At 45.5% G+C, this 231785-nt stretch overlaps 2 protein-coding genes across 4 annotated transcripts; both read right to left on the bottom strand.

Moving 5' to 3' along the window:
- Positions 1–31220: 31220 nt before the first annotated feature.
- On the bottom strand, positions 31221–80972 carry FAM193B (family with sequence similarity 193 member B). 2 transcript variants are annotated; one of them, XR_005773908.1, is made up of 11 exons: positions 80684–80972; positions 68660–68902; positions 67035–67263; positions 60409–60591; positions 59974–60316; positions 59591–59786; positions 58240–58467; positions 50292–51174; positions 47324–47600; positions 40098–40173; positions 31623–31676 (listed from the first exon to the last, which is right to left on the bottom strand). XR_005773908.1 is itself a non-coding variant. In XM_040405440.1 (10 exons), exons 1-10 carry the CDS (start codon positions 80825–80827, stop codon positions 31580–31582), a joined length of 2622 nt encoding a protein of 873 aa, XP_040261374.1. In that variant the 5' UTR covers positions 80828–80972; the 3' UTR covers positions 31221–31579. The 2 variants fall into 2 exon arrangements, 1 of the variants encoding a protein (XP_040261374.1); XM_040405440.1 differs by lacking the exon at positions 47324–47600 and having other exon boundaries at positions 31221–31676.
- A 13773-nt stretch (positions 80973–94745) lies between these two features.
- Positions 94746–151805, bottom strand: ITFG2 (integrin alpha FG-GAP repeat containing 2). 2 transcript variants are annotated; one of them, XM_040405426.1, is made up of 12 exons: positions 151608–151805; positions 151432–151527; positions 139907–139948; positions 137830–137989; positions 127587–127723; positions 126918–127063; positions 126695–126789; positions 125022–125075; positions 123838–123929; positions 121511–121628; positions 121254–121427; positions 94746–97306 (listed from the first exon to the last, which is right to left on the bottom strand). In XM_040405426.1, exons 1-12 carry the CDS (start codon positions 151701–151703, stop codon positions 97209–97211), a joined length of 1308 nt encoding a protein of 435 aa, XP_040261360.1. In that variant the 5' UTR covers positions 151704–151805; the 3' UTR covers positions 94746–97208. The 2 variants fall into 2 exon arrangements, with proteins under 2 accessions (XP_040261360.1, XP_040261367.1); XM_040405433.1 differs by lacking the exon at positions 121254–121427.
- Positions 151806–231785: the final 79980 nt, after the last annotated feature.

Here is a 231785-nt window from a genome sequence, read left to right as displayed (position 1 = left end):
TAAAAAGCATAAATGTTTGAATTGTGGTGGCATACAAAAGAATAATACACTGCTCAAAAAAATAAAGGGAACACTTAAACAACGCAATGTAACTCCAAGTCAATCACACTTCTGTGAAATCAAACTGTCCACTTAGGAAGCAACACTGAGTGACAATCAATTTCACATGCTGTTGTGCAAATGGGATAGACAACAGGGGGAAATTATAGGCAATTAGCAAGACACCCCCAATAAAGGAGTGGTTCTGCAGGTGGTTACCACAGACCACTTCTCAGTTCCTATGCTTCCTGCCTGATGTTTTGGTCACTTTTGAATGCTGCCGGTGCTTTCACTCTAGTGGTAGCATGAGACGGAGTCTAAAACCCACACAAGTGGCTCAGGTAGTGCAGCTTATCCAGGATGGCACATAAATGCGAGCTGTGGCAAGAAGGTTTGCTGTGTCTGTCAGCGTAGTGTCCAGAGCATGGGGGCGCTACCAGGAGACAGGCCAGTACATCAGGAGACGTGGAGGAGGCCGTAGGAGGGCAACAACACAGCAGCAGGACCGCTACCTCCGGCTTTGTGCAAGGAGGAACAGGAGGAGCACTGCCAGAGCCCTGCAAAATAACCTCCAGCAGGCCACATATGTGCATGTGTCTGCTCAAACGGTCAGAAACAGACTCCATGAAAGTGATATGAGGGCCCGACGTCCACAGGTGGGGGTTGTGCTTACAGCACAACACCGTGCAGGACGTTTGGCATTTGCCAGAAAACACCAAGATTGGCAAATTCGCCACTGGCGCCCTGTGCTCTTCACAGATGAAAGCAGGTTCACACTGAGCACATGTGACAGACGTGACAGAGTCTGGAGACGCCGTGGAGAACGTTCTGCTGCCTGCAACATCCTCCAGCATGACCGGTTTGGCATTGGGTCAGTAATGGTGTGGGGTGGCATTTCTTTGGAGGGCCGCACAGCCCTCCATGTGCTCGTCAGAGGTAGCCTGACTGCCATTAGGTACCGAGATGAGATCCTCAGACCCCTTGTGAGACCATATGCTGGTGCGGTTGGCCCTGGGTTCCTCCTAATGCAAGACAATGCTAGACCTCATGTGGCTGGAGTGTGTCAGCAGTTCCTGCAAGACGAAGGCATTGATGCTATGGACTGGCCCGCCCGTTCCCCAGACCTGAATCCAATTGAGCACATCTGGGACATCATGTCTCGCTCTATCCACCAACGTCACGTTGCACCACAGACTGTCCAGGAGTTGGCAGATGCTTTAGTCCAGGTCTGGGAGGAGATCCCTCAGGAGACCGTCCGCCACCTCATCAGGAGCATGCACAGGCGTTGTAGGGAGGTCATACAGGCACGTGGAGGCCACACACACTACTGAGCCTCATTTTGACTTGTTTTAAGGACATAACATCAAAGTTGGATCAGCCTGTAGTGTGTTTTTCCACTTTAATTTTGAGGGTGACTCCAAATCCAGACCTCCATGGGTTAAAAAATTTGATTTCCTTTTTTTTTTTTTGTGTGATTGTGTTGTCAGCACATTCAACTATGTAAAGAACAAAGTATTTCAGAAGAATATTTAATTAATTCAGATCTAGGATGTCTTATTTTTGCGTTCCCTTTATTTTTTTGAGCAGTGTATATGCAACTTGGATAAAAGGGATATGTCCTGATTGGAAGGAAAAAAGAGAATCGATGGCAATTCGATATTGGATTATTCAACACTGTGAAAATAAGTTTTCGACTGTGTGAAGATAAATATTCGAATAAATATGAAAATAAATTTTCGAATGAATGTCCAGACTGGAATTCGATATAAACTATCGATTATATAATATTCAGTCGATATTCCCTGTATGGCAAAACTAAAAGAACACTCACTCTTGCAAAATACCGTCTGACTATAGCACACAGTGGCGTCCCACGTGGCTGATGGAGTCAGATTCGGCGGTACCTGTTTGTAGCAGTTCAGCAGGAGCAGTGTAAGCGATGTAGCCCTCCGTGTAGAGATTCTTTGGTAGAGAAGTTTTCATTACAGCTCTGTCACTTCAAGGGTTTAAATGTTCGCTATGTGCCATAAAAGTCCATCAGGGTGAAAAGGGGGTCGATTCAAGTCATTAGAATCAGAATGTCCATCAGCTGATGTGCGGGTCTTTTGAAACCAGACGCGTTTCGGGGTCTTTTCCTAGCCCCTTCCTCAGTGGACTGAGGAAGGGGCTAGGAAAAGACCCCGAAACGCGCCTGGTTTCAAAAGACCCGCACATCAGCTGATGGACATCCTGATTCTAATGACTTGAATCGACCCCCTTTTCACCCTGATGGACTTTTATGGCACATAGCGAACATTTAAACCCTTGAAGTGACAGAGCTGTAATGAAAACTTCTCTACCAAAGAATCTCTACACGGAGGGCTACATCGCTTACACTGCTCCTGCTGAACTGCTACAAACAGGTACCGCCGAATCTGACTCCATCAGCCACGTGGGACGCCACTGTGTGCTATAGTCAGACGGTATTTTGCAAGAGTGAGTGTTCTTTTCGTTTTGCCATACAGGGAATATCGACTGAATATTATATAATCGATAGCTTATATCGAATTCCAGTCTGGACATTCATTTGAAAATTTATTTTCATATTTATTCGTATATTTATCTTCACACAGTCGAAAACTTATTTTCACAGTGTCGAATAATCCAATATCGAATTGCCATCAATTCTCTTTTTTCCTTCCAATCAAGACATATCCCTTTTATCCAAGTTGCATATATTATTCTTTTGTATGCCACCGCAATTCAAACATTTATGCTTTTTATCTGAACAATTTTAATATTATATTTTTTAATGTGTATTTTTATTGTGTATTTTGTTATATTGTAATTTTGCTTTAATTTTTAGATCTATATATTGGTGTAATAAATCTAATAATTTTTGAATAGTCTTTGTGTGGTCCATTGGGAGAGTGCTCAGCCTCTCTTTACACATTATTAATCTTCCTGACTGGGTGAGTCATTAGGCTTAGCAGCACCCACTCATAGTTAAAGGCGATAGAGAGCCACCATACTCTTTATACTATTTTACACTGTCCTTACCTCTTTGGAGTGGTGGGGGCTGGCGCCAGGACATAGCCCTGCGAATGTAATAACCTACACCAGTGAGGGGCTGGCGTGCTATTCACTCTAGGTGCATGGATTGCTGGAGGTGCGTCTAGAATTTATGATTAGGCCTGCTCCTCGTCAGAAATGAGGCGCTTCCTCCAGCAGCGCAGGGGCTATCGATGACTAGTGTTAAAAGTCGCTGTTTGATAAATGACCCCCACTATCTTTAGGCTCTCCAGTCATGTCTGTTCTAATAAATACTTGTATTCCCCATGAAACTGCGATGCTGGAGCATCTGTCCTGGAAATGCATGAATGAGTGTTATTCCCTTATTAATAGCACGCATCCCTACACATTCTCAGGTTGTGTTCACATTGTCACTGATTCAGCAGAAAGCGGCCGTTTTCCACTGCATGATCCACATTTAAAATGACATTAACTACTTGTCATTGACTTCAGTGTGAAAACCGCACACAATGGTGTTTTCTTCCACAACTGATTTGGAAAAGCTTGAGAAGTGCCACGTTAAGCTAACTTCACACTTGTGGCAAAGCTATCCAGCAGGCTGCTGCGGCAGAGAACGGTCTGCCGGTGTTCTCCTGATCCAGCATAGCAGGATAGTGCTGTGTGCCCGCCGGACCCCATTGACTATAATGAGATGCGGCCATTCTCCGGCATAAATGCTGGGATTCAGCCGGAAAATCACCGCTGCATGCACCGATTTTTGCCGGGATCCCTGTCGGCTCCCACTATAGTCACAGGGTACAGCAGGCACCTGGCACCATCTGGCCATCCAGAGAACACCAGCAGGCTTTGCCACAAGTGTGAAGTTAGCCTTCCTTTTTTGAAGCACATTAGATGTTGGTTTTCCATAGAAGCCAATATTTTCACGAGTAGGAGACATATCTGGAGCATTTCCAGCCCTTTCAGCCGATTTTCGTGCTGTGGATATTACCATGTGATTCAAGACTGACGGTGCCAGCACTGATGTCTGTTTGCATAGGGGCACACCTCATGTTTACACTTCCAGGTAGAATAACAGAGGGACAGCACAATGAAGAGCACATTCCGATATTGCGGTGGGTGTGTGGTTAAAAACCACTTGCGGTTTTGCAGTGCTGTAACTGGTTATAGTTTTTACAGGTTAAAAACTGCATGGCAATATCACAGCAAAACTATATGCAGGTTTTTAACTATGCTGCATCCTCCCCCTTAGAGCATGTTCACATCTGTATCACATGCTGAATCCAGGGTCTCCATCACAGAATTCAGCAAAAAAAAAAAAAGTCCTTAAAAAAATCTGAAATGCAGGAATATTTTTCTGCAAAAAAAAAAGGAGCCGATACCAGACTTGCCTAGCCATGCCTTTATGGACAGGGGCATAGCTAAAGGTTCATGGGCCCCCCTTTCCTCAGAGCTTTGTGGTCAGGGGAACACGTAGCCTTCGTGCTGCCTAAGACAAAAATTCAGATATCCCCCCCCCATGCCAAACCCCTTCCCTCCAGCCAGAGGTGTAACTTGACCAGCATGCACTTTCTATAATACCGGTGTCTTCTTATGTGGCATAAGGGTCTTTGGGGCTCCTGGGCCCAGTAGCGACTTTTTTGCGGTACGAAGGCACAGACCAAAATTCCACAGAAGTGCTCCATGACTCCGCTCCGTATCTTGCGGATTGTGGGTCCATTCAAGTGCCTGTTTGTGGGCCGCAAATGTTCATGTACACGAGTCCTAAAGGTCCTTTTACACAGTAAGGATTCTGATAAGCAGGCCATGTATCGGGGATGAGCTTATTCATCAGGTTATAGTGTTGTTCTGCCGACACCTAAAATCATTGGGGGAGCTTTATCAAAACCGGTGTAAAGGAAAACTGGCTTAGTTGCCCAGAGCAACCAGCATCCATCTTTCAGTTTTCAAAGGAGATCTGAAAAATGTAAGGTGGAATATGATTGATTGGTTGCTATAGGCAATTGATCAGTTTTCCTTTACACCGGTTTTGATAAATCTGCCCCATTGTTTCTGTGCAGCAGATAGAGCTGTCTAAACAGGGATCTGCTACCCACAAACAATGATTTGCTATGGGTACAAGCAATTGCTGTGGCATTTGCATTACCCCCATACAAAGGAGGTGATTGCTGCATGAAATTCTGCTTCATCTCTGATGATGATGATTAAACAATTATCAGGAATGTTGGATTTGTTGCCGATAATTACCCGACACATCAGTCTGTGTAAAAGGACCTTAAAAGGGATGATCATTTTTATTTATTTTTTATACTGATGACCTATCCTCAGGATAGGTAGTCAATATCAGATCAGCGTGGGGCTGACTTCTGACCGCCCCCCCCCCCCCGCCAATCAGCTGTTTGAAGATAACACTGCGCTCATAGAAGCACTGTGAATGAGGAGCAGCGCGGTCCCATTATCTTGACAGGTGTAATTACAACTCCGCCGTCCTATTCACTTCAATGGGACGGCTCCTTCCTGTTCAAGTGAATAGGGCAGCGTATTTGTAATTACACCTGCTTTTCGCTGCAGTTAAGACGGCGAGCAGGTGTAATTATCAGCGTGCAGGCTCTTCTAACAGCTGGTCACCTGAGGACAGGTCATCAATATAAAAAAAAAAAAAGCAGAGTACCCCTTTAAGGATATGGCCACAAGAGACTGAATGGCTGTGGATTTGCCATCATGGATTTTCGGGTACATTGTTTTACAGTACCAGCAAAGTGGATGAGACTTTACAAAATGTCATCCACACACTTCATACAAAAAACACAGTGTAAATTGACCTGCAGTGTGGATTTGAAATGTACGCATGTCAATTTATGATGTGAATCCCCCTTGTGGATTTCACCCTTTTCAATGGAGAGGGTCAAGTCTGCAGCCTTTTCCACAGCAAAAACTGCATGTAATTTTTGCAGTTCTTGTGGTTTTTGTCACTTTTTTTTGTTACAGAGCTGCAGATTTTTCCGCTGTATTTTCAGCATATATTCACACCACATTTGAGCATTTTGATGGAGGTATATTGAAAAAATATTTGGACATAATCTTAAAGGGGTTGGTCCCTCTGTTAGGTGGGAGATATTACACTTACTAATGTATCTTCTTAACCCCTTAACCACCTCAGCCCCCAGTGCTTAAACACCCTGAAAGACCAGGCCACTTTTTACACTTCTGACCTACACTACTTTCACCGTTTATTGCTCGGTCATGCAACTTACCACCCAAATGAATTTTACCTCCTTTTCTTCTCACTAATAGAGCTTTCATTTGGTGGTATTTCATTGCTGCTGACATTTTTACTTTTTTTGTTATTAATCGAAATTTAACGATTTTTCTGCAAAAAAATGACATTTTTCACTTTCAGTTGTAAAATTTTGCAAAAAAAACGAGATCCATATATAAATTTTGCTCTAAATTTATTGTTCTACATGTCTTTGATAAAAAAAAAATGTTTGGGTAAAAAAAAAATGGTTTGGGTAAAAGTTATAGCGTTTACAAACTATGGTACAAAAATGTGAATTTCCGCTTTTTGAAGCAGCTCTGACTTTCTGAGCACCTGTCATGTTTCCTGAGGTTCTACAATGCCCAGACAGTACAAACACCCCACAAATGACCCCATTTCGGAAAGTACACACCCTAAGGTATTCGCTGATGGGCATAGTGAGTTCATAGAACTTTTTATTTTTTGTCACAAGTTAGCGGAAAATGATGATTTTTTTATTTTATTTTTTTTCTTACAAAGTCTCATATTCCACTAACTTGTGACAAAAAATAAAAACTTCCATGAACTCACTATGCCCATCACGAAATACCTTGGGGTGTCTTCTTTCCAAAATGGGGTCACTTGTGGGGTAGTTATACTGCCCTGGCATTCTAGGGGCCCAAATGTGTGGTAAGGAGTTTGAAATCAAATTCTGTAAAAAATGACGAGTGAAATCCGAAAGGTGCTCTTTAGAATGTGGGCCCCTTTGCCCACCTAGGCTGCAAAAAAGTGTCACACATCTGGTATCTCCGTATTCAGTAGAAGTTGGGGAATGTGTTTTGGGGTGTCATTTTACATATACCCATGCTGGGTGAGATAAATATCTTGGTCAAATGCCAACTTTGTATAAAAAAATGGGAAAAGTTGTCTTTTGCCAAGATATTTCTCTCACCCAGCATGGGTATATGTAAAAAGACACCCCAAAACACATTCCTCAACTTCTCCTGAATACGGAGATACCAGATGTGTGACACTTTTTTGCAGCCTAGGTGGGCAAAGGGGCCCATATTCCAAAGAGCACCTTTCGGATTTCACTCGTCATTTTTTACAGAATTTGATTTCAAACTCCTAACCACACATTTGGGCCCCTAGAATGCCAGGGCAGTATAACTACCCCACAAGTGACCCCATTTTGGAAAGAAGAGACCCCAAGGTATTCGCTGATGGACATAGTGAGTTCATGGAAGTTTTTATTTTTTGTTACAAGTTAGTGGAATATGAGACTTTGTATGAAAAAAAAAAAAAAAAAAAAAAAAAAAATCATCATTTTCCACTAACTTGTGACAAAAAATAAAAAATTCTAGGAACTCGCCATGCCCCTCACGGAATACCTTGGGGTGTCTTCTTTCCAAAATGGGGTCACTTGTGGGGTAGTTATACTGCCCTGGCATTTTCCAGGGGCCCTAATGTGTGGTAAGTAGGTAAATGACCAGTGAAATCCAAAAGGTGCTCTTTGGAATATGGGCCCCTTTGCCCACCTAGGCTGCAAAAAAGTGCCACACATGTGGTATCTCCGTACTCAGGAGAAGTTGGGGAATGTGTTTTGGGGTGTCTTTTTACATATACCCATGCTGGGTGAGAGAAATATCTTGGCAAAAGACAACTTTTCCCATTTTTTTATACAAAGTTGGCATTTGACCAAGATATTTATCTCACCCAGCATGGGTATATGTAAAATGACACCCCAAAACACATTCCCCACCTTCTCCTGAGTACGGAGATACCAGATGTGTGACACTTTTTTGCAGCCTAGGTGGGCAAAGGGGCCCATATTCCAAAGAGCACCTTTCGGATTTCACTCGTCATTTTTTACAGAATTTGATTTCAAACTCCTTACCACACATTTGGGCCCCTAGAATGCCAGGGCAGTATAACTACCCCACAAGTGACCCCATTTTGGAAAGAAGAGACCCCAAGGTATTCGCTGATGGACATAGTGAGTTCATGGAAGTTTTTATTTTTTGTCACAAGTTAGTGGAATATGAGACTTTGTATGAAAAAAAAAAAAAAAAAAAATCATCATTTTCCACTAACTTGTGACAAAAAATAAAAAATTCTAGGAACTCGCCATGCCCCTCACGGAATACCTTGGGGTGTCTTCTTTCCAAAATGGGGTCACTTGTGGGGTAGTTATACTGCCCTGGCATTTTCCAGGGGCCCTAATGTGTGGTAAGTAGGTAAATGACCAGTGAAATCCAAAAGGTGCTCTTTGGAATATGGGCCCCTTTGCCCACCTAGGCTGCAAAAAAGTGCCACACATGTGGTATCTCCGTACTCAGGAGAAGTTGGGGAATGTGTTTTGGGGTGTCTTGTTACATATACCCATGCTGGGTGAGAGAAATATCTTGGCAAAAGACAACTTTTCCCATTTTTTTATACAAAGTTGGCATTTGACCAAGATATTTATCTCACCCAGCATGGGTATATGTAAAATGACACCCCAAAACACATTCCCCACCTTCTCCTGAGTACGGAGATACCAGATGTGTGACACTTTTTTGCAGCCTAGGTGGGCAAAGGGGCCCATATTCCAAAGAGCACCTTTCGGATTTCACTCGTCATTTTTTACAGAATTTGATTTCAAACTCCTTACCACACATTTGGGCCCCTAAAATACCAGGGCATTATACCTACCCCACAAGTGACCCCATTTTGGAAAGAATAGACCCCAAGGTATTCGCTGATGGGCATAGTGAGTTCATGGAAGTTTTTATTTTTTGTCACAAGTTAGTGGAATATGAGACTTTGTATGAAAAAAAAAAATCAAAAAAAAAATCATCATTTTCCACTAACTTGTGACAAAAAATAAAAAATTCTAGGAACTCGCCATGCCCCTCACGGAATACCTTGGGGTGTCTTCTTTCCAAAATGGGGTCACTTGTGGGGTAGTTATACTGCCCTGGCATTTTCCAGGGGCCCTAATGTGTGGTAAGTAGGTAAATGACCAGTGAAATCCGAAAGGTGCTCTTTGGAATATGGGCCCCTTTGCCCACCTAGGCTGCAAAAAAGTGTCACACATCTGGTATCTCCGTACTCGGGAGAAGTTGGGGAATGTGTTTTGGGGTGTCTTTTTACATATACCCATGCTGGGTGAGAGAAATATCTTGGCAAAAGACAACTTTTCCCATTTTTTTATACAAAGTTGGCATTTGACCAAGATATTTATCTCACCCAGCATGGGTATATGTAAAATGACACCCCAAAACACATTCCCCAACTTCTCCTGAGTACGGCGATACCAGATGTGTGACACTTTTTTGCAGCCTAGATGCGCAAAGGGGCCCAAATTCCTTTTAGGAGGGCATTTTTAGACATTTGGATACCAGACTTCTTCTCACGCTTTGGGGCCCCTAGAATGCCAGGGCAGTATAAATACCCCACATGTGACCCCATTTTGGAAAGAAGACACCCCAAGGTATTCAATGAGGGGCATGGCGAGTTCATAGAAATTTATTTTTTTTGGCACAAGTTAGCGGAAATTGATATTTTTTATTTTTTTCTCACAAAGTCTCCCGTTCCGCTAACTTGGGACAAAAATTTCAATCTTTCATGGACTCAATATGCCCCTCACGGAATACCTGGGGGTGTCTTCTTTCCGAAATGGGGTCACATGTGGGGTATTTATACTGCCCTGGCATTCTAGGGGCCCTAAAGCGTGAGAAGAAGTCTGGAATATAAATGTCTAAAAAATTTTACGCATTTGGATTCCGTGAGGGGTATGGTGAGTTCATGTGAGATTTAATTTTTTGTCACAAGTTAGTGGAATATGAGACTTTGTAAGAAAAAAAAATAATAATTCCGCTAACTTGGGCCAAAAAAATGTCTGAATGGAGCCTTACAGGGGGGTGATCAATGACAGGGGGGTTGATCAATGACAGGGGGGTTGATCAATGACAGGGAGTTGATCAATGACAGGGGGGTGATCAATGACAGGGGGGGGTGATCAATGACAGGGGGGGGTGATCAATGACAGGGGGGGGTGATCAATGACAGGGGGGGGTGATCAATGACAGGGGGGGGTGATCAATGACAGGGGGGGGTGATCAATGACAGGGGGGGGTGATCAATGACAGGGGGGGGGTGATCAATGACAGGGGGGTGATCAATGACAGGGGGGGTGATCAATGACAGGGGGGTGATCAGGGAGTCTATATGGGGTGATAACCACAGTCATTGATCACGCCCGTGTAAGGCTTCATTCAGACGTCCGGATGCGTTTTGCGGATCCGATCCATCTATCAGTGGATCCGTAAAAATCATGCGGACGTCTGAATGGAGCTTTACAGGGGGGTGATCAATGACAGGGGGGTGATCAATGACAGGGGGGTGATCAGGGAGTCTATATGGGGTGATAACCACAGTCATTGATCATGCCCCTGTAAGGCTTCATTCAGACGTCCGGATGCGTTTTGCGGATCCGATCCATCTATCAGTGGATCCGTAAAAATCATGCGGACATCTGAATGGAGCTTTACAGGGGGGTGATCAGGGAGTCTATATGGGGTGATCACCACAGTCATTGATCATGCCCCTGTAAGGCTTCATTCAGACGTCCGGATGCGTTTTGCGGATCCGATCCATCTATCAGTGGATCCGTAAAAATCATGCGGACGTCTGAATGGAGCTTTACAGGGGGGTAATCAATGACAGGGGGGTGATCAATGACAGGGGGGTGATCAGGGAGTCTATATGGGGTGATAACCACAGTCATTGATCATGCCCCTGTAAGGCTTCATTCAGACGTCCGGATGCGTTTTGCGGATCCGATCCATCTATCAGTGGGTCCGTAAAAATCATGCGGACATCTGAATGGAGCTTTACAGGGGGGTGATCAATGACAGGGGGGTGATCAATGACAGGGGGGTGATCAGGGAGTCTATATGGGGTGATAACCACAGTCATTGATCATGCCCCTGTAAGGCTTCATTCAGACGTCCGGATGCGTTTTGCGGATCCGATCCATCTATCAGTGGATCCGTAAAAATCATGCGGACATCTGAATGGAGCTTTACAGGGGGGTGATCAGGGAGTCTATATGGGGTGATCACCACAGTCATTGATCATGCCCCTGTAAGGCTTCATTCAGACGTCCGGATGCGTTTTGCGGATCCGATCCATCTATCAGTGGATCCGTAAAAATCATGCGGACGTCTGAATGGAGCTTTACAGGGGGTTGATCAATGACAGGGGGGTGATCAGGGAGTCTATATGGGGTGATCAGGGGTGATTAGGGGTGATCAGGGGCTAATAAGGGGTTAATAAGTGACGGGGGGGGGGGTGTAGTGTAGTGTAGTGGTGCTTGGTGCTACTTTACTGAGCTACCTGTGTCCTCTGGTGGTCGATCCAAACAAAGGGGACCACCAGAGGACCAGGTAGCAGGTATATTAGACGCTGTTATCAAAACAGCGTCTAATATACCTGTTAGGGGTTAAAAAAAACACATCTCCAGCCTGCCAGCGAACGATCGCCGCTGGCAGGCTGGAGATCAACTCTCTTACCTTCCGTTCCTGTGAGCGCGCGCGCCTGTGTGCGCGCGTTCACAGGAAATATCGCGTCTCGCGAGATGACGCGTATATGCGTCCACTCGGAATGAATCAACCACCTCCAGGACGCGTCTGTGCGTACAGCGGTCCGGAGGTGGTTAAAGGGCTTCTGTCACCCCACTAAAGTCATATATTTTTTTTGGGCTACTTAAATTCCTTATACTGCGATATATCAATATATAATGCTCTTCCAGATTTTCGTTCTGTAGTTTCTTAAAAAAAAACAGACTTTTATAATATGTAAATTACCTCTCTACCAGCAAGTAGGTAGCAGCCGCATCCTCCTTTCATAATGACGCCCCCTCCTCATGTTGATTGACAGGGCCAGCGAACGCGCTCGTCTTCTGGCTGGCCCTGTCTGCGTTTTAAATCTCGCGCCTGCGCCGTACCGGTCTTCATTCGGCACAGGCGCACTGATAGGAGGACGCTCGCTCGGCCGCTCCTTCCTCAGTGCGCCTGCGCCGGGTGTAGATGTGACGTCATCAGCGCAGGCGCATTGAAGATGGAGCGGCCGAGCGAGCGTTCTCCTCTCAGTGCGCCTGCGCCGACTGAAGACCGGTACGGCGCAGGCGCGAAATTTTGAACGCAGACAGGGCCAGTCAGAGGACGAGCGCGTTCGCTGGCCCTGTCAATCAACATGAGGAGGCGGCGTCATTATGAAAGAAGGATGCGGCTGCTACCAGCAAGTAGCCGCCCTACTTGCTGGTAGAGAGGTAATTTGCATATTATAAAAGTCCGTTTTTTTCAAGAAACTACAGAACGAAAATCAGTAAGAGCATTATATATTGATATATCGCAGTATAAGGAATTTAAGTAGCCAAAAACAAAAAAAAAAGGCTTAAGTGGGGTGACAGAAGCCCTTTAAGGACTCATTTTTCATTTTTGGGCATATTAAAATCCTTATTGGACGACTATTCCCTATATAGGGTTCTTACCTTGTTCTGTGGCTTCGTTTCATTAAAAAAATCGATCTTTTCAAATATGCAAATTACTTCACTACCAGCAAGTAGGGCGTCTACTTGCTGGTAGCCGCCGCATCCTCCTTTTAAAAAAACGCCCCCTCCTCCTGTTGATTGACAGGCCAGCGCTCTCCTCCTCTGGCTGGCCCTGTCTGCGTAATAAATCTCGCGCCTGCGCCGTACCGGTCTTCAGTCGACGCAGGCGCACTGAGAGGAGGACGCTCGCCCGGCTGCTCCTTCCTCAGTGCGCCTGCGCCGATGACATCACATCTACACCCGGAAGAGAAGACACCGGCACCGCTGGTAAGGAGGTGGAGAGTCCGGTGACGTCGCTGGATGCTCGAATCAGGTAAGTATTTACCTAATAAGCATGCTGCCACAAAAACCACCAACGAAATCGGGTTAAATAATTTTCAAAAAAGGATAATTATAAACACTATACCACCAACGAATATAAATATATGCGCCAACTGAAGAAAGGTACGGCGCAGGCGCGAGATTTAGAACGCAGCCAGGGCCAGCCAGAGGAGGAGAGCGCTCGCCGGCCCTGTCAATCAACAGGAGGAGGGAGCGTTTTTTTAAAAGGAGGATGCGGCGGCTACCAGCAAGTAGACGCCCTACTTGCTGGTAGTGAAATCATTTGCATATTTTAAAAGATCGATTTTTAATTAAACGAAGCCACAGAACAAGGTAAGAGCCCTATATAGGGAATAGTCGTCCAATAAGGATTTTAATATGCCCAAAAATGAAAAATGAGTTTTGGGGGTGACCGAAGCCCTTTAAGGACCAGTGTCACTTTAAAGAGGACCTTTCACCAGAATAAAACATCTAAACTAACTATACAGACATGTAGAGCGGCGCCCAGGGATCCCCCTGCACTTACTGTTATACCTGGGCGCCACTCCGTTCGCCCGATATAGCCTCCGGTATCTTCATAGTTAGGCTCCACCCAGGGGAACCTGACGGCGTCTCTTTCTCCTATGCTGTAGCGCTGGCCAATCGCAGCGCTCAGCTCATAGCCTTATTTATAAAAAAAATACCAAATTTACCAAAAATTTGTAAAAAAATTGCACATTTCCAAGTTTCAATTTCTCAACTTCTATAATACATAGTAATACCTCCAAAAATAGTTATTACTTTACATTCCCCATATGTCTACTTCATGTTTTGATCATTTTGGGAATGATATTTTATTTTTTGGGGATGTTACAAGGCTTAGAAGTTTAGAAGCAAATCTTGAAATAATTCTGAAATTTTCGAAAACCCAATTTTTAGGGACCAGTTCAGGTCTGAAGTCACTTTGCAAGGCTTACATAATAGAAACCACCCAAAAATGACACCATTCTATAAACTACACCCCTCAAGGTATTCAAAACTGATTTTACAAACTTTGTTAACCCTTTAGGTGTTCCACAAGAATTAATGGAAAATAGAGATACAATTTCAAAATTTCACTTTTTTGGCATATTTTCCATTTTAATAATCTTTTTCCAGTTACAAAGCAAGGGTTAACAGCCAAACCAAACTCAATATTTATGGCCCTGATTCTGTAGTTTACAGAAACACCCCATATGTGGACGTAAACCGCTGTACGGGCACACGGCAGGTCGCAGAAGGAAAGGAATGCCATACGGTTTTTGGAAGGCAGATTTTGCTGGACTGTTTTTTTTTTTACACCATGTCCCATTTGAAGCCCCCCTGATGTGCCCCTAGAGTAGAAACTCCAAAAATATGACCCCATTTTAGAAACGACGGGATAGGGTGGCAGTATTGTTTGTACTAGTTTAGGGTACATATGATTTTTGGTTGCTCTATATTACACTTTTTGTGAGGCAAGGTAACAAGAAATAGCTGTTTTGGCACCGTTTTTATTTTTTGTTATTTACAACATTCATCTGACAGGTTAGATCATGTGATATTTTTATAGACCAGGTTGTCACGGATGCGGCGATACCTAATATGTATACTTTTTTTTATTTATGTAAGTTTTACACAATGATTTCTTTTTTGAAACAAAAAAAATCAGGTTTTAGTGTTTCCATAGTCTGAGAGCCATAATTTTTTCAGTTTTTGGGCGATTACCTTGGGTAGGGTATGATTTTTGCGGAATGAGATGACGGTTTTATTGGCACTATTTTGGGGTGCGTGTGACTTTTTGATCGCTTGCGATTACACTTTTTGTGATGTAAGGTGACAAAATTGTTTATTTAGCACAGTTTTTATTTTAAATCTTTTACAGTGTTCCTCTGAGGGGTTAGGTTATGTGATATTTTTATAGAGCCGGTCGATACGGACGCGGCGATACCTAATATGTATACTTTTTTTTTATTTATGTAAGTTTTACACAATAATATCATTTTTGAAACAAAAAAGAAAATCATGTTTTAGTGTCTCCATATTCTGTTTTAGTGTCTCCATAGTTTTTTCAGTTTTTCACTTGGCCCCCCCCCCCCCCAACAGTCACTGGTCTCATCTGTATAAATCTGTGCCCTCTCCTTCCTGCACTCTGTATATGGTGATATGTGACCCCCACCACTGCATATAGAGATTCCTGACCCCCTGTACACTGTATACAGTGATCCGTGCTAACTGTAGCCCACAAGTGACACCAGAAGTCCACTTCGACCCCATTCACTTTAATGGGGACAGGTCGGAGATGCGGCCGTAGCACAGCAAACATGCCGAGAGGCGGCCAGACAAAAAACGCAGTGTGCTGGTCATAAGTGAATGTGAATTGGGCCGGAGCGAACTTCCAGCGGCACTCATGGGCAAGCGTTAGCATGTATCCGGCAGGGGAACAGCCTGCCAGACTCTGCTAACGCTAGTGTGAAAGTAGTCTTAGTCGTGTGATGCTAGACAGGATGCTCCTCGCTATGTGAGCAGATCGATTTGTACAAATTTATTCATCAGAGTTCTTGTGCAACAAAGATCTGTCCCCCACTCAACAGCCCCCTCCATAATTTGCCATGACCCGATCTTAAACTCATGCAACTGCTCGGGCGTCATTGAGTCCATCAAACTGATTATGCTTAGCCCATAATGGTAGTTTGGGCTGCGTTGAATCGCCATCGCCGACTCCGCCCCCTCCCAGCGTCAAATCAAGTCAGCACTAAACTCCTTCTGATGCTCGGCAAAACCTTCCAGAGTGTCGGAAACGACCTCTACAAGGTTCGCATAATCAGTTCGATTTGGCCTACCAGATCTCTGCCTGCTCACCAGGGCTCTCAAATTTTGGCGAAAACCAAAGAGCCTCTGTTGAGCGGAGGGATCCGGTAGGGGACCCGGATTGTCCTGAGCCGATACAGGAGGGCTGGCGCTGGCGATCTGTTCCGGTTCCGCCTCAGGGGGTTGTTCAGGCTCCCGAGTGCTGCAGGCACTTCTGTAGAAAAAAAAAAAAAAGGAAAGTAAAGAATTGTCCTTTAAATAAAACATCCATGTTCTATGCTATGTCTACCTTATACCATAAAGGGCTGGCCAAAACAGGGGAGCCAAACGCTCCGCTGTCTCAAACAGCCCCTTACACTCAGACGGAGAGAACAGTTGTCCCTCTGACTGTAGGGGGCTGGCCAAAACAGGGGAGCCAAACGCTCCGCTGACTCAGACAGCCCCTTTAAAAAAATCTTTTTACAGTCATTAAAAATATTTACCTTCTTGGTGCCATTGTCATTCGTAGGAACCCTAGGGCCGCCGTATGGATGTATGTGGTCCCTGAGGTTCCTCCGGAGCCACTCGGGGCATGAACCTCCTTGTTAATCCCTCCTGAAGCGGTCCCGGATAGATCGCCAACGCGTGGTAACCAGTTTGACTATAGAAAAAAAACATTAAAATAAAATTTAGCATGATGTAAGGAAAAGAACAATATTAATGTATTAAAATACATATTGTTGTACTTACCATATTTCTCCTGAGCCGCTGCATTTAGATCCCCCCAGGTCTCAAAAATTTGCGAACAGATGTCCCTCCAGAGCCGCTGGGTCAGATGATGATCAGCGTGGTGGCGGTCGAAGTGGTCCCATAATGATGGACTCGCCTCCACCAGTTGGATGAGGAGCTGGTTATCGATGGTAGGGACCCCAAACTCCTCATCTTCCCTGGTGGAGCCTCTGGAACCCTGAAAAAAGGAAATACAAAATTAACAGTAAATTCTAATACAAAATGCAAATTAAAACTACTTAATCAAGACTTACACGTCTACGACCGCCACGCTCATTCCCGCGGACTCTGGAGGCGACTGGGCGATCCTCGCTGGCGGCTCTAGGTGAAGATTGCTGAAACAAAAAATGTTTTAACCAGAATGTATTTAAATAAAAAAAAAAAAAAAAAAAAAAATTATATTATATATATATATATATATATATATATATATATATATATATACATATACACACATACTTACTTCTTGACAGCCCCGGTCCGGGCTTGGTCCACCTCCCCTGGACGCTGGCGAGTCCACCACTGGTGAGCGGGCCCCGGCAGGTGAGCCGACAACATCAGGAGAGCCCTCCGATGATGATGAAGAAATCTATAATAAGAGCACATACTGATTAACGAATCACAAAGTACAAACTCCAAGCATTGATTTTATACTTACCGGCCACTGAATACGACAGCGCCTTCTGGGTGGGTTTTTCCAATCTATGGTTTGTTTCTTTGACATCTGTACGCAACATAATACCAGACAAAATGCAGATAACGTTAAAGGAACTTGTTTAGAGCACTATTTCCACATATATCAACAAAATTATCCGACAGGAGCCATAATCACCCCCAGAGACAGCAGCCCCGCATAGTGCCAGCAGCACCCCACAGTGCCATCAGCCCCCCAGTTCCAAACCACCTTCCCACATTGCCCTCAGCCCCCCCAATGCCAGCAGCCCCCACAGTTCCAGCCACACACACCCCCGCAGTGCCAGAAGCCCCCCAATTCCAGCCACACACATCCCCGCAGTGCCAGCAGCACCCACAGTTCCAGCCACAAAAACCCCTGCAGTGCCAGAAGACGCCACAGTTCCAGCCACAAACACCCCCGCAGTGCCAGCAGACCCCCCAATTCCAGCCACACACATCCCCGCAGTGCCAGCAGCACCCACAGTTCTAGCCACAAAAACCCCTGCAGTGCCAGCAGACCCCCCCCCCCCCCCCCCCCCAATTCCAGCCACACCCCACCAGTGCCAGCAGGCCCCCCAATTCCAGCCACACACAGCCCCTAGTGCCAGAAGCCCCCACAGTTCCAGCCACAAACACCCCCGCAGTGCCAGACCCACAATTCCAGCCAGCAGCCTCCCCACCCCAGTGCCAGAAGCCACCCCCACCCCAGTGCCCGCAGCCACCCCCAGAGCCAGTAGCCCCCATAAAGGCAGCCCCCACCCCCAGTGCCAGCAGCCCCCACTGTTCCAGACACACACACACACCCCTTCCCAAGTGCCAGCAGCCACCCACACTAGAGATAGATAGAAAGATAGACAAAACTTCATATACTTACCAGTGTGCAGCAAGTCAATAATCCAAGATGGCCGACGATGAGGGGAGGGACAGGAAATTACTGGGCATGCGGAGAGACATGAACGGTTTCAAACGGATCCGTGTCAAAATGGAGCCAGGACAAACGGATACGTCCCCATTTACTTCAATTGGGAGTCCGGACGGATCAGTTTGACTCCGCAGAACGAAGACCAAACGCAGCCAAACTGATGCACCCAGAACGGATCCTTATTCATTCAGAATGCATTGGGGCTGAACTGATCCGTTTTGAACCGTTTGTGAGATCCCTGAAACGGATCTCACAAACGGAATTCAAAACGCAGGTGTAAAAGTAGCCTAAACAGAAATCTATGACAACTCAGAGCTGCCGTGGATTTCTGCCTTCATTTGAGTCAGAAAACTGGTGAAAATTAACATTATTTGTTGGGGCGACTGGTCACAATCCCTTCCTGCCATTGTCACGCCTTTTATTTTTATTTTTTAAAGGCACAGTTAAAAAGTCACAAACACGTAGTTTGCAACTTTTTAACTCCACTGTTTTCATTCTGTTCATGGCTTAAATCCAATGGTGCAACTAGAAATTACTAGGCCCTACAGCAAGTTTATGAAACATAGAAACATAGAATGTGTCGGCAGATAAGAACCATTTGGCCCATCTAGTCTGCCCAATATACTAAATACTATGGATAGCCCCCGGCCCTATCTTATATGAAGGATGGCCTTATGCCTATCCCATGCATGCTTAAACCCCTTCACTGTATTTGCAGCTACCACTTCTGCAGGAAGGCTATTCCATGCATCCACTACTCTCTCAGTAAAGTAATGCTTCCTGATATTACTTTTAAACCTTTGCCCCTCTAATTTAAAACTGTGTCCTATTGTGGTAGTTTTTCTTCTTTTAAATATGCTCTCTTCCTTTACCGAGTTGATTCCATTTATGTATTTAAAAGTTTCTATCATATCCCCTCTGTCTCTTCTTTCTTCCAAGCTATACATATTAAGGTCCTTTAACCTTTCCTGGTAAGTTTTATCCTGCAATCCATGTACTAGTTTAGTAGCTCTTCTCTGAACTCTCTCTAGAGTATCTATATCCTTCTGGAGATATGGCCTCCAGTACTGCGCACAATACTCCAAGTGAGGTCTCACCAGTGTTCTGTACAGCGGCATAAGCACTTCACTCTTTCTACTGCTTATACCTCTCCCTATACATCCAAGCATTCTGCTGGCATTTCGTGTTGCTCTATTACATTGTCTTCCCACCTTTAAGTCTTCTGAAATAATTACTCCTAAATCCCTTTCCTCAGATACTGAGGTCAGGAGTGTGTCAAATATTCTATATTCTGCCCTTGGGTTTTTACGCCCCAGGTGCATTATCTTGCAATTATCCACATTAAATTTCAGTTTCCAGAGTTCTGACCATTCTTCTAGTTTTCCTAAATCCTTTTCCATTTGGCGTTTCCCTCCAGGAACATCAACCCTGTTACATATCTTTGCGTCATCAGCAAAAAGACAAACCTTACCAGCGAGGCCTTTTGCAATATCACTTATGAAGATATTAAACAAAATCGGTCCCAGTACAGATCCCTGTGGAACCCCACTGGTAACATTACCTTGTTTTGAATGTTCTCCATTGACTACAACCCTCTGTTGTCTGTCACTCAGCCACTGCCTAATCCACTCAACAATATGGGAGTCCATGCTCAATGACTGCAGTTTATTGATAAGTCTTCTATGTGGGACAGTGTCAAAAGCCTTACTAAAATCTAGATATGCGATGTCTACTGCACCTCCGTCTATTATTTTATTCACCCAGTCAAAAAAATCTATAAGATTTGTTTGACATGATCTCCCTGAAGTAAACCCATGTTGTTTTTCATCTTGCAATCCATGGGATTTTAGATGTTCCACAATCCTATCCTTTAATAGGGTTTCCATTAATTTGCCTACTATTGATGTCAGACTCACTGGTCTATAGTTGCTCGATTCCTCCCTACTACCTTTCTTGTGAATGGGCACGACATTTGCCAATTTCCAATCTTCCGGGACGACTCCTGTTACTAATGATTGGTTAAATAAATCTGTTAAGGGTTTTGCCAGCTCACCACTAAGCTCTTTTAATAATTTTGGGTGTATCTCATCAGGCCCCTGTGACTTATCTGTCTTCACCTTAGACAGCAAACTTAGAACATCTTCCTCTGTAAAGATACATGCATCAAATGATTTAGTAGTCATCCTTTCTAGTGGAGGTCCTTCTCCTTTTTCTTTTGTAAAAACTGAACAGAAGTATTCATTAAGGCAGTCGGCTAGCCCTTTATTCTCTTCTACATACCTTCCGTCCTTTGTTTTTAATTTAGTTATTCCTTGTTTTAATTTCCTTTTTTCATTTATATATCTGAAGAATGTCTTATCCCCTTTTTTCATAGACTGAGCTAGTTTTTCTTCTGCCTGCGCTTTAGAAGTTCTTATAACTTGCTTGGCCTCTCTCTGCCTAATCTTGTAGATTTCCTTATCTTCATTGCTCTGGGTTTTTTTATAATTACAAAATGCTAGCTTTTTATTTTTAATGATTTGGGCCACTTCTGCTGAGTACCAGATTGGTCTCCTCCTTTTTTTGCTTTTACTGACAAGTCTAATGCAATTTTCTGTTGCCTTCAATAATGCACCTTTTAAGTAGTCCCATTTCTCCTGGACTCCATGTAATCCGTTCCAGTCTGATAAGGACTCATTTATGACTAATTTCATTTTTGAAAAGTCTGTTTTTCTAAAATCTAAAACTTTTGTTTTTGTGTGGTGGGACTCTTTCACAGTTCTTATATTAAACCACACTGACTGGTGATCACTAGATCCCAAGGTTTCGCCTACAATGACATCATATACCGAATCCCCGTTTGTGAATACCAAATCCAAAATGGCCTCCCTCCGGGTTGGCTCCTCAACCACTTGTTGTAGAGATAACCCCAGTAGGGAATTTAGAATATCTGTACTCCTGGTAGAACTTGCTATTTTGGTTTTCCAGTTTATATCTGGAAGATTGAAATCTCCCATAATGATAACTTCTCCTCTCATTGTCATTTTAGCTATTTCTTCAACTAGTAGATCATCTAGTTCTTTAACTTGACCAGGTGGTCTATATATCACACCTACACGAGTTACTGCATGGTTAGCAAACTGCAACGTAACCCAAACTGACTCTATGTTGGCCTCACCAACTTGTATTAGGTTAGATTTAATGCTATCTTTCACATACAGGGCCACTCCTCCTCCTTTCTTGCCTTCTCTGTCTCTTCTGTATAAAAAGAGTACCCTGGTATGGTTATGTCCCAGTCATTTCTTTCATTAAACCATGTCTCCGTAACAGCCACTAAATCTACATTCTCAGATGCCATTATTGACCCAAGTTCATTTATTTTTTTTACCTAAACTGCGAGCATTTGTAGACAGGACTCTGAGCTTATCATTTCTTAACCTCTGTGCTTCTGACCTGTTCTGGCATTGTTTCGGGGGGCAATTGGACTCTTATTTTCACTCTTTTGCCCCCCCTTCCTAGTTTAAATACTCTTCCAAAAATTCTTGGAGTTGTTCACTAAGTACATTTGTTCCTTTGAGAGAAAGATGCAAACCATCTTTTTTGTACAGTTCCTTTCTATTCCAAGTAGAGCTATCATGAGAAACAAAGCCAAATCCTTGCTCTTGACACCATTTACCAAGCCATATGTTGAACTCCTTTATGCGCCTCTGCCTATCATTCTGAACATTATGCACAGGCAGAACTTCAGAAAATGAAATGGTGGATGCAAAATCCTGTACGTCATTACCAAGTGTGATAAAAGATTTTTTCACCTCTGACACTTCATTGCAAGCCAGGTCATTTGTCCCTAGATGGACAAGAACATCCACGTCCCCTTCCTGCTTTGCTTGCTTAACAATATTAATAATACGTCTTCTATCTCTTCTAGCAGTAGCCCCAGGGAGACATCTCACAAAACCATTTTCTTTAAGCTCCACACTTCTTATGATTGAATCACCCAGCAACAGCTGCATCCTTTGAGACTTCACTTTATCTTTTTTGTTGCATACCTTAGACATAGGAGTCGATGGTTTCTCACCCTCTGTGCTTGAGTCCATATCCATGTTGTCCTTACATTCTGAGAGTGCTGCAAATGAATTATGGAGAACCACCGACTGTGGGACATGTCTTCTATCCACCACTCTAAGACTTCCAGAACCTACATTAACCCATCTGCCATTTCTGGGGGTCCTCTGTGGCAGTGGCATTGCAGCAGTCCTAGCTGGAGTTTGTTTAACAGATAATTTAAATATTTCAGCTTTCAAAAATGCAATTTCCTGCTGCAGTAAGGAGAACTGTCTACAGATCTGACAGCATCCGAATCTCCAAAGAGTGGAACATGAAATAAATGCACAACAATTCCTGCACTGAACCAAGTCTGCCATTTTAAAGAGGAGAAAAAAATAAAAAAATAAATTTGTAACTTTAAATCAAACAGATCAAACAAATCTTACCTTTTTTTTTTTTGTATTGTTTCCACCTTCCAGCCTACCTCCTGACTATCTCCTGCAATATCTCTTTACTAGTACTTAATGTAGTACTTGAAGCTAGTACTTGCAGCTAATGAATACTGGGGGGAGGGCACCCTTCCTCCCCCCAGTAACATGTGTATGATACATTAGCATCTGTAAGGAATATGGATTATCATTTATTGGCAGCCCTGATTGTCATTTGATTCACCTTTTGGCATGTACACATTCAGTGTACATGCAAAATATGTTCTCACCTCCCAGCCATCTGCTGTCAGCTAGCAAGGGAGGAAGCCCCAGGAGTCCAGGCTTCAAGGAGGCCCCAGGTGGATAAAGTCACACATCAACCAGCCAGGTTGGAAGCAAGCTAATCCTGCAGGAAAACCCCCAGCAGATGGCCTCAGCCCTTGTCCAGGATCAATGATACCTCCCAGACATGTTGGCACCTACATTTCATAACGAATTATGAATTGTCTGTCCATCCCAGGCATAATTCGGTTATCTTTTTGCTAGGATGCCCGGGAGGGGAGATATACATATCTCCCCACAGAAACTAAATAACGGTACCATGCTTGGACTCTAGTTGTAGCCGGAACCCAGGCGGATCAATTGGGCCGGGAAACAATCTTCCTGTGATATTCTGGTCTGGGGCTATGAGCCCTAAGGGGTTTTATGGGTCATTTTCTGCCAGCACCAGAGAAGGAGTGGACCCTACCCATAGGCGGGGAGGGGAGCGGCCGGCTACAGGTCATAAGCCCATGTGGGCGGTGTCTTTTCTTAAGGGGGTCACATCGTGCCAATGTGTTTGGAGAGACCGGGAACCAGCTGACATCACTGCCCCCACGTGACTGCAGCCAAGGACTATTCCACCCTCATAACCCAAAGGGACTTTCATCTACCCGGTAACTGACTTTTGCTCTGCTTAAAGCGAACCTTTCACCTCATTTTCACTTTATAAACTAGCAACAGTACCTTATAGATTATCTTCAGTGTGTTCTTATACATTTTCGTGCCGCTTTCCTGCGCTGTTTATTCTTGAAAAAATCGTCTTATAAAGTTCACATTTCCTGCTCCAATAGTCACGCACAAGTCAAGGGGGTATCCCTTCCCTCACCTCTGGCTGTACCTCCCCTGCCCTAACCCCGCCTCTATGCTCTGTAATTGACAGCCGGCTCAGTCGCCGGGACCGCGCTTGTGAATCCTGCGCATGCGCCGCCCTCCTCATTCGCCGCGTGATCCCGTCTTTCTTGCGGACACAAGCGCGATCTTGTAACAGAATCGCGCATGCGCCGTACACGATGCCTGCCTGTCTGCTCTCCCTCCCGTGCGCGCGCTCCCCTATCTTCAGGCTCCAAGTGCCCCACGTGATCACTGTAGTCTCTGTATAACTGACAGCTGACCCATGGGGGGTCAAAAGACCAGTGTAATGCACCAAGGGATTAGGCAAGACCGTAGTCCTGGACAGGCCATGGTCATGGTAGGCACAGTATGAGCAATCCAATCAACACAAGCATACATTGGGTCTCCACCCTCAACCAGCTCATCAAGTCGTAGCCTCTCACTTCCGCTACACTGTGCATGGCACAGAGAGGTGGAAGTGGATCAAAAGGCGGTCAGACTTTCTAACACAGTAAGGTAGGGCGATTTACAAGAGAAAGCCTGAATTTCTCCAACTCTAACTGTGGTGATGGCTATAATAAACGTAGTTTTTAAGGTTAATAACCTCATCGATATGCCTGTCAGGGGTTCAAATGGCACCACAGTTTGGAAAGAGAGAACAACATTTAAATCCCAAGGAGGAACTTTAACGAAGTTGGTGGGTGCACTTTATGAATCTCCCAACAAGAGGAAACTATTTTAAGATCCATTAAGGCACTGAGGGCTGCTATCTGGACCTCAGCCCCCAGGCAGATTAAAGAAGATGGATAGAAAAAAAATTATCAAGAAGCATAAAAGTACAGAAATAAAAAAATTCAAAGAATGAGGTAGTACCCAGGGCCACTACCTGCAGCTTGGCAGGATAGATCATAGAATACTGCACGCCTAGCAGGTGTAAGCGCCTCTTTATATCCAGGAACTTGGCCCTCCTCTTCTGGACTTCCATAAAGTAATCTGGGAAAAAGGAGACCTTAGCGCCATTAATCTCAGTAGTCGGAAGCTCTCGGGCTTTCCTGAAAACCACATCTCTGTCCCGGTAAGCACTAGTCTGGGAGGACACCCAGGGACCCTATGACAAAGTGTCTTTGCCATATACATTCAGGAGCAATGCTTCAAAATACAAGCTCGGGTCTGAGCCCTCTGGGTTCCGGGACCCCCACTAGCCATACATTATTACGACGCAGCCTGTTCTCCAGGTCATCCGTCTTAGCAAATAGGGCCTCCATTGCCTTGGAGTGTGTCTCAGAGTCCTGTTGAAGCAAGGGGATGGCGTCCTCCAACTCACCAACCCTGTGTTCCACTGCGGACGTACGTTCCGCCACCTTTTGGAGATCGTGGCAATTAATATAAACATTCTCTTGAATACCCCGACCTGGTTGTTCAGATCAGTAAGTGCTGTACGGCATTGTTGAATAGCTTTGAGGACATCAGCAAGGGTAGGTTCGACTCCTCAGCAGAACATGGCCGTTCAGGAGTAGTAGTAATAGGCCGAGGCCCAGAAGGTGGAAAGTCCGCAGTGCACAAAGCAGCCTTAGGCATAGATGTCACCTTATCAGTCTGAAGACTATCAGTAGGCTCATCATCAGTGGCCGCATTAGGCGATGGAACTCGGGCAAAGCGCTCAAGACTTCCTTTTGTCTATTTATCAGAGGCTCTTCCCGTGCTTCTCCTGTTTTGCAACGGTTCCTACCCTTGACCATTGTCAATACAGCGCCAGACACCGGTCGGTAAGAAGAAGGATTTAATACTCTATATTGAGCCAAAGAAGTCAAATCTAAGTGGTATAGCTAATAATATCAGGATAACTGTAGCGGGAGCTCCACATCGTGCGACTGATCACTGATCATGCTAAGCCACGCCCCCTTCAACCTCCAGTCAGTTAGAGGAAGCTGTGGAATGGTCGGGTGGAAGGCCGGACCTTGATGGAGAAGGTCTGGTATGGAAGACAGAGTCCAGTATTCCCCTGCTGACAACCTCTGGAGCAGGGGAAAATCTTTTCGTCCAATAAGGGGCAATCAGTATTATCTGGGCCCTTTCCTCCATTGTTTTCATCAGAGTTCTTGGGATCAGTGAAAATGGAGGGAACGGCCATGTTAACAAGAGGGCATCTGGTTCAGACCCTCCTGGGGCAGACAGAATACAAAATTCTCTAGATCCTGAGTCGGGAGACCCCATTTTTCTGAAATATGATTGAAGATTTTTCTTCAGTATCTAGGGACCACTTTCCTTCCCTGAGACAAAATCTTCCTGCCAAAAGATGTCTTTGCTGGCTAAGACATCTATTTTATAGTGTCTAAAGAAGGTACAGGGACTTGCAAGAATTCTAAATGGTACCCGGCGGTTATGGTTGAGAGCACCCAAGGAGAGGCACGGATTCTTTCCCAGGCAGAACCAAAATGCTTCAGCCTTCCCCCCAACTGGGCTTCTGGCGTCACTGGGAGGAAGGACAGGCAGATTTGTCAGGGTTGAATAGGAAACCTCTATTTTTCCATTTAGATGATTGCCAGGAAGAATTGGGATCTTTTTTCTTCTGGTCAAATCTAGCAAGTTTTTGGTGTCGAAAGGAGCGTTTTTGGTGAAAGAATTTTGACTCTGTGGGAAACCCCTTTTTCCTGTTGGAGGCCTTTTCTAAGATGTCGTCTAAGGCAGTACCAAACACACGATCGCCTTCACATGGTAGAGAACAATCTATTATTAGATGCTGCATCCCCAGACCATGATCTCAACCAAATCGCCCTGCGGAAAGCGTTGGATAATGCTGCCGTTTTAGCTGATAGCTTTACAATGTCTGCAGAGGTGTCTGCCAGAAAATTAGAGGCCTGCTTAAGCATAGGGATGGAAGCAAGGATGTCTTCCCTGGGAGTACCAGACTCAATGTGCTCATCGAGTTGGAAAAACTTGTTTCTTACTGTCCGCAAACCGCAAAAACATTTGGTCCTGGACAGAAAGCAGCTCTTTGGGTTCCTTCATATTTATCGTCGCTCAGAGATTCAGTATCCTCAATGGAACAAAGCGGACATCCCGAAGTATTCTTTGAGACACTAGAGTCCATGTCAGAAGAAACTTCCCCTTCAAAACCAGAAGCCTGCTCCTCCGGAATAAAGGATTTAGAAGTGGAGGCTTTAGGAGGGACGGCAGAAAGTTTTGCTTCAACTGCTGCACCGACTTTCTCTTCAATTAGGGCTCTTAAGCTCTCAACCAGGGAAGGAGTTTCTTCAGAGACCACTCTGTTAATACATCTTGGGCACAGAGATTTTTTGGGAAGAAGCAGAGAGACCTTTTTTACATAAGGAACATTTCTTATTTCGGGACGGTTCCCCTTTAATGTTCTCTCTCCCCTAGGAAGACACAAGCATGTAGGGAGCCAATTAGAAAAAAATACAGCCATAATAGAGAGCCGTCACCCAGGAAGAAAGGAACCAAACCCCCTGTGCACAGACTGGAGGAAGGTTAAAGGTGATCAAAATCATCCTCAGGGAGGAGTCTTACCGGGCTGGAGGTGACAGTGGCCTTGCGGGTGGGTTCGCTGTCCGCCTGTAAGGACATACTGCCGGTAGGAAGGCACGCTGTGTTCACCATAGAAGGGCATGTGCCCTGGTGTTCTCCCTTCTTATTTCCACTTTCTGGATCAGTGTGATGACGTCAGCGCCACAACGCTGATGCCTGCATTATCACGCCGTGGCGCTCCGGAAACTGGCGCCCCCAACCACTGCACCATACGGTTCCCCCTCTGGGAACACAGAACAAAGCCCGGGGTAGCAAGCACACGCCGGACTTACAAGCAGAGAAGGAAATAGCAATCCGCCTTGCTCCGCAACCCCTCCTCCTGCAGCATCCCTCCGGACGAACAAACCTAAAGGCCCTCAGCTCCAACGCTGATCCACAACCTGCCTTCAGAGGGACAGGAAACAACTGGAGAAGGCAAGAGGGAGGGGGCCTTTTATTGGCTGATCTCACAGTTGTTTCCTGTCGCTAAGAAGGCGGGTTACCCTCCAGGTGGTGCCGGTGTGGGGAAAAAAAAATTGTTGGTTGGGAACTAGACTTTTTCTTCACTAGACTGGCTAATCAATCACGAGAAGTTGAGTATCTTCCACTATTCTGAGGTGAGATGAGTCTGCGGCAAACATCTAGATAAGGGATTACAAGAATTCCCTTCAGATAAAGAAATCCGACTATGTCTGCCACGATCTTTGTGAAAACCTAAAGTGCACTGGAGAGACCAAAAAGCAAAGCCTGATATTGAAAATGGCATGGCTCGTCTTTTACGTAAACAGCAAACCTCAGAAATTGCCCCCTAGACAATAAAACATTTGGTATTAAATTGTTTGAGACTCTTTAATGTCCCCCAACTTCATTGTGCCCCATGTCCTCTGGTAAACAGAATGGACCAGTCATCAGAGGAATCAGTCACCATCTGAAAAAAGCTTTCCCTCAACAAAATCAAATGAACCTGAAAATGGATCCAAGGATTTTGATGTTGAAGGATGCGAAGAAGTAGGGGTCATACGCTGGTCAATTGCAGAATTCACTTCATCCCTAATAAGGGTTCTAAGGATTTCCATGAAGGATGTTGACTCTTCTGCTTCCTCTTTCTCTGTACAATGTGGACAAAATGCATACAGAACACTTCTTTTTCGCAAATTCACCCACCACCTGTGGCCTTTGTAGGGTCAATGTCTGTAGCCTAGAGGGTATACATATATACATGGAATTAGAGCCCAACTTATTATGAGGCCTTCACCAAATACCTGACTGGTGAATACCAGGGACCTTAGGGAACATTAAGCCCACAAAACCCCATTTGAAACAGAGGTGGTCTCTTACAGAGCTGAGGGCTTTTGAGGAATCTGCAGACTGGCAGGGAGCGTATTCTGCATCAGCGGTGGACATTCTGCTGCCTGTAGAGAGGACCTCACCGCCTTGTTGCTGGGACTCAATTTTAAAATCCCCGGCTGCGTGCCCTTACTGGCTCCTCCCTTCACGCTCCAGCTGCCCGATGCGCATCCCACGTGACATCAGTGCAATACCTAAAATAAAGTGAAGTGTATAGCAGGAATCCTCCTGCCCACAGAGGATTCCCATCTGCAGAGGCCTTATAAAGCACCGATACCTCGTGCCTGTATGGCAACAGCCCGAGATGCCTACAGAAATACTTACTCAAAGGGACAGAGAAGGGGAACCCATGTCCCACCCGGAGCCTCTGTCCCCTACTCAGAAGAAGGGGAAAGGTCCAGGCTGAGTGATCCAAGCCAGAGCACTGGCAGAGGCTTCCACGCATCCTGAGGGACAGGAAACAACAACTGAAGCAGGTAGGAGTCGTCGTCTTTTTATTTGGGCTTCCACTGTTTTCTGTCCTTGGGAGGTAGGATAATCCTCCTAGCAGTGCTGCTGGGGAGGCATTAGGGAAATAAATATTCTTGGAGCATTCCCGGATGCAGTTTTAAGCATCTATTCTGTTTTAGCTCTTTAGGCGTTCTACAGCAAAAAAGATCTCCGGGCCGATGATTAAAGGATAACTGTCATATTTTCATTAAAAAAAAAATCAATTTTAGCATATGTTACTGCTGCAGCAGCATTATGCATAAAGCAATCTTTAGCTTCTTCACTTACCACTGTTTTCCTTGAGTTTTCCCCTTAGTTATGGCTGTTTTGAATCCTACATTATGAGGATCTTCTCAAGATGGCTTCTCTGCCAGTTCTCTGAGGCCAAAACTGCATTCCCTCAGGTCACATACAAACTTGCTGTAGCCAGCAGCTTCCTGCCAGCCAATCAGTTTGGATTACTGAGAGACACGCCACCTCACTCTGAAGCCTAATGCAGGCATGCAGTGTGAAGTACCGCCCCTCTGTCTTCCTAGCCATAGCAACAATCTTTTAATGGACCAGTGGAAAGGGACAGGAGACATTATTAAAAGCTGTTATTATAAGGTAATTACAGATCTTTTGGAAATCATTGACAGACTAACTCAGGTATACATAACTAGCTCTAATAAACTAGCAAAAAAATAAATAAATAAATATATGACAGTTATCCTTTAAGAAACATAGATCTCAGCTTTCTCAGCTTTGGAATGCTCATATTTTTTCCACTAAGTATGAAATTTAAGAAAAACTTCTGTTGCTGCCCACACCAAGCAATTACAGCACAACTTTCATTTTTTATAGTGCAATTAAAAAAGCTGTACCATGACTGGTTGCAACAATTTCAGTTTCATATTTTTATATAGAGAAAATAGTCAAACGAAAGAAAAAACAACCAAAACACATTTCTACCTGTGTCCAAATGTCATTTAATCTTTCTGAAAGAAAGATTTTCACAGTATAAAAAAGTAAATAAAAAAATAAAAACAAAAAAAACACAGCAAAGCCAATATACACTTGGCGAACAGAACATTAAGAAAATCCAATGTCGAATCCAAAGGACCTGCTTATCCACAAGGCCAAAGTCCTACGGTTTATTCGAGCATAGCACCAGCTGTCAGGTAAAAATAACGTGAAAAGGAAAAAATTAGAGAGAGAAAAAAAAAGACATTATTTCTGTTTCATTGTAGTGAGACAGATACATTATTTTGGTTGGTAGAAAGAGATGAAAAAAAAGAGTACACATAGCAAAGGATTGGAGACTATTAAAAGGGTGCTCTAGTTAAAAGGGTCAAGTACCTCCCATTACACCCTTCTGTAGGCGCCACACAAGATGCAAAGTGGAGAAATAGGAGAGATGCAAGTGCTTGATTAAGGGACATGTTTGCATCTATGGGAATGGCTTCTGATCATTCTATTATGTTTTCATTTACGGTAAAAACAGGAGAGTGATCAATATCTCCCCTTCTGATGCATCAAGTATTCATTTTACTGAATGATTATCAGGATCTATGGTCTCTGAATGTGTCAGGACTCACAAGGCAGAATGCGGAAAATGTATTCACCCCGCACAGTGGTCCTGCTCTTCAAGAGGAGGCAATGTCATCTGTAACAGTTCCCAGTACACCGAAGGCTATCATCTGCATGGCATAAAATAGGACATCACATGTTGCCAATGGGCATGTGCACACAACTATTTACAAAATGGAAACCAATTCAATTAATTGGATAAAAAATGCAACTGTTTTCATAACAGCTCTAATAAGAATTTCTAGCTATGGATTCCTTGGCTGTGTTCTTGGTCTACTCCAGAAATGTAATCTAAAGATCTGTCAGTCTTTATAAAGATACATCTTATATTATTGCCTAGGTTGACCTACATGTGAATGAAGAGACCTCGGAGAAGAAAGTGGTTATAGACACTGATGGAAAATAAACTGGATTTTTTTCCCTAGCAGAAGAGACAGAGTTCATTAGTTGCATCCCTAGATCAAAAAAAGAAAAAATTACATGATTTCAACAGCGCGGACCGGAGGAAATGCGCTGGAAATGTTACTTTGCCAATTTTCTTAGTAAAAAAGAAAATATATTATTAAAATCCCTCAAATGTTTGTGTCAGTGCAAAATAGAGTAGCGGGGGACTAGAGGTGTACTGGTGAGTTAGAGAAGGGAAAGAGTGTTCGAAAGTGCAGGCATCACTGTGCCATATTGGAAGTGGTTTTCTTCAGGGTAAAATTGGTCCAATTTACAGCAACTTTCTGGCGTGTTTGTTTGGCAGAGTCCAGGCAGAACCTACAAAAGAACAGGAATTCATGAGGATATAACATGAAGATATGGTCTGCTCAATCTTACATTGTCATTTACCATTTTTGTGTAGTCATAACCTGACAAAGGATACGAGTGCTTTTTACATATGTCCTAATGTATGGTAGTGGACCAGTCTGCTCTCCTGACAGGGCTGTTCTAGTAAATACTTATATTCCTAAAGAAATACCAATTCTGATGCATCTTTTCTGAGAACTCTGCGTTTTGTCATTCCCGTGTTATTCACTAAATCGACAACTTAAAGATTGACACTATCCAATAAGTAGTGCCAGTATCAGACTGTGTGAAGACACATGTTACTGACAAGGGGGTAGGTGACACCTAGAGGAGAAGCCCAATGCAGCGGTCTCAGAAAAGATGTTCTAGGATTGTTCTTTCAAGGAGAATACAACCATTTGCTAATGGCTTCATGTGAACTTCATCACTTAGATATAGTGCAGCCACAAATACATGTATCCCATATAGTTTGGTCCTGATTTATCATACCTTCACTCCAGAATTCTGGCATCAAAAAGTCGCAAAATAGGGCCAAATTTAAGCGCTTGTGCAAAACTTTGAGACTTTTTACACTCACGTGACAAAATTTTGCGACTTTTTGCATTTTTACACCACTCACTTCAGTTTTGTTATGTGGGTGGAAAAATGATGATTACACTTACACGTAATCGGATTTTCCCTTCCCCCACGACAGCACCACAGAGAGAGAGGATCCGCCCCCAGGGACAGGAAACCTGCAGAATGAAAATGTGGAGCCTCTCTCCCACGTCAGTGGTTTACAGAGCGTGAGTGACTCCAACCCAAGTTAGTTTATCATTAATATATATATACCCGCAGTATTGTTTATAGGTTGGTGCTGCCTTAATTTTTCTATTTGTGTGTGTGTAATATGTATGTGTGTGTAATATGTATGTAAGTATGTATGTATGCATGCATGTGTGATATATACATACATACATACACACACAAACCCTTTCCACATTAACCTGGAGTGCTGCTCTATTTTTTGGAATATATTATTTAATTATATACACACACATACACACACACACACACACTGCCTGTCCAAAAAAAAAGTCGCCACCAAAAAAAAAAAAGCCTTTAGCTTTGATTACGGTACGCATTCGCTGTGGCATTGTTTCTATAAGCTTCTGCAATGTCACAAGATTTATTTCCATCCAGTGTTGCATTATTTTTCACCAAGATCTTGCATTGATGATGGTAGAGTCTGACTGCTGCGCAAAGCCTTCTCCAGCACATCCCAAAGATTCTCAATGGGGTTAAGGTCTGGACACTGTGGTGGCCAATCCATGTGTGAAAATGATGTCTCATGCTCCCTGAACCACTCTTTCACAATTTGAGCCCGATGAATCCTGGCATTGTCATCTTGGAATATGCCCGTGCCATCAGGGAAGAAAAAATCCATTGATGGAATAACCTGGTCATTCAGTATATTCAGGTAGTCAGCTGACCTCATTCTTTGAGCACATACTATTGCTGAACCTAGACCTGACCAACTGCAGCAACCCCAGATCATAGCACTGCCCCCACTGCTTGTACAGTGAGCAGTAGGCATGATGGGTGCATCACTTCATCTGCCTCTCTTCTTACCCTGAGGCGCCCATCACTCTGGAACAGGGTAAATCTTGACTCATCAGACCACGTGACCTTCTTCCATTGCTCCAGAGTCCAATCTTAATGCTACCTAGCAAATCAAAGCCTTTTTTTCTGGTTTGCCTCACTGATTAGTGGTTTTCTTACGGCTACACAGCTGTTCCGTCCCAATCCCTTGAGTTCCCTTCGCATTGTGCATGTGGAAATGCTCTTACTTTCACTATTAAACATAGCCCTGAGTTCTACTGTTTTTCTTCGATTTGATTTCAAACGTTAAAGTCATCGCCGATCACGATCATTCAGGAATTTTTCCCCGCCATATTTCTTCCTCGAATACGATGGGTCCCCACTATCCTTCCAGTTTTTTATAATGCATTGGACAGTTCTTAACCCAATTTTAGTAGTTTCTGAAATCTCCTTAGATGTTTTCTCTGCTTGATGCATGCCAATGATTTGACCCTTCTTAAACAGACTAACATCTTTTGCACGACCACTAGAGCGGTTTTTCGACATGGTTGTTTAAGAAATGAGAAGCAACTCATTGCACCAGTTGTAGTTAATCGATAATCGCCCATGCAGTAATTATCCAATAGGAGGCTCATAACTATTTGCTTAGTTAACCTTTTTTTTATGGACAGGCAGTGTGTGATAATATATATATATATATATATATATATATATATATATATATAGTTTTTGCTACACCCAGTGCATGAGAAAGGAGGAACCATGAAAACCCCAGGGAGGGAATAAGGAAGGGTGCTGCCATGGGGTCTGGAAAATCCGATTACCAGTAAGTGTAATTTCCCTTCCCCCACGACAGCACCACAGAGAACACCCCTTGCTTACAGGGGGGCCACCACTTGAAGAACCCTGGTACCAAACAGGAGATCAGAGGAAGAGACGATAGTGCTTGTAGAAAGTTGAAGGAGAGGACCACGTGGCAGCCTTGCAGATTTGTTCAATGGTGACATTAGATCTTTCAGCCCAAGATGTGGAGACAGCCCTAGTGGAATGTGCCTTAAGAGAGCTTGAAGGAGGACTACCAGACAAGGAATAAGCTAGGGAAATTACTGATTTAATCCATCTAGCTGGAGAACCTATTCAGGCTACCTTTCCCTTGAAGAAAAAAAAAAAAAAAAAAGAACAAAAAGAAGAGGATTCCCTCCAATCCTTAGATACATCTAGGTAATGCAAAAGGCATCTCCTAATGTCTAGACAGTGTAACCTACTCTCCTCTTGAGTCTTAGGATCAGAAAAAAAAGGTTGGAAGTACAATTTCCTGAAGTCTATTAGTCCTAGATGGAGCCTTTGGCAAAAAGGCAGGATCTGGTTTCAGAACCACTCTATCATCAGCAATTGATATAAAAGGGGGGTTTATAGAGAGAGCCTGGATCTTGCTGATTCTTCTGCCGGAGGTTAAAGCTATTAATAAAACTAGCTTGAAAGTAAGGAGTTTTACAGAACAGGAAGACCATGGTTCAAATGGTTGATGGGTCAATGCATTCAGAACTAAGTTTAAATCCCACAGGGCCATAATGGAAGATTTTACCATTAGAATTCTGTCCACTGCTTTAAAGAACATTCCCAACCATGGGTTAGAGGCAAAGTTTCTATGAAAAAGGGCAATAAAAAGTAGATACCTGAACTTTTAGAGTGCTTTTAGCTAGTCCCCCTGTCAGCCCTTTCTGCAGAAATTCCAGGACTTGGAAAACAGAGGTTTCTGATGGTACAGAACCTGACCCCTAAAAATTCAAAGGTATTTTCTCCATACCCTAGCATAAATTGACACAGTTACCGCCTTTCTACTTTTTAACAAGGGGGACACTAGGGCCTCAGAAAACCCCTTTTTAGTCCATAGCGTCCTTTCAAATTCCAGGTCGTTAGATGCAAACCCCTGACGTCTGGATGACACACTGGCCCCTGTTCGAGAAGATCCGTAGTCTTCGGAAGTATCCAAGGGTCTGATATCGACATAGTCTTTAGGAGAGAGAATCAAGCTCTCCTTGGCCAGAAGGGGGCTATTAATATCATTATCGCTCCCTCGTTCCTGATCTTTTTGAGCACCAGTGGAATCAATTGGAAAGGAGGAAAAGCATAACCCAAGGGGGAATTCCACTTTAGGAGAAGAGCATCTACCCCATACAGGGATTCCTTCGGGTTGAGAGAACAAAAAAACGGTTCACCTTCCTGTTTGCTCTAGTGGCAAACAGATCGATGGAAGGAAGACCCCATAACCTGACTATTTTTAAGAAGACTTCCTGATTTAATGACCACTCCCCCTGTCTCAACTGGTGTCGACTTAGAAAATCCACCTGGACATTCTCTTTGCCGGTTATATGGAGGGCGGAGACGTGACTGACCCTTCCTTCCAGATACTGAAACAAAAAAGTTGCTTCTCTCATGAAAGAAGTAGATCTTGTTTTCCCCTGGTGATTTATATATGCTACTGCCGCCCGATTGTCCGACATTATTCTTATATGATCTGAAGAAATTAGGGGTATCGCTTTCTCCAAAGCCATCGTCACAGCCAGTAATTCCTTTCCGTTTGAGGCAAACATCTTCTGCATCGGAGACCATCTCCCTTGAATGAGCGGTCTAGAAAGTGGGCCCCTCATTCAAAAAGGGACTGGCATCCGTAGTCAACACCACTGGACTGGCAAAATTTCAAGGGATTCCCTGATCTAAATTTGACTTCATCTCCCAACATGTCAGACATTTCTTTGAGATCCTTATTTCTGACTACAAAGAGCTCCACCGTTCTTTTAAGGCAAAAAAAATCTCCATCTGTAAGGCTCGAGTATGGAATTGAGCAAATGCCACTGCTGGTATACAAGAGGTTAGGGACCCCAATATTAACATGGCCATACGAATGGACAGACACTTTGATGTTGTGTGTGTGTGTGTGTGATCTTTTCTTCCGTTAGAAATACCCTCTGGGCTATAGAATCCAAGAGGAGACCCAGGAATAGCTGGTGAGTCTTTGGTTCCATTCGGAACTTCTTCAGATTTATTATCCACCCCAATTGTTTTAAGATTTTTGACACCTTATGTACTGCTGATATACAACTTTGTTGAGAGTTTGCAATGATCAAAAAATCGTCTAGGTATGGCAGGAATAAAACATCCTCTTTCCTTATAAAGGATGCCACCTCTGAAATTATCTTTGTGAATATTCTGGGGGCCATGGAAAGACCGAATGGGAGTGCCTGATATTGGAAATGACGAATCTGAACCCTGACTATTACGGCAGGGTGAGGACTGCCATGAAACAACCCGGGTACAGTAATTGGATTGCGGATTTTACCGTTTCCATCTTGAATTTTCTCACAAGGCGTCCGTTTAATTGTTTCAGGTCTATAATAGTGCAAAAGGTATTGTCCGGTTTCTTTACTAGAAAGAGGGGAGAATAATATCCCTCTCCTTGTTTCGTCACTTGTACTGTTTTTCCTCTAATTCCAGAATCTCCGCTTCCATTGCGGATAGACCCGATGACTACCCCTGGGGTTTTGTGATCTTGAATCTCTGAGGGGGGAATGAGCGAAATTCTAGTTTTAAACTTTCTTTTATTAGGTTCTGAACCCATCTCCCCCCACACTTTTTCTCATGCGCAAAAGAAAGAACTTTAGTCTCCCTCCCACAGAACTTCTGGAGTCATTGTTGTTGGGATGGTTTCTTAGGTTGAGAGGAGGAATTTCCGAACAAAAAGCCTCTGCTCCCAAACCCCCTAGATATGGAATTCTGGCTCTTATCGCTACCACGACATCTCCCCCTGAACCCTGAGGAACGAAAGGGACATCTAGATTTATAGAAGGAATTGGAGGTAAAACCTGTAGAGACACCTTTTTTTTTTTATCAGCTGCCTTTTCTATAAGGGAGTCTAATTCTGGGCCAAACAAGAATTCTCCCTGACAAGGGATACCACACAATCGTTGTTTGGAAGACAGGTCTCATCCTCTCCAATTCTTTAACCATAGAGCTCTCCGAGCTGAATTGGAAAAAGAGGAGGCCTGAGCGAACAATCTAATAGAGTCCACAGAGCCATCAGCCATAAAGTCTGCTGCCTTCTGTAAGGTAGGGATAGAGGCTAAGATTTGTTCTCTGGGGCATTTATCAGGAATTTGGTTCCCCAACCTCTCTAACCAAATTACCTTGGATCGGGCTTCAACCGTAGATGCTACATAGAATCATAGAATGTGTCGGCAGATAAGAACTCCGACCTAATGAGAGACTTTATATTCTTTAGGAAACAAGGTGATTCTTCCGAAACAGTTTTATCTATGCATTGCTGGCACAGCCTTTTAGCGTAAGAGGAGGATAAAGGGCATCCACACAGCGCACATTCTTTGTTTTTTCGTTTTGCCAAAACCTTTCTGGGTCTTGTCTAAAAATAAATAAATGACCAAACATCAATTCATTAAATAGAACTGGGCACTTACCCCAAATGTCTTCAAACATGAGCTTAAGTACCGGCGCAAGAACCTCTCCTTCTGCCGGGTCGGGGCTTTTTTCTTCCTCCATGAGGCTAGGAAGATATTAGAATGTGAGACAGAAACAATATCACAGAAACTCTGGAGATATGGAAGGCGAACCAGACATATAGAATTTACCAGCAGGACTGGTATTATACAGGAGAGCAGAAATAAACTTCACGGGAGGCAGTGGCCTGTGACCTCAACAGACCTGCCGGTGTGCGCTCTCTTAAGAGATCCTCCTCCGGAAACCATGCATTGAGCGCGATCCCAAAACCGGACGCGCGCCCGTGGAACGCACACCACCGGAAGTGCGTCTCATGGAACGCACATGCTTACCGAAAGTGTCCTCGTGAAGCGCACTCAGCCGCTCTGCCCTCAGAATTCACACGCCGGAAAATGTCTCGATCAGGCCGCGTGTATAGGAATACATCACCCCCCTGGTGCTGCTTCCTTTTCTCTCTCCAGTGTTGCGTGGCCTTACTCCCCTGGAGGGGCACACGCACCCGCTGCAAGCACCGGATAGAAGCCCCAGACCTCCACCGGCACCTAGGGTCCTGCCAGACCAACCTATGGGTGATAGACCCCAGCAGGTATGTTACCAACTAGTCCTCCAGAACCTCTGGGACTTGCAGAGTAGCGGTACCTGAAAGAAAACTGCAGGTTCCCCCCTCCAGGGACAGGAAAACACTGAGGTGGGAGAGAGGCTCCACCTTTGTATTCTGCAGGTTTCCGATCCCTGGGGGCGGATCCTCTCTCCCTGTGGTGCTGTCGTGGGGGAAGGGAAAAGTGGGTATGGTTAGCTATGTTAATGAGTTTTTTAAAAGTCTCAAAAATGTTGCATTCTCACTCCAGGAGGAGGGGGGAGTAAGAAAACTGGAGTAGCTTCTCTAGACAGAAGTGTTAGGTCTAAGTACAAGCCAAATTTATCAAGTAACATGAGACATTTGATAAATGTGGCACAAAGTACTCCAACACAGACTCAAGCAAATTGACTTCAAATATTCCCCTCATGATAAATGACACCCTTTGTCTACAGTAATTGTTAGTTTTTCCTGGTAGGATGTTTGCATTTACTGCCGTCTGCTGTCTAGATATTCAGTATTGCGGTGCAACATAAAATTATAGGTATGCTTTAAAGAGGAACTCTAAATGCAGAGCAATGATAATTTCAGAACATGGTATAAAGTTTGGCATACCATTAATTGCTGCTGTCCAATAAGGGTATGGCTACACTGGTAGTGGCCAGGATCGCATAGTAGCTGTGATCCCATAGAAATAAATGGGATTGCCCTGCTAGTAGCAAGAAATCCAGCAGTTCCATTCATTTCTATGGGATCACCACTTCTCTGCGATCCTGGACCCGACCAGTGTCGCCATGTAGCTGTACCCTTAGGGCATGTTCACACTGCAAGTCTGACATGTATTTTATTAAAAGATTCATCACAGAAATGCAACCATTAGGCCTCCTGCACACGACCGTATGGTTTTTTCTGTGTTTTGTGGTCTGTTTTTCACGGATCCGTTGTTCCGTTTTTTGTTTCCGTTGTGTTTCCGTTTCTGTTCCGTTTTCCGTTCGGCATATACAGTAATTACATAGATAAAATTAGGCTGGGCATAACATTTTCAATAGATGGTTCCGCAAAAAACGTAACGGAAACGGAAGACATATGGATGCATTTCCGTATGTGTTCCGTTTTTTTGAGGACCCATTGACTTGAATGGAGCCACGGAACGTGATTTGCGGGCAATAATAGGACATGTTCTATCTTTAAACGGAACGGAAAAACGAAAATACGGAAACGGAATGCATACGGAGTACATTCCGTTTTTTTGCGGAACCATTGAAATGAATGGTTCCGTATACGGAACGCAAAAAACGACCAGTAAATGGGGGGAAAAAACGGTCGTGTGCAGGAGGCCTTACACTCAGATTTCTGCCAAGGATGTCCAGCAGACCTGTCCGAGGAATAGCCCCACAGTTAATCAATGGCACTCATGGTTTGCTTTTTTAGTGCGAACAACTAGCATGCTACTTATTTTCATAAAAAATCTGCCTGTAAGTTCTCGATTGCATGTGAGTACAACAGAATCAGTGCAGAAATCTGTGAACCTATTAGAACTAATGGGAAGTTCAGAGTGAGAGATGGGAGAACCCTAACCCTCTATCAGTCAGAGTGAAGAAATCCTGGAAAGAGAATTGCCCACACTAGATAACTCCAGTGACCATGACCCTGCCAGTGTGGCCCCAAACTCCCATGCACTTTACCTGAATAACGCATGCTTTTTAACATAATATCCTCACCTTTTAAAATACTCTACTTCTCTGTCAATTTCATCCATTTCCATGCCGTCTAAATCCTTTGGAAGGAACACATCATCTAAGAGAAGACAGAATAGTCAATAATGGGTTACGGTTCATACACATTATGTTTTGTCCATTTGTTTGTTGTTTTTTGGCAAAAATAAAAAAGTTTAAAGAAATGATAAAGTATATTATATTTATCTATTGCCAGGTTAAAAATAAATGCAGGGCAAAACCTGGTGTCAATGAACTGCTTTTTCTCTTTTGTAAGTGCAGTTTTGTTATGGCTTTAAAGAGGTTCTATCGCAGTTTTTTTTTTTTTTGTTAAACTAAGTAAGTACCTTTGGAAGCAGGAGACACTCTGCTGATGCTGCTAAAATTATTATTATTATTTTTTTTCAAGCGCCCCTTGGCTGCCCCGCTGTGCCCCTGTTCTGTTTTCGCACCCTGTATGCTAATAGATAGCATCGGTACAGGGAGGAGACGCCAGAACTTCTCGGTGGGGCGTCTCCTTCTCCCTGGCTGTGGCGTGGTTCTCTGTGATTGGACTGCATCACAGTCACAGCCAGGAGATGCCCACCAAGAAGCGCTAGTGTCACATCCTCCCTGTACGATGCTATTAGTATACAGGGTGCGAAAACAGAACTGGGGCACAGCGGGGCAGCCAAGGGGCATTTGAAAAAAAGAAAACTTATAGCAGCATCAGCGGAGCATACCCTTCTTGTAAAGGTACTTAGTAAAAAAAAATGTAAAAAATTAAATAAAAACGTGAAAGGTCCTCTTTACTTTTATGGGCAGAAAAATTACCTATCTAGACCAGGCAGGGAAGGCAGTCTGATGCTTTCCTTAGGCATTGTAGCTGCCTTCCGTGAGAACCTGTGAGATCCAGCTCTCACAGGCAGGAAGCTTTAAGTGTACAGTGAGTAATACACTTACAGCTAATGCATTACAATACAGAAGTATTGTAATGCATTGTAAAGGGGATCAGTCCCCCAAAAGTTAAAGTCCCAGAGTGGGACAAAAAATAAAGTGGAAAAAGAATTAAAAAAAATAAAAATAAAAATAAAAAAATAAAAAAAAATAAAAGTAAACATACTGGGCATCGCCGCGTCCATATCGACCTGCTCTATAAAAATATCACATGATCCACCCCGTCAGGTGAACAACGTAAAAACCAAATAAGTGTAAAAAAAAGCCATTTCTTTTCTCCTTGCCTCCCAAAAAGTGTAATACCAGGTGATCAAAAAGTCTTATGTACCCCAAAATGGTACCAGTCATCTCATCCCGCAAAAAATGAGTCCCTACCTAAGACAATCGCCCAAAAGATAAAACAATAGGGCTCTCATAAAATGGCAAACAAAAACAAGATTTTATTCTGTTCAAAAATGATTTCACTGTGTAAAACCTAAAAATAAAAATTATAGACATATTAGGTATCGCTGCGTCCGTAACAACCTATAAAAATATCACATTATATGCCCTCTCAGGTGAATGCTGTAAAAAGTTTTTTTTATAAAAACTGTGCCCAAACAAGCCATTTTTTTTCACCTTGCCTCACACGTAAGACAATCACTTAAAAAATAAAAACCATTGGCACTCATAAACCTATCCATCGAAATCTGCACTGCAAAAGCCGTATGGCGCTCCTTCCTTTCTGAGTCCTGCCATGTGCCCCCACAGCAGTTCACCACCACATATGGGGTGTTGCCGTATTCAGGAAAAAATGGGTAACAAATTATGGAATGCTTTTTCTCCTGTTACACCTTGTGAAAATGAAAAATTTGGGGCTAAAGCAACATTTTATTGGAAGAAACTAAATTTCATTTTTACAGCCAAGTGTTTCCAAATTCCGTAAAACGCTTAGGGGGTCAAAATGTTCAGTACTCCCCTTAATATATTCTTCAAGGGGTGTAGTTTCCAAAATGGGGTAACTTTTTGACGGCTTCCACTGTAGGGGTACGTCAGGGTCTCTTCAAATACAAAATGGTGCCTAAAAACCATTCTACCGAAATCTGTCTCCAAAATCCATATGGCGCTCCTTTCCTTCTGGCCACTGCCACGTGCCCATAGAGCAGTTTACTGCCACATATGGGGTATTTCTGTAAACTGCTGAGTAATATATATTAACGTTTATTTTGCTGTTAACCCTTGCTGTGTTGCAAGAAAAAACTGATTAACAAAAAATCTACCAAAAAAGTTCACCTCCATTTTCCTTTAATTCTTGTGGAACACCTCAAGGGTTAACAAAGTTTGTAACATCAGTTTTGAATAATTTGAGGGGTGTAGTTTCTAAAATTGGGTCATTTATGGGTGGTTTACCTTACGTAAGTCCCTCAAAATCACTTTATAACTGAATTGGTGCTTAAAAAAATGGTTTTGGAAATTTTCTTGAAAATTTGAAAAATAGCTTCTAAACTTCTAAGCCTTCTAATGTCCTAAAAAAATAAAATTACATTTACAAAATTATGCCAACATAAAGCAGACACATGGGAAATGTTGATTGATAACCATTTTATGAAGTATTACTATCTGTCTCATGCACACAACAGTTGTTGTTTTGCGGTCCGTTTTTCACTGATCCGTTGTTCCGTATCTGAGTTTTTTTTCTCTCTGATTTAAGTCCTCTTCTGTTCTGTTATTGCACAAAACATATCCGTTTGGTTTTCAGATCCGTTTTTTGCGGATCATATACAGAAACAGTAACTTATTAATCACCAAACACATGACCAATATGGGCTGGGCATAGCATTTCTACAGTATGGATCAGCAAAAACTAGATTTTTGTACTCACCGTAAAATCAGTTTCTCTTCCGTTCATTGGGGGACAAAGGCATTGACCATGGGTATAGCTGTTGCCGCTAGGAGGCGGACACTAAGTACACAAAGTGTAAGCTCCTCCCTCTTCAACTATATTCCTTCCTGCAGGGACCAAGCTAATCAGTTTAGTGCAAAATCAGTAGGAGAAGCCAGATATAAGGAAATCATATTATGTGCAAACCCAGAACCACACAGGCCCGAAAAGGCCCATAAACAAAAAACTGTGTGGGAGCTGTGTCCCCCAATGAACAGAAGAGTAACAGATTTTACGATGAGTACAAAAATCTAGCTCTCTCATCCGTCTCATTGGGGGACACAGCCCTTGACCATGGGACTTTCCAGAGCAGTCCCTGAGGGTGGGCTTAACTGCAACCCCCCTGCCAATCAGAGATCCGGTGACTGCAGAAAACGACGCCCCAAAGAAGTGTCACAAGATGCAAAGGTGTGCACCCTGTAAAACTTAGGAAAAGTATGCAAAGACGACCAGGTTGCCGCCTTGCACACCCCAAGAGGCTCCCACTGCCCTAGCCGAATAAGCAGTCACCCGGAAGGGCAGGGCCCGGTCCTTAACGCGGTACGCTTCCACAATAGTCAAACAAATTCATCTGGAAATGGAAGTCTTTGACGCTGCCAGCCCTCGTCTCGGCCCCTCTGGAATCACGAACAGGGAAGCTGTCTGCCTAAAAGATGCCATCTGGGGCAGATAGATACCCACTGCACGCACCAGATCCAGGAGTATAGAGCGACTGTTTTCGAGGATGAGACGGTTCGGACAAAATGAAGGAAGAATAATCTCCTCATTTAGATGGAATGTCGACACCACCTTTGCAAAAAGGACTGCACAGGGCGAAGGACCACCTTATCCTGATAGAGGATCAGAAAGGGCGACAGACATGACAGAGCCGCGAGCTTCGACACTATACGGATAGAAGTAATTGCAACCAAAAAAGCCACCTTATAAGACAGGAAGCGCAGCGACATCTGCTGCAAAGGCTCAAACGGAGAAGATTGGAGAGCGATGAGCACTAGATTAAGATCCCAAGGATCCGACGGAGGAAGGAAAGGGGGTGCAGCATGCGCCACCCCCTGCAGAAAAGTCTGAACCTCCGAAAACAAAGCTAAATTTCGCTAAACAAAGCTAGATTTCGCTGAAAAAGAATTGAGTGTCGACATTTGCCCTTTGAGAGAGCTGAGAGCCAGCCCCAAGTCCATGCCCGACTGCAGGAAAGCCAAAAGTCGCGGCAAATAAAAACGAACGGGAGACAGCTGTCTCCGCTTGCACCAACTAAAGTAGGACTTCCAAGTCTGGTGGTAGATTCTGGAAGACAACGGCTTCCTGGCCAGAGTCATGGTCTGGACCACCACATCCGAAAACCCACACGCTTTCAGTGCGGCGGCTTCAACAGCCATGCCGTTAAATGTAGCGACCCTAAATTCGAGTGGAAGATCGGCCCCTGCGACAGCAGGTCCTCCCGGAGAGGAAGATGCAAAAGTTAGTTGGCGAAAAGCGCGACTAAGGATGTGTGCCACACCCTGCACGGCCAATCTGGGGCCACGAGAATGACGGGCAGTCCCTTGGACCTGATCTTTCTGAGAAGCCGCAGAATGAGCGGAAGAGGCGTGAACACGTAAGGAAACGTGAACCGACTCCACAGGATCACCAGTGCATCGCATGCCAGGGCCCTGGGGTCCCTAGACCATGCGACGAAGTCCTCGACCTTTTTGTTGAACCACGAGATCCACATTTGGCTGACCCCACCTCTCGCAGATGTCCCAAAAGACCTGCGGGTAAAGAGCCCACTCGCCGGGAACGAGGCACTCCCGGCTGAGAAAGTCCACGATCCAGTTGTCTACGCCTGGAATGTGAACTGCCGACAGCGCCGGAACACGTTTCTCCGCCCAGCTGAAAATCAGCGCCGTCTCCTCCATGACTGTCGGGCTCCGGGTGCCGCCCTGGTGATTGATGTACGCCACCGCCGTGGAGTGGTCGGACTGCACCCGCCCGGACAACCCCTGAGATGGTCGGCCCAATATCGCAGAGAGACCATTCACCATCTGAAGGCCCGATGCACTGGGGCAAGGAGACGCATTGGCCGATCCAAGGAGGCTGGGGAGCGATCCCAGCTGGACAGAATGGCTCGCTGAAGCGTTCTGGTATGGAATTGAGCATAGGGAAGAATCTGCAGACGAAGAGCGGATAGTTTTTCTGGAGGCAAGAACACCTTGGCCTGACAAGTGTCCAGTACCATGTCCAGATAAGTCAACCGCTGCGATGGATAAAGACAAGACTTCTGCCTGTTCAGGACCCATACGAAGCACTCCAGGGTGTCTAGAAAAATGTTCAAGCTGTCCGCCGTCCCCTGGAACGACGGACCCTTCACCAGGATATCGTCTAAGTACAGGATCGCCACAATCCTCCTGGCATGGAGCAGGGCCATGACTGCCGCCAGAACCTTCGTAAAGACCCTGGGAGCTGTGGCCAGGCCGAATAGGAGGGCTACAAATTGGTAGTGAAATGGACCCACTGCGAACCGAAGAAACCTCTGATGACTGACGCATATAGGCACGTGAAGATAAGCGTCCTTGATGTCTATTAAAGACAGACACTCGCCCGGTTCCATGGACGCAATGACCGACCTCAGTGACTCCATCTGGAATCTGCGGATGCGAAGGAAACTGTTGCGTGCCTTGAGGTCCAAAACGGGACAAACCATCCCCTCTTTTTTGGGAACCACAAAGATATTTGAGTAAAACCCCTGAAAACGGTCTTGCGCAGGAATCGGAACAATCACACCTTGCTGCTGCAGCAGCGTGTGAATTGCCAGAAAAAAAAAAAAAAATCTGCGGCTGCGGGAGAGGCTGGAGGAGACAACCGAAAAAAAACCTAAAAAAACTTTAAAAAAAACAAGACTGAGGGAATGACTTGAAGTCCAGCTTGTAGCCCTCTGCAATGACCTCCCTCACCCACGCATCTGAGACGTGAGCCAGCCAAACATGACGAAACACATGAAGCCGGCCGCCCTCACGAACGGAGGGTCCCGGGAGCCGCCCGTCATGCAGTGGAGCTCTTAGGGTTAAAGGACTTGGAGCCCTGTTGGCGGGAATGCTGGGAAGGCCACGGCTTGAAGGAAGGCCTGCGCTTATGAGACGCTCCCTTGGGGCCGGAAAAACTCTGAAAGGAACGAAAAAGGCTTCTGCTTTTTTGACTTATTAGACCGCCCCCTGTTCTGTGGTAAATGGGTGCTCTTACCACCTGTAGCGTCCAAAATGATCTCATCCAGGCGCTTACCGAAAAGTCTACTGCCGGTAAAGGGGAGGGCCGTCAGGGTCCGCTTTTGGAGCAATATCTGCCGCCCAGCATAAGAGCCATAGGGTACGGCGAATAGCCACCAACAGGGATGACGAGCGAGCCATAAACCTGGCTTCACAAATATATGCACTGGCATGCGAGAGCTGCAGGGCCACATCTGCAAGTTTTCCCCGAGGGGACTCCTGAGCAGAGACCCTGACGTAAATTACTTGCCCACTCTCCCATAGCCCCCATGTAAATGCAATGTCGGTCGGGGGTGCACTCCCCATACTGTTACACACTAGAACTCTGTATTAGTAGACCAGTGCAACACCGTCCGTTACCCCTGATGAAACCAGGCTAGCTGGCGAAAAATGTTGGGGGAAAGTATTTAGTGTTTTAGATTCTGATGTCCATGATTAGCTCTGGCAAGCAGTGCAGCAAAATAATACAGGAGCATATCCAAGAGTAAACATTGTTTGCCACATAGAATCTTCTCTAATCATACATATATAGGACGGTGTTGCACTGGTCTGCTAATACAGCGTTCTAGTGTGTAACGGTATGGGGAGTGCACCCCCGACCGACATTGCATTTATAGCAAATTTGCCTTAGAACTAAGAGGACATTAGATAGTTTTAACTTCCTTTCTTTTGCTCACATTCGCTTATAACTAGTAAGGTTTTATATTAATGATAGTAAAAGTTAAGTTTTAATATCTGGGAAAAGTGAGGTTATTAGCCTTAAAAGGTTTTATTTTGGCGATTTATATAAACCCTTCCCAGATAGGGTCGTGGTTGTTTAGGGTGTGCTCTCCTCTCCCCAACACGTTCAGCCACCGTGGAAACGTACGCCCCCAGTTGTAGGCCCCAAATGGAGCCGGGGCCTCAATTACCAATGGCCCCGGCGGCCCTGTGGAAGCGGCGATGAGGACGACGACGCCGGACCAAGGAAGCGCAGCGCGTGTGGCGACACAGCAGGAGCTGCCCCCTGAGCCCTGCACCAGGTACCATTTAAACATTTACCGGGCTCCCATTACCGCCCATAGTACCTAGGGCGACCATCACATGGGGGGAGGAGAGGGTACTAGAGGGGCCACTGTGGGCAGTCTCCTACTCACCTGTCCAAAGTCTTCTGCCCCCCTGGCTCCAACCGGATCACCACCTTCGTGTGCGACCCCTTGGTGAGGGATGCTACACCGGAAACAGAGGAGACTTTCGCTGGGGCGGACGTGGTGATGCGCTTGCTGGCGGGAGACAGAGGTTTTTACAGGGACCTCTGGTACTCCTTTTCTTCTAGAGAGCAAGAACGAGCAGGGGGTTTGGGTGACCCCCTGGTCTCCCATCTCCTGGGTGAGAGTGCAGGCAGTTTTTACCCAGACTGCCTGAAGCTTCCCGCTAGAAATAAAAGAGAGACAAAATTAGTAAATCAGCAGACCTGCAACGCAGGAAGGTCTGCCTCCTACAGACACTAAGCTAAAACTGATTAGCTTCGTCCCTGCAGGAAGGGATATAGCTGAAGAGGGAGGAGCTTACACTTTGTGTGCTTAGGGTCTGCCTCCTAGCGGCAACAGCAATACACATGGTTAAGGCCGGTGTCCCCCAATGAGACGGATGAGAAATACGGGTGAAATACGGATGTATTCCATGTGCGTTCAGTATTTTTTGCGGACCCATTGACTAGAATGGGGCCTCGGATCGTGATTTGTGGACAATAATAGGACATGTACTACTTTTTTGAGGAACGGCCATGCGGACAAACGGAATGCACACGTAGTAACTTCTGTATTTTCTACAGCCCAATTGAAGTCAATGGTTACGCATACGGTCCGCAAAAAAACCCGAACGGAAGCGGAAAGAAAATACATTTGTGTGCATGAGCCCTTAAAAGTAGAAAAATTTAAATTTGGAAAATTATGAATTTTTGCAAATTTGTGGATTATTTTATAAATAAAAGGTGAAATATATAGACTCAAATTTACCACTGTCATGAAGTACAATGTGTCACGAGAAAACAATCTCAGAATGGCTTGGATAAGTAAAAGCGTTCCAAAGTTATTACCACGTCAGATTTGCTAAAAATCGGCCTGGGATTTAAGGTGAAAAGTGGTCCGGTACTGAAAGGATTAAAGGGCCACCACCATCAAAATGTTTTTATCATATATTAAACAGCATATATGTGAATATTCTAATTTTTTTTCTTTTATTACTCCATATATTTTCTTCCTGTCATGGCTCTTTAACTTCTTCCTTAGTTTGGAAACAGCCTCGCTTGACTTTCTCAGACCATGACTGTGGCCAGAGAAGGAAGGGAGTAAATGACTCAAATAGAGCATCACACTGATAAGTGCAATGCTCTTGTCTGTGCATCTTTGGCTATCAAAAGAACGACATAGCTGTCATACCGATATCCTAATTCTACTAATCTACTATTTTAATAACAGATGGCATCTTTCCCTTACAGCTGCAGTAAACTAACAATGGGTTATTTATCTCTGACGGCTACAGAAGGACAGTATTTTATATTTAATATTCAGTTGTATAGTACTGCTGAAATGAAACTGTTGTCTACTAGGCTGAAGTCTGATATATCCTTGACAATTTAACCATTGAGCAGCAGTGGCATGATGCACAGAACATAATACAACTGCCATCCTCTGTAATTGACAGTTATAGTATTTCCTAGACTGTCTGCCAAGTGGTTTTCGGTGGTCAAATTGTCAAGGCCAAAATCAGGCTTCAGCTGCGGTCAAATAGAAGATGAGATGGTCTTGGAATGGTGGTATTCAGTTAAGTACTAATATATATATATATATATATATTAAATAAAATACAAAAAAGGGCAGCACTCCATAGTAAAAATGAAAAACCTTTTATCTTTTATTCACCCATGTGGTACAGCAACGTTTCAGCTCAGCAATAGAGCCTTTCTCAATGCTTGAGAAAGGCTCTATTGCTGAGCTGAAACGTTGCTGTACTACATGGGTGAATAATAGGTTTTACATTTTTACTATGGAATGCTGCCCTTTTTTGTATTTTATGTAGTGGGTAATTGCTTATTCCCATAGGGCATTGCACACACTCATTGCTATTGTATGTGCTGCCATTTTATATTTATATATATATATATATATATATATATATATATATATATATATATTACAATTACTACAATAAAACATACATTTATAGGATCTTATTTACGTATAAAAGTGATCTAAATTTTCAAACCCTTTTAAATAATAAAAATGTAATAAGACCATATACCATCTTTTTCACCGTATAACATGCACTTTTCCCCCAAAAAGTGGGGGGAAAAGGTTAGTGCATCTTATAGGGCGAATGCTAATGAGAGCTTCCATTATTGAATTGCTCGTTAGTACAGTAGGACTGTGGAGCGGGGGAATACATCACTCCTGCTGGCAGTACTCGCCGCTTCTTCTCCTGCAGCTGCTGCATGCTGTGCTGTGCTGTGACTTGAGCACAATGTGTTCATGTAGGCTCACTCTGTGACCTCATGATGTGCAATGTTTGGTCACAGCACAGCGTACCAGGAAGAGATAAATCTCCAGAGTGGTGGTGGAGTCTGGAGCAGGAGTGGCGAGTCAATTTAGTTATTTTTTGTCTGATCTGAGATCTAATTAAAGGGGTTATCTGGGAATTTATATTGATTACCTCACATGACCTTGTTGCAGCTCAGCCCTATTCAGGTCAATGGTGCTCAGCTGCAATACCAAGCACAACCGCTGTACAATGTATGGTGCTGTGCTTTGAAAGCTGCGGGGAGCCAGCTGCGGTCACCAGAGCTCCGGTGAGCACAGCGGCTCCCCAAAACAGCCGATTGGCGGGGGTGCCGGGACTCAGACCCCCCACTGTTGTGCTAATAATGACCTATCCTAATTCCTGGAAAACCCCTTGAACATTGGGGGCCTGAGAAGAGGTTTAATTAACACTAGGGGTCTGAGCTAAGGTCTGATTAAAAATATTTATCTTTTTCTCCCCCTCTAAAACCTTCTGCGTCTTATAGGGTGAAAAATATAAAGCCATGTCAGTTGAAAAATAAGATACTGGGAAAATGCTACAACACACCAACTGAGATACTGGGTTTATCCATCTTGTTCTTGCTTTTCCTGGATTTGCTTTTACTACCACTACTGGATTTTAGATAAGTCCTCTCAGATCCACCAGGTTCATTCTTATCTTTTTCAGGCCTAAAATTAACACAATTCACAGTGTCTGGTCCTTGTCTTGAAATGTCCTCTATTTTATCAAGTAAGGGCCTCTCTTGGGCTTTTGTTCCTTGTGAAGTTGTCTTGGCCAGTAAAACCTCTCCATTACAAGGCTCACACTTTCGTGTCTGGAGGCTTTGCTTTTTACTCTTCTTTACACGACTGCCAGTTACTGACTGTGCCAGAAGTCTCTGGTTTTCAGAACTGGAAAGAACCTTGTCTAGTGCAGAGCCACATGTTGTGTCCGGACTTTGTCCCGATTCAGAGTTCTTTTGAGATTGAACCCAGATCATGCGAGAGAGATTTGGTACAGCACTTAATCTCTTAACAATACCATTTTCTGCAGATTGCGAAGAAAGGTTGACATCATCATCTGACAGTTTTGCTTCTTGACTCTTAGAGACACTGAGAGTAAGAGGTGTAAGATCAAGATCAATCTCTTGGAGATCAGAAGAACCATTGAGGTGTGACAACAGGTTTTTTTGTTCCAGCACTGCTGCTTTTTTAGGGAAGTCGTTGACATCAAGATTCAGATCATAGACACTAAAGCTGGCTCTAATTGAGTCTTTGATGGTATTCTTGATTTCTTCAAGCCGACTGGTCAGGAAGCTGTTCACCCTTTCTAACTCAAGTTGAGGCCACTGAAGTAACTTTTCCCCAGAAGATGGAGTTTCTGCTTCTTCAACAGTTGAGCAATAAACGTCAGATGATTTCTGGCCATCAGCCTCCTGAAGTGCCTTCTCCTATGGAAAATATAGATTATAATTTAGAATCAGATTTTTCTAAATGCAGTCTTTGGATTTAAACTAATGAAAAAAGGAACCCCACACTTTGCAAATTCCTCAGACAAGATCAAATAGGTTGAAGGAGCCAAGATGGCAGTTTGTAATGAAGATAATTAAATCTTTGGTGACTCGAGTAAGGAAGGGCGTACATTGAAAATATTTGTAAGATTTTGCAAAAAAAAACCTCACCTGATAAACTTGATGCCACTCCAGTGGGGGTTCTCTTCATCAGTCTAATATTTACTATGCTGCAACAATGCCACGCTGATCACTGGCCTTAGGCTACTTTCACACTGGCGTGTTGGCTTTCCGTTTCTGAGATCCGTTCAGGGCTCTCAAAAGCGGTCGAAAACGGATCAGTTTTGCCCTAATGCATTCTGAATGGATAAGGATCCGCTCAGAATGCATCAGTTGCCTCCGTTCAGTCACCATTCCGCTCTTGAGACGGACACCAAAACGCTGCCTGCAGCGTTTCTCTGTCCGCCATGTGGTGAGGAGCAAGACAGATCTGTACTGACACACAATGTAAGTTATTTTTTTTTGACACAATACAAAATGGATCCGTCATGGCTATATAAGACATAATACAACCGGATCTGTTCATGACGGATGCATTCGGTTGTACAGTACTATTGTAACGGAATCGTTTTTGCAGATCCATGACGGATCTGTAAAAACCGGAATTCGACTTACCGGTAATTCAGTTTCCATGAGATCATCACGACGGCATACAAGGAGATTGACCCCTGACCTCTGTAGGGGCAGGAACAGAGAAAGGTTAAATACCCCCCTCCCACCACCAACACCAGTGCTTCCAAAATTACACAGAGTAACCCGGTGGTGAAAAAAAAAAAAACAATGGAGAAGGTATTACTTCATATCTTCTGGAGACCCTCCAAAAGTTAAAAATTTAGAAATATATGTAGGGAGGGAATAACGTGCTGTCATGATGATCTCATGGAAACCTAATTACCGGGAAGTCTAATTCCGGTTTTTCCATAGCATCATCACGACGGCATACAAGGAGATATACAAAATATATCAGTTAAGGGGGGGCTACGGCCTGGAGGACTTTTCGTCCAAAGGACAGATTAGAGGATCTGGAAAGATCCAGGCGGTAGCGTTTTATAAATGTATGGATGCTGGACCAAGTGGCAGCTCGACATATTTCTTCCAGGAAGGCGCCAGCTCGCTGTGCCTGAGAGGAAGACATGGCCCTAGTGGAATGGGCCCTAATGTTGACTGGACATGGAAGATTTTGAATTTGGTAACACAGGCAAATGGTTTCCTTGATCCATCTCGCTATAGAAGACCGGGAGGCCTTCTGGCCCTTGTACTTTCCTGCAAAGAGTACTAGTAAGTTGTCAGATTTTCAGAACTTTTCGGTAGCAGATATATAGTTTAGAACTGCCCGTCTAACCTCCAGAGAGTGAAATACTCTCTGTCATTAGAGGGTTGTTGACAAAAGGAAGGCAGGGTAATTTCTTAGCTCCGATGAAAGCTGGATACAACTTTAGGGAGAAAGCCTGGGTCGAGTCGGAGAATGATCCTATCATCCAGGACACGAAGGTAGGGTTCCCTAACAGATAGAGCCTGCAACTCGCCTAATCTGCAGGCTGAGGTTATTGCAATTAGGAAGGTGGTTTTTAGGTACCATAATTTTATTGGACAATCGGCAATGGGTTCAAATGGTGGTAGAGTGAGACCCATAAGAACAGTATTTAAATCCCAGGAGGGGACACGGGAGGCGATTGTTGGACGAAGTCTGGTAGCTGCTCTAATGAACCTGCTGACCCAACGATGACTAGCTATATCTTGGTCGAAAAAACAACTTAGGGCTGAGATTTGGACCTTCAGGGTAGAGGGTCTAAGCCCCAGGTCGAGACCCTGTTGCAGGAAATCCAGGATTCTTTGAATGTTGGGTCTATGCAGGTGTGGAGATTTTTCGCCACTCCAGGAGCAAACGCGCTTCCAGATTTTAAGGTAGATTGCGGATGTTACTTTTTTCCTAGAGGCTTTCAAGGTAGTTATAACCTTATCTGATAAGCCCTGTCGTTTTAGAGTCTGGGTCTCAGGATCCATGCTGCTAGTTTCAGAAGCTGTGGGTTTGGGTGTAGAACCGGACCCTGATGGAGTAGATCCCCCCCGTATAGGAAGGGGCCAGGGATCCTGGAGGAAGTATCTCTGGAGAGATGCGAAGCAGCTCCGCGTCGGCCATAGGGGAGCGATCACGATTACTCACTGTGGCTTTGTCCTGGCAAATTTTCTGGATTACCTTCGGAATTAAAGGAAGCGGAGGGAGGGCATAGCATAGCTTCCAATGCCAACGGATGGCGAAGGCGTCCAAGGCGTGAGGTCTGTCCCTGGGGTTTAAGGAACAGAATGTCTCCACCTTTGAGTTTACCCGGGTGGCGAATAGGTCCACATCGGGCATCCCCCACTTGTCTACCACCAACCTGAATGTCTCTGAGCTTAGGGACCAATCCGTATGATCTATCCTGTGGCGGCTGAGGAAATCCGCTTCCAGGTTCAGCGTTCCCTTCAGATGAATTGCAGAGATGGAGGCCACTTTCTGCTCTGCCCATGGAATTTTCTTCGTTGTCAGCGTTTGAAGAGTTGCTGATCGCGTTCCCCCTTGATGGGAGAGGTAAGCGATGGCCGTAGTGTTGTCTGATAGCACTCTTATATGGTGAAGACGTAGTATTCCCTCTGCTGCTTTCAATGCCTCCCAGACTGCTCTCAGTTCCCTGAAGTTTGACGACTTGCGTCCGTTACTACTTGTATTAGGGGAGTTTTCTGCCAGGGAGTCCCCTTGGATAAGTTCTTGTGGTTCTTCCACCAGTTTAGGGACTGAAGTACCCGAATTGGTAGGATTACTTGATGATCCAGGGAGGATTGATGCCTGTTCCAGACGCCCAGGATCCAAGACTGCAGAGGTCTGAAGTGAATCTGGCACCAGGGAACTGCCGGGATACAGGATGTTAACAGATCTAGCAGACTCATTGCTTCTCTGATTGAGCATGACCTTTTTCTTCTGAAAGGATTAGATTTTTTGCTGAAGAGTCGAGATCTTGTCTTGAGGTAGGAATACCGCTTGCCTTCGGGAGTCCACGGTCATGCCTAGAAAACTGACTTTTCTTGAGGGGGTGAGGACGGACTTGTTTTAGTTTATAATCCACCCGAGGTTGTTTAGGATGGAGAGAAAATATTTCAGATCCGAGTTGATATGATAGAGATCTTCGCTGATCAGGAGAAAGTCGTCCAAGTAGGGTACCACCATAAGTCCCTTTCTCCTGACGAAAGCAACCATCTCTACCACCACTTTGGTAAAGATCCTTGGGGTCGATGAGATCCAGAAGGGGAGGGCTTTGAACGGATAATGATGAATTTTTCCCGTTACATCCTGGATTGCGAACCGGAAAACTCTGGGAGTCGACGTGAAGAGGGATATGGTTGTACACATGAAGAGGTCTTTGTTTAGGAGTGGTATCGTAGATGCAAGGGTTTCCATCCTGAATTTCCGGTAAATAATAAAATTTGTTTAAAGGTTTCAGGTTTATGATTGTTCGAAATGTGCCTTCCTTTTTCCTGACTAGGAATAATGTTGAATAGTATCCCCGGCCCCTTTCAGGATGTGGAACTGGGGTGATTACATTTATCAGAAGATTTTGGATTCCCTGCCAAAGGTTGGGTTGAAAATTTGTTTGGGGGTTTTGAAGACCACTCTATTTTATAACCTGTTCCAATTATTCTGGAGACCCAGGGATTTGGTGAAATAGATTCCCACTCCACCAGGAAACTTGAGAGTCTTCCCCCCACTCCGGCGTCATTGTTTGTCGGATGGTTTCTGGTGGGAAGAGGATTGACCTTTTCCCTCTTCCCCCTTTCGGGTAACTCCAGCGCCCCGACTTCCCTTTCCCACTGTAGCTTTTCTCTTGACCGGAGGAAGAGCGAAAGGGAAATCTGCGCCTGATGGGACGATCCTCCGGAAACCCTTTCTTTTTGTCAGCGGCTTTTTCTAAAATTTTGTCCAGGACTGGACCGAAAACGTACTCCCCGGAAAAGGGTATTGAGCTAAGTCTTGTCCCCGGACCAGCACTTCATCCAAAGTGCCCGTCTGGCCGAGTTGGAAAGCGTCGCATCTCTGGCGGAGAATCGGACCGACTCAGCCGAGGCGTCCACCAGGAAGGCAGTAGCAGATTTTAAGAGAGGAAGGGAATTGAGGATTTCTTCTCTAGACGTTTTATTCTTTATATGATCCTCTAATTCTCCCAGCCAAAGAAACATGGATCTAGCGACGGAAGTAGCTGTTAGTCTTAATATTAAACATAGCAGCCTCCCAAGATTTCCTGAGGAGGCTGTCGGCTTTGCGATCCATGGAATCCTTGAGCTGGGAGGCATCCTCAAATGGGAGGGATGTCTTTTTGTTCACCTTAGCAACCTGAACATCTATTTTGGGAATCTCATTGAAGATCTTGGATTCTTCGGGATCAAATAGTAACCTGTTTTTAAAGATAGTAGAGACTCCCAGACGTCTTTCAGGGTCTGCCCATTCCTACAAAACCATGTCCCTAATGTTACTGTTTATGGGAAACACACGTGTTTTTTTTAACTCTTAACCCTCCAAACATTTCTTCCTGTATGGAGTGGGTGCGTTGTACTTCCTCCACACCCATTGTGGATCTGACCGCTCTGAGTAGGTCGGACATATCTTCCATAGAGAAATAGAATCGGCGGCCACTGTCCACAGAGTCCGAATCGGAGACTCTTTCCCCCTCTTCCCATGACTTGGCCTAATGGACGATCTCGTCCGCTATGGCCTCAGAGTCAGAAATCAGAGGGATTAGCGGATAAGTGGGCCAGAGATGATCGAATTTCATCCTGTTTGCCATTACAAGAGATACATCTGAGGGATCTCTTGACCTTTTTTTGAGTTTCCTTGGACACCTGAAAGGAGGAGAAGATTGCTATAAGGGGACGGTCAGAGGAAGGGGAGATGGGGGGGGGGGGGGATATGGATCCAGAGAGGTGTACACTGGAGCCAGAGGCCTGAGGAATCCCCCAAATGTAACATCTGCACATAAAGTGGGCCTCTCAAGAGATAGAGAGGAGACCCACAACATTAGCTCCAGTGATAAGCAGTTAAAGACCAACAGTAAGCCTTATACAGGAGGATCAAATATTCTCCCCCTCCCCCTTTTTGCTGCAGGAGAGGGGGACCAGCAGTCTCCCTGACCATGCAAAAACACAAAAACACCCCCTGAGGGGACTAACGGATGGCGGCAGTTCGGTCTCCTTAGGAGAGCGTGCGTCCGTCCCAGACATCGCGGCAGTATACTTTGCCCTCTCAGTTCCCCGATGGGTCAGCAGGAGAGGCAGGTGAGGGGCCCCATACTTCTCAGGCCAGGAGCATCCATTGAATGTCGGGGCATCGGCTTTGAGCCGGGCCGGACGCCGCCTACGTCACTCCGGAGCGCCGGATGTGATGTCACCACCTATGCGCCACAGGCGCCGGGCATGCAACCCTGCTGAAGCCTCGGTAGGCCAGGAGGGAGCCGTTGCCCTGGGAGCAGGCCCCAGATATGACCGGAGAGAGTATTCCCATAACACCCCTGCCCAGCGTTAGTACTGGGACCGCGGGAGGGCAGGGGGACGCCATGGCAGGATGCAAGCGATTTTGTCAGGTAATAAAGAAATCATTGTAGTTCCTAGCTTCATCTCCCTGCATACAGAGAGACCTTTCTCTGCCCTGTCCTCTGTAGGGACAGGAAACACTGGTGTTGGTGGTGGGAGGGGGGTATTTAACCTTTCTCTGTTCCTGCCCCTACAGAAGGTCAGGGGTCAATCTCCTTGTATGCCGTCGTGATGATGCTATGGAAAAAATGCTAATGTGAAAGTAGCCTTAGCAGGCATGTCATCAATGCATGAAATGGATAGAAAGACTGGTGGCATGGACCACAGCAGCAGATTTATTAGGTGAGAAATGGGTCTGTTTTTTATTTTATGACTTTACCTCCATTTAGTGAATTTTCTTCTGAACTCCAAAGATCTGATGAAACAAGACTAAATGACTAGACACTTTTTATGCCACTCTTGAAAAGTGGATGGAAACCTAGATGTATGCCAGATTTATCTAGTGCAAAATTGGCGCAGTCTCACTCCAGTAGAGGGTGACATATAAACTGGAGTAACAACTCTAGACAAAAATGTCAATTTTTAAAGGGATTCTGTCACAAAGTTTTAGGCTATAGAGATACGGACATGCACGGCTAGATCGCCGCTAGCATGTCCGCAATATACCTGTCCTATAGGGCTGTGTGCTTTTATTTTCGTTAAAAAAGGATTTTAGAGATATGTAAATTTGTCTTGTAAGGTGCCCAAGGGGCTGTACGAACCTTCCTGGTGCCCAGCCACGCCCGCCTGTGAAGGAGCCAAGCACCGCCTATGTCCTTCGAATCTCCTCCTTTCGTCACCGATAGATTGCCGTAATCTCGCGCAGTGCCGGTATAGTGTTCCTTCCCTGTGCTGGCATCAGCCTCAGGGAAGGAACTGTGCATGCGCGAGCTCGCGCATCGCGAGATTACGGCAATCTATCGGTGACGAAAGGAGGAGATTCGGAGGACATAGGCGGTGCTGGGCTCCTTCACAGTCGGGCGTGGCCAGATTCCAAATTTCATTTTTCACACCAACCTTGAAAAATGGTAGATGGAAATTAATTTGTTGCTATAGGCAACTAAACCAGTTTTCCTTTACACCAGATTTGATAAGTCTGCAGGATTGTGTTTTTTTTTTTTCCCCTAGGGAGATTTTTCAATGGTGGCAATGATTTTTATAAAAATAAAATCCCCTGTCCTTCCACTGTAGCTTCTTTTATTACACACCTAGGGGGATGTTTTATAACCCTCTGACTTGAAAATAAGTCAAAAATTCCTGAAGGACATCTCTCCTATACCTGTGTTAAGGGTAAAAATAATTCTTTTTTTTCCCCCTTGCTTTTGCAACCCTTCCTCTTAGGCCTTTTACCTTTTTCTTCAGCTTATGTCGCGCCCTCTTGGCTGCTTTGTTGCTGCTAGTGCTCCTAGGTTCAGAGCTGTTGATAAAATCAAGGAGTTCATCTACATCACGATGGTCCACAGCCTGCTCCCCCGGGGAATGTCTCTTCTGCGGTACCTCCTCTTTTCTCTTAGTCAAACGTGATCGAAGTTTCTCACGCATCTCTGGGTAATTTCGACTAGTTGGGGCTGGAGGTGGCTTCAAAGACAAGAAATTTATCACATTTTTTATTCTGAATATTCATTCATATAGAAAAATTCATATTCAATTGGCAGGAGGATGCACTTTAGATTACCATTTTGGTCTTTTAATGGCCTGTTTGGAATGGTTTTAAAGTGAACCTGTCATGTGATTTCTGTTGCCCTAATTGAGAGCAGGATACGATAAATGGAGAGAAATTGATTGTACACAAAATTCTGTCAATCATCCTGTGTGGGTGGGGTAATCAGGACTCTCACTGTCTCTCTTCGGAGTCCTAGCAGGATCTACTGTGCTTTTTACTCAGAAATCCTGCTCCAAATCACATAAACCTCTATATATCACAGAGCTCAGCTTCTCTCCCTTTATGATATGCTGCTGTCATGTAATCACCTGACAGGTTCACTTTAAATAAAAAAATAATTTTTTTTTTCTCTATAATACCTCATAAAGGAATTAAACAATGATTCCTCTATTCAGCCAAGTTGCAACATTTCAACTTCCACAGGAGCTTTCAAATTGCATATAGAGGAAGACCTGTCAATCAGAGCAGGGTAGGGAGAAGCTGCGGCCACCAGGCACTTCTCCCCTTGACCACCTCTGTTTAAAACCAAGTGTTCTCTGCCAAGCAAGTTTCCATTTATACATGTATAGGAGCGTCCAATATATTTTGACTGGAGCAGAGCCATGTTAGTAAACCTCCTTCTACAACCCTAGACATCTGTTTTGTGGTTTTTGCCCCTCCAAAGAGGCGTCCTTCTCTTAATAGGCATCTCTTGTGTTGATGACATGAGCTAAGGATACTTTCACATTTGCGTTGTTAATTCGGGTATTGATATCCGGCAGAATGCATGACGACTAAATGGAAACTTCTTCTCCGGTATTGAGATCTCAATACAGGAAAACAACAATGCAAGTGTGAAAGTAGGCTAATTAGCATATTAATTTTCACTGCCTGAAAACTAGTTTCTCCCATTGGGTCTATACAATGAATGCCATCCCTAAAAAAAACAAAAAAAAAAAAAAACACATCTATTCATCACTGATTGGGGGGGTTGGGACATTTCTTTTTACTAGAAATTCTACTGTTCACGAAGAAAAATAAAATGTATAGATTTCTCACCGTGTTGTGGCCAAAAAACTCGCAGTAGCAGCAGTCACAGAACTTGCCGTCTCTCTGATTCGTGGAGGAAGAAGTGCATGAGCTGCGCTCTGAGCTACTGTCTTCATCTTCACCCAGCCCCTCATCCGCTTCACAAGGTTGCGTGGCCATGCAGTTTGATGCATTCGAAAATTTGTGCCCTCTGCAGGTTGCATCCCTACAACATTAAGTTTAAAAACTGCAGTGAAGCAGAACAATTGTGCTTTCCCATTCAGTTTACATTATGAGAATATAATTTAATTAAAAAAAATTATAATATTAATTTTTTATTTGAAAATACACAAAAAAGCAAAAGCATTTATAGAGGCAATTACCGGTATTCAGGGTACCTTTTGCCTATATACCTGTTAGTGTTCCCCAGGGTGTTTCCTCCTTGAAGTGCATTTGCTCCACTACAATGCCCATTGCAGGGATGGCTGCAGGCAGAGAGTGGTGGCGGAGGTGGATTGACTTTGAGGAGGGATGGGCTGGACCCTGGTAAATGACTACCTATGTGAGCCCCAGAGGAGGCACAGACAGTGGCTTTAGATGGTGCAGTGTGAGAGGAGAGGCCTGTGGCTGACGAAAGGTGTGGAGGTGGAGGACTGTGAGGAGATGTTGGCTGTTGTGACGAGAGCCCTGTTGGACTGTTTGGGGGAGCGCTAGGATCACAATGTCGATGAAGCTCTGAAGAATGATAAGCTTCCCCTGCAAGGACAAAATTTGTAAAACTTAGCTGTGTGAGAGCCTGACAATCACATGTTAAATCACAACACAACCACAGCTATGGCTTTGCTCACCCGGGGATAGCGGCCTGTGGCACATGGATTTAAACTGCTTGGGAGATTTACAGAAGTTGAGTGAGGTAGGGAGTGTTCCTGTGCTGGCTCCAGAAGGACTGTATGGACACACCTTCAAGCCAGACAGCTTTGAAGTCTTGCTGACATGTTCCGGCGATGCCGAGAGTCCACTGCCTTTTTCCCCTGAAGCATACAATAAATGATGTTATTCATCTAAATCACAGCACATATATACATTAAAACTGATAGAATAAACTGACAGTAAGCTAGATGCAAACAGGAAGCAAGGAAAATGTCAAGTCGGCCATTAAATAGCATACAAATGCTAACTTTTTATCCAGTATCACACATGCAAGATAGGTTAGTTATGTCAACCAGATCCAACTTCTCATTGTAAAAATGTAGACATTTCTATTCTGTGTAATCCTTTAGCATCATATCTATAAAAGTCCTTGAAAACAAAGGATTGGAAAAAATCTCTGGGCCAGCTGGGGTTTCTTGGTAGCCACAAATTAAAGAACCTTCATAGATGTCAGTAGGAAATTAATGAAAATATTAGGTTCCAGCAGTAAATGCCTAGGTGTATTGGCCATCTGTTTGCTGAGATGTCCAGTTCTGTTTTCCCTAAACCTATCCGATCGACAGATTTTCTTTAGGTTTAATTTAATTTTTTTACATCTTAAAAGGGACCACACTAATCGGCTGACAGCCGTAGGTAGCAGCTGGGGAGAGCAGGACAAACATACCTTTTGTGGAGCTTTTATTATCAGAAGTACCGTAGTGTGAATATGAACTTTTATTCAAGTGCACTGGAGGCGTGGCTTCACTGTGAAGTGCTCTCTGCACTGTGCTGCTTCATAGCCCCTCCCCTCTGAGTGACAGCTGTAATGGTCTCCTGGTTGGATGCTACAGCGTCACCTAGAGCAGAAGTAGGGGCTGTGAAGCTCAATGCAGAGAGTATATGACAATGAATCTCTGTCTCTGGTCCGCTCGTCAACATCCGGTTTCACACAAGTCACGTGTGCCACTACAGCAAGTGACAGACCATACTTGTGATGTGTGCCCCTTGTGTCATGAGCCCCACTGACATGAAGCATGGTAGACACCTCATTGCTGAAGCAGCACATATGACCCGCCTCACACCGGATGTAGAAGAGCGGAATCACAGCATGGCAGTGTGGACCAAAGGAGCCAGGACACGACAGGGAAGGGGGCAAGTATACTTCCCTCCACAGGTCCAGCGACGTGGAGGCATCTAGCAAAAAGGCCCCCCCCAAAGGTGAACAATCCCTTTAAAGCAGGGCTCGACAAATCCCAGGCGCCAGGTCGCCATGGCGATCAGGAATTTTGTCCTGGCGCCTGGGTATTTACCCTCACATGGCTGCCCACCAATAATCCAGGGCGCTCCCGGCACTCCACCGCCTCTACGTGACCTTCTCGGACAGTCTGGGGATGCTGCTCGTGGCTCAGGTGTGACCCGCGGGCGGAGAGCGGGATGGACAGGGTGGCATCGGGGGAGCGGAGGAGGTAGGTAGGACGCAGTGGGTCCGCATCATGTGGGCGTTCCTTCTCCCTGACCGCAGCACTGTATAATCGCAGCGCAGCGCAGGGAGAAGGAACGCCCAGGAGAGAAGCTGATTTCTCCTCCCCATTGCTCCGATAGTAATTAGAATATGGAGCAGGAGACAGTAAAGGGGCACGGCGGGCGAACAGAGCGGCGCCCAGGAATAATAGTAAGTGCTGGGACATCTCTGGGCGCCGCTCTGTGTAGCCTGCTACTTAAATTCTGGACCCATATAAGGTGGTCTTTAACACATAATACACGAGGCAGGTGCCAGCAGCAGAATCGCATAGCCTCTGACAGGGAGCTGTGATCAGCGACCGTTAACCCCTCAGGTGCGGCACCTGAGGGGTTAACTGCAGGTGATCTGCTGCCAGTACCCGCCTCCTGTATTAAGGGTTAATTATCATTGGTGGCGCAGTGCTCCCGCCCCTCTCAACCCCCCAGTATTAAAATCATCGGTGGCAGTGGCCACAGGGTCGGCTCCCCTTCTCATTGGTGGCAGTGGCCACAGGGTGTAATCCTGGGGCTCCGATTGGTTACCATGGCAGCCAGGACGCTACTGAAGTCCTGGCTGCCATAGTCAGTTCCATGCTGCTGTGTGCACAAAGCACAGAGCAGCAGGGAGAGTGTAAAGTCCTATTCACCCTGATAGAGCTCTATTAGGCTGCGTTCACACGGGCGAGATTTCCGCGCGGGTGCAATGCGGTAGGTGAACGCATTGCACCCGCACTGAATCCGGACCCATTCATTTCAATGGGGCTGTTCAGATGAGCGATGATTTTCACGCATCACTTGTGCGTTGCGTGAAAATCGCAGCATGCTCTATATTCTGCTTTTTCACGCAACGCAGGCCCCATAGAAGTGAATGGGGTTGCGTGAAAATCGCAAGCAAGTGCGGATGCGGTGCGATTTTCACGCATGGTTGCTAGGTGACAGTCTATTCACTGTATTATTTTCCCTTATAACATGGTTATAAGGGAAAATAATAGCATTCTGAATACAGAATGCTTAGTAAAATAGCGCTGGAGGGGTTAAAAAAAATAAACAAATTAACTCACCTTCTCCTCTTGTTCGCGAAGTTCCCGGTATGATGAGTTGTGGGCTAAAGGACCTTTGGTGACGTCAGATCACATGCTCCAATCACATGGTCCATCACCACGGTGATGTACCATGTGATTGGAGCATGTGATCTGACGTCACCAAAGGTCCTTTAGCCCACAACTCATCATACCGGGAACTTCGCGAACAAGAGGAGAAGGTGAGTTAATTTGTTTATTTTTTTTAACCCCTCCAGCGCTATTTTACTAAGCATTCTGTATTCAGAATGCTATTATTTTCCCTTATAACCATGTTATAAGGGAAAATAATACAATCTACACTACAACTAACCCAAACCCGAACTTCTGTGAAGAAGTTCGGGTCTGGGTACCACAGTAGGTTTTTTATCACGCGCGTGCAGAACACAATACACCCGCGCGATAAAAACTGAACATCGGAAGGCAATCGCAGTCAAAACTGACTGCAATTGCATTCCTACTTGCGCGGGTTTGCCGCAACACACCGGGACGCATCCGGACCTAATCCGGACCTAATCCGGACACGCTCGTGTGAACCCAGCCTTAGGGTGAATAGGACAAGGGATTAAAAAATCCCAGGTTCTGGCCCCTAAGGGGGGAAATAGTTATTAAATAAAAAGTTTAAAAAATATAAATAAAAAAAAATAAAAAAATATTAAAAGGGGTATTCTTATCTTAATGATCACTGTTAAATCTGTTAATGATTTAACAGTGATCATTTTTCTAAATATATTTAATTAACTAATTCCCACCCCTTAGAAGAAAATAAACATATACTTACCTGACTGTTGTCTTCTGTCTACCCTGGTTACGGCCACCGCTCTTCTCAGGAATTGCTGTGGCCGTGCTTGCGCAGACTACTTTTTCTCTCTTCTCCCGGCCGGCTGCGCGCAGTCCAGAAAGCGCACGCCGAGGCCGCGCATGCGCTATGGTCATTTCTTCATGGCCAGTATAGTATAATTGCCAGGAAGAAGTCACCAGGGCGCATGCGCGGCCTCGGTGTGCGCGTTCAGTCCAGCGCGCGGCCCGGCCGGGAGAAGACTTCAATCAAGATGGAGCCCACCCCCTGCCAAGTGCCGAAACCAGGAAGTCGACAGCGCGCCGGGAGCAGGTAAGTATGAAACGGCGTGTTGAGAATACCCCTTTAAGTATAAATCACCCCCTTTCCAAATTTCACATATAAGATATATAAACAATAAATAAATAAATAAACATCACATATCGCCAGGTTAGAAAAGTCCAAACTATGAAAATATAAAAAAAAAAATCTATGCGGTGAATGCCAGAACAGAAAAAAAATTAAATAAAACTGCGCGATTTGCCTTTTTTTTTTATATTCAGAATGCACGTGCCTTTTTTTGTTTCTTTTTTCACATGGTATCGAATATCGCAATACTTTTTTATGGTATCTAAATCGAATCAAAAATTTGGTATAGCAACAACTCTACTCCGTACACTGCCACTGTATGCGTGTGTGCGCGATTATGTACACTGCCACTGTGCGCGCGATTATGCACCCTGCCGCTGTGTGCGCGCGCGATTATGCACCCTGCCGCTGTGTGCGCGCGATTATGCACCCTGCCGCTGTGTGCGCGCGATTATGCACCCTGCCGCTGTGTGCGCGCGATTATGCACCCTGCCGCTGTGTGCGCGCGATTATGCACCCTGCCGCTGTGTGCGCGCGATTATGCACCCTGCCGCTGTGTGCGCGCGATTATGCACCCTGCCGCTGTGTGCGCGCGATTATGCACCCTGCCGCTGTGTGCGCGCGATTATGCACCCTGCCGCTGTGTGCGCGCGATTATGCACCCTGCCGCTGTGTGCGCGCGATTATGCACCCTGCCGCTGTGTGCGCGCGATTATGTACACTGCATGCGATTATGTACACTGCCACTGTATGCGTGTGTGCGATTATGTACACTGCCACTGTATGCGATTATGTACACTGCCACTGTATGCGTGTGTGCGATTATGTACACTGCCACTGTATATGTTGTTAATGCCCATGTTGTTTGGTTCTAGACTTCTTTAGATGTTAATTTAAGAAATGTTATTTCTGTCGCTGAAAATTAGGCTTTATAAAAGGTAAAAAAATAAAATTAAAAAAAAACACGGCTCCTAACTTTTTTAGCTGGCTCCTAGATTCCAAGGAAATTTGTCAAGCCTTGCCTTTAAAGGTATGTTTGTCGTGTTCTCCCCAGCTCCCACCTAATGCTGTCAGTAGCTTAGCAACAGCTGACAGACTCCCTTTAACTTTTATAGATGAGCTGCTATAATAATAATAATAATAATAATAATAATAATAATAATAATAATAATAATAATAATAATAAATAATAATAATAAATCTTAATACAGGTAAAAGGATATAAAATATATGATGGTTGTGCACACCTCATTAGGAGGTGTGCACAACCATCATATATTTTATATCTATTTTCTGTCTTATAGACTGGGTGAGTCTATATTGGTTGGGGCACCCACTCCGTATACAACTACCAGGTGAGCCATCACAAACCATAACAGGTAAAAGGATACCTAATACATGCATTTATCTTTATAATGGTGTTAAATGCTTATTAAAGCTTACCTGTCCTTTCATAATAAGCTGCAATGTGTTTAAAGGGGTTCTGCAGTTTGTTTAAACTGACGATCTATCCTCTGGATAGATCATCAGCATCTGATCGGCGGGGGTCGGACACCCAGGACCCCCTCCGATCAGTTGTTTGAGAAGGCAGCGGCGCTCAAGGAGCGACTTGTATCAACTGGCCTGGGCGCGGCTAAGCTCTGTTTACTTGAATGGAGCTTCTCAAACAGCTGATCGGCGGGGTTCCCAAGTGTAGGACCCCCGCCGATCAGATGCTGATGATCTATCCAGAGGATAGATCAGTTTAACCAAACTGCAGAACCCCTTTAAGCATATCTGCCCATTATATGACTTACCTGGCATGTGTTACTTCTCTTTGCATTCTGCATCTCTCATTCTCAGTGAGCTGGTGGGTGGAGAGTAGCTGCTCATCATGTCTGCCCATAAACTACATATGGAGACTAACTGTCTCTCACTCACTCATAATCACCATATAGGACATTAAAGAGAAGTACTGAGCGGTATAGATTTCGATACAGCATGAGTCAGATATGACACTTACTATTACCTACTGACTCATGAATCTGTCAGTCCGTTTCTTCCTGCCCTTTCTCCCCCCTCCCAATATCCACACTTCTATGGACTGGTATAATCTGATCCCTCAATGAGCAGGCAGCCTGTGTTGGTCTCAATGTCGGATTTCACACATATTTCAGAGAGAAAGTTGTTTTAGTAAAGAGATGGGGCAGAAATTGGTCACTGTACTGTCTTGCAACTTAAATCATAAGCAGCTTTTTGACCCTGAAGGATTTTTGTTATTTACTTTATTCTACAGCGTCTCACATTTGAGGTTAGAGCGTAAATTATCTGCCTGACCAGAATTTGGATATTGAAAGAAACAGCTTAAAATTTCCAACTTGGACTTTTATTGCATATACACAAGATATGTGGGACCCGCGCCTTATGAATAGAGAGGTGGTCGTGCATATCCACGGCTCTCTCCATTTTGACAGCATTACCTTATTTTTAACCTGCCACTTCAAAACAGTCAGCCCCAAAAAATACAATGCCAGGGCTGATGGCAAGGACAGGAAGGGATCACTATTGAGCATCGTATCTAGCAGATTAAACATTCAGATTTTGGGTGACTGTGCAGGCATAACTCCTGCTATCATGCGATGCTGGAAGGGGTTAAGTAGTTTTCTATAAGATGACCTAGCATCAGCTCACAACAGCAGAGCTGTATCAGAAGAACAATTGCTGCATTAGATAACTATCAGATATTGCTGAAATTAAGTGTCCACTGAAAACTTTTTGGGTTTACAATCCCCTGATGGGTCAATAGTAACTACATCCAGTAGGCATAACCTTCTACGATAATGTGCCAATCAGCACTTACCTGCAGATCCAGCTCCGGGGTTTCCATTGGAGTGCTGCGAGTTCCAGAGTCCTGATAGCTTGTGAGCAGACAGAAAGGAACTAGGGTCCCAGTCCCCAGAGTTTCCTTGGCAAGAAGAAGAAGAGGAAGAAGAAGACGTGGAGGAAGATGAAGAGGATGACGAGGATGATGAGGAGTGCGAACCACCACCGCAGGTTTGAGACTTGCAGGATGTGTGTGATAAGGAAACCTGCAATAGGAACAGACAGAGCAGTTTTATGCTGTGTAAAAGAAAGATAAATGCCATTAATATTATTGTAAAATAGAGCAAAACACAATGTTGAGGTTATTTCCATCTGGGACACTGATGATATATCGCTAGGAAATGCCATCAACAGGACCTCCTAAGTGAACAGTAGCACATTCGCAGCCACCCTCCATTCACCACTAAGGGAGACCCGAAAATAGCCAAGTGCTGGCTCAGCTACTTCCAGCAGTCCCATAGCGGTGAATGGAGAGATGGACACACTTGCGTGGTGTGCTATCCATTCATCACTATGGGGCTTTCGAAAATAGTATAGCTAAAGGTATCCACTATCTACTGGATAGAATAGTATAACTTATCAGTGGGGGTCCAAACCCACACGTCAAATTTTAGACATTCTGCATGAGACAAACAAATTTTGCTTGGGTGTAAGGTGCTCAAGCATTAATACATTTCTGTCAATTACCTTGGTCACCAATCTGGTGGTAACGTACAAACACGGGGGTAACATCTCTAGACAAAACTTTAATGTTCAAAGTTGTGCCAATTTTTGTCAAATTAAAAAAAAATAATTAAAAGCACCATGCAAGGTTTCATAAATGTCACAAATTATGCCAAAGACTCAAGAAAAACGGACTTCAAATTCCCCTCATGATAAGTTTCCCCCCAGCATGGCCAACTATTCAATTTAAAGAAGTTTTGCCACTCTTAATATAAAAAAAATAAATAAATAATATATGAAAATCAGACATTATCATCTAGTATATGACAATCTCTTTCTAACAAAGCTAGAACCAGCCCTGTACCTCACATGGATCCAGAGATCTCCACATTTACTGCTCCAATTGGTCTTCTAGATTTACCATATATCCTAGTGCTTGCCGACATGATTTTTTTTCTCCTGCAGAAATGTTCTATCCTTGACCACAAAACAGACAAGAATAGGACATGTTCCATCCTTTTGCGGAACACACATACGAATGCAGACAGCACACAGTTGTGCTGTCCACATCTTTTGCGGCCCCATTGAAATGAATGGGTCTTCATATGATCCGAGCCCTTACAGCTCAGGAGGCAGTTGAAGGATAGAACTGAGCATGAGTCCACCTCAACAAGGTGGACAAAGAAATAAAAAGAACAAACAGCAGGTGGCGCTATACAGGTACATTTTATGGAAAAACTCAAAGGCTATGCTAAATTTTAATTACATGCAATGACAAAAGTATTCAGATCCAGGTGCTGGTTTGAAATGTACAGAATATTTTTCGTCAGACAAACCCTTCAACTGTTGCCTACAGTTTCACCCGCAATATTAGCTAATTGTTAGGGGACACAGCTGGCAGACCTGTGGCGATCAGAATGTAAATGTAAAAACCATTACCGCTAATGGTTGCTCTCCGATCGCCTGTCTTTCTTCTTCCTCTACACTCTTCCGGCAACTCTGGCAAATCCACAGTGGCATCTCACCCAGAAGGTTTTGTGCTAAAGAGGGCATGAAAGAGGCAGGAATTTCATCCACTGGTGACAGCAACCCATTGTGTGAAGTGGAGCCCAACCAATCTTTCTTCTCTCGATGACACAACAGGCAGCACGTCTGTACAAATTCACTCGAAGGCGGCAATACCTAAAAAGCAAAGCACATGTCAATCACTACAAAGATGAAAACCTATGAAAAGGATCAGAGACACATTGTGGTTTATCATGTAGCAATCTGAGGATCTGTTCAGCTGCTGCATTAGTAACAATTCCCTAAGTGTATTCCAATTCTAAGAATCACTACAGAGCAGGAAATTAAAAAGTCCGGTCATGTTCTATACAAATCTGTTCTACAAAATCGAAGTATATACCGCAGACAGAAATACAGACTGATGAATGTGGCACCGACATATAATCAGGACACAGAAGGGCGATCTGATTCTTCAGTCTTGAGGGCCTACTAGGGCTCATGCACACAACAATATCCATTTTGCGGTCGCGGATCCACAAAACAAAGGGCTCGGCCTTGTGCATGCCACTATTTTTTTCAAACTCCTCTAGAAACGTCCTATACTTGTCCCAAAATGGAAAAAAATAAGACATGTTCTATGTCCGGGGCCGCGGAACGGACTGCACTCGGTCAGCTGTCCACATCTTTTGTGGCCCCACTGAAATGAATGGGTCTGCATCCGATCCGCAAAAAAGGCGGTGGACCAAACACAGTGTTACATATTCACATAGTAATAATCTATTAATCTAATGCACTGAAATAATGTATAGAACCCATGGCAATTATTGCAATCCACTGCAATCATCAATACAGACAGTCATTTTTCATCAGATTGTGCAGAAATTCCCAAAGAAATAACTGGAAAACCTAATTCATGCCTTATACATATACGTTATATTCTACATAAAGCTTGCAACACAATCAGGCAGGTTTACTATTAAAAAATGCACCAGAATTAAGCCACAATTTGCACAAAAATACTGGCATATATGCTTTGCTCCATATTTATTAAAGGGGTTATTAAAGTTATCTTGCTGATCAATATGAGATCGGCGGGGGTTGAACACCCCCACCTATAAGCTGGTTGAAGAGAAGGTCGCGTTCTGTGTCAGCGCAGCCTTCCCCTCATTGTTTACCTCCTCGCCTGCGACATTGCAGCCCTGAGCAGGTGTGATTACAAGAAGCCGTCCCATTCAAGTGTATAGGAAGGAGCCGTCCCATAGAAGTGAATAGGACGGCTTCTTAACCTGCTCACCGCTGCAGTGTCTATGGCGAGGAGGTAAACCATGAAGGGAAGGCTGCACTTGCATGGAGTGTGGCCTACTCTTCAACTAGCTGATCGGCAGAGGTGCCAGGTATCGGACCCCCGCTGATCTGATATTGATGGTCTATCCTGAGGACAGGTCATCAATAACAGTAACTTGGACAACCCCTTTAAGGGGGATATTTATCAAGACTGGCGTATTGTATGCCAGTCTTCATTCCCCCAGTGCTGCTGGAGTACAGGCCAAATTTATGCAGTGGTGCAGACCATATATCTGGTGCATCTTCCGGCTGTGCCGTGCAACACAATTATATCTACAGCTGCCTTAGATTTAAGTCTTTCTTCACACCAGAAAACTGGAGTAAAGAGAGATAAATGTGGCGGTCTGTGGCGCCACCCGCTCGCCTCCTCCCTTTCTTGTCACTTCTGAAAAGTGGCATGATGGGGAAAATGTGTAATGGGTGGAATAGTAGAGGGGGTGTATAATACAGAGCACATGTAATAATATATTGGGTGGGGGGGTTGTATCATACAGAGGACACGTTATAGTATAGTAGAGGAGGTGTATAATACAGAGGGCATGTTATAGTATAGTAGAGGAGGTGTATAATACAGAGGACACGTTATAGTATAGTAGAGGAGGTGTATAATACAGAGGACACGTTATAGTAGAGGAGGTGTATAATACAGAGGACACGTTATAGTATAGTAGAGGAGGTGTATAATACAGAGGACATGTTATAGTATAGTAGAGGAGGTGTATAATACAGAGGACATGTTATAGTATAGTAGAGGAGGTGTATAATACAGAGGACATGTTATAGTAGAGGAGGTGTATAATACAGAGGACATGTTATAGTAGAGGAGGTGTATAATACAGAGGACATGTTATAGTAGAGGAGGTGTATAATACAGAGGACACGTTATAGTAGAGGAGGTGTATAATACAGAGGACACGTTATAGTAGAGGAGGTGTATAATACAGAGGACACGTTATAGTAGAGGAGGTGTATCATACAGAGGACACGTTATAGTAGAGGAGGTGTATCATACAGAGGACACGTTATAGTAGAGGAGGTGTATCATACAGAGGACACGTTATAGTAGAGGAGGTGTATAATACAGAGGACACGTTATAGTAGAGGAGGTGTATAATACAGAGGACATGTTATAGTAGAGGAGGTGTATAATACAGAGGACATGTTATAGTAGAGGAGGTGTATAATACAGAGGGCATGTTATAGTAGAGGAGGTGTATAATACAGAGGACATGTTATAGTAGAGGAGGTGTATAATACAGAGGACACGTTATAGTATAGTAGAGGAGGTGTATAATACAGAGAGCATGTTATAGTAGAGGAGGTGTATAATACAGAGGACATGTTATAGTATAGTAGAGGAGGTGTATAATACAGAGGACATGTTATAGTAGAGGAGGTGTATAATACAGAGGACACGTTATAGTAGAGGAGGTGTATAATACAGAGGGCATGTTATAGTAGAGGAGGTGTATAATACAGAGGACACGTTATAGTATAGTAGAGGAGGTCGGTGTATAATACAGAGGACATGTTATAGTAGAGGAGGTGTATAATACAGAGGGCATGTTATAGTATAGTAGAGGAGGTGTATAATACAGAGGACACGTTATAGTATAGTAGAGGAGGTGTATAATACAGAGGACACGTTATAGTATAGTAGAGGAGGTGTATAATACAGAGGACACGTTATAGTATAGTAGAGGAGGTGTATAATACAGAGGACATGTTATAGTAGAGGAGGTGTATAATACAGAGGGCATGTTATAGTATAGTAGAGGAGGTGTATAATACAGAGGACACGTTATAGTATAGTAGAGGAGGTGTATAATACAGAGGACATGTTATAGTATAGTAGAGGAGGTGTATAATACAGAGGACATGTTAAAGTAGAGGAGGTGTATAATACAGAGGGCATGTTATAGTATAGTAGAGGAGGTGTATAATACAGAGGACATGTTATAGTATAGTAGAGGAGGTGTATAATACAGAGGACATGTTATAGTAGAGGAGGTGTATAATACAGAGGGCATGTTATAGTAGAGGAGGTGTATAATACAGAGGACACGTTATAGTAGAGGAGGTGTATAATACAGAAGGCATGTTATAGTAGAGGAGGTGTATAATACAGAGGACACGTTATAGTAGAGGAGGTGTATAATACAGAGGACACGTTATAGTAGAGGAGGTGTATAATACAGAGGACATGTTATAGTATAGTAGAGGAGGTGTATAATACAGAGGGCATGTTATAGTATAGTAGAGGAGGTGTATAATACAGAGGACATGTTATAGTAGAGGAGGTGTATAATACAGAGGGCATGTTATAGTAGAGGAGGTGTATAATACAGAGGACACGTTATAGTAGAGGAGGTGTATAATACAGAAGGCATGTTATAGTAGAGGAGGTGTATAATACAGAAGGCATGTTATAGTAGAGGAGGTGTATAATACAGAGGACACGTTATAGTAGAGGAGGTGTATAATACAGAGGACACGTTATAGTAGAGGAGGTGTATAATACACAGGACACGTTATAGTAGAGGAGGTGTATAATACAGAGGACATGTTATAGTATAGTAGGGGAAGTGTATAATACAGAGGGCATGTTATAGTATAGTAGAGGAGGTGTATAATACAGAGGACACGTTATAGTAGAGGAGGTGTATAATACAGAAGGCATGTTATAGTAGAGGAGGTGTATAATACAGAGGACATGTTATAGTATAGTAGAGGAGGTGTATAATACAGAGGACACGTTATAGTAGAGGAGGTGTATAATACAGAAGGCATGTTATAGTAGAGGAGGTGTATAATACAGAGGACACGTTATAGTAGAGGAGGTGTATAATACAGAGGGCATGTTATAGTATAGTAGAGGAGGTGTATAATACAGAGGGCATGTTATAGTATAGTAGAGGAGGTGTATAATACAGAGGACACGTTATAGTAGAGGAGGTGTATAATACAGAAGGCATGTTATAGTAGAGGAGGTGTATAATACAGAGGACATGTTATAGTATAGTAGAGGAGGTGTATAATACAGAGGACACGTTATAGTAGAGGAGGTGTATAATACAGAAGGCATGTTATAGTAGAGGAGGTGTATAATACAGAGGACACGTTATAGTAGAGGAGGTGTATAATACAGAGGGCATGTTATAGTAGAGGAGGTGTATAATACAGAGGACACGTTATAGTATAGTAGAGGAGGTGTATAATACAGAGGACATGTTATAGTAGAGGAGGTGTATAATACAGAGGGCATGTTATAGTATAGTAGAGGAGGTGTATAATACAGAGGACACGTTATAGTATAGTAGAGGAGGTGTATAATACAGAGGACATGTTATAGTATAGTAGAGGAGGTGTATAATACAGAGGACATGTTATAGTAGAGGAGGTGTATAATACAGAGGGCATGTTATAGTATAGTAGAGGAGGTGTATAATACAGAGGACATGTTATAGTAGAGGAGGTGTATAATACAGAGGACACGTTATAGTATAGTAGAGGAGGTGTATAATACAGAGGACATGTTATAGTAGAGGAGGTGTATAATACAGAGGACATGTTATAGTAGAGGAGGTGTATAATACAGAGGGCATGTTATAGTATAGTAGAGGAGGTGTATAATACAGAGGACATGTTATAGTAGAGGAGGTGTATAATACAGAGGACACGTTATAGTATAGTAGAGGAGGTGTATAATACAGAGGACACGTTATAGTAGAGGAGGTGTATAATACACAGGACACGTTATAGTAGAGGAGGTGTATAATACAGAGGACATGTTATAGTATAGTAGAGGAAGTGTATAATACAGAGGGCATGTTATAGTATAGTAGAGGAGGTGTATAATACAGAGGACACGTTATAGTAGAGGAGGTGTATAATACAGAAGGCATGTTATAGTAGAGGAGGTGTATAATACAGAGGACATGTTATAGTATAGTAGAGGAGGTGTATAATACAGAGGACACGTTATAGTAGAGGAGGTGTATAATACAGAAGGCATGTTATAGTAGAGGAGGTGTATAATACAGAGGACACGTTATAGTAGAGGAGGTGTATAATACAGAGGGCATGTTATAGTATAGTAGAGGAGGTGTATAATACAGAGGGCATGTTATAGTATAGTAGAGGAGGTGTATAATACAGAGGACACGTTATAGTAGAGGAGGTGTATAATACAGAAGGCATGTTATAGTAGAGGAGGTGTATAATACAGAGGACATGTTATAGTATAGTAGAGGAGGTGTATAATACAGAGGACACGTTATAGTAGAGGAGGTGTATAATACAGAAGGCATGTTATAGTAGAGGAGGTGTATAATACAGAAGGCATGTTATAGTAGAGGAGGTGTATAATACAGAGGACACGTTATAGTAGAGGAGGTGTATAATACAGAGGGCATGTTATAGTAGAGGAGGTGTATAATACAGAGGACACGTTATAGTATAGTAGAGGAGGTGTATAATACAGAGGACACGTTATAGTAGAGGAGGTGTATAATACACAGGACACGTTATAGTAGAGGAGGTGTATAATACAGAGGACATGTTATAGTATAGTAGAGGAAGTGTATAATACAGAGGGCATGTTATAGTATAGTAGAGGAGGTGTATAATACAGAGGACACGTTATAGTAGAGGAGGTGTATAATACAGAAGGCATGTTATAGTAGAGGAGGTGTATAATACAGAGGACATGTTATAGTATAGTAGAGGAGGTGTATAATACAGAGGACACGTTATAGTAGAGGAGGTGTATAATACAGAAGGCATGTTATAGTAGAGGAGGTGTATAATACAGAGGACACGTTATAGTAGAGGAGGTGTATAATACAGAGGGCATGTTATAGTATAGTAGAGGAGGTGTATAATACAGAGGGCATGTTATAGTATAGTAGAGGAGGTGTATAATACAGAGGACACGTTATAGTAGAGGAGGTGTATAATACAGAAGGCATGTTATAGTAGAGGAGGTGTATAATACAGAGGACATGTTATAGTATAGTAGAGGAGGTGTATAATACAGAGGACACGTTATAGTAGAGGAGGTGTATAATACAGAAGGCATGTTATAGTAGAGGAGGTGTATAATACAGAGGACACGTTATAGTAGAGGAGGTGTATAATACAGAGGACACGTTATAGTAGAGGAGGTGTATAATACACAAGGCATGTTATAGTAGAGGAGGTGTATAATACAGAGGACACGTTATAGTATAGTAGAGGAGGTGTATAATACAGAGGACATGTTATAGTAGAGGAGGTGTATAATACAGAGGGCATGTTATAGTATAGTAGAGGAGGTGTATAATACAGAGGACACGTTATAGTATAGTAGAGGAGGTGTATAATACAGAGGACATGTTATAGTATAGTAGAGGAGGTGTATAATACAGAGGACATGTTATAGTAGAGGAGGTGTATAATACAGAGGACATGTTATAGTAGAGGAGGTGTATAATACAGAGGACACGTTATAGTAGAGGAGGTGTATAATACAGAGGACACGTTATAGTATAGTAGAGGAGGTGTATAATACAGAGGACATGTTATAGTAGAGGAGGTGTATAATACAGAGGGCATGTTATAGTATAGTAGAGGAGGTGTATAATACAGAGGACACGTTATAGTAGAGGAGGTGTATAATACAGAGGACACGTTATAGTAGAGGAGGTGTATAATACAGAGGACACGTTATAGTAGAGGAGGTGTATAATACAGAAGGCATGTTATAGTAGAGGAGGTGTATAATACAGAGGACACGTTATAGTAGAGGAGGTGTATAATACAGAGGACACGTTATAGTAGAGGAGGTGTATAATACAGAGGACATGTTATAGTATAGTAGAGGAGGTGTATAATACAGAGGGCATGTTATAGTATAGTAGAGGAGGTGTATAATACAGAGGACACGTTATAGTAGAGGAGGTGTATAATACAGAAGGCATGTTATAGTAGAGGAGGTGTATAATACAGAGGACATGTTATAGTATAGTAGAGGAGGTGTATAATACAGAGGACACGTTATAGTAGAGGAGGTGTATAATACAGAAGACACGTTATAGTAGAGGAGGTGTATAATACAGAAGGCATGTTATAGTAGAGGAGGTGTATAATACAGAGGGCATGTTATAGTATAGTAGAGGAGGTGTATAATACAGAGGGCATGTTATAGTATAGTAGAGGAGGTGTATAATACAGAGAGCATGTTATAGTAGAGGAGGTGTATAATACAGAGGACACGTTATAGTATAGTAGAGGAGGTGTATAATACAGAGAGCATGTTATAGTAGAGGAGGTGTATAATACAGAGGACACGTTATAGTAGAGGAGGTGTATAATACAGAGGACACGTTATAGTATAGTAGAGGAGGTGTATAATACAGAGGACATGTTATAGTAGAGGAGGTGTATAATACAGAGGGCATGTTATAGTATAGTAGAGGAGGTGTATAATACAGAGGACATGTTATAGTAGAGGAGGTGTATAATACAGAGGACACGTTATAGTATAGTAGAGGAGGTGTATAATACAGAGGACACGTTATAGTATAGTAGAGGAGGTGTATAATACAGAGGACATGTTATAGTAGAGGAGGTGTATAATACAGAGGACATGTTATAGTAGAGGAGGTGTATAATACAGAGGGCATGTTATAGTATAGTAGAGGAGGTGTATAATACAGAGGACATGTTATAGTAGAGGAGGTGTATAATACAGAGGACACGTTATAGTATAGTAGAGGAGGTGTATAATACAGAGGACACGTTATAGTATAGTAGAGGAGGTGTATAATACAGAGGACATGTTATAGTAGAGGAGGTGTATAATACAGAGGACATGTTATAGTAGAGGAGGTGTATAATACAGAGGGCATGTTATAGTAGAGGAGGTGTATAATACAGAGGACACGTTATAGTAGAGGAGGTGTATAATACAGAAGGCATGTTATAGTATAGTAAAGGAGGTGTATAATACAGAGGACACGTTATAGTAGAGGAGGTGTATAATACAGAGGACATGTTATAGTAGAGGAGGTGTATAATACAGAGGGCATGTTATAGTATAGTAGAGGAGGTGTATAATACAGAGGACATGTTATAGTAGAGGAGGTGTATAATACAGAAGGCATGTTATAGTAGAGGAGGTGTATAATACAGAGGACACGTTATAGTAGAGGAGGTGTATAATACAGAAGGCATGTTATAGTATAGTAAAGGAGGTGTATAATACAGAGGACACGTTATAGTAGAGGAGGTGTATAATACAGAGGACATGTTATAGTAGAGGAGGTGTATAATACAGAGGGCATGTTATAGTAGAGGAGGTGTATAATACAGAGGGCATGTTATAGTATAGTAGAGGAGGTGTATAATACAGAGGACACGTTATAGTAGAGGAGGTGTATAATACAGAGGACACGTTATAGTAGAGGAGGTGTATAATACAGAGGACACGTTATAGTAGAGGAGGTGTATAATACACAGGACACGTTATAGTATAGTAGAGGAGGTGTATAATACAGAGGGCATGTTATAGTATAGTAGAGGAGGTGTATAATACAGAGAGCATGTTATAGTAGAGGAGGTGTATAATACAGAGGACACGTTATAGTAGAGGAGGTGTATAATACAGAAGGCATGTTATAGTATAGTAAAGGAGGTGTATAATACAGAGGACACGTTATAGTAGAGGAGGTGTATAATACAGAGGACACGTTATAGTATAGTAGAGGAGGTGTATAATACAGAGGACATGTTATAGTATAGTAGAGGAGGTGTATAATACAGAGGACATGTTATAGTATAGTAGAGGAGGTGTATAATACAGAGGACATGTTATAGTATAGTAGAGGAGGTGTATAATACAGAGGACATGTTATAGTATAGTAGAGGAGGTGTATAATACAGAGGACATGTTATAGTATAGTAGAGGAGGTGTATAATACAGAGGACATGTTATAGTATAGTAGAGGAGGTGTATAATACAGAGGACACGTTATAGTAGAGGAGGTGTATAATACAGAGGACACGTTATAGTAGAGGAGGTGTATAATACAGAGGGCATGTTATAGTATAGTAGAGGAGGTGTATAATACAGAGGACATGTTATAGTAGAGGAGGTGTATAATACAGAGGACACGTTATAGTATAGTAGAGGAGGTGTATAATACAGAGGACATGTTATAGTAGAGGAGGTGTATAATACAGAGGACATGTTATAGTATAGTAGAGGAGGTGTATAATACAGAGGACATGTTATAGTATAGTAGAGGAGGTGTATAATACAGAGGACATGTTATAGTATAGTAGAGGAGGTGTATAATACAGAGGACATGTTATAGTATAGTAGAGGAGGTGTATAATACAGAGGACATGTTATAGTATAGTAGAGGAGGTGTATAATACAGAGGACATGTTATAGTAGAGGAGGTGTATAATACAGAGGACATGTTATAGTAGAGGAGGTGTATAATACAGAGGACATGTTATAGTAGAGGAGGTGTATAATACAGAGGACACGTTATAGTATAGTAGAGGAGGTGTATAATACAGAGGACATGTTATAGTAGAGGAGGTGTATAATACAGAGGACATGTTATAGTAGAGGAGGTGTATAATACAGAGGGCATGTTATAGTAGAGGAGGTGTATAATACAGAGGGCATGTTATAGTAGAGGAGGTGTATAATACAGAGGACACGTTATAGTAGAGGAGGTGTATAATACAGAAGGCATGTTATAGTATAGTAAAGGAGGTGTATAATACAGAGGACACGTTATAGTAGAGGAGGTGTATAATACAGAGGACACGTTATAGTAGAGGAGGTGTATAATACAGAAGGCATGTTATAGTATAGTAAAGGAGGTGTATAATACAGAGGACACGTTATAGTAGAGGAGGTGTATAATACAGAGGACATGTTATAGTAGAGGAGGTGTATAATACAGAGGGCATGTTATAGTAGAGGAGGTGTATAATACAGAGGGCATGTTATAGTATAGTAGAGGAGGTGTATAATACAGAGGACACGTTATAGTAGAGGAGGTGTATAATACAGAGGACACGTTATAGTAGAGGAGGTGTATAATACAGAGGACACGTTATAGTAGAGGAGGTGTATAATACACAGGACACGTTATAGTATAGTAGAGGAGGTGTATAATACAGAGGGCATGTTATAGTATAGTAGAGGAGGTGTATAATACAGAGAGCATGTTATAGTAGAGGAGGTGTATAATACAGAGGACACGTTATAGTAGAGGAGGTGTATAATACAGAAGGCATGTTATAGTATAGTAAAGGAGGTGTATAATACAGAGGACACGTTATAGTAGAGGAGGTGTATAATACAGAGGACACGTTATAGTATAGTAGAGGAGGTGTATAATACAGAGGACATGTTATAGTATAGTAGAGGAGGTGTATAATACAGAGGACATGTTATAGTATAGTAGAGGAGGTGTATAATACAGAGGACATGTTATAGTATAGTAGAGGAGGTGTATAATACAGAGGACATGTTATAGTATAGTAGAGGAGGTGTATAATACAGAGGACATGTTATAGTATAGTAGAGGAGGTGTATAATACAGAGGACATGTTATAGTATAGTAGAGGAGGTGTATAATACAGAGGACACGTTATAGTATAGTAGAGGAGGTGTATAATACAGAGGACATGTTATAGTATAGTAGAGGAGGTGTATAATACAGAGGACATGTTATAGTATAGTAGAGGAGGTGTATAATACAGAGGACACGTTATAGTAGAGGAGGTGTATAATACAGAAGGCATGTTATAGTATAGTAAAGGAGGTGTATAATACAGAGGACACGTTATAGTAGAGGAGGTGTATAATACAGAGGACACGTTATAGTATAGTAGAGGAGGTGTATAATACAGAGGACATGTTATAGTATAGTAGAGGAGGTGTATAATACAGAGGACATGTTATAGTATAGTAGAGGAGGTGTATAATACAGAGGACATGTTATAGTATAGTAGAGGAGGTGTATAATACAGAGGACATGTTATAGTATAGTAGAGGAGGTGTATAATACAGAGGACATGTTATAGTATAGTAGAGGAGGTGTATAATACAGAGGACATGTTATAGTATAGTAGAGGAGGTGTATAATACAGAGGACACGTTATAGTATAGTAGAGGAGGTGTATAATACAGAGGACATGTTATAGTATAGTAGAGGAGGTGTATAATACAGAGGACATGTTATAGTATAGTAGAGGAGGTGTATAATACAGAGGACATGTTATAGTATAGTAGAGGAGGTGTATAATACAGAGGACATGTTATAGTATAGTAGAGGAGGTGTATAATACAGAGGACATGTTATAGTAGAGGAGGTGTATAATACAGAGGACATGTTATAGTAGAGGAGGTGTATAATACAGAGGACATGTTATAGTAGAGGAGGTGTATAATACAGAGGACACGTTATAGTATAGTAGAGGAGGTGTATAATACAGAGGACATGTTATAGTAGAGGAGGTGTATAATACAGAGGGCATGTTATAGTAGAGGAGGTGTATAATACAGAGGGCATGTTATAGTAACCAGCACCGGTTGTGGCACTTTACCTGCCCCCCTTTGCCCATCTCCTCGGGGCTTTCTCTTGCATCTGTCTCTGGTCCATCAGAAGAAGGGGACCCTTTCCCCGGCCTCTGCTGCCCCGCTGCTCGCTCCCTCCTGATGCTTCCTTGCTTGTTCCGCCTCCTGGTCATTGCTTGTTCCGTCACACGGCCTCCTGAACTTACACACTTCGTTCAGACGCCAAATCTAATTTTCAAAGACAACAATCCAGACCTATACCCCTTGGACAGGACAACAGGCAATATGGCGGCTTGCTGGGGACCATTACCACGCCCCTTGCCAGCAGGGTAAAGGTTATAGCGCAGCTGGCATCTGGTGTAAACCTGATGTTACGGCCGCCATTTTTCTTAATGGCAAACGATCTTCAATCATCAGCGCAAACGAGAGCCTACGCCATCTTTAGCGTGGGCAAACCACAGTAACTTTGGGAAGACGGGTAAACGTGGGCGCTAGTAATAAAAGTAGCGGTGGGCGGGTGATAAGTAGTAGGTGTCGCTTGATACTCACTGGGTCTAGCGGGTATGTGGTGCTGAGGAGGGCATACAGGTGAATTGTCAGACATAGGCTTCAAAGGAAGACCTGTCAAGTCAGGTATTTACAGAGGCAGCTGAAAATGTGTCATTCCTGGACAGCAAAATAATCTATGCTGCACAAAGAATTCTGCAGTATTTTTGCATCACTTTTTTCAGTTTTGAAAAGTTGGGAGGGAAAGTAGGCGTGGTTAACCTGTCAAACTGATTTCAATGGGTTGTCTGAGCTAGGTCTCCTTCACACATTGGGGTCATTTACTAATTGTGCTAAAAAAAAAACCAAGACCCCATTTTGCTACAATATTTTATCACATGGGCGTTTATACGGGGGCCAGGTTATCAGGCCTGACACATTTACAGGGGGTTAATTTATTAAAACTGGTGCAGAAGGAAAGTGGCTTAGTTGCTCATGGCAACCAATCAGATCGATCCTTTCATTTTCCAAACAAGTTCTGAAAAATAAAAGGTGGAATCTGATTGGTTGCTATGGGCAACTAAACCAGTTTCCCTTTGCACCAGTTTTGAGAAATCTCTGGAAACAGGTGTAAAAGGGGAGTGAGAAGTACTCCAGTCAGGAGCTACAGTAGTGTTTAGTCCAGGCGTAAGGTATAACGGTGGTGTGCATAATTCATGACAAGGCTTGAGCCTCGTCTTATAGGTGCTTTCTCCTCCAGCGCAGGGGGGAGGCTGCATTTACACCAACAGCGGTGGACGTACTTTCACACTATCGGAAAAAACGCCAGCCTTTGTGGAATCTGCCACCAGAGAGGCCGGTGCTTTTTCCTATAATGTGCAAGCACGGCCATCAGTCATGGATTGCAGGGTGGTTGTGACCATGGAAACAAGCAGCATATAATGTGATGGAAGAATGGGTCTAACCAGTGAAGGAAGCAATATGGACAATCACAATACATTAGGGTCCATTCACACGTCCGTAATTTGGGTCCACATTCGTTCCGCAATTTGCGGACCCATTCACTTTTAATGGGTCTGGAACGGATGCGAATCCGCATTTTAGGGATCTACATCCGTTTTTTCAGGTTCACAATTGCGGACCAGAAAAGGCATTTTCTATTATAGTGTCTGATGTGCGGTCCGCAAATTGCGGATCGCACAGTGCAGGTGTCCGTGTTTTGCAGATCCGCAAAACACTTACAGACGTGTGAATGGACCCTAAGTAAGTGGCTTGGATTAACTTTCTCTACATAATAAATGTCACCTCCTCAAGTGAGGCTACCCTTTAATTCTTGGAGGGAGTATTTGCATAAAAAGATCCCACAAAGTGAAAATGGCTTGAACCTCATCTTCCTTTTGAAGAGTAGCACTAATCGAATCCATGCAGAACACGAATGTTAATTCTTGAAGAAAAAGTCTAAGGCCTCTTTCACACGGGCAAGTTTTCCGCACGGGTGGAATGCGTGAGGTCAACGCATTGCACCCGCACTGAATCCAGACCCATTCATTTCTATAGGGCTGTGCACATGAGCGGTGATTTTCACGCATCACTTGTGCGTTGCGTGAAAATCGCAGCATGCTCTATATTGTGCGTTTTTCATGCAACGCAGGCCCCATAGAAGTGAATGGGGCTGCATGAAAATTGCAAGCAAGTGCGGATGTGGTGCGATTTTTACGCATGGTTGCTACGGTGACGATCAGGATGGGGACCCGATCTTTATTATTTTCCCTTATAACATGGTTATAAGGGAAAATAATAGCATTCTTAATACAGAATGCTAAGTAAATTAAGGATGGAGGGGTTAAAAAAATAATTAATAAATTTCACTCACCCCATCCACTTGGTCGCGTAGCGGATCTCCTCCTCTTTCTTCAGGACCTGGGTAAAGGACCTTTGATGACATCACTGCGCTCATCACATGGTCCATCACCATAGTGATGGACCATGTGATGAGCACAGTGACGTCATCAAAGGTCCTTTACCCAGGTCCTGAAGAAAGAAGAGGAGATCCGCTACACGACCAAGTGGATGGGGTGAGTTAAATTTGTTTATTATTTTTAACCCCTCCAGCCCTATTTTACTATGCATTCTGTATTCAGAATGCTATTATTTTCCCTTATAACCATGTTATAAGGGAAAATAATAAAATTTACAGAATACTGAACCCAAACCCGAACTTCTGTGAAGAAGTCCGGGTTCGTGTCTGGGTACCAAACCTGCCGATTTTTCTCACCCGCGTGCAAAATGCATTAAAACGCTTTGCACTCGCGTGGAAAAATCGTGCATTTTCCCACGACGCACCCGCATCCTATCCGGCCCTCACACGCGACGCCCATGTGAAAAGAGGCCTAAGAGTGCTTCCGTGTGTTTCCGGGTCCCTGTGACTACGCTGAAAAAGATAGGACATGGCCTGTCTTTGGCCCGAACATGAGGTTGGCGGACCTTTTGACATCAGTGGGTCCACACTGCAATGTGGTATACAGAAGTAGGCTGTTTCTGGGGAAAAAGCAGACCATCACAGATTTCCAGAAAGAAAGACCTATACAGAACACTCGTCCGGGTTTGGTCTTGCTGTTCTGCCACTGGAAACCAGACATGTTTTTTGCACCTGTGGTTTTTGCTGTAAAAACACTAGCTTCAGATGTTAGCTTAAAGTCTACGGGAAATATGAACTGCAGGGCAGACAAACTCTTGTTTGCCTGGTAGCAATTTTCCTACATAGTGGCATTTGCCTTTGTCTTTTTTTTTTTAATGCAGCATTAAAAGGGTTCTTCAGGATTTTTTATTTTTTTTTTACTGATCCTCAGGATAGATCATCAGTATCTGATGGGTAGGGGTCTGACACCCAGGACTTACACGATCTGCTGTTTTGAAAAGGCAGCAGCGCTCCTGTGAGTTTTGCGGCCTTCTCGCAGTTTACCAAGCACAGCGTCATTGGTATTGCACTCAGCCCCATTCACTTGAATGGGGCTGAGCTGCTTCTAGGCCATGTGATCAATGAACATGTTGTCACTTGGCCTTGGGAAAGCACAAAGAAGGCAGTGGCACCGGTGTCTTTTCAAACAGTTAATCAGCGGGGGTCCTGGGTGTCGGACCCCCACCGATCAGATACTGATGACCTATGCAGAGGGATGAGTATAACAGATCTGGTTTCCGCTATGAAAGACGGAAAACAAAGTTCTGCATAACGGAAACCTGACGGGTCCGTTATGCTTGGCCAGACTTCTGTTATGACCAACCAAAACAGAATGTTTCTTAAAGACTTCGGATTTGCATTCCGTCTACGAATTCCGTTATAACGGAACCTATAACGCAATTGCTAACCCACCCGAACCCGGTGAAGTTCGGGTTCACTCATCCCTAGTCATCAGTATAAAAAATCTCTAAAAAAAACTTTAAAGGGGTTGTCTCATCATTGACAATGGGAGCATATTGCTAGGATATGCCCCCATTGTCTTATAGGTGCAGGTCCCACCCCTGGGACCCGCACCAATATTGAGAATGGAGCCCCGCAAGGTGGTGGCTGGAGGACTCCAGTCCGGCCACCACCAAGCGCACTCCCCATATTAGTGAATGGGAGCCTACCGCGCATGCGTGGCCCCCGCTTCCATTAATTTCTACGGTGCTGACGGAAATAGCCGAGCCAGCGCTCGGCTATTTTCGCCGGCCCCATAGAAAATGAATGGAGGGCGGCTCCGCATGCGCCCTCCTTCACTTGCGGGGCTCCGTTCTCGATATAGGTGCGGGTCCCAGTGGTGGGACCAGCACCTATAAGACAATGGGGGCATATCCTAGCGATATGCCCCCATTGTCCATGATGAGACAACCCCTTTAAGCTTTTAGTTTCTATTTCATCCCCTTCTCTATAGGGGAAAAATGCCTCTAAAAAATCCTTCAATCAAAACCTGCATACGGTGTCTGTTGGCCAAATACATTGGGAGAAGTTTCTGGATTGCACTGTATTTCCAATGCCACATGGTAGGATATGTTTAATACTGGATGGCAGTGCCAGCCCCGCCACACAAAGGACTACAATGGCACCTATAACATGGTCCATCTGCTTCTTCTGAGGTGTCTGCTGTGTTGCCAGAATCTGACTTAGTTCATTGAAAATATACATTAGTAAGATACTCCCCATCATATAACTTCAGTGGATGCCATTTTGTAGCATCTGTCACCCACATACTGGATACCTGTGTATTGAATAGCACAGTCAGCTGCACTATTCCATATAGCTTATGGATACTTTGCAAATACAGTGTGACACCGGAGCCTAACAGAAGTGTCTGAACAGTGGCAAAGGGTTTGAGCATTCTTTACGGCCATTTCATTTTGGAAATCAGTGGTAGTCCAAGATCAGAAATGTCACCAATGTGGTCTTCTTACAAGTATCTGTGAAATAGAAGATCATTTACAATACAAAATAAAAAATTAAAGAAGTCCTCCATTTGTTTTTTATTTTACATATATTACTATCTCACCACCAGTGTGTGATCTCAAGTCTGACTCCTTGCTCTAATGCAGGTGTCTCAAACTCCGCAGCGTATATGGGCAACACACAGAAAAAAAAAAATCTCGACGGGCCATGTTCATTTTAAATATAATACATTATTATTGTTAGCACATACCTCTTAAAGCCAGTGACGTCTCTTGTGATGTGCCCACTGTGCTCCCCAATGACCACAAATACTATACTGCAAAAATAAGTGCCATACAGCAGCTGCCAGAGTACTCCTACCGAAACATTGGCTATCCTCCGAGACTCCCAGTGTGGAACATTGGGTTAACAAAGTGGACAAGATCTACAGGCTAGAAGAAATTTCTCACTGGGAGTCACGCTCTAGATCCTCCTTTCTCCAGATCTGGACTCCCTGGAGGATATACAGAAGATTCTCTTAGCACTCACCCCTTACTCGTACCCTAACCCACAAACCAAAATTAAGATGTTCGTGCACTAAAAAATCCCTAACTCATAACACATTATCTGTGCCTAGGTATTCATGTCATACTGTTATCTTAAACCAGTACAATTGTTTAACCCTGTTTGTTACCTGTCCTGACTGGGCCATGCCAGCCACGTTTTGTATATGCTAGTCCTATTTGTAACTGTTTAATTTCAATATTACACCTGTGATATTATTTTATAATGTCCATGGCTATCTACAAACATATGAAAAAACAATAAAAATTGTCAATATAAAAAAAAAAGAAAAAAAAAGTGCCATAGATAGCTCCCCCATAGTAATAGTGTTCCTAGACTGCTCTGTCATAATAGTGCCTCCTACAGTATCCCAATAGTGATAATACTCCACAAGAGTGCCCCCATTTGTAGCAATGCCCTCCATATTGTGCCCAATAATAATGCCACCACAGTGCCCTGAGCAGTAACAAGGCCCCTATAGAAACCACAGTAGTAATAAAGCCCCAGTAGTTCCAATTCCCGCTGTAGTAGCTCTAGAAGTTAAAATGCGCCCTTTAGTAGCCCCAATATTTATAAAGCCCCTTGAAGTTCTAACCCCCAGGAGGGCCAGTCGTTATAAGCCCCCTTTGTAGTACCTTCTTTTTATTGCCTCCTGTAGTGCTCTGACCAATACCGTATATAATGCCCCTTGTATTATACTGCCCTCCCAGTATTATAATACTCCCCTCTAGCACATTGCCCTCTATTAATCCCCCTTGTACTCTGGACAATATTAATGTCTTCCTTGCAGTGCCCCCTGTATTACAATGCCTCCTGCAGCACTCTGGTCTATATTAATGCCCCTTTGAATTAGTATGTCTCCCTGCAGTGCTCTGGCCTCTACTAATGTCCCCTTGCATTCCTGCCCCTCAGTGTGTAAAAATAAAACCTCACCTGTCTCCCGTTCGCTGCTGCTTCTGCAAAACATACCGCCGGCCTCTTCCAGCCTGTGGCTTGAGTCGCTGTGTCTCGGCGCAGGCGGTCACTATGACATCATCACGATCTCCTGCGTCCTGTCTCGTGTGATGACTCTGGTCTCACAGGAGGTCATTGTTATGTCATTGCAACCTTTTGCACCGTTCTATTGCATCATAGGCTTCAGGCCTAGTCTCTTGTGGCCTATGAAGGCTACCGTGGCCCTCTGTAAATTGACGGGGTAGCGGGCCACAGATAGGTGCCACATGTGTGAGACCCCTGCTGTAATGGGTAAACAGGAATGTGGCATCTCCCTGTGGCTGACTTCCTCTGAACTGCAGGATGACATCACCAAACAAATTCCTCCTGGCAGCTCTCAGGCCCCTCCCCAACCTCCATGTTCCTCCACATATTTCTGTATTCTGTTGAAGCTATAATGTGTCCCCTATATAAAGGAAGTAGGTAAGTGTATACAATGATTAGCTGCAGTTATATAAACCTCCTGACTCACTACCTGTCTATACTATCTGTGTATCCTGACTCTCCAGTGTAGTTCGAGATGTAGCTTCACACTGGTCTCCCGGCTTAGTACATGTAAGAGCTGACAGGGGAGAGAGATGAGAGGGTAGACAGGCTCAAGCTACATCACATAGGACAGGGATCAGCAATCTTCAGCACTCCAGCTGCTTTAAAACTACAATTCCCAGCATGCATACTTGGCTGTTCTTGTAACTCCCATAGAAGTGAAAGGTTGACTCTGGCAGTTGTAGTCTCAGAACAGCTGGAGGTTGCTGATCCCTGACATAGGAATAAAAGGAGACCCTGCAGTGTGAAAGGTAGGGTTGCCACCCGTACGGGAATGACCCGGACAGTGCAAGATTGTAATCCTGTGCCTGGGTACAAGCCTTTCTTAGAATGGGGCACAGCGATCTACTGGGAGTGATGCGATGCTAGCCCAGGGCGGCGCTGACTTCAGACATGCCCACCCTCCCTCCCGTTCGGGTTTGGCTTTAACCACTTCAGCCCCCAGTGCTTAAACACCCTGAAAGACCAGGCCACTTTTTACACTTCTGACCTACACTACTTTCACCATTTATTGCTCGGTCATGCAACTTACCACCCAAATGAATTTTACCTCCTTTTCTTCTCACTAATAGAGCTTTCATTTGGTGGTATTTCTTTGCTGCTGACATTTTTACTTTTTTTGTTATTAATCGAAATTTAACGATTTTTTTGCAAAAAAATTACATTTTTCACTTTCAGTTGTAAAATTTTGCAAAAAAAACTACATCCATATATAAATTTTGCTCTAAATATATTGTTCTACATGTCTTTGATAAAAAAAAAAATGTTTGGGTAAAAGTTATAGCGTTTACAAACTATGGTACAAAAATGTGAATTTCCGCTTTTTGAAGCAGCTCTGACTTTCTGAGCACCTGTCATGTTTCCTGAGGTTCTACAATGCCCAGACAGTACAAACACCCCACAAATGACCCCATTTCGGAAAGTACACACCCTAAGGTATTCGCTGATGGGCATAGTGAGTTCATAGAACTTTTTATTTTTTGTCACAAGTTAGCGGAAAATGATGATTTTTTTTTTTTCTTACAAAGTCTCATATTCCACTAACTTGTGACAAAAAATAAAAACTTCCATGAACTCACTATGCCCATCAGCGAATACCTTGGGGTCTCTTCTTTCCAAAATGGGGTCACTTGTGGGGTAGTTATACTGCCCTGGCATTCTAGGGGCCCAAATGTGTGGTAAGGAGTTTGAAATCAAATTCAGTAAAAAATGACCTGTGAAATCCGAAAGGTGCTCTTTGGAATGTGGGCCCCTTTGCCCACCTAGGCTGCAAAAAAGTGTCACACATCTGGTATCTCTGTACTCAGGAGAAGTTGAGGAATGTGTTTTGGGGTGTCTTTTTACATATACCCATGCTGGGTGAGATAAATAACTTGGTCAAATGCCAACTTTGTATAAAAAAAATGGGAAAAGTTGTCTTTTGCCAAGATATTTCTCTCACCCAGCATGGGTATATGTAAAATGACACATTCCCCACCTTCTCCTGAGTACGGAGATACCAGATGTGTGACACTTTTTTTGCAGCCTAGGTGGGCAAAGGGGCCCATATTCCAAAGAGCACCTTTCGGATTTCACAGGTCATTTTTTACAGAATTTGATTTCAAACTCCTTACCACACATTTGGGCCCCTAGAATGCCAGGGCAGTATAACTACCCCACAAGTGACCCCATTTTGGAAAGAAGAGACCCCAAGGTATTCGCTGAAGGGCATAGTGAGTTCATGGAAGTTTTTATTTTTTTTACAAGTTAGTGGAATATGAGACTTTGTATGAAAAAAAAATAAAAAATCATCATTTTCCACTAACTTGTGACAAAAAATAAAAAATTCTAGGAACTTGCCATGCCCCTCACGGAATACCTTGGGGTGTCTTCTTTCCAAAATGGGGTCACTTGTGGGGTAGTTATACTGCCCTGGCATTTTCCAGGGGCCCTAATGTGTGGTAAGTAGGTAAATGACCTGTGAAATCCGAAAGGTGCTCTTTGGAATGTGGGCCCCTTTGCCCACCTAGGCTGCAAAAAAGTGTCACACATTTGGTATCTCCGTACTCAGGAGAAGGTGGGGAATGTGTTTTGGGGTGTCATTTTACATATACCCATGCTGGGTGAGAGAAATATCTTGGCAAAAGACAACTTTTCCCATTTTTTTATACAAAGTTGGCATTTGACCAAGTTATTTATCTCACCCAGCATGGGTATATGTAAAAAGACACCCCAAAACACATTCCTCAACTTCTCCTGAGTACGGAGATACCAGATGTGTGACACTTTTTTGCAGCCTAGGTGGGCAAAGGGGCCCAAATTCCTTTTAGGAGGGCATTTTTAGACATTTGGATACCAGACTTCTTCTCACGCTTTGGGGCCCCTAAAATGCCAGGGCAGTATAAATACCCCACATGTGACCCCATTTTGGAAAGAAGACACCCCAAGGTATTCAATGAGGGGCATGGCGAGTTCATTGAAAAAAAAAAATTTTGGCACAAGTTAGCGGAAATTGATTTTTTTGATTTTGTTCTCACAAAGTCTCCCTTTCCGCTAACTTGGGACAAAAATTTCAATCTTTCATGGACTCAATATGCCCCTCAGCGAATACCTTGGGGTGTCTTCTTTCCAAAATGGTGTTATTTGTGGGGTGTTTGTACTGCCCTGGCATTTGAGGGTCTCCGCAATCATTACATGTATGCCCAGCATTAGGAGTTTCTGCTATTCTCCTTATATTGAGCATACGGGTAATGAGATTTTTTTTTTCCGTTCAGCCTCTGGGCTGAAAGAAAAAAAAGAACGGCACAGATTTCTTCATTCGCATCGATCAATGTGGATGAAAAAATCTCGGCCAAAAAAAGAAAAAGGAGGGGAAAGGCGTCTGCCAGGACATAGGAGCTCCGCCCAACATCCATACCCACTTCAGCTCGTATGCCCTGGCAAACCAGATTTCTCCATTCACATCAATCGATATGGATGAATAAATCGATGCCGGGATTTTTTTTTTTATATATACAAAGTGTTTGCCAAAGTATATTAACACCGCCACCTCCTCAGCTCATATGCCTCGGCAAACGTATCTTTTACTGCAAAGGAGAAATCTCGTCTTGCAGCGCCGCATACACCGACTTGCGTGTAATCTGACAGCAGCGCAATGCTTCTGTCCGAATGCACATCAGTGCTGCAGCTGGTCGATCGGTTGGTCCACCTGAAAGGTAAAAAAAACAAAAGAAAAAAGAAAAAACCAGGCCGCAAAGCAATAACTTTATTAACTGTTGAACAGAACATAGAAACTTTTTTTAAACTTTTTTAACTGAACGTTTAACTTTTTTACTTACCGGTATTTTTTTTTTTGTTTAGTTTTTTTTACCTTTATAGAACAAACCTCTCCTTCCCCATGGGACAATGTGCAAAGCGCAAATCGCCCAAAGATGTGGCGAAGTACGTTATGCACTTTATCCCAGGTGAAAGGAGAGGTTTGCAGCAGCTGTGAGTGAATGGGCCCTAATAGCCCTGTGTGCCTGTCCTGGCGAGATGTGATCCCTATGCTAGGTGTACCTGTGTGTGGTACTTCCGGAAACACTCTCCATAGCATAGGGCAGGGTGGTCAGCACAGTCAGGACAGAAATAGCGGGTGTCACGCCTTATTCCACTCCTGCTACAGACACGACATCTTTTTCGGGGTGACGGTTGGGTTGAGGTACCAGGAACGACACTGGGGAAATGTCGCTCGTGTAGACGGCTAACTACACTGGTGGATGGGGCCATGGAACCTCCTGGGTAAAGGAGGTTCTCGATGATCTCTTCCTGGAATTTGAGGAAGGATCCTGTTCTCCCAGCCTTACTGTAGAGAACAAAACTATTGTACAGCGCCAATTGAATCAAATATACAGACACCTTCTTATACCAGCGTCTGGTTCTGCGGGAAACTAAATACGGAGACAACATCTGGTCATTGAAGTCCACCCCTCCCATGAGCACATTATAGTCGTGGACACAGAGGGGCTTTTCAATGACACGGGTTGCTCGCTCAATTTGGATTGTCGTGTCTGCGTGAATGGAGGATAGCATGTAAACGTCACGCTTGTCTCTCCATTTCACCGCGAGCAGTTCTTCGTTACACAAGGCAGCCCTCTGCCCCCTTGCAAGACGGGTGGTTACAAGCCGTTGGGGGAAGCCCACGCGACTAGTTCGCGCGGTGCCACAGGCGCAAATTCGTTCTAGAAACAAATGCCTAAAGAGGGCCACACTTGTGTAGAAATTGTCCACATAAAGATGGTACCCCTTGCCGAATAAGGGTGACACCAAGTCCCAGACTGTCTTCCCACTGCTCCCCAGGTAGTCAGGGCAACCGACCGGCTCCAGGGTCTGATCTTTTCCCTCATAGATCCGAAATTTGTGGGTATAGCCTGTGGCCCTTTCACAGAGCTTATACAATTTGACCCCATACCGGGCACGCTTGCTTGGGATGTATTGTTTGAAGCCAAGGCGCCCGGTAAAATGTATTAGGGACTCGTCTACGCAGATGTTTTGCTCAGGGGTATACAAATCTGCAAATTTCAGGTTGAAATGGTCTATGAGGGGCCGAATTTTGTGGAGCCGGTCAAAAGCAGGGTGGCCTCTGGGACGGGAGGTGGTGTTGTCGCTAAAATGCAGAAAACGGAGGATGGTCTCAAATCGTGTCCTGGACATAGCAGCAGAGAACATGGGCATGTGATGAATTGGGTGCGTTGACCAATATGACCGCAATTCATGCTTTTTTGTCAGGCCCATGTTGAGGACAAGGCCCAAAAAAATTTTAAGTTCGGAAACTTGGACTGGTTTCCACCGGAAAGGCTGGGCATAATAGCTTCCCGGGTTTGCGGTTATAAATTGTGTGGCATACTGGTTGGTCTCTGCCACGACTAAGTCCAAGAGCTCCGCAGTCAAGAACAGCTCAAAAAATCCCAGGGCCGAACCGATTTGAGCCGTCTCAACCCGAACTCCAGACTGGGCGGTGAAAGGGGGAACTACTGGTGCGGCTGAAGTTGGTGACTGCCAATCAGGATTTGCCAGCACCTCAGGGACTCTACGGGCCTGTCTGTGCGGTGGCTGCGACGGGGTAACTAGTGCACGTGCCACCGTACCAGCTTCAACTGCCCTTCTGGTGCTCGCTACTTCACCAGGTTGTACGGCAGTGCTGGTACTAGGTCCAGGAAGGGCTGCGCTGCTGGTGTATGCCTCACCACGTGATCCGGCAGCGACAGCCCCACTCTGCTGCTCTTGAAGCGGATCCTGCGTAACCTGTGGTCTAGCGACATGGGGCCGGGTACGCCTGGTGCTGCCAGGGACCTCCACCTCCTCGTCCGAACTTTGGGTCAGAGAGCCACTGCTTTCCACAGGTTCATATTCTGACCCGCTAGATTCGTCAGATGAGGGTTCCCACTCCTCATCCGACTGGGTCAGAATCCTGTAGGCCTCTTCAGAAGAATACCCCCTGTTTGACATTTTGGACTACTAAATTTAGGGGTATTCCCTGAGACTACCCAAGAAAAAAAGCAAACCTGTCTTACAAAGGGGAGGCTAGCGAAGTACCGGAGGCCGCTGCGGTTGATAAATATCAAAACTGATTTTTTTTATCGCCGCAGTGCGTGTAAAATGAATGTGCAGTGATCAAAAAATATATATTTTTTGTCACTGCGGTGGGGCGGGCGTGGGTGAACGCACGTGTGGGCGACCGATCAGGCCTGATCGGGCAAACACTGCGTTTTGGGTGGAGGGCGAGCTAAGGTGACACTAATACTATTATAGATCTGACCGTGATCAGTTTTGATCACTTACAGATACTATAAAAGTACAAATGCTGATTAGCGATACGCTAAACAGCGAATAAAAGTGACTGCGGTGCGGTGGGGTGGGCGCTAACTCACGCTAAACTATCTAACCAAGGGGCCTAAACTATCCCTAAAACCTAACAGCCAATACCAGTGAAAAAAAAAAAGTGACAGTTTACACTGATCACTTTTTTTCCTTTCACTAGTGATTGACAGGGGCGATCAAAGGGGTGATCAAAGGGTTAATTGGGGTGCAGGTGGGTGATCTGGGGCTAAGGTGTAGTGTTTGGTGTACTCACAGTTCAGTCTGCTCCTGTGCTGGATCCAACCGACGAAAAGGACCAGCACAGGAGCAGACAAGCCATATAACAGATCATATTTACTAATATGATCTGTTATATGACTTTGGATTGGATTTTTTGAAAATCGCCAGCCTGCCAGCCAATGATCGTTGCTGGCAGGCTGGTGACGAAATACTTCTTTTAATTTTGCCGGCCCGCGATGCGCATGCGCGGGCCGGCTTTGAGCGAAATCTCGCGTCTCGCGAGATGACGCGTATATGCGTGACTCTGCGCAGCGCTGCCACCTCCGGAACGCAATCCTGCGTTAGGCGGTCCGGAGGTGGTTAAGAAAAGGTGGCAACCCTAGTGAGGGGACAGCAGCTCTGTGTTACTAATTTGTCATGGCTGCCCTTATACAAAGGAGTGCGGTAAGACTCCACCCCTTCTGTCTCTGCAGAGCTAGGCATGATGGGAAATGTAAGATTCATTAGAAAAAACATATGTGAGGGGAGAAGGAATCAAGATGGCTGACAACACACAAATGGCACATCAAATAAAACAGGTATACACAAGAACCTCTATCTTAATCTTTAATAAGGGCATATCCTTCACTATACATACAAAGAAGAAAAAAATCCCAGAGTGCTTCTTTAAGGCTACTTTCACACTAGCGGGGTTTAAGTTTTCCGGTCTTAAGATCCGTCATAGGGGCTCAATAGCAGGAAAAAAACGCTTCCGTTTTGTCCCCATTCATTGTCAATGGGGGAAAAAACTGAACAAAACGGAATGCACCAAAATGCATTCCATTCCGATTAGTTGCATTCCCAGACCGGAGAGCAAACCACAACATGTTGTAGTTTGCGTTCCGTCCTGGGATGCAAGTCAATGGGGACGGATCCGTTTTCTCTGACACAATAGAAAACGGATCCGTCCCCCATTGACTTTAAATGGCGTTAATGCCGGATCCGTCTTGGCTATGTTAAAGATAATACAACCGGATCCGTTCATAACGGATGCAAATGGTTGTATTATCAGTAACGGAAGCATTTTTGCTGGACCCTGCCGGATCCAGTAAAAACGCTAGTGTGAAAGTAGCCTTAGTTACATAGTAAATTATTAAAAATCTCCAAATATTTAGTTCCTACAAAAATACAGTATAACATGCTGCCCGCAGACTGCACTGCATTTTCACAATGACAGGTTCCCTTTAGGGCGCGTATTCCCACAACCGTAGTGTTTTGCAGATCCGCAAAACACGGATACCGGCCGTGTGAGTTACGCAATTTGCAGACCCCACATGGCTGCAACCATAATAGAGAATGCCTATTTTTGTCCGCGATTGCGGACAAGAATAGGACATGCTCTACCCTTTCTGCCGAGCCGTGGAACAGAACCACGGATGCAGACAGCACACGGTGTGCTGTCCGCATCTTTTGCGGCCCCATTGAAAAGAATGGGTCCGAACCCGTTCCGCTAAATTGCAGAATGGATGCGGACCCTTTCATACTACTGTCTGAATGGGCCTTTAATTTTATTTACATGGAATAGAAAAAGCTCCTAAAGAAAGAATTCAGTTGGTAATGCAGTGTAGACCTTTTTGATGGTCACTCCTGCTCTCTAATAATATCTGGTGCAAATTCAGCTCTGAGATTACAGAAGTATTCAGATAATGGATAAGGAACAAGAATGGTGGCAGTCCTACTGCTGGGACCCCCACAATCATGACAGCGTGGGCCCATACCCCACAGATTGAACAAAGCATCAGGTTGAGCTTGTGAACTACTGCTCCATTCATCACTATGGGACCTGCCAGAAACAGCCAAGCGCTATACTCTGCTGTCTCAGGCACTTTTTATGACGACAAACAGAGTGGCAGTGAGCTTGCTCTACCTATCGCCCCGCTGTGTGGTAGGACCCCTACTGATCTAATATCTATCTCCTGTGGATAGAGGATAGCTTCAAATTAAAAGAATACTTCATTAAAGGGGCTATCCGGTAATTAATATTGATGACCTATCCTCTGGTGAGTGTCACTGTCGCTTCCTAGGCCATGTGACATCACTGTACGTCGCTCACATGACTTAGCTGCAGCTCAGCCCCACTGAAGTGAATGGGCCTGATCTGCAATACCAAGTACAGCCCCTTTACAATGTACGGCGGTGCGCTTCAAAAGCTGCCAGGAACAACCATAACTTCGTTGGGTCTGGCGGCTCCCTGAAACAGCTGATCAGTGGGGATGCTGGACCCCCGCAAATGTGATAATGATGACCTATACTGAGGAGAGGTCATCATTATTCATTCCTGGATAACTGCCCATTTGTCTTCCTTTACACACACACAAAAAAAAAGGCTAATGTTTCCAACACTCCTCCAGTGCTGCACTTAAACGCTGGAATGCTTTTCCTCTGTCAAACAGACAGAGGATTCACATTTTTATTTCTAAACATTATTTCATTAGTGAGAATGCAAGCATAAATCTAATGTTTCATAGAACACTACACAGTGCTTGCTTTTCATACCTTGCTAGACACAACCACCATTCCGCTGCCTCCTCTTTCCCTCTTCTATTCCTCTTGCCAATGGAGATTTAAATGACCAGCTGGTTCAGTGGCATCCTCGGCACTACATCTTAAAGAAGACTTGTCAGCTGCAACATTTTCATACTACATGTAATACAAATTCTGGGGCATCTTTTCTCAGACCTCTGAATACTATTCCTTTATTATTCCTCCTGGAAGTGAGTTGACAGATGGGTGTGTCTACACTCTGACACTGTAAGCACTGAATGGAGAGTGCCTGATTGTGTAAGAAAACGCCCTACTGACCAGGGGAACAACAACACCCAGTAATCTACCTATTTATGTATTTCCCGAAGATAGAGGAATGGTACAAAGCAGAGTTCTTAGAAAAGGTGCTCCAGAATTATTCTCTTACGTGGAATGAAAGTATTTCAGGTCACAAATCCTCTTTAAAATAAAACGCTGCATTTGCCAGTCGCCAAGCATACTGACAGAAGAGGGCAGTAGTGTATAGTGGTTGTATTCAGCATTGTCCTTTACTGGAGAACTGACCAGTTCTATTTAACTCTTGCATTTACACGTGGCTGGTCAACAGCACTAAACAATCTCTTATTCTTCTTAGAAGTGGTATTACCATCTTGAATATTTATGGCATAGCCACAGGATTCACATTACATTTCTGACAGTTCTGGGTGCCTTGACCCCTCTTAGATGTGGCGGCTGCCATATCCCAGAGCTCCGGCTGTTTCATAACTCTCATAGAAGAGAATAGAAAGTGACTACTTCTTCAATCTTTTTCCGCCCAGATATCCATCAATTGAACAGTTATTCCCTACGCAATGGATAGGGGGGATAACTTGTTGTAACCAGAATATAGTGCTTCTGGAGAGAACCATTACACAGTATTTACTATCATTGTATTGCTGTAGGCACGGCATGCAGTTTGATGAATTTATAGGTCCAGGTTCCAGAAATCAATGTCCTATAGTCTCTCTTGCCACCTTTTGTTTCCTATTAGAACAATAGAAAGTTCGATGGATAAGATCACGTACAGCTGAGACATCATTTACATCTGAAATACAAAAAAGTTATAATTTATGAATATTGCTTATGAATATAAATGCCAAGGAGAATAGATTGTATGAAAGTGTAGAGATGTGAAGCTGAGGGTGGCATCATTCCTTTAGGCAATGTAGATTGCTGTTTGGCTGTGCTGGAGTTGACTTATGCAGGGGGCCCGGAAACAAAAGACACAAGATTGATTTCACATTGGAACTCAAAAGAGATTTTCTAATATATCACAGATACACACCAGAGGTTCACAAGCAGGAGTCTTTTAATTTCACCCAAAATGCTGTACACTTTATCGAATGATATATCCTCTTTGTTCTGGAATTTCAAGCCATGGCTTGACTGATGTGATCTTTTGAAATATATCTATGCCAGGTCGGATTATTTTTGCTTTAATTTTGCATTTTAGCACATAACTGAACCCTTTCGCGGCCAGAGGTTTTTCTAAAAAAAATATTTTTTACCTCTGGTAGCCAGGACAATTTATGCAGTTTTGACATCTATAGAAAAAAAAACTAAAATTACAAAATAAAAACCAAACATACTAAGCCCTCAACCCGTACAATTGAGACACTCGGTACACTGTCAAAATGCCATTCAGCAATTTATACACATACACCTTCATGCAAAAATGTGCGGCGTTCATACATACTACTTAGACCTAAATGTATATGCATGTATCTTCATAAATTCACCTGAATTGGAAGGACCAAAAATCAGGTTTTAAATGGGAATCTTTCACCAGCAACCTCCCTATCCATCTGTTTGCATAGACACATACTGTAGTTGTGGTTCACCTGATTAAAACTGTTTTTCTTTTGTTGACCAGAGGCTCTGTTCCTGAGTTACAATATTTTTTCTTAATATGAAAACTAGTCCTTTGGTGCAATGAGGGCATCACTGTTGCTCTTGTTGCATCCAAGTTCAACTCATTTCTGTGGCCAGACCCTCCCTGGCTGCTTTGATTGGGCTGACCACAAATGTGAGTGGAGCTTGAGTGCAACAAGAGCAATGGTGGCGCCCTCATTGCACCAAACGACTCATTTGCATATTAAGAAAAAGATATAAATTGGGAACGGAGCCTCGGATCAACAAAAGAAAGGAAAAAAAACGGTAATATATAATATAGACAAAATGAGGAGCCATAACAGCCAACTGTTATAAGCTCCTCATTTTGTCTATAATAGGGCCCATTTAGACGTCCGTAGTGCTTTGCGGATCTGCAATTTGCAGATCCGCAAAACACGTATACCGGCCATGTGCGTTCCGCAATTTGCAGACCGCACCTGGCCGCAACCATAATAGAAAATGCCTATTTTTGTCTTGTCTTTTCTGTGGAGCCACGGTACGGAATAACTGATTTGGACACCACACGGTGTGCTGTCCGCATCTTTTGAGGGCTCATAGAAATGAATGGATTCGCAGACCTTCCACAAAATTGCGGAACGGGTGCAGATCCGTTCATACGGCCGTGTGAATGAGCCTTTACTTGGAGGCTGGATACCACTTTTTGATAATGGTCATTATTTAAAATTACAGTTTAGAGACCATTGTTTATTTTGCTTTTCATATTACCAGTATTCCTGTAATAGACATCATTTGAACTGTTCATTATTTATGTCATGCCCCACTCTGACGATGTGCGGAGGTCGGCCAGGATTGCAGCACGAGTTTAGTGTTTGTTTTGCAGTCGTGCTGGATCCGCCCCTCATCAGGTGCACTGGGTGGAGTCATTAGTTTTAATAGCTCCTCAGCCCAGTGCCCTGAGCGGATTATACTCATCATTGTGATCTTGGAAGCTAGGAAGGAAGGTTGGCTGTCTGTTCCAGCTCAGGAAGATAAGTGTTGTTTCTAGTTGGTTGTTTTGTGTCATCTATCCCATCCAGGTTCTGTGCGAGCAGGCTGCTCCTATTTCCCACTTCACCATCTCAGGGAATTCAGGGTTTTGTCAGCCCAGGCACGGGGACATCTCAGATCTACCTTCAAGGTCTGTAGGTGGGCTGAGCAGTGCAGAGAAAGAGGTCAGGGATTAGCTAGGAGATGACCCTTCCCCTGTCTCTCACCCAGAGCCTGGTTGGTTCGTTATCTGTTATACTGAGTGCACGCCCGCCGTGACAATTTACATATATAGGGCAGCCGTTGAAGTGTCTTCAAGCAGTTAGTTGGCAACTTTATCCATATGATCTTTAATATTTATTGGACATAATTTCTGTGTCCTGCATAGTTACACAAGATATATGACCTGGGCCAATATGTATATTTCCTTATTTGTAGCAGTTAAGTGGGGCTATGCTCTATCTTGCCCCAGTTATTTTATTAGTATGTTATTTGTATTAATTTTTCAATAAACATTTATATTTTTCTATATATTTATATATTTCGAGTAGTTTTCAGTCTATGGGGTTATTGGCGTGTTTGGTAGGCGGTTGCTTTCAGTTGCCTTGTTGACAGCCATGTCTACCTTCATGTAACCTTGTGATAAGCAGGAACGTACAAATAAAACTCCTATCCCAACAGAAGTTTACATGCAAAAAAAAAAAAAAAAGTAAAAATATTATATTAAGAAGTGCAAAGCTCATATATACCACAAGTGTATACATTAACACTGAAACAGAGGCAATGTAATACGGTAATTGGCTGCCACCCACAAATGTTAAAATGTTTACTGTACAAGATGAACAGCTGCTGTTACCAAAATCTACATTTTCTGAGAGTCCATGGCATACAATGTATAAAAATATAACCTAATAATTAATACACAGAACCACCTTCATGCAGCTTTGCAGCAAACAATGATTATAAGCCCCAAAAAAATAAAAAAGACGAAAGTTCTAATTTGTTACTAAAATGCGTAGTCAGTTAAACATCAATACTGTACATGGTAAACTGCTGCCATGTTAGTAAAAAGGAGATTTTTTGTGAAACTCGCCTGTAAAATCTTTTTCTCGTCTTTTCCATTGGGGGACACAGACCATGGGTATAGCTTAGAGGTATCACTAGGAGGGACACTATGCAAAAAAAGGAGCTCCTCCTCCTCAGGCTATACCCCCAGGCTCCACCAGGAGGACTTCAGTTGTTGCAAAAGCAGTATGAGAAGGAGATAATGAAAAAACACAATGGAAACCATCACACAGTAAACCATGAGGTGTAAACGAACAGCAGGAAAGGGCGGGAGCTGTGTCCCCCAATGGAAAAGACGAGAAAAAGATTTTACAGGTGAGTTTCACAAAAAATCTCCTTTTCTCGTACATTCCATTGGGGGACACAGACCATGGGACGTCCAAAAGCAGTCCATGGGGTGGGGAAAAAGACAAAACCAGACACCGCCAGGAGAAGAAACGTCCAACAGTCAAACAGGAACCACCACCTGCAATACCCTGCACCCAAGGACAGCATCAGCCGAGGCCAGCGAGTGCAGCTGATAGAACTTCGTGAAGGTTTGCAAGGACGACCAAGTGGCCGCCTTACACAACTGGGACGCGGAGGCGCGATTGCGTCTAGCCCAGGAAGCTCCCACCGCCCTAGTGGAGTGAGCGGTAATTCGAGACGGGGGAACCTTGCCACGAGCGCAATAAGTCGCAGCGATAGCCAAGCGGATCCATCGCGCCACAGTAACTTTGGAAGCCGCCAGACCCTTACGAGGCCCCTCGGGAATCACAAAGAAGGAGTCCGAACGGCGGAAGGAGGCAGTAGCCCCCAGATCCACCTTCAGGGCCCCGACGACGTCCAGGGAATGGAGAGCGCGTTCCTTGGGGTTTGCCAGAGAAGGACAAAAGGAGGGTAGGACAAGATCCTCGTTAAGGTGGAAGGGAGAAACCACCTTGGGCAAAAAGGAAGGAACCGGCCGGAGCACCACCTTATCTTGGTGAAAGACCAGAAAAGGCTCCTGGCAGGAAAGTGGGGCCAGCTCCGAAACCCGCCTGATGGAAGTTATGGCCACCAGAAAGACTACCTTCCAGGTGAGCAAGGTCAGCGAGACCTCCTTCAGAGGCTCAAAGGGGGCCGCCTGGAGGGCACGCAGGACCAAGTTGAGATCCCAGGGGGGCAAGGGGGGAACATATGGAGGGGCCGAATGCGCCAGCCCCTGCAGGAAGGTTCTCACGGGACCCAAGAGAGCAAAGGACCTTTGAAAAAAGACAGCCAGGGCCGAAACCTGACCCTTCAGGGAACTCAGAGACAGCCCCATCTCGAGGCCTGACTGGAGAAAAGACAGCACCACCGGGATGGAGAAACAAAGGGGCGGAAAACCCGAGTTCTCACAAAAGGTCAGAAAGGCCTTCCAGGTGCGATAATAGATCCGTGAGGAAGCCGGTTTCCAAGCCCTGATCATGGTTCTCACTACCGCATCAGAGAAGCCCCTCTTCCTCAGGATGGAGGTTTCAACAGCCACGCCGTTAAAAGCAGTGGCCGTGAATTCTGGTGGAAGAGCGGTCCCTGAGATAGGAGATCCTCTCTGTCGGGAAGAGGCCATGGAACGTCCGCCAGCATTCGTGCGACGTCGGAGAACCAGGCGCGGCGAGGCCAATCCGGGGCGATGAGAACGGTCGGTATCCCCTCCGCCTCGATCTTGCGTAGCACCTTCGGCAGCAGAGGAAGTGGAGGGAAGACATAGAGGAGGCTGAATTGCTGCCACGGAGACACCAGCGCGTCTACCCCGTACGCCTGCGGGTTCCGAGCGCGAGCCATGAACACAGGCACCTTGTTGTTGAGCCGGGACGCCATCAAGTCCACGTCCGGACGGCCCCATCGGTGGCAGATGTCTTCGAAAACCTCCGGATGTAGAGACCACTCGCCTGGATCCACTGTGGTGCGACTCAGAAAATCCGCCGTCCAGTTGTCGACTCCTGGAATGTACACCGCCGACAACACTGGAACATGACTCCGCCCATAGGAGGATCCTCTCCACCTCACGCATCACCGCCCGACTGCGGGTCCCGCCCTGATGATTGATGTAAGCCACCGCCGTGGCATTGTCTGATTGAACCCGCACTGGATGAGCTGCAAGGAGTCCAATGGGAGAGGGAGTGAAAAATCGCCCTTAGTTCCAAGATGTTTATCGGGAGGCGGGATTCCTCCGCCGACCAGACCCCCTGAACTGTGTGGTTCTGGAAAACGCCGCCCCAGCCGAAGAGGCTGGCTTCAGTGGTGACTATCGTCCAGGAGAATGGAAGGAAGGACCTTCCTGACGTCAGGTTCAGGGGGGACTGCCACCAAGGGAGAGACGCCCGAACTTGCCGGGACAGGCGGACGGGAGCGTCTAGACCCCGAGAGGTCTTGTCCCAGAGGGAAAGGATCATCTGTTGCAGCGGCCGAGTGTGGAACTGGGCATACGGTATGGCCTCGAAGGAGGCGACCATAAGGTCCAGAACCCGCATGAACTCCCGAATGATGGAACGCGGGGAGCGCAGAAGGAGCGACACTGCCAGTTGAATCTGGGAGGACTTGGAATCCGGAAGAAATACCCGAGAAACCGAAGTGTCCAAGACCATGCCCAGAAAGGAGAGTCTCTGGGAGGGCAGGAGAGAGGATTTGGGGAGGTTGATCAGCCAACCGAACCGTTCTAGAGTTTGAACAGTGATTCGGACGCTGTCCTCTGCCTGTGGAAGTGACGGGGCCTTTATCAAAATGTCGTCCAGGTAGGGCAACAAAGAAATGCCCCTGGTGCGAAGAAGCGCCATGAGAGGCGCTAGGACTTTGGTAAAAACGCGAGGGGCGGTCGCCAACCCGAAAGGAAGGGCGACGAACTGGTAATGACGACCCCTGATGGCGAAATGCAGAAATTGATGGTGAGACTCTGCAATAGGGACATGCAAGTAGGCATCCTGAATGTCCACAGACGCGAGAAATTCCCCTGGAAGCAGAGAAACAATAACGGAGCGGAGGGACTCAATGTGAAACTTCCGCACACGTAGAAACCTGGATTGGACGCACCGACCCCTCCTTCTTTGGAACTGGTCGGATCCCCCGGAACGCGAGAAGAGAAAAAACGTTCCGGTGGTCTGGACGCGAAATCTATCTTGTAACTGGACGTTACAATTTCCAGAGCCCAGGCGTCCCGAACGTGAGCCCTCCAAACCTGCTGAAAGGAGAGTAGGCGGCCCCCCACCGTGAGGGGTGGGGGCACCCCTTCATGCGGAGGACTGCTTGGGAGTCGCCGACGTTCTAGCAGTGGAGAAGCGGCGAAAGGACTGGAACCGGGAACCTGAAGCCCGAGATCGAAAAGGGCGCTTGGACCTGGGTTGGGGTAGATGAGTGCTCTTGCCCCCCGTTGCGGCAGAAATGAACTCGTCCAACTGGGCCCCAAAGAGCCTGGACCCCTCAAAAGGGGAGGTTAGTGAGGGAACGCTTAGAAGAAGCATCGGCGTCCCACACCTTCAACCAGACCTCCCTGCGCTGAATGACCGAGAGGGCCGAAATACGGGAAAAGAGGGAACCGATGTCCATAGAAGCCTCACAGAGAAATTTGAAAGCCTGAGACATTTGGAGTATGAAATCCAGAGTGTCTGCAGGGGCATCCTGCTCCGCCAATTCCTGGTGGTGGCGCTGCAACCACGCCGAAAGGGCTCTGGCGACCCAAGCAGATGCAAAAGGCCGGACGCAGAGACGTGCCTGCCAGGGAGAAGATGGACTTGGAAAGCGAATCCAGGCGCCTGTCCACCGCATCCTGTAGAGAGGAGCCGTCTAGGACAGGGAGGGCCGTGTTCTTGGCTAACCTGGCCACCGGAGGATCTACCTTAGGGGAAGAAGTCCACTTTTCCACAGTGTCAGAAGGAAAAGGGTAAAGCGTATCCATGCGCTTGGTGGCCGTAAATTTTTAATTAGGGCGGTCCCAAGCCTTCGATAAGACCGCGGTGAATTCCTCATGGACGGGGAACACAGCAGACTCCGGTTTCTTGAGCGGAAAAAGGGAGAACTCCCGACTAGTGGAGGGAGGAGAATCCCCTTGGATATTAAAAGGTGTCACGGACAGCCGCCACCAAGTCAGTTACCATGGTGGAAAGCTTAGGCAGGGGTTCCCGCTCCATGACTTCGTCCGAGCCGGACAATTCCCCTTCGGACTTGCGCTCCCTGAGAGAGGGGGAATCGTCCGGGCATGCCTCAAAGCGCGGGGGAGAAGCGGAGTCATCCGAAGAGGAATGTTGCCACTCACGCTGCCTCTTAGTGGTCAGGCGCCCCCTGTGAGAATCACTGAGAGGAGATGGAGTGGTGGGTGCTACAGAATTGGTAGCTGCCATACGCTCCATAAAGGACATGGCTGCCTTGGCGACTAAGGCCAGATCCGTGGCCGCACTAGACATGGCGGAAGCCCAGGCGGGTACCGCTGGCTCCACAGGGGCAGAGGGGGGACTGGGCTGAGCAAGAGAAGGAGGATGATCCTGTCCAGGAGCAGGGCAAGAGTCACATGTACCAGCGACAGAGAAAGGCAGAAGGCACACTTTACATGACCCCAGTGAGGCCTGAGAAAAGGCCTTGGTAGACTTAGGGGCCCCAGGTTTAGGCATGATGGCTATCCAAAAAAGTAAAAGATCTCCTACCAGTTGCTGCAAAAAGGAGAGCTGAATGAGTCCTACCACCCAGGCAACAGCAGAAGGCCTCCGACGGAGAGGAACAGAGGAGAAGTCACACGTGTGAGGAGCTGCACGGCCGCCACCCAGCAAGAGTGAGGAAGTGCCAGAGCGGAACACCGAGGCTCCGCCCCCCCGGACGCGTCATACTGGCGTGAAAAGAGCGCGCGCGCATTTTGAATAACCGCACAACCCCGTTGCCAAACGTGGCGTAGCGGGGACATAGGGATGTGGGAGGAGCGGGCCGCCGGCGGGTGCTGCGGAGAGCGCAGCGGCCGTGAGCCCAGATTGGAACAAAGATTGGCGCCGATAACGGCGCCGTGCAGAGACGCAGCTTTGCCCACATAGATCCCCTCCGTGCCCCAACAAACGGAGAGACGATTGCTAACCCCCAAAAGGAAACATGCCCCCAGCAGGACTCCTTCTCTGGCTCACCCAGGCGGCCTCTGGAGTGAAAGTGAGAATGGGGAAGGGGTTAGAATGGATGCAGGCAATACTTATCTGCTCCTGCAGTTCTCCTCCTCGATTTCAGGACCAGCAGGGATGCACCTCTTCAGACCTCTGACTCCAAACCTAGGAGAACAGTGCTCTGGTGGATCCCCTCCGTGTGGCAGCAGGTGTCCCAGTAGCTGGTGGGATGCCAGAGCTGACAGATCGAGCCCGGATCCACTTTTCTTCTTTTGGGGGAATGGGAGGTAGCCTGGGAACGTCAGAAGACGGTGGCAGACACTCCACGGGGGCCAGGAAAGCGCAGTGCTGACCTGCGTCCCCATCTGGAAAAAAACAAACAGGAGAAGAGTCAGTGTCAACCTCCTTTACCGGACACTAAGCAAAGACTGAAGTCCTCCTGGTGGAGCCTGGGGGTATAACCCGAGGAGGAGGAGCTCCTTTTTTTGCATAGTGTCCCTCCTAGTGATACCTCTAAGCTATACCCATGGTCTGTGTCCCCCAATGGAATGTACGAGAAATCTAAATTTTCTGAGAGCGTACAGCCTACCAAGTATACAAATATAACTTAATACACACAACCACCTTTATACAATTTTGCAGCAAATGGTGATTCTAAGCAAAACTTGATGAAAAACGAGATTTTTGTATAACTTACCAGTAAAATCTCTTTCTCGCTCTTTCCTTGGGGGACACAGAAGACCTTGGTATAGCTCATCTCCATAGGAGGCGTGACACTAAGTGAAAACTGTTAAGCCCCTCCTCCACAGCTATACCCTCAGCCTGGAGAGAGAGAGACTGCCAGTTGCGTGTCCAAGCAGTGAGAAAAGGCAAAGTCCAACAAGGAACCAACAAGCCAACTACCCAACGGGTAACAAAAACTCGGAAACCGTGCAGAGAAAACAATGAATGGGTGGGTGCTGTGTCCCCCAAGGAAAGAGCGAGAAAGAGATTTTACTGGCAAGTTATACAAAAATCTCGTTTTCTCGCCCAGTTTCCTTGGGGGACACAGAAGACCTTGGGACGTTCAAAAGCAGTCCAAAAGGGGAAGGACCACAGCTCCAAGGTGAAGCACCCGAAAGGCATCAATGAACCGCCGCCTGCAGACCCAGGCGGGCCAGAGTATGCACCCTGTAGAACTCGGTAAGGCGTGCAAGGAAGACCTCTGCCCGCCTTGCCCAAATGCATGGCCGAAGCCCAATGCCTCCGGCCCAGGAGGCACCGACCGCTCTGGTGAAATGAATGGTGACACCAAAGGCAGAATCCTGCCCTTGGTGCGGTAACCTCAGCAATAGCCAATCTGATAAAGCGGAGGAAAACCACCCTGGAGTCCGTCAACCCTATGCACGGACCTTCTGGAAACCCAAGAGGCCGAACATCGACAAGAGTCGGAGATCTCCAAGTAAAAACGGCAAGGCCCAAACAACGTCCAAAATCGGTGAAGTGTTGAAGCGAAAGGCAAACACCACCTTCAGAAGGAAGGAAGGAAGGAAGGAAGAAACGGGATGTAGAACAGCCCTGTCCTGGGAAAAGACAGAAGGCTCGGAACAAAAAGGGGCCATTCAGGCACCCATCAGAGACACGACTGATACGGAAACACAACCGTACAGGACAGAAGGGGTAGAGAGAACTTCTGTAACGGCTCCAAGGACAAGATTGGAGCGCCGAGAGCTCAGTATGTAGTCCCCAGGGCGGTACCGAAGGACAGTACAGAGGAACCAAAGAGCCACTCCGAGGAAGAAGGTCTTGACAGGCCCAGAGGGCCGGGGAACGCTGGAAGAGGAAGAACAGCGCCGACACTTGACACCTCAAGTAAAGGAGTCCCAGTCCCAGGTCCAGGCCGGACTGGAAAAAAAGACAGAACCATGGGGAGAGAAATTCAGAGTGGGGAATGCACAGCTTCCCACAGAACCCCAGACAAAAAACCCTAAGTCTTACGACAGATCCTGGACGAAACACAGCCAGGAGCGGACAGTAGCGAACCCGCTGGAGTCGCCTGGCAAGCGGGCGAAAACCCAATGTGATCAGGCGCAGACCAGTAACACGGGCAGAAGGGTCGACAAAAACTGGTCCCGTCGGCCCTCGAGCAACGTTGTCCCGTATCCACCCGAGTGGGGGAGCAGAAGGAAAGACGGAAAGGAACCAAAGGATCCGCCAGATGCCAGGACAAGACAGGCTAAAGTCCAAGCTGATGTAGCCACGTTGTACAGTCCCGGTGTGGGAGATCAAAGGACAATCTGGATCGAAAGGTAGTCCCCCCAAGTTATCGAGAAGGTAAGTCTACAGCAGGACCATTGTCTTAGAATGGACCACGCAATCTGCACTCACCGGGAGGACAGAACGCGGTAGACTCTGTAAATAGGCACACAGCTAATACAGCCAGTGTGAACAAGGGAGACAGTACGAGGCCAAAAGGAACACCGGAACCATCCACATGAACAACCATGCTCTCCCCAAAGGGGAGGACAGTGAAAGAACAGCCTCTGAAGTCTGGCGGGCAGAAGCCACATCGGAGTGATCTGTACCGAGCAGGGGCCAAACAGAGCCGGCGAGATAAGGTAGTCGAGACAGAGGCCGGCATAACACCCTCCAACCGAAAGGAGGAGGAGTGGGCAACAGGGAAGCCATAGGACAGCTCAAAAGCAGAACCCCGCTACACTGTGAGACGCCCGGTTCACCGCATCGCAGAAGGCGAATACCCTGAAGAACCCAAGGCGGAGGTCCTCCGGACCTGGGTAATCGAGCACCCGAGAGAAGTTGGGTGACCTTCCCGAGAAGAGCTGCCCGAACCTGGTAGCAGATCAGACTGAAGCGTAGAGGCGCCAAGAGGAAGGACTCATACCACACTGAATCCGAAAAGGAGGAAATTGCAGCAGGCAAGGGAACCGCAGTCCTGCCAGAGCCAACGAAGAATTCGAGGGGCGCTGCAGACAACAGCACTCTCGACCATGTGACCACTAGCGCAGGGAAGCAATGCCGCGGAAGGACGAATGGGCACGCATCTAGGACCCATGAACACTCACTGGGATGAAAGGCCAACTAAATTAATGAGTACCACCCAGCTCGGTGCAGCAGAGAGCAATAGAGCCTGTCCGGGTCAGGTGGACAGAATGAACTCCTTAGAGACGAGTGCAAGGCTTGCGGCAAGCATCGAATCCCAAGAAAACAAAAGTATGCCGCAGGAAGCAGGTGAGGCATACGTACAAGCAGCCCCGTAAGCAGTGAGAAGGCCAACCCACCTACAGGAGGAGAAGGCATACACGGCCCAAACAACGCACAAGAACGTCTGCTCACTGCAAAAAGGTTACTCAGCGAAAAAGGGGGCTCGCCACAGCATGTACAGAATTGCAAAGTGCAACCTGAAAGGGAGTTATGCACAAGCCTAGTATAGCATGCGATGGAACGCAATCAGTCCGCCCCGAAAGGGGGGAAATTGTACCTGGCAAACTGCAGTCGGCAAGAGTGCAAAGGCCCGTCCCAAAAGGGAGTGATGCCTAAGGCTGTACCTACTTCAGAGAAGCAGGACATACCCTATAATCCAGCAGGAACGCAGGAGGTCCACCTAGTGAAAGGGGAACATGCACAGGGTTATCCTAGCATTAAGTGAGTGTGCAATAATACACCCAACACTGAACTCAGCGAGAGTGCAACTACTCTGCCAATGAAGGGGGACATGTACAAGTCCAGCACAGCCATACAAGGACAGCCGTGAATCTCATGAGCGTGCCAAATTCTGCCCATGGAATGAGGGGTGGTCACGCACAAGGCCAGCACCGTATCCAATGGAAGTGCAAGCGTTCCACCCATGTTAGAGGGCCATTCTCATGGCCAGCAATGTATCCGGTGAGAGTGTAGCATGCCGCCCAGAAAAAGGGGGGGTAATGCACATGGCCAGCATCTCATCCAGGGAGAGTGCGAGCACCCCGCCATGTATGGGAGTCATACACATGGCCAGCAACGTACCGGCGAGAGACAAACACAGTCAGTGAGAATGTGTGTATGTCGCCTGAGGAAGGAAGGCATGCCCCTGGCTGGCAGCGAATCCAGCGAGAGTGCATACACCGCCCACGGAAGAGGGGTCATGCATATGGCCGACAGCGGATCCAGCGAGAGTGCAAGCACCCTGCCATGTATGGGGTACATGCACATGGCCAGCAACGTACCTGCGAGAAAACAACCACAGACAGAGGGATGTATGTATGCTGCCTGAGGGAAGGAGGCATATCCAAGGCCGGCAGCGAATCCAATGAGAGTGCAGCATACCGCCTATGAAAGGGGGTCATGCCTATGGCCGGCAGCGAAACCAGTGAGAGTGCAGCATAGTAACATAGTACATAACATAGTACATAAGTACATCATAGCACATCAGTGAGAGTGCAGCATTCCGCCTATGGAAGGGGGTCGTGCACATAGCCAGTACCGTATCCGGTGAGAGTGCAGTATTCCGCCTAAAAAGGGGGTCACGCACATGATCGGCAACAGATCCAGTAAGAGTGCAGCGTTCCGCCTAGAGATGGGGGTCACGCACATGGTCGGCAGCAAATCCAGAGAGAGTGCAGCGTTCCGCCTATGGAAGGGGGTCGTGCACATGGCCAGCACCGTATCCGGTGAAGGTGCAGTATTCCGCCTAAGAAGGGGGTCATGCACATGGCCAGCCGGCAGCCAGGGATAGTGCAGTATCCCGCCTAGGAGGGGGGGGGGGGGGTGCACATGGCAGGCACCATAACTGGAGAGATGATGAATGCTGCCTATGGAAGGGCCGCATGCACTTGGCCAGCGCCGTATCCTGGAAGAGAGCAAGAAAACCGCCTAAAAGGGGAAATGCCCTAGCAGCGACGCAGGCTGGGAGCGCAACACCATGCCGCCTGTGGAAAGAGGTCATGCAGCACTACTGATGAGGCTGCAGCGTCCTGCGTAGTCCAATAGAAATCAGTTATCTATTATTCATTATTATTCATATTTTTTATTTTTATTTTTTCATTTATATATTTTAAACACAGCCTCTCTGAGGCTAAAGGGGAGCCACTATATAGGGGCACAGATCGTCTGCGAGTCAGGAAAAAGGGGGCCAACCATACAGGCCCATTGGGAGCCGGCCTGTACCCAAAGGGTTATCAGGGATCTGGCCTGGAGGGCGGCGCTGCGATCCCCTGGGGGCGGAGGAACCCCCAGGCGGGAAGAATTCGCGCCTGGAGAAGTTCCCGCCCCCTCCACCAGAGGCGGGAATTTTGCGGCCTAGTAGGCCGCGAAGCCGGGGACTAAATCTGCGGCGCCCGGCCCTTATGTACGCCGGGACCTGAGGCGGAATGCGCTTCAAACCGGCCGCGGGTGCCCACCCCGCGGGCCGGTCGGAATTGCGGCCCAGCAGGCCGCGAAGCCTGGGACAAAATTTGCGGAGCCCCGCCGACCGGCACCGCCGCCTAGTCAAGCCCAATGCCGGCCGCGGGAGCCCACCCCGCCGGCCGGAAGAGTCAGGGGCCCGGAATGGCGGCTCGCCGGCCGCGGGAGCCCAACCCGCCGGCCGGAAGAGTCAGGGGCCCGGAATGGCGGCTCGCCGGCCGCGGGAGCCCACCCCGGCGGCCGGAAGAATCAGGGGCGCGGAATGGCGGCTTGCCGGCCGCCGGAGCCCACCCCGCCGGCCGGAAGAGTCAGGGCCCGGAATGTCGGCCTAGCAGGCCGCGGAGCCTGGGCTAAAATTTTTGCGGCGCCCGGTCGCACCGGAATATTAATGCTGGCCGGAGGCGAGGCCTTGCTCCACAGCCTCAGGCCTTGAGCAACCCTCCGGTAAGGAGATGGGGGGACCCAGAGACCGGGTGCCCGTGCGGATAGAGGAGCAGCTTCTGCAGCTATCTGTGCTAGCTGCATGTCCTATGGGGGCCAGAAGGGGGGGGAGGCAGGGAGCAGATTGTTGCTCTGCGGCACCCCAGGGGCCAGCCTAGGTCCAGCAGGGGAAGGGTCCAGAGGCCCAGTATGGGGGTCAGGCACGCAGGAGACCAGGGTGGGGGACGTAGGGCTGGAGAAGCCTCTCTCTTACCACAGCCGTCTTCACCCTCGGTCCATTCCAGCAGGGTCGCCCTTTCAGCTACTGGCACCGTAGTGGCAGGACGCTGGAAGAGGGACTTGGCGTGCGGGCGACCCTTGCGCTGGCGGGATGTAGGGGAGATGGGCTGCCCTGATCCACCTTGTCTTCTGTGGTGGAGGCAGCAGTGCGGGTGACCGGCACTGGCGCAGCTCAACCCAGGGAGAACAGAGAGGTCTAGTGCGTCTCTGTTGTCCCTGATGATCTGGAACAAAAAGAAAAGAAAAAAGTAAAAATCTAAAATTTAAACAAGGAGAAAACAGCCCTGCAGAGCAGGGAGTGTCTTGCCTCCTTGGACACTAAGCAAAAACTGGCAGTCTCTCTCTCCAGGCTGAGGGTATAGCTGTGGAGGAGGGGCTTAACAGTTTTCACTTAGTGTCACGCCTCCTATGGAGATGAGCTATACCCAAGGTCTTCTGTGTCCCCCAAGGAAACTGGGCGAGAAATTCAAATTTGCTACTAAAATTCATAGTCTAGCAGTGCCTATGCAAATTAGATACACTCTGCAAAAAACTATGAGAGGAGTCCATACAAACCATACAGGACTACAGTCCAGCTGCATGTTTTGAAACCGCAGGATTGCCCCAACCAACTTTTCCATGGAAGTACTGGGAATTATATAATATATAATTTTGTCCCGATACAAATTGTAATCGTAATTAAAATGATACATTCCTAAACATGATATAACGAATTAAGGTCATAATTCAGATGATTTATTGCTCCAGTATTATGGACACAACACCTGAACCTCCTGTTCATCAGAACTGTCTTTAGAGCGCCATAACACTGACAACAACAAAAAAGCCCTGGTATGTAAAACTACAGTAGTGGAAAATAATCATTTATTGCAACAGTCAGTGAAGGGAAATGTATTTTTTCCCAGCTCTCTACAGATAATCTTGCTCACTATTAGGCCTCATGCACACGGTTGTAGGCTGTCGGTGCCTGTGCTGTGGACCACAAATAGTGGTCCGCAATGCACGGGCACTGTCCGTTTGGCTGCCGTCTGTGAATACGGGCTCATTCCTTAAATGGGTCTGTGATCCATCAGCGTCACCAAAAAAATAGGACATGCACGGAGGCACGGACAGAAAGCCCAAAGAAGCGCTCCATAGAGCTTTTGTGGGCTTCTGTTTCCGAAATTCACTGCACCTAGCGGATTGCGGATCCGTTCAATTGAATTGGTCCATATTCATAATATGAAGCGCACACGGCTGATGCCGTATATTGTGGTCCGCAATACGGGCACTGACCACCTACGGTCGTGTGCATGAGGCCTTACTGTAACCTGTAACAAGTATCACTAGAGAATTAATCTGTATATTTGGACAGGATATGGACAGTGTAAAATGCTAACTTTATTGATGTTTGTGTGTGGTGCAAGTGTTTGGTGCAACTTATCTGACGCTGTGATTCAGATGCAAAGTACAAAGTATGTGTGAAGTGAAAAGAGAATGATACATGGTTTTCAAAATTTTTAATAAATAAAAATCTGAAAAGCGTGGAGTGCATTTGTATTCAGCCCCCTGTACTCTGATACCCTTAAGGGCTCATTCACACGACCGTATGAATGGGTCCGCATCAGTTCCGCAATTCTGCGGAACTGGTGCGGACCCATTCATTTCATTGGGGCCGCAAAAGATGCGGACAACACACACTAGAGCAGTCCGCATCCATTCTTCCGTTCCACGGCCCCGCAAAAAAATATAGAGCATGTCCAATTCTTGTGCACAATCGCAGACAAGAATAGCCATTTCTATAATGGCCCGTCCGTTCCGCAAATTGTGGAACGCACACGGGCGGCATCCGTATTTTGCAATTTGCAGACCACGGTGCAGTCGCCTAAATGAGCTCTAAATAAAATAGAGTCTTCATATGTGTAGTTTATTCTCAGTATAACTACAGCTGTTCTGTGAAGGCCTCAGAGGTTTGTTAGAGAACATTAGTGATCAAACAGCAATCATGAAAACCAAGGAACACACCAAACAGGTCAGGGATAAATTTATGAAGTAGTGTAAAGCAGAGTTAGCTTATAAAAAATAAATATCCCATGCTCTGAACATCTCTCGGAGCACTGTTAAATCCATCATCTGAAAATAGAAGGAGTATGGCACAACTGCAAACCTACCAAGACATGGCTGTCCACCTAAACTGACAGCCCAGGCAAGTTGAGCCCTAATTAGAGGACAAGCCAAGAGGCTCATGGTCACTGAAGGAACTGCAGAAATCCACAACTCAGGTGGGAGAATCTGTCCACAGGACAACTATTAGTTGCGTAATATCTGGCCTCTATGGAATATTGGAAAGAAGAAAACGAGATTTTTGTATAACTTACCAGTAAAATCTCTTTCTCGCTCTTCCTTGGGGGACACAGGAAACTTGGGTATAGCTCAACTCCCTAGGAGGCGTGACACTAAGTGAAAACTGTTAAGCCCCTCCTTCAGCAGCTATACCTTCAGCCTGGAGAGAGAGACTACCAGTTGCGTGTCCAAGTAGTGAAAGAAAGGCAATGACCAACCATGTAAAACCAACAAGTCAACTACCCGACAGGGGCAATTAAACCGTAACGGTAACCCAGAAACAATGGGTGGGTGCTGTGTCCTCCAAGGAAGAGCGAGAAAGAGATTTTACTGGTAAGTTATACAAAAATCTCGTTTTCTCACCCAATTCCTTGGGGGACACAGGAAACCTTGGGACGTTCATGAGCAGTCCAAGAGGGGAGGGACTACAGCCCAAGGCGAAACCCACCGGAGGTATCAAGAAACCGCCGCCTGCAAGACCAGGCGGCCCAAAGCAGCATCCGCCGATGCATAGGTGTTCACCCTGTAGAACTTGGTGAAGGTGTGCAAGGAAGACCAGGTGGCTGCCTTACACAGTTGTTCAGCCGAAGGCCGATGCCTCTGAGCCCAAGAGGCACCGACCGCTCTGGTAGAATGAGCGGTAACACCAAAAAGGTGTCTCCTTGCCCTTGGCGCGGTAAGCCTCAGCAATAGCCATCTTGATGAAGCGGGCAATAGACACCCTGGACGCCGCCAACCCCTTGCGCAGACCTTCCGGAACCACAAAGAGAGAGTCCGTGCACCGAAAGGGTCCGGTGACTTCCAGGTAAATCTTCAGGGCCCTAACATCCAGACGGGGAAGGTCCCGTTCTCGAGGATGAGAAGGAGACGGACATAAGGAAGGGAGGACGATGTCCTCATTGAGGTGAAAAGTGGAGACCACCTTCGGAAGGAAAGAAGGAACCGGACGGAGAACCGCCTTATCCTGGTGGAAGACCAAAAGGGGCTCTGAGCAAGAGAACGCCGCCAATTAAGACACCCGTCGAAGGGACGCGATGGCCACAAGGAAAATGATCTTACAGGACAAGAGGTGAAGAGAAACCCTCCGCAAGGGCTCGAAGGGGGAAGATTGGAGTGCCGCGAGCACAACATTAAGGTCCCAGAGTGGAATGGGAGAGCGATACCGGGGAACAGAGTGAGCGACTCACTGAATAAAGGTTTTGACAGGTCCGAGAGGGGCCAGAGGGCGCTGGAAGAGGATGGAAAGCGCAGAGACCTGACCTTTTAACGAGCTGAGACCCAGACCCAGGTCCAGACCAGACTGCCAGAAGGACAAGACCGTGGGAAGCGAAAAACGAAGGGGATGAGCATCTAGATTTTCGCAAAAACCCAGGTACGACCGCCAGGTCCGGTAGTAAATTCTAGACGAGGCCGGCTTTCGTGCGCGGATCATGGTATGAACCACATCTGCCGAAAAACCCCGTTGCGTCAAAACTGCGGTCTCAATAGCCTTGCCGTTAAACGTAGCGACCCTAAATGCTGGTGGAAGATCGGCCCTTGAGAGAGGAGGTCTTCTCTTAGAGGCAGCGGCCAAGGCGCGTCTCCCAGGAGTAGCATTAGGTCGGCGTAACAAGGCCGGCGAGGTCAATCCGGGGCTATCAGAACCGTAGGCATGCCCTCTGCCGCGATCTTTCGGAGAACCCGTGGCAGAAGTGGGAGGGGCGGAAACACATACAGGAGTGAAAATTCAGTCCACGGAAGAACAAGAGCGTCGACGCCGTACGCCCTCGGGTCCTTGGGGCTCTTCCCTCACCCATACCTTATGTTGAATAAAGCATTTTAGAATTTCAAGATATCCAGATTGTGGACTGCTGTCTTTCCAGAAAAATCTACCAAGCGAACCAGGCGCAGGAGGTAGTTGATGAGGGTGTTTTGAGCTTATCCCTCATCTCTCCTCCTGGGTGAAGTGAGTAGATCTGATTTTATCCAGATTTTTTAGTTCACTATTAGTATTTTATCCAGAATTTAATTATTGATAGCTTTTTTGCTCCTTTCGTTTAATGATTTTTTTCTTTGCCTCAGGTGGCGCCTTCTAAGTGGTAAAAACTTTTTCCTCTTTTTCTATTTTTAACACCCTTGGACCTGGACAGGAAGGTGGGGAGCTTGTGGTTGAACCTGGAGGCCATGAGATCCACATCCAGACAACCCCAACGGAGGCAAATGGACTCGAACACGTCGGAATGCAGAGACCACTCGCCCGGGTCGATAGTCGTCCGGCTTAGGAAGTCCGCCGCCCAGTTGTCCACCCCCGGAATGTAAATGGCTGACAGGGCCGGAACATGAGTTTCAGCCCAATGGAAGATGTGAGACACCTCCCGCATAGCCGCCGCACTTCGAGTGCCCCCTTGATTTATATACGCCACAGCCGTGGCGTTGTCCGACTGGACACGAACGGGATGGCCCCGAAACAGTGGAGTCCAATGCCGGAGCGATAGGAGAATCGCCCTCAGTTCCAGAATGTTTAATCGGCAGTTTGGACTCCGACGGAGACCAAGTGCCCTGAACGGACTGAGGAGGAAACACCCCCCCCCCCCCCCCAACCCTGCAGACTGGCATCGGTGGTAACCACCAACCAGGACATTGGCAGAAAGGATTTTCCTTGGAGGGGAGTCCGTAACCACCAGAGGAGGGAGGTCCGAGCATGGGGAGGAAGGGGGAAGGGCCGGTCTAGACTCTCCTGAGACTTGTCCCAGGCAGACAGAATTGCCGTCTGCAAGATGTGCGAGTGATATTGCGCGAAAGGAATCGCTTCGAAACAGGACACCATCTGTCCCAATACCCGCATGGTGGACCGGAAGGACGGACGGCGGTGGAGAAGCAGGGTCCAAACTGAACGGTGAAGAAGCTGACGCTTCTCGGGTGGTAGCCGAATCTCCGCCGCTTTTGTATCCAGTAGCATCCCCCGGAAGACTAGTTTTCTGGATGGAATAAGTGAGGACTTGGGGAGGCTGATTATCCAACCGAACCGCTCCAAGGTTTGCAGCGTGAGGTTCACGCTGGTGGATGTCTGGGAAAAGGAGGGCGCCTTGATGAGCAGATTGTCCAAGTAGGGAAGAAGGAAAACGCCCCTGGAGCGGAGCAAGGCCAGGACAGGGGCCAGGATCTTGGTGAACACCCGAGGAGCCGTTGCCAGGCCGAAGGGGAGGGCGACAAATTGATAATGGTCGTTCCCCACCGCAAAGCGAAGGAAACGCTGGTGACACCGAGCGATCGGGACGTGGAGGTAAGCATCCTGGATGTCGATAGACGACAGAAACTCCCCTCTTTCCAGAGAGGCCACCACAGACCTTAGGGACTCCATCCTGAACCGCCGAAGACAGAGAAAACGGTTTAACCGCTTGAGGTCCAATATCGGTCTTACCGAACCTTCTTTTTTGGGAACCACAAAAAGGTTTGAGTAGAACCCCTTGAAACGGTCCCTTAGAGGAACGGGAGTGATCACTCCTTTTTCCAGAAGGGTGCGAATGGCTTCGAAGAACTCGGCCGCACACTGGGGGTCCCTCGGGACACGGGAGCGAAAGAAGCGAACCGGAGGGAGGGACGCGAATTCGATTTTGTATCCGGAAGATACAACCTCGAGAGCCCAGGCGTCGGAGACATGCGCCTGCCAGATGTCCCTGAACAGCAGGAGTCGTCCCCCCACCCCGGCGCACCTTCAGGCAGGGGTCTGCTTGGCCGGGGGAGGGCGAGCAGGCTGGGACTTACGCCAGGAGGGTTGAGTCCGAAAAAAATACTTTTTACATCTATCCTGGGAAGGATTAGATGACGGACCGGAGGCCCTGCGGGAGGACCTAAAGCGAGGGAAACCAGGACGGCCACGAGTCCTAGGCTTGGGAAGATGGGTGCTCTTCCCCCCCGTGGCTTCAGAAATGATCTCGTCCAGGCGGGTCCCGAATAAGCGGGAGCCCGAGAAGGGAAGACCAGCAAGTGACCGTTTGGAAGCGGCATCCGCCGTCCAAACCTTTAGCCAAAGTTCTCTCCTAGCTGAAATGGCCAGAGCAGAGGAACGGGCCATGAGGGCACCAGCATCAACCGAGGCCTCACAAATAAATTTTCCTGCCTGAACAATGAGCTGGGCTAAAGAACGGAGGTCCTGAATGGAGACGTCCGAATCAAGTTCCTGATACAGCTGGGAAGCCCATTCCGAGATCGCTTTTCCGACGCCAGGCGGAAGCAAAGACCGGCCTGAGGGCTGAACCGGAGGCGGCAAAAATGGCCATTGTAAGGGATTCCATGCGCCGGTCCTCAGCGGACTGAAGAGAGGAGCCGTCCGCCACAGGAATGGCCGTGCTTTTGGACAAGCGGGCCACAGGAGGGTCAACCTTAGGCGGAGACGCCCAAGTGGAGATGCAGTCCGCCGGGAAGGGATAACAGATATCCAGCTTCTTAGGGGGGTAAAACGAGCATCAGGGCGAGACCAAGCCTTAGAGACTACCAACGAGAAGTCGGCATGGAGAGGGAATACTGTGGACGCCTGCATGGGGCGGATAAAAGACACACCGGCCTTCTCAGAGCTGGGAGGGTCATCGTGAATTTTAAAGGTGTCACGAATGTTGGTAATGAGATGGCCCACAGCAGAGGCCAGCTGGGACGGTAAAGCCGAGTTCATATCCCAATCCGAATCTACTAATTCTCCCTCTGAGGGCATGTCCTGAGAGGAGGAGGGTCCCGACTGAGAACGTACCCTTGGAGGTGACAGGGATGCATCCGAGGATGACACAAGGCGTCGCTGGGAGCGAGGGACCCAGACGGGTCGGCCGAAGTAGCGGACCCGGAGGGTACGGCAGGGGGTGTATCAGGCTGCGTGGCAGGCTGTGCCTTAGCAAGGCGGCCCACGACATTAGTGTGGCTTTCCACGGCTTGGGACAAGGATCTTGCCCATTCAGGAGTATCCAAGAGGACAGGGGGCGGCACAGCAAGTGGCGGGCCCTGTATTGGAACCTGGCATGCAGAGCAATGAGGGTCTGATTGCACCCGTGGAAAGGGTGCACTACAGGCGGTGCAGGCATGATACCAGGGCCCAGAGGCCCCTGAGGGATCGAACATGTTGGCTAGGATGTTATGGCCGTCCAGGCTAGGGGCTGCTGGCACTAGGAAGGGGTTAGCAGTTCTACCAGACCGACGATCTCAGGACTGGAAGCAAACAGCAGACAGCAGGGACCGGAGCAGGAGCAGGAGCAGGAGCACAACCTCCCCTCAGAAAAAAATGGCAGCAGAGATTGCTGGATTCCTGGACTAATCGTAAGGCGGGGATAAGAGGAGAGCGAGAAGCTAAGCCCCGCCCCCCGCTAGTTTTATTCGCGCGTGCGATTTAAACACACATAAGGCCGGAAGTGACGGCCTGCGGCGCAGTAAGGGCGCCAAAAGTTTCATTCTTCCCCCCCTGTATACTCCTGAGAAAGGGGGAGGGGGGGGGCGGTATGCGGCGTAGTAATGAATAGATGTCGCCACAGAAGGTACCAGCCGTACCGGCACAAGAGCGACGCCGCTATCTCTGTGCGGACATCGCGCTGCCGGCCGGCAGTTAAAGGGTCCGGTGCAGAGGCAGGCTTAATCTGCCAGCACTTTCTGGGTGCAGCTGTTGCAGAGGGAGGAAGAGGGGGAGGGGCGGTCTGCGGCTTGTAGTGAGAGACCGCCATTTCATATGGCCAAAGTCTACCTCCATTAGTCCCGAGCAGCGAGCCGGCCCTCTGCCCTAGCACAGTAAGGAGAGTCAGTGCCGCCCCTGCAATTAAGCGAACGCCGCGATTCCCATGTGCGGACGTTTGCGATGCCGCTGGCAGTGAAGTGTGCCGGCTGCCAGGTGCTGCCTCGCGATTGTAGCCTGGAGCCTCTTCCCCCCCTGTTCTGCCGTGGCTGAAGAGACTTAGCCAGAAATATCAGGGTCCGCTCTGTGGTGATTGGGGCCCAAGTAACATCCCCAGCATACCATAGGTGAAGGGTCTTGGGGGGTGAGCGGAGCGCAGGGAGCAGAGGGGGGGGGGGGGGGGGAACAGCCACTCTCACCATCCTGAAGTCTTCACCCTCTGTCCATTCCAGCAGGGTCGCCCCTTCAGCTGCTGGCACCGCAGTGGCAGGAAGCTGGAGAGGGGCTTGACGTGTGGGCGACCCTTACGCTGGCGGGATGCAGGGGAGCTGGGCTGCCCTGGTCATCCTTGTCCTCAGTGGGGGAGGCAGCAGTGCGGATGACCGGCACTGGCGCAGCTCGACCCCGGGAAAAATAGAGAGGTCCAGACTCTCTGTTGTCCCTGTGAAAAATTAAATAAAATAAAAAATCTAAAGTAAAAAATGAAGGAGAAAAAACAGCCCTGCAGAGCAGGGAGTGTCTTGCCTCCTTGGACACTAAGCAAAAACTGGTAGTCTCTCTCTCCAGGCTGAGGGTATAGCTGCTGGAGGAGGGGCTTAACAGTTTTCACTTAGTGTCACGCCTCCTAGGGAGTTGAGCTATACCCAAGGTTTCCGGTGTCCCCCAAGGAATTGGGCGAGAAAGCCATTTTTGAAAAAAGCCATAAGAAGTCCAATTTGCAGTTTGCCACAAGCCACATAGGGGACACAGCAAATATGTGGAAGAAGGTGCTTTGGTCAGATGAGACCAAAGTAGAAATTTTTGGCCTAAATGCAAAACGTTATGTGTGGCAGAAAACTAACACTGCACATCACCCTGAACACACCATCCACACCGTTAAACTTGGTGGCAGCATCAAGCTGTGGGGATGCGTTTTCTTCAGCAGGGATGTAGAAGCTGGTCAGAATTGATGGGAAGGTGGATGAAGCTGGGCAATAGTGGAGGGAAGCCTGGTAGAGGCTGCAAAAGACTTGAGACTGGGGCGGAAGTTCACCTTCCAGCAGTATAACAACTCTAAACATACAGCCAGACTAACATCAATGACTGACAGCTATGTCTTATAAACACTTATATACACAATGCTATCAATCACCTCCTCAGTACTGATACTGTTCACAGGACATAGAAAAAGCAGAAATATAAATGTATAAATTACAAGTTTTACTGACTCTTCCCACAAAACTATGTATCAATCTGTCCAGTTTCTTCTGCTCTGTAACATGGTGCTTTCAGATTCCACTGCATTTTGTGGTGACTTTAAAGCTGGCAATATAGTTTTAGCCTTTAAAGCTTTAAAATAATACTGGTGTGATGCTAGCTGTCTTTTTAGCCACAGAAATCGCATCAGAAGTGAGAGCTGCTGGGACCCATTTCTTGTACGCCAGGTTCCATCTCAGCTAGTGATCCCGGTCTTGTTTTAAAGCCTAGATTGTCAGCTATACAGCCTGAGATATATCCTTGGCTACTGATGTGTCTCCCTACCAGGATGACTGGAATATGTCCTTGCCAAGGAAATGGTTAAAGGAGTATATTTAGTGTGTTATAAAAACGTGGAGAATCCTAATCCTGCCTAAGTTTTCAGACCCTGAAGTTAACCACATATGTGAAAGGGGCTGTACAGCACTCATCTGCTGGTGTTCCCAAGTCAGCATTTTTCGAGGTGCACTTACCTATATGCAATTTACTAAGTAGGGATGCGAATTCCTCATTTCCCTCCAATACATACAGAAGGTTTGAGGATTCTATCCTCTCAAGTGTTATGGACCAATATACATAAATTTTCTGATTGAAACCAACATAAACCAAACATGGACTGTTCTGGTTACCCCGGCAGGCATAAAGTCCTAGGAAAAATGATATTAAGGGAAATAAGAAAAACACAGGCTTTAACTGCACCAAAATGTTTCCTATATGACCATTTACTTACCAGCACAGAAAGCACTGACATTCTCATCAACTTGGAAACGAAGGACCGTGCGATTGTGATCTATGATGTATGTCTGACCATCCCATGCACAGGCCACAACTTCTTCTTGTCCGTTCCCCTGAAGGAAAACATCAGGTGATGTTACCAAGTGGTTTCTCCTGTGTTTTAGCATATGTACATGCAGTATGGAATCTGTGCTTTTCTTTGGACATATTTTGGTCCCACTTAACGGGATTGTCCAAGGTAATTAATGGGGTTGTCCCACCATTTCCCTAGCAAGATGGGACTAAGTGCTGGACCGAGGTAGCCGGGCTTACAGAAACTGACAAATGTGCCCGCGTTCCACTTGACAGTTTCTGTAAGCCCGACACTTTATCCGGCAAGATAGGACAAACCCTTTAAAATGAAAAATCTCGGCCAAGCCCTCCATCTGGCTAAAATTAACAAAAGAAGAAGATCTTGTACTCACCCCTTTCTCCAGCACTGTTCCCTGGGCAGCTGGTTTAGATCTCTTGCCACCGCTTCTTTCCAAGTTGCAGCACTGATGTGCCTGTGGTCTACCACTGATGACAGTGACTGGCTGCAGCCGTCACAGGCACCTCAACACAGCAGATTGTAAACAAGAAGCAGCAAGAGGACAGGCATGGGGGGTGGAGAGAATAATATTTTATGTTAGCCAATTTCATGGGGGGGTGTCCTGTTTGAGAATTTTTTATTTTTTTTTATCAGATCATTTTGATTTATTATATATAATAACTTTTCCATATAGAAAATGTGATTTTCAAAGGCGTCCATGAATTAACAAATCAGGTACAGTTCTAACCAGTTCCACTCTATCCGCATCCCTCACCCTCCGCCCACCCAAAATGGAAGAAAAACCTCCCCCACACCCTCCCCCCTCCCATTCAGACATTGATCATATCAGTAGGCACTCCGGCAGTAAGACTACCACTGGTCGTCCATTGAGACCACAACTTGTCGTACTTATGGGGGCATACCCTTTTCAGAAACACTACTTTTTCCTACATCAGCATTGTATTAACCTTAGATCTCAATTCCTCAATCGATGGGGGACTCGTTTGGATCCAATGCAAGGCTATTAGTTTCCTGACTACATACAGTAACCTCCCTATTGCTACTCTGGCCGCCTCATCTGTTCGAAATTTTAATTATCTCAGGTAATCCCTCTAATCACTTCTAGATTGCTACTGCTTTGCAATGTGCTATTACTGTCTGTGTAAGGGCTCATGCACACAAACTTATTTTTCTTCCTTTTCGTTTTTTTTACAGGTCCATATGCAGAACCATTTATCTCAATAGGGCTAGAAAAAAAATGAAAGGACTCAGTGTGCATTATGTGTCTGCATGTCCGTTCCACCAAAAAATAGAACATGTTCTATTCTTGTTCGTTTTGCGGACAAGGACAGGCATTGTTACAATGGATCCGCAAAATAAACGGATGCAACATGGACGCCACCCGTTTTTTGTTGTTGTTGCAGATCTGTGTTTTGCGGACCGCAAATTACATGCGGTCGTGTGCATGAGCCCTAATACTGACAGGTAATCTAATATGTATAAATCCATGGCAGGCCTCGGTGACTTGCTGGGCATGCCAACAAACTTGCATCCCACAAGCACATTGAATGGATGCGGATAATCAGACCTTGCGCTACCCGTACATCAGGCAGTGTAATAGCACCATTACATGTTATGTCAGATCCTAGCCATTGGAGCAAGAGGTCTGCTGGTGACAGTGCAGGCATAGTAGCTGTGTCTGCACCTCATGCACACAGCCGTTGTTTTGGTCTGCATCCGAGCCGCCGTTTTGGCGGCTCGGATGCGGACCCATTAATTTCAATGGGGCCGCAAAAGATGCGGACAGCACTCCGTGTGCTGTCCGCATCCGTTGCTCTGTTCCGTGGTCCACAAAAAAAAAAAAACATGTCCTATTCTTGTCCGCGCTTTGCGGACAAAATTAGGCAGTTATATTAAAGGCTGTCTGTGCCATTCTGCAAATTGCGGAACGCACACCGACACCATCCGTGGTTTGCGGACCGCAAAACACACAACGGTCATGTGCATGAGGCCTAATAGTTTGGTGGATCATGGAAACTACCTGCAAACTGTGTCATATAATTATATTTCTAAGGTACAGCCTGACAGGCATTACTGCTGGACAGCCCTTTCAGCCTTCATTAGGTCCAGGATTTCAGTAACTAACCATGACCCCCACGATCACAAAAACAGGGAATGTCGAAGAAAGCCCCCTCATTTTGTCTGCACTGCAATCTGTACAAAACATTTTGGTGCAATATAGGCTGTCTCACCGTCACATCAAGCTTCTCCAAAGCAAAGAGCTGATGATCAACCTGAACTGACCAGAGTAGTCTGTCAGATCCCTGCATAAGTTTTAGTGTGCCTAGAGAGAAGCAATGCAAAGAAAAAAAAACACAATCTTAAGAAACTGCCACAATGTCCTAACCAAAGACTGCATAATAAATAAAATGTATAAACAAGTATAAAGAAAACACTGCCCATTCAGCATATTGTATTTTGTGGCCCAGCTCTCTCTCCTATATCCCCAATAAACATGCATGATTGGATTGGCCAATGTTTCTTACCCAAAAATAGGGCAGCTGTCAGAGACAAGTGAAAGCCCTTATCATGCCTAATCCTGGTTTCAATCAACAGTTGGGCTTGTTCCTCAAACATATTCGGGTACGGCCATCCATTCAGATTTCCTGATAGTTTTGGAAGCCAAAACCAGGCGTGGATACAAAAACGAGGAGATGCAGTATCTGTAATTTATATTTTATGATCCACTCCAGACTTTGGCTTCATCAGGTACCTCAGAAAACCTTGACATGGCCGCACCCTTAAAGTATTTACAGGATCTGTCTCCATTTATCTAAAGCTGGCCATACACATAAGATTTGCGTCAGCCGAACCTGCAAAGCACAGAAGGATTGTCCGACTATCTAATGTGTATGGGAACGTCCCGAGCATGCATGTATATGGGAAGGGGGGGGGGGGGGGGGGTAGCGGTCAGCTGGACAAGCATTCAGCTGGCAGTTATCTGTCAGTTTAGTGTTTGGCCAGCCTAATGGGTATAGCCAGTTTTTATGCCTATGTGCTTCATATATTCGACACAACAAAAAGTCATAGATGTAGAACAAATATAGAACAGCACATGGTAAAGGGTGGAGCAAAATTATCAGGCATATGGGTTATGTATTAGAGCTACTTGTAGAAAGTGGTGCTACATAGTCCCATTAGTCTCAACCGCTGCGATATGATTGTCACTGGTGGGGTTTCCTCTCCAGGACCTTCCTTCTATTCGCCAGAGCAGGCCACATAATACCACACTCGGAGGAGAAATTCATTTGTGCCTGCAGTTTCTCTGGAGGCAGCAGCTGATCAAAAGATTAAGCTGATCACTAGACAGGGACCTTATTTAGAAAACTGAGGCTTATATTGGACAACCACTTTAATAAGTATGGAAAAAACTTACCATCCAAGGTGCATAGTGCAAAGAGACCAGGTTCTCGGTTTCCAACACCAGGTCCTAATATACAAATCAAATATTAAGGGCTGTTCATATCTTGTTATTGCCCCATGTTTAACATATACATTAGAGAAAAAAATAAGATGCAAAAGCGCAGTAGACATAATGGAAATGTTCTTTTTACAATAAAACTTTATGGGGATAAATGCCACTCAACGGAATCCGTTTTACATATATGTCATAGTAACATAGTTTGTAAGGCTGAAAAAAAGACATCCGTCAATCCAATTTAGGCCTAATGCACACGGCCGTTGTTTTGGTCTGCATCCGAGCCGCAGTTTTTGCGCCTCGGATGCGGATCCATTTACTTCAATGGGACCGCAAAAGATGCGGACAGCACTCAGTGTGCTGTCCGCATCCGTTGCTCCGTTCCGTGGCCCCGCAAAAAAAAATATAACCTGTCCTATTCTTGTCCGTTTTGCAGACAAGAATAGGCAGTTATATCAATGGCTGACCGTGCTGTTCCGCAAATTGCGGAACGCACAAGGACGCCATCCGTGTTTTGCGGATCCGCAATTTGCGGACCGCAAAACACACAACGGTCATGTGCATAAGGCCTTAGCCTGTAATCCTGTAAAGCATAATGTGAACAAGGCCTTAGATACAGGCTCCTCGGAGCCAAACTCACTGCATCCTAGTAATCTGACTGTAGGTCTATTGTACTGTATCTCCATTAAAGTTCAGCCATTTTATTGGTAGTATGCAATATTAACTAGTAAATCTTTATTTTTCTTATATTTCTCATGCCATAAGAGCCCTGGATTTTCTGGTCTCTATTTCTGTAGGCTGTTCTGTATTTTCATCCTGCCCCCTGAGGCAGGATCTACACATAATAGTGTCCCTCCCTCAAGCTGCTAAGGACTTGTCTTCCCGACCCCCTGCTAATCTGTGCCATGTCTACCACATCTGAGACCTGATATCAATGCCCAACTGATGAGGTTTCTTAATCTCTTTTGGATAGATGGTACATAGAAATGGTGTACATGCAGCCTCTGACAGAACGTAAGATCAGGCATGTTAAAAAGGACCTGTCATCTCTGCCGACAAGTCGGTTTTACTTGGATTACCCATAAAATATTTATTTTCTTAGAACTCTGTGTATCCATACACAGTCTGACGCTGTCAACACTGATGAGACAGATAGTGTGTAAGGATATTTCACAGGAGGAAAGGCACCACAAACAGATGCTCCAGAATGGTTTTATCATAGGAAATAGACATGTCAGGAGCGGTGACGGGGTGCCCCCATACATATTAAACCAATTTATACTATACTTGGGGAAATCCCACTTCACAGATCATAAATATCTAAAGAATATGCCATAAAATGTCTAGTAAGTGCGAGTTCCACTTCTGGGTGGAGGGGATGATGTGGAGAGATGGCCGTGCCTATTAACCTGTTTCTGTAACTTAGGTGCCTCCTCTTTATGCAGCTATAGTCGTCCTGCCTTGTTCACCAAAATGGTGCTCTCTTAGTAAGTGGGGGTCTCAGAGATCTTGTGGTTACGCCAGAAAAGTCTTAAATGTGAAACACCCCTTATGTAGCCCTTTAAATTTTAGTGTCAAGCATGAGTCCTTCAAAGCCTTGACCACAACCACTTCAGCAAAGAAACACTAACCTTGCTTGATGTTCCCCATCAGGTGTGTAGAAACATTTTTATTATGTATCCGCCCAGAGGTTTGGTGAAGGATGACATCCCGGGCTGATGTCTCCCTGTTCAACATGAGAAAATTCAGTTTAGACTCAGAGTAGAATATATTAATATTAATAAACATTTCACCTGAATCCAGATTTACCAGCAAACACAGTCTTGCTTAGTTACTCTTTACCAACATCCTCACCTTGCTTCAGCAGCTCCTGATCCTTCTGATCCCGAGTTGGACTCATCTCCCCAGGTACACAGTAGAATTGCATATCCACAACCTGGTTGGGACACCATTAACTCAGGTATACCATCTGTGCCAGGGTTTACTGAAAGACTGTCAACCTGCAGAAGATAAAAGTAAAATTAATGCTCAGCATCAAATTTTAGTGGCCTTTGGTACAAATGAATACTGTATTGTTTACATATTTAAGAAAAGTTGAGACCATTCATCTAGGTAAAGATATGGGTTCTCTCCTTACAGATGACAGCCAGCACAGTCAGTAGATCATCAAGTATACACACACCCCCGTCCTTGGAAAATAGCTTGTTTTGCTAGGGAAAGTGATGGCTGCTGTACATGCACACGACCGTACTTTAGGTCTGCGTTCGTTCTGCAGATCATACACCTTAATTTTATGGGTCAGCAAAAAATGCGGCCGTTATCCGCATGCTGTCTGCATCCTTGTGGTCATTATACAAAATATGGAACATGTCCTATTCTTGTCGTTTTATGGACAAGAATAGGCAGCCTTTTTGCAGGAAGTGAGAAAATTGCAGCATGCCCACGAGCAGTATCCGTATTTTGCAGATCCATGGTTTGTGGACCACATAAAGGATACGGTAGCGTGCATGTAGCCTTATTTACCTGTCCTTCCAGCAACCATTTTTTTAGAGGAACGAGCTGCCCACAGGCCAGATCAGCATCTGGTGGACTCTCCCAGCGAAATGCTCGGACCACACGGTCTGTGTATCCTAAGACCAACTCACAGCGGCCATCTCCATCTGAAATGTTAAATCAGGATAATCTTATAGGGAAGAAAGGGGCAAATATTATATTTTATATATATATATATATATATATATATATATATATATATATATATATATATATATATACATATATATACACATACACACACACATACACACACACACACACACACACACACAGTCAAGTCACATTATTATGATCGATGTTGGCAGCGTGTAGCTCATGAAGGAAATCACATGTTGTGAGCTGGCTTGGTGGTTATATAAGATGTGCCTGTACACATATCCCTCGTTGCTGTCATGGGTAAAAGCGGCTCACCGCCAAAATGAACCAGGGGCTACCAGACATGAGTCTTTTTATTTGTATTTTCTTGCCAGTGACTGTATTTATTATAACCTCCCTCTGATCCTCAGCTGCATCATGTGACCAACAAATAACACTATAAAAAAACTATGTGTGGACAGGAAGCCTGTTTCTCTATGTATTCCTATGGGAGCCTCAATGTCAGTCTCATAGAAATGAATAGAGAAGTAACCGAGTTGGAGATCAGAGTGCTGGTCACATAACACAGCTGTTACACAAATACATTAACTGGTAAGAAGATTACCTTCAGTTTACATTATACCGTTGTCACAGGTCAGAGAATAAAAATTATTGTGGGAGTGCTTCTTTAAAAAGACTTTCAAACACTTTTCCCTCTACAGTTCATTTTTACTGCTTCTGCAGATGCTCCTTCTTTGTGAATCCATCAGAGAGCTGCTCTGACGGCTCATAAACACTCAGTTTTCTATGCGAAATAGGCACCTGAGAACAGGCAGGAGCAGCAATGTGCTATACAGAGCTTCTGCCAGCACACATTCAGCTCTGCTAAAAGCCTGTACCAATGCTTTTAGCATAGCAGAGCTAGTAAAGGCAGGAGCCCTGTATAAGCACATCACTGCTCATGCCTGTGCCCGCTCCACTAAAGCCTGGCATAGCTCATCTATGCCAGGCTTTAGCAGAGCAAAAAGGCAGAAGCAGCGATCCGTGCTCCTGCCTTTACATTGCTCACTGGGCCCCACAGTGGAATCCGTACTCCCATACACTGCTGACATGAACGTCAGGTTCCTATTTCGTATAGAAAACGTAAAATAAAGTATATTGCAAAAATCTATTTTAGGACAATTAAAATAGGCTTTCCCCCTTTCGCTTATATGCATTTTACGCCTTAGTGACCAACCAATTTTTTTATTTTCATTTTCGCCTTCAAAGAGTTATAACTTATTTTTCTTTACAAGGGCTTGATTTTTGTGGGACAAGTTGTACTTTTTAATTTGAATTACATCGCTTTGGGATTCACACAACTTAATAATTAACTTTTATTATTAACTCTTTCTGGGGTGGTGGGAAAAAACAGCAATACCTCCACTGAGTTTTTAAGTTATAAGTTTAGCAACGTTCATTTTTCAGCATAAATAACATGACAACTGAGCAATGACCAATACAAAATACATATAGGGGGAGATTTATCATAGCCCGACAGCATACGCTGTGTCATACATCGAGCTCAGCATCCGACATGAGCACATACTGATATCTGCACCAGCCAGAAAACTAACCACCCTCACCACCAGTCCGGCAAAAAATTAGCTAAACTGGTGTTTAAAATGTCGCTTTGTGCAGCCTTGAGTTTATCTAGTAGCAGGATCTGAATTTTCACTCTGTTAGTCAGGCAGCTCAGCTTATCGCTGATCTCTGACCTCCTAAATACTAATTATAGCTCAGTTCTTATCTTACTGATAAGAATGTGGCTTAAATAAGCGTTTATGACTAGGGTTGAATAAGTGTTTATGACTGAACTTTAGGATTTTTGGACGCCGGACCCAAACATTTTCATAAAGGTTCGGGTTCGGTGTTCGCCGCTTTCTTGGCGCTTTTTGAAAGGCTGCACAGCAGCCAATCAACAAGCGTCATACTACTTGCCCCAAGAGGCCATCACAGCCATGCCTACTAATGGCATGGCTGTGATTGGCCAAACTGCATGTGACCCAGGCTCTATATAAGCTTGGGTCACGTATCGCTGCACGTCACTCTGCTGTGACAAGTGTAGGGAGAGGATGCAGCTAGACTTGTGATTTCAGGGAGAGCATAGGAGAGAATCTAACTCAGCGATCTACAGACAAATAGTTGTGTGGGTGCAGGGCACTATCGTTATACCCTGCCCTGAGCTCATTGACTAAAAATACAAATTTTTAGAATTCTGTTAGTTAGGTGGGTGGCAGCCATTTTATGCATGCTTAGTGCACCAGCACTGCATCTGAGCTTTTGGGACATTGCAAATCACCATTTGGGGCAAACTACAACATCTGTATTAGTCAGTGTGCAATTTAAGCTAGAAATACACCCATCATTTTCTGGGGTTTGAAAAACACACTTATTTGACAAAAAACACTATTTTCAGGCCTTGCAGCATCAGCACGTGTGAAATTACAGGCTTATATACTGCTGTCAAATTCAGTTGTTAAACAAACAGTCGTTTGGGCTCCAAAACTTTAGTTGGCAGCCTTTGATGCAGATGTCATTGTGAGATACACCCTTAATACATTTGGGTTACATTCAGAGATTTTAAATACCGCAATTTGGTGCACCAATATTGAATTCAGGCCTACAGAGGTTCAGGGCCTGTGAGATACCACCTCTACATACAGGGGTTTGAATTAGGCATTTGAAATACAGCCATTTTAAATACCGCCATTTTGTGCAAAGATATATTTACTTCAGGCCTACAGAGGTTCAGACCCTCTGAGATACTACCTCTACATACAGGTGTTTGAATTAGTCATTTGAAATACAGCCTTTTTGTGCAAAGATATATTTACTTCAGGCCTACACAGGTTCAGACCGTGTGAGATCCCCTCTATACAAACAGGGGTTTGAATTAGGCATTTGAAATACAGCCATTTGAAATACAGCCATTTTGTGCAGGCCGTGTGAGATACACCCTTTACATACTGTCGTTCTTTTTTACTATTAATTAAACACCCATTTAGGGCAAGATCCTAAATTTAAAAAATATGAGGAGAGCGTCAAATAAGGGACGGGGCCCAGGTCGTGGTGCTGCTGGTGGAGCTCCTGTTGCAGGGAGAGGACGTGGTCGATCTGTGCCAGCTACACGCACAAGTGAAACCACTTCCTCAGGTGCGAGTAGGCGACAAAACCTGCAGCGTTATTTGGTCGGGCCAAATGCTGCTCTACGAATGGTGAGGCCTGAACAAGTACAGGCGATAGTAGATTGGGTTGCTGACAGTGGATCCAGTTCCTTCACATTGTCTCCCACCCAGTCTCCTGCTGAAAGACTGCAGTTGGCACCTGCAGCCGATGTCCATCAGTCTTTCACCTCATTCCCTTGCAAGTCAGCCAAGCAGTCTGAGCCCCAAGTCATGCAGCAGTCTCTTCTGCTTTTTGATGTCTCTGTTAGCAGGGTTTCCCAGGGCCATCCACCTAGCCCTGCCCCAGAAGTGGAAGAGATTGAGTGCACCGATGCCCAACCACTTATCTTTCAAGATGAGTACATGGGAGGACCATCGCAGCACATCTCGGATGATGACGAAACACAGGTGCCAACTGCTGGGGCTTTCGAAAGCGTGCAGACCGACAAGGAAGTCAGGGGTGAAGACTGGGTGGAAAATGATGTGGAGGACGATGAGGTCCTCGATCCTACATGGAATCAAGGTCATGCGAGTGACCGATGTAGTTCGGAGGAAGAGGCGGTGGTCACACAGAGCCACCAGCACAGCAGAAGAGGGAGCAGGGTGCAAAAGCGGAGCGGCCGTCCTCTAGACAGTACGCCTCCTACTGCCCACCGCAGCAAGGGACGAGCACACCAAAGCTAGCTCCAAGGAGTTCCCTGGCATGGCAGTTCTTCAGACAATGTGCTGACGACAAGACACGAGTGGTTTGCACGCTGTGCAATCAGAGCCTGAAGCGAGGCATAAACGTTCTCAACCTGAGCACAACCTGCATGACCAGGCATTTAAGTGCAAAGCACGAGCTGCAGTGGAGAAGACACCTCAAAAACCAAGAAAGGTCTCTGGCTCCTCCTGCTTCCTCTTCTGCTGCAGTCGCGGCCTCTTCATCCACCTCTGGAGTGACAGTGCCACCTGGCACCCCACAGAGGATCTGCCAGCAACACCAACACCTGGGTCACCAAGCATCTCCACAATTTCCCATGGAAGCGTTCAGCTCTCCATATCCCAAACGCTGGAGAGGAAGAGGAAGTACCCCCCTACCCACCCGCAATCCCTAGCTCTGAATGCTAGCATTTCTAAATTACTTGCCTTTGAAATGCTGTCATTCCGTCTGGTGGACACGGATAGTTTTAAAGGCCTTATGGCGGTGGCTGTCCCACAGTACGTCGTGCCCAGCCGCCACTACTTTTCAAGGCGAGCCATCCCTTCCCTGCACAACCAAGTAGGGGACAAAATCAGGTGTGCACGGCGCAACGCCATCTTTGGCAAGGTGCACCTGACTACGGATACGTGGACCAGTAAGCACGGTCAGGGCCGTTATATCTCCATAACAGCACACTGGGTAAATGCAGTGGCGGCTGGGCCTGAGGCGGATAGCAGTTTGGCGCATGTCCTTCCACCACCGAGGATTGCAGGGCGCTTCAGTTTGCTTCCTGTTGCTTCCTCCTCCTCTACCAGCTCCTCATCCGGTCAGCGTAACACCTTCACCACCAACTTCAGCACAGCCAGGGGTAAACGACAGCAGGCAGTTTTAAAACTTATCTGTTTGGGGGACAAACCCCACACCGCGCAGGAGCTGTGGACGGGCCTTGAACAACAGACGGATGAGTGGTTTGTGCCAGTCAGCCTCAAGCCCGGCCTGGTGGTGTGCGATAATGGGCGAAATCTCGTAGCAGCTATGGGACTAGCCGGTTTGACGCACATCCCTTGCCTGGCGCATGTGCTGAATTTGGTGGTACAGAGATTCCTTAAAAATTACCCCGACATGTCAGAGCTGTTGCATAAAGTGCGGGCCGTCTGTGCGCGCTTTCGGCGTTCTCACCCTGCTGCTGCTCGCCTGTCAGCGCTGCAGCGTAACTTCGGCCTTCCCGCTCACCGCCTCATATACGACATGCCCACAAGGTGGAACTCCACCTTGCACATGCTGGCCAGACTGTGCGAGCAGCAGCAGGCAATAGTGGAGTTTCAGCTGCAGCACACACGGGTGAGTCGCTCGGCGGAACAGCACCATTTCACCACCAATGACTGGGCCTCCATGCGAGACCTGTGTTCCTTGTTGCGCTGTTTCGAGTACTCCACCAACATGGCCAGTGCCGATAACGCCGTTCTCAGCATTACTATCCCACTTCTATGCCTCCTTGAAAAAACGCTCCTGGCGATGATGGAAGAGGATGTGGCACAGGAGGGGGAGGAAGAGGGATCATTTCGTAGGGTTTCCGGCCAGTCATTCCCAAGTGGCTCCGAGGGTGGGTTCCTGCACCCACAAACCCAAGGTACACAATTGTCCAGCCAGGGCACAGTTCTGGAGGATGAGGAGGTGGAGGATGAGGAGATGCAGGAGGAGGAACCATGTTCACAGCAGGGTGGCACTCAGACCAGCTCATGGCCATCACTGGTGCGTGGATGGGGGGATACAGAGGACACAGACGATACACCTCCCACAGAGGACAGCTTTTCGTTGCCTCTAGGCAGCCTTGCACACATGAGCGATTACATGCTGCAGTGTCTCCGCAACGACCGCAGAGTTGCCCACATTCTAACTTGTGCTGATTACTGGGTAGCCACGCTGCTGGAACCCTGTTACAAGGACAACGTACCGTCCTTAATTCAGTCACTGGAGCCTGATCGTAAGATGCGTGAGTACAAGCGCACGCTGGTAGACGCGCTGCTGGTGGCATTCCCACCTGACAGCGGGGGCACAGTGGAAGCACAAGGCGAAAGCAGAGGACGAGGAAGAGGTCGCCAACGCAGCTGGGGCACCGCCAGCACCTCAGAAGGCAGGGTTAGCATGGCCGACATGTGGAAAAGCTTTGTCAGCACGCCACAACAACCAGCACCACCAGCTGATATGGAACGTCTTAGCAGGAGGCAGCATTTCACCAACATGGTGGAGCATGTACTGAATGACGGGTCTGCCCCCTTCAACTTCTGGGTCTCCAAATTGGGCACATGGCCTGAGCTTGCCCTTTACTCCTTGGAGGTGCTGGCCTGCCCTGCAGCCAGTGTATTATCTGAACGTGTGTTTAGCATGGCAGGGGGCATCATCACAGACAAGCGCAGCCGCCTGTCCACAGCCAACGTGGACAAGCTCACGTTCATTAAAATGAACCAGGCTTGGATCCCACAAGACTTGTCTGTACCTTGTGCAGAATAGACATTTATACCACCATCAAACATACATTCTTGTACTCAAGTCAAGTGCAATGATTCTTTGTTTTATTTTTTATTTTTTTATTTGTCACAATATTTTGGGGGCTACCTACCCCAATAAAAAATAAAAAAAAAACATTGTTGGCTACCTCCTCCTCCTCCATTGCTGCCTCCACCTACAACACCACATTCACCGCCTCCTCAACCTCCAACTCCATATCCACCTCCTTCTCTGAGTTGCAGGTTAATAATTTGTAATTTTTAGTTATTTTATTTTAAGTTATTTCCCTATCCACATTTGTTTGCAGAGCAGTTGCCATGCTCTTAAGCACATTTTACTGCCTTTTACATCCCTCTAGCCTTTTCAAAGACTATTTTATAGCCATTTTAATGCAAAAAAGTGCCAATTTTAGTGCCCTAAATTGAAAAAAATCTTATTTTCAATTGTCAGGTGACATTTTACCATTTTTGGCGTATACAGACCCCTGCTGAGCCTGGGTGACAGGGGCCTAAATCTCTTAAAATCCTCTGTTCTATTGCTGGGTGACATGAACCCCCTTTTGCCGTAAATAAACCCCTGCTGTGCCTGGGTGACAGGGGCCTAAATCTCTCAAAATCCTCTGTTCAATTGCTGGGTGACAAGATCCCCCTTTTGCTGTGAATGAACCCCTGCTCTGCATTGCTGACAGGGAACTATATTTAGTGAAAACATCTGTTACTGTGGTAGTTGTCTTAGTGCTCTTTCTCTTCTATCTATGGCTCTTATTGTAAAGTGACGCATTCATTCCGGCCTGGTCTTATCACACATATTATGGTTCTTCGGATATGCTATCTTGCGATGGGTGCTGTAGAGTTACTGTAATGTTCCACTGTGCCTGATTTACTCTAAATACGTGCACTCTGATGCCAATGTATTGTGAATGTAGTCTCCAGCTGTGATCCTGTAACTTTGTTTCCCATTTCTTTCTGTTATGTGAATATAAATTTTCAATAAAAAGATTTTAAAATGAAAACATCTGTTACTGATCGGAAGATGCGCGACGACACGCTGATGATAGCATTCCCACCTGACAGCGGGGGCACAGTGGAAGCACAAGGCGAAGGCAGAGGAAGAGGTCGCCAACGCAGCTGGGGCACCACCAGCACCTGAGAAGGCAGGGTTATCATGGCCAAAATGTGGAAAAGCTTTGTCAGTCTTGGAGGTGCTAACCTGCCCTGCAGCCAGTGTATAGTGTGAACGTGTGTTTAGCACGGCAGAGAGCATTATCACAGGCCACAGCCAATGTGGACAAGCTTACGTTTATTAAAATGAACCAGGCATGGATCCCACAGGACTTGTCCGTACCTTGTGCAGAATAGACATTTATACCAGCCTCAACCATCCATTCTTGTACTCAAGTGCACTTATTCTTTGTTTTATTTTGTTATATGTCCCAATATTTTGGGGGATACCCCAATTTAAAAATAAAAAATAACACAAATCAGTGTTGGCTACCTATTCCTCCTTCACCGCCGCTTCCACCTACACCGCCACGTCAACCTACACCGCCACATCCACCGCCTCCTAAACCTCCTACTCCTAGATCCAGATTGTTATTTTTAATTTTTCGGTATTTTATGTTATTTTAAGTCATTTCCCTATCCACATTTGTTTGCAGAACAGTTGCCATGCTCTTAAAGGGACACTGACAGGCCCAATAAGCATAATTATCTATATATTTATGCATGCACAGGTCTTCTAATGTGTATTAAAAACATAAGTATAACCCCTGTCCACCTTATAAATACAGCAAACTCATGTTTTATAACCTGATGTAATCGCTCTTCTTTCTGCCCAAGGGGCGGCGTTTCAGCTTCACTTCTGCCCAGCCAGCCGTGGCCCAACAGCCGCTTTGAAGCGCCGCCCAGCTCATCAATATTCACTTCGCTGGGCGGCTTCTGTGTGCTGGCCAATTGTGCCCGGCGCAGGCGCAGAACGGAGAGGCTAAACCGGCCTCAAAGAAGCAGAGGGGACGCAGGCGCGATGTGATCCCGGCGAGTGAGGGTGCCGGGCGCATGCGCAGAAGCTGAAGCTGAAAGGGAGTCCGATGCCCATAGCTTTCTATTGGGCACGCGCGGGATCTCGGAACGTCGGGGACAGTAGAAGCCGCCCAGCGAAGTGAATATTGATGAGCTGGGCGGCGCTTCAAAACGGCGGTTGGGGCGCGGCTGGCTGGGCAGAAGTGAAGCTGAAACGCCGCCCCTTGGGCAGAAAGAAGAGCGATTACATCAGTTTGCTGTATTTATAAGGTGGACAGGGGTTATACTTATATGTTTTTAATGCACATTAGAAGACCTGTGCATTCATATATATATAGCTAAATATGCTTATTGGGCCTGTCAGTGTCCCTTTAAGCACATTTTGATGCCTTTTGCAGCCCTCTAGCCCCTTCCAGGACTATTTTAGAGCCATTTTAGTTCCCAAAAGTTTGGGTTCCCATTGACTTCAATGGGGTTCGGGGTCAAGTTCAGGTCCCGAACCCGAACTTTTTTTTCAAGTTCGGCCGAACTCATCGAACCCGAACATCCAGGTGTCCGCTCAACTCTATTTACGACCTTTTAGTAATTTAGAGGTTTATTAGATGACAACACAAATTGATTCACACAGCTAGAAAGTTAACAGTTTGTGACAAAACAGCTCAATATGTATATTATAAAAATCAATGTGTTTGTCCGTCTGTCTGTCCTCTATAGGCATCCCAATGCCTGAACCGTTGGACACCAAATTTGGCACATTGGTTGTCTGGGAAGGTTTTCCTAAAGGTCTCAGCTCTCTGGAACATACCATTCTTGAGATATTCCCAAAAAATGTATTAGCCAATAGGAGCTCGCAAGCCCTCCACTCATATCCTGCCATACACACGGACACATGACCCTTATTGGCCAATAGATGGTTATGGGTCACTGTTAAGGGGGTGTGGTGCTGTGAAAGTCACAGCTAAGGGGCGGAGTGCTGTGGAGGTCACAGTTAAGGGGGCGGGGCATTATGGAGGTCATTGTTAAAGGTGCTTAGTACTGTGGAGTTTACGGTTAAGGGGGTATGGTGCTGTAGAGGTCATTGTTGAGGGGCAGAGTGTTGTGAAGGTTATTGTTTAGGAGGGTCAGGGCACTGTGGAGGTCACATTTAAGGGGGCAGGGTGCTGTGTAGGACACTGTTAAGGGGGTAGGGCACTGTGGAGATCATTGTTAAGGAGGCTTGGTGCTGTGGAGACTATGGTTAAGGGGGGAATGGTGCTGTGGAAAATTGAAAAAATGATTCCCATACGTTCCCATACGGAGTAAGATAAACCTAATTTATTAAGTGCCAGGTGGCTGTTAATATATTAGGCACATCTCTGGCAGTCCATGCCCCAGAAAGGGAAGTCTACGTTGTGCAAGGCTTGGTGTATTCTTCAGCTATAACTTACGCCAGTTTCTGGGGTAAATTATAGTAAATCCAGCCAGCTGCACAAAGCCATGGCATCTGGAAAGTGGCGAGAATGGTGTGCTCCGTAAATTGTGACTTATTTACACCACAATAATGGCATAAATAGGTTGATAAATTTCCCTGATTGATTTTGGCAGGAGTAACCGGCTAGCTTACACATTTGTGGGTGTGCTGGGGATGGGGGATAAGGAGTAATAGCTTTTAGCCAAACAATCAGTTAAAAAGCATATGGCCTCCTTAATGCAGATAATACACACTTATTACTAGCTCTTACCTATATCGCTAATCAGGGCTAGCTTGGTATTTGCAGGTAAATGCTGTGTGTAAGTAGCTTTCTGTTCTTCTCCCATTGTAAGGTCACTTGGGGCATCTGATTTAGAGCTCAGGTCAAAGAGATGAAACCAGCCCTCTGCACTAACAGCCACTACAAAATTCTTTAAAAAAAAAAAAAAGTAATTGCATAATCAAATAACATTATTCAATCTCCAGCTTCCTTATGGAATGAGCCAAAATTTGCAAATCTGACAAGTGTCACTCAATGTGGTAATAACTATGGAACACCTTTACATATCCAGGCCATTCCAAAAACATTTTCTCATGACACATTCAAAATGTCCCCCCAAAAGAATTGGAAAAATTCTCTATTTTCTAAATTTGAATTTTTCTGCATTTTAAGACTTAAGTGATACCTCATAAAATACTTATTAATTAACATTCACCATATGTCTACTTAATGTTGGCATCATTTTGTAAGCATCCTTTTATTTATTTTTAGGCAGTTAGAAGGCTTACGATTTTAGAAGCAATTTTTTATAGAAGTGAATGGGGCTTCAGTGAAAAACGCATTGCATCCGGAAGCAAGTGTGGGTGCGATGCATTTTTCACTGATGGTTGCTAAGAGATGTTTGTAAACCTTCAGTTTGTTATCACCCATGTGGAAAACGCATCAAAACGCATTGCACCTGTGTGGAAAAAACTAAACTGAACGCAATTGCAGACAAAACTGACTAAAACTTGCTTGCGAAATGGTGAGAGTTTCACTGAACGCATCCGGACCTAATCGTGCATGTTTGGTACCCAAACCCGAACCTCTTCACAGAAGTTCGGGCTTGGGATCGGTGTTCTGTAGATTGTATTATTTTCCCTTATAACATGGTTATAAGGGAAAATAATAGCATTCTGAATACAGAATGCATAGTAAAATAGCGCTGGAGGGGTTAAATAAAAAATAATTTAACTCACCTTAATCCACTTGATCGCGAAGCCCGGCATCTCCTTCTGTCTTCATCTTAGCTGTGTGGTGACGTCACTCCGGTCATCACATGATCTTTTACCATGGTGATGGATCATGTGATGGACCATGTGATGACCGGAGTGACGTCACCACAGGTCCTGTTGCTGCACACAGCTAAGATGAAGATAGAAGGAGATGCAGGGTTTCGCGATTAAGTGGATTAAGGGGAGTTAAATTATTTTTTATTTAACCCCTCCAGCGCTATTTTACTATGCATTCTGTATTCAGAATGCTATTATTTTCCCTTATAACCATGTTATAAGGGAAAATAATAATGATCGGGTCTCCATCCCGATCGTCTCCTAGCAACCGTGCGTGAAAATCGCACCGCATCCGCACTTGCTTGCGGATGCTTGTGATTTTCACGCAACCCCATTCACTTCTATGGGGCCTGCATTGCGTGAAAATAGCAGAATATAGAGCATGCTGCGATTTTCACGCAACGCACAAGTTATGCGTGAAAATCACTGCTCCTGTGAACAGCCCCATAGAAATGAATAAGTCGGGATTCAGTGCGGGTGCAATGCGTTCAACTCACGCATCGCATCCGCACGGAATACTCGCCCGTGTGAAAGGGGCCTAAGGGTTAAAGTGATCCTAATCTGACAGCAGTTTATGACAGAGAACTGCGATATGCATGTTTATTTGATTTGGAGCAGGATTTCTGCTTTAAACCAAAGTAAATCTTGACAGGACTCCAAAAAGAGTCAGTGCGCTGACGAAAGATGCACATCATTTATGACGAGGCGTGCGTCTCATCATAAATTAGGCGCTTCTACGGCAGTCCGTGCGCCTGGAGTGAAAAACGAAACCACTGCACGAGTGTAGCATTGTTTGGGGGGGATGATGTTCTGGCTCCCGCCACTCATAAGTGGTGAAGACAGCATAAAAAAAAAGGCCCTTGCAACAAATTATTGGCCATCTTTGATGTCTGCCACTGTCAGTCAATCAGCAGGGGGAGTGTCCTCAGCTTTAGGGACACCCCGTCAGAGGTGCAGGACTCTACTAGATTCACTCACCTCTACCCTTTAACCATCCTCATAATATCTCCACCTACCTTTCCTTTATTGCAAACATCGCCAACACCTACACAGGTCAGCTGAAAAACAGAAAGAGTCCACGTTTCAATATGTGTACAGTTCACCAGCTCCCTTTTCAGATAAATCTAAAATCACTTATTCTGCTGTGAAAACCTGTCATGAGTCACATGTATGGGCAGCATGGTGGCTCAGTGGTTAGCGCTGGGGTCCTGGGTTCAAATCTGACCAAGGACAATATCTACATGGAGTTTGTATGTTCTCCTTATGCTCGTGTGAATTCCTCCAGGTAATCTGCTTTCCTAACACACTCCAAGAAAAATACTAAGAGGTTAGTGTGGAAATTAGATTGTGAGCCCCCGCGGCAACAGGTACTGATGAGAAGGCAATCTCTGTACAGTGCTGTGGAATATGTATGAGCTTTAGAAATAAAATCTACTCAGTTTCCTCAGTACGGTGATATTCTATTGCCAGTTAACTCCACAAGGGGGCACTGTCTACTATATTCCGTACTATACAAATACAATATAACTTGATGAACATGAAAAGTGTCACCACCTCTTCCCTGAGAGTAGGACCACAAATATATGCTATGCTGCCATTTTAAATGATGACGTCATAAAAAAAAGTTTCGGGTATTTGTAACTGTACTTTCATAAAACCCCATTTACAATAACATCTGGTGACTCAAGTGATTAATGGCAAAAACCTTAAAGGGACTCTGTCACCACTTTCTAACCCCCCCTTTTCAAAGTATTGTTATCTGCATGGCGCCCCTGTGATTATAAATGTGTTGTTAGAAGTTAAATTCGCCGTCTCCTTTTGATAAAAAGAGCTTTTATCTAACCTGTCAATCTTCTTGATAAGGTGCCCAGGGCGTTTCTTTTCGTCTCAATCTGCCGCCCGCCGCCGCCACCGTTGGTGCCCAGCTCCTCCCCTCATGCTTTCAGCGCCGCCTGAATGTAATCAAATACGCCTCCGGCTCTCTCTGTGCCCCCTCCTCCTTTTCAAAGATCCCGCGCGTGCGCACAGGGCTGTGCCTGATGCGCCCGTGCGGACATTTACAATCAGCCTCATTGAGCGAAGTGCGCATGCGCGCACTTCGCTCAACCTCCTCATCAGACGAGCACTGCAGCCTGCTGCAGTGCTCGTCTGATGAGGAGGTTGAGCGAAGTGCGCGCATGCGCACTTCGCTCAATGAGGCTGATTGTAAATGTCCGCACGGGCGCATCAGGCACAGCCCTGTGCGCACGCGCGGGATCTTTGAAAAGGAGGAGGGGGCACAGAGAGAGCCGGAGGCGTATTTGATTACATTCAGGCGGCGCTGAAAGCATGAGGGGAGGAGCTGGGCACCAACGGTGGCGGCGGCGGGCGGCAGATTGAGACGAAAAGAAACGCCCTGGGCACCTTATCAAGAAGATTGACAGGTTAGATAAAAGCTCTTTTTATCAAAAGGAGACGGCGAATTTAACTTCTAACAACACATTTATAATCACAGGGGCGCCATGCAGATAACAATACTTTGAAAAGGGGGGGTTAGAAAGTGGTGACAGAGTCCCTTTAAAGGGTTTTTCCAGCTTAAGGCCTCATGCACACGACAGTATTTTTTCACGGTCCGCAAAACGAGATTTTTGTATAACTTACCAGTAAAATCTCTTTCTCGCTCTTTCCTTGGGGGACACAGAAGACCTTGGGTATAGCTCATCTCCATAGGAGGCGTGACACTAAGTGAAAGCTGTTAAGCCCCTCCTCCACAGCTATACCCTCAGCCTGGAGAGAGAGACTGCCAGTTGCGTGTCCAAGCAGTGAGAAAAGGCAAAGTCCAACAAGGAACCAACAAGCCAACTACCCAACGGGTAACACAAACTCAGAAACCGTGTAGAGAAAAACAACGAATGGGTGGGTGCTGTGTCCCCCAAGGAAAGAGCGAGAAAGAGATTTTACTGGTAAGTTATACAAAAATCTCGTTTTCTCGCCCAGTTTCCTTGGGGGACACAGAAGACCTTGGGACGTTCAAAAGCAGTCCAAAAGGGGAGGGACCACAGCTCCAAGGCGAAGCACCCGAAGGCATCAAGGAACCGCCGCCTGCAGACCCAGGCGGACCAAGGCAGCATACGCCGAAGCCAGAGTATGCACCCTGTAGAACTCTGTAAAGCGTGCAAGGAAGACCAGTGGCCGCCTTGCTCAAATGCATGGCCGAAGCCCAATGCCTCCGGCCCAGGAGGCACCGACCGCTCTGGTGAAATGAACGGTGACAGCAAAGGCAGAATCCTGCCCTCGGTGCGGTAACCTCAGCAATAGCCAATCTGATAAAGCGGAGGAAAACCACCCTGGAGTCCGTCAACTCTAAGCGCGGACCTCCATGAAACCCAAGAGACCGAACGTCGACAAGAGTCGGAGATCTCCAAGTAAAAACTGCAAGGCCCAAACAACGTCCAAATCGGTGAAGTGTTAAAGCGAAAGGCAAACACCACCTTCAGAAGGAAGGAACGGGATGTAGAACAGCCCTGTCCTGGGAAAAGACAGAAGGCTCAGAACAAAAAGGGGCCATTCAGGCCCCCGTCAGAGACACGACTGATACGGAAACACAACCGTACAGGACAGGCGGGGTAGAGAGAACTTCTGTAACGGCTCCAAGGACAAGATTGGAGCGCCGAGAACTCAGTATGTAGTTCCCAGGGTGGTACCGAAGGACAGTACAGAGGAACCAAAGAGCCATTTCGAGTAAGAAGGTCTTGACAGGCCCAGAGGGCCGGGGAACGCTGGAAGAGGAAGAACAGCGCTGACACTTGATACCTCAAGTAAAGGAATCCCAGTCCCAGGTCCAGGCCGGACTGGAAAAAAGACAGAACCATGGGGAGAGAAAAAGTCAGAGTGGGGAATGCACAGCTTCCCACAGAACCCCAGATAAAAAAAAACATAAGTCTTACGACAGATCCTGGACGAAATACAGCCAGGAGCGGACAGTAGCGAACCCGCTGGAGTCGCCTGGCAAGCGGGCGAAAAACCAAATGTGATCAGGCGCAGACCAGTAACACGGGCAGAAGTCGACAAAACTGGTCCCGTCGGCCCCCGAGCAACGTTGTCCCGTATCCACCCGAGTGGGGGAGCAGAAGGACAGACGGAAAGGAACCAAAGGGTCCGCCCAGCATCCGCCAGATGCCAGGACAAGACAGGCTAAAGTCCATGCTGATGTAGCCATGTTCTACAGTCCCGGTGTAGGAGATCAAAGGACAATCTGGACCGAAAGGTAGTCCCCCCAAGTTACCGAGAAGGTAAGTCTACAGCAGAACCATTGTCTTAGAATGGACCACGCAATCTGCACTCAGCGGGAGGACAGAACGCGGTAGACTCGGTAAATAGGCACAGCTAATACAGCCAGTGTGAACAAGGGAGACAGTACGAGGCCAAAAGGAACACCGGAACCATCCACATGAACAACCATCCTCTCCCCAGAGGGGAGGACAGTGAAGGAACAACCTCTGAAGTCTGGCGGGACAGAAGCCACATCGGAGTGATCTGTACCGAGCGGGAGCCAAACAGAGCCGGCAAGATAAGGTAGTCGAGACAGAGGCCGGCATAACACCCTCCAACCGAACGGAGGAGTGGGCAACAGGGAAGCCATAGGACAGCTCAAAAGCAGAACCCTGCTACACTGTGAGATGCCCGGTTCACCGCCTCGCAGAAGGCGAATACCCTGAAGAACCCAAGGCGGAGGTCCTCCGGACCTGGGTAATCGAGCACCCAAGAGAATTTGGGTGACCTTCCCGAGAAAAGCGGCCCGCACCTGGTAGCAGATCAGACTGAAGCGTAGAGGCGCCAAGAGGAAGGACTCATACCACACTACATCCGAAGAGGAGGAAATTGCAGCAGGCAAGGGAACCGCAGTCCTGCCAGAGCCAACGAAGAATTCGAGGGGCGCTCCAGACAACCGCACTCTCGACCATGTGACCACTAGCGCAGGGAAGCAATACCGCGGAAGGACGAATGGGCACGCATCTAGGAACCACGAACACTCCCTGGGATGAAGGGCCAACTAAATGAATGAGTACCACCCAGCTCCGTGCAGCAGATAGCAAGTAGAGCCCGTCCGGGTCAGGTGGACAGAATGAACTCCTTAGAGACGAGTGCAAGGTTTGCGGCAAGCATCGTATCCCAAGAAAACAAAAGTATGCCGCAGGAAATAGATGAGGCATACGTACGAGCAGCCCGTAAGCAGTGAGAAGGCCAACCCACCTACAGGAGGAGAAGGCATACACGGCCCAAACAACGCACAAGAACGTCCGCTCACTGCAAAAAGGTTAATTCAGCGAAAAAGGGGGCTCGCCACAGAGTGCCACAGCATGTACGGAATTGCAAAGTGCAACCTGAAAGGGAGTTATGCACAAGCCTAGTATAGCATGCGATGGAACGCAAGCAGTCCACCCCGAAAGGGGGGAAATTGTATCTGGCAAACTGCAGTCGGCAAGAGTGCAAAGGCCGGTCCCAAAAGGGAGTGATGCCTAAAGCCGTACCTACTTCAGAGAAGCAGGACATACCCTATAATCCAGCAGGAACGCAGGAGGTCCACCTAGTGAAAGGGGAACATGCACAGGGTTATCCTAGCATTAAGTGAGTGTGCAATAATACACCCAACACTGACTTAGCGAGAGTGCAACTACTCTGCCAATGAAGGGGGACATGTACAAGTCCAGCACAGCCATACAAGGACAGCCGTGAATCTCATGAGCGTGCCAAATTCTGCCCATGGAATGAGGGGTGGCCACGCACAAGGCCAGCACCGTATCCAATGGGAGCGCAAGCGTTCCACCCATGTAGAGGGCAATGCTCATGGCCAGCAAGGTATCCGGTGAGAGTGTAGCATGCCGCCCAGAAAAAAAAGGGGGGGTAATGCACATGGCCAGCATCTCATCCAGGGAGAGTGCGTGCACCCGCCATGTATGGGAGTCATACACATGGCCAGCATCGTACTGGTGAGAGACAAACACAGTCAGTGAGAATGTGTGTATGTCACCTGAGGAAGGAAGGCATGCCCATGGCAGGCAGCGAATCCAGCGAGAGTGCGTACACCGCCCATGGAAGAGGGGTCATGCATATGGCCGACAGCGGATCCAGCGAGAGTGCAAGCACCCCGCCATGTATGGGGTACATGCACATGGCCAGCAACGTACCTGCGAGAAAACAACCACAGACGGAGGGATGTATGTATGCTGCCTGAGTCATGCCTATGGCCGGCAGCGAAACCAGTGAGAGTGCAGCATAGCAACATAGTACATAAGTACATCATAGCACATCAGAGAGAGTGCAGCGTTCCGCCTATGGAAGGGGGTCGTGCACATAGCCAGTACCGTATCCGGTGAGAGTGCAGTATTCCGCCTAAAAAGGGGGGTCATGCACATGATCGGCAACAGATCCAGTGAGAGTGTAGCGTTCCGCCTAAGAAGGGGGTCACGCACATGGCCGACAGCGAGTCCAGTGAGAGCTCTGCGTTCCGCCCATGGAAGGGGGTCACGCACATGGCCAGCAGTGAATCCAGTGAGAGTGCAGCGTTCCGCCTAGAGAAGGGGGTCACGCACATGGCCGGCAGCAAATCCAGAGAGAGTGCAGCATTCCGCCTATGGAAGGGGGTCATGCACATGGCCAGCACCGTATCCGGTGATGGTGCAGTATTCCGCCTAAAAGGGGGTCATGCACATGGCCAGCCGGCAGCCAGGGAGAGTGCAGTATCCCGCCTAGGAGGGGGGGGATGCACATGGCAGGCACCATAACTGGAGAGATGATGAATGCTGCCTACGGAAGGGCCACATGCACTTGGCCAGCGCCGTATCCTGGAAGAGGGCAAGAAAACCGCCTAAAAGGGGAAATGCCCTAGCACCGACGCAGTTTGGGAGCGCAACACTATGCCACCTGTGGAAAGAGGGCATGCAGACATGCAGCCCTACTGATGAGGCTGCAGCGTCCTGCGCAGTCCAATAGAAATCTGTTATTATTTTTTATTTATTTTTTTTCATTAAAAACACAGCCTCTCTGAGGCTAAAGGGGGGCCACCTATAGGGGCACAGATAGTCAGGAAAAGGGGGGCCAGCCATACAGGCCCATTGGGAGCCGGCCTGTACCCAAAGGGTTAACATGGATCCGGCCTGGAGGGCGGCGCTGCGATCCCCTGGGGGCGGAGGAACCTCCCGGCGGGAAGAATTCGCGCCTGGAGAAGTTCCCGCCCCCTCCACCAGAGGCCGGAATTTTGCGGCCTAGTAGGCCGTGAAGCCGGGGTCTAAATTTGCGGCGCCCGGTATGTACCGCCGGGACCTGAGGCGGAGTGGCGCATCAAAAACGGCCGCGGGTGCCCATCCCGCGGGCCGGTCGGAATTGCGGCCCAGCAGGCCGCGAAGCCTGGGCCAAAATTTGCGGAGCCCCACCGACCGGCACCAACGGTCGGCCGGGGCCTGCTGGGCATAGAAGTCAAGCCCAAAGCCGGCCGCGGGAGCCCACCCCGCTGCCCGGAAGAGTCAGGGGCTCGGAATGGCGGCTTGCCGGCCGCGGGAGCCCACCCCGCCGGCCGGAAGAGTCAGGGACCCGGAATGGCGGCCTAGCAGGCCGCGGAGCCTGGGCTAAGATTTTTGCGGCACCCGGCCGCACCGGAATACCAATGTCGGCCGGAGGCGAGGCCTTACTCCACAGCCGTCAGGAGCCTCAGGCCTTGAGCAACACTCCGGTAGGAGATGGGGGGGGAACCCAGAGACCGGGTGCCTGTGCTGATAGAGAAATAAACTATGTTGCCGCTTCTGTAGCTGGCTGTGGAGACAGCCACTGGCTGCATGTCTTGGGAGCCAGGCAGGGGGGGGGAGGCAGAAGGAGATTGCCGCTCTGCGGCACCCCAGGGCCCAGCATAGATCCAGCAGGGGACTAGAGGCCCAGTATGGGGGTCAGGCACGCAGGAGACCGGGGTGGGGGGGGACGGGGGACGTAGGGCTGGAGAAGCCTCTCTCTTACCACAGCCGTCTTCACCCTCGGTCCATTCCAGCAGGGTCGCCCCTTCAGCTACTGGCACCGTAGTGGCAGGACGCTGGAAGAGGGACTTGGCGTGCGGGCGACCCTTGCGCTGGCGGGATGTAGGGGAGCTGGGCTGCCCTGATCCACCTTGCCTTCTGTGGGGGAGGCAGCAGTGCGGGTGACCGGCACTGGCGCAGCTCAACCCCGGGAGAACAGAGAGGTCTAGTGCGTCTCTGTTATCCCTGATGATCTGGAACAAAAAGAAAAGAAAAAAGTAAAAATCTAAAATTGAAACAAGGAGAAACCAGCCCTGCAGAGCAGGGAGTGTCTTGCCTCCTTGGACACTAAGCAAAAAACTGGCAGTCTCTCTCTCCAGGCTGAGGGTATAGCTGTGGAGGAGGGGCTTAACAGCTTTCACTTAGTGTCACGCCTCCTATGGAGATGAGCTATACCCAAGGTCTTCTGTGTCCCCCAAGGAAACTGGGCGAGAAAACGGGGTTCTGTTGTTCCGTGATCCGTGTCCGTTTTTTTTTCCGTGTGTCTTCCTTGATTTTTGGAGGATCACCAGACAAGAAAAGTGAAAAAAAAAATCTAAGTCGTTTGCCTTGAAAATAATAGGAAAAAAACGGACACGGATCACGGACGCGGATGACAATCTTGTGTGCCTCCGTGTTTTTTCACGGACCCATTGACTTGAATGGGTCCGCGAACGGTTGTCCGTCAAAAAAATAGGACAGGTCCTATTTTTTTGACGGACTGGAAACACGGATCACGGACAACGGATGACAAACGGTGCATTTTCCGAGTTTTCCACGGACCCATTGAAAGTCAATGGGTCCGCAGAAAATCACGGAAAATGGAACAACGGACACGGATGCACACAACAGTCGTGTGCGTGAGGCCTTAGGCTACTTTAACACTTGCGTTTGGGGTTCCACTTGTGAGATCTGTTTGAGGGCTCTCACAAGCGGCCCCGAACGGATCCGTTCATCCCCAATGCATTCTGAATGGATAAGGATCCGTTCAGAATGCATCAGTTTGGCTCCGTCCGCCTCCATTCCACTCTGGAGGCGGACACCAAAACGCAGCTTGCAGCGTTTTGGTGTCCGCCTGGCCGTGCGGAGCCAAACAGATCCGTCCTGACTTACAATGCAAGTCAATGGGGATGGATCCGTTTGACGTTGACACAATATGGTGCAATTGCAAACGGATCCGTCCCCCATTGACTTTCAATGTAAAGTCAGGAGTCCCTATTAATATACCACCGGATCAGAGTTTTCTCCAATCCGATGGTATATTTTAACTTGAAGCGTCCCCATCACCATGGGAACGCCTCTATTTTAGAATATACCATCGGATTTGAGTTAGATCGTGAAAACTCAGATCCGACAGTATATTCTAACACAGAGGCGTTCCCAGTTAGAATATACTAAGAACTGTGTACATAACTGCCCCCTGCTGCCTGGCAGCACCCGATCTATTACAGGGGGCTGTGATCCGCACAATTAACCCCTCAGGTGCCGCACCCCCCTCCCTCCCTCCCAAGTATTAAATTCATTGGTGGCCAGTGCGGCCTCCCCTCTCCCCCCATCATGGGCGGCCACGGTTACGTACAGTAGCGTCCTGGCTGCCATGGTAACCGATCGGAGCCCCAGCGATTAAACTGGGACTCCGATCGGAACTCTCCGCTGCCACCAATGATGGGGGGGGGGGGCGGGGGAGAGGGGAGGCCGCACTGGCCACCAATGAATTTAATACTGGGGAGGGAGGGAGGGGGGGCTGCACTGGCCACCAATGAATTTAATACTGGGGAGGGAGGGGGGCCGCACTGGCCACCAATGAATTTAATACTGGGGAGGGAGGGGGGCCGCACTGGCCACCAATGAATTTAATACTGGGGAGGGAAGGAGGGGGGTGCCGCACTGGCCACCAATGAATTTAATACTGGGGAGGGAAGGAGGGGGGTGCCGCACTGGCCACCAATGCCTTTAATACTGGGGAGGGAGGGGGGAAACCGCACTGGCCACCAATGCCTTTAATACTGGGGATGGAGGGGGATCTGGCCCCTGCTGCCTGGCACCTGAGGGGTTAATTGTGCGGATCACAGCCCCCTGTAAGAGATCGGGTGCTGCCAGGCAGCAGGGGGCAGTTATGTACACAGTTCTTAGTATATTCTAACTTGAAGCGTCCCCATCACCATGGGAACGCCTCTGTGTTAGAATATACTGTCGGATCTGAGTTTTCACGATTGTGAAAACTCTGATCTGAAAAAGCTGTTATGCAGACGGATCCGTTCTGAACGGATGCAAGCGTTTGCATTATAGGTGGGGATCCGTCTGTGCAGATACCAGACGGATCCGCACCTAACGCAAGTGTGAAAGTAGCCTTACCCCACTTTTTAATTATGCCCTGGAATGTGCTCCACCTAAAATAAGAAATCCATGCCACATGTCCCCACCTAGGTCAGTGAATAGCTGTTCATGTATGACTACTGCAGGTCCAGCAGGAAAAATTGACTTAGGCCTCCTGCACACGACCGTATGGCTTTTTCAGTGTTTTGCGGTCCGTTTTTCACGGATCCGTTGTTCCGTTTTTTGTTTCCGTTTCTGTTCCGTTTTTCCGTATGGCATATACAGTAATTACATAGATAAAATTGGGCTGGGCATAACATTTTCAATAGATGGTTCCGCAAAAAACGGAACGGAAACGGAAGACATACAGATGCATTTCCGTACGTGTTCATTTTGGCGGATCCATTGACTTGAATGGAGCCACGGAACGTGATTTGCGGGCAATAATAGGACATGTTCTATCTTTAAACGGAACGGAAAAATGGAAATACGGAAACGGAATGCATACGGAGTACATTCCGTTTTTTTTGCGGAACCATTGAAATGAATGGTTCCGTATACGGACCATATAAGGAACGCAAAAAACGGCCAGTAAACAAGGAAAAAAAAACGGTCGTGCGCAGGGGGCCTTAGGCAGGCTACTGTCACACTGGCGTTTTGGCTTTCTGTTTCTGAGATCCGTTCAGGGCTCTCACAATTGTTGCAAAACGGATCAGTTTTGCCCTAATGCATTCTGAATGGAAAAGGATCTGCTCAGAATGCATCAGTTTGGCTCAGTTCAGTCTCCATTCGCTCTGGAGGGGGACACCAAAACGCTGCCTGCTGGTGTCCGTCTGATGAAACTGAGCCAAACGGATCCGTCCTGGCACACAATGTAAGTCACTGGGGACGGATCCGTTTTCTCTGACACAATCTGGCACAATCGAAAACGGATACGTCCCCCAATGACTTTCAACAGTGTTCAAGACGGATCTGTCTTGGCTATGTTACAGATAATACAAACGTATCCGTTCATGACGGATACATGCGGTTGTATTATTGTAACGGATCCGTTTTTGCAGATCCATGATAGATCCGCCCAAAACACCAGTGTGAAAGTAGCCTTAGGCTAGTTTCACCCTAGAGCTTGTGATCCGGCTGGCACAGCAGTTTTCTTCTGGCCGATTCTCGGCATATTGACCGGGTTGGTCCCCATTATAGTTAAAGGACTGAACCCGGACATATGCCATTTTTCACCCAGGGCAGCCCCTATGATGGGAGCATCAGAGTATTTCCGCATTGAATCGTGAGGGCAAGGACTTTTTCATTAGAACTGGATGATGTACTGGGTCTCTGCTAGGTTCAAGTAGGTTGAGGCTTCCACCTAGCAGTGAGCCCGGTGATGTCACCTGCACTAATTGGCAGGATTTAGCGCTCCCTTAGCCAGTAAAATGGCTAGAACAGCGCTAAAGCCCGCCCATCAGTGCCGGTGACGTCACCAGCAACACTGCTAAAAATATAAAACAGCCCTTGCCCTGTGCAATTCAGAGCAAGACAAGGGAGAGCATCGCAGCATGAAATGCTCCTATGCTCATCTCAGAGGGGCTGCCTGGGTAAAAAAGGGATATGTCAGCTCTGAACCAGGATGACCCCTTTAAAGGGCCAGACATAGACTTCCAACAATGAAGAAATGCAGAGATGTGGCCAGCTGTTCTCTGTCCTAACAGCCGGACGGATCTCAAGTGCTAGTGTGAAACTAGCCTTAGTTGCCCATAGCAACCAGATTCCACCTTTCATTTTCCAAAGGAGCTCAGAATAAAGGAAAGGTGAAATCTGGTTGCTATGGGCAACTAAGTCAGTTTTCCTTTATAGGTTTGCTAAATCTCCACTAAGGTGTTTTTTTTAACTCTTCTTTGTATGTACATCTTGGCAAACCCCTTTACCATGCCGGTATGAACAATACATGGGAAAGTGATGTTTCTTGTGCTAAGAGGGAAGCAACCTTGTAATCCTTCAGTGTCATCAGAAGTACAAGTTCCTGCTGTGTCAATCTTCATGCTTTACACTGCAGCTCTGCTTGTTCAGATAGGCTACTATTAAAAGTTCTGATGCGCTGGGATTAAAATGTGCTGACTATTGCTGTACAAGGGCTGCTCACTGTAATCATATGGCACCCGGCACAGACATCACGACTCGTGCACGCATGCGCACATCCCTGCGCTCACCATGCCGGAGCAGCAGCGGCTCAGCCAGGGCTTGCTCTGGTCATTCTTGTAGACTTGCAGCCTCCCGCTGGTGTCTCCCAGGACCAACTCATTCAGCTGCAGAAAGAAGAACACGTCACTGTCTGACAACCACCTCCGATCCGTCCCCCCAACATCCAACAGCAGCCCCCCGTTACCGAGTCATTGTCCGCGTCCCCGAGACACAAAGCGTGCGGGAAGAGCGACCCGCTGAACTCCAACACAGCACGCTGCACATAGCTCAGAGAACGCATCCCAGAACCGCAGCCAAACGCCTCACGGAAAACGCGAGGTGTGACGTCGGTGGCCACGTGATAGTGCTGGAAGGGGAAGGCTCGCTGGACGAGATACAGGAGGGGTCTGACAACCGGAGGGGAGTACTAGTGTCAGACGTAAATGCGCCGTCACTGGTCACGTGACTGCCATATAGAAAGCGCGGCCTGTGTTTTGTTATGAGGTGAAGTGTGTGAGGGGAGCTTCATAGGGGGTCCATTGTGTGTGGATCCGGGGAAAAAGGGACTTAGGGATCAGTCTGTCAGACTGGTAGAGGCTAGGGTGGGCATTAGGTGTTGGTTTGTCATGTGGCACCCTTTATATGCAGTAGGTGTGTGGTGTAGTTGGAGAAGGGTGCGCTGCGAGTTCTAAAATCCTAGTTGAAGGGTAGGTTACAAGGAGTAGTACATATGTCTAGTCTTGGATGGTCTAGGGCAGTGGTGGCGAACCTATGGCACGGGTGCCAGAGGCGGCACTCGGAGCCCTCTCTGTGGGCACCCACACCCTGGAAAAAGTCTGAGTGTACCAATATGCCTTAGACCTTTCCTGCCATTCATCAGCGCAGGACGCACCATAAACAGCACAGGCAGCGCACTGAATGTAGGCAGGCTATTATAGCTACTACATGATAACGTACATGAAAGATATACTATATTGGACTGTAGGATTCAGGTTAACTTGCCGCGTTGGCACTTTGCGATAAATAAGGGTGTTTTGGGGTTGTGGTTTGGGCACTCGGTCTCTAAAAGGTTCGCCATCACTGGTCTAGGGTTTCATCTGGGGTCTGGTGCGCAGTCGATATTTTCTACATATGTGCCTGATAGTGACTGTATGTGGGAACAAATACTTTGATGTTTGGTAGATTTTATGTATGGGAGCATAAGGAGTACATTGTTGTTTTTTTTGCGGACCCATTGAAATGAATGGTTCCGTATACAGAACGCAAAAAACAGAACGGAAACGGAAAAAAAAAATATTTGTGTGCAGGAGGCCTTAACCTGTAGTGGTCTGTGGCGTACTTAACACTCTGTGCCATAGTAGTATGGTCATGGCAATGGTATTGCCGCAGGGGCTGGTCCCATGCCATCACTTGCAGGGGCTGTGTGAAGTAGTACCCAAAAATAATGGCTATAAGAAAAAAAATATCTCATAGGGCTATGTTGATAGGAAAAAAAAGTTATGGTTGTTGAAATGCACAGATATGGGGGGGGGGGCTAGGTCTACACTGCAACATTTATCGTGCAACATTTTGTTGCACCAATTTTTATAATGGCAGTCTATGGTGTTGCACTGCAACATGCTGCGACTACGACGTAACAGTCACAGAAAAATCATGTCGAATGTTGCAGTGCGACACCATAGACTACCATTCTAAAAATTGTCGCGCGACATATGTCGTCGTGTAGACCTAGCCTTAACCACCTCCCGACCGTCTAACGCAGGGATGCGGGCGGCCGGGTTATTCCTCCTGGACGCATCGGCGCATCCTCTCGCGAGACGCGAGATTTCCTGTAAACGCGTTCACAGGATCGGAAGGTAAACGAGTTCATCTACAGCCTGCCAGCGGCAATCATTCGCTGGCAGGCTGTAGATGCAATTTTTTTTTTTAACCCCAGAAAGGTATATCAGACGCTGTTTTGTTAACAGCCTCTGATATACCTGCTACCTGGTCCCTTTTGCTTGGATCGACCACCAGAGGACACAGGCAGCTCTGTAAGCTACGCTACACCCCCCCCCCCCCGTCACTTATTAACCCCTGATCACCCCATATAGACTCCCTGATCACCCCCCTATAAGGCTCCATTCACACGTCCGTATGTGTTTTGCGGATCCGCACATTGCCAGAACTATAGAGAAAATGCCTTTACTTGTCCGCAATTGCGGACAAGAATAGGACATGTTCTATAGGCTCTACAAAAAACGCAGTGTTCGCCCGATCAGGCCTGATCTTGTGCGCACACTTGCGTTCAGTCCGCCCCACCGCAGTGACAGAAATTTTATTTTTTTCTGATCACTGCAAAAACACCGTAAAATCGCGGCGGCGCTATAAAGATCACTTTTGAGGGGCATGGCGAGTTCATAGAAGTTAGCGGAAATTGATTTTTTATTTATTTTTTTCTTACAAAGTCTCATATTCCACTAACTTGTGACAAAAAATAAAATCTCACATGAACTCACCATACCCCTCACGGAATCCAAATGCGTAAAATTTTTTAGACATTTATATTCCAGACTTCTTCTCACGCTTTAGGGCCCCTAAAATGCCAGGGCAGTATAAATACCCCACATGTGACCCCACTTTGGAAAGAAGACACCCCAAGGTATTTCGTGAGGGGCATGGCGAGTTCATGTAAAATTTTATTTTTTGTCACAAGTTAGTGGAATATGAGACTTTGGCCTCATGCACACGACCGTATTTTTTCACGGTCCGCAAAACGGGGTTCCGTTGGTCCGTGATCCGTGACCGTTTTTCCGTCCGTGGGTCTTCCTTGATTTTTGGAGGCTCCACGGACACGGCCGCCTGGCCGTGCGAAGCCAAACGGATCCGTCCTGAATTACAATGCAAGTCAATAGGGACGGATCCGTTTGACGTTGACACAATATGGTGCAATTTCAAACGGATCCGTCCCCTATTGACTTTCAATGTAAAGTCAGGAGTTAATATACCATCGGATCAGAGTTTTCTCCAATCCGATGGTATATTTTAACTTGAAGCGTCCCCATCACCATGGGAACGCCTCTATGTTAGAATATACAGTCATGTGAAAAAATTAGGACACCCTTTGAAAGCATGTGGTTTTTTGTAACATTTTTAATAAATGGTTATTTCATCTCCGTTTCAACAATACAGAGAGATTAAAGTAATCCAACTAAACAAAGAAAACTGAAGAAAAGTCTTTTCAAGATCTTCTGTAAATGTCATTCTACAAAAATGCCTATTCTAACTGAGGAAAAAGATAGGACACCCTCACATGTATTCCCTCTTAAATTGGCTCAGATCTCACACAGGTATATCACACCAGGTGCACATAATTAGTAGATCATTACTCTGCATGTTGAATGAGGCTTGCCCTATTTAAACCTCAGACATTTAGTTTGGTGTGCTCCTGACTGTTGAAGTGAGAGTGAGCACCATGGTGAGAGCAAAAGAGCTGTCAGAGGACTTCAGAAAAAAGATTGTAGCAGCCTATGAGTCTGGGAAGGGATTTAAAAAGATCTCAAAAGATTTTGAAATCAGCCATTCCACTGTCCGGAAGATAGTCTACAAGTGGAGGGCTTTCAAAACAACTGCCAACATGCCCAGGACTGGTCGCCCCAGCAAGTTCACCCCAAGAGCAGACCGCAAGATGCTAAAAGAGGTATCCAAAAACCCTAAAGTGTCATCTCGAGAACTACAGCAGGCTCTGGCTACTGTTGATGTAGAAGTACATGCCTCTACAATCAGAAAGAGACTGTACAAGTTTAACTTGCATGGGAGGTGTGCAAGGAGGAAACCTTTGCTTTCCAAGAGAAACATCGAGGCCAGACTGACATTTGCCAGCGATAAAGTTGACAAAGACCAGGACTTCTGGAATAATGTTCTTTAGACAGATGAGTCCAAAATTGAATTATTTGGACACAACAGCAGAGGACATGTTTGGCGTAAACCAAACACAGCATTCCAAGAAAAGAACCTCATACCAACTGTGAAGCATGGAGGTGGAAGTGTCATGGTTTGGGGCTGCTTTGCTGCAGCAGGACCTGGTCAGCTCACCATCATAGAATCCACGATGAATTCTACTGTGTATCAGAAGGTGCTTGAAGAACATGTGAGACCATCAGTTAGAAAATTAAAGCTGAAGCGGAACTGGACCATGCAACATGACAATGACCCAAAACATACTAGTAAATCAACCAAAGATTGGCTGAAAAAGAAGAAATGGAGAGTCCTGGAATGGCCAAGTCAAAGTCCAGATTTGAATCCCATTGAGATGCTGTGGGGTGACTTGAAAAGGGCTGTACGTGCAAGAAACCCCTCAAACATCTCACAGCTGAAAAAGTTCTGCATTGAGGAGTGGGGTAAAATTTCCTCAGACCGATGTCGAAGACTGGTAGATGGCTACAAGAACCGTCTCACTGCAGTTATTTCAGCCAAAGGAGGTAACACTCGCTATTAGGGGCAAGGGTGTCCTATCTTTTTCCTCAGTTAGAATAGGCATTTTTGTAGAATGACATTTACAGAAGATCTTGAAAAGACTTTTCTTCAGTTTTCTTTGTTTAGTCGGATTACTTTAATCTCTCTGTATTGTTGAAACGGAGATGAAATAACCATTTATTAAAAATGTTACAAAAAACCACATGCTTTCAAAGGGTGTCCTAATTTTTTCACAAGACTGTACCATCGGATTTGAGTTACATCGTGAAACTCAGATCCGACAGTATATTCTAACACAGAGGCGTTCCCATAGTGATGGGGACGCTTCTAGTTAGAATATACTACTAACTGTGTACATGACTGCCCCCTGCTGCCTGGCAGCACCCGATCTCTTACAGGGGGCTGTGATCAGCACAATTAACCCTTCAGGTGCCACACCTGAAGGGGTTAATTGTGCGTATCATAGCCCCCTGTAAGAGATCAGGGGCTGCCAGTTTGAATATCATTGGTGGCCAGTGTGCGGCCCCCCCTCTATTGTAATATCATTGGGGGCCAGTGTGCGGCCTCCCCTCTCCCCCCCATCATTGGTGGCAGCGGAGATTCCGATCGGAGACCCAGTTTAATCGCTCTGGGGCTCCGATCGGTAACCATGGCAACCAGGACGCTACTGCAGGCCTGGTTGCCATTGTTACTTAGCAATATTACAATATTAGAAGCATCATACTTACCTGCTGGGCTGTCTGTGTCCGGCTGGGAGCTCCTCCTACTGGTAAGTGACATCATTAAGCAATGCGCCGCACAGACCTGTCACTTACCAGTAGGAGGAGCTCCCGGCCGGACACAGACAGCGCAGCAGCCAGCAGGTAAGTATGATACTTCTAATATTGTAATATTGCTAAGTAACCATGGCAACCAGGCCTGCAGTAGCGTCCTGGTTGCCATGGTTACCGATCGGAGCCCCAGAGCGATTAAACTGGGACTCCGATCGGAATCTCCGCTGCCACCAATGGGGGGGGGGAGGGGAGGCCGCACACTGGCCACCAATGATATTAATACAATAGAGGGGGGGCCGCACACTGGCCACCAATGATATTACAATAGAGGGAGGGGGGAGGCCGCACACTGGCCACCAATGATATTACAATAGAGGGGGGGAGGCCGCACACTGGCCACCAATGATATTACAATAGGCGGGGGGGGGGGCTGCACACTGGCCACCAATGATATTCAAACTGGGGAGGGAGGGGGGTCTGCCCCCTGCTGCCTGGCAGCCCCTGATCTCTTATAGGGGGCTATGATATGCACAATTAACCCCTTAGGTGCAGCACCTGAGGGGTTAATTGTGCGGATCACAGCCCCCTGTAAGAGATTCGGGTGCTGCCAGGCAGCAGGGGGCAGTCATGTACACAGTTCGTAGTATATTCTAACTAGAAGCGTCCCCATCACTATGGGAACGCCTCTGTGTTAGAATATACTGTCGGATATGAGTTTTCACGAAGTGAAAACTCATCTCTGAAAAAGCTTTTATGCAGACGGATCTTCGGATCCGTCTGTATGAAAGTAACCTACGGACACGGACGCGGATGCCAATCTTGTGTGCATCCGTGTTCTTTCACGGACCCATTGACTTGAATGGATCCGTGAACCGTTGTCCGTCTTTTGACGGACAGGAAACACGGATGCGGCTGCAAAACGGTTAATTTTCCATTTTTTCCACGGACCCATTGAAAGTCAATGGGTCCGAAAAAAAAAACGGCACAACGGCCACGGATGCACACAACGGTCGTGTGCATGAAGCCTTTGTAAGAGGAAAAAAAATATATAAAAATCATTTTCCGCTAACTTGTGCAAAAAAAATATATATATTCTAGGAACTTGCCATGCCCCTCACGGAATACATTGGGGTGTCTTCTTTCCAAAATGGGGTCACGTGGGGTATTTATACTGCCCTGGAATTTTAGGGGCCCTAAAGCGTGAAAAGTAGTTTGGAATCCAAATGCGTAAAAAATGCCCTGTGAAATTCTAAAGATACTCATTGGAATTTGGGCACCTCTGTGCACCTAGGCTGCAAAAAAGTGTCACATGTGGTATCGCCGTACTCAGGAGAAGTAGGGCAATGTGTTTTGGGGTGTATTTTTACATATACCCATACTGTGTGTGAGAAATATCTCTGTAAAATGACAACTTTGTATAAAAAAAAATGGGAAAAGTTGTCTTTTACAGAGATATTTATCTCACAAGTGACCCCATTTTAGAAAGAAGACACCCCAAGGTATTCCGTGAGTGGTATGGCGAGTTCATGTAAAATTTTCTGCTAACTTGTGACAAAAAATAAAAACTTCCATGAACTCACTCTGCCCATCAGCGAATACCTTAGGGTGTCTAGTTTCCGAAATGGGGTCATTTGTGGGGTGTTTCTACTGTCTCGGCATTGTAGAACCTCAGGAAACATGACAGGTGCTCAGAAAGTCAAAGTGCGTAAATTCACATTTTTGCACCATAGTTTGTAAACGCTATAACTTTTACCCAAACCAATAAATATACACTTATTGCATTTTTTTTTTATCAAAGACATGTAGAACAATAAATTGAGAAAAATGTATATAGAAATGTAGTTTTATTTGAAAAATTTTACTACAGAAAGTGAATTAATTTTTTTGCAAAAATTTCGGTAAATTTTGATTAATAACAAAAAAAGTAAAAATGTCAGCAGCAATGAAATACCACCAAATGAAAGCTCTATTAGTGAGAAGAAAAGGAGGTAAAATTCATTTGGGTGGTAAGTTGTATGACCGAGCAATAAACGGTGAAAGTAGTGTAGTGCAGAATTGTAAAAAGTGGTCTGGTCATTAAGGGGGTTTAAGCTAGGGGACTTGAGGTGGTTAACCGCCTCCGGACCGCCTAACCCAGGATCGCGTTCCGGAGGCGGCAGTCTCAGGCAGAGTCACGCATCTATGAGTCATCTCGTGAGACGCGAGATTTCCTGTGAACGCGCGCGCCTGTGTGCGCGCGTTCACAGGAACTGCAGGTAAGCGGCGATCGTTCGCTGGCAGGCTGTAGATGCGATTTTTTTTTTTAACCCCTAACAGGTATATTTGACGCTGTTTTGATAACAGCGTGTAATATACCTGCTACCTGGTCCTCTGGTGGTCCCTTTTGCTTGGATCGACCACCAGAGGACACAGGCAGCTCTGTAATAAGTAGCACTACACTATGCCCCCCCCCCTCGTCACTTATTGACCCCTAATCACCCCCCTGTCATTGATCACCCCCCTGTAAGGCTCCATTCAGATGTCCGTATGTGTTTTACGGATCGGATTCGCAAAAGACTTACGGACGTCTGAATGGAGTTTTACAGGGGGGTGATCAATGACAGGGGGGTGGTCACACCATGAAGACTCCCTGATCACCCCCCTGTCATTGATCACCCCCCTGTAAGGCTCCATTTAGACATTTTTTTGGCACAAGTTAGTGGAAATTGTTTTTGTTTTTTTTCTTACAAAGTCTCATATTCCACTAACTTGTGTCAAAAAATAAAATCTCACATGAACTCACCATACCCCTCACGGAATCCAAATGCGTAAAATTTTGTAGACATTTATATTCCAGACTTCTTCTCACGCTTTAGGGCCTCTAAAATGCCAGGGCAGTATAAATACCCCACATGTGACCCCATTTCGGAAAGAAGACACCCCAAGGTATTCGCTGAGGGGCATATTGAGTCCATGAAAGATTGAACTTTTTGTCCCAAGTTAGCGGAAAGGGAGACTTTGTGAGAAAAACCAAAAATAAATAAATCAATTTCCGCTAACTTGTGCCCAAAAAAAAAAATCTTCTATGAGCTCGCCATGCCCCTCATTGAATACCTTGGGGTGTCTTTCCAAAATGGGGTCACATATGGGGTATTTATATTGCCCTGTCATTTTAGAGGCCCTAAAGCGTGAGAAGAAGTCTGGGATCCAAATGACTAAAAATGCCCTCCTAAAAGGAATTTGGGCCCCTTTGCGCATCTAGGCTGCAAAAAAGTGTCACACATGTGGTATCGCCATACTCAGGAGAAGTTGGGCAATGTGTTTTGGGGTGTCATTTTACATATACCCATGCTGGGTGAGAGAAATATCTCGGTCAAATGCTAACTTTGTATAAAAAAAAATGGGAAAAGTTGTCTTTTGCCGAGATATTTCTCTCACCCAGCATGGGTATATGTAAAAAGACACCCCAAAACACATTGCCCTACTTCTTCTGAGTACAGCGATACCACGTGTGACACTTTTTTGCAGCCTAGGTGGGCAAAGGGGCCCACATTCCAAAGAGCACCTTTCGGATTTCACAGGGCATTTTTTACACATTTTGATTTCAAACTACTTCTCACGCATTAGGGCCCCTAAAATGCCAGGGCAGTATAACTACCCCACAAGTGACCCCATTTTAAAAAGAAGACACCCCAAGGTATTCCGTGAGGGGCATGGAGAGTTCCTAGAATTTTATATTTTTTGTCACAAGTTAGCGGAAAATTATGATTATTTTTTTTTCTTACAAAGTCTCATATTCCACTAACTTGTGACAAAAAATAAAAACTTCCATGAACTCACTATGCCCATCACAAAATACCTTGGGGTGTCTTCTTTCCAAAATGGGGTCACTTGTGGGGTAGTTATACTGCCCTGCCATTTTAGGGGCCCTAATGCGTGAGAAGAAGTCTGGAATCCAAATTTGTAAAAAATGCCCTGTAAAATCCTAAAGGTGCTCTTTGGAATGTGGGCCCCTTTGCCCACCTAGGCTGCAAAAAAGTGTCACACATGGTATTGCCGTACTCAGGAGAAGTTGGGGAATGTGTTTTGGGGTGTCATTTTACATATACCCATGCTGGGTGAGAGAAATATCTTGGTCAAGTGCCAACTTTGTATAAAAAAAAATGGGAAAAGTTGTCTTTTGCCGAGATATTTTACATACTGAAAGTGAAAAATGACATTTTTTTGCAAAAATTTCGTTAAATTTCGATTAATAACAAAAAAAGTAAAAATGTCAGCAGCAATGAAATACCACCAAATGAAATCTCTATTAGTGAGAAGAAAAGGAGGTAAAATTAATTTGGGTGGTAAGTTGTATGACCGAGCAATAAATGGTGAAAGTAGTGTAGTGCAGAAGTGTAAAAAGTGGCCTGGTCATTAAAGGGCTTCTGTCACCCTACTAAAGTGATTATTTTTTTTTGGGCTAGTTAAATTAGTTATATTGCGATCTATGAAAATATAATGGTGTTACTTACTTTGATCCAGCAGTTTCTTCCAAAAACAAAGTTTTATAATATGTAAATTCGGTCTCTAACAGCAAGTAGGGCGGCTACTTGCTGGGAGCTGCTGCAGAAAACCGCCCCCTCGTCGTGTTGATTGACAGGGCCAGCCGGGATCTCCTCCTCCGGCCAGCCCTGTCGGCATTTCAAAAATCGCGCGCCTGTGTTCATTCGACGAAGGCGCTCTTGAGATGAGGAGGCTCGTCAGCACTCCCTCAGTGCGCCTGCGCCGATGACGTCTTCTATTTCGGTGATGTCATCGGCGCACTGAGGGAGTTCTGAGGAGACGAGCCTCCTCATCTCAGAGCGCCTTCGTCGAATGAACACAGGCGCGCGATATTTGAAATGCCGACAGGGATGGCCGGAGGAGGAGATCCCGGCTGGCCCTGTCAATCAACACGACGAGGGGGCGGTTTTCTGCAGAAGCTACCAGCAAGTAGCTGCCCTACTTGCTGGTAGAGACCGAATTTACATATTATAAAACTTCGTTTTTGGAAGAAACTGCTGGATCAAAGTAAGTAACACCATTATATTTTCATAGATCGCAATATAACTAATTTAACTAGCCCAAAAAAAAACAACACTTTAGTGGGGTGACAGAAGCCCTCCACTTCAGCCCCTATAGCTTAAACACCCTTAAAGACCAGGCCACTTTTTACACTTCTGACCTACCCTACTTTCACCGTTTATTGCTCGGTCATGCAACTTACCACCCAAATGAATTTGACCTCCTTTTCTTCTCACTAATAGAGCTTTCATTTGGTGGTATTTCATTGCTGCTGACATTTTTACTTTTTTTGTTATTAATTGAAATTTAACGATTTTCTTGCAAAAAATTACATTTTTCACTTTCAGTTGTAAAATTTTGCAAAAAAAACGACATCCATATATAAATTTTGCTCTAAATTTATTGTTCTACATGTCTTTGATAAAAAAAAAAATTGGGGGTAAAAAAATAAATGGTTTGGGTAAAAGTTATAGCGTTTACAAACTATGGTACAAAAATGTGAATTTCCGCTTTTTGAAGCAGCTCTGACTTTCTGAGCACCTGTCATGTTTGCTGAGGTTCTACAATGGCCAGACAGTACAAACACCCCACAAATGACCCCATTTCGGAAAGTAGACACCCTAAGGCAGTGGTCGGCAAGCCGCGGCTCGCGAGCCACATGCGGCTCTTTACACACTTTAATGCGGCTCTTCTGCAGGGCTCCAGATGCCATTAGCGACTAGACCCGCCGCCGCAGCTCTGCTCAATACAGCGGCGGGCACAGGAGATGATCGTTCTCAGCAGCGCAGGAGGAGTCTCTCCCTCCCCCCTGTGCTGCTGCTGTCCCCGCCGCTGCCAATAAGAAGAGGCAGGAGGAGGAGGGGAGGGGCTGTGGCCACTGCGCCACCAATGAAGAAAACTGACCTGTTAATACAGGTGCCACCAACGTTTCTTATACAAATACAGGAGGCGGGTGCCGGAATCAAATAGCCGGCACCCGACCTCTGTGACAGGGAGCTGCGATCCGCTGCAGTTGAGTTAACCCTTCAGGTGCGGTACCTGAGGGGTTAACTGCCGCTGATCGCAGCTCCCTGTCACAAAGGTCGGGTGCCGGCTATTTGATTCCGGCACCCGCCTCCTGTATTTGTATAAGAAACGTTGGTGGCACAGTGCCCCCCCCCCCCCCAGTATAATAAACGTTGGTGGCACAGTGCCCCCCCCCCCAGTATAATAAACGTTGGTGGCACAGTGCGCCACCCCCCCCCCCCCCCCCAGTATAATAAACGTTGGTGGCACAGTGCGCCCCCCCCCCCCCCCCCCAGTATAATAAACGTTGGTGGCACAGTGCGCCCCCCCTCCCCCAGTATAATAAACGTTGGTGGCACAGTGGGAAGTGCCAATGAGGGTTAAAAATAATAAAAGAAAATTAACTCACCTCCTCCAGTTGATCAGGTAGCTGCCGGTCTCCTGTTCTTACTTCTTTCTAGTTTCTTCAGGACCTGTGGTGACGTCACTGAGCTCATCACATGGCCCATTACCATGGTGATGGATCATGTGATGAGCACAGTGATGTCACCACAGGTCCTGCGTCCTGAAGAAACTAGAAAGAAGTAAGAACAGGAGACGATCAATTGGAGGAGGTGAGTTAATTATTTTTTTATTTTTTAACCCTCATTGGCACTGCCCACTGCGCCACCAATGTTTATTATATTGAGGGGGGGCGCACTGCGCCACCAATGTTTATTATATTGGGGTGATGGGGGGGGCGCACTGCGCCACCAATGTTTATTATACTGGGGTGTTGGGGGGGCGCACTGCGCCACCAATGTTTATTATATTGGGGTGATGGGGGGGGCGCACTGCGCCACCAATGTTTATTATACTGGGGTGATGGGGGGGGCGCACTGCGCCACCAATGTTTATTATATTGAGGGGGGGCGCACTGCGCCACCAATGTTTATTATATTGGGGTGATGGGGGGGCGCACTGCGCCACCAATGTTTATTATATTGAGGGGGGGCGCACTGCGCCACCAATGTTTATTATATTGGGGTGATGGGGGGGGGCGCACTGCGCCACCAATGTTTATTATATTGAGGGGGGCGCACTGCACCACCAATGTTTATTATATTGGGGTGATGGGGGGGCGCACTGCGCCACCAATGTTTATTATATTGACCTTGTACTAAGCATTCTGTATTCAGAATGCTATTATTTTCCCTTATAACCATGTTATAAGGGAAAATAATACAGTGAATAGACTTTCATCCTAGGAACCATGCGTGAAAATCGCACTTGCTTGCGATTTTCACACAGCCCCATTAACTTCTATGGGGCCTGCGTTGCGCGAAAAACGCACAACAGAGCATGCTGCGATTTTCACGCAACGCACAAGTGATGTGTGAAAATCACCGCTCATGTGCACAGCCCCATAGAAGTGAATGGGTCCGGATTTAGTGCGGGTGCATTCCGGTATTTTGAATGCCGGATCCAGCACTAATACATTCCTATGGGGAAAAATGCCGGAGCCGGCATTCAGGCAAATCTTCATTTTTTTTCGCCGGAGATAAAACCGTAGCATGCTACGGTTTTATCTTTTGCCTGATCAGTCAAAATGACTGAACTGAAGACATCCTGATGCATCCTGAACGGATTACTCTCCATTCAGAATGCATGGGGATAAAACTGATCAGTTATTTTCCGGTATAGAGCCCCTGTGACGGAACTCAGTGCCGGAAATGAAAAACGCTAATGTGAAAGTACTTTAAAATATTAAGTTTAAATCCCCCCTTTCCCAATTTTACATATAAAATATATAAACAATAAATAAATAAACATATTACATAGCCTTTTTAGTCACCTTGTCACCCCAAAAAATAGCATAGGACTGTTCTATTATGGGCCGAATGTTTCATAAAATGCGAAATGCACACAGCTTTTTTTGTTGTTTTTTTTTTTTTGCACGGTATTGAGTATCACAATACTTTTTTATGGTGACGAAAGCGAATCAAAATTTTGGTTTCAAAACAACCCTACGCCGATCTGATCGGCGTAGCGTTGTCACGATACCAAAATTTTGATTCAGTTTCGATTTGGCAACTAAAAATTTGATTTGGCTCCTAAATTTTTCAGTTCAGGAGCCAATGGCTACTTGGAATTTTTTTTTAGTCTGGAGCACTGTTCTGTGTGCCCGGCGCCCGCTCCCCTCCCTCCTCTCGGGGGCGGCAGCCTGCGGCTGTCCTGCCTACATGTGTGCCGTGCGGCGCTCAGGCCAAAGGAGGCGTCACTGACTGTCAGTGGGGCCGCGGCGGAGGGAGGCGAGGAGGCGGAGCTGCTCTGTCTGCTATGACCTGTAAAAGCTGCCCCTCCAGGCTGGCAGCAGAAGAACACAGTCACAGAGTAACACTGAGGCACGACTTGTTGGAACTTGGCCGACCCTGCTGGACTCTAGTCTGGACTCTGGAGAAGACACCTTAAGGCAGAGCCAGCTGAGATTGGAGCCAGGACCAGACCGACCCCACTCCAGCCAGACCCCAGTGATATATCAGGTACCGACTTCAACATTGTCCCTCATCATGTCACCCCCCCGATGGTGCAGACTCCAACATTGTCCCCCATTAGGGAGCATAATGGATGGGGGCTGACGGCTGTCATGGGGGGCATGATGGCTGACATGGGAGTAATGATGGATGGGTGCTGACGGCTGACATGGGCATGATGGATGGGGTGCTGACGGCTGACATGGGCATGATGGATGGGGTGCTGACATGGGGGGCTGACGGCTGACATAAGGTCATGATGGCTGACATGGGGGGCATGATGGATGGGGGCTGACGGCTGACATGGACATGATGGATGGAGTGCTGACATGGGGGGCTGATGGCTGACGGCTGACATGGGGTGCTGACGGCTGACATAGGGGCATGACGGCTGACATGGGGGGCATGATGGATGGGGCTGACAGCTGACATGGGCATGATGGATGGGGTGCTGACGGCTGACATGGGGGGCATGATGGCTGACATGGGGGGCTGATGGCTGACATGGGGGGTAATGATGGATGGGGGCTGACATGGGCATGATGGGGTGCTGATGGCTGACATGGGCATGATAGATGGGGTGCTGACGGCTGACATGGGCATGATGGATGGGGTGCTGACATTGGGTGCTGACGGCTGACATAAGGTCATGATGGCTGACATGGGGGGCATGATGGATGGGGGCTGACGGCTGACATGGACATGATGGATGGAGTGCTGACATGGGGGGCTGATGGCTGACGGCTGACATGGGGTGCTGACGGCTGACATAGGGGCATGACGGCTGACATGGGGGGCATGATGGATGGGGGCTGACAGCTGACATGGGCATGATGGATGGGGTGCTGACGGCTGACATGGGGGGCATGATGGCTGACATGGGGGGCTGATGGCTGACATGGGGGGTAATGATGGATGGGGGCTGACATGGGCATGATGGGGTGCTGACGGCTGACATGGGCATGATGGATGGGGGGCTGACATGGGCATGATGGATGGGGTGCTGACGGCTGACATGGGCATGATGGATGGGGTGCTGACGGCTGACATGGGCATGATAGATGGGGTGCTGACATGGGGGGCTGACGGCTGACATAGGGGCATGACGGCTGACATGGGGGCATGATGGATGGGGGCTGACATGGGCATGATGGATGGGGTGCTGACTGCTGATATAGGGGGCTGATCTGAGGTATGATTAACATTGGGGGTCTGATTGGTGGTCTGACCTGAGGTATAATGGAAAATATTGTTTCTGATTATACTCCTCTAAAACCTATGTGCATCTTATAGGGCGAAAAGTACAGTCCTCAAACCAGATCGAAGATATCAGGACCACACAGAGGAGAAGCCAGCTGCTGCAGACAGAACCAGGACCAGGTGAGCTGCGGGCGGGGCGGTGGGAGAAGGGGGTCACCGAGATGTAGCTTCGCTTGTGTTGCCAAAAAATCCTTGCACAGGCTCTGGTCACGTCCACGTGACAGGGCCGGTGCAAAGAGTCCCACAGTACCCGACCTATGTGGATACTTGCATGCACAATATTCTCAATAAAAACTTATTGAAACTAAAAACAGTGTACCATCCTATGTATTTTCGGTTTTAAAAATGTGGCTCTCAAAATAAATTTCAATCGTGGTTTTGGCGAGATTTGGCTCAGTTGAAAAAAAAGGTTGCCCACCACTGCCCTAAGGTATTCGCTGATGGGCATAGTGAGTTCATAGAACTTTTTATTTTTTGTCACAAGTTAGCGGAAAATGATGATTTTTTTTTTCTTTCTTACAAAGTCTCATATTCCACTAACTTGTGACAAAAAATAAAAAGTTCTATGAACTCACTATGCCCATCAGCGAATACCTTTGGGTGTCTTCTTTCCAAAATGGTGTCACTTGTGGGGTAGTTATACTGCCCTGGCATTCTAGGGGCCCAAATGTGTGGTAAGGAGTTTGAAATCAAATTCTGTAAAAAATGGCCGGTGAAATCCAAAAGGTGCTCTTTGGAATGTGGGCCCCTTTGCCCACCTAGGCTGTAAAAAAGTGTCACACATGTGGTATCTCCGTACTCAGGAGAAGTTGGGAAATGTGTTTTGGGGTGTCATTTTACATATACCCATGCTGGGTGAGATAAATATCTTGGTCAAATGCCAACTTTGTATAAAAAAATGGGAAAAGTTGTCTTTTGCCAAGATATTTCTCTCACCCAGCATGGGTATATGTAAAATGACACCCCAAAACACATTCCCCAACTTCTCCCGAGTACGGAGATACCACATGTGTGACACTTTTTTGCAGCCTAGGTGGGCAAAGGTTGAGAAAATATGGGGTTCAGCGGCACTCCTTGTTGAAGGTTGGGAGGTGCTCAGTGGTAGGGGTACGTGCAACTATTATCAAAAGACCACGGCACTCTGTAAATATTTTTAGTTACTTGTTTTATTTCATATCTTTTGTATATATATTTTTCTTTTGTATATCCATCCAAAAGTAATAGCCACTGGCCAACGTTTCGGTCTAATGTTAGACCTTGTTCACGGCCTATTATATAAATAAGTACATAATTACATTTATATATATATACTGATCAGGCACAAAGTTAATTACATGTATATCGTGATAACAAAATAGACAATGTATAAAGAGATATAACATTGATGAGGGGAGAACAAGACGTCTGTCATCGATGAGAATACATGATGGGAATACATAATAGGGTTATGCAACAATGTCATTAGAGGTAACAGGATTATTCACCCCCACTCAGGCAAAATATACCACCCAAAAGGCTTCTATACATGCTCCTCTTCATATGTCGTTTATCTGATCCGTTGTCCATGTGGCCTTGCATATGTGGGAGAAACTACCCAATGTATACGGGACCGCATTTCCAAGCACAAATCGGACATTCGCTGCCACAAAACGGAATTACCGGTTCCACATCATTTCATTTCAGCAAACCATCAGATTAACCAATTAAAGTTTCAAATTTTAGAACAAGTAGCATCGGCAAGGCGTGGAGGCAACAGGATAGCACGGTTAAAACAACGTGAGGCATACTGGATCTATGAACTTAATACTTTGACACCTCGTGGATTAAATAGAGACTTTGATTTCTGTATCTCTTGATCTTTTATACTTTTGCATTTCATTTTGTCGCTTTATTATTGACTTATAATGTCCTCATCTTATTAACCCATTAAGCTATTTGTACCAACTTTTGCAATAGGTGTTAATTATGGTTTTCCAAATATTAACTCTCTCTTCCCCCCCCCCCCACCCCTCTTTATTCTCCACAGGTGAAATGACCACTATCAGCCAGGTAGTAGTATACCATTAGTGATATAATATAGTATATGATACTGCTATTATTATAATATATTTATAGAAATATGGATAGAAGAAAAATATATATTCAGAAATGTAGAGATATATTATCTTACTAATCCCTATAGGGACTAATACATTACCCTGTATATTGATATTACCTGATTAATTACTAACATAGGATAGTTACTATTTTTCCCCTTAAGAGATATATATGTCTGAGGTATATTATCTTATTCTGGTACTCCTTACAAGCTTCTCAGTGCCATTTCTACTAAATCTGGCTCTCCCATACACAATTACTAGTTGCCAGTGCCCTTCTTAGACATTAGAGTACCTCTGCGCATGCGCGCGCTATTGACCGCGCTCCCGACATTGACTACCCATACTACGCATGCGCTTTCTCATTACGTCACCATTTCGGCGCCAGTCGCGCCTTACCACGTCATCCCCGCGGTCCTTTTAAATTACACATGCGCCAAGCATCCCCACGCCATCCACGATTCTCCCTACTCCACAGAACTAAGGTATGTACAGCGTGAGCATCTATTATATTAACTATGCCACGCTCGTTATGTCCGTTATGCTTATTAAGGTATTTATACTTAGAGAGTGTCCTTTTACAATAATCTTGATAGCTTATTTACAACTAAATTACTAGGGATGCCTAATGGATCGCTCTGAGCATCTCCTATTTTAACCATTCTGAAGCCACTATTTTTCTTAACACTGCCCCTCTCCATTCTACTATGGCTACTGCTATGCCATTCTAGCACACCTATTGAATGACTTTATATGCTACCATCTACCTAATATTATACCATTTGGCTTCTACAGATATCTCATCCTTACTCTGGTACCTCTGCCTGGCTAGCACTATTCTGTGGTCTCATCACTCTAGCGGTTACTACAGTCATTTGGTCATTTTCATTTCATCTCATTTTTTCAATTTTGCCAATTTTGACGATTACATGCTACAAGTACATTATCCGTCTGTGTACAATATTGATGGGTCCAGTTCGTTTTGTATCCCCATTATGTATTCCCATCATGTATTCTCATCGATGACAGACGTCTTGTTCTCCCCTCATCAATGTTATATCTCTTTATACATTGTCTATTTTGTTATCACGATATACATGTAATTAACTTTGTGCCTGATCAGTATATATATATAAATGTAATTATGTACTTATTTATATAATAGGCCGTGAACAAGGTCTAACATTAGACCGAAACGTTGGCCAGTGGCTATTACTTTTGGATGGATATACAAAAGAAAAATATATATACAAAAGATATGAAATAAAACAAGTAACTAAAAATATTTACAGAGTGCCGTGGTCTTTTGATAATAGTTGCACGTACCCCTACCACTGAGCACCTCCCAACCTTCAACAAGGAGTGCCGCTGAACCCCATATTTTCTCAACGTTGACAACGTTTTCAGCTGAGCACCCTCCAGATGACTACCTTCGCATATGATCTAAAAGAAGCGGAGAAGATTGTCTCAGAAGTCACAGTTTCAAGCGACTTCTTACACGTACCCCATAACGAATATCGCACACGCGACTGGGAGCGTGAGTCGAAAAAACAAATCTCTTCGGAGCTCCACTGCGCAACTCTCGCAGAATATTACAAACATAAGAGGATACCCAGGGGACTACGAGTCCACCTTCGACCGACACTATTCCCCTCAAATACAGAATACTGTACTAAATTTGAAAACATTATAAATAAATGTTCCCTGGACATAATTGTCCTCAGTATCGAATATCTCCAGAAAACTATTCAAGACTCCAAGGAGAAACTTACGGCAATTGAAAGCCAACTACTATCAACAACTTCCACCTCCGAATGGTCCGAACTAAAGAAGAAGACAGACAAAATACTGGACGAACATCGGAAGCACCTAGAGAATACAAAGCGCACCAAATTCATCCGAGACACAGAGGATTATAAACTCAACAAGGTCTACAGATGGCAATGGCAAGATTCAAGATCGGGATACGGATATACCCCATATACAGGCTACGCATCCTCCTCCTCGGGCAGCGAGAGATCCACCACCTACCGTTCCCAGCGTTTTTTTCCCAGGCACGGCTACCAACAACGACGAAGACGCACATACGCCGAGGACGAGGTACCCATCGATCCAAAACCGACAGGCATCCAGACCCGCTCGCAGGTAGGAACCTTATAGTGAATATTTCTTCCAGAACTCTTTCACCTGCTGAATTAAATTTATTATCAAAGGGACTCTCATTTTGCCCATACGGCAATCTAAGATCCTTCCCTTTGGAACAGGAACTTAACAGATTTTACAGAACATTGAGACTTAAAGCTCACTTTTCACAACAAATCACAGTACCACCTATGGTTACATCACCCACTCCTCTATCTATCACGACATTGGGTCTGAGGAACAAAAGTAACTATATGCCCCCCAAAACATATCATGGTGTTGAAGCATTCATTGACCTCATTAATCGTGATATCAAAGTTAATACTAATGCCCTGAAAAATGGGGAACTCCATGTTCCATCTAACCTACGAAGTGAGGAACATATGGCCTTGAACACATTACAGGCAGATAGAACAATTACCATCAAACCAGCTGACAAAGGGGGAGCGATAGTCGTAATGGATACCTCATTTTACATTCAGGAAATAGAGAGACAACTATCCGACACTACCACCTATGAGCAAGTTCACCACAATCCCACTTTCCAACTCACTAAGGATATCACCACATTTCTAGACCATCAGCTTAAACTCAACACCATTGATAAATCCACATATACCTTTCTTCTTAACAACAATCCCATCCTTCCGGTATTTTACATTCTACCTAAAATTCATAAAAATCTCACCCACCCACCAGGCAGGCCTATTGTAGCCTCCACTGACTCTATACTCTCACCACTATCAAAATTTCTTGAAAAAATACTAACTCCGCTTATTAAACGAACACGCTCCTTCTTACTGGACACTTCACAATTCCTATCCATCATTTCTGACCTACAGGACCTACCCTCAGACAGTCTGCTAGTGACATTAGATGTCAATAGCTTGTATACCTCTATTTCACATGACAAAGGAATCAAAGCTGTCACAATATTACTTAGCACTTCTGAACTCCTCCCAATAGCACAGATGTTTTGTATACGCCTATTAGAATTTGTGCTCCAACACAATTTCTTTATGTTTGGTGATAACTTCTATATACAGAGGAAAGGAACCGCCATGGGCGCGCACGTGGCGCCTCCCTACGCTAATGCCTTTATGGCTCAATTTGAGGAAGATTGGATCTATTCCAATGCCCTATTCCAGACTCATGCATTAACATGGTACAGATATATCGATGATATATTCTGTATATGGCAAGGTGACCAACACACATTCAATGCATTTCTACTACACATCAACAGCATTGACTCCGATCTACAATTTACTGCTCATACGGACCCGCAATCTATTAGTTTCTTAGATACAGTTGTCATCAAGACCTCCACAGGAACACTGACGACCGATTTGTATTGCAAACCCACTGACCGGAACACTCTCCTACATTATTCCAGTTGCCATCCTCTCACCACCAAACAATCCTTACCCCGTTCACAGTTCCAAAGGGTAGCTCGAATTGTCAAAGACCCCACACTCCAGAAACAAAGACTACAAGAAATATCTCAAAAATTTCAGGATAGAGGATATCCACTTCCTCTACTGAAACGAGAACAGACCCTTCCCGTACGCCAAAACTCCCCTCCTAATACTACTCCATCATCACCCCGTCTCCCGCTAGTAGTGACATACCACCCTATCATGCCTAAAATCCAAACAGTAATAAAAAAACACTGGTCGATCTTGAAAGATTCTTATCCAGACATTCCTGAATTTCAGTCACCGGTCCGCATGTGCTATAAAAGACCACAAAATTTAAGAGATCGACTAGTCAAGGCTGATATAGGACCGTTAAGACCTTCCATAAAACAAACCACACTAGCACCTTCAAAAACAGGCACCTACCCATGTCTCAACTGCACCCAATGCAACAATGTCATTAGAGGTAACAGGATTATTCACCCCCACTCAGGCAAAATATACCACCCAAAAGGCTTCTATACATGCTCCTCTTCATATGTCGTTTATCTGATCCGTTGTCCATGTGGCCTTGCATATGTGGGAGAAACTACCCAATGTATACGGGACCGCATTTCCAAGCACAAATCGGACATTCGCTGCCACAAAACGGAATTACCGGTTCCACATCATTTCATTTCAGCAAACCATCAGATTAACCAATTAAAGTTTCAAATTTTAGAACAAGTAGCATCGGCAAGGCGTGGAGGCAACAGGATAGCACGGTTAAAACAACGTGAGGCATACTGGATCTATGAACTTAATACTTTGACACCTCGTGGATTAAATAGAGACTTTGATTTCTGTATCTCTTGATCTTTTATACTTTTGCATTTCATTTTGTCGCTTTATTATTGACTTATAATGTCCTCATCTTATTAACCCATTAAGCTATTTGTACCAACTTTTGCAATAGGTGTTAATTATGGTTTTCCAAATATTAACTCTCTCTTCACCCCCCCCCCACCCCTCTTTATTCTCCACAGGTGAAATGACCACTATCAGCCAGGTAGTAGTATACCATTAGTGATATAATATAGTATATGATACTGCTATTATTATAATATATTTATAGAAATATGGATAGAAGAAAAATATATATTCAGAAATGTAGAGATATATTATCTTACTAATCCCTATAGGGACTAATACATTACCCTGTATATTGATATTACCTGATTAATTACTAACATAGGATAGTTACTATTTTTCCCCTTAAGAGATATATATGTCTGAGGTATATTATCTTATTCTGGTACTCCTTACAAGCTTCTCAGTGCCATTTCTACTAAATCTGGCTCTCCCATACACAATTACTAGTTGCCAGTGCCCTTCTTAGACATTAGAGTACCTCTGCGCATGCGCGCGCTATTGACCGCGCTCCCGACATTGACTACCCATACTACGCATGCGCTTTCTCATTACGTCACCATTTCGGCGCCAGTCGCGCCTTACCACGTCATCCCCGCGGTCCTTTTAAATTACACATGCGCCAAGCATCCCCACGCCATCCACGATTCTCCCTACTCCACAGAACTAAGGTATGTACAGCGTGAGCATCTATTATATTAACTATGCCACGCTCGTTATGTCCGTTATGCTTATTAAGGTATTTATACTTAGAGAGTGTCCTTTTACAATAATCTTGATAGCTTATTTACAACTAAATTACTAGGGATGCCTAATGGATCGCTCTGAGCATCTCCTATTTTAACCATTCTGAAGCCACTATTTTTCTTAACACTGCCCCTCTCCATTCTACTATGGCTACTGCTATGCCATTCTAGCACACCTATTGAATGACTTTATATGCTACCATCTACCTAATATTATACCATTTGGCTTCTACAGATATCTCATCCTTACTCTGGTACCTCTGCCTGGCTAGCACTATTCTGTGGTCTCATCACTCTAGCGGTTACTACAGTCATTTGGTCATTTTCATTTCATCTCATTTTTTCAATTTTGCCAATTTTGACGATTACATGCTACAAGTACATTATCCGTCTGTGTACAATATTGATGGGTCCAGTTCGTTTTGTATCCCCATTATGTATTCCCATCATGTATTCTCATCGATGACAGACGTCTTGTTCTCCCCTCATCAATGTTATATCTCTTTATACATTGTCTATTTTGTTATCACGATATACATGTAATTAACTTTGTGCCTGATCAGTATATATATATAAATGTAATTATGTACTTATTTATATAATAGGCCGTGAACAAGGTCTAACATTAGACCGAAACGTTGGCCAGTGGCTATTACTTTTGGATGGATATACAAAAGAAAAATATATATACAAAAAATATGAAATAAAACAAGTAACTAAAAATATTTACAGAGTGCCGTGGTCTTTTGATAATAGGTGGGCAAAGGGGCCCACATTCCAAAGAGCACCTTTCGGATTTCACCGGCCATTTTTTTTTAATTTAAACTCCTTACCACACATTTGGGCCCCTAGAATGCCAGGGCAGTATAACTACCCCACAAGTGACCCCATTTTGGAAAGAAGACACCCTAAGGTATTCGCTGATGGGCATAGTGAGTTCATGGAAGTTTTTATTTTTTGTCACAAGTTAGTGGAATATGAGACTTTGTAAGAAAAAAAAATAAAAATCATTTTCCACTAACTTGTGACAAAAAATATAAAATTCGAGGAACTCTCCATGCACCTCACGGAATACCTTGGGGTGTCTTCTTTCCAAAATGGGGTCACTTGTGGGGTAGTTATACTGCCCTGGCATTTTTGTCACGGAACCATGAACCAGACGTACAACAAGAGATAAATGAAAATAAGAAGGCTTTATTGAAAATAAAGCTGTAAAGCAAAAGTCCAAACGGATGGTGAAACCGAGCAGAGTCTTTGCGAAGCCAGAGGTCAGGAACCAGAAGGGTAGTCAGACGAAGCCAGGATCAGGAACCAGCAGGGTAGTCAGACGAAGCCAGGATCAGGAACCAGCAGGGTAGTCAGACGAAGCCAGGATCAGGAACCAGCAGGGTAGTCAGACGAAGCCAGGATCAGGAACCAGAAGCAGCAGCAGTCTTAGAAGCATGTGAACACAAGAGGACCAAGCAAGGAACTGAAGCCACAGACCTCCTATATATATGAGCTAGGCATCCAGCTCCTCCCAGGGGAAGGAGGAGCCGCAGGGTGGAAGGCTACAAGAAACCCAGGACCCAAGATGGCCGCCAGCACATGTCAAACGAAGGAGAGCAGCAAGCAGGTAAGACCATGACAGTACCTCCCCCTCAAGGGCCCCTCCTCCGCGGAGCACAAAACGGTTTCTGAGGGAAGCGTGCGTGGAAGGCTCGGAGCAAGGCAGGAGCATGGACATCTGCGGAGGGAACCCAGGAACGCTCCTCTGGACCATAACCACGCCAATGGACCAAAAACTGCAACCGACCGCGGACCAGGCGTGAGTCCAGGATATTGCTCACCTCATATTCCTCACGATTGCCCACTTGGACCGGACGAGGCCGAGGAACCGAGGAAGTGAAACGATTACACACCAGTGGCTTCAACAGGGAGACATGAAACACGTTGGAGATCCGCATGCCAGGAGGAAGCGCAAGGGCATAGGCTACCGGGTTTACCCTGCGAAGCACTCGGAAGGGACCAACAAAGCGAGGCGCCAGCTTGGGAGTGGGCACTCGAAGGTTGAGGTTGCGGGTGGACAACCATACACGGTCTCCGACCTGGTAGGAAGGAGCAGGCGCTCGTCTGCGATCAGCCTGGAATCTCTGGCGCTGCGCAGAGACCTCAAGGGACTTCTGGATCTGTACCCAAGAAGCACGTAGGACGGAAAGGTGATCCTCCACAGCCGGAATATCCTGGCGAGAGAATACCTCCGGTAACACGGCAGGTTGGAACCCATAATTGGCCATGAAGGGAGACGTCCCAGAGGAAGAGTTCACCGCCGTGTTCCTGGCAAACTCAGCCCAAGGCAGGAGGTCAACCCAATTGTCTTGGTGATCGGAGACATAGCAACGAAGGAATTGCTCCAAGGCCTGATTGGATCGTTCTGCGGCCCCATTGGACTGAGGGTGGTAGGCCGAGGAGAAGGAGAGATGAATCCCCAACTGGGAGCAAAAGGCGCGCCAGAACCTGGACACAAACTGACTCCCCCTATCCGACACAATCTCCTTAGGCAAACCGTGCAACCGGAAGACCTCCCTGGCAAAAATCGTGGCCAACTCTTGTGCAGAGGGTAACTTCTTGAGAGGAACACAGTGGCACATTTTGGAAAACCGATCCACAATCATGAGAATGACCGTATGGCCTCGGGATGCAGGGAGGTCCACAATGAAATCCATCCCCAGGTGTGACCATGGGCGCTCCCCGGTGGCTATGGGTTGCAGAAGGCCCAACGGAAGGTGCCGAGGGGACTTACTCTGGGCACAAACGGAGCATGCCGCTACATATGCGGCGATGTCGGAACGTAGGGAAGGCCACCAGAACAGACGTGAAACAGCCCAGGACAGCTGATTCTTTCCAGGATGCCCCGCGGTCTTGGAGTTATGGTAGGTTCGCAACAACCGAGTGCGCAACTCCTCAGGCACAAAACATCTGCCGTTGGGTCTCCCAGAGGGAGCACCAGATTGAGCCGCCAAAATCTGCTCACCCAGGGGAGAGGTCAGGCTGGTGCGAATGGCGGCCAGGATCTGATTCGGAGGTATGACCGAAGTCGGAATCGACTCCTCCCTGGACAGCTCGGAGTACTGCCGTGATAAGGCATCCGCCCTGATGTTCTTGGAACCGGGTAGGTAGGAGACCACGTAATTAAAACGTGACAAGAACAGAGCCCATCTGGCCTGACGTGGTGTCAATCTCTTGGCCTCAGAAAGGTAGGTCAGATTCTTGTGGTCCGTCAGGATGAGAACCGGAACCACCGAACCCTCGAGCAAGTGCCTCCATTCTTTAAGGGCCTGCACGATGGCCAATAACTCCCTGTCACCAATCTGATAGTTGCACTCCGCGGAAGACAGTTTCCGGGAGTAAAACCCACAAGGAAGCAGAGGACCCTCTGGTGTTCTACGCTGAGACAGAAGGGCGCCTACTCCCGTCTCAGACGCGTCCACCTCGAGGACAAAGGGCAACCCAGGGTTGGGATGCGACAGAATCGGAGCCGACACAAAGGCGGACTTTAGGGCCTCAAAAGCTCGGATGGCCTCGAGCGGCCAGACCTGGGAATTACTGCCCTTCCTGGTCAGATCCGTGAGAGGCTTGGCCAGCATGGAAAAGTCCCTGATGAACTTCCGATAATAATTGGCGAAGCCCAAAAAGCGCTGCAGGGAACGAAGACCACTGGGCTGGGGCCACTGTAAGACAGCCGAAACCTTCTCAGGATCCAAGAACCCCTCAGCGGAAATGATGTAACCTAAGAAGGTTACCTGGGATCGGTGAAATTCGCATTTCTCAAGCTTACCGAACAGCTTGTTCTCTCGTAACCGTTGCAACACTCGTCTGACATCCAGAATGTGGGCCTCCATGGATTCAGAATATACCAAGATGTCATCCAAATAGACTACCACACACTGCTGCAACAGGTCACGGAAAACATCGTTGATGAATTCCTGAAAGACTGCGGGCGCATTGCACAACCCAAAGGGCATAACCAAGGATTCGTAATGACCGGTCCTGGTGTTAAACGCGGTCTTCCACTCATCGCCCGCCTTGATCCTTACCAGGTTATATGCCGCCCTCAGGTCGAGTTTGGTAAAGACCGTGGCCCCTTTAAGGCGATCGAACAGCTCGGAAATCAAGGGTATCGGGTAAGCGTTCTTGATCGTGATGCGATTGAGACCCCTGTAATCGATGCAAGGCCTCAACTCACCGCCCTTCTTTTTCACAAAGAAAAATCCAGCCCCTGCCGGGGACGAAGATTTGCGAATGTGTCCGCGTGAAAGCGCCTCCCTCACGTACTCCTCCATGGCCTCATTCTCCGCTACCGACAGTGGATAGACTTTGCCACGAGGAGGAACGGCACCAGATTGTAACTCTATGGCACAATCGTATGGGCGGTGCGGAGGTAGGGCAACCGCGCGCACCTTATCGAATACATCCCGGTACTCCTCGTATTCAGGAGGCAACAGAGAGTCCGAGGAAGTACACAGCAACTGACAGACCCATGGATGCAACTAGCCCCACACTGCGGTGACCACGAGAGGATCTCGACCGATCTCCAATCGAAAGTCGGATTATGCTTCTGGAGCCAGGGGTACCCCAAGACCACCGAGTAGTGTGGAGACGAAATAACCTGGAGGCAGACCGACTCTCTGTGAACGGCACCAATGGCTATCCCCACTGGAAGGGTCTCATGAGTCACGTGTGGCGGCAGAAGGGGTCTGCCGTCTATCGCCTCAAGAGCCAGTGGGGAACCTCGAGCCTGCAGAGGAATGGAATTGGCGGCAGCGAACACACTATCAATGAACAAACCACCAGCACCAGAGTCCACCAACGCCTGGGTCGTCACCGAGCCCCCGACCCAGGAGAGGACAACAGTGATCAGTGGTTTGTCAACACGGGAAACCGGGGACGAGGAGACTCCACCCAAGATCTGCCCCCGACAGGATCTCAGGGTACGAGCGTTTCCCGGACGGTTCGGACATGCCAACCGAAAATGCCCACCGAGACCACAGTACATGCATCGGCCCTCGCGTCTCCGGAGTGCCCTCTCCCCCTCGGACAGGCGAGCAAACCCCAGCTGCATGGGTTCACCCCCAGACAAGTCATCCCCAGGAGGCGTGGGAGGAGAGGGAGGCACGGGTGGGACAGCAAACGTAGGCACCAATCTGTTAGAAGACCTCCGCAGGTTCTCCTTAAAGGAAGGTCTCTCCCTGAGTCTGGTGTCAATCAAAATCAGGAAAGAAATAAGAGACTCGAGCTCAACTGGTAGGTCCTTAGCTGCAACCTCATCCTTCAAGGCATCCGAGAGACCATGAGAGAAAGCAGCGACCAGAGCCTCATTATTCCAGCCCACCTCTGCTGCCAGGGTACGAAACTCAATGGCGTATTCAGCTACGGATCGTGAACCCTGTCTGATGGACATAAGGAGCTTCGCAGCAGAGGCAGCACGAGCCGGCACATCGAATACCTTCCGAAGAGAAGCAACAAAACCGGAAAACTCGGCAACCACCGGATTGTTGTTCTCCCATAAAGGGCTGGCCCAGGCCAAGGCCTTGTCCGAGAGCAGCGAGATCAAGAAGCCCACCTTTGATCTCTCAGTAGGAAAGGCATGTGGCAGCAACTCGAAATAAATGCCCACCTGGTTAAGGAAACCTCGGCACTGAGTTGGCTCTCCCCCAAAGCGCTGTGGAAGAGGGGCAGAACCGGTCATACCCCGAAACACCGCAGGCGCAACAACAGGTGTCGGGGTAGACTCTGGCGCAACAACCGGAGCGGCAGTAGGAGCGAGCCCAGGAGCGACAACCGACCCATCGGCAACGGGAGCGAAATGAGCCGTGCGTTCAAGCAGGGTTTGCAACGCCACAGCGAACCGACCCAACAGGTGATCCTGCTGATCAAGTCTGGCAACCAGCGTGGGTAGCGAGGATGGCCCTGTACCGTCAGAATTCATGGCTTGGTCCTAGTGTCACGGAACCATGAACCAGACGTACAACAAGAGATAAATGAAAATAAGAAGGCTTTATTGAAAATAAAGCTGTAAAGCAAAAGTCCAAACGGATGGTGAAACCGAGCAGAGTCTTTGCGAAGCCAGAGGTCAGGAACCAGAAGGGTAGTCAGACGAAGCCAGGATCAGGAACCAGCAGGGTAGTCAGACGAAGCCAGGATCAGGAACCAGCAGGGTAGTCAGACGAAGCCAGGATCAGGAACCAGCAGGGTAGTCAGACGAAGCCAGGATCAGGAACCAGAAGCAGCAGCAGTCTTAGAAGCATGTGAACACAAGAGGACCAAGCAAGGAACTGAAGCCACAGACCTCCTATATATATGAGCTAGGCATCCAGCTCCTCCCAGGGGAAGGAGGAGCCGCAGGGTGGAAGGCTACAAGAAACCCAGGACCCAAGATGGCCGCCAGCACATGTCAAACGAAGGAGAGCAGCAAGCAGGTAAGACCATGACAATTTTCCAGGGGCCCTAATGTGTGGTAAGTAGGTAAATGACCTGTGAAATCCTAAAGGTGTTCTTTGGAATGTGGGCCCCTTTGCCCACCTAGGCTGCAATAAAATGTCACACATGTGGTATCGCCGCATTCAGGAGAAGTTGGGCAATGTGTTTTGGGGTGTCTTTTTACATATACTCATGCTGGGTGAGAGAAATATCTCGGCAAAAGACAACTTTTCCCATTTTTTTATACAAAGTTGGCATTTGACCAAGATATTTATCTCACCCAACATGGGTATATGTAAAATGACACCCCAAAACACATTGCCCAACTTCTCCTGAGTACGGCGATACCAGATGTGTGACACTTTTTTGCAGCCTAGATGCGCAAAGGGGCCCACATTCCTTTTATGAGGGCATTTTTAGACATTTGGATCCCAGATTTCTTCTTACGCTTTAGGGCCCCTAGAATGCCAGGGCAGTATAAATACCCCACATGTGACCCCATTTTGGAAAAAAGACACCCCAAGGTATTTAATGAGGGGCATGGCGAGTTCATAGAATTTTTTATTTTTTTGGCACAAGTTAGCGGAAATTGATTTTATATATTTTTTTCTCACAAAGTCTCCCTTTCCGCTAACTTGGGACAAAAATTTCAATCTTTCATGGACTCAATATGCCCCTCACGGAATACCTGGGGGTGTCTTCTTTCCGAAATGGGGTCACATGTGGGGTATTTATACTGCCCTGGCATTCTAGGGGCCCTAAAGCGTGAGAACAAGTCTGGAATATAAATGTCTAAAAAATTTTACGCATTTGGATTCCGTGAGGGGTATGGTGAGTTCATGTGAGATTTTATTTTTTGACACAAGTTAGTGGAATATGAGACTTTGTAAGAAAAAAAATATATATATTTCTGCTAACTTGGGCCAAAAAAATGTCTGAATGGAGCCTGACAGGGGGGTGATCAATGACAGGGGGTGATCAGGGAGTCTATATGGGGTGATAAGTGACAGGGGGGGGTGTAGTGTAGTGGTGTTTGGTGCTACTTATTACTGAGCTGCCTGTGTCCTCTGGTGGTCGATCTAAACACAATGGACCACCAGAGGACCAGGTAGCAGGTATATTAGACGCTGTTATCAAAACAGCGTCTAATATACCTGTTAGGGGTTAAAAAAATCGCATCTCCAGCCTGCCAGCGAACGATCGCCGCTGGCAGGCTGGAGATCCACTTGCTTACCTTCCGATCCTGTGAACGCGCGCGCCTGTGTGCGCGCGTTCACAGGAAGTCTCGCGAGATGACGCATATATGCGTGACTGTGCGCAGGGCTGCCGCCTCCGGAACGCGATCCTGCGTTAGGCGGTCCGGAGGCGGTTAAAAGGAGGGTGATGCTTGAAATCATTGTTCTTCCATTGTTAACCATGGTGACCTGCAAAGAAACGCATGCAGCCATCATTGCGTTGCATAAAAATGGCTTCACAGGCAAGGATATTGTGGCTACTAAGATTGCACCTCAATCAACAATTTATAGGATCATCAAGAACTTCAAAGAAAGAGGTTCAATTCTTGTTAAGAAGGCTTCAGGGCGTCCAAGAAAGTCCAGCAATCGCCAGGATCGTCTCCTAAAGAGGATTCAGCTGCGGGATCAGAGTGCCACCAGTGCAGAGCTTGCTCAGGAATGGCAGCAGGCAGGTGTGAGCGCATCTGCACGCACAGTGAGGCGAAGACTTTTGGAAGATGGCCTGGTGTCAAGAAGGCCAGCAAAGAAGCCACTTCTCTCCAAAAAAAACATCAGGGACAGATTGATCTTCTGCAGAAAGTATGGTGAATGGACTGCTGAGGACTGGGGCAAAGTCATATTCTCCGATGAAGCCTCTTTCCGATTGTTTGGGGCATCTGGAAAAAGGCTTGTCCGGAGAAGAAACGGTGAGCGCTACCATCAGTCCTGTGTCATGCCAACAGTAAAGCATCCTGAGACCATTCATTTGTGGGGTTGCTTCTTATCCAAGGAGTGGGCTCACTCACAATTTTGAACAAAAACACAGCCATGAATAAAGGATGGTACCATAACACCCTCCAACAGCAACTTCTTCCAACAATCCAACAACAGTTTTGTGAAGAACAATGCATTTTCCAGCACAATGGAGCACAGTGCGATAAGGCAAAAGTGATAACTAAGAGGCTCGGGGACCAAAACGTTGACATTTTGGGTCCATGGCCTGGAAACTCCCCAGATCTTAATCCCATTGAGAACTTGTGGTCAATCCTCAAGAGGCGGGTGGACAAACAAAAACCCACTAATTCTGAAAAACTCCAAGAAGTGATTATGAAAGAATGGGTTGCTATCAGTCAGGAATTGACCCAGATGTTGATTGAGAGCATGCCCAGTCGAATTGCAGAGGTCCTGAAAAAGAAGGGCCAACACTGCAAATACTGACTCTTTGCATAAATGTCATGTAATTGTCTATAAAAGCCTTTGAAACGTATGAAGTGCGTGTAATTATATTTCACTACATCACAGAAACAACTGAAACAAAGATCTAAAAGCAGTTTAGCAGCAAACTTTGTGAAAAATAATATTTGTGTCATTCTCAAAACTTTTGACCACGACTGTACATGTAGATACCCCCTCTGTTTTTTGGGATACAGCAAAAGCAGTTCTTAGAGGTTGAATCATGGCATATACGCGAGGCCTTAAGGGTAACACAACAACTTCAGGATATAATCCAATCTTTGCGTACCGCATACACTAATTATTAAACTACCCCCAGTGTGCAAAATAAACACCAATGGCAGGTAACGAGACGAGAATATGAACTATGGTATGAACGTAAAATGCAACTAGTCATGTCTAATACAGAAGCTAGATTCTTTAGATATGGTAACAAGTCGGGAAGACTGTTGTCTGCAATGATTAGAAATTCCAGAAGACAACCACATATCTTAAATCTAGCAGACGACCAGGGAATGATGCATGGAAACCCAGATAAAATAGTCTCTATTCTAGGAAATTTTTATGCCAAGCTTTATAAAAACCCACGCCCCACTGATACCATGTCAGAATTTTTCCTGAACTGTGTGTCCCATCACCTTCGCAGAATCAACTTGATGAGCTAAACGCACCAATCACAGAAGGAGAGGTACTTGAGGCCATTAAAAAACTACACCTACACAAAGCACCAGGCCCGGACGGATATTCTGGGTAATTTTACAAAATCTTAGGGGAAGAAATTAAGCAGCCACTCTAGGGTTTTCAATGGTTTTTTGACTGGTACCTCTCTATCAACCACAGATAACATGGCATATATAAAGGATACCCAAACCAGGGAAAGACATAGTACAACCCATCTCATACCGTCCAATCTCATTGATAAATGTGGATCTCAAATTGATCGCCAAAATAATGGCAGATAGACTCTCCTTAATTATGCCAAACCTTATAACACATTCCCAATCTGGGTTCATTAAGAACAGATCTGCAGTATCTAACATACGAAAGGTGTTAACGGTATTGGACGCAGTACATCTGTTGCCACGTGCCTTCTCTGCGCCGTCACTGATAGCGATCAACGCAGAGAAGGCCTTTGATAATGTTAGATGGGATTGGCTGGAAAAGGTCTTGGATAAGATGCAATTTCTAGGTTCTTTTAGAACATTTATCTCTGCCCAATACACAGCCCCCAAAGCAAGAGTTTCAATACCAGGATTCCTCTCTACACCGTTCTCATTACATAAGGAAACTAGACAGCGTTGCCCTCTTTCCCCCCTATTATTTAATCTGGCATTAGAACCTTTGGCGAGGATCCTGGAGGATGGGAACGTGTTTAGAGGGATCAGAGTAGGGAAGAAGGAGGTCCACACATCGCTTTTTGCCGATGATCTTCTTCTATTCATAGAAGATCTGGAAAAAGTTCTACAGCTACTGCATTCTTTTCGTCCGGTTTCGGGCTTCAAAGTAAACGTAGATAAGTGTGAAATATTACCATTAAATACGTCAACATTGAAATCCCGCCTACCTGATTCCTGTAGACAAATTCCAGTGGCAGATTCATATATTACATACCTATTTATCAAAATAGGGAAAACTTCTAGTTCCTTATATAGATTAAATTACGCCCCCTTGTTTCAAACAATTGCTAAAGATTTACGGAGATGGCAGGGTATTCCACTATCTTTGACAGGCAGAAGTCACTTAATCAAGATGGTTTGTTTCCCAAAATTATTATACCCCCTTCAGACACTACCAATATTGAAGCATACAGACATCAAAGAACTTCAATCGAATTTTAATACTTTCCTATGGTCAGGGAAAAGACAGCGCATAGCTTTAACTAAATTAATGTTACCTAGGAATAAGAGGGGGGTTAAATATACCCAACCTGATAATATACTGTCTATTTAGACATTGTATTGATTGGATGCACAAATGTAACTATCATTCTAACTATACACTAGAACAACAACTGGCTTCCCCATGGCCTTTGGCTAACATACTACACTCAAGGAGAGGTGCTTTATCTACATCGCTGAAACATTCCATTATTATCAGAGATACCATGATAGCTTGGAGAGAAACGTGTAAACTAGATAAAAGACCTTTTCTGGCTTTGGGGGAAATGGGCCTCTAGTATCACCCTGAATTTCCTCAAGGAATCCAGAACAAAATGATTGAGACTTGGAGAGAGAGAGAGGAATTAATACATTTTTAGACCTTTTGCAGATCTCAGAGAAAAGATATCTTACCTTTGCTGAACTATGTAGTAAATATACCCTTAACAAGACGCATTATTTGCCATACCAACAGATTATCCACTTTTGCCGACAGAGATTACTTGACGTCACCTCTGAATGCAATAACACCACTCTGATACGTTCAATAGGGTCTGTATCTACTAAACATTCTCTCTCATCCATTTATCAAACCGTCAGGGAAACAGGAGAAAGAAAAGTAGAGACCAAATTGTTTAAAAAATGGGAACAATCACTCAAGATTAAAATCACACCTGAGGATCTTTTACAAGGGTGGATAAGGGTTTGTAGAGCAGCTCCATGTGAGAAATGGAGAGAATCTCACTTTCGTTTGATACACTCGGCCATTTATGCCTTTAAGTTTCCTAACAATTATAATAATCCCGATTATCTGAAGGCATGCCCTAAATGTGGATTGCAGAGAGCGGACTTGGCACACTGTAGCTGGCAATGTTCCTATGTGCAGGAGTTCTGGGAAAAGGTTAAAAATTGGATTGCTTGCACATGGAAGTATAAACTAAACCTAAATCCAGAAATAATGCTTTTCCATGTCTTTTCAGGGGACCCCAGACCTCATTCAATAGTAGATGTCGTGCTACCAATATCTTTGAGATGTTTACTACAATACTGGCTGAGACCGGGGATACCTCAGTTAGATGAGTTGATATCTCAAATGTCGCACTACATGTTCATAGATAAATTAGATACAGCGACACAAAAAGAGGAAAAGACAAAAAAATTCTTCAACAAATGGAAGGTTTTTATTAGCAAACATATTCCACAAGAGGAGATCACATCTCTCATGTCAACCTTTAAATACACGGAATGGTATGCCAAGGAAGCTCTAAAAGGAACATTGGGAAAACTACATGTAGGGAGTTAATGAGACTTACAAGATATTAACCATATGGTATCTATACAGTAACTTTTATGTATATACATATACCTAAATTGGTAAATGTTAGGGAGATCCTAATAGACATCTTTGGTTCTGGGGTGAGTTGGGAAAATTCATGTTATGAGTCCTAAATGTAAAATGTATAATCTATGCCTAATATCCTTCGATTGTATCTAAATTATATTTTTGGTGATTTAATAAAAATATATATAAAATGCCAAATTTACAAAAAATTTGGAAAAATTTGCAAATTTCTATTTTTATACTATTTATTCTACTTTTATAATAGATAGTAATACCTCCAAAAATAGTTATTACTTTACATTCCCCATATGTCTACCATTTTATTTTTTGGGGACATTAGAAGGCTTAAAGGTTTAGAAGCAAATCTTGAAATTTTTAAGAAAATTTCCAAAACCCACTTTGTAAGGACCAGTTCAGGTCTGAAGTCACTTTGTGAGGCTTACATAATAGAAACTGTAATGATTCGCGATCTCAGCAACACGAAGAAATCGCGAATGCGTCCGGTTTTAAAATCACCAGAGCCTTCGCATGCACACAAAGAGTTAAAATCTTTTTTCAACCCAAAGTAATTCACCTTGCTAGCACAGCTCACAGATCAGAGGTACAATTGGTGTTCAGACATGCATCACAGTGCCTATTTCTTTGGCCATATACATAGTATTGTTTTAGTTGTGTCAATTGGAGAGGAGAGGAACGCCCCAGAAGAAGCTGACAGCGAAACCCGGGTCGGGCAAATTGATTTTAAATGTGATGTGAACAAGTGTCGATCTTGTAAGTAAAATAAAATATGTAGTGTTTCAATAACCCGTGGGTATTGCACTATGTCATGTTCCTTTTAAAGGATAAAAGAGCTGTGATTGCTGGTGGATATTGAGACCGAGGAGCTGGAATTGTTTTGAATCGAGATAAAATCGTCTCGTGGAAGTGTTGCTGTGTGTGAACTGTTCCTTACTGATGAAGTTCCTACGCGGACCCTGAATTGCAGTTTATTTTGGTTAAAAAAAAGGAGACGAGACCTACTCCTGTTGTTTGGGACTGCTGCTGATTGTGCCGCTTGGAAGACCACACAAAATATCTTTTGTTTTCTTTCTCACAGATCAGAGGTACAATTAGCACCTCCTTGCCAAAGACTCTTACTGCCCCCATGCCAGGTTAAGTACCCATCAATCTGGTATTCTCCTGATAGAACCTCATAAAAACTCCCTTTCTGTAGTCGGAGCGGCTCCAACCCAGCAGGAAGCCTCACACCTTAAGCCTCGTCAGAAAGCTTCAAAAGAAAAGGACAGATCTGTATCAGACAGCTGGATGATACAGGGAGAAAGGTGACCCTGCAGTCACCCTCCATTCCATAGAGCTCATATTTTCCCATATTTCCCTCATGTTTCATAGGATAGAAAAATACAAAATGAATAATCTGTTCAGGAATTGTTCAGATTATTATAACCCACCTTCAAGGAAACCTGCGGGCAAATCAGAGATTCCCGCTCTGAGATATTAAGGTTCTCAGGCACACTGTATTGTCATCCAGTCATATTTGGTATCAGATGATGCGTAAAATTGTACTGATTATCAATATTTATTTCTTGATTGGATTTACGGGTACGGAGAAACGGGCAAAGCAAAGATTCTGCCAGATTTTCTCCCTATGGGGCAAAGGACTGCCCCTGTTCCAATTACACAAGGCTGGACCTGTAAGTGTCATAACCACTCCCCCCTTCCCGCTTCAGAGTGGGTAAAAACAGTGACACACTCAGGTCCTGGGTCCTTCATCTACCATCTGACGTCGACTAACATCACGATCGCCCGCTGGACACGGGCACCCCGCCATCTTGGATTATTCCTGTCACGACCATGGTTATGGTCGTGACTCCTGGACCCGCATGCAGTTGCCTACGGTTTGGTTTTCTTGTCAACCACATGGTGAGGGCTGCTTGTATGTTGACTCACGTGTGGTTGCCGCTGGCAACATGATTGTATTGACAGTATAGCAGCCTGAGCTGTTGATAGGCAGCTTGCTGTCAAGTGCATGCGGTTACACCTGGCAACCTGGCTATGTAGGTGTGCCTCTGGTCTGTATGGTGTGCACTCAGACATTTTCCCTTCACTTGCGGTTGTCCGCGGCAACGTGTGGGATTGTGTGCATGTGGTGGCAGTGTCTCTGCCTGCTGGCTGATTCCCAGGACATGATTGCCTCGCATGCCGTTGCCGGCAGTAACAGGTGGAGTGTGATGTTTATGTGTGCACTTACCCTGTTTGTTGTGCACGAGGTTTAGATATGTGTGCACTTTCCCTTTAAGTGTTTTCACTTCCCTGGTTGGTGTTGGAAGGGTTAATTCCCTTTCCAGTGTGTGGGTGTGGCCATTTGAGCTATTTAGCCTCTGCTGAGGCCTGTAGCTGAGGGGTACTCCAGCCTTGTTGTAGCTGGAGTCATCCTCCTGGTTTCTTATACCATCTGCCAGTGAGGGCGACCCTTGTGGTCATAAAACGTTATGCGTGATGTTATTTTATGTTTATGTGGTGTCTATTATTACTGCAGCTATGGATCTGGGTTCCTGTGTGTTTATGTGTGTGTGCTGTGTCCTTTTATGTTTGGTGTGGACATCAGCAGTTGAGCACGGGATCCAGTTAGTGTGTCTGTGGCAGGTAGGTGTGGAAGTCGTTTCACTCACCTGCCATATCCATAGGCTGTTTATGTTTCTCTTCCCTTGCAGCTTGGCCAGTTTAGACTCCTGTTCGTTCGTGTCCAGGAGGAACAGGTTGTCTTACTCAGCTCCTAGTTCAGGGATCCCTTGAGGGCTAGTAGGGACCCGAGGTTCCTGAGTATGAGCCCTCCTACCATCTGGGTTGGCTCATGCAGCTAGGAGTCAGGGTCAGAGTTAGGGACGCATAGGAGGTGACCTGCTCCCTAATTCTGTTGTCCTGGTCAAGCAGCTTCCCTTTACGTTTAACATCACACGGATTAGAGTTACCCTCACTTTGATTTGTGACAATTCCTTACAAAGACTTTATCTTTTACTGGACTAGACCACGGTAATTCTGAACTTAGACATTTTATTCCCTTCCACCTCTTACCTATTTCTATCCAACCAATCTGTTCGACTGGCAGGTATATTTATCTGTCAGTTTTAATGTATACAGTCATGTGAAAAAATTAGGACACCCTTTGAAAGCATGTGGTTTTTTGTAACATTTTTAATAAATGGTTATTTCATCTCCGTTTCAACAATACAGAGAGATTAAAGTAATCCGACTAAACAAAGAAAACTGAAGAAAAGTCTTTTCAAGATCTTCTGTAAATGTCATTCTACAAAAATGCCTATTCTAACTGAGGAAAAAGATAGGACACCCTTGCCCCTAATAGCGAGTGTTACCTCCTTTGGCTGAAATAACTGCAGTGAGACGGTTCTTGTAGCCATCTACCAGTCTTCGACATCGGTCTGAGGAAATTTTACCCCACTCCTCAATGCAGAACTTTTTCAGCTGTGAGATGTTTGAGGGGTTTCTTGCACGTACAGCCCTTTTCAAGTCACCCCACAGCATCTCAATGGGATTCAAATCTGGACTTTGACTTGGCCATTCCAGGACTCTCCATTTCTTCTTTTTCAGCCAATCTTTGGTTGATTTACTAGTATGTTTTGGGTCATTGTCATGTTGCATGGTCCAGTTCCGCTTCAGCTTTAATTTTCTAACTGATGGTCTCACATGTTCTTCAAGCACCTTCTGATACACAGTAGAATTCATCGTGGATTCTATGATGGTGAGCTGACCAGGTCCTGCTGCAGCAAAGCAGCCCCAAACCATGACACTTCCACCTCCATGCTTCACAGTTGGTATGAGGTTCTTTTCTTGGAATGCTGTGTTTGGTTTACGCCAAACATGTCCTCTGCTGTTGTGTCCAAATAATTCAATTTTGGACTCATCTGTCCAAAGAACATTATTCCAGAAGTCCTGGTCTTTGTCAACTTTATCGCTGGCAAATGTCAGTCTGGCCTCGATGTTTCTCTTGGAAAGCAAAGGTTTCCTCCTTGCACACCTCCCATGCAAGTTAAACTTGTACAGTCTCTTTCTGATTGTAGAGGCATGTACTTCTACATCAACAGTAGCCAGAGCCTGCTGTAGTTCTCGAGATGACACTTTAGGGTTTTTGGATACCTCTTTTAGCATCTTGCGGTCTGCTCTTGGGGTGAACTTGCTGGGGCGACCAGTCCTGGGCATGTTGGCAGTTGTTTTGAAAGCCCTCCACTTGTAGACTATCTTCCGGACAGTGGAATGGCTGATTTCAAAATCTTTTGAGATCTTTTTAAATCCCTTCCCAGACTCATAGGCTGCTACAATCTTTTTTCTGAAGTCCTCTGACAGCTCTTTTGCTCTCACCATGGTGCTCACTCTCACTTCAACAGTCAGGAGCACACCAAACTAAATGTCTGAGGTTTAAATAGGGCAAGCCTCATTCAACATGCAGAGTAACGATCTACTAATTATGTGCACCTGGTGTGATATACCTGTGTGAGATCTGAGCCAATTTAAGAGGGAATACATGTGAGGGTGTCCTATCTTTTTCCTCAGTTAGAATAGGCATTTTTGTAGAATGACATTTACAGAAGATCTTGAAAAGACTTTTCTTCAGTTTTCTTTGTTTAGTTGGATTACTTTAATCTCTCTGTATTGTTGAAACGGAGATGAAATAACCATTTATTAAAAATGTTACAAAAAACCACATGCTTTCAAAGGGTGTCCTAATTTTTTTCCCATGACTGTATATATTTTTTGTGTATCGTTTTTGGAATAAAACTAACGATTGCATCGTTCCAATTTTGCCCTTGTTTCTTGATTATCTGTTTTATGCTAAGAACTCTGTCCTCAGAGGAGACATACTACCGCATTGTCTTATTTTTATAAATTGTTAATTGGTTAGCTAGGTTGCAAATAAGCGTTTCTTCCCTTTAGGATTAGCTAGCCGGGGTCTCTTCGCTCCGGTTCAATACGAAGAGTGGTGGCAGCAAATGAATCTGATTTCCAGCGTGAAATAGATAATTTTATTTTTCCGATTGTATCATGTATGAGCACACTAACCAATCTTAAACGTCTACGGTGCTCACAGTGGATTCGCCTCCAGAAGTCTCTAGTGGACGAGACCTGTATGGCAACTGTGGCATAGTACGACGGGATTGGCGGGTGGTTTGTCACAGAAACCACCCACCAATCACCCTATTTTAGAAACTACACCCCTCAAGGTATTCAAAACTGAATTTACAAACTTTGTTAACCCTTTAGGTGTTCCACAAGAATTAATGGAAAATAGAGATAACATTTTATTTTTTTTGCCAGATTTTCCATTTGAATCCATATTTTCCAGTTACAAAGCAAGGGTTAACAGCCAAACAAAACTCAATATTTATGGCCCAGATTTTGTAGTTTACAGAAACACCCCATATGTGGTCGTAAACTGCTGTACGGGCACACGACAGGGCACAGAAGGAAAGGAGCGCCATATGAATTTTGAAAAGCATATTTCACCTGGATAATTTTAAGCTGCCATGTCATATTTGAAGACCCCCTGAGGCACCCCTAGAGTGGAAACTCCAAAAAAGTGACCCCATTTAAGAAACTACAACCTTCAAGGTATACAAAACTGATTTTACAAACTTTGTTAACCCTTTAGGTGTTCCACAAGAATTAATAGAAAATAGAGAGGAAATTTCAGAATTTAACTTTTTTGGCAGATTTTTTCATTTTGATCCATTTTTTGCAGTTACAAAGTGTCACGAGGGTGTCAAGACCCACGCCTGACTCCGTTATACCCGGGGTCAGGAAGTCACAGCGGTTGGCTGCGCGCTCTATGTAAGATAGGGCTGTTTCCTTATGGTAGCTTTCTGGGTTTGCTTTGCAACCCTTTTTGGCTCACTCAGGGATCCGTAGCTCTTTCTCCTCAGCTGTTCCTTGTCCGTCACTCCCAAACCTCCTTATATTCCCCTCTCACACTTCTCTGGTTGCCAGATATAGTGCTTCCTGCCTGGACTTCTATACTGACCCTCTGGAGCTGTGTTGCTGCGTTCTCTGGTTGTTGGTCCAGAACGTTACCCTCCGGATCCCTGTTGGACCTTTGTGGTCTGCTGTGGTCGCCCACCTGGGTGTATGTGTTTGTCTGTATTGTCTGTCCTCTCCCTGGTGTTTCCCTCTTAGTGTCAGTGGTGCGGACTAGCGATCCCACCGGCCCGTTCACTATCTAGGGCTCATTCTAGGGAAAGCCAGGGTTTAGGCACGTGATCGCCACACGGGTGAGGAACCCGTCTAGGGACGTCAGGGCAGTCAGGTGCCAGCCGCAAGGTGAGTCAGGGGTCACCACCTTTCCCTCTCCCTTGGGCAGGGCTTTCCCTTTTCCCTCCCTGTGCGTGACGCCGGTCATTACACAAAGCAAGAGTTAACAGCCAAACAAAACTCAATATTTATGGCCCTGATTCTGTAGTTTACAGAAACACCCCATATGTGGTCGTGAACTGCTGTACGGGCACACGGCATTGCGCAGAAGGAAAGGAACGCCATACGTTTTTTGGAAGGCAGATTTTGCTGGACCGGTTTTTTAACACCATGTCCCATTTGAAGCCCCCCAGATGCACCCCTAGAGTAGAAACTCAAAAAAAGTGACCCCATTTTGGAAACTACAGGATAAGGTGGAAGTTTTGTTGGTACTATATTAGAGTACATATGATTTTTGGTTGCTCTACATTACACTTTTTTTGAGGCAAGGTAACAAGAAATAGCTGTTTTGGCACAGTTTTTATTTTTGGTTATTTACAACATTCATCTGACAGGTTATATTATGTGGTATTTTTATAAAGCAGGTTGTTACGAACGCGACAATACCAAATATGACTACTTTTTTTGGATTTGTTTCAGTTTTACATAACAAAGCATTTTTGAAAAAAATGATATTTTAGTGTCTCCACATTCTGAAAGCCATAGTTTTATTTATTTTTTGGGCGACTGATTGTGTAGGGGCTAATTTTTTTCGGGATAAGATGACGGTTTGATTGGTACTATTATAGGGTGCATATGACTTTTTGATCGCTTGCTATTACACTTTTTGTGATGTAAGGTGACAAAAAATTGCTTTTTTTACACCGTTTTTATATAAAAAAAATTTGCGGGATAAGGTGACGGTTAGATTGGTACTATTTTGGGGGGCATACGCCATTTTGATCGCTTGGTGTTGCACTTTTAGTGATGTAAGGTGACAAAAAATGTCATTTTTTCCCTTTATTTTGGCAAAAGGATATTTATTTATTTTTACTTAAAACGTAAAAAAAATTGGGGGGAAAACTGAATTTTTTAAAAACTTTTTTTCCACTTTATTTTTTGTCCCACTCTGGGACTTAAACTTGGAATTGGAATGCATTGGCTGTAAGTTTAATACAGTGTGTATTACACATACAGCTTCCTGCCTGTGAGATCCAGGGGGCTGGATCTCACAGACCCTCCCCCGGAAGGCAGCCCCAATGTCTAAGGAAGGCATCGCGCTGCCTTCCATGCCATCGGGTCCTCGTCACAGCAGCACGGGGACCCGATGGCAGCTCCGATACCCGTGAGGACATGGCATGTGCCGTGGTCAGTGCTGACCGAGGCACATCAAGGGTTAGTGCACTGATTTTAAAAACTTTGGTAACCCTTTAGGTGTTCCACAAGAATTAAATGAAAATATAGATGGAATTTTAGAATTTCACTTTTTTGGCAGATTTTCCGTTTTAATCCATTTTTTCCAGTAACAAAGCAAGGGTTAACAGCCAAACAAAATTCATTATTTATTACCCTGATTCTGTAGTTTACAGAAACACCCCATATGTGGTGGTAAACTGCTGTATGGGCACACGGCAGGGTGCAGAGGGAAAGGAACACCATATGGTTTTTGGAAGGCAGATTTCACTGGGATAATTATAAGCTGCCATGTCACATTTGAAGCCCCCCTGATGCACCCCTAGAGTAGAAACTCCAAAAAAGTGACCCCATTTTGGAAACTACGTGATAAGGTGCAGTTTTGTTGGTACTATTTTAGGGTACATATGATTTTTGGTTGCTCTATATTACACTTTTTGTGAGGCAAGGTAAAAAATAGCTCTTTTGGCACCGTTTTATTTTTTGGTATTTACAATGTTCATCTGACAGGTTAGATCATGTGGTATTTTTATAGAGCAGGTTGTTACAGACGCGACAATACCAAATATACTACTTTCAGTTTTACATAATAAAGCATTTTTGAAAAAAAGGATCTTTTAGTGTCTCCATATTCTGAAATTCATAGTTATTATTTTTTTTGGGCGAGTGTGTTATGTAGGGGCTAATTTTTTTGGGTATGAGATGACGGTTTGATTGGCACTATTTCATATGACTTTTTGATTGCTTGGTACTACACTTTTTGTGATGTAAGGTGACAAAAAATTGCATTTTAACAACACTTTTTATAAAAAAAAATTACGGTGTTCACCTGAGGGGTTAGTTCACGGTATATTTTTATACAGCAGGTTCTTACGGAGGCGGCGATCCCTAATATGTATACTTATACTTTTTTTATTAAGTTTTTCACAATAACAGCAGTTTTGAAACAAAAAATAATAATCATGTTTTTGTGTCTCCATGGTCTGAGAGCCATTTTTTATTTTTTGGGCGATTGTCTTAGGTAGGGGCTAATTTTTTGCGGGATGAGGTGATGGTTAGATTGGTACTATTTTGGGGGGCATATGCCATTTTGATCGCTTGGTGTTGAACTTTTAGTGATGTAAGGTGACTAATTTTTTTTTTTTTATCACAGTTTAAATGTTTTTTTTTACGGTGTTCATCTGAAGGGTTAGGTCATGTGATATTTTTATAGGGCTAGTCGATACAGATGCGTTGATACCTAATATGTCTACTTTTCTTTTTTTCCCAATTTTTTTTAACTTTATTTTAGGAAAAGGATGCTTTTTAATTTATTTTGCTTGAAACTTATTTTTTTTTGTAAAACTATATTTTTTAACTTCTTTTTTCACTTTATTTTTTGTCCCACTCTGGGACTTCAACTATTGGGGGTCTGATCCTCTTTACAATGCATTACAATACTTCTGTATTGTAATGAATTGGCTGTAAGTGTATTACACACTGTAATACACCTACAGCTTCCTGCCTGTGAGATCCAGGGGGCTAGATCTCACAGGCTGACACAGATGGCAGCCATGATGCCTAAGGAAGGCATCGGGCTGCCATCAGGTCCCCGTCACAGCAGCGCGGGGACCCGATGGCCACGCCGCACGCTGCAGGATACCGCACGTGCCGCGGTCATTGCGAGAGTTAATGCGCTGGCATCTGTGTTTTCACCGATGCTAGCGGATACAGCAGGACTCCAGCTATCAGTGACTGCCAGAACCCTGCAGCCTGATCGGGCGGGCGCAGCACCTGCACCCGGCCGATCAGCCCGCCGAACATGTACGGCGCTGGGATTTCTGACCCACTTTCCAGCGCCTGCGGGTTAAAGCATATTACAAAAATTGTCAGTATCACTGATTACAGAAAAAAAATGACAGTTACATTTTAATCTCCAAATAAATAAATAATCTAGTTTTTATAAACATATATTGTTTTTTAGAATGTTAGTGTTTGTTTTGACTGGAGCTGATCTTATTGACTTCTATGGGAGATTTTTCTAGACATGCTCTGTGACCTGTGCACAGGTCAGGAGTGAGAAGATAAAGTGTGATTTCTATTGTGAATGGTGGATTCTGTATTATGTATACAAAGGTAATAGCTGTTGTAATTCTGTCTATGTTTAACATAAATATGTGATTTAAAAATAGGTCATTTTCTGATGACACATTACCTTTAAGCCAAACACACAAATAAATGCAGGAGAAGAGAAGGTATAAATGAAGGGCTGGTACTTCTCTATTTTGTATTTTCATCAAACAAATTGCATTAAAGGCAGTGTGGCTATATGTGTCAAATTTATGTGGCTGTACACTCAATGGAAGCTTTAGATCACTGAGACCTTTTAGATCCCGTTTACACATCGTCCCAGTGGTAGTGGTAAAGAAACAGAAAACACAAAGGGGGACATTTATCAACCTGTATGCCAGACAACTGGCATAAAAAAGTTACAAAGTTTGGCATATGGTCCACTTGTACAGAAGTTTCTGTGTTTTTGCACCCCACTTGCCAATTTTCCAAAAAGTGGGTGGAGAATTTTCTCCTAAACACAGAAACACCCCATGTGTGGTCGTAAACTGCTGTTTGGGTACACAGCATGGATCAGAAGGGAAGGACCGCCATATGTTTTTTAGAGGGCATATTTTGTCAGAATGTTTTTCGGGCACCATGTCACATTTGCGAAGATGCTGTGGTATCCATAGAGTGGAAAAAAAGGTGACCCCATTTTGCAAAGTACACCACTCAAGAAATGTATTAACCGCTTCCCGACCGCCTAACGCACGGATGCGTCCTGGCGGTGGTCGATTCATTCCTCCTGGACGCATCCGTGCGTCATCTCGCGAGACGCGAGATTTCGGTCTGAGCCAGCACGCGCATGCGCATTGCTGGCCGGCAAAAGTTAAAGAACAATTTCGTCACCAGCCTGCCAGCCAATGATTGTTGCTGGCAGGCTGGCGATTTTCAAAAAACCGAATCAGAAGCCATATAACGCCGTATATTAATAAATATAAGGTGTTAAATGGCTTCTGTGCTCCTCTGCTGGTCCTTTTCGTCGGTTGGTCCCAGCAGAGGAGCACACATCACAGTGAGTAGCCACCAAACACTACACTTAGCCCCAGATCACCCCCCATCACCCCAATTAACCCCTTGATCGCCCCTTTCAATCACCTTTCACTGGTATTGACTGATAGTTTTAGGATAGTTTTAGGCCCCTTGGTTAGGTAGTTAGCGATCGTTTAGCGCCCAGCCCACCGCACCGCAGTCACTGATTCGCTGATTAGTGTATCGCTAATCAGCTTTTGTACTTTTATAGTATCTGTAAGTGATCAAAACTGTATGAAAAAAAAATAAAAATCATAATTTTCCGCTAACTTGTGACAAAAAATAAAACGTTCTATGAACTCACTATGCCCATCAGCGAATACCTTAGCGTGTCTACTTTCCGAAATGGGGTCATTTGTGGGGGTTTTCTACTGTCTGGGCATTGTAGAACCTCAGGAAACATGACAGGTGCTCAGAAAGTCAGAGCTGCTTCAAAAAGCGGAAATTCACATTTTTGTACCATAGTTTGTAAACGCTATAACTTTTACCCAAACCATTTTTTTTTTACCCAAACATTTTTTTTTATCAAAGACATGTAGAACAATAAATTTAGAGAAAAATTTATATATTACCTGAGGAGGTGGTAATGGTGAGTACAATAAAGGAATTCAAGAGGGGCCTGGATGTGTTTCTGGAGCGTAATAATAATACAGGCTATAGATACTAGAGAGGGGTCGTTGATCCAGGGAGTTATTCTGATTGCCTGATTGGAGTCGGGAAGGAATTTTTTATTCCCCTAAAGTGAGGAAAATTGGCTTCTACCTCACAGGGTTTTTTTGCCTTCCTCTGGATCAACTTGCAGGATAACAGGCCGAACTGGATGGACAAATGTCTTTTTTTGGCCTTATGTACTATGTTACTAAGTAGACATATTTAATAAAAAATATCATATATGGATGTCTTTTTTTTAAAAAAATTTACAACTGAAAGTGAAAAATGTCATTTTTTTGCAAAAATCTCGTTAAATTTTGATTAATAACAAAAAAAGTAAAAATGTCAGCAGCAGTGAAATACCACCAAATAAAAGCTCTATTAGTGAGAAGAAAAGGAGGTAAAATTCATTTGGGTGGTAAGTTGCATGACCGAGCAATAAACGGTGAAAGTAGTCATTAAGGGTGTTTAAGCTAGGGGAGCTGAGGTGGTTAAAGGGTGTAGTGAGTGCTTTGACCCCACAGGCATTTCATGGAATTTAGAAGCATTTGGCTGTGAAAATTACCATTTTTTATTTTTTTATGTTATCTTTATACTGCTGGTCAGTACAATTACAGAGATACCAATTTTATATATTTTTTTAAGTTTTACCTACACAAAACATTTTTGTAAAGAAAAATGTTTTGCATCACCATTTTCTGAAAGCCATAATTTTTTTTATTTTTCTTGGTCTTGTTTGAGTGCTTGTTATTGTGGGACGAGATGACTGTTTGATTGGTACCATTTTGGGGTACATACTACTTTTTGATCGCTCAATATTACTCATTTTATGAGGTGAGGTGACCAAAAAATGGCTGTTCTGGCACTTTATTTTTATTTTTTATGCAGCATTCACCTAACAGGGTAGCTCATGTGATATTCTTATAGAGCAGGTCATTACGGATGCAGTTATACTTAATAGGTCCATTTTTTTTTATTTTGTTAAATTTTACACAGTAAAAGCATTTTTTAAAAGAAAATATCTTGTTTTTGTGTTTTTTTTTATTACGCTTTTTGTGAGGCAAGGTAACAAAAAATGGCTATTTCGGCACAGTTTTTATGTTTGTTTTTTTACAGCGTTCACCTGATGGGGTTCATCAAATTATATATTTATAGAGCAGGTCTTTACGGATGCGCGATACGTGTATTTCTTTTTATTTTTTGTTAAATTTTAGACATCAAAATTAATTTTGAAAAGAAAAAATCTGTTTTTTGCGTTGACTTTTTCAAAAAGCCATATTTTTTTTCATTTTATGGTGATTGTCTTGTGTCGGGGCTCGTTTGTTATGGGATGAGGTTTTTATTGGTACCATTTTGGGGTACATAGTGCTTTTTGATTGCTCGCTATATCGCTTTTTGAAAAGTAAGGTAGTGAAAAACGTCTATTTTGAAATTTTTCCTGACAGGGTAGATCGTGTGACATTTTTATAGAGCCAGTTGTTACGGACGCGGCAATACCTAATATGTCTGTTTTAAATTTTTAATTGTACATGACTTTTTTTTTCCCCTTTTTTTACTTCTTATATTTGTCCCACTGTGGGACTTCAACTTTTCAGGGTTTGATCCCTATTTCAATGCAGTGTGAGATGGAGAAACAGCTCTCCTTGTCTGAACACTGTTTGTGTGATTAAATTAAATGTTCTGGACTGACATTCTGCAATTTGGCCACAAGATGATGCTGTTTCCTAACTGCACATATATCTCCATATTCATGAGAGAGGTGGGGTTTACACAAGGTCTGGAGAGGAAGAGAAAAGACAAAGGAGCCATCTTAGAGGGAGGTGAAGCTAAGGCGCTGTGTGAGCAGAGAGTCTGATGGCATTCAGATACCAACCCTCAGATACCATAGCTACAGCTTAATGAAGCTGATCGTGTCCAAGACCCTGATCCTGTCCAGAGGAAGGAAGATTGCGGCCAGGAATGCTGATGATAGCAGAGGAGCAAAGCAACATACACTGCGGTACCACATGCTTGTTGAAGAGACGTTTGTTCTGTTCAGAGTCACCAGCGGATGCAAAGCAGACCTGGGTCAGTAAGATCATGCACATACCTCATCACAGTGTTGGCGCCTAGAGACTAAAACCAGGCCTGTAGTTAGTTAGTTAGTTAGTTAGTTAGTTAGGTTTTCTGTTTGTGTCAGGCCATAAGTGTTAATACTGTTCATTGCAAGGACTCCATAACTTAAAGGGACATTTTACCTTGGAGAGCTGATAAATCCCCACAAACTCAAGCCAGGCTGGCGTTTTGCTCAGAAGAAAAAATCTGGCACGTGCTACAGGACCAGTTATGGGAGGGGGAATACTGTAGATCTGTGTAAGATTGTAAGCTGTTGTGCTGCACCGCAGGCTAGCCTGTACCACACATCCATACAGTGATTCTTGTTCTTTTAGGGTGATAACAGGTAAGGTGTGTCGGTTTAGTTGTGCCCGCCAGTAGGTAAATTACTGCCATTTCCTCCTGCATCCATTGGAGGGCGCTGTGCTGTGCAGCACAAGAGTCTCAGCCTTCGGGCTGGGTGTATGTAAATTGATTGTATGTTCTCAGCATTTGTGGTTGTGTTTATTGCCACATTTAAAGGAATTCTGTCACCAGATTTAACCCTATTAAGCTAGCTGACATTAGCGATGTGCTTATGTCAGCTAAACCTAACTAGCCTATTCCTACTTTTATCTATGCTCTCGTTACGCCAGAAATCTAACTTTTATAATATGCTAATTAGCCTCTTGGAGCAGGGGGGGCGTTGTTCCTGTTCCTAGAGGCTCCGTTCTCCCACCTTTCTCGTCTCCCTCCAAGTACTGATTGACAGGGCCAGGCAGCGCTCGCATCTGTCTGCCAGCCCTGTGCTCTGGTGAAATCTCGCACCATTCAGTATTCGGCGCAGGCGCGGTTAGGAAGATGGCAGCCTGCGAGCGTCTTTCCCTCACTGCGCCCAAAGGTGGGAGAACGGAGCCTCTAGGAGCAGGAACAACGCCCCCCCCCCCCCCCCCCTGCTCCTAATTTTGCTTATTATAAATTATAAAATTCTGTTTTGGCAAAAGCTGGTGTTGGGGTTGCTTTCCTCGTTTGTGACTTCACTGTATCCTGGGGAGCCCACCCCGGTACACGGCTTACAGCAGTACAATACATGCTGTATTGTGCTGCATTGACTGTTGCCTAGGAGACCCTGTCTGAGGCTTCAGTAGCAGTCAGGCTCTGATGCCTGTGTAATGCATCGTCTGCCATAGCGACCTTCGGCCCCCTGTCACCGCAGCGCGAAAGGCTGTTGTGGTCAGAGAGGGAGCCACCTCCCTCTGCAAACCCTGCGCGTGCCATGGTCAGCACTGACCACAGCATCTGAAGGGTTAATCCGCCAGGGCCCGACAGCCGACCTGTGGCGCTGATCAAACAGGCGCAGCTCCTGCAACCGCCTGATCAGAACACGTACATGCACATGGGGATGCAGCAAAAGGCCACATTCCCCAACATACATGTATGTGAGAATGCATGAAGGGGTTAAAGATTCCTGAGGCTAGGTCATCAATATCAATACCCCTTTAAGGCCAAAATAGGCTTCATCCTTATTGGGTTAATATTTAAACATAAAAAGACTTGTTAATTTAGTGTTTGAAAAGCAAAGTTCATTCTTCCATCCTGGTGCTACACCCCACCTAAACAAATACTTCAATAGCAAAAGGCAAAAACTAAAGTTTAAGGTTGGTTTTAAAGGGAATATGTAATCCAAAAATATGCCATGACTAAGGATAGCATGCATCTGTCCGAAACACGTAGGCTATGATCTACTACTTGGATGCTATGCTTTTAATGTGATATAATAAAGGAGAAGATTCTCTAGACGTGCTGCTGGATTTCCTCTGTTTGGTAGGCTGTATCTGTAGCCGAAGAGACCTCCTGTGCACTTCCCTGTACATGTGGTCAGATACATTGAAGCTACAGACTCGGCGAACTTGACTGGCTTCCTTTTCTTACTTACATGTTATCAGAAAATGAACTATTGTTTATCACATTTTTATGTGATTTTTATTTTTATTTTCCTTAATTTTTGAATGTCACTTTCTATATTTAAAAAAATGTGTATAATCCTGCAATTTTCACACTGATCACTAGGCTTAATAATTATCACCACAGGCAGAATTACAATGACAAGGTGGATATAGACGGGCAGACAAGCATCAGATTGTCAGGAAGGAAGTGTCCTTTCCCAACAGTCAGCTGTTTGTTAAGTGGAGGTGAAGCGCTGCATTTACATGCAGCGATCACTTCCACAGTGTGAGAACGACGGATAGCTATTGTGATCTCTTGTCCTCATACAGCTGTATTGTTTCTGGGCAGCAGATTGCAGTTTAGACAGCACGATAATTTATGTGCCTGCAATAATCATTATTTCATCTGATGAACGATCGTTTTGCTCGTTCATCAGGTGATAGTCTGCCCATTAAAGGGATTCTGTCATCAAGATTTTCGATATAGAGCTGTTCATATCATCCTCTCAGTCTCCATTATCTAATTAAAAATATACTAGTTTTACCCCCACCTGTCCTTTCATTTTGGATAAAAATCGGTTTTATTAATATGCTAATTACCTTACTAGCGTGCCCAAGGGGCTTTCCCTCCGGCCGTTTTTGCCCAGCCGCGCCCCTTATCTCGTAGCCCAGCACTGCCCCACTGCTAATTATGCACTCCTCTCATCGCCGATGGTGCGCAGTAAATCCACTGGCTGACCAGTGGATTTAGGGCGCATGCGCGAGGTTACGGCGCACTATCGGCGATGAGAGGAGTGCATAATTAGCAGTGGGGCGGCGCTGGGCTACGAGATAATGGGCGTGGCTGGGCAAAAACTGCCGGAGGGACAGCCCCTTGGGCACGCTAGTAAGGTAATTAGCATATTAATAAAACCGATTTTTATTCAAAATGAAAGGACAGGTGGGGGTAAAACTAGTATATTTTTAATTTTTAACTCTCCAGCGCTTTGTTCCTATTCATTTCTGGGTGCTTCTTGATATATGTTTGGGGTCATTGACCTGCTGAAAGACCCATGACCTAGGACGCAAACCCAGCTTTCTGACACTAGGCCCTACATTGCGACCCAAAATCCTTTGGTAATCTTCAGATTTCATGATGCTTTGCACACAGTCAAGGCACCCAGTGCCAGAGGCAGCAAAACAACCCCAAAACATCTTTGAACCTGCACCATATTTGACTGTAGGTACTGTGTTCTTTTCTTTGTAGGCCTCATTCCGTTTTTGGTAAACAGTAGAATGATGTGCTTTACCAAAAAGCTCTATCTTGCTCTCATCTGTTGTTTTCCCAGAAGGATTTTGGCTTACTGATGTACATTTTGGCAAACTGCAGTCTAGCTTTTTTATGTCTCTGTGTCAGCATTGGGATCCTCCTGGGTCTCCTGCCATAGTGTTGCATTTAATTTAAATGTCGACGGATAGTTCGCGCTGACACTGATGCACCCTGAGCCTGCAGGACAGCTTGAATTTCTTTGTAACTTGATTGGGGCTGCTTATCCACCATCTGGACTATCCTGCGTTGCAACCTTTCATAAATTTTTTTGTTCCGTCCACATCCAGGGAGATTAGTTACAGTGCCATGGGTTGTAAAGTTCTTGATAATGTTACGCCACGTGGACAAAGGAACATCAAGATCTCTAGAGATGGACTTGTACCTTGAGATTGTTGATATTTTTCCACAATTTTGTTTTTCAAGTCCTCAGACAGTTCTTTTCTCCTCTTTCTGTTCTCCATGCTTAGTGTGGCACAAAACGGCGCACAATGCAAAGATTGAGTCAGCTTCTCCCCTATTTATCTGGTTTCAGGTGTGATTTTTATATTGCCCACATCTGTTCTTGCCACAGGTCAGTGTGAACGAGCATCAGATGCTTGAAACAATGTTGTTTACCCACAGTTTTGAAATGGTGCCAACAATTTTGTCCAGCTCATTTCTGGAGTTTTGTGTGAAATTATGTCCAATTTGCCTTTTTTCCTCCTTTTTCCCCTCAGTTTTTTTTTGTGGTGTTCCAATACACACAAAGGAAGTAAACGTGTATAACAAAACATGTGTAATTGCAATAATTTTCTAGAAGAAATAATTCATTTTCTGGAAAAATGTCAGGGGTGCCAACACTTGTGGCCATGAATTGTACATACAGTTGCAAGAAAAAGTATGTGAACCCTTTGGAATTATATGGATTTCTGCACAAATTGGTCATAAAATGTGATCTGATCTTCATCTAAGTCCCAACAATAGACAATCACAGTCTGCTTAAACTAATAACACACAAAGAATTAAATGTTACCATGTTTTTATTGAACACACCATATAAACATTCACAGTACAGGTGGAAAAAGTATGTGAACCCCTAGACTAATGACATCTCCAAGAGCTAATTGGAGTGAGGTGTCAGCCAACTGGAGTCCAATCAATGAGATGAGATTGGAGGTGTTGGTTACAGCTGCCCTGCCCTATAAAAAACACACACCAGATCTGGGTTTGCTTTTCACAAGAAGCATTGCCTGAAGTGAATGATGCTGTAACGGATCTCCTGGCACCCCGACCGGGTACCTCCATTGATAGATGCTCCTAGGACTCCAAGCACTCCACTTGACACCGTACGCACTGCAGACCCCACGATCCGCCGAAGCTTGGTTGAGGTCTCACCGTCTCCTACCCACCCTGTACCTACGACAAGGCTCCAGGCTCCAGTGGGTGAACCTCTCCTAAAACCAGAGAGCAGGAACAGCTCTTACAAGAGCTAGTAGTAAAGCCAGGGGAGTATAGCAAATCTTCAGCGTATAGCAATCCCCCAGTGTTGATCAGTTACCCAAACACCAGCCTCAACATGATGAAGGATAAAACAGGCACACTTTATTGAGGGCTACCCGCCCGTATTTATGCAGGTCCCCATCTGGTGGACACGCCCCTAGGGGACCAGAAGGAAGACTGTGACACAGGACAGATATGCAGCAATTCAGGATACACAGACACAATACATCCCCCCAATGCATCATGGTTTCCTCCTCTCTGCCCTGGAGACACCCGAGGAGTAATTCAATTATCTCTCAAGACAAAGGGAAATCGCCAATACACATGTGGGAACAACAGGACAGAAATCACCATTTAAACATGCAATGTCACAACCCTTACAGTAAACACAGACATTTAACATATTCCCAGATAGCTCAAGTCTGAGTGCATATTATTAGGTGAATGGCACTCAGACTACACGAATACAATAAAATTAGCTATCTGGGTACCCTCACATAACATAAAATACAATTCCAAAGACAGATTTAAGCTGTGCGGCCGGTCTGTCTTCTCCTTTAAAGTTAGTATGGGCCATAATCCTGAGGCAAGAGGCTGGTAGACAGGCCCCTCCGAAACCCAGTAGCGAGGTTGGTTTCGCCACACATCTCCCCCTCCCAGGGAAGACTAACCAGATACCTGACCTCATGCCGGTCGGTATCTGAGTTAGTCTGGCAGTCCACCCACAACCCAATACTGGACCTGTTGAATTTTGGGGCCTGGCTCTGTTCTGTATGTCCCCAGCTGTTGAGGGGGCATCTGCTACTCCTTGCTTCCTTGTTGCTCTCTAGCTTGGAGCTGTAAGTACTTGGTGGGCAGAGGCCGACTGCGCTCTGCCGCTGGGGTAGCCTGTGGGAAGTCCAGCTCTGGAGAAGAGGATAGGGGAGGGCAGAGGCCGACTGCGCTCTGCCCAGATGCCAGCGCTTCCGCTGGGGTAGCCTGTGGAAAGTCAGCCTCTGGAGAAGAGGATAGAGGAGGGCAGAGGCCAACTCTTCCGCTGGGGTAGCTTGTGGGATGTCCGGCTCTGGAGAAGAGGATAGGGGAGGGCAGAGGCTGACTGTACTCTGCCCAGATGCCAGCTCTTCTGCTGGGGTAGCCTGTGGGGAGTCAGGCTCTGGATAAAAGGATAGGGGAGGCCAGAGGCCGACTGCGCTCTGCCCAGATGCCAGCTCTTCCGCTCGGATGTGGTCAGGGAATCCTATCCCCAGGACCTTGTTGCAGATCGGCTGTGGAGAGGAGGAATCGCTTACCTCCTCCTCCTGGCATTCCTGCAGGGTTGGTGGGGGATCTGAACCGGCCTTCTAGCATCCCGGTAGGCCTGGTGCAGAGACCACGGTCCCATCTGCACCATCGGAGTTAGGGGTGCTGTCCCCCTGTGGTTGGGGAGAGAGATCGGTTGTCTCTTCTCTCTTTACAACACACTGCTGCTGGGGAGTCAGACCAACTGTCTCAACTCCCTGAAACTCCAGCTGCCGTTTGGGATCTGGGCCGACTGCCCAGCATCTCTGTAGGGCCGGTGGAGAGACCTCGGTCCCATCTCCACCTGCCATCGGGAGGTCTTCCCAGAACCAGTCGATGAAGTTCCCTACTTTGGGAGTTGGTAGGGAAGCAGGGGGTATCGCCGGCAAGTCTTCCCAGTTGTAGGAGGGCAGATCTGGCTTTGTGTGTCGAGTAGGTTGGGGATGAATGGAGCTGAGCAGGTGTTGGTAGGTCTGCTCCAGCTCCCACTCCCTTGTTACCAGGTGGGTCATGTCTTTGCTCACCTCCTTTCCGTCAGCATAAACATGCATGCCCATCCGGTAGTCGTAGATGTCCCAAAACCTAGACTCCTCCGTGCTACCAAGATCAATGTCCTCCTCCAAGGCATCCCATAGTAACCCAGGTCCATCATAATCCTCACCCTCGGGTCTGTCGTGCTCAGCCATCCAGGGGGAATGTTGAATGACATGCCACCTTAGGGCCTGGTAAGCGTCCTCTAGCCAAAGCTCCTTACATACCAGGTTCTGGAGCTCTGTTACCCAGTCATCCAGGGGCTGCTCTCCCAAGAGACCCATCCACATCGCCACATGCTTCTGTAGCCGCTGCTCATAACTGGGGAGACTCTCACCTCGCCGCCGCTGGGCATTTTCCAGGGCATCATACCAGACTTCCTTTCTGTCTGCATCCCTGTAGTCTGCGGCTGCCTCCTCCTCCTCGTCATAGAACTCTGTCCGAAGACTAGCCGATTCCATCCTGCTGTAGCCAGGGGCGCTGTACGGATACTAGCGTTGCCCTCAATTTAGTAAATCCACGAACGGTGTCTCCGAGCTGCTTCTCCTCTCACTAGGACACCATCCCACTGCTTGCCACCAAATGTAACGAATCTCCTGGCACCCCGACTGGGTACCTACGTTGATAGGTGCTCCTAGTGCTTTCCGAGGACTCCAAGCACTCCACTTGACACCGTACGCACTGCAGACCCCACGATCCGCCGAAGCTTGGTTGAGGTCTCACCGTCTCCTACCCACCCTGGACCTACGACAAGGCTCCAGTGGGTGAACCTCTCCTAAAACCAGAGAGCAGGAACAGCTCTTACAAGAGCTAGTAGTAAAGCCAGGGGAGTATAGCAAATCTTCAGCGTATCGCAATCCCCCAGTGTTGATCAGTTACCCAAACACCAGCCTCAACAGGATGAAGGATAAAACAGGCACACTTTATTGAGGGCTACCCGCCCGTATTTATGCAGGTCCCCATCTGGTGGACACGCCCCTAGGAGACCAGAAGGAAGACTGACACAGGACAGATATGCAGCAATTCAGGATACACAGACACAATACATCCCCACAATGCATCATGGTTTCCTCCTCTCTGCCCTGGAGACACCCGAGGAGTAATTCAATTATCTCTCAAGACAAAGGGAAATCGCCAATACACATGTGGGGACAACAGGACAGAAATCACCATTTAAACATGCAATGTCACAACCCTTACAGTAAACACAGACATTTAACATATCCCCAGATAGCTCAAGTCTTAGTGCATATTATTAGGTGAATGGCACTCAGACTACACGAATACAATAAAATTAGCTATCTGGGTACTCTCACATAACATAAAATACAATTCCAAAGACAGATTTAAGCTGTGCGGCCGGTCTGTCTTCTCCTTTAAAGTTAGTATGGGCCATAATCCTGAGGCAAGAGGCTGGTAGCCAGGCCCCTCCGAAACCCAGTGGCAAGGTTGGTTTCGCCACAGATGCCTTGCACAAAAGAGCTCTCAGAAGACATATGATTAAGAATTGTTGACTTGTATAAAGCTGGAAAGGGTTATAAAAGTAAGACAAATTGTCTACACTGCGTGCAGAATTATTAGGCAAATGAGTATTTTGACCACATCATCCTCTTTATGCATGTTGTCTTACTCCAAGCTGTATAGGCTCGAAAGCCTACTACCAATTAAGCATATTAGGTGATGTGCATCTCTGTAATGAGAAGGGGTGTGGTCTAATGACATCAACACCCTATATTAGGTGTGCATAATTATTAGGCAACTTCCTTTCCTTTGGCAAAATGGGTCAAAAGAAGGACTTGACAGGCTCAGAAAAGTCAAAAATAGTGAGATATCTTGCAGAGGGATGCAGCACTCTTAAAATTGCAAAGCTTCTGAAGCGTGATCATTGAACAATCAAGCGTTTCATTCAAAATAGTCAACAGGGTCGCAAGAAGCGTGTGGAAAAACCAAGGCGCAAAATAACTGCCCATGAACTGAGAAAAGTCAAGCGTGCAGCTGCCAAGATGCCACTTGCCACCAGTTTGGCCATATTTCAGAGCTGCAACATCACTGGAGTGCCCAAAAGCACAAGGTGTGCAATACTCAGAGACATGGCCAAGGTAAGAAAGGCTGAAAGACGACCACCACTGAACAAGACACACAAGCTGAAACGTCAAGACTGGGCCAAGAAATATCTCAAGACTGATTTTTCTAAGGTTTTATGGACTGATGAAATGAGTGTGAGTCTTGATGGGCCAGATGGATGGGCCCGTGGCTGGATTGGTAAAGGGCAGAGAGCTCCAGTCCGACTCAGACGCCAGCAAGGTGGAGGTGGAGTACTGGTTTGGGCTGGTATCATCAAAGATGAGCTTGTGGGGCCTTTTCGGGTTGAGGATGGAGTCAAGCTCAACTCCCAGTCCTACTGCCAGTTTCTGGAAGACACCTTCTTCAAGCAGTGGTACAGGAAGAAGTCTGCATCCTTCAAGAAAAACATGATTTTCATGCAGGACAATGCTCCATCACACGCGTCCAAGTACTCCACAGCGTGGCTGGCAAGAAAGGGTATAAAAGAAGAAAATCTAATGACATGGCCTCCTTGTTCACCTGATCTGAACCCCATTGAGAACCTGTGGTCCATCATCAAATGTGAGATTTACAAGGAGGGAAAACAGTACACCTCTCTGAACAGTGTCTGGGAGGCTGTGGTTGCTGCTGCACGCAATGTTGATGGTGAACAGATCAAAACACTGACAGAATCCATGGATGGCAGGCTTTTGAGTGTCCTTGCAAAGAAAGGTGGCTATATTGGTCACTGATTTGTTTTTGTTTTGTTTTTGAATGTCAGAAATGTATATTTGTGAATGTTGAGATGTTATATTGGTTTCACTGGTAAAAATAAATAATTGAAATGGGTATATATTTGTTTTTTGTTAAGTTGCATAATAATTATACACAGTAATAGTCACCTGCACACACAGATATCCCCCTAAAATAGCTAAAACTAAAAACAAACTAAAAACTACTTCCAAAAATATTCAGCTTTGATATTAATGAGTTTTTTGGGTTCATTGAGAACATGGTTGTTGTTCAATAATAAAATTAATCCTCAAAAATACAACTTGCCTAATAATTCTGCACTCCCTGTATAAATGGAGAAAGTTCAGCACTGCTGCTACTCTCCCTAGGAGTGGCCGTCCTGTAAAGATGACTGCAAGAGCACAGCGCAGCTCAATGAGTTGAAGAAGAATCCTAGAGTGTCAGCTAAAGACTTAAAAAAGTCTCTGGCATATGCTAACATCCCTGTAAGACAATCTACGATACGTAAAACACTAAACAAGAATGGATTTCATGGGAGGATACCACAGTGGAGGCCACTGCTGTCCAAAAATAAACATTGCTGCACATTTACAGTTTGCACTAGAGTACCTGGATGTTCCACAGCAGTACTGGCAAAATATTCTGTGTACAGATGAAACCAAAGTTGAGTTGTTTGGAAGAAACACACAACACTATGTGTGGAGAAAAAGAGGCACAGCACACCAACATCAAAACCTCATCCAACTGTGAAGTATGGTGGTGGGGGCATCATGGTTTGGGGCTGCTTTGCTGCGTCAGGGCCTGGACGGATTGCTATCATCGAAGGAAAAATGAATTCCTAAGTTTATCAAGACATTTTACAGGAGAACTTAAGGCCATCTGTCCACCAGCTGAAGCTCAACAGAAGTTGGGGGTTGCAACAGGACAACGACCCAAAGCATAGAAGTAAATCAACAACAGAATGGCTTAAACAGAAGAAAATACACCTTCTGGAGTGGCCCAGTCAGAGTCCTGACCTCACCCAGTCAGAGTCCTGACCTCAACCCAATTGAGATGCTGTGGCATGACCTCAAGAAAGCGATTCAAACCAGACATCCCAAGAATATTGCTGAATTGAAACAGTTCTGTAAAGAGGAATGGTCAAGATAACTCCTGACCGTAGTGCACGTCTGATCTGCAACTACAGGAAACGTTTGGTTGAAGTTATTGGAGGTTCAACCAGTTATTAAATCCAAGGGTTCACATACTTTTTCCACCTGCACTGTGAATGTTTACATGGCGTGTTCAATAAAAACATGGTAACATTTAATTCTTTGTGTGTTATTAGTTTAAGCAGACTGTGATTGTCTATTGTTGGGACTTAGATGAAGATCAGATCACATTTTATGACCAATTTGTGCAGAAATCCATATCATTCCAAAGGAACTGTAAATATGTAAGGACTGGGCCACTCCACATATCACTATAGGGCTGTATGCAATACAGTTGCGTATAAATCTGACCAATTTCTGTCCAATGAGACCAATAGTTGGTGTATATAACAAAAGATCTGTGTGTGTGTAAACGGCCATCTGACCAATGAACAGTCAGAAAATATGTTAGGTAATCTGTTGGTGTAATACAGCCCTTACGGGTCTGGGAGCTCTGTTCTGTTGTCTCAAAGTGGTTGTATTGGCTCCACCAACCACGAGTGTGTCTACAGCTGACGATTTGCTGACTGTGCCTACACAAATCCTGTTCAGTAAAAAGGAACTCAAGTAATATGACTACTCATCACGTCCACTTGAGGTCATAGTCCACAAATTCAGTTTAGAAGCATACTTTTTTTTGTAATCAGGGTAACAACTAAAACTTTGTACTTACAAAAAAGAGTAAAGTGTATTTACCAGTTCAAGACTGTGGCATTAACCCTCTTTCCTGACGAGACACCTTTTAAATTTTTAGTCCTTTTTTTCAATTTGGTTACTTAAAAAAAAATAAAAAAATTTGTTGATACATAGAGGCTTTTTTTATTATGCCATTTTTATTATAATATTTTATATTTTATTTTTTTATACCTGTAAAATATACATAAGTTTATAAAAGGCAGTTTTGGCACTTAAAAAAAAAAATTTATAGCACAGAGTGAAAGTAAAATAACGTTTTTAAATTTAGCCACTTTGTTACAGTTGTTTTCATATAGGGGATATATACTGTAGTTTACAGTCACTGGAGACAAGGCTAGAAGCTGCATTATATATTAATGGTGTTTTTCTTTTTTTTGTAATAATACATATAATAGCTAATCCCAATGTACTGTAGTGCACTTGATAAAACCATACCTTTTTCCCCTTATCGCTTTTCTGTTACCCAGAAAAAGTACTTTGATGTATACACAAATGAGGCACCAGGTGCCCAGGTGGGTTCCTGCCATTGTAATCCGTTCTAGATCATCCTCCTTGTGCTGTCATGTCCTTCCTCTCTCCCAGTGATTTCACTGATCCTCTTCACACAAGCGCAGACTACCACTCAGAGTTACAAACTTTGCCAAATATTTTCCCACAAAACTATATATCAATCTGCTCAGCTTCTCTTGCACTATAACATGATGCCTTCAGATTCCAGTGCATTTCATGGTGACAGGTACTCTTTAAAGGGGTTGTCCGCTTTTTTCTATTGATTCAGGACAGGTCATCAATATCAGATTGGTGATGGCGACAAATTCCAAACCAGATGGGTAATATAGTACAGATTCACTAGTAAGAGGGAGGTCAGAGGCAAGCTGAGGTCAAAATAGCAAACAATCCAATATACACAAACAGAACTGGGAACACATCAAGGTAGTAAACCTATACCTATAACTGGCAAGGGTGTATTGCCAGCAGGGGATTTAAATAGAGCGCCAAGTCCCTGGATCAAAACATGATAGATCCAGGGACTCGGAGCCCATTGGACCAGAACGTCAGTATCCTACAGACAGGCAGGCTGAACTGTCACTCAGCCTGCATCCAGAACCCACAGCTAATTATTATAAATACTTAAATCACTACGTTGATCTCCTCCAGTGTGCATGCGCTGCAGGGAGGATGCGAGCAAGCGCTCCATTGTCATGAACTACTCGCATCACCAGGCGGCATTATTAGGCCGCGCATCACAGTGGGCGCAGCCTGGCAGCGTGTCTGACATGGCATGGGCGTGCCTGAGCCCAAGACTGCAGCGCTGGAGCCCGGACAGGTAAGTCTTACAATGGTCCATCGGACCCACCGGAAATTTTCTAATAAAGCAGTGAGTATGGATATCCCAAGCCGGTACCCATGTCCTTTCCTCAGGACCATATCCTTTTCAATGTAATAAATATTGGAGAGAATCCTGAACTTTCCAGAAGTGTCAAGTATTCTGTCTATCTCGTACTCAACCTCATCTAGGATAATTACAGGAGGTTTAGGTGGAGGAATTGCCGGCATTACATATTTTTCGAGCAAGGACTTGTGGAATAGGTCATGGATTTTGAATGATGACGGCAGCTGAAGACAAAAGGATACTGGATTGATAACAGACCAAATTTTATACGGTCAAATAAATTTAGGCGCAAGTTTACCAAAGGCACCCTCAGATGTAAATTCTTGGTACAAAGTCATACCAGTTCACCCAACACAAAGTTCGCCCCTACCAACAGCTTCTTAGCATGTTTAGATTGGATGATTTGTGCTTTTTACAGGCTCTTATGAGCCTGTGCCCAAACTGTTCACAGATCTTCAATGATATCATCAACCAAAGGATTAATAGAACCAGATACTGAGGAAAATCAGGGGTTAAAACCATAGTTACAGTGCAAAGGAGACATACCACTAGAGGAGCTTACATGATTGTTAATAGCGAACTCCACTAGAGGCAAAAACCTTTTCCACTCATTTTGGCACTCCGAAACGAAGCACCTGAAGAACTGCTCCTGGTTGACCCTTTCCGTTTTTTCATTAGTTTCGGGGTGGAACGCAGATGAGAAGGAGAGTCTGATCCACAACTTATTGCTGAACTGAAAAAAACTGGACACCGCTATCCAAGAGAATGGAGTAGAGAAAACCATGCAGCCTAAGGATGTTATCCACAAACAAGGTAGCCAATGCCTTAGCACTAGGAAGTTTTTTAAAGACACAAGATGACACATCTTTGAAAATCTATTGATTACAACTCAGATGACCAACCTATCCCGTGAGGGCGGAAGATCTGTAATAAAGTCCATTGGGACATGGGTCCAGGGTCTCTGTGGAATGGGCAAGAGACTAAGCAAACCCACAGGATGTCTCCTGGGTACCTTGGCCCTAGCGCACAGATCCTATGCAGAAACAAAGGCATCCACATCATGTGACCAGGTAGGCCACCTGTAGGCCCAGGAGACCAGATGTTTAGTCCCCGCAATATCTGGATGACCTGCCAGAACAGAACAAGGAGATTCTTTCAGGACCTTAAGGCATAGGTGAGTTTGGAAGCACAAACAATTTGCCAGAAGGAAGATCATTGGGAGCCAAATCCTTATAACTGCTTATATCAGCAGCTAGACCAAGACTTATTGCGGCGACCACGACACCAGGAGACAAAATATTACTAGGCTCAGTATTAATGCATTGTTCATTATCAAAACTTTGCGGTAAGGCATTTTCCTTTACATTAGCAGTCCCAGGGCGAAAAGTCACAACAAAGTTAAAGGGGTTCTGCAGTTTGTTTAAACTGATGATCTATCCTCTGGATAGATCAGCATCTGATTGGCGGGGGTCCGACACCCGGGAACCCCGCCGATCAGCTGTTTGAGAAGGCAGCGGCGCTCCAGCAGTGCCGTGGCCTTCTCACTGTTTACCGCTGGCCCAGTGTTGTCACGACTAGTATCAACTTGCCAGGCCGCGGCTAAGCTCCGTTCACTTGAATGGAGCTTAGCCCCGCCCAGGCAAGTTAATACTAGTCGTGACGTCACTGGGCCAGCAGTAAACAGTGAGAAGGCCGCTGCGCTGCTGGAGCGCAGCTGCCTTCACAAACAGCTGATCGGCGGGGGTCCCGGGTGTCAGACCCCCGCCGATCAGATGTTGATGATCTATCCAGAGGATAGATCATCAGTTTAAATAAACTGCAGAACCCCTTTAAATCGTGTAAAGAACAGGTCCCACCGTGCTTGCCGGGGATTGAAACACTTGGCTGTATCCAAGTAGGTTAGATTTTTATGATCCGTCAGCACAGTGACCTGCTGCTGAGCCCTCTCTAAGAAGTGGCACCACTCCTTAAACGCCCACTTGATAGCCAACAATTCACTATATCATAGTTTTTCTCCACGATGGTGAACTTTTGGGAGCAAAAAGTACCTGGCTTGAGATTAGTCATAAAGGACAAACCCTGAGATATCACTATATCAGAAGAATCCACCTCAACGACAAAAGGCTGTGTAATATCAGGCTGAACGGTAACATCGGTGCCTGAATAAAATTCCCCTTTAAAGGGTTTCTGTCACCCTGCAAAACTCATTATTTTTTTTTTGGATAGTTAGATTCCTCATAGTGCGATATAGGAGAATATAATGCTCTTACTTACTTTCATGCGGCCGATTCTTTATAAAACGAACTTTTATAATATGTAAATGAGGGCTCTACCAGCAAGTAGGGCGTCTACTTGCTGGTAGCTGCTGGAGAAATCCGCCCCCTCGCCGTGTTGATTGACAGGGCCAGCCGTGATCTCCTCCTCCGGCTGGCCCTGTCAGTAATTCAAAAATCGCGCGCCTCGCGTCATTCGGCGCAGGCGCTCTGAGATGAGGAGGCTCGTATCCTCAGCACTCCCTCAGTGCGCCTGCGCCGATGACATCACCGAAAGAGAAGACGTCATCGGCGCAGGCGCACTGAGGGAGTGCTGAGGAGACGAGCCTCCTCATCTCAGAGCGCCTGCGCCGAATGACGCGAGGCGCGCGATTTTTGAATTACTGACAGGGCCGGCCGGAGGAGGAGATCACGGCTGGCCCTGTCAATCAACACGGCGAGGGGGTGGATTTCTGCAGCAGCTACCAGCAAGTAGACGCCCTACTTGCTGGTAGAGCCCTCATTTACATATTATAAAAGTTCGTTTTATAAAGAATCGACCGCATGAAAGTAAGTAAGAGCATTATATTCTCCTATATCGCACTATGAGGAATCTAACTATCCAAAAAAAAAAAAATGAGTTTTGCAGGGTGACAGAAACCCTTTAAGGTTTCAATGGCAGACAAAGCCTCAGAGGACCAATAGAGAAGATCGGCCCCCTTCCTGGTCAAATCAGTCAATGGTTTAGCAAGGACAGAATTTTTTTAAATAAATTTTCTATAATAATTGACAAAGTCAAGAAACCTTTGAAGGGCCTTGAGGGATGTAGACCTGGCTCACTTGACAATGGCACACATCTTAGCAGGATCTATACAAAATCTTGTGGTGAGATGATGTAGCCTAGGAAGGAGACCTCTTACTCCAAATTAGCATTTACTAAATTTCGCAAATAGATTATAGTCCCTCAGTTTTTGAAGGACCATTCTCACATGCAGGACATGAGATGACCAATCAGGGGAAATCACTAGTATGTCGTCCAAATACATCAACACAAAATGCCCAAGAAACTCCTGTAAAATGTAGTTGACCAGGTTTTGGAAAACTTCTGGGGCATTACACAGCCCGAAGGGCATCACCAGGTATTCAAAATGCCGCTTTTCTATTCGTAAATAGATCAGGATTAAGAGGAAGGGAGTATTCATTCTGGATGATAATCTTGTTAAACATCCTATAGTCTATACACCCCGTAACACCCCCCCCCCCCCCCCCCCCCCCCATTGTTCTTCCTGACAAAAAAAGAAGCCAGCCCCTACAGGAGAAATGGATGGATGGATGTGCCCTTTTTTCAGACTATCTTAGATGTACTCTCTCATAGTCGGTCTCTCAGGCCCAGAGAGATTAAAAAATCTGTCCGTTAGGGAGTTTAGCTCCAAGGACCAACTCAATAGCACAGTCGTACTCTCGATGCGACAGCAAGGCTTCAGAAGCCTCCTTCGAAAATATGTACTGGAAATCCCTGAAAAATCTAGGGATGGAGCCCTCCTCCAGACCCATGCTAGTGAGCTGAACAGATAGGCAATGATCAGAGCACTGAGGACCCCACTTTTTAAGTTCCCCAGTACTTCAATCAAAATTTGGGGAATGGAGTTTCAACCAAGTTAACCCCACAATGACAATTGTACATAACAAAAAGCGACCATTTCTCAGAGTTGATCGCCCCCCACTGTCATAACTAAATCAATAGTTTACAATTCAGGAAACCCTCTGGCTAATGGAGTGGTATCCACCCCAGATATCAGAATGGGTTTAGGTAATTCGCAGACCACAAGACCCAAAGCAGAGAAAAAAAAAAATCATAGTTAACCCCTTAGGGACCGGGCTCATTTTCACCTTAAAGGGCTTCTGTCACCCCATTAAAGTGATTTTTTTTTTTTGGGCTAGTTAAATTAGTTATATTGCGATCTATGAAAATATAATGGTGTTACTTACTTTGATCCAGCAGTTTCTTCCAAAAACGAAGTTTTATAATATGTAAATTCGGTCTCTACCAGCAAGTAGGGCGGCTACTTGCTGGTACTGTAGCTGCAGAAAACCGCTCCCTCGTCGTGTTGATTGACAGGGCCAGCCAGGATCTCCTCCTCCGGCCAGCCCTGTCGGCATTTCAAAAATCCCGCGCCTGTGTTCATTCGGCGCAGGCGCTCTGAGATGAGGAGGCTTGTCTCCTCAGAACTCCCTCAGTGCGCCTGCGCCGATGACATCACCGAAATAGAAGACATCATCGGCGCAGGCGAAAAAAAATAATCACTTTAGTGGGGTGACAGAAGCCCTTTAAGGACCAGGCCATTTTTTGCAAATCTGGCCAGTGTCATTTTATGTGGTGATAACTTTAAAACGCTTTGACTTATCCAGGCCATTCTGAGATTCATTGTACTTCATGACACTGGTAAAGTGGAGTAAAAAAAAATATATATTTTATTTATAAAAAAAATTAAAAAAATGTACCTAAAATTTAGAAAAATTTGCAAATTTCCAAGTTTCAATTTCTCTACTTCTATAATACATAGTAATACCTACAAAATAGTTATTACTTTACATTCCCCATATGTCTACTTCATGTTTGGATCATTTTGGGAATGACATTTTATTTTTTGGGGATGTTACAAGGCTTATAAGTTTAAATTTTCAAAAACCCACTTTTTAAGGACCAGTTCAGGTCTGAAATCACTTTGTGAGGCTTACATGATAGAAACCACCCAAAAATGACCCTATTCTAGAAACGACACCCCTCAAAACTGATTTTACAAACTTTGTTAACCCTTTATGTGTTCCACAAGAATTAACTAAAAATAGAGAGAAAATTTCAAAATTTCACTTTTTTGGCAGATTTTCCATTTAAATATTTTCTGTAGTTTACAGAAACACCCCATATGTGGTCGTAAACTGCTGTACGGGCACACGGCAGAGCGCAGGAGGAAAGGAATGCCATACGGTTTTTGGAAGGCAGATTTTGCTGGACTGGTTTTTTGATACCATGTCCCATTTGAAGCCCCCCTGATGCACCCCTAGAGTAGAAACTCCAATAAAGTGACCCCATTTTAGAAACTACGGGATAGGGTGGCAGTTTTGTTGGTACTATTTTAGGGTACATATGATTTTTGGTTGCTCACTTTTTGTGAGGCAAGGTAACAAGAAGTAGCTGTTTTGGCGCCGTTTTGAATTTTTTGTTATTTACAACATTCATCTGACAGGTTAGATCATGTGATATTTTTATAGAGCAGGTTGTCACAGACGCGACAATACCAAATATGACAACTTTTTCTGGTTGTTTGTTTCAGTTTACATAACAAAGCATATTTTTTTTAACTGATTCTTTAGTGTCCCCACATTCTGAAAGCCATAGTTTTATTTATTTTTTGGGCGACTGTCTTGTGTAGGGGCTCATTTTTTTAGGGATGAGATGATGGTTTGATTGGCACTATTTTGGGGTGCGTATGACTTTTTGATCGCTTGCTATTACACTTTTTGTGATGTAAATTGCTTTTTTTTACACCGTTTTTATTTTTATTTTTTTACGGTATTCACCAGAGGTCATGTGATATTTTTATAGAGCAGGTTATTACGGACGCGGCGATACTTAATATGTATAATTTTTTTATGTACGTTTTACACAATGATTTCATTTTTTAAACAAAACCATGTTTTAGTGTCTCCATAGTCTGAGAGCCATAGTTTTTTCAGTTTTTGGGTGATTATCTTGAGAAGGATATGATTTTTGCGGGATGAGATGACGGTTTGATTGGTACTATTTTGGGGTGCGTATGACTTTTTGATTGCTTGGTATTACACTTTTTGTGATGTAAGGTGACAAAAAATGGCTTTTTTTACACCGTTTCATTTTTTTTTTTTTTACGGTGTTCACCTGAGAGCTTAGGTCATGTGATATTTTTATAGAGCAGGTTATTACGGACGCGGTGATACGTAATATGTATATTTTTTTTTATTTACCTAAGTTTTACACAATAACAGCTTTTTTAAAACAAAAGAAAATTATGTTTTAGTGTCTCCATATTCTGAGCCATAGTTTTTTTTATTTTTTGCGCGATTGTCTTAGGTAGGGGCTAATTTTTTGCGGGATGAGGTGACGGTTAGATTGGTACTATTTTGGTGGGCATACGCCTTTTTGATCACTTGCTGTTGTACTTTTAGTGATGTAAGGTGACAAATAAATGGTTTATTTAGCACAGTTTTTATTTTTTATTTTTTACGGTGTTCATCTGAGAGGTTAGGTCATGTGATATGTTTATAGAGCCGGTTGATACGGACGCGGCGATACCAATATGTCAACTCCCCCCCCCCCCCTATTTTTTACCCTTTTTTTTTTTTACTTTATTTGGAGAAAATTACGTTTTTGTTTTTTTACTTGAAACTTTTAATTTTGGGGACGACGACTTTATTTTTTCACTTTATTTTTTGTCCCACTTTGGGACCTCAACTTTTGGGGGTCTGATCCCCTTTACAATGCATTCCAATACTTCTGTATTGGAATGCATTGGCTATAGAGTCGATACAGTGTGTATTACTCATACAGCTTCCTGCCTGTGAGATCCAGGCATCGCGCTGCCTTCCCTGCTATCGGGTCCCCGTCACAGCAGCACGGGGACCCGATATCCACTGCACTGGCCGCCCGAACCACCCGGAAACGCCGCAAACCGCAGGTCTGAATTGACACAGGACCCCCCTTCCCGCGCATTGCGGTGATCGGAACTACACATGAGGTACCGGTACGTCATGTGTCCCCAAGAGGTAAAAGGGTAACTAAACCTTGGTAACAGTTTTTAATATTATGTCCCTAATGCCCTAATAAAACTATTTCTAATATACTTTATTAATTAATTTGGTATTTTTCTTACTCTTTTTCCTATCTAAAGAGCACCTAAAGAGTACACTTAAAACTCAGTTCTCTGTACACTGCTGACAGCTCAGCGATGTATGGAATATGGAGTGTGAAATTGATGAATGGGGCCGTAGCAGCGCAGGGAGTATGGGCAGAAGCGCATATTGCTGCTCCTGCCTGTGACCCCCGGAGAATTACTAACTCCTGGCATAGTAGAGAGAAGAGGAATGGACATAAACAGATCTTTCACGCTTACGTTTCCTAATCTGCCTGTCCAATTAAATGGCCAAAGACATTGCTTCATCAAGAGAATCTGGGGTAGGATGACTAACCAACAGATCCTTTAACCTGTTTGCTTCTAGCGCCGTACATGGGCGAACATGGGGCCAGTTCGCGCATGCAGTGGGCATCATGGCAGGCGGGTCTCCGCTGTTTCAAAAACCGTCAGAAAAAATGTCTGAAAAACTGACCCCGAATTGGGACTTAAGAGATCTATCATTCCAACAAGAGGCAGTACATGGGCGAACATGGCGCCAGCTCGCGCATGCAGCGGGCATCATAGCCGACGGGTCTTCGCTGTTTCAAACAGCAGAGACCTGCGGCTAATGACCGCCACTGACAATAATGCTGATCGCGGCCATTAAAGCCTTTAGATGCTGTGATCAAGTAAGATCACGGCATTTACAGGGTGAAAAATCCAGAAGCTCGCGCTTTTCGGCTTCTTACCGACATCCTCTGCGGCCATTGAGGATGACGGTAATTTCAATACACTGGGTCTCTGGGTCCCACTTCCCACTACATTGTATGCCATTTTAAATGAAAGTACAACTTGTCCCGCAACAAATAAGCCCTCATACAGCTATGTGAACGGAAAAATAAAAAATGTTATGGCTCAAGGAAGATAGGGAAGAAAAAGAAAAATGCAAAAATGAAAAAACCTCCGGTATCCTAATGGTTAACGTGTCAGAAAAACCGAGCCTAAATTGGGACTTAAGAGCTCTGTCGTTCCAATCAGAGGCAGTACACCATTTACGGAACTCAGCTCAGCACTTCTCCACTGTTCGTTTGCCCTGATTAAGAGGCAGAAGCTCACTTTCAGCATAAGCCACCCTGTCTGGCTCCTCATATAGCAGGCCCAAAGGTGAGAAAAAACTATCAACAGAAAAGAATTCCGGGAGTTGATCGCCAGAGGAAATGGCCACTCCTGAGGGCCTACCTGAAGCAGGTTCATAATGATGACCACCCTCTGAACGTCCGACCCTGAAGAGTGAGGCCTAAGACGGAAGTGTAGCTTACAACTTTCCCTGAAAGTAGTAAAGCTTCTACGGTTCCCAGAGAACCTATCAGGAAGCTGTACCTCGGGCTCTACAGGTGAGGGAACCAAACTGAGAGGGAGGCTGGACTCCTGCTGTTGAACCCTATCTGCCAAGTCCTGGACTAGCTGTATAAAGCCCTCCATCTTGGTGGCTAATGATAACATGGAGTCTATGGCACTAAGTCAGCCAGGAAAAAATGTATGGTCAGTTATACTGTCAGCACAGTAGGCAGGGAAACACACACAGTGAGCCCTGACTGAACCAAACCCGCTTTCCCTGCCTACTTGCAGTGCAAGCCCTAAGCAGCAAGTTCGTAACTGGTCGACATTCCCTGTACTGTTAAGTGCCAGCCAGACAGACACAGAGATGGAACCACACAGAGATGTATCTTACAGAAATAGGTCAAAACTGGGAAGACAATACGGTACAAAATCAGAGGATGGATGGTAATCAAAATAGCCAAAGTCTGAGCCAGACGAGTAGCACAGTACAGAATCGCTAGCCAAAGGGAGGTCAGAAACAAGTCGAGGTTAAAATAACAAGCAATCTAATTTGCACAGACAGAATTAGGAGCTGTAATGACCGGCGACACGCACAGGGAGGGAAAAGGGAAAGCCCTGCCCAAGGGAGAGGGAAAGGTGGTGACCCCTGACTCACCTTGCGGCTGGCACCTGACTGCCCTGACGTCCCTAGACGGGTTCCTCACCCGTGTGGCGATCACGTGCCTAAACCCTGGCTTTCCCTAAAATGAGCCCTAGATAGTGAACGGGCCGGTGGGATCGCTAGTCCGCACCACTGACACTAATCGGGAAACACCAGGGAGAGGACAGACAATACAGACAAACACATACACCCAGGTGGGCGACCACAGCAGTCCACAAAGGTCCAACAGGGATCCGGAGGGTAGCGTTCTGGACCAACAACCAGAGAACGCAGCAACACAGCTCCAGAGGGTCAGAATAGATGTCCAGGCAGGAAGCTCTATATCTGGCAACCAGAGAAGTGTGAGAGGGGAATATAAGGAGGTTGGGAGTGCTGGACAAGGAACAGCTGAGGAGAAGGAGCTACGGATCCCTGAGTGAGCCAAAAGGGTTTGCAAAGCAAAGCATCCAGAACATACACCTTATTCTTATTAATACTTAAATCACCACATGGATCTCCTCCATCATACGCGCACTGCGGAGAGGTGAGCGAGCACTCTATTGTCATGGATGTGATCACGTCACCAGGAGGCGTGGTTAGGCAAAGCGTCTGCCCAAGCCCCAGACCGTGGCGTTGGAGCCCGGAAAAGTAAATTGGTGACAGTGACAGAAAAATTATTTTGGTAGCCCAACAAATAAAAAATGTTACAATTGTTAAACAACGACATGTGCTAAATCACAAAAATGTTTCTGGTCATTAAAGGGTTAAACAGTTGAGGGACAATAACTTATTTGCCTCAATAACTTCTTTACAGGACATTATATAATCTGATTGTCTTCTCCTGGACTGCACTTTGACTGCCTTGTGTGAAAAGCATGTTACAAATGTTTGCTGTTGTATTGTCTATTTACTCATGTCTTTGACATGAGATCTATGCCATGGACGTGAGATACGCGTATAGTAATGTCGCGTAGGGCAAGGGCTTCCGCCCAGCAGTGTGTTTGGTGACGTCACTGGGTCTGATGGGCGGGCTTTAGCGATGCCCTAGCCGTTTTACAGGCTAGGGCAACGCTAAAGCCTGGCCATCAGTACTGGTGAAGTCACCGGGCTCACTACTGGGTGGAAACCTCTGCCTGGCAGCCTGAAGGAGAGCCCGGTACGTCACTGAAACTCCACAAAATGCCTTTGCCCTGTGTGATTCAGCGCAGGGTAAAGGAGTGGAATTCTGGGTATGTTCGGGTTCAGCTCTGAACCCGGACAACCCCTTTAAGATGTATTTCATACTTAAAGTGGTTGTATCACTTCACTAAATGTCATTTATTATGTAGAGAAATTTAATACAAGGCACTTACTAATGTATTGTGATTCTCCATATTGCTTCCTTTGCTGTCAAGATTCACTTTTCCATCACATTATACACTGCTCATTTCCATGGTTATGACCACCCTGCAATCCAGCAGCGGATCTAATTTCCTCAGCCAGTAAACGAGCATCTATTAAATTCAAATCTGAGATTTTAGGCTTAGGTGATAAGGTTTCCATTTATTGGAGAGGTAATTTTGATCTACGTTTAAAAAACATTCAAACTGAATGTGTATCGACCTCTAAAGTGTGGCCAGTACCTAATTTGTATGGGTAGAATTCGTACTCATGATTTAATAAGAATTAATTGACACTATGTTAGAAGTATCGGTACATACTCAATACCACAAACTAAGATTGCATTTTTAGAAATAGTACCCAGATGGGAATCAAATACCTCGTTCTTCATGGAAAAAATTAGAATTTGTATAAAAAAAGAGAATGGAGAAATTTATGTCTAGTATCCCAGAAACGTCTTACAGACATATAGTTAGAAGAATTTATTGCAGGGTTATGCAATCATTCAAAACAAATCAAATCTGATATTGGTTTTGACATTTTCAATGTTGGATTACAGAATATGATTGAAATAGGCTGCAGTGCTTGTTAGCCATTTAGCTTCGCTCTACGGCAGTTGGGGTAATAGTCACTTGCTGAGTGGACTAGTTGGTTGTTATTTATTTAGTATTTAGTTATGTTGGTATTTATTAATATGGTTGTTACGACCAGAGGATGTGGATCCTCTGTGTCAGCTGATAGAGGACTGGGAATTAGTCCAATATTGCTGACTGCTGACTCTCAGAGACAGAACCCTGGTGTCTGCACTTGTTACCTTGAATGCAGCTACCTGCAGTAGTGTGAACAGAGTCCAACAAAGGCAGAATAAAGGAACAGATGGTCTTTACTGGCAGACAGTATTCAAAAGTCACTTGACAGATACAGGCAACACAAAGTTCAGAGCAATATAGCATGCAGATATAAGCAGTCTCATATAATAGAAGATCTCTCCCAGATTGGATTCGCCCAGGCCAGAGCCTCACCCTCGAGATGAGAGATAATGAACACCACTTTAGCGCGGTCTGATTGAAAGTGATCAGGAAGCAGTTCAAAGTGAATTGTACACTGGTTAAGAAACCCACGACAGACTTTCGGGTTGCCGCTGTAACGGGGCGGAGCAGATAATCGTGGTCCAGAAACGCTTGGCTCTGCTGCAGCCGCAACAGGGACAGCAGAAGCAGTAGGAGCCTGTGCAGACTGTGCTGTAGAAAGGGAGTCCAGGCGAGCAGCTACATGGTGCAAGTAATTTATCACTTGTTTCTGGGTGGTACGCTGTTGTTCAAGTTCATGTAGTACTTCAGACATTCCTGGTTTAGAGCCAGCGGAATCCATGGCCCAAGCGTACTGTTACGACCAGAGGATGTGGATCCTCTGTGTCAGCTGATAGAGGACTGGGAATTAGTCCAATATTGCTGACTGCTGACTCTCAGAGACAGGACCCTGGTGTCTGCACTTGTTACCTTGAATGCAGCTACCTGCAGTAGTGTGAACAGAGTCCAACAAAGGCAGAATAAAGGAACAGATGGTCTTTACTGGCAGACAGTATTCAAAAGTCACTTGACAGATACAGGCAACACAAAGTTCAGAGCAATATAGCATGCAGATATAAGCAGTCTCATAGGCAGCGCAGGGTCTGGATCCAGGCAGACTTACAGGAGGAGATGGGCAGACGTGTAGTCAGGCAGTGCAGAGGTCTATAATCCAGGTGATCCAATAAACAGACAGCAGGCAGATGCGTAGTCAAACGAAGCAGCGGTCAGAATCCAGGAAATCCAATAAACAGACACAGTGGAATGCTTCAGCGGGAGTCCAGAGGTACAACAACCACGCTTGGGCACTTCATGATGAGTGAAGCTACCTTAAATACAAATAGTCCCGCCTCCGGGTGGGGATGGTAATCAGGAACCAGCTGCCTACTCCTATAAGAAAGGGAGAGGTGCGCGCGCGCATGCTATAGCGCATCAGATGACACCTGGCAAAGAGGACGGATGCGGCGGTATGCTGGCGAGCACCTGCGTCTCCTACAAGGTAAGCCAGTACTGGGACCCATAGTGCTGCAATGTGTAGACAGCGATCTGCCACCCTGCAGTGGAGATGCAGATCCCATACTGACAATGGTTTACTTAAATATATTTATTAGGTAACATTATGCACCGTGGCCAATTATATTCCAACAATAAAAACATATTTAATACTTTAAGTGTAGTTAATTATTTAGCGTTTTAGCATTTAAGATGGATACAAGCTTGGGGTCTACGACACCATGCATTGCCTGTTAGTGTATGACACTGAGTCATATACTAACAGGTTGCCTAAGAGACCCAGCCTGGGGCTGGATCTCCTTGGCACCTGTAGAAGGCAGGTCCCAATGCCTTGCAAGGCATTGGGCAGCCTGTGCATGGCATCGGGCTGCCTTGTCACCCATTGGGTCCCCGCCACAGTAGCGCAGGGACCCGATGGGCTCCCTCATCGGCCACATGCACCTTCTATGCCGCGGTCAGCGCTGACAGTGGCATAGAGGGGTTAATCCACCAGCATCGGCTTTTAAAGCCATGCCGGCGGATACAGCAGGGGCCCGGCTATCAGGGATTGCCGGGCCCCTGCAGTGATCGGGTGCGCACCGCTCCGGGCCCGCCCAATCAGCATGATGTAATAGTGTGTCAAAATGCAGCAAGCCACTTGCCGTCATTATATACTATTACGCCATATGTCGGGAAGGGGTTAATAGCCTTTGTAGTATGTAAGTGACACCTTAGCAACTGAACCAGTAATGTACTTGTAAAATGTAGTGGAAGCAGGCAGAAGTGGCTCATGATAGGATAGCACCAGCTACAGTACAGACCAAAAGTTTGGACACACCTTCTCATTCAAAGAGTTTTCTTTATTTTCATGACTATGAAGGCATCACAACTATGAATTAACACATGTGGAATTATATACATAACAAACAAGTGTGAAACAACTGAAAATATGTCATATTCTAGGTTCTTCAAAGTAGCCACCTTTTGCTTTGATTACTGCTTTGCACACTCTTGGCATTCTCTTGATGAGCTTCAAGAGGTAGTCCCCTGAAATGGTCTTCCAACAGTCTTGAAGGAGTTCCCAGAGATGCTTAGCACTTGTTGGCCCTTTTGCCTTCACTCTGCGGTCCAGCTCACCCCAAACCATCTCGATTGGGTTCAGGTCCTGTGACTGTGGAGGCCAGGTCATCTGGCGCAGCACCCCATCACTCTCCTTCATGGTCAAATAGCCCTTACTTTCAAAGTTTTCCCAATTTTTCGGCTGACTGACTGACCTTCATTTCTTAAAGTAATGATGGCCACTCGTTTTTCTTTACTTAGCTGCTTTTTTCTTGCCATAATACAAATTCTAACAGTCTATTCAGTAGGACTATCAGCTGTGTATCCACCTGACTTCTCCTCAACGTAACTGATGGTCCCAACCCCATTTATAAGGCAAGAAATCCCACTTATTAAACCTGACAGGGCACACCTGTGAAGTGAAAACCATTTCAGGGGACTACCTCTTGAAGCTCATCAAGAGAATGCCAAGAGTGTGCAAAGCAGTAATCAAAGCAAAAAGTGGCTACTTTGAAGAACCTAGAATATGACATATTTTCAGTTGTTTCACACTTGTTTGTTATGTATATAATTCCACATGTGTTAATTCATAGTTGTGATGCCTTCATAGTCATGAAAATAAAGAAAACTCTTTGAATGAGAAGGTGTGTCCAAACTTTTGGTCTGTACTGTATGTCTATATCTAATTACAGATGGAATATAAAGGTAGCTGGTCATAAACGCACCTTTCCTTTGACGTTCTGGTCACTAGCTGTGGTCTGCAACTGACTGCAGAAACCATGGAAATGCAACTCTACTTCCTGTAGCAAAGGGTAGTGTGCATAGAATTTAGATTTAGTTGGTGGCTCCAATTTTGGGGCGTGGGTTAGATAAGGCATCTGCTGAGTAAATATAGTTAGGATGGGTAAGAATTGATTTCTCCTGTCAGTTCCTACTATTGCCCCTGAAATAGTGCTAGTGATGTCTGGCAGCTGCTCGTTTTCCCACACCTCATAGAATTTATTTGCACATTTGTCCTCTGCAATCCTTTGTGCACCTCAGATCTTATAGAGGGGTCTGATTATTCCCTTTTTATACTGATTAAATTTTGTAGGTGGGCAGTAAAGTATGTTATTACTATGAAGATACTACTATGTGGTGTGATATCTCGAAGGTAGTGCTGTGTGACATATGCATTTATATCTCTGCATTTTCTGAACTTAAGATCACCCCCATGTACAGCTATTAGAGAATGTCAGCTATACACACTTACTGTACATAGTGAATGCTATCAATCACTGATAACACCTCCCTCATGTACAGCTATTAGTGACTGAGAGCTATATATGTATACACATTTACACAGAGAATGCTATCAATCACTGATTACACCTCCCTGTGTACAGCTACCAGTGACTGACAGCTACCTATGTATATACACTTACACAGAGAATGCTATCAATCACTGGTAACACCTCCCTGTGTACAGCTACCAGTGATTGACAGCTACCTATGTATATACACTTACACAGAGAATGCTATCAATCACTGGTAACACCTCCCTGTGTACAACTATCAGTGACTGACAGCTATCTATGTATAAACACTGACACAGAGAATGCTATCAATCACTGATTACACCTCCCTGTGTACAGCTACCAGTGACTGACAGCTATCTATGTATAAACACTTACACAGAGAATGCTATCAATCACTGATTACACCTCCCTGTGTACAGCTACCAGTGACTGACAGCTATCTATGTATAAACACTGACACAGAGAATGCTATCAATCACTGGTAACACCTCCCCTGTGTACAACTATCAGTGACTGACAGCTATCTATGTATAAACACTTACACAGACAATGCTATCAACCACTGATTACACCTCCCTGTGTACAAATATCAGTGACTGACAGCTATCTTTGTATATACACTGACACAGAGAATGCTATCAACCACTGATTACACCTCCCTGTGTACAGCTACCAGTGACTGACAGCTATCTTTGTATATACACTGACACAGAGAATGCTTTTAATCACTGATTACACCTCCCTGGGTACAGCTACCAGTGACTGACAGCTATCTATGTATATACACTGACACAGAGAATTCTATCAATCACTGATAACACCTCCCCCATGTACAGCTACCAGTGACTGACAGCTATCTATGTATAAACACTTACACAGAGAATGCTTTTAATCACTGATTACACCTCCCTGTGTACAGCTACCAGTGACTGACAGCTATAAATGTATATACACTGACAGAGAATGCTATCAACCACTGATTACACCTCCCTGTGTACAGCTACCAGTGACTGACAGCTATCTATGTATATACACTGACACAGAGAATGCTATCAATCACTGGTAACACCTCCCCTGTGTACAACTATCAGTGACTGACAGCTATCTATGTATAAACACTTACACAGACAATGCTATCAACCACTGATTACACCTCCCTGTGTACAAATATCAGTGACTGACAGCTATCTTTGTATATACACTGACACAGAGAATGCTATCAACCACTGATTACACCTCCCTGTGTACAGCTACCAGTGACTGACAGATATCTTTGTATATACACTGACACAGAGAATGCTATCAACCACTGATTACACCTCCCAGTGTACAGCTACCAGTGACTGACAGCTATCTTTGTATATACACTGACACAGAGAATGCTATCAACCACTGATTACACCTCCCTGTGTACAGCTACCAGTGACTGACAGCTATCTTTATATATACACTGACACAGAGAATGCTATCAACCACTGATTACACCTCCCTGTGTACAGCTACCAGTGACTGACAGCTATCTATGTATATACACTGACAGAGAGAATGCTATCAATCACTGGCAACACCTCCCTGTGTACAACTATCAGTGACTGACAGCTATCTATGTATACACACTTACACAGAGAATGCTATCAATCACTGATAACACCTCACCTGTGTACAACTATCAGTGATTGACAGCGAGCTATGTATATACACTTACACAGAGAATGCTTTTAATCACTGATTACATCTCCCTGTGTACAGCTACCAGTGACTGACAGCTATCTATGTATATACACTGACACAGAGAATGCTATCAACCACTGATTACACCTCCCTGTGTACAGCTACCAGTGACTGACAGCTATCTATGTATATACACTGACACAGAGAATGCTATCAACCACTGATTACACCTCCCTGTGTACAAATATCAGTGACTGACAGCTATCTTTGTATATACACTGACAGAGAGAATGCTATCAATCACTGGTAACACCTCCCTGTGTACAACTATCAGTGACTGACAGCTATCTATGTATATACACTTACACAGAGAATGCTATCAACCACTGATTACACCTCCCTGTGTACAGCTACCAGTGACTGACAGATATCTATGTATATACACTGACACAGAGAATGCTATCAACCACTGATTACACCTCCCTGTGTACAGCTATCAGTGACTGACAGCTATCTATGTATAAACACTGACACAGAGAATGCTATCAACCATTGATTACACCTCCCTGTGTACAGCTACCAGTGACTGACAGCTATCTTTGTATATACACTGACAGAGGGAATGCTATCAATCACTGGTAACACCTCCCTGTGTACAACTATCAGTGACTGACAGCTATCTATGTATAAACACTTACACAGAGAATGCTATCAATCACTGATTACACCTCCCTGTGTACAGCTACCAGTGACTGACAGCTATCTATGTATAAACACTGACACAGAGAATGCTATCAATCACTGGTAACACCTCCCTGTGTACAACTATCAGTGACTGACAGCTATCTATGTATATACACTGACACAGAGAATGCTATCAATCACTGGTAACACCTCCCCTGTGTACAACTATCAGTGACTGACAGCTATCTATGTATAAACACTTACACAGACAATGCTATCAACCACTGATTACACCTCCCTGTGTACAGCTACCAGTGACTGACAGCTATCTTTGTAGATACACTGACAGAGAGAATGCTATCAATCACTGATAACACCTCCCTGTGTACAGCTACCAGTGACTGACAGCTATCTATGTATATACACTGACACAGAGAATGCTATCAACCACTGATTACACCTCCCTGTGTACAGCTACCAGTGACTGACAGCTATCTATGTATAAACACTTACACAGAGAATGTTTTTAATCACTGATTACACCTCCCTGTGTACAGCTACCAGTGACTGACAGCTATCTATGTATATACACTGACACAGAGAATGCTATCAACCACTGATTACACCTCCCTGTGTACAGCTACCAGTGACTGACAGCTATCTTTGTATTTACACTGACACAGAGAATGCTATCAACCACTGATTACACCTCCCTGTGTACAGCTACCAGTGACTGACAGCTATCTTTGTATATACACTGACACAGAGAATGCTATCAACCACTGATTACACCTCCCTGTGTACAGCTACCAGTGACTGACAGATATCTTTGTATATACACTGACAGAGAGAATGCTATCAATCACTGGTAACACCTCCCTGTGTACAACTACCAGTGACTGACAGCTATCTATGTATATAAACTGACACAGAGAATGCTATCAACCACTGATTACACCTCCCTGTGTACAACTATCAGTGACTGACAGCTATCTATGTATATACACTGACACAGAGAATGCTATCAACCACTGATTACACCTCCCTGTGTACAGCTACCAGTGACTGACAGCTATCTATGTATAAACACTGACACAGAGAATGCTATCAACCACTGATTACACCTCCCTGTGTACAGCTACCAGTGACTGACAGCTATCTATGTATATACACTGACACAGAGAATGCTATCAATCACTGGTAACACCTCCCTGTGTACAGCTACCAGTGACTGACAGCTATCTATGTATATACACTGACACAGAGAATGCTATCAACCACTGATTACACCTCCCTGTGTACAACTATCAGTGACTGACAGCTATCTATGTATATACACTGACAGAGAGAATGCTCTCAATCACTGATAACACCTCCCTGTGTACAGCTACCAGTGACTGACAGCTATCTATGTATAAACACTTACACAGAGAATGCTTTTAATCACTGATTACACCTCCCTGGGTAAAGCTACCAGTGACTGACAGCTATCTATGTATATACACTGACACAGAGAATGCTATCAACCACTGATTACACCTCCCTGTGTACAGCTACCAGTGACTGACAGCTATCTTTGTATATACACTGACAGAGAGAATGCTATCAATCACGGGTAACACCTCCCTGTGTACAACTATCAGTGACTGACAGCTATCTATGTATATACACTGACACAGAGAATGCTATCAACCACTGATTACACCTCCCTGTGTACAGCGACCAGTGACTGACAGCTATCTTTGTATAAACACTGACACAGAGAATGCTATCAACCACTGATTACACCTCCCTGTGTACAGCTACCAGTGACTGACAGCTATCTTTGTATATACACTGACACAGAGAATGCTATCAACCACTGATTACACCTCCCTGTGTACAGCTACCAGTGACTGACAGCTATCTTTGTATATACACTGACACAGAGAATGCTATCAACCACTGATTACACCTCCCTGTGTACAGCTACCAGTGACTGACAGCTATCTTTGTATATACACTGACAGAGAGAATGCTATCAACCACTGATTACACCTCCCTGTGTACAACTATCAGTGACTGAGAGCTATCTATGTATATACACTGACACAAAGAATGCTATCAACCACTCATTACACCTCCCTGTGTACAGCTACCAGTGACTGACAGCTATCTATGTATAAACACTGACACAGAGAATGCTATCAACCACTGATTACACCTCCCTGTGTACAGCTACCAGTGACTGACAGCTATCTTTGTATATACACTGACAGAGAGAATGCTATCAACCACTGATTACACCTCCCTGTGTACAGCTACCAGTGACTGACAGCTATCTATGTATATACACTGACACAGAGAATGCTATCAACCACTGATTACACCTCCCTGTGTACAGCTACCAGTGACTGACAGCTATCTATGTATATAAACTGACACAGAGAATGCTATCAACCACTGATTACACCTCCCTGTGTACAACTATCAGTGACTGACAGCTATCTATGTATATACACTGACACAGAGAATGCTATCAACCACTGATTACACCTCCCTGTGT

Source organism: Bufo bufo, chromosome 1, assembly GCF_905171765.1.
Source record: "Bufo bufo chromosome 1, aBufBuf1.1, whole genome shotgun sequence".
In the NCBI taxonomy this organism is placed as follows: Eukaryota; Metazoa; Chordata; class Amphibia; order Anura; family Bufonidae; genus Bufo; species Bufo bufo.
The sequence above is the reverse complement of the archived record's forward strand: the minus strand, read 5'-3'. Positions and strand labels throughout refer to the sequence as shown.

Bases quoted from the DNA above. Each gene is read 5' to 3' on its own strand.
- FAM193B (XM_040405440.1), bottom strand. From the start codon at position 80,827: ATGACCAGGAGGCGGAACAAGCAAGGAAGCATCAGGAGGGAGCGAGCA. The intron at 68,903-80,683 runs GTAAAGTGCCAC...TTTGCTTTTTAG, and splicing joins AGATGGGCAAAGGGGGGCAG to GTATTGCCGCCTTCGAGTGA. The intron at 59,787-59,973 runs GTATATAGGCAA...TTAATGTTGTAG, and splicing joins ACCCTGGGGAACACTAACAG to GGATGCAACCTGCAGAGGGC.
- ITFG2 (XM_040405426.1), bottom strand. From the start codon at position 151,703: ATGCGTTCTCTGAGCTATGTGCAGCGTGCTGTGTTGGAGTTCAGCGGG. The intron at 123,930-125,021 runs GTAAGTTTTTTC...GCTTCTCTCTAG, and splicing joins TGCACTATGCACCTTGGATG to GCACACTAAAACTTATGCAG. The intron at 121,428-121,510 runs GTAAGTAAATGG...CATTTTTCCTAG, and splicing joins TGTCAGTGCTTTCTGTGCTG to GACTTTATGCCTGCCGGGGT.